Raw genomic sequence first — 267,666 nt, 5'->3', positions numbered from 1 at the left:
GTGTCTTGGCTAAGGTGTCTTGGCTAAGGTGTCTCGGCTAATGTGTCTTGACTAAGGTGTCTTGGCTAATGTGTCTTGGCTAATGTGTCTTGGCTAAGGTGTCTTGGCTAAGGTGTCTTGGCTAAGGTGTCTCGGCTAAGGTGTCTTGGCTAATGTGTCTCGGCTAATGTGTCTTGGCTAATGTGTCTTGGCTAAGGTGTCTTGGCTAAGGTGTCTTGGCTAAGGTGTCTTGGCTAAGGTGTCTTGGCTAATGTGTCTTGGCTAAGGTGTCTTGGCTAAGGTGTCTTGGCTAATGTGTCTTGGCTAAGGTGTCTTGGCTAAGGTGTCTTGGCTAAGGTGTCTCGGCTAATGTGTCTTGGCTAAGGTGTCTTGGCTAAGGTGTCTTGGCTAATGTGTCTTGGCTATGGTGTCTTGGCTAAGGTGACTTGGCTAAGGTGTCTCGGCTAATGTGTCTTGGCTAAGGTGTCTTGGCTAATGTGTCTTGGCTAAGGTGTCTTGGCTAAGGTGTCTTGGCTAATGTGTCTTGGCTAAGGTGTCTCGGCTAATGTGTCTTGGCTAATGTGTCTCGGCTAATGTGTCTTGGCTAATGTGTCTTGGCTAAGGTGTCTTGGCTAAGGTGTCTTGGCTAAGGTGTCTTGGCTAATGTGTCTTGGCTAAGGTGTCTTGGCTAAGGTGTCTTGGCTTAGGTGTCTTGGCTAATGTGTCTTGGCTAATGTGTCTTGGCTAAGGTGTCTCGGCTAATGTGTCTTGGCTAACGTGTCTTGGCTAAGGTGTCTTGGCTAAGGTGTCTTGGCTAAGGTGTCTTGGCTAATGTGTCTTGGCTAATGTGTCTTGGCTAAGGTGTCTTGGCTAAGGTGTCTTGGCTAATGTGTCTTGGCTAAGGTGTCTTGGCTAAGGTGTCTCGGCTAATGTGTCTTGGCTAAGGTGTCTTGGCTAATGTGTCTTGGCTAAGGTGTCTTGGCTAATGTGTCTTGGCTAAGGTGTCTTGGCTAATGTGTCTTGGCTAATGTGTCTTGGCTAAGGTGTCTTGGCTAAGGTGTCTTGGCTAATGTGTCTTGGCTAATTTGTCTTGGCTAATGTGTCTTGGCTAAGGTGTCCTGGCTAAGGTGTCTTGGCTAAGGTGTCTTGGCTTAGGTGTCTTGGCTAATGTGTCTTGGCTAATGTGTCTCGGCTAAGGTGTCTCGGCTAAAGTGTCTCGGCTAATGTGTCTTGGCTAATGTGTCTTGGCTAAGGTGTCTTGGCTAAGGTGTCTTGGCTAATGTGTCTTGGCTAAGGTGTCTCGGCTAATGTGTCTTGGCTAAGGTGTCTTGGCTAAGGTGTCTTGGCTAATGTGTCTTGGCTAAGGTGTCTTGGCTAAGGTGTCTTGGCTGAGGTGTCTCGGCTAATGTGTCTTGGCTAAGGTGTCTCGGCTAATGAGTCTTGGCTAAGGTGTCTTGGCTAAGGTGTCTTGGCTAATGTGTCTTGGCTAAGGTGTCTTGGCTAAGGTGTCTCGGCTAATGTGTCTTGGCTAAGGTGTCTCGGCTAATGTGTCTTGGCTAATGTGTCTTGGCTAAGGTGTCTTGGCTAAGGTGTCTTGGCTAAGGTGTCTTGGCTAATGTGTCTTGGCTAAGGTGTCTCGGCTAATGTGTCTTGGCTAATGTGTCTTGGCTAAGGTGTCTTGGCTAAGGTGTCTTGGCTAATGTGTCTTGGCTAAGGTGTCTTGGCTAAGGTGTCTTGGCTAAGGTGTCTTGGCTAAGGTGTCTTGGCTAAGGTGTCTTGGCTAATGTGTCTTGGCTAAGGTGTCTTGGCTAAGGTGTCTTGGCTAAGGTGTCTTGGCTAATGTGTCTTGGCTAAGGTGTCTTGGCTAATGTGTCTTGGCTTAGGTGTCTCGGCTAATGTGTCTTGGCTAAGGTGTCTTGGCTAAGGTGTCTTGGCTAATGTGTCTTGGCTAAGGTGTCTTGGCTAAGGTGTCTTGGCTAAGGTGTCTCGGCTAATGTGTCTTGGCTAAGGTGTCTTGGCTAATGTGTCTTGGCTAATGTGTCTTGGCTAAGGTGTCTTGGCTAAGGTGTCTCGGCTAATGTGTCTTGACTAATGTGTCTTGGCTTAGGTGTCTTGGCTAATGTGTTTTGGCTAATGTGTCTCGGCTAATGTGTCTTGGCTAATGTGTCTTGGCTAAGGTGTCATGGCTAAGGTGTCTTGGCTAATGTGTCTTGGCTAAGGTGTCTTGGCTAAGGTGTCTTGGCTAATGTGTTTTGGCTAATGTGTCTCGGCTAATGTGTCTTGGCTAATATGTCTTGGCTAATGTGTCTTGGCTAATGTGTCTTGGCTTAGGTGTCTTGGCTAATGTGTCTTGGCTAAGGTGTCTTGGCTAATGTGTTTTGGCTAATGTGTCTCGGCTAATGTGTCTTGGCTAATGTGTTTTGGCTAATGTGTCTCGGCTAATGTGTCTTGGCTAATGTGTCTTGGCTAAGGTGTCTTGGCTAAGGTGTCTTGGCTAATGTGTCTTGGCTAAGGTGTCTTGGCTAAGGTGTCTTGGCTAAGGTGTCTTGGCTAATGTGTCTTGGCTAAGGTGTCTTGGCTAATGTGTCTTGGCTAAGGTGTCTTGGCTAATGTGTCTTGGCTAAGGTGTCTCGGCTAATGTGTCTTGGCTAAGGTGTCTTGGCTAATGTGTCTTGGCTAAGGTGTCTTGGCTAAGGTGTCTTGGCTAAGGTGTCTCGGCTAATGTGTCTCGGCTAAGGTGTCTTGGCTAAGGTGTCTTGGCTAAGGTGTCTTGGCTAAGGTGTCTTGGCTAAGGTGTCTTGGCTAATGTGTCTTGGCTAAGGTGTCTTGGCTAAGGTGTCTTGGCTAATGTGTCTTGGCTAATGTGTCTCGGCTAATGTGTCTTGGCTAATGTGTCTTGGCTAAGGTGTCTTGGCTAAGGTGTCTTGGCTAAGGTGTCTTGGCTAATGTGTCTTGGCTAATGTGTCTTGGCTAATGTGTCTTGGCTAATGTGTCTTGGCAAATGTGTCTTGGCTAAGGTGTCTTGGCTAATGTGTCTTGGCTAAGGTGTCTTGGCTTATGTGTCTTGGCTAAGGTGTCTTGGCTAAGGTGTCTTGGCTAAGGTGTCTTGGCTAATGTGTCTTGGCTAATGTGTCTAGGCTAATGTGTCTTGGCTAATGTGTCTTTGCTAAGGTGTCTTGGCTAAGGTGTCTTGGCTAAGGTGTCTTGGCTAATGTGTCTTGGCTAATGTGTCTTGGCTAATGTGTCTTGGCTAATGTGTCTCGGCTAATGTGTCTCGGCTAATGTGTCTTGGTTAATGTGTCTTGGCTAAGGTGTCTTGGCTAATGTGTCTTGGCTAATGTGTCTCGGCTAAGGTGTCTTGGCTAATGTGTCTTGGCCAAGGTGTCTTGGCTAATGTGTCTTGGCTAAGGTGTCTTGGCTAATGTGTCTTGGCTAATGTGTCTTGGCTAATGTGTCTCGGCTAAGGTGTCTTGGCTAATGTGTCTTGGCCAAGGTGTCTTGGCTAATGTGTCTTGGCTAAGGTGTCTCGGCTAATGTGTCTTGGCTAATGTGTCTTGGCTAAGGTGTCTTGGCTAAGGTGTCTTGGCTAAGGTGTCTTGGCTAATGTGTCTTGGCTAATGTGTCTTGGCTAAGGTGTCTTGGCTAATGTGTCTTGGCTAATGTGTCTTGGCTAATGTGTCTTGGCTAATGTGTCTTGGCTAAGGTGTCTTGGCTAAGGTGTCTTGGCTAATGTGTCTTGGCTAATGTGTCTTGGCTAAGGTGTCTTGGCTAAGGTGTCTTGGTTAAGGTGTCTTGGCTAATGTGTCTTGGCTAATGTGTCTTGGCTAAGGTGTCTTGGCTAATGTGTCTTGGCTAATGTGTCTCGGCTAAGGTGTCTTGGCTAATGTGTCTTGGCTAATGTGTCTTGGCTAATGTGTCTTGGCTAATGTGTCTTGGCTAAGGTGTCTTGGCTAAGGTGTCTTGGCTAATGTGTCTTGGCTAATGTGTCTTGGCTAAGGTGTCTTGGCTAAGGTGTCTTGGTTAAGGTGTCTTGGCTAATGTGTCTTGGCTAATGTGTCTTGGCTAATGTGTCTTGGCTAATGTGTCTTGGCTAAGGTGTCTTGGCTAATGTGTCTTGGCTAATGTGTCTTGGCTAAGGTGTCTTGGCTAAGGTGTCTTGGTTAAGGTGTCTCGGCTAAGGTGTCTTGGCTAATGTGTCTTGGCTAATGTGTCTTGGCTAATGTGTCTTGGCTAATGTGTCTTGGCTAAGGTGTCTTGGCTAATGTGTCTTGGCTAATGTGTCTTGGCTAAGGTGTCTTGGCTAAGGTGTCTTGGTTAAGGTGTCTCGGCTAAGGTGTCTTGGCTAATGTGTCTTGGCTAATGTGTCTTGGCTAATGTGTCTTGGCTAATGTGTCTTGGCTAAGGTGTCTTGGCTAAGGTGTCTTGGCTAATGTGTCTTGGCTAAGGTGTCTTGGCTAAGGTGTCTTGGTTAAGGTGTCTTGGCTAATGTGTCTTGGCTAATGTGTCTTGGCTAATGTGTCTTGGCTAATGTGTCTTGGCTAAGGTGTCTTGGCTAATGTGTCTTGGCTAATGTGTCTTGGCTAAGGTGTCTTGGCTAAGGTGTCTTGGTTAAGGTGTCTTGGCTAATGTGTCTCGGCTAATGTGTCTTGGCTAATGTGTCTTGGCTAATGTGTCTTGGCTAATGTGTCTTGGCTAATGTGTCTTGGCTAATGTGTCTTGGCTAAGGTGTCTTGGCTAAGGTGTCTTGGCTAATGTGTCTTGGCTAATGTGTCTTGGCTAAGGTGTCTTGGCTAAGGTGTCTTGGTTAAGGTGTCTTGGCTAAGGTGTCTTGGCTAAGGTGTCTTGGCTAATGTGTCTTGGCTAATGTGTCTTGGCTAAGGTGTCTTGGCTAATGTGTCTTGGCTAATGTGTCTTGGCTAATGTGTCTTGGCTAATGTGTCTTGGCTAAGGTGTCTTGGCTAAGGTGTCTTGGCTAATGTGTCTTGGCTAATGTGTCTTGGCTAAGGTGTCTTGGCTAAGGTGTCTTGGTTAAGGTGTCTTGGCTAATGTGTCTTGGCTAAGGTGTCTTGGCTAAGGTGTCTTGGCTAATGTGTCTTGGCTAATGTGTCTCGGCTAAGGTGTCTTGGCTAATGTGTCTTGGCCAAGGAGTCTTGGCTAAGGTGTCTTGGCTAAGGTGTCTCGGCTAATGTGTCTTGGCTAATGTGTCTTGGCTAAGGTGTCTTGGCTAATGTGTCTTGGCTAATGTGTCTCGGCTAAGGTGTCTTGGCTAATGTGTCTTGGCCAAGGTGTCTTGGCTAATGTGTCTTGGCTAAGGTGTCTTGGCTAATGTGTCTTGGCTAATGTGTCTTGGCTAATGTGTCTTGGCTAAGGTGTCTTGGCTAAGGTGTCTTGGCTAATGTGTCTTGGCTAAGGTGTCTTGGCTAATGTGTCTTGGCTAAGGTGTCTCGGCTAATGTGTCTTGGCTAAGGTGTCTTGGCTAAGGTGTCTTGGCTAATGTGTCTTGGCTAAGGTGTCTTGGCTAAGGTGTCTTGGCTAAGGTGTCTCGGCTAATGTGTCTTGGCTAAGGTGTCTTGGCTAAGGTGTCTTGGCTAAGGTGTCTTGGCTAAGGTGTTTTGGCTAAGGTGTCTTGGCTAATGTGTCTTGGCTAAGGTGTCTTGGCTAAGGTGTCTTGGCTAATGTGTCTTGGCTAATGTGTCTCGGCTAATGTGTCTTGGCTAATGTGTCTTGGCTAAGGTGTCTTGGCTAAGGTGTCTTGGCTAATGTGTCTTGGCTAATGTGTCTTGGCTAATGTGTCTTGGCTAAGGTGTCTTGGCTAATGTGTCTTGGCTAAGGTGTCTTGGCTAATGTGTCTTGGCTAATGTGTCTTGGCTAAGGTGTCTCGGCTAATGTGTTTTGGCTAAGGTGTCTTGGCTAAGGTGTCTTGGCTAAGGTGTCTTGGCTAAGGTGTCTTGGCTAAGGTGTCTTGGCTAAGGTGTCTTGGCTAAGGTGTCTTGGCTTATGTGTCTTGGCTTATGTGTCTTGGCTAAGGTGTCTTGGCTAAGGTGTCTTGGCTAAGGTGTCTTGGCTAAGGTGTCTTGGCTAAGGTGTCTTGGCTAATGTGTCTTGGCTAAGGTGTCTTGGCTAAGGTGTCTTGGCTAAGGTGTCTTGGCTAAGGTGTCTTGGCTAAGGTGTCTTGGCTAATGTGTCTTGGCTAAGGTGTCTCGGCTAATGTGTCTTGGCTAATGTGTCTTGGCTAATGTGTCTTGGCTAAGGTGTCTTGGCTAATGTGTCTTGGCTAATGTGTCTTGGCTAAGGTGTCTTGGCTAATGTGTCTTGACTAATGTGTCTTGGCTAAGGTGTCTAGGCTAAGGTGCCTTGGCTAAGGTGTCTTGGCTAAGGTGTCTTGGCTAAGGTGTCTTGGCTAATGTGTCTTGGCTAATGTGTCTTGGCTAAGGTGTCTTGGCTAAGGTGTCTTGGCTAAGGTGTCTTGGCTAATGTGTCTTGGCTAATGTGTCTTGGCTAAGGTGTCTTGGCTAATGTGTCTTGGCTAATGTGTCTCGGCTAATGTGTCTTGGCTAATGTGTCTTGGCTAAGTTGTCTTGGCTAATGTGTCTTGGCTAATGTGTCTCGGCTAATGTGTCTTGGCTAATGTGTCTTGGCTAATGTGTCTTGGCTAATGTGTCTTGGCTAAGGTGTCTTGTCTAAGGTGTCTTGGCTAATGTGTCTTGGCTAATGTGTCTTGGCTAAGGTGTCTTGGCTAATGTGTCTTGGCTAATGTGTCTTGGCTAAGGTGTCTTGGCTAAGGTGTCTTGGCTAAGGTGTCTTGGCTAAGGTGTCGTGGCTAAGGTGCCTTGGCTAATGTGTCTTGGCTAATGTGTCTTGGCTAAGGTGTCTTGGATAAGGTGTCTTGGCTAAGGTGTCTTGGCTAAGGTGTCTTGGGTAATGTGTCTTGGCTAATGTGTCTTGGCTAATGTGTCTTGGCTAAGGTGTCTTGGCTAATGTGTCTTGGCTAATGTGTCTTGTCTAAGGTGTCTTGGCTAAGGTGTCTTGGCTAAGGTGTCTTGGCTAAGGTGTCTTGGCTAAGGTGCCTTGGCTAATGTGTCTTGGCTAATGTGTCTTGGCTAAGGTGTCTTGGATAAGGTGTCTTGGCTAATGTGTCTTGGCTGAGGTGTCTTGGCTAAGGTGTCTTGGCTAATGTGTCTTGGCTAATGTGTCTTGGCTAATGTGTCTTGGCTAAGGTGTCTTGGCTAATGTGTCTTGGCTAAGGTGTCTTGGCTAAGGTGTCTTGGCTTATGTGTCTTGGCTAATGTGTCTCGGCTAATGTGTCTTGGCTAATGTGTCTTGGCTAATGTGTCTTGGCTAATGTGTCTTGGCTAAGGTGTCTTGGCTAATGTGTCTTGGCTAAGGTGTCTTGGCTAATGTGTCTTGGCTAATGTGTCTTGGCTAAGGTGTCTTGGCTAAGGTGTCTTGGCTAAGGTGCCTTGGCTAATGTGTCTTGGCTAATGTGTCTCGGCTAATGTGTCTTGGCTAATGTGTCTTGGCTAAGGTGTCTTGGCTAAGGTGTCTTGGCTAATGTGTCTTGGCTAAGGTGTCTTGGCTAAGGTGTCTTGGCTAAGGTGTCTTGGCTAATGTGTCTTGGCTAATGTGTCTCGGCTAATGTGTCTTGGCTAATGTGTCTTGGCTAAGGTGTCTTGGCTAAGGTGTCTTGGCTAATGTGTCTTGGCTAAGGTGTCTTGGCTAAGGTGTCTTGGCTAAGGTGTCTTGGCTAATGTGTCTTGGCTAATGTGTCTTGGCTAATGTGTCTTGGCCAATGTGTCTTGGCTAATGTGTCTCGGCTAATGTGTCTTGGCTAAGGTGTCTTGGCTAAGGTGTCTTGGCTAATGTGTCTTGGCTAAGGTGTCTTGGCTAATGTGTCTTGGCTAAGGTGTCTTGGCTAATGTGTCTTGGCTAATGTGTCTTGGCTAATGTGTCTTGGCTAAGGTGTGTTGGCTAATGTGTCTTGGCTAATGTGTCTTGGCTTATGTGTCTTGGCTAATGTGTCTTGGCTAAGGTGTCTTGGCTAATGTGTCTTGGCTAAGGTGTCTTGGCTAAGGTGTCTTGGCTAATGTGTCTCGGCTAATGTGTCTTGGCTAATGTGTCTTGGCTAATGTGTCTTGGCTAATGTGTCTTGGCTAAGGTGTCTTGTCTAAGGTGTCTTGGCTAATGTGTCTTGGCTAATGTGTCTTGGCTAAGGTGTCTTGGCTAATGTGTCTTGGCTAATGTGTCTTGGCTAAGGTGTCTTGGCTAAGGTGTCTTGGCTAAGGTGTCTTGGCTAATGTGTCTTGGCTAATGTGTCTTGGCTAAGGTGTCTTGGCTAATGTGTCTTGGCTAAGGTGTCTTGGCTAATGTGTCTTGGCTAAGGTGTCTTGGCTAATGTGTCTTGGCTAATAAGTCTTGGCTAAGGTGTCTTGGCTAAGGTGTCTTGGCTAATGTGTCTTGGCTAATGTGTCTTGGCTAATGTGTCTTGGCTAAGGTGTCTTGGCTAATGTGTCTTGGCTAATGTGTCTCGGCTAATGTGTCTTGGCTAATGTGTCTTGGCTAATGTGTCTCGGCTAATGTGTCTTGGCTAATGTGCCTTGGCTAAGGTGTCTTGGCTAAGGTGTCTTGGCTAATGTGTTTTGGCTAATGTGTCTTGGCTAATGTGTCTTGGCTAATGTGTCTTGGCTAAGGTGTCTTGGCTAATGTGTCTTGGCTAATGTGTCTCGGCTAATGTGTCTTGGCTAATGTGTCTTGGCTAAGGTGTCTTGGCTAAGGTGTCTTGGCTAATGTGTCTTGGCTAAGGTGTCTTGGCTAATGTGTCTTGGCTAAGGTGTCTTGGCTAATGTGTCTTGGCTAATGTGTCTTGGCTAATGTGTCTTGGCTAAGGTGTCTTGGCTCATGTGTCTTGGCTAAGGTGTCTTGGCTTATGTGTCTTGGCTAATGTGTCTTGGCTAAGGTGTCTTGGCTAAGGTGTCTTGGCAAATGTGTCTTGGCTAAGGTGTCTTGGCTAAGGTGTCTTGGCTAATGTGTCTTGGCTAAGGTGTCTCGGCTAATGTGTCTTGGCTAAGGTGTCTTGGCTAAGGTGTCTTGGCTAATGTGTCTTGGCTAAGGTGTCTTGGCTAAGGTGTCTTGGCTAAGGTGTCTCGGCTAATGTGTCTTGGCTAAGGTGTCTTGGCTAATGTGTCTTGGCTAATGTGTCTTGGCTAAGGTGTTTTGGCTAAGGTGTCTTGGCTAAGGTGTCTTGGCTAAAGTGTCTTGGCTAATGTGTCATGGCTAAGGTGTCTTGGCTAAGGTGTCTTGGCTAATGTGTCTTGGCTAAGGTGTCTTGGCTAAGGTGTCTCGGCTAATGTGTCTTGGCTAAGGTGTCTTGGCTAGTGTGTCTTGGCTAAGGTGTCTCGGCTAATGTGTCTTGGCTAAGGTGTCTTGGCTAAGGTGTCTTGGCTAAGGTGTCTTGGCTAAGGTGTCTTGGCTAAGGTGTCTCGGCTAATGTGTCTTGGCTAATGTGTCTTGGCTAAGGTGTCTTGGCTAAGGTGTCTTGGCTAAGGTGTCTTGGCTAAGGTGTCTTGGCTAATGTGTCTTGGCTAATGTGTTATGTCTAAGGTGTCTTGGCTAAGGTGTCTTGGCTAATGTGTCTTGGCTAAGGTGTCTTGGCTAATGTGTCTTGGCTAAGGTGTCTTGGCTAATGTGTCTTGGCTAAGGTGTCTTGGCTAAGGTGTCTTGGCTAAGGAGTCTTGGCTAATGTGTCTTGGCTAATGTGTCTTGGCTAAGGTGTCTTGGCTAAGGTGTCTTGGCTTAGGTGTCTTGGCTAATGTGTCTTGGCTAATGTGTCTTGGCTAAGGTGTCTCGGCTAATGTGTCTTGGCTAATGTGTCTTGGCTAAGGTGTCTTGGCTAAGGTGTCTTGGCTAAGGTGTCTTGGCTAATGTGTCTTGGCTAATGTGTCTTGGCTAAGGTGTCTCGGCTAATGTGTCTTGGCTAAGGTGTCTTGGCTAATGTGTCTTGGCTAATGTGTCTTGGCTAAGGTGTCTTGGCTAAGGTGTCTTGGCTAAGGTGTCTTGGCTAAGGTGTCTCGGCTAATGTGTTATGTCTAAGGTGTCTTGGCTAAGGTGTCTTGGCTAATGTAACTTGGCTAAGGTGTCTTGGCTAAGGTGTCTCGGCTAATGTGTCTTGGCTAAGGTGTCTTGGCTAATGTGTCTTGGCTAAGGTGTCTTGGCTAAGGTGTCTTGGCTAAGGAGTCTTGGCTAATGTGTCTTGGCTAATGTGTCTTGGCTAAGGTGTCTTGGCTAAGGTGTCTTGGCTTAGGTGTCTTGGCTAATGTGTCTTGGCTAATGTGTCTTGGCTAAGGTGTCTCGGCTAATGTGTCTTGGCTAATGTGTCTTGGCTAAGGTGTCTTGTCTAAGGTGTCTCGGCTAATGTGTCTTGGCTAATGTGTCTTGGCTAAGGTGTCTTGGCTAATGTGTCTTGGCCAAGGTGTCTTGGCTAATGTGTCTTGGCTAATGTGTCTTGGGTAAGGTGTCTTGGCTAAGGTGTCTTGGCTAAGGTGTCTTGGCTAAGGTGTCTTGGCTAATGTGTCTTGGCTAATGTGTCTTGGCTAATGTGTCTTGGCTAAGGTGTCTTGGCTAAGGTGTCTTGGCTTATGTGTCTTGGCTAATGTGTCTTGGCTAATGTGTCTTGGCTAAGGTGTCTTGGCTAAGGAGTCTTGGCTAATGTGTCTTGGCTAATGTGTCTTGGCTAAGGTGTCTTGGCTAAGGTGTCTTGGCTTAGGTGTCTTGGCTAATGTGTCTTGGCTAATGTGTCTTGGCTAAGGTGTCTTGGCTAATGTGTCTTGGCTAAGGTGTCTTGGCTAATGTGTCTTGGCTAAGGTGTCTTGGCTAAGGTGTCTTGGCTAAGGAGTCTTGGCTAATGTGTCTTGGCTAATGTGTCTTGGCTAAGGTGTCTTGGCTAAGGTGTCTTGGCTTAGGTATCTTGGCTAATGTGTCTTGGCTAATGTGTCTTGGCTAAGGTGTCTCGGCTAATGTGTCTTGGCTAAGGTGTCTTGGCTAATGTGTCTTGGCTAATGTGTCTTGGCTAAGGTGTCTTGGCTAAGGTGTCTTGGCTAAGGTGTCTTGGCTAAGGTGTCTTGGCTAATGTGTCTTGGCTAATGTGTCTTGGCTAAGGTGTCTTGGCTAAGGTGTCTCGGCTAATGTGTCTTGGCTAAGGTGTCTTGGCTAATGTGTCTTGGCTAAGGTGTCTTGGCTAAGGTGTCTTGGCTAAGGAGTCTTGGCTAATGTGTCTTGGCTAATGTGTCTTGGCTAATGTGTCTTGGCTAAGGTGTTTTGGCTAAGGTGTCTTGGCTAAGGTGTCTTGGCTAAGGTGTCTTGGCTAATGTGTCTTGGCTAATGTGTCTTGGCTAAGGTGTCTTGGCTAAGGTGTCTTGGCTAAGGTGTCTTGGCTAAGGTGTCTTGGCTAATGTGTCTTGGCTAATGTGTCTTGGCTAAGGTGTCTTGGCTAATGTGTCTTGGCTAAGGTGTCTCGGCTAATGTGTCTTGGCTAATGCGTCTCGGCTAATGTGTCTTGGCTAATGTGTCTTGGCTAATGTGTCTTGGCTAATGTGTCTTGGCTAAGGTGTCTTGGCTAATGTGTCTCGACTAAGGTGTCTTGGCTAATGTGTCTTGGCTAAGGTGTCTTGGCTAAGGTGTCTTGGCTAAGGTGTCTTGGCTAAGGTGTCTTGGCTAAAGTGTCTTGGCTAATGTGTCTTGGCTAAGGTGTCTTGGCTAAGGTGTCTTGGCTAATGTGTCTTGGCTAAGGTGTCTTGGCTAAGGTGTCTCGGCTAATGTGTCTTGGCTAAGGTGTCTTGGCTAAGGTGTCTTGGCTAAGGTGTCTCGGCTAATGTGTCTTGGCTAAGGTGTCTTGGCTAAGGTGTCTTGGCTAAGGTGTCTTGGCTAAGGTGTCTTGGCTAAGGTGTCTCGGCTAATGTGTCTTGGCTAATGTGTCTTGGCTAAGGTGTCTTGGCTAAGGTGTCTTGGCTAAGGTGTCTTGGCTAAGGTGTCTTGGCTAATGTGTCTTGGCTAAGGAGTCTCGGCTAATGTGTCTTGGCTAAGGTGTCTTGTCTAAGGTGTCTCGGCTAATGTGTCTTGGCTAAGGTGTCTTGGCTAAGGTGTCTTGGCTAAGGAGTCTCGGCTAATGTGTCTTGGCTAAGGTGTCTTGGCTAATGTGTCTTGGCTAATGTGTCTTGGCTAAGGTGTCTTGGCTAAGGTGTCTTGGCTTAGGTGTCTTGGCTAATGTGTCTTGGCTAATGTGTCTTGGCTAAGGTGTCTCGGCTAATGTGTCTTGGCTAATGTGTCTTGGCTAAGGTGTCTTGGCTAAGGTGTCTTGGCTAATGTGTCTTGGCCAAGGTGTCTTGGCTAATGTGTCTTGGCTAAGGTGTCTTGTCTAAGGTGTCTCGGCTAATGTGTCTTGGCTAATGTGTCTTGGCTAAGGTGTCTTGGCTAATGTGTCTTGGCCAAGGTGTCTTGGCTAATGTGTCTTGGCTAATGTGTCTTGGCTAAGGTGTCTTGGCTAAGGTGTCTTGGCTAAGGTGTCTTGGCTAAGGTGTCTTGGCTAAGGTGTCTTGGCTAAGGTGTCTTGGCTAAGGTGTCTTGGCTAATGTGTCTTGGCTAATGTGTCTTGGCTAAGGTGTCTTGTCTAAGGTGTCTCGGCTAATGTGTCTTGGCTAATGTGTCTTGGCTAAGGTGTCTCGGCTAATGTGTCTTGGCTAAGGTGTCTTGGCTAATGTGTCTTGGCTAAGGTGTCTTGGCTAAGGTGTCTTGGCTAAGGAGTCTCGGCTAATGTGTCTTGGCTAATGTGTCTTGGCTAAGGTGTCTTGGCTAAGGTGTCTTGGCTAAGGTGTCTTGGCTAATGTGTCTTGGCTAATGTGTCTTGGGTAAGGTGTCTTGGCTAAGGTGTCTTGGCTAATGTGTCTTGGCTAATGTGTCTTGGCTAAGGTGTCTTGGCTAAGGTGTCTCGGCTAATGTGTCTTGGCTAATGTGTCTTGGCTAATGTGTCTTGGCTAATGTGTCTTGGCTAAGGTGTCTCGGCTAATGTGTCTTGGCTAATGTGTCTTGGGTAAGGTGTCTTGGCTAAGGTGTCTTGGCTAAGGTGTCTTGGCTAAGGTGTCTTGGCTAAGGTGTCTTGGCTAAGGTGTCTTGGCTAATGTGTCTTGGCTAATGTGTCTTGGCTAAGGTGTCTTGTCTAAGGTGTCTCGGCTAATGTGTCTTGGCTAATGTGTCTTGGCTAAGGTGTCTCGGCTAATGTGTCTTGGCTAAGGTGTCTTGGCTAATGTGTCTTGGCTAAGGTGTCTTGGCTAAGGTGTCTTGGCTAAGGAGTCTCGGCTAATGTGTCTTGGCTAATGTGTCTTGGCTAAGGTGTCCTGGCTAAGGTGTCTTGGCTAAGGTGTCTTGGCTAATGTGTCTTGGCTAATGTGTCTTGGGTAAGGTGTCTTGGCTAAGGTGTCTTGGCTAATGTGTCTTGGCTAATGTGTCTTGGCTAAGGTGTCTTGGCTAAGGTGTCTCGGCTAATGTGTCTTGGCTAATGTGTCTTGGCTAATGTGTCTTGGCTAATGTGTCTTGGCTAATGTGTCTTGGCTAAGGTGTCTTGGCTAATGTGTCTTGGCTAATGTGTCTTGGCTAAGGTGTCTCGGCTAATGTGTCTTGGCTAATGTGTCTTGGCTAAGGTGTCTTGGCTAAGGTGTCTTGGCTAAGGTGTCTTGGCTAAGGTGTCTTGGCTAAGGTGTCTTGGCTAAGGTGTCTTGGCTAATGTGTCTTGGCTAATGTGTCTTGGCTAAGGTGTCTTGTCTAAGGTGTCTCGGCTAATGTGTCTTGGCTAATGTGTCTTGGCTAAGGTGTCTCAGCTAATGTGTCTTGGCTAAGGTGTCTTGGCTAATGTGTCTTGGCTAAGGTGTCTTGGCTAAGGTGTCTTGGCTAAGGAGTCTCGGCTAATGTGTCTTGGCTAATGTGTCTTGGCTAAGGTGTCTTGGCTAAGGTGTCTTGGCTAAGGTGTCTTGGCTAATGTGTCTTGGCTAATGTGTCTTGGGTAAGGTGTCTTGGCTAAGGTGTCTTGGCTAATGTGTCTTGGCTAATGTGTCTTGGCTAAGGTGTCTTGGCTAAGGTGTCTCGGCTAATGTGTCTTGGCTAATGTGTCTTGGCTAATGTGTCTTGGCTAATGTGTCTTGGCTAATGTGTCGTGGCTAAGGTGTCTTGGCTAATGTGTCTTGGCTAATGTGTCTTGGCTAAGGTGTCTCGGCTAATGTGTCTTGGCTAATGTGTCTTGGCTAAGGTGTCTTGGCTAAGGTGTCTTGGCTAAGGTGTCTAGGCTAATGTGTCTTGGCTAAGGTGTCTTGGCTAATGTGTCTTGGCTAAGGTGTCTTGGCTTATGTGTCTTGGCTAATGTGTCTTGGCTAAGGTGTCTTGTCTAAGGTGTCTCGGCTAATGTGTCTTGGCTAATGTGTCTTGGCTAATGTGTCTTGGCTAATGTGTCTTGGCTAAGGTGTCTTGGCTAATGTGTCTTGGCTAAGGTGTCTTGGCTTATGTGTCTTGGCTAATGTGTCTTGGCTAATGTGTCTTGGCTAAGGTGTCTTGGCTAAGGTGTCTTGGCTAATGTGTCTTGGCTAAGGTGTCTTGGCTAATGTGTCTTGGCTAATGTGTCTTGGCTAAGGTGTCTTGGCTAAGGTGTCTTGGCTAATGTGTCTTGGCTAAGGTGTCTTGGCTAATGTGTCTTGGCTAATGTGTCTTGGCTAAGGTGTCTCGGCTAATGTGTCTCGGCTAATGTGTCTTGGCTAAGGTGTCTTGGCTAATGTGTCTTGGCTAAGGTGTCTCGGCTAAGGTGTCTTGGCTAAGGTGTCTTGGCTAAGGTGTCTTGGCTAAGGTGTCTTGGCTAATGTGTCTTGGCTAAGGTGTCTTGGCTAATGTGTCTCGGCTAATGTGTCTTGGCTAAGGTGTCTTGGCTAATGTGTCTTGGCTAATGTGTCTTGGCTAAGGTGTCTTGGCTAATGTGTCTTGGCTAAGGTGTCTTGGCTAAGGTGTCTTGGCTAATGTGTCTTGGCTAATGTGTCTTGGCTAAGGTGTCTTGGCTAATGTGTCTTGGCTAATCTGTCTTGGCTAAGGTGTCTTGGCTAAGGTGTCTCGGCTAATGTGTCTTGGCTAAGGTGTCTTGGCTAAGGTGTATTGGCTAATGTGTCTTGGCTAAGGTGTCTTGGCTAATGTGTCTTGGCTAAGGTGTCTCGGCTAATGTGTCTTGGCTAAGGTGTCTTGGCTAATGTGTCTTGGCTAAGGTGTCTTGGCTAAGGTGTCTTGGCTAAGGTGTCTTGGCTAAGGTGTCTTGGCTAATGTGTCTTGGCTAATGTGTCTTGGCTAAGGTGTCTTGGCTAAGGTGTCTTGGCTAAGGTGTCTTGGCTAATGTGTCTTGGCTAATGTGTCTTGGCTAAGGTGTCTCGGCTAATGTGTCTTGGCTAAGGTGTCTTGGCTAATGTGTCTTGGCTAATGTGTCTTGGGTAAGGTGTCTTGGCTAAGGTGTCTTGGCTAATGTGTCTTGGCTAATGTGTCTTGGCTAAGGTGTCTTGGCTAAGGTGTCTCGGCTAATGTGTCTTGGCTAATGTGTCTTGGCTAATGTGTCTTGGCTAATTTGTCTTGGCTAATGTGTCGTGGCTAAGGTGTCTTGGCTAATGTGTCTTGGCTAATGTGTCTTGGCTAAGGTGTCTCGGCTAATGTGTCTTGGCTAATGTGTCTTGGCTAAGGTGTCTTGGCTAAGGTGTCTTGGCTAAGGTGTCTTGGCTTATGTGTCTTGGCTAATGTGTCTTGGCTAAGGTGTCTTGTCTAAGGTGTCTCGGCTAATGTGTCTTGGCTAATGTGTCTTGGCTAATGTGTCTTTGCTAATGTGTCTTGGCTAAGGTGTCTTGGCTAATGTGTCTTGGCTAAGGTGTCTTGGCTTATGTGTCTTGGCTAATGTGTCTTGGCTAATGTGTCTTGGCTAAGGTGTCTTGTCTAAGGTGTCTCGGCTAATGTGTCTTGGCTAAGGTGTCTTGGCTAAGGTGTCTTGGCTAAGGTGTCTTGTCTAAGGTGTCTCGGCTAATGTGTCTTGGCTAATGTGTCTTGGCTAATGTGTCTTGGCTAATGTGTCTTGGCTAATGTGTCTTGGCTAATGTGTCTTGGCTAAGGTGTCTTGGCTAATGTGTCTTGGCGAAGGTGTCTCGGCTAATGTGCCTTGGCTAATGTGTCTTGGCTAAGGTGTCTTGGCTAAGGTGTCTTGGCTAAGGTGTCTTGGCTAATGTGTCTTGGCTAATGTGTCTTGGGTAAGGTGTCTTGGCTAAGGTGTCTTGGCTAATGTGTCTTGGCTAATGTGTCTTGGCTAAGGTGTCTTGTCTAAGGTGTCTCGGCTAATGTGTCTTGGCTAATGTGTCTTGGCTAATGTGTCTTGGCTAATGTTGCTTGGCTAATGTGTCTTGGCTAAGGTGTCTTGGCTAATGTGTCTTGGCTAATGTGTCTTGGCTAAGGTGTCTCGGCTAATGTGTCTTGGCTAATGTGTCTTGGCTAAGGTGTCTTGGCTAAGGTGTCTTGGCTAAGGTGTCTTGGCTAATGTGTCTTGGCTAAGGTGTCTTGGCTAATGTGTCTTGGCTAAGGTGTCTTGGCTTATGTGTCTTGGCTAATGTGTCTTGGCTAAGGTGTCTTGGCTAAGGTGTCTTGGCTAATGTGTCTTGGCTAATGTGTCTTGGCTAATGTGTCTCGGCTAATGTGTCTTGGCTAATGTGTCTTGGCTAATGTGTCTTGGCTAATGTGTCTTGGCTAAGGTGTCTTGTCTAAGGTGTCTCGGCTAATGTGTCTTGGCTAATGTGTCTTGGCTAATGTGTCTTGGCTAATGTTGCTTGGCTAATGTGTCTTGGCTAAGGTGTCTTGGCTAATGTGTCTTGGCTAATGTGTCTTGGCTAAGGTGTCTCGGCTAATGTGTCTTGGCTAATGTGTCTTGGCTAAGGTGTTTTGGCTAAAGTGTCTTGGCTAATGTGTCTTGGCTAAGGCGTCTTGGCTAAGGTGTCTTGGCTAAGGTGTCTTGGCTAATGTGTCTTGGCTAAGGTGTCTTGGCTAAGGTGTCTTGGCTAATGTGTCTTGGCTAATGTGTCTTGGCTAAGGTGTCTTGGCTAATGTGTCTTGGCTAATGTGTCTTGGCTAAGGTGTCTTGGCTAAGGTGTCTTGGCTAAGGTGTCTTGGCTAAGGTGTCTTGGCTAATGTGTCTTGGCTAATGTGTCTTGGCTAAGGTGTCTTGGCTAAGGTGTCTTGGCTAAGGTGTCTTGGCTAATGTGTCTTGGCTAATGTGTCTTGGCTAAGGTGTCTTGGCTAATGTGTCTTGGCTAAGGTGTCTTGGCTAATGTGTCTTGGCTAAGGTGTCTTGGCTAATGTGTCTTGGCTAATGTGTCTTGGCTAAGGTGTCGTGGCTAAGGTGTCTTGGCTAAGGTGTCTTGGCTAAGGTGTCTTGGCTAATGTGTCTTGGCTAATGTGTCTTGGCTAATGTGTCTTGGCTAAGGTGTCTTGGCTAATGTGTCTTGGCTAAGGTGTCTCGGCTAATGTGTCTTGGCTAATGTGTCTTGGCTAAGGTGTCTTGGCTAATGTGTCTTGGCTAAGGTGTCTTGGCTAAGGTGTCTTGGCTAAGGTGTCTCGGCTAATGTGTCTTGGCTAAGGTGTCTTGGCTAATGTGTCTTGGCTAAGGTGTCTTGGCTAAGGTGTCTTGGCTAAGGTGTCTTGGCTAATGTGTGTTGGCTAAGGTGTCTTGGCTAAGGTGTCTTGGCTAAGGTGTCTTGGCTAATGTGTCTTGGCTAAGGTGTCTTGGCTAATGTGTCTTGGCTAATGTGTCTTGGCTAATGTGTCTTGGCTAAGGTGTCTTGGCTAAGGTGTCTTGGCTAAGGTGTCTTGGCTAAGGTGTCTTGGCTAATGTGTCTTGGCTAAGGTGTCTTGGCTAATGTGTCTTGGCTAAGGTGTCTTGGCTAAGGTGTCTTGGCTAAGGTGTCTTGGCTAAGGTGTCTTGGCTAATGTGTCTCGGCCAAAGTGTCTCGGCTAATGTGTCTTGGCTAATGTGTCTTGGCTAAGGTGTCTTGGCTAAGGTGTCTTGGCTAAGGTGTCTTGGCTAATGTGTCTCGGCCAAAGTGTCTCGGCTAATGTGTCTTGGCTAATGTGTCTTGGCTAATGTGTCTTGGCTAAGGTGTCTTGGCTAAGGTGTCTTGGCTAAGGTGTCTTGGCTAAGGTGTCTTGGCTAAGGTGTCTTGGCTAAGGTGTCTTGGCTAAGGTGTCTTGGCTAAGGTGTCTTGGCTAAGGTGTCTTGGCTAAGGTGTCTTGGCTAAGGTGTCTTGGCTAAGGTGTCTTGGCTAATGTGTCTCGGCCAAAGTGTCTCGGCTAATGTGTCTTGGCTAATGTGTCTTGGCTAAGGTGTCTTGGGTAATGTGTCTTGGCTAAGGTGTCTTGGCTAATGTGTCTTGGCTAATGTGTCTTGGCTAATGTGTCTTGGCTAATGTGTCTTGGCTAAGGTGTCTTGCCTAATGTGTCTTGGCTAATGTGTCTTGGTTAAGGTGTCTTGGCTTAGGTGTCTTGGCTAATGTGTCTTGGCTAATGTGTCTTGGCTAAGGTGTCTTGGCTAATGTGTCTTGGCTAAGGTGTCTCGGCTAATGTGTCTTGGCTAAGGTGTCTTGGCTAAGGTGTCTTGGCTAATTTGTCTTGGCTAAGGTGTCTTGGCTAAGGTGTCTTGGCTAAGGTGTCTCGGCTAATGTGTCTTGGCTAAGGTGTCTTGGCTAAGGTGTCTTGGCTAAGGTGTCTTGGCTAAGGTGTCTTGGCTAAGGTGTCTTGGCTAAGGTGTCTTGGCTAATGTGTCTTGGCTAAGGTGTCTTGGCTAAGGTGTCTTGGCTAAGGTGTCTTGGCTAATGTGTCTTGGCTAAGGTGTCTTGGCTAATGTGTCTTGGCTAATGTGTCTTGGCTAATGTGTCTTGGCTAAGGTGTCTTGGCTAATGTGTCTTGGCTAAGGTGTCTTGGCTAATGTGTCTTGGCTAAGGTGTCTTGGCTAATGTGTCTTGGCTAAGGTGTCTTGGCTAAGGTGTCTCGGCTAATGTGTCTCGGCTAATGTGTCTTGGCTAAGGTGTCTTGGCTAAGGTGTCTTGGCTAAGGTGTCTTGGCTAATGTGTCTTGGCTAAGGTGTCTTGGCTAAGGTGTCTTGGCTAATGTGTCTTGGCTAATGTGTCTTGGCTAAGGTGTCTTGGCTAAGGTGTCTTGGCTAATGTGTCTTGGCTAAGGTGTCTTGGCTAAGGTGTCTTGGCTAATGTGTCTTGGCTAATGTGTCTTGGCTAATGTGTCTTGGCTAAGGTGTCTTGGCTAAGGTGTCTTGGCTAAGGTGTCTTGGCTAAGGTGTCTTGGCTAATGTGTCTTGGCTAAGGTGTCTTGGCTAATGTGTCTTGGCTAAGGTGTCTTGGCTAATGTGTCTTGGCTAAGGTGTCTTGGCTAATGTGTCTCGGCTAATGTGTCTTGGCTAATGTGTCTTGGCTAAGGTGTCGTGGCTAAGGTGTCTTGGCTAAGGTGTCTTGGCTAATGTGTCTTGGCTAAGGTGTCTTGGCTTAGGTGTCTTGGCTAATGTGTCTTGGCTAATGTGTCTTGGCTAAGGTGTCTTGGCTAATGTGTCTTGGCTAAGGTGTCTTGGCTAATGTGTCTTGGCTAAGGTGTCTTGGCTAAGGTGTCTTGGCTAATGTGTCTTGGCTAAGGTGTCTTGGCTAATGTGTCTTGGCTAGGGTGTCTCGGCTAATGTGTCTTGGCTAAGGTGTCTTGGCTGAGGACTCTTGGCTAATGTGTCTTGGCTAAGGTGTCTTGGCTAAGGTGTCTCGGCTAATGTGTCTTGGCTAAGGTGTCTTGGCTAATGTGTCTTGGCTAATGTGTCTTGGCTAATGTGTCTTGGCTAAGGTGTCTTGGCTAATGTGTCTTGACTAAGGTGTCTCGGCTAATGTGTCTTGGCTAATGTGTCTTGGCTAAGGTGTCTTGGCTAAGGTGTCTTGGCTAAGGTGTCTTGGCTAAGGTGTCTTGGCTAAGGTGTCTTGGCTGATGTGTCTCGGCTAATGTGTCTTGGCTAAGGTGTCTTGGCTAATGTGTCTTGGCTAATGTGTCTTGGCTAAGGTGTCTTGGCTAAGGTGTCTTGGCTAAGCTGTCTTGGCTAATGTGTCTTGGCTAATGTGTCTTGGCTAATGTGTCTTGGCTAAGGTGTCTTGGCTAAGGTGTCTTGGCTAAGGTGTCTTGGCTAAGGTGTCTTGGCTAAGGTGTCTTGGCTAATGTGTCTTGGCTAAGGTGTCTTGGCTAATGTGTATTGGCTAAGGTGTCTCGGCTAATGTGTCTTGGCTAATGTGTCTTGGCTAAGGTGTCTTGGCTAAGGTGTCTTGGCTAATGTGTCTTGGCTAATGTGTCTTGGCTAAGGTGTCTTGGCTAATGTGTCTTGGCTAATGTGTCTTGGCTTAGGTGTCTTGGCTAATGTGTCTTGGCTAAGGTGTCTTGGCTAATGTGTCTTGGCTAAGGTGTCTTGGCTAATGTGTCTCGGCTAAGGTGTCTTGGCTAAGGTGTCTTGGCTAATGTGTCTTGGCTAATGTGTCTTGGCTAAGGTGTCTTGGCTAATGTGTCTTGGCTAAGGTGTCTTGGCTAATGTGTCTTGGCTAAGGTGTCTTGGCTAAGGTGTCTTGGCTAAGGTGTCTTGGCTAAGGTGTCTTGGCTAAGGTGTCTTGGCTAAGGTGTCTTGGCTAATGTGTCTTGGCTAAGGTGTCTTGGCTAAGGTGTCTTGGCTAAGGTGTCTTGTCTAAGGTGTCTCGGCTAATGTGTCTTGGCTAATGTGTCTTGGCTAATGTGTCTTGGCTAATGTTGCTTGGCTAATGTGTCTTGGCTAAGGTGTCTTGGCTAATGTGTCTTGGCTAAGGTGTCTTGGCTAATGTGTCTTGGCTAAGGTGTCTTGGCTAATGTGTCTTGGCTAAGGTGTCTTGGCTAAGGTGTCTTGGCTAATGTGTCTTGGCTAATGTGTCTTGGCTAATGTGTCTTGGCTAATGTGTCTTGGCTAAGGTTCTTGGCTAAGGTGTCTTGGCTAAGGTGTCTTGGCTAAGGTGTCTTGGCTAATGTGTCTTGGCTAATGTGTCTTGGCTAAGGTGTCTTGGCGAATGTGTCTTGGCTAAGGTGTCTTGGCTAAGGTGTCTTGGCTAAGGTGTCTTGGCTAATGTGTCTTGGCTAAGGTGTCTTGGCTAAGGTGTCTTGGCTAATGTGTCTTGGCTAAGGTGTCTTGGCTAAGGTGTCTTGGCTAATGTGTCTTGGCTAATGTGTCTTGGCTAAGGTGTCTTGGCTAATGTGTCTTGGCTAAGGTGGCTTGGCTAATGTGTCTCGGCTAATGTGTCTTGGCTAATGTGTCTTGGCTAAGGTGTCTCGGCTAATGTGTCTTGGCTAAGGTGTCTTGGCTAATGTGTCTTGGCTAATGTGTCTTGGCTAATGTGTCTTGGCTAATGTGTCTTGGCTAAGGTGTCTTGGCTAATGTGTCTTGGCTAATGTGTCTTGGCTAAGGTGTCTTGGCTAAGGTGTCTTGGCTAATGTGTCTTGGCTAAGGTGTCTCGGCTAATGTGTCTTTTCTAATGTGTCTTGGCTAAGGTGTCTTGGCTAAGGTGTCTTGGCTAAGGTGTCTTGGCTAAGGTGTCTTGGCTAAGGTGTCTTGGCTAATGTGTCTTGGCTAAGGTGTCTTGGCTAATGTGTCTTGGCTAATGTGTCTTGGCTAATGTGTCTTGGCTAAGGTGTCTTGGCTAATGTGTCTTGGCTAAGGTGGCTTGGCTAATGTGTCTTGGCTAATGTGTCTCGGTTAATGTGTCTTGGCTAATGTGTCTTGGCTAAGGTGTCTTGGCTAAGGTGTCTTGGCTAATGTGTCTTGGCTAAGGTGTCTTGGCTAATGTGTCTTGGCTAATGTGTCTTGGCTAATGTGTCTCGGCTAATGTGTCTTGGCTAATGTGTCTTGGCTAAGGTGTCTCGGCTAATGTGTCTTGGCTAAGGTGTCTTGGCTAATGTGTCTTGGCTAATGTGTCTTGGCTAATGTGTCTTGGCTAATGTGTCTTGGCTAAGGTGTCTTGGCTAATGTGTCTTGGCTAATGTGTCTTGGCTAAGGTGTCTTGGCTAAGGTGTCTTGGCTAATGTGTCTTGGCTAATGTGTCTTGGCTAAGGTGTCTTGGCTAATGTGTCTTGGCTAAGGTGTCTCGGCTAATGTGTCTTGGCTAAGGTGTCTTGGCTAAGGTGTCTTGGCTAATGTGTCTTGGCTAAGGTGTCTTGGCTAAGGTGTCTTGGCTAATGTGTCTTGGCTAAGGTGTCTCGGCTAATGTGTCTTTTCTAATGTGTCTTGGCTAAGGTGTCTTGGCTAAGGTGTCTTGGCTAAGGTGTCTTGGCTAATGTGTCTTGGCTAAGGTGTCTCGGCTAAGGTGTCTTGGCTAAGGTGTCTTGGCTAATGTGTCTTGGCTAAGGTGTCTTGGCTAAGGTGTCTTGGCTAAGGTGTCTCGGCTAATGTGTCTTGGCTAAGGTGTCTTGGCTAATGTGTCTTTGCTAAGGTGTCTTGGCTAAGGTGTCTTGGCTAATGTGTCTTGGCTAAGGTGTCTTGGCTAAGGTGTCTTGGCTAATGTGTCTTGGCTAAGGTGTCTTGGCTAATGTGTCTTGGCTAATGTGTCTTGGCTAATGTGTCTTGGCTAATGTGTCTTGGCTAAGGTGTCTTGGCTGATGTGTCTTGGCTACTGTGTCTTGGCTAAGGTGTCTTGGCTAATGTGTGTTGGCTAATGTGTCTTGGATAATGTGTCTTGGCTAAGGTGTCTTGGCTAAGGTGTCTTGGCTAAGGTGTCTTGGCTAATGTGTCTTGGCTAATGTGTCTTGGCTAAGGTGTTTTGGCTAAGGTGTCTTGGCTAAGGTGTCTTGGCTAAGGTGTCTTGGCTAATGTGTCTTTTCTAATGTGTCTTGGCTTATGTGTCTTGGCTAATGTGTCTTGGCTAAGGTGTCTTGGCTAATGTGTCTCGGCTAATGTGTCTTGGCTAATGTGTCTTGGCTAAGGTGTCGTGGCTAAGGTGTCTTGGCTAAGGTGTCTTGGCTAAGGTGTCTTGGCTAATGTGTCTTGGCTAAGGTGTCTTGGCTAATGTGTCTTGGCTAATGTGTCTTGGCTAAGGTGTCTTGGCTAATGTGTCTTGGCTAAGGTGTCTTGGATGATGTGTCTTGGCTAAGGTGTCTTGGCTAAGGTGTCTCGGCTAATGTGTCTTGGCTAATGTGTCTTGGCTAATGTGTCTTGGCTAAGGTGTCTTGGCTTAGGTGTCTTGGCTAATGTGTCTTGGCTAATGTGTCTTGGCTAAGGTGTCTTGGCTAAGGTGTCTCGGCTAATGTGTCTTGGCTAAGGTGTCTTGGCTAATAAGTCTTGGCTTATGTGTCTTGGCTAATGTGTCTTGGCTAATGTGTCTTGGCTTATGTGTCTTGGCTAATGTGTCTTGGCTAATGTGTCTTGGCTAATGTGTCTCGGCTAATGTGTCTTGGCTAAGGTGTCTTGGCTAAGGTGTCTCGGCTAATGTGTCTTGGCTAAGGTGTCTTGGCTAATGTGTCTTGGCTAAGGTGTCTTGGCTAAGGTGTCTTGGCTAAGGTGTCTTGGCTAAGGTGTCTTGGCTAATGTGTCTTGGCTAAGGTGTCTTGGCTTATGTGTCTTGGCTAATGTGTCTTGACTAAGGTGTCTTGGCTAATGTGTCTTGGCTTAGGTGTCTCGGCTAATGTGTCTTGGCTAAGGTGTCTTGGCTAAGGTGTCTTGGCTAATGTGTCTTGGCTAAGGTGTCTTGGCTAAGGTGTCTTGGCTAATGTGTCTTGGCTAAGGTGTCTTGGCTAATGTGTCTTGGCGAATGTGTCTTGGCTAAGGTGTCTTGGCTAAGGTGTCTTGGCTAAGGTGTCTTGGCTAATGTGTCTTGGCTAAGGTGTCTTGGCTTAAGTGTCTTTGCTAATGTGCCTTGGCTTATGTGTCTTGGCTAAGGTGTCTTGGCTAATGTGTCTTGGCTAAGGTGTCTCGGCTAATGTGTCTTGGCTAAGGTGTCTTGGCTAAGGTGTCTTGGCTAATGTGTCTTGGCTAAGGTGTCTTGGCTAAGGTGTCTTGGCTAAGGTGTCTCGGCTAATGTGTCTTGGCTAAGGTGTCTTGGCTAATGTGTCTTGGCTAAGGTGTCTTGGCTAAGGTGTCTTGGCTAAGGTGTCTTGGCTAAGGTGTCTTGGCTAAGGTGTCTTGGCTAATGTGTCTTGGCTAAGGTGTCTTGGCTAATGTGTCTTGGCTAATGTGTCTTGGCTAATGTGTCTTGGCTAATGTGTCTTGGCTAAGGTGTCTTGGCTGATGTGTCTTGGCTAATGTGTCTTGGCTAAGGTGTCTTGGCTAATGTGTGTTGGCTAATGTGTCTTGGATAATGTGTCTTGGCTAAGGTGTCTTGGCTAAGGTGTCTTGGCTAAGGTGTCTTGGCTAATGTGTCTTGGCTAAGGTGTCTTGGCTTATGTGTCTTGGCTAAGGTGTCTTGGCTAAGGTGTCTTGGCTAATGTGTCTTGGCTAAGGTGTCTTTGCTAATGTGTCTTGGCTAATGTGTCTTGGCTAAGGTGTCTTGGCTAATGTGTGTTGGCTAATGTGTCTTGGATTATGTGTCTTGGCTAAGGTGTCTTGGCTAAGGTGTCTTGGCTAAGGTGTCTTGGCTAATGTGTCTTGGCTAAGGTGTCTTGGCTTATGTGTCTTGGCTAAGGTGTCTTGGCTAAGGTGTCTTGGCTAATGTGTCTTTTCTAATGTGTCTTGGCTTATGTGTCTTGGCTAAGGTGTCTTGGCTAAGGTGTCTTGGCTAAGGTGTCTTGGCTAAGGTGTCTTGGCTAATGTGTCTTGGCTAAGGTGTCTTGGCTAAGGTGTCTTGGCTAATGTGTCTTGGCTAAGGTGTCTTGGCTTATGTGTCTTGGCTAAGGTGTCTTGGCTAATGTGTCTTGGCTAAGGTGTCTTGGCTAATGTGTCTCGGCTAATGTGTCTTGGCTAAGGTGTCTTGGCTAAGGTGTCTTGGCTAAGGTGTCTTGGCTAAGGTGTCTTGGCTAATGTGTCTTGGCTAAGGTGTCTTGGCTAAGGTGTCTTGGCTAATGTGTCTTGGCTAAGGTGTCTTGGCTAAGGTGTCTTGGCTAATGTGTCTTGGCTAAGGTGTCTTGGCTAATGTGTCTTGGCTAAGGTGTCTTGGCTAAGGTGTCTTGGCTAAGGTGTCTTGGCTAATGTGTCTTGGCTAAGGTGTCTTGGCTAAGGTGTCTTGGCTAATGTGTCTTGGCTAAGGTGTCTTGGCTAATGTGTCTCGGCTAATGTGTCTTGGCTAATGTGTCTTGGCTAAGGTGTCGTGGCTAAGGTGTCTTGGCTAAGGTGTCTTGGCTAATGTGTCTTGGCTAAGGTGTCTTGGCTAAGGTGTCTTGGCTAATGTGTCTTGGCTAATGTGTCTTATCTAAGGTGTCTTGGCTAATGTGTCTTGGCTAAGGTGTCTTGGCTAATGTGTCTTGGCTAAGGTGTCTTGGCTAATGTGTCTTGGCTAATGTGTCTTGGCTAATGTGTCTTGGCTAATGTGTCTTGGCTAAGGTGTCTTGGCTGATGTGTCTTGGCTAATGTGTCTTGGCTAAGGTGTCTTGGCTAATGTGTGTTGGCTAATGTGTCTTGGATAATGTGTCTTGGCTAAGGTGTCTTGGCTAAGGTGTCTTGGCTAAGGTGTCTTGGCTAATGTGTCTTGGCTAATGTGTCTTGGCTAAGGTGTCTTGGCTTATGTGTCTTGGCTAAGGTGTCTTGGCTAAGGTGTCTTGGCTAATGTGTCTTTTCTAATGTGTCTTGGCTTATGTGTTTTGGCTAATGTGTCTTGGCTAAGGTGTCTTGGCTAATGTGTCTCGGCTAATGTGTCTTGGCTAATGTGTCTTGGCTAAGGTGTCGTGGCTAAGGTGTCTTGGCTAAGGTGTCTTGGCTAAGGTGTCTTGGCTAATGTGTCTTGGCTAAGGTGTCTTGGCTAATGTGTCTTGGCTAATGTGTCTTGGCTAATGTGTCTCGGTTAATGTGTCTTGGCTAATGTGTCTTGGCTAAGGTGTCTTGGCTAAGGTGTCTTGGCTAATGTGTCTTGGCTAAGGTGTCTTGGCTAATGTGTCTTGGCTAATGTGTCTTGGCTAATGTGTCTCGGCTAATGTGTCTTGGCTAATGTGTCTTGGCTAAGGTGTCTTGGCTAATGTGTCTTGGCTAAGGTGTCTTGGCTAATGTGTCTTGGCTAATGTGTCTTGGCTAATGTGTCTTGGCTAATGTGTCTTGGCTAAGGTGTCTTGGCTAATGTGTCTTGGCTAATGTGTCTTGGCTAAGGTGTCTTGGCTTAGGTGTCTTGGCTAATGTGTCTTGGCTAATGTGTCTTGGCTAAGGTGTCTTGGCTAATGTGTCTTGGCTAAGGTGTCTCGGCTAATGTGTCTTGGCTAATGTGTCTTGGCTAAGGTGTCTTGGCTAATGTGTCTTGGCTAAGGTGTCTTGGCTAAGGTGTCTTGGCTAAGGTGTCTCGGCTAATGTGTCTTGGCTAAGGTGTCTTGGCTAATGTGTCTTGGCTAAGGTGTCTTGGCTAAGGTGTCTTGGCTAAGGTGTCTTGGCTAAGGTGTCTTGGCTAATGTGTCTTGGCTAAGGTGTCTTGGCTAAGGTGTCTTGGCTAATGTGTCTTGGCTAATGTGTCTTGGCTAATGTGTCTTGGCTAAGGTGTCTCGGCTAATGTGTCTTGGCTAAGGTGTCTTGGCTAAGGTGTCTTGGCTAATGTGTCTTGGCTAAGGTGTCTTGGCTAAGGTGTCTCGGCTAATGTGTCTTGGCTAAGGTGTCTTGGCTAATGTGTCTTGGCTAATGTGTCTTGGCTAAGGTGTCTTGGCTAAGGTGTCTTGGCTAAGGTGTCTTGGCTAATGTGTCTTGGCTAAAGTGTCTTGGCTTAAGTGTCTTTGCTAATGTGCCTTGGCTTATGTGTCTTGGCTAAGGTGTCTTGGCTAATGTGTCTTGGCTAAGGTGTCTTGGCTAAGGTGTCTTGGCTAATGTGTCTTGGCTAAGGTGTCTTGGCTAAGGTGTCTTGGCTAAGGTGTCTCGGCTAATGTGTCTTGGCTAAGGTGTCTTGGCTAATGTGTCTTGGCTAAGGTGTCTTGGCTAAGGTGTCTTGGCTAAGGTGTCTTGGCTAAGGTGTCTTGGCTAAGGTGTCTTGGCTAATGTGTCTTGGCTAAGGTGTCTTGGCTAAGGTGTCTTGGCTAAGGTGTCTCGGCTAATGTGTCTTGGCTAAGGTGTCTTGGCTAATGTGTCTTGGCTAATGTGTCTTGGCTAATGTGTCTTGGCTAATGTGTCTTGGCTAAGGTGTCTTGGCTGATGTGTCTTGGCTAATGTGTCTTGGCTAAGGTGTCTTGGCTAATGTGTGTTGGCTAACGTGTCTTGGATAATGTGTCTTGGCTAAGGTGTCTTGGCTAAGGTGTCTTGGCTAAGGTGTCTTGGCTAATGTGTCTTGGCTAATGTGTCTTGGCTAAGGTGTCTTGGCTTATGTGTCTTGGCTAAGGTGTCTTGGCTAAGGTGTCTTGGCTAATGTGTCTTTTCTAATGTGTCTTGGCTTATGTGTCTTGGCTAATGTGTCTTGGCTAAGGTGTCTTGGCTAATGTGTCTCGGCTAATGTGTCTTGGCTAATGTGTCTTGGCTAAGGTGTCGTGGCTAAGGTGTCTTGGCTAAGGTGTCTTGGCTAAGGTGTCTTGGCTAATGTGTCTTGGCTAAGGTGTCTTGGCTAATGTGTCTTGGCTAATGTGTCTTGGCTAAGGTGTCTTGGCTAAGGTGTCTTGGCTAATGTGTCTTGGCTAAGGTGTCTTGGCTAAGGTGTCTTGGCTAATGTGTCTTGGCTAAGGTGTCTTGGCTAAGGTGTCTTGGCTAAGGTGTCTTGGCTAAGGTGTCTTGGCTAATGTGTCTTGGCTAATGTGTCTTGGCTAATGTGTCTCGGCTAATGTGTCTTGGCTAAGGTGTCTTGGCTAAGGTGTCTTGGCTAAGGTGTCTTGGCTAATGTGTCTTGGCTAATGTGTCTTGGCTAAGGTGTCTTGGCTAAGGTGTCTTGGCTAAGGTGTCTTGGCTAAGGTGTCTTGGCTAATGTGTCTTGGCTAATGTGTCTTGGCTAAGGTGTCTTGGCTAAGGTGTCTTGGCTAATGTGTCTTGGCTAAGGTGTCTTGGCTAATGTGTCTTGGCTAAGGTGTCTCGGCTAATGTGTCTTGGCTAAGGTGTCTTGGCTAAAGTGTCTTGGCTAATGTGTCTTGGCTAATGTGTCTTGGCTAAGGTGTCATGGCTAAGGTGTCTTGGCTAATGTGTCTCGGCTAAAGTGTCTTGGCTAAGGTGTCTTGGCTAAGGTGTCTTGGCTAATGTGTCTCGGCTAAGGTGTCTTGGCTAAAGTGTCTTGGCTAATGTGTCTCGGCTAAGGTGTCTTGGCTAATGTGTCTTGGCTAAGGTGTCTTGGCTAATGTGTCTTGGCTAAGGTGTCTTGGCTAATGTGTCTTGGCTAAGGTGTCTTGGCTAAAGTGTCTTGGCTAAGGTGTCTTGGCTAAGGTGTCTTGGCTAATGTGTCTTGGCTAAGGTGTCTTGGCTAAGGTGTCTCGGCTAATGTGTCTTGGCTAAGGTGTCTTGGCTAATGTGTCTTGGCTAATGTGTCTTGGCTAAGGTGTCTTGGCTAAGGTGTCTTGGCTAAGGTGTCTTGGCTAATGTGTCTTGGCTAAGGTGTCTCGGCTAATGTGTCTTGGCTAATGTGTCTTGGCTAAGGTGTCTTGGCTAAGGTGCTTGGCTAAGGTGTCTTGGCTAAGGTGTCTTGGCTAAGGTGTCTTGGCTGATGTGTCTCGGCTAATGTGTCTTGGCTAACGTGTCTTGGCTAATGTGTCTTGGCTAAGGTGTCTTGGCTAAGGTGTCTTGGCTAAGGTGTCTTGGCTAAGCTGTCTTGGCTAATGTGTCTTGGCTAATGTGTCTTGGCTAATGTGTCTTGGCTAAATTGTCTTGGCTAATGTGTGTTGGCTAATGTGTCTTGGATAATGTGTCTTGGCTAAGGTGTCTTGGCTAAGGTGTCTTGGCTAAGGTGTCTTGGCTAAGGTGTCTTGGCTAATGTGTCTTGGCTAATGTGTCTTGGCTAAGGTGTCTTGGCTTATGTGTCTTGGCTAAGGTGTCTTGGCTAAGGTGTCTTGGCTAATGTGTCTTTTCTAATGTGTCTTGGCTTATGTGTCTTGGCTAATGTGTCTTGGCTAACGTGTCTTGGCTAAGGTGTCTTGGCTAAGGTATCTTGGCTGATGTGTGTTGGCTAATATGTGTTGGCTAATGTGTCTTGGCTAAGGTGTCTTGGCTAACGTGTCTTGGCTAAGGTGTCTTGGCTAAGGTGTCTTGGCTGATGTGTCTCGGCTAATGTGTCTTGGCTAACGTGTCTTGGCTAATGTGTCTTGGCTAAGGTGTCTTGGCTAAGGTGTCTTGGCTAAGGTGTCTTGGCTAAGCTGTCTTGGCTAATGTGTCTTGGCTGATGTGTCTTGGCTAATGTGTCTTGGCTAAGGTGTCTTGGCTAATGTGTGTTGGCTAATGTGTCTTGGATAATGTGTCTTGGCTAAGGTGTCTTAGCTAAGGTGTCTTGGCTAAGGTGTCTTGGCTAATGTGTCTTGGCTAATGTGTCTTGGCTAAGGTGTCTTGGCTTATGTGTCTTGGCTAAGGTGTCTTGGCTAAGGTGTCTTGGCTAATGTGTCTTTTCTAATGTGTCTTGGCTTATGTGTCTTGGCTAATGTGTCTTGGTTAAGGTGTCTTGGCTAATGTGTCTCGGCTAATGTGTCTTGGCTAATGTGTCTTGGCTAAGGTGTCGTGGCTAAGGTGTCTTGGCTAAGGTGTCTTGGCTAAGGTGTCTTGGCTAATGTGTCTTGGCTAAGGTGTCTTGGCTAATGTGTCTTGGCTAATGTGTCTTGGCTAAGGTGTCTTGGCTAAGGTGTCTTGGCTAATGTGTCTTGGCTAAGGTGTCTTGGCTAAGGTGTCTTGGCTAATGTGTCTTGGCTAATGTGTCTTGGCTAATGTGTCTCGGCTAATGTGTCTTGGCTAAGGTGTCTTGGCTAAGGTGTCTTGGCTAAGGTGTCTTGGCTAAGGTGTCTTGGCTAATGTGTCTTGGCTAATGTGTCTTGGCTAATGTGTCTCGGCTAATGTGTCTTGGCTAAGGTGTCTTGGCTAAGGTGTCTTGGCTAATGTGTCTTGGCTAATGTGTCTTGGCTAATGTGTCTTGGCTAAGGTGTCTTGGCTAAGGTGTCTTGGCTAATGTGTCTTGGCTAAGGTGTCTTGGCTAATGTGTCTTGGATAAGGAGTCTCGGCTAATGTGTCTTGGCTAAGGTGTCTTGGCTAAGGTGTCTTGGCTAATGTGTCTTGGCTAATGTGTCTTGGCTAAGGTGTCTTGGCTAAGGTGTCTTGGCTAATGTGTCTCGGCTAAAGTGTCTTGGCTAAGGTGTCTTGGCTAAGGTGTCTTGGCTAATGTGTCTCGGCTAAGGTGTCTTGGCTAAAGTATCTTGGCTAATGTGTCTCGGCTAAGGTGTCTTGGCTAAGGTGTCTTGGCTAAGGTGTCTTGGCTAAGGTGTCTTGGCTAATGTGTCTTGGCTAATGTGTCTTGGCTAATGTGTCTCGGCTAATGTGTCTTGGCTAAGGTGTCTTGGCTAAGGTGTCTTGGCTAAGGTGTCTTGGCTAAGGTGTCTTGGCTAATGTGTCTTGGCTAATGTGTCTTGGCTAATGTGTCTCGGCTAATGTGTCTTGGCTAAGGTGTCTTGGCTAAGGTGTCTTGGCTAATGTGTCTTGGCTAATGTGTCTTGGCTAATGTGTCTTGGCTAAGGTGTCTTGGCTAAGGTGTCTTGGCTAATGTGTCTTGGCTAAGGTGTCTTGGCTAATGTGTCTTGGATAAGGAGTCTCGGCTAATGTGTCTTGGCTAAGGTGTCTTGGCTAAGGTGTCTTGGCTAATGTGTCTTGGCTAATGTGTCTTGGCTAAGGTGTCTTGGCTAAGGTGTCTTGGCTAATGTGTCTCGGCTAAAGTGTCTTGGCTAAGGTGTCTTGGCTAAGGTGTCTTGGCTAATGTGTCTCGGCTAATGTGTCTCGGCTAAAGTGTCTTGGCTAAGGTGTCTCGGCTAATGTGTCTTGGCTAATGTGTCTTGGCTAAGGTGTCTTGGCTAAGGTGCTTGGCTAAGGTGTCTTGGCTAAGGTGTCTTCGCTAAGGTGTCTTGGCTGATGTGTCTCGGCTAATGTGTCTTGGCTAACGTGTCTTGGCTAATATGTCTTGGCTAAGGTGTCTTGGCTAAGGTGTCTTGGCTAAGGTGTCTTGGCTAAGCTGTCTTGGCTAATGTGTCTTGGCTAATGTGTCTTGGCTAATGTGTCTTGGCTAAATTGTCTTGGCTAAGGTGTCTTGGCTAAGGTGTCTTGGCTAATGTGTCTTGGCTAAGGTGTCTCGGCTAATGTGTCTTGGCTAATGTGTCTTGGCTAATGTGTCTTGGCTAAGGTGTCTTGGCTAAGGTGTCTTGGCTAATGTGTCTTGGCTAAGGTGTCTCGGCTAATGTGTCTTGGCTAATGTGTCTTGGCTAAGGTGTCTTGGCTAAGGTGTCTCGGCTAATGTGTCTTGGCTAAGGTGTCTTGGCTAATGTGTCTTGGCTAATGTGTCTTGGCTAAGGTGTCTTGGCTAAGGTGTCTTGGCTAATGTGTCTTGGCTAATGTGTCTTGGCTAAGGTGTCGTGGCTAATGTGTCTTGGCTAATGTGTCTTGGCTAAGGTGTTTTGGCTAAGGTGTCTTGGCTTAGGTGTCTTGGCTAAGGTGTCTTGGCTAATGTGTCTTGGCTAATGTGTCTTGGCTAATGTGTCTTGGCTAAGGTGTCTTGGCTAAGGTGTCTTGGCTTAGGTGTCTTGGCTTAGGTGTCTTGGCTAATGTGTCTTGGCTAAGGTGTCTTGGCTAATGTGTCTTGGCTAATGTGTCTTGGCTAAGGTGTCTTGACTAAGGTGTCTTGGCTAATGTGTCTTGGCTAATGTGTCTTGGCTAAGGTGTCTTGGCTAATGTGTCTTGGCTAAGGTGTCTCGGCTAATGTGTCTTGGCTAAGGTGTCTTGGCTAAGGTGTCTTGGCTAATGTGTCTTGGCTAAGGTGTCTTGGCTAAGGTGTCTTGGCTAAGGTGTCTCGGCTAATGTGTCTTGGCTAAGGTGTCTTGGCTAAGGTGTCTTGGCTAATGTGTCTTGGCTAAGGTGTCTTGGCTAAGGTGTCTTGGCTAATGTGTCTTGGCTAAGGTGTCTTGGCTAAGGTGTCTTGGCTAATGTGTCTTGGCTAATGTGTCTCGGCTAATGTGTCTTGGCTAATGTGTCTTGGCTAAGGTGTATTGGCTAATGTGTCTTGGCTAAGGTGTCTTGGCTAATGTGTCTTGGCTAATGTGTCTTGGCTTATGTGTCTTGGCTAAGGTGTCTTGGCTAATGTGTCTTGGCTAATGTGTCTCGGCTAATGTGTCTTGGCTAATGTGTCTTGGCTAAGGTGTCTTGGCTAATGTGTCTTGGCTAAGGTGTCTTGGCTAATGTGTCTTGGCTAATGTGTCTTGGCTAATGTGTCTTGGCTAATGTGTCTTGGCTAAGGTGTCTTGGCTAAGGTGTCTTGGCTAATGTGTCTTGGCTAATGTGTCTTGGCTAATGTGTCTTGGCTAAGGTGTCTTGGCTAAGGTGTCTTGGCTAATGTGTCTTGGCTAAGGTGTCTTGGCTAAGGTGTCTTGGCTTATGTGTCTTGGCTAATGTGTCTCGGCTAATGTGTCTTGGCTAATGTGTCTTGGCTAATGTGTCTTGGCTTATGTGTCTTGGCTAAGGTGTCTTGGCTAATGTGTCTTGGCTAATGTGTCTTGGATAATGTGTCTTGGCTAAGGTGTCTTGGCTAATGTGTCTTGGCTAAGGTGTCTTGGCTAATGTGTCTTGGCTAATGTGTCTTGGCTAATGTGTCTTGGCTAAGGTGTCTCGGCTAATGTGTCTTGGCTAAGGTGTCTTGGCTAAGGTGTCTTGGCTAATGTGTCTTGGCTAAGGTGTCTTGGCTAAGGTGTCTTGGCTAATGTGTCTTGGCTAAGGTGTCTTGGCTAATGTGTCTTGGCTAAGGTGTCTCGGCTAATGTGTCTTGGCTAAGGTGTCTTGGCTAATGTGTCTTGGCTAAGGTGTCTTGGCTAATGTGTCTTGGCTAATGTGTCTCGGCTAATGTGTCTTGGCTAATGTGTCTTGGCTAAGGTGTCTTGGCTAATGTGTCTTGGCTAAGGTGTCTTGGCTAATGTGTCTTGGCTAAGGTGTCTTGGCTAAGGTGTCTTGGCTAAGGTGTCTCGGCTAATGTGTCTTGGCTAAGGTGTCTTGGCTAATGTGTCTTGGCTAATGTGTCTTGGCTAAGGTGTCTTGGCTAATGTGTCTTGGCTAAGGTGTCTTGGGTAAGGTGTCTTGGCTAAGGTGTCTTGGCTAATGTGTCTTGGCTAAGGTGTCTTGGCTAAGGTGTCTCGGCTAATGTGTCTTGGCTAATGTGTCTTGGTCAAGGTGTCTTGGCTAAGGTGTCTTGGCTAAGGTGTCTTGGCTAATGTGTCTTGGCTAAGGTGTCTTGGCTAAGGTGTCTTGGCTAAGGTGTCTTGGCTAAGGTGTCTTGGCTAATGTGTCTTGGCTAAGGTGTCTTGGCTAATGTGTCTTGGCTAATGTGTCTTGGCTAAAGTGTCTTGGCTAAGGTGTCTTGGCTAAGGTGTCTTGGCTAATGTGTCTTGGCTAAGGTGTCTTGGCAAATGTGTCTTGGCTAAGGTGTCTTGGCTAATGTGTCTTGGCTAAGGTGTCTTGGCCAAGCTGTCTTGGCTAATGTGTCTTGGCTAAGGTGTCTCGGCTAATGTGTCTTTGCTAAGGTGTCTTGGCTAATGTGTCTTGGCTAAGGTGTCTTGGCTAAGGTGTCTTGGCTAATGTGTCTTGGCTAATGTGTCTTGGCTAATGTGTCTTGGCTAAGGTGTCTTGGCTAAGGTGTCTTGGCTAATGTGTCTTGGCTAATGTGTCTTGGCTAAGGTGTCTTGGCTAATGTGTCTTGGCTAATGTGTCTTGGCTAATGTGTCTTGGCTAAGGTGTCTTGGCTAAGGTGTCTTGGCTAATGTGTCTTGGCTAATGTGTCTCGGCTAATGTGTCTCGGCTAATGTGTCTTGGCTAAGGTGTCTTGGCTAATGTGTCTTGGCTAATGTGTCTCGGCTAATGTGTCTTGGCTAATGTGTCTTGGCTAAGGTGTCTTGGCTAAGGTGTCTTGGCTAATGTGTCTTGGCTAATGTGTCTTGGCTAAGGTGTCTTGGCTAATGTGTCTTGGCTAAGGTGTCTTGGCTAATGTGTCTTGGCTAATGTGTCTTGGCTAAGGTGTCTTGGCTAAGGTGTCTTGGCTAATGTGTCTTGGCTAAGGTGTCTTGGCTAAGGTGTCTTGGCTAAGGTGTCTTGGCTAAGGTGTCTCGGCTATTGTTTCTCGGCTAATGTGTCTTGGCTTAGGTGTCTTGGCTAATGTGTCTTGGCTAAGGTGTCTTGGCTAATGTGTCTTGGCTAAGGTGTCTCGGCTAATGTGTCTTGGCTAAGGTGTCTTGGCTAATGTGTCTTGGCTAATGTGTCTTGGCTAAGGTGTCTTGGCTAATGTATCTTGGCTAAGGTGTCTTGGCTAATGTGTCTTGGCTAATGTATCTTGGCTAAGGTGTCTTGGCTAATGTGTCTTGGCTAAGGTGTCTTGGCTAAGGTGTCTTCGCTAATGTGTCTTGGCTAAGGTGTCTTGGCTAATGTGTCTTGGCTAATGTGTCTTGGCTAATGTGTCTTGGCTAAGGTGTCTCGGCTAATGTGTCTTGGCTAAGGTGTCTTGGCTAAGGTGTCTTGGCTAATGTGTCTTGGCTAAGGTGTCTTGGCTAAGGTGTCTTGGCTAATGTGTCTTGGCTAAGGTGTCTTGGCTAATGTATCTTGGCTAAGGTGTCTTGGCTAATGTGTCTTGGCTAATGTATCTTGGCTAAGGTGTCTTGGCTAATGTGTCTTGGCTAAGGTGTCTTGGCTAAGGTGCATCGGCTAATGTGTCTTGGCTAAGGTGTCTTGGCTAATGTGTCTTGGCTAATGTGTCTTGGCTAAGGTGTCTTGGCTAATGTGTCTTGGCTAAGGTGTCTTGGGTAAGGTGTCTTGGCTAAGGTGTCTTGGCTAATGTGTCTTGGCTAAGGTGTCTTGGCTAAGGTGTCTCGGCTAATGTGTCTTGGCTAATGTGTCTTGGTCAAGGTGTCTTGGCTAAGGTGTCTTGGCTAAGGTGTCTTGGCTAAGGTGTCTTGGCTAATGTGTCTTGGCTAAGGTGTCTTGGCTAATGTGTCTTGGCTAATGTGTCTCGGCTAATGTGTCTTGGCTAATGTGTCTTGGCTAAGGTGTCTTGGCTAATGTGTCTTGGCTAAGGTGTCTTGGCTAATGTGTCTTGGCTAAGGTGTCTTGGCTAAGGTGTCTTGGCTAAGGTGTCTCGGCTAATGTGTCTTGGCTAAGGTGTCTTGGCTAATGTGTCTTGGCTAATGTGTCTTGGCTAAGGTGTCTTGGCTAATGTGTCTTGGCTAAGGTGTCTTGGGTAAGGTGTCTTGGCTAGGGTGTCTTGGCTAATGTGTCTTAGCTAAGGTGTCTTGGCTAAGGTGTCTCGGCTAATGTGTCTTGGCTAATGTGTCTTGGTCAAGGTGTCTTGGCTAAGGTGTCTTGGCTAAGGTGTCTTGGCTAATGTGTCTTGGCTAAGGTGTCTTGGCTAAGGTGTCTTGGCTAAGGTGTCTTGGCTAAGGTGTCTTGGCTAATGTGTCTTGGCTAAGGTGTCTTGGCTAATGTGTCTTGGCTAATGTGTCTTGGCTAAAGTGTCTTGGCTAAGGTGTCTTGGCTAAGGTGTCTTGGCTAATGTGTCTTGGCTAAGGTGTCTTGGCAAATGTGTCTTGGCTAAGGTGTCTTGGCTAATGTGTCTTGGCTAAGGTGTCTTGGCCAAGCTGTCTTGGCTAATGTGTCTTGGCTAAGGTGTCTCGGCTAATGTGTCTTTGCTAAGGTGTCTTGGCTAATGTGTCTTGGCTAAGGTGTCTTGGCTAAGGTGTCTTGGCTAATGTGTCTTGGCTAATGTGTCTTGGCTAATGTGTCTTGGCTAAGGTGTCTTGGCTAAGGTGTCTTGGCTAATGTGTCTTGGCTAATGTGTCTTGGCTAAGGTGTCTTGGCTAATGTGTCTTGGCTAATGTGTCTTGGCTAATGTGTCTTGGCTAAGGTGTCTTGGCTAAGGTGTCTTGGCTAATGTGTCTTGGCTAATGTGTCTCGGCTAATGTGTCTCGGCTAATGTGTCTTGGCTAAGGTGTCTTGGCTAATGTGTCTTGGCTAATGTGTCTCGGCTAATGTGTCTTGGCTAATGTGTCTTGGCTAAGGTGTCTTGGCTAAGGTGTCTTGGCTAATGTGTCTTGGCTAATGTGTCTTGGCTAAGGTGTCTTGGCTAATGTGTCTTGGCTAAGGTGTCTTGGCTAATGTGTCTTGGCTAATGTGTCTTGGCTAAGGTGTCTTGGCTAAGGTGTCTTGGCTAATGTGTCTTGGCTAAGGTGTCTTGGCTAAGGTGTCTTGGCTAAGGTGTCTTGGCTAAGGTGTCTCGGCTAATGTTTCTCGGCTAATGTGTCTTGGCTTAGGTGTCTTGGCTAATGTGTCTTGGCTAATGTTGCTGACGGGAACAAATCGGACTACGGTCCGCCGTATTAAGTTGACTACGCGAAGGATAGTCAACTGGAAACTTCTTGCGCAAGTTTCTTTTGCCGTTGATAGGCTATTTTCCGTAGATCGGCGATTGAGCAGTTCTGACAGTAGGCTGTGTATTGAAAACTCAATATCAATTCCTAATGTGGAGTGCCGCTCGAATCGCCTACAGAAAAGACTCGTAGGTTCCAAGTTCGGATAACAAGTGAAGTTTTATTGAAAATTATCCAGCTTATATACTAACAAAGTTTAATGGTATTAGTTCTTATTCTACACGCAGTAAGTGTGTGTTAGTTTCAAGAACGTAAGGGTAAATCCTAGTTTACCTCCTAATGTTAGTTTAGGATTCTGTAATGCGATCCGATTCGGCCTTGTTTAGTTAATTGCACCGAGCGCATAGGCGCGTGTTTCCTTACCGCTTCTGTGCGTACGTTACTCAGATGCAAGCGGTTACCCGATGGAATTGTTTTAAGGATCAAGTGCAAGTTTATTATTGCCTGCCATATGCTACGGCTTGCGGGCGTATGGCGCTTATCGCTATTTGTTTTCCTCTCGTTCGTAGATGGATGCCGTTTTACTCGCGTCGGAGCCTTACCGATATTAGCATTGCGAGATGCCCTATGCCTAACTATTTCGGGTAGTCGATTGTTTAAAATATCAAGGCTCGAACAAGCCGTCCTTTGTCACGTGTTTATTACTTGCCCGCTTACCGCAACGCGGTTGCGTTAGATCGCGTTGATCTTTCCCTATTTTGGTTTCATCCTAAATAAACACGTGGCTAGGTTCTGTTTTGGTGCTCTATCCTAAACCTTTTTTGTTATTAAATGTTTATGCCATTGAAAGCAGGTCATTGTGCTGCACATGCGTTCCTTACCCTGAGTTGAACGCACTCGAGTCGGTTATTCTATTTTCCATTTTAGACCTCCTTCGCTTGACCTACGCAACGCGTGATTTAATTGCCGTAGAACAAACCTTTCTAATGTTCTTATCTAATTTGGTCTAATCCAAACCCCATGTGACATTTTTCAATGCCAGCTATTGATTAACCTTGCATGCCTCCTGCCTGGTGAAAGTGAATCTTTTTCTTTCTTACGATAGATCGAATTTTCTTACGCGTACGCTTGTGAATTTTGTCGCGTCCGTAACATTCCACCCCTGGTAAAACTACCTGTTAGTTTTACCAAATTTCGCGACATTATTTCCTACTTAGCTCTCTCCGATACCTGAATTGGACGCATGTTGCTGCTTTAGCTGATGAGTTGAAGAGCGGGCACACTTGTAGGATGTCGTTGCTATGATGACGCTGCTATTGAGGACTATCGATGGCGCATATGTTGGGGTATAGTTTGGTTTTGGTGTTTGGAAGACGTGGTACCTGAGTTTCTTCTTCGTCGTTCTCGTTGATTGTGACGACTTCTGGTGATTCGTTTTCATATCGCTTTTTCATCATATGGTTTCGATGCGATAACAGATTCGTCAACGAATCCCAAAATGCGGCTAAGAGCTGCCAGCCGATGCCATAGATGTCGTACAGGATTCTACCATGAATTACGGTGTCAATGATGAATTTAACGACTCGAGTGAACATGTAGATGCCAATTGCCGTAGACGTGACGTTGCCCAGCCACGTTGACCATGATACGAACTTAGACCAGTATTTATCGAACGCGCCGTGAATGATATTCTCAGGAATTAGAGTATCAAACGTGAAGCCCTGAAGGTTTGGATGCTGACCAGATATCATCTTGTGTATGACCGAAGAGGCGATCCTCTTATTGCTTTGTTCATACACCATGTCCTTCATTTGTTGTAGACTTTCATAGTCATATACACCACTTTTCATCAAACTTGGTAGTGGAGTGTAGGACCAGCTTGTTATGATGTCTGTCGTTAACTCTTGCGGTGCCGTCGTCTCTCGTAGCCCTTGATCTGTTGTATACCATCTTCCTCCGATGTTGAATTTCGCGGGAAGAATTGGCGAGCAAACTATTTGGGTGCCTTTCAGTTGTAACATTCTAGTTACTGGCGCTATGAACATCGAGCGATTGTTGTATTTTACCGGAACTTCCTGATAGCATTCATCTCCTTTCTCATAGGTGACGAACACCGGTTTGCATTCAATGATGTACAATATTTCTGCGGCAACTACCGCCGTGTGCCCAGGTCGTTTAATCAAATTAGAAACGAATTCGCTAGGATTCAGACGAGCTAGCGTTAGCTTTGTTTCTAGAAGCGCCTTGTCGACTTTGCACAATTCCGTCATCACCGTTGTGTAGACGTCGTTCAGCTTTTGCCCGAGGTAACTTTCCACTAAAGTTATTTTGGAGTTGAAGTAGGTAAAGAGATCCAGGTTTCTCCCATTTACCGCCTTGCGTTTAAACGGCGATTGATAACCGTTTAACTCAAGTATGAATATCCTCGGATGGTCCGTTTTATAGCTGTTGAAGCCGCAGATTTGCTTCACATCGCGAGCCCTTATGGAAAACATTTGCTCGTTTGTCAGTAAGGTATACACAGCATTCGTATTAGCGATCCCGTCATTGCCGAACGTCTTGTTGACCGTACCCTCGTAGATGATTTCGAACTCAGTTCTCTCGCACAGTTTTTGATGATTTACCTCCCAGGTGAGGTAACCGTACTCGGAATCCAAACACCAACCAACACTATACGGACATACAACGCCATTTCGCAGTATTATTTGGTCTTCTTCGATGTCAACCGTTGCCGTATAGTCGAACATGCTGATCTCGTACTCGTAATACACCAACGCGTTTTCCCATCTACCAGATGGCGTCGTGTAGAGTCCTCCGACGCACGCTGAGCCCTTGACACTGCCGATGACTAACGTTTGCCCTCTTGTAGTTTGATTGCGTCGTACTTCCCTAACCTTGTGATTGAGAGAGAGTGAAACCTCACCTAACGTTTGGTCATGTTTACATGCTCCTGGGGTGAATTCCTTTATAATATATGCAAACCCTTTTTCATATTCTGATGTGTGAGACCAAGCTCCGCAATGCTTAATCGTTCTCTTGATTATTACCTTACATTGGTGAACGTGAGTTACTGTCTTTGGACTTCTTTGTAATACTTGTATTCTGGTCTCTACTGTTGTTATATTCTTGAATTGAGGCATACAAGAAGCTACTTTTGTGAGCGAATAACTCGTTATGTTGATATTATCGTTTGCACAGTCATATGCAATTAGACCGTTTGCCGGACTCCCGAAGGCTCTTGCTGAAATGAAAAGCAACATCATTATTACCAGGTTCCACGTATTATATTTTCCCCAACGAGTATTAGCAGTATTCGATTGGTATATTTTTAAACGCTCGTTTGCTTCCTTTGCAGCCGTGACATCTTTTGTGTTAGCCCTTAGGATCTTAGCGTTCCTTGCGCAAGGTTTTATTTGATGTTTCTTTACCTTACGCTTTATTGGCAATTGATCACTTTTTTCTGTGATAGTGTCTTCTGCGTGGACCCCATTGATATTTTTATCTAATGAAATCGATTCTTTTTTCGACTCCTTACCTTCTTGCTTTATAACCTCTTTTTCGTTATAAGCGCCCAAAAACGCTATCCCAGTAGCGGGTCTGCAGTATGTACCTATTGCAGTTTTTACTTGAGCGGATCTTATCTGTCCGTCTTTATGCATCGTTTCACGCATGCTATCTTTTTCTTGGACTATCATGGCGTGATCTTGCTGTAACAATTCATTGCTACCTAATTTCCCATAGACTAACCAACCTAGTCTTGTTTTCATTCCAATTGGTTCTTCAGGTTTGCCATATCGATGTTTAATCCCCATTAATAAATGATTATTGTTCAGTCCTATCAAAATTGTTGGACGAACGTTTTCAAAACTTTCAATTGGTAACTTTTTTAAGTGGCGATATTTCTGACTCATCTCATCGTAACATAGCGATTGGACTGGCAATTTCAATTCTCTAATTGTTCTTACGTCCTTTAAACGAAAACCTCTTTTCGTTGCACCTTTGATGAGCAATTGGACTTGTTGGCTAGTTTCATGAACCGTTTCTATGCCTTGTGCCCATGTGAGCTGAAGCGGTGTTTTTGGCCCGGTTAAATTCAATTGTCGAGCGACATTCGCATCTATCATTGTCAATGATGATCCAGGGTCCAAAAATGCATAAGTATTAATGGATTTATTTCCATTAATCAATCTTACCGGTAATATTTGATAGTAAGTTTCACATGTTCCTTCCACCTCGTGGTGGTTATTTATCTGCTCCGGTTGGATTGGAACAACTTGTCTTACATGAAGCATCTTGTGATGCTTATCCTTGCACCCGGTGATTCCACATGGCTTAGCGAATCTACAATCCTTGATTGTATGTTTGTTTGATGTCAAGCATCCAAAACACAATTGATTTTCATTTGCTATTTTCCCTCGCTGTGATGGAATTCGCTTTACCAGTGCGAAGCATTTAACCGTCTTATGCGGCTTGCTACATATTAGACAACCTTTAGTTATCTTTTTAGCCTGTTTGACAACTTTTCCTTTTTGAATTGAGGCTTGTTTCTGCGAAGTACCCTGATCATGTAAATTAACATGCCCCTTTTGAGTATGAAGACTAATCGTGCTCATCATTTCCGCCGTCTTGGCGTAGGGTTTGAGCCACCGACATAATTCTTCTAAGTTCTGCACGTCTAGTGATGACGATGCAGCCGCCATATGTTCCGCTCTTTTCACTTGAATGTGATGCGGTAACTTGGCCGTTAAATCCATAACTAATCTATGGTCATTTAGGTATGTCGGTCTTTCCATCAGGTGTACAATTTTGACGAGGTTCTCCAAAGCACTCGTCATTTCCGAGACCACGTTTTTAGATTCCTTTCGTATTTTTTGAAGATCGTTTAGCAACTCCAGGTATACTAAATCTGGTCTCCCGAAAGTCTCATTTAAACGTTTTATTATCTCGGGAACATTTTCGGCCTCCATCATCAATTGTTGAACACTTTTATAAGCTGTTCCTTGTAAAACCTGTTTGAGACGATTCAAGTTTTCTAGGTTAGAAAATTGTCCTTCTTTGGACGTGTCGTCAAACGTTTTCTTGAAGTTGGGCCATTCCTTAGGGTTGCCATCGAATTTGGGTAATTGCATCAAGGCCTGTCTCTTGATCAGGATCCCTATCTGGGTGGATTCACCACCGTTAGTTGCCAGTAGCTTAACGAACTCCTTCGTTTGCTGTTGTTGGCTAACTTTTATTTGTGATACAATTTCTTCGAAGCTTTGTTTCTTCCCCAAACTTCCTTCTGGGTTATTTATTTCGCTTTCTGCGAAAGTCTTGATCTCACCCTTTTGTCGATTAAGCTCGTTCTTAATCTGTTGGCACTTGCCACATAGCCAGCATTCCTCTGGCAATGGTTTCTGTGTCAATTTGACACATTCCAGGTGAAACCATCGGTCACACTCCGAACATGTGACCATTGTTTCTTCAGAGGTATCCACCTTATAACAAAGTCGGCACCTGCCGTTTGTATTTGTTGTGAATTTGTAAGGCATTTTGGACGAATCAATGATTTCCTTGCCGTGCTTATTAATAAGGATGGTTTTACTTACCCTCTTTTATCGGATCGTTTTTTACCTTCCTTTGATGCCCCGGCTGGAATCGTTGTGTGATGGTGAATGATAAAACCGCGAATGCTGAGTCTGAACTTGACACCTTTGCCCGTATATTACTCACTTTTCACGATAGTAGAAGTTTAAGTATAGTGTTTATGAACGATTTCTTTCGTTCGTTTAGTAACTAAATAACTGAAAACTTCTTATCAATTTTTCACCATCAGTTTTAACGTCACTTGTAACTGCCTTACTGAAAGTTCTGCTCTTCTACTGACTTAGATTGTTGCGACGCTTAATCACTTTTTAGCCGTCTTCACTAGTCACTTGATACACAGAACTATATTGCTGTTCTTTTGGCGACAGCACACCTTTCTTACGTGATTCGGTCACAGAGAATGCAATTTCGCGCAAGCTATTGCAAACTCCTCTCTGGAGCCACCATTTGTTGCTGACGGGAACAAATCGGACTACGGTCCGCCGTATTAAGTTGACTACGCGAAGGATAGTCAACTGGAAACTTCTTGCGCAAGTTTCTTTTGCCGTTGATAGGCTATTTTCCGTAGATCGGCGATTGAGCAGTTCTGACAGTAGGCTGTGTATTGAAAACTCAATATCAATTCCTAATGTGGAGTGCCGCTCGAATCGCCTACAGAAAAGACTCGTAGGTTCCAAGTTCGGATAACAAGTGAAGTTTTATTGAAAATTATCCAGCTTATATACTAACAAAGTTTAATGGTATTAGTTCTTATTCTACACGCAGTAAGTGTGTGTTAGTTTCAAGAACGTAAGGGTAAATCCTAGTTTACCTCCTAATGTTAGTTTAGGATTCTGTAATGCGATCCGATTCGGCCTTGTTTAGTTAATTGCACCGAGCGCATAGGCGCGTGTTTCCTTACCGCTTCTGTGCGTACGTTACTCAGATGCAAGCGGTTACCCGATGGAATTGTTTTAAGGATCAAGTGCAAGTTTATTATTGCCTGCCATATGCTACGGCTTGCGGGCGTATGGCGCTTATCGCTATTTGTTTTCCTCTCGTTCGTAGATGGATGCCGTTTTACTCGCGTCGGAGCCTTACCGATATTAGCATTGCGAGATGCCCTATGCCTAACTATTTCGGGTAGTCGATTGTTTAAAATATCAAGGCTCGAACAAGCCGTCCTTTGTCACGTGTTTATTACTTGCCCGCTTACCGCAACGCGGTTGCGTTAGATCGCGTTGATCTTTCCCTATTTTGGTTTCATCCTAAATAAACACGTGGCTAGGTTCTGTTTTGGTGCTCTATCCTAAACCTTTTTTGTTATTAAATGTTTATGCCATTGAAAGCAGGTCATTGTGCTGCACATGCGTTCCTTACCCTGAGTTGAACGCACTCGAGTCGGTTATTCTATTTTCCATTTTAGACCTCCTTCGCTTGACCTACGCAACGCGTGATTTAATTGCCGTAGAACAAACCTTTCTAATGTTCTTATCTAATTTGGTCTAATCCAAACCCCATGTGACATTTTTCAATGCCAGCTATTGATTAACCTTGCATGCCTCCTGCCTGGTGAAAGTGAATCTTTTTCTTTCTTACGATAGATCGAATTTTCTTACGCGTACGCTTGTGAATTTTGTCGCGTCCGTAACAGCTAAGGTGTCTTGGCTAATGTGTCTTGGCTAAGGTGTCTTGGCTAAGGTGTCTTGGCTAATGTGTCTTGGCTAAGGTGTCTTGGCTAATGTGTCTTGGCTAAGGTGTCTCGGCTAATGTGTCTTGGCTAAGGTGTCTTGGCTAATGTGTCTTGGCTAAGGTGTCTTGGCTAATGTGTCTTGGCTAATGTGTCTCGGCTAATGTGTCTTGGCTAATGTGTCTTGGCTAATGTGTCTTGGCTAAGGTGTCTCGGCTAATGTGTCTTGGCTAAGGTGTCTTGGCTAAGGTGTCTTGGCTAATGTGTCTTGGCTAAGGTGTCTTGGCTAAGGTGTCTTGGCTAATGTGTCTTGGCTAAGGTGTCTTGGCTAATGTGTCTTGGCTAAGGTGTCTCGGCTAATGTGTCTTGGCTAAGGTGTCTTGGCTAATGTGTCTTGGCTAAGGTGTCTTGGCTAATGTGTCTTGGCTAATGTGTCTTGGCTAATGTGTCTTGGCTAATGTGTCTTGGCCAAGCTGTCTTGGCTAATGTGTCTTGGCTAAGGTGTCTCGGCTAATGTGTCTTTGCTAAGGTGTCTTGGCTAATGTGTCTTGGCTAATGTGTCTTGGCTAATGTGTCTTGGCTAAGGTGTCTTGGCTAAGGTGTCTTGGCTAATGTGTCTTGGCTAATGTGTCTTGGCTAAGGTGTCTTGGCTAATGTGTCTTGGCTAAGGTGTCTTGGCTAATGTGTCTTGGCTAAGGTGTCTTGGCTAAGGTGTCTTGGCTAATGTGTCTTGGCTAATGTGTCTCGGCTAATGTGTCTCGGCTAATGTGTCTTGGCTAAGGTGTCTTGGCTAATGTGTCTTGGCTAATGTGTCTCGGCTAATGTGTCTTGGCTAATGTGTCTTGGCTAAGGTGTCTTGGCTAAGGTGTCTTAGCTAATGTGTCTTGGCTAATGTGTCTTGGCTAAGGTGTCTTGGCTAATGTGTCTTGGCTAAGGTGTCTTGGCTAATGTGTCTTGGCTAATGTGTCTTGGCTAAGGTGTCTTGGCTAAGGTGTCTTGGCTAATGTGTCTTGGCTAAGGTGTCTTGGCTAAGGTGTCTTGGCTAAGGTGTCTTGGCTAAGGTGTCTCGGCTAATGTTTCTCGGCTAATGTGTCTTGGCTTAGGTGTCTTGGCTAATGTGTCTTGGCTAAGGTGTCTTGGCTAATGTGTCTTGGCTAAGGTGTCTCGGCTAATGTGTCTTGGCTAAGGTGTCTTGGCTAATGTGTCTTGGCTAATGTGTCTTGGCTAAGGTGTCTTGGCTAATGTATCTTGGCTAAGGTGTCTTGGCTAATGTGTCTTGGCTAATGTATCTTGGCTAAGGTGTCTTGGCTAATGTGTCTTGGCTAAGGTGTCTTGGCTAAGGTGTCTTCGCTAATGTGTCTTGGCTAAGGTGTCTTGGCTAAGGTGTCTTGGCTAATGTGTCTTGGCTAATGTGTCTTGGCTAAGGTGTCTTGGCTAATGTGTCTTGGCTAAGGTGTCTTGGCTAATGTGTCTTGGCTAATGTGTCTTGGCTAATGTGTCTTGGCTAAGGTGTCTTGGCTAATGTGTCTTGGCTAAGGTGTCTTGGCTAAGGTGTCTTGGCTAATGTGTCTCGGCTAATGTGTCTTGGCTAATGTGTCTTGGCTAAGGTGTCTTGGCTAATGTGTCTTGGCTAAGGTGTCTTGGCTAATGTGTCTTGGCTAATGTGTCTTGGCTAATGTGTCTTGGCTAAGGTGTCTTGGCTAAGGTGTCTTGGCTAATGTGTCTTGGCTAATGTGTCTTGGCTAAGGTGTCTTGGCTAATGTGTCTTGGCTAATGTGTCTTGGCTAAGGTGTCTTGGCTAATGTGTCTTGGCTAAGGTGTCTTGGCTAATGTGTCTTGGCTAATGTGTCTTGGCTAAGCTGTCTTGGCTAAGGTGTCTTGGCTAAGGTGTCTTGGCTAAGGTGTCTCGGCTAATGTTTCTCGGCTAATGTGTCTTGGCTTAGGTGTCTTGGCTAATGTGTCTTGGCTAAGGTGTCTTGTCTAAGGTGTCTTGGCTAATGTGTCTTGGCTAAGGTGTCTTGGCTAAGGTGTCTTGGCTAAGGTGTCTCGGCTAATGTGTCTTGGCTAAGGTGTCTTGGCTAATGTGTCTTGGCTAATGTGTCTTGGCTAAGGTGTCTTGGCTAATGTATCTTGGCTAAGGTGTCTTGGCTAATGTGTCTTGGCTAATGTGTCTTGGCTAATGTGTCTTGGCTAAGGTGTCTCGGCTAAGGTGTCTTGGCTAAGGTGTCTTGGCTAATGTGTCTTGGCTAAGGTGTCTTGGCTAATGTGTCTTGGCTAAGGTGTCTTGGCTAAAGTGTCTTGGCTAATGTGTCTCGGCTAAGATGTCTTGGCTAAGGTGTCTTGGCTAATGTGTCTCGGCTAATGTTTCTCGGCTAATGTGTCTTGGCTAAGGTGTCTTGGCTAAGGTGTCTTGGCTAAGGTGTCTCGGCTAATGTGTCTTGGCTAAGGTGTCTTGGCTAATGTGTCTTGGCTAAGGTGTCTTGGCTAATGTGTCTTGGCTAAGGTGTCTTGGCTAATGTGTCTTGGCTAATGTGTCTTGGCTAAGGTGTCTCGGCTAATGTGTCTTGGCTTAGGTGTCTTGGCTAAGGTGTCTTGGCTAATGTGTCTTGGCTAAGGTGTCTTGGCTAAGGTGTCTTGGCTAATGTGTCTTGGCTAAGGTGTCTTGGCTAATGTGTCTTGGCTAAGGTGTCTCGGCTAATGTGTCTTGGCTAAGGTGTCTTGGCTAATGTGTCTTGGCTAAGGTGTCTTGGCTAATGTGTCTTGGCTAATGTGTCTCGGCTAATGTGTCTTGGCTAATGTGTCTTGGCTAAGGTGTCTTGGCTAAGGTGTCTTGGCTAAGGTGTCTTGGCTAATGTGTCTTGGCTAAGGTGTCTTGGCTAAGGTGTCTTGGCTAAGGTGTCTCGGCTAATGTGTCTTGGCTAAGGTGTCTTGGCTAATGTGTCTTGGCTAATGTGTCTTGGCTAAGGTGTCTTGGCTAATGTGTCTTGGCTAAGGTGTCTTGGCTAATGTGTCTTGGCTAAGGTGTCTTGGCTAAGGTGTCTCGGCTAAGGTGTCTTGGCTAAGGTGTCTCGGCTAATGTGTCTTGGCTAATGTGTCTTGGTCAAGGTGTCTTGGCTAAGGTGTCTTGGCTAAGGTGTCTTGGCTAATGTGTCTTGGCTAAGGTGTCTTGGCTAATGTGTCTTGGCTAAGGTGTCTTGGCTAAAGCGTCTTGGCTAAGGTGTCTTGGCAAATGTGTCTTGGCTAATGTGTCTTGGCTAATGTGTCTTGGCTAAGGTGTCTTGGCCAAGCTGTCTTGGCTAATGTGTCTTGGCTAAGGTGTCTCGGCTAATGTGTCTTTGCTAAGGTGTCTTGGCTAATGTGTCTTGGCTAAGGTGTCTTGGCCAAGCTGTCTTGGCTAATGTGTCTTGGCTAAGGTGTCTCGGCTAATGTGTCTTTGCTAATGTGTCTTGGCTAATGTGTCTTGGCTAAGGTGTCTTGGCTAATGTGTCTTGGCTAAGGTGTCTTGGCTAAAGTGTCTTGGCTAATGTGTCTTGGCTAAAGTGTCTTGGCTAAGGTGTCTTGGCTAAGGTGTCTTGGCTAATGTGTCTTGGCTAAGGTGTCTTGGCAAATGTGTCTTGGCTAAGGTGTCTTGGCTAATGTGTCTTGGCTAAGGTGTCTTGGCCAAGCTGTCTTGGCTAATGTGTCTTGGCTAAGGTGTCTCGGCTAATGTGTCTTTGCTAAGGTGTCTTGGCTAATGTGTCTTGGCTAAGGTGTCTTGGCTAAGGTGTCTTGGCTAATGTGTCTTGGCTAATGTGTCTTGGCTAAGGTGTCTTGGCTAAGGTGTCTTGGCTAATGTGTCTTGGCTAATGTGTCTTGGCTAAGGTGTCTTGGCTAAGGTGTCTTGGCTAATGTGTCTTGGCTAATGTGTCTTGGCTAATGTGTCTTGGCTAAGGTGTCTTGGCTAAGGTGTCTTGGCTAATGTGTCTTGGCTAATGTGTCTCGGCTAATGTGTCTCGGCTAATGTGTCTTGGCTAAGGTGTCTTGGCTAATGTGTCTTGGCTAATGTGTCTCGGCTAATGTGTCTTTGCTAATGTGTCTTGGCTAATGTGTCTTGGCTAAGGTGTCTTGGCTAAGGTGTCTTGGCTAATGTGTCTTGGCTGATGTGTCTTGGCTAAGGTGTCTTGGCTAAGGTGTCTTGGCTAATGTGTCTTGGCTAATGTGTCTTGGCTAATGTGTCTTGGCTAAGGTGTCTTGGCTAAGGTGTCTTGGCTAATGTGTCTTGGCTAATGTGTCTCGGCTAATGTGTCTCGGCTAATGTGTCTTGGCTAAGGTGTCTTGGCTAATGTGTCTTGGCTAATGTGTCTCGGCTAATGTGTCTTGGCTAATGTGTCTTGGCTAAGGTGTCTTGGCTAATGTGTCTTGGCTAATGTGTCTTGGCTAAGGTGTCTTGGCTAATGTGTCTTGGCTAAGGTGTCTTGGCTAATGTGTCTTGGCTAATGTGTCTTGGCTAAGGTGTCTTGGCTAAGGTGTCTTGGCTAAGGTGTCTTGGCTAAGGTGTCTTGGCTAAGGTGTCTCGGCTAATGTTTCTCGGCTAATGTGTCTTGGCTTAGGTGTCTTGGCTAATGTGTCTTGGCTAAGGTGTCTTGGCTAAGGTGTCTTGGCTAAGGTGTCTCGGCTAATGTGTCTTGGCTAAGGTGTCTTGGCTAATGTGTCTTGGCTAATGTGTCTTGGCTAAGGTGTCTTGGCTAATGTATCTTGGCTAAGGTGTCTTGGCTAATGTGTCTTGGCTAATGTGTCTTGGCTAATGTGTCTTGGCTAAGGTGTCTCGGCTAAGGTGTCTTGGCTAAGGTGTCTTGGCTAATGTGTCTTGGCTAAGGTGTCTTGGCTAATGTGTCTTGGCTAAGGTGTCTTGGCTAAAGTGTCTTGGCTAATGTGTCTCGGCTAAGATGTCTTGGCTAAGGTGTCTTGGCTAATGTGTCTCGGCTAATGTTTCTCGGCTAATGTGTCTTGGCTAAGGTGTCTTGGCTAAGGTGTCTTGGCTAAGGTGTCTCGGCTAATGTGTCTTGGCTAAGGTGTCTTGGCTAATGTGTCTTGGCTAATGTGTCTTGGCTAAGGTGTCTTGGCTAAGGTGTCTTGGCTAAGGTGTCTTGGCTAATGTGTCTTGGCTAAGGTGTCTCGGCTAATGTTTCTTGGCTAATGTGTCTTGGCTAAGGTGTCTTGGCTAAGGTGTCTTGGCTAAGGTGTCTTGGCTAAGGTGTCTTGGCTAATGTGTCTTGGCTAAGGTGTCTCGGCTAGTGTGTCTTGGCTAATGTGTCTTGGCTAAGGTGTCTTGGCTAAGGTGTCTTGGCTAATGTGTCTTGGCTAATGTGTCTTGGCTAAGGTGTCTTGGCTAATGTGTCTTGGCTAATGTGTCTTGGCTAAGGTGTCTTGGCTAATGTGTCTTGGCTAAGGTGTCTTGGCTAAGGTGTCTTGGCTAATGTGTCTTGGCTAAGGTGTCTTGGCTAATGTGTCTTGGCTAATGTGTCTCGGCTAATGTGTCTTGGCTAAGGTGTCTTGGCTAAGGTGTCTTGGCTAATGTGTCTTGGCTAAGGTGTCTTGGCTAAGGTGTCTTGGCTAAGGTGTCTCGGCTAATGTGTCTTGGCTAAGGTGTCTTGGCTAATGTGTCTTGGCTAATGTGTCTTGGCTAATGTGTCTTGGCTAAGGTGTCTTGGCTAAGGTGTCTTGGCTAAGGTGTCTTGGCTAATGTGTCTTGGCTAATGTGTCTCGGCTAATGTGTCTTGGCTAAGGTGTCTTGGCTAAGGTGTCTTGGCTAATGTGTCTTGGCTAAGGTGTCTTGGCTAAGGTGTCTTGGCTAAGGTGTCTTGGCTAATGTGTCTTGGCTAAGGTGTCTTGGCTAATGTGTCTTGGCTAATGTGTCTTGGCTAAGGTGTCTTTGCTAAGGTGTCTTGGCTAATGTGTCTTGGCTAAGGTGTCTTGGCTAAGGTGTCTTGGCTAAGGTGTCTTGGCTAAGGTGTCTTGGCTAAGGTGTCTTGGCTAATGTGTCTTGGCTAATGTGTCTTGGCTAAGGTGTCTTGGCTAAGGTGTCTTGGCTAAGGTGTCTTGGCTAAGGTGTCTTGGCTAAGGTGTCTTGGCTAATGTGTCTTGGCTAAGGTGTCTCGGCTAATGTGTCTTGGCTAATGTGTCTTGGCTAAGGTGTCTCGGCTAATGTGTCTTGGCTAAGGTGTCTTGGCTAAGGTGTCTTGGCTAAGGTGTCTTGGCTAAGGTGTCTTGGCTAATGTGTCTTGGCTAAGGTGTCTCGGCTAATGTGTCTTGGCTAATGTGTCTTGGCTAAGGTGTCTTGGCTAAGGTGTCTTGGCTAAGGTGTCTTGGCTAATGTGTCTTGGCTAAGGTGTCTCGGCTAGTGTGTCTTGGCTAATGTGTCTTGGCTAAGGTGTCTTGGCTAAGGTGTCTTGGCTAATGTGTCTTGGCTAATGTGTCTTGGCTAAGGTGTCTTGGCTAATGTGTCTTGGCTAATGTGTCTTGGCTAAGGTGTCTTGGCTAATGTGTCTTGTCTAAGGTGTCTTGGCTAAGGTGTCTTGGCTAATGTGTCTTGGCTAAGGTGTCTTGGCTAATGTGTCTTGGCTAATGTGTCTCGGCTAATGTGTCTTGGCTAAGGTGTCTTGGCTAAGGTGTCTTGGCTAATGTGTCTTGGCTAAGGTGTCTTGGCTAAGGTGTCTTGGCTAAGGTGTCTCGGCTAATGTGTCTTGGCTAAGGTGTCTTGGCTAATGTGTCTTGGCTAATGTGTCTTGGCTAATGTGTCTTGGCTAAGGTGTCTTGGCTAAGGTGTCTTGGCTAATGTGTCTTGGCTAATGTGTCTTGGCTAATGTGTCTCGGCTAATGTGTCTTGGCTAAGGTGTCTTGGCTAAGGTGTCTTGGCTAATGTGTCTTGGCTAAGGTGTCTTGGCTAAGGTGTCTTGGCTAAGGTGTCTCGGCTAATGTGTCTTGGCTAAGGTGTCTTGGCTAATGTGTCTTGGCTAATATGTCTTGGCTAAGGTGTCTTTGCTAAGGTGTCTTGGCTAATGTGTCTTGGCTAAGGTGTCTTGGCTAAGGTGTCTTGGCTAATGTGTCTTGGCTAATGTGTCTTGGCTAATGTGTCTTGGCTAAGGTGTCTTGGCTAATGTGTCTTGGCTAATGTGTCTTGGCTAAGGTGTCTTGGCTAAGGTGTCTTGGCTAATGTGTCTTGGCTAATGTGTCTTGGCTAAGGTGTCTTGGCTAAGGTGTCTTGGCTAAGGTGTCTTTGCTAAGGTGTCTTGGCTAATGTGTCTTGGCTAAGGTGTCTTGGCTAAGGTGTCTTGGCTAATGTGTCTTGGCTAATGTGTCTTGGCTAATGTGTCTTGGCTAAGGTGTCTTGGCTAATGTGTCTTGGCTAATGTGTCTCGGCTAATGTGTCTCGGCTAATGTGTCTTGGCTAAGGTGTCTTGGCTAATGTGTCTTGGCTAATGTGTCTTGGCTAAGGTGTCTTGGCTAAGGTGTCTTGGCTAATGTGTCTTGGCTAATGTGTCTTGGCTAATGTGTCTTGGCTAATGTGTCTTGGCTAAGGTGTCTTGGCTAATGTGTCTTGGCTAATGTGTCTCGGCTAATGTGTCTCGGCTAATGTGTCTTGGCTAAGGTGTCTTGGCTAATGTGTCTTGGCTAATGTGTCTTGGCTAATGTGTCTTGGCTAAGGTGTCTTGGCTAATGTGTCTTGGCTAAAGTGTCTTGGCTAAGGTGTCTTGGCTAAGGTGTCTCGGCTAATGTGTCTTGGCTAAGGTGTCTTGGCTAATGTGTCTTGGCTAAGGTGTCTTGGCTAAGGTGTCTTGGCTAATGTGTCTTGGCTAAGGTGTCATGGCTAAGGTGTCTTGGCTAATGTGTCTTGGCTAAGGTGTCTTGGCTAATGTGTCTTGGCTAATGTGTCTTGGCTAAGGTGTCTTGGCTAAGGTGTCTTGGCTAATGTGTCTTGGCTAATGTGTCTTGGCTAATGTGTCTTGGCTAATGTGTCTTGGCTAAGGTGTCTTGGCTAAGGTGTCTTGGCTAATGTGTCTTGGCTAATGTGTCTTGGCTAAGGTGTCTTGGCTAATGTGTCTTGGCTAAAGTGTCTTGGCTAAGGTGTCTTGGCTAAGGTGTCTCGGCTAATGTGTCTTGGCTAAGGTGTCTTGGCTAATGTGTCTTGGCTAAGGTGTCTTGGCTAAGGTGTCTTGGCTAATGTGTCTTGGCTAAGGTGTCATGGCTAAGGTGTCTTGGCTAATGTGTCTCGGCTAATGTGTCTTGGCTAATGTGTCTTGGCTAAGGTGTCTTGGCTAAGGTGTCTTGGCTAAGGTGTCTTGGCTAATGTGTCTTGGCTAAGGTGTCTCGGCTAGTGTGTCTTGGCTAATGTGTCTTGGCTAAGGTGTCTTGGCTAAGGTGTCTTGGCTAAGGTGTCTCGGCTAATGTGTCTTGGCTAAGGTGTCTTGGCTAATGTGTCTTGGCTAATGTGTCTTGGCTAAGGTGTCTTGGCTAAGGTGTCTTGGCTAATGTGTCTTGGCTAATGTGTCTTGGCTAATGTGTCTTGGCTAATGTGTCTTGGCTAAGGTGTCTTGGCTAATGTGTCTTGGCTAATGTGTCTCGGCTAATGTGTCTCGGCTAATGTGTCTTGGCTAAGGTGTCTTGGCTAATGTGTCTTGGCTAATGTGTCTTGGCTAATGTGTCTTGGCTAAGGTGTCTTGGCTAATGTGTCTTGGCTAAAGTGTCTTGGCTAAGGTGTCTTGGCTAAGGTGTCTCGGCTAATGTGTCTTGGCTAAGGTGTCTTGGCTAATGTGTCTTGGCTAAGGTGTCTTGGCTAAGGTGTCTTGGCTAATGTGTCTTGGCTAAGGTGTCATGGCTAAGGTGTCTTGGCTAATGTGTCTTGGCTAAGGTGTCTTGGCTAATGTGTCTTGGCTAATGTGTCTTGGCTAAGGTGTCTTGGCTAAGGTGTCTTGGCTAATGTGTCTTGGCTAATGTGTCTTGGCTAATGTGTCTTGGCTAATGTGTCTTGGCTAAGGTGTCTTGGCTAAGGTGTCTTGGCTAATGTGTCTTGGCTAATGTGTCTTGGCTAAGGTGTCTTGGCTAATGTGTCTTGGCTAAAGTGTCTTGGCTAAGGTGTCTTGGCTAAGGTGTCTCGGCTAATGTGTCTTGGCTAAGGTGTCTTGGCTAATGTGTCTTGGCTAAGGTGTCTTGGCTAAGGTGTCTTGGCTAATGTGTCTTGGCTAAGGTGTCATGGCTAAGGTGTCTTGGCTAATGTGTCTCGGCTAATGTGTCTTGGCTAATGTGTCTTGGCTAAGGTGTCTTGGCTAAGGTGTCTTGGCTAAGGTGTCTTGGCTAATGTGTCTTGGCTAAGGTGTCTCGGCTAGTGTGTCTTGGCTAATGTGTCTTGGCTAAGGTGTCTTGGCTAAGGTGTCTTGGCTAAGGTGTCTCGGCTAATGTGTCTTGGCTAAGGTGTCTTGGCTAATGTGTCTTGGCTAATGTGTCTTGGCTAATGTGTCTTGGCTAATGTGTCTTGGCTAAGGTGTCTTGGCTAATGTGTCTTGGCTAAGGTGTCTTGGCTAATGTGTCTTGGCTAAAGTGTCTTGGCTAAGGTGTCTTGGCTAAGGTGTCTCGGCTAATGTGTCTTGGCTAAGGTGTCTTGGCTAATGTGTCTTGGCTAAGGTGTCTTGGCTAAGGTGTCTTGGCTAATGTGTCTTGGCTAAGGTGTCATGGCTAAGGTGTCTTGGCTAATGTGTCTCGGCTAATGTGTCTTGGCTAATGTGTCTTGGCTAAGGTGTCTTGGCTAAGGTGTCTTGGCTAAGGTGTCTTGGCTAATGTGTCTTGGCTAAGGTGTCTCGGCTAGTGTGTCTTGGCTAATGTGTCTTGGCTAAGGTGTCTTGGCTAAGGTGTCTTGGCTAAGGTGTCTCGGCTAATGTGTCTTGGCTAAGGTGTCTTGGCTAATGTGTCTTGGCTAATGTGTCTTGGCTAATGTGTCTTGGCTAATGTGTCTTGGCTAAGGTGTCTTGGCTAATGTGTCTTGGCTAAGGTGTCTTGGCTAATGTGTCTTGGCTAAGGTGTCTTGGCTAAGGTGTCTTGGCTAAGGTGTCTCGGCTAATGTGTCTTGGCTAAGGTGTCTTGGCTAATGTGTCTTGGCTAATGTGTCTTGGCTAAGGTGTCTTGGCTAAGGTGTCTTGGCTAAGGTGTCTTGGCTAATGTGTCTTGGCTAAGGTGTCTTGGCTAAGGTGTCTTGGCTAAGGTGTCTTGGCTAAAGTGTCTTGGCTAATGTGTCTTGGCTAATGTGTCTTGGCTAAGGTGTCTTGGCTAAGGTGTCTTGGCTAAGGTGTCTTGGCTAAGGTGTCTTGGCTAATGTGTCTTGGCTAAGGTGTCTTGGCTAAGGTGTCTTGGCAAAGGTGTCTTGGCAAATGTGTCTCGGCTAAGGTGTCTTGGCTAAGGTGTCTTGGCTAATGTGTCTTGGCTAATGTGTCTCGGCTAATGTGTCTTGGCTAATGTGTCTTGGCTAATGTGTCTTGGCTAATGTGTCTTGGCTAATGTGTCTTGGCTAAGGTGTCTTGGCTAAGGTGTCTTGGCTAATGTGTCTTGGCTAATGTGTCTTGGCTAAGGTGTCTTGGCTAAGGTGTCTTGGCTAAGGTGTCTTGGCTAATGTGTCTTGGCTAAGGTGTCTTGGCTAAAGTGTCTTGGCTAATGTGTCTTGGCTGAAGTGTCTTTGCTAAGGTGTCTTGGCTAAGGTGTCTTGGCTAAGGTGTCTTGGCTAAGGTGTCTTGGCTAATGTGTCTTGGCTAAGGTGTCTTGGCTAATGCGTCTTGGCTAAGGTGTCTTGGCTAATGTGTCTTGGCTAAGGTGTCTTGGCTAAGCTGTCTTGGCTAATGTGTCTTGGCTAAGGTGTCTCGGCTAATGTGTCTTTGCTAAGGTGTCTTGGCTAATGTGTCTTGGCTAAGGTGTCTTGGCTAAGGTGTCTTGGCTAATGTGTCTTGGCTAATGTGTCTTGGCTAATGTGTCTTGTCTAGATGTCTTGGCTAAGGTGTCTTGGCTAAGGTGTCTTGGCTAATGTGTCTTGGCTAAGGTGTCTTGGATAAGGTGTCTTGGCTAATGTGTCTTGGCTAATATGTCTTGGCTAATGTGTCTTGGCTAAGGTGTCTTGGCTAAGGTGTCTTGGCTAATGTGTTTCGGCTAATGTGTCTCGGCTAATGTGTCTCGGCTAATGTGTCTTGGCTAAGGTGTCTTGGCTAATGTGTCTTGGCTAATGTGTCTCGGCTAATGTGTCTTGGCTAATGTGTCTTGGCTAAGGTGTCTTGGCTAAGGTGTCTTGGCTAATGTGTCTTGGCTAAGGTGTCATGGCTAAGGTGTCTTGGCTAATGTGTCTCGGCTAATGTGTCTTGGCTAATGTGTCTTGGCTAATGTGTCTTGGCTAATGTGTCTTGGCTAAGGTGTCTTGGCTAATGTGTCTTGGCTAAGGTGTCTTGGCTAATGTGTCTTGGCTAAGGTGTCTTGGCTAATGTGTCTTGGCTAATGTGTCTTGGCTAGGGTGTCTTGGCTAAGGTGTCTTGGCTAATGTGTCTCGGCTAATGTGTCTCGGCTAATGTGTCTTGGCTAAGGTGTCTTGGCTAAGGTGTCTTGGCTAATGTGTCTTGGCTAAGGTGTCTTGGCTAATGTGTCTTGGCTAATGTGTCTTGGCTAATGTGTCTTGGCTAAGGTGTCTTGGCTAATGTGTCTTGGCTAATGTGTCTTGGCTAATGTGTCTTGGCTAAGGTGTCTCGGCTAAGGTGTCTTGGCTAAGGTGTCTTGGCTAATGTGTCTTGGTTAAGGTGTCTTGGCTAATGTGTCTTGGCTAAGGTGTCTTGGCTAAAGTGTCTTGGCTAATGTGTCTTGGCTAAAGTGTCTTGGCTAAGGTGTCTTGGCTAAGGTGTCTTGGCTAAGGTGTCTTGGCTAATGTGTCTCGGCTAAGATGTCTTGGCTAAGGTGTCTTGGCTAATGTGTCTTGGCTAAGGTGTCTCGGCTAATGTGTCTTGGCTAAGGTGTCTTGGCTAAGGTGTCTTGGCTAATGTGTCTTGGCTAAGGTGTCTTGGCTAATGTGTCTTGGCTAAGGTGTCTCGGCTAATGTGTCTTGGCTAAGGTGTCTTGGCTAATGTGTCTTGGCTAATGTGTCTTGGCTAAGGTGTCTTGGCTAATGTGTCTTGGCTAATGTGTCTCGGCTAATGTGTCTCGGCTAATGTGTCTTGGCTAAGGTGTCTTGGCTAATGTGTCTTGGCTAATGTGTCTCGGCTAATGTGTCTTGGCTAATGTGTCTTGGCTAAGGTGTCTTGGCTAAGGTGTCTTGGCTAATGTGTCTTGGCTAATGTGTCTTGGCTAAGGTGTCTTGGCTAATGTGTCTTGGCTAAGGTGTCTTGGCTAATGTGTCTTGGCTAATGTGTCTTGGCTAAGGTGTCTTGGCTAAGGTGTCTTGGCTAAGGTGTCTTGGCTAATGTGTCTTGGCTAAGGTGTCTTGGCTAAGGTGTCTTGGCTAAGGTGTCTTGGCTAAAGTGTCTTGGCTAATGTGTCTTGGCTAAAGTGTCTTGGCTAAGGTGCCTTGGCTAAGGTGTCTTGGCTAAGGTGTCTTGGCTAAGGTGTCTTGGCTAATGTGTCTTGGCTAAGGTGTCTTGGCTAAGGTGTCTTGGCTAATGTGTCTCGGCTAATGTGTCTTGGCTAAGGTGTCTTGGCTAATGTGTCTTGGCTAATGTGTCTCGGCTAATGTGTCTTGGCTAATGTGTCTTGGCTAATGTGTCTTGGCTAATGTGTCTTGGCTAAGGTGTCTTGGCTAAGGTGTCTTGGCTAATGTGTCTTGGCTAATGTGTCTTGGCTAAGGTGTCTTGGCTAAGGTGTCTTGGCTAAGGTGTCTTGGCCAATGTGTCTTGGCTAAGGTGTCTTGGCTAAAGTGTCTTGGCTAATGTGTCTTGGCTAAAGTGTCTTGGCTAAGGTGTCTTGGCTAAGGTGTCTTGGCTAAGGTGTCTTGGCTAAGGTGTCTTGGCTAAGGTGTCTTGGCTAATGTGTCTTGGCTAAGGTGTCTTGGCTAATGTGTCTTGGCTAAGGTGTCTTGGCTAATGTGTCTTGGCTAAGGTGTCTTGGCAAAGCTGTCTTGGCTAATGTGTCTTGGCTAAGGTGTCTCGGCTAATGTGTCTTTGCTAAGGTGTCTTGGCTAATGTGTCTTGGCTAAGGTGTCTAGGCTAAAGTGTCTTGGCTAATGTGTTTTGGCTAATGTGTCTTGGCTAATGTGTCTTGTCTAGATGTCTTGGCTAAGGTGTCTTGGCTAATGTGTCTTGGCTAATGTGTCTTGGCTAAGGTGTCTTGGCTAATGTGTCTTGGCTAATGTGTCTTGGCTAATGTGTCTTGGCTAATGTGTCTTGGCTAAGGTGTCTTGGCTAAGGTGTCTTGGCTAATGTGTTTCGGCTAATGTGTCTCGGCTAATGTGTCTCGGCTAATGTGTCTTGGCTAAGGTGTCTTGGCTAAGGTGTCTTGGCTAATGTGTCTCGGCTAATGTGTCTTGGCTAATGTGTCTTGGCTAAGGTGTCTTGGCTAAGGTGTCTTGGCTAATGTGTCTTGGCTAAGGTGTCATGGCTAAGGTGTCTTGGCTAATGTGTCTTGGCTAAGGTGTCATGGCTAAGGTGTCTTGGCTAATGTGTCTCGGCTAATGTGTCTTGGCTAATGTGTCTTGGCTAATGTGTCTTGGCTAAGGTGTCTTGGCTAATGTGTCTTGGCTAATGTGTCTTGGCTAAGGTGTCTTGGCTAAGGTGTCTTGGCTAAGGTGTCTTGGCCAATGTGTCTTGGCTAAGGTGTCTTGGCTAAAGTGTCTTGGCTAATGTGTCTTGGCTAAAGTGTCTTGGCTAAGGTGTCTTGGCTAAGGTGTCTTGGCTAAGGTGTCTTGGCTAAGGTGTCTTGGCTAAGGTGTCTTGGCTAATGTGTCTTGGCTAAGGTGTCTTGGCTAATGTGTCTTGGCTAAGGTGTCTTGGCTAAGGTGTCTTGGCTAATGTGTCTCGGCTAATGTGTCTTGGCTAATGTGTCTTGGCTAAGGTGTCTTGGCTAAGGTGTCTTGGCTAATGTGTTTCGGCTAATGTGTCTTGGCTAAGGTGTCTTGGCTAAGGTGTCTTGGCTAATGTGTCTCGGCTAATGTGTCTTGGCTAATGTGTCTTGGCTAAGGTGTCTTTGCTAAGGTGTCTTGGCTAATGTGTCTTGGCTAAGGTGTCTTGGCTAAAGTGTCTTGGCTAATGTGTTTTGGCTAATGTGTCTTGGCTAATGTGTCTTGTCTAGATGTCTTGGCTAAGGTGTCTTGGCTAATGTGTCTTGGCTAATGTGTCTTGGCTAAGGTGTCTTGGCTAAGGTGTCTTGGCTAATGTGTCTTGGCTAATGTGTCTTGGCTAATGTGTCTTGGCTAAGGTGTCTTGGCTAAGGTGTCTTGGCTAATGTGTTTCGGCTAATGTGTCTCGGCTAATGTGTCTTGGCTAAAGTGTCTTGGCTAAGGTGCCTTGGCTAAGGTGTCTTGGCTAAGGTGTCTTGGCTAAGGTGTCTTGGCTAATGTGTCTTGGCTAAGGTGTCTTGGCTAAGGTGTCTTGGCTAATGTGTCTCGGCTAATGTGTCTTGGCTAAGGTGTCTTGGCTAATGTGTCTTGGCTAATGTGTCTCGGCTAATGTGTCTTGGCTAATGTGTCTTGGCTAATGTGTCTTGGCTAATGTGTCTTGGCTAAGGTGTCTTGGCTAAGGTGTCTTGGCTAATGTGTCTTGGCTAATGTGTCTTGGCTAAGGTGTCTTGGCTAAGGTGTCTTGGCTAAGGTGTCTTGGCCAATGTGTCTTGGCTAAGGTGTCTTGGCTAAAGTGTCTTGGCTAATGTGTCTTGGCTAAAGTGTCTTGGCTAAGGTGTCTTGGCTAAGGTGTCTTGGCTAAGGTGTCTTGGCTAAGGTGTCTTGGCTAAGGTGTCTTGGCTAATGTGTCTTGGCTAAGGTGTCTTGGCTAATGTGTCTTGGCTAAGGTGTCTTGGCTAATGTGTCTTGGCTAAGGTGTCTTGGCAAAGCTGTCTTGGCTAATGTGTCTTGGCTAAGGTGTCTCGGCTAATGTGTCTTTGCTAAGGTGTCTTGGCTAATGTGTCTTGGCTAAGGTGTCTTGGCTAAAGTGTCTTGGCTAATGTGTTTTGGCTAATGTGTCTTGGCTAATGTGTCTTGTCTAGATGTCTTGGCTAAGGTGTCTTGGCTAATGTGTCTTGGCTAATGTGTCTTGGCTAAGGTGTCTTGGCTAAGGTGTCTTGGCTAATGTGTCTTGGCTAATGTGTCTTGGCTAATGTGTCTTGGCTAAGGTGTCTTGGCTAAGGTGTCTTGGCTAATGTGTTTCGGCTAATGTGTCTCGGCTAATGTGTCTCGGCTAATGTGTCTTGGCTAAGGTGTCTTGGCTAATGTGTCTTGGCTAATGTGTCTCGGCTAATGTGTCTTGGCTAATGTGTCTTGGCTAAGGTGTCTTGGCTAAGGTGTCTTGGCTAATGTGTCTAGGCTAAGGTGTCATGGCTAAGGTGTCTTGGCTAATGTGTCTCGGCTAATGTGTCTTGGCTAATGTGTCTTGGCTAATGTGTCTTGGCTAAGGTGTCTTGGCTAATGTGTCTTGGCTAATGTGTCTCGGCTAATGTGTCTTGGCTAATGTGTCTTGGCTAAGGTGTCTTGGCTAAGGTGTCTTGGCTAATGTGTCTTGGCTAGGGTGTCTTGGCTAAGGTGTCTTGGCTAATGTGTCTCGGCTAATGTGTCTCGGCTAATGTGTCTTGGCTAATGTGTCTTGGCTAAGGTGTCTTGGCTAATGTGTCTTGGCTAAGGTGTCTTGGCTAATGTGTCTTGGCTAATGTGTCTTGGCTAATGTGTCTTGGCTAAGGTGTCTTGGCTAATGTGTCTTGGCTAATGTGTCTTGGCTAATGTGTCTTGGCTAAGGTGTCTCGGCTAAGGTGTCTTGGCTAAGGTGTCTTGGCTAATGTGTCTTGGCTAAGGTGTCTTGGCTAATGTGTCTTGGCTAAGGTGTCTTGGCTAAAGTGTCTTGGCTAATGTGTCTTGGCTAAAGTGTCTTGGCTAAGGTGTCTTGGCTAAGGTGTCTTGGCTAAGGTGTCTTGGCTAATGTGTCTCGGCTAAGATGTTTTGGCTAAGGTGTCTTGGCTAATGTGTCTTGGCTAAGGTGTCTCGGCTAATGTGTCTTGGCTAAGGTGTCTTGGCTAAGGTGTCTTGGCTAATGTGTCTTGGCTAATGTGTCTTGGCTAATGTGTCTTGGCTAAGGTGTCTCGGCTTATGTGTCTTGGCTAAGGTGTCTTGGCTAATGTGTCTTGGCTAATGTGTCTTGGCTAATGTGTCTTGGCTAAGGTGTCTTGGCTAAGGTGTCTTGGCTAAGGTGTCTTGGCTAAGGTGTCTTGGCTAATGTGTCTTGGCTAATGTGTCTTGGCTAAGGTGTCTTGGCTAAGGTGTCTTGGCTAAGGTGTCTTGGCTAAGGTGTCTTGGCTAAGGTATCTTGGCTAAGGTGTCTCGGCTAATGTGTCTTGGCTAAGGTGTCTTGGCTAATGTGTCTTGGCTAATGTGTCTTGGCTAAGGTGTCTTGGCTAAGGTGTCTTGGCTAAGGTGTCTTGGCTAAGGTGTCTTGGCTAATGTGTCTTGGCTAAGGTGTCTCGGCTAATGTGTCTTGGCTAATGTGTCTTGGCTAAGGTGTCTTGGCTAAGGTGTCTTGGCTAAGGTGTCTTGGCTAAGGTGTCTTGGCTAAGGTGTCTTGGCTAATGTGTCTTGGCTAAGGTGTCTCGGCTAGTGTGTCTTGGCTAATGTGTCTTGGCTAAGGTGTCTTGGCTAAGGTGTCTTGGCTAATGTGTCTTGGCTAATGTGTCTTGGCTAAGGTGTCTTGGCTAATGTGTCTTGGCTAATGTGTCTTGGCTAAGGTGTCTTGGCTAAGGTGTCTTGGCTAATGTGTCTTGGCTAAGGTGTCTTGGCTAAGGTGTCTTGGCTAAGGTGTCTTGGCTAATGTGTCTTGGCTAAGGTGTCTTGGCTAATGTGTCTTGGCTAATGTGTCTCGGCTAATGTGTCTTGGCTAAGGTGTCTTGGCTAAGGTGTCTTGGCTAATGTGTCTTGGCTAAGGTGTCTTGGCTAAGGTGTCTCGGCTAATGTGTCTTGGCTAAGGTGTCTTGGCTAATGTGTCTCGGCTAATGTGTCTTGGCTAAGGTGTCTTGGCTAATGTGTCTTGGCTAATGTGTCTTGGCTAAGGTGTCTTGGCTAAGGTGTCTTGGCTAATGTGTCTTGGCTAATGTGTCTTGGCTAATGTGTCTTGGCTAATGTGTCTTGGCTAAGGTGTCTTGGCTAATGTGTCTTGGCTAATGTGTCTCGGCTAATGTGTCTCGGCTAATGTGTCTTGGCTAATGTGTCTTGGCTAATGTGTCTTGGCTAATGTGTCTCGGCTAATGTGTCTTGGCTAATGTGTCTTGGCTAAGGTGTCTTGGCTAATGTGTCTTGGCTAAGGTGTCTTGGCTAATGTGTCTTGGCTAATGTGTCTTGGCTAATGTGTCTTGGCTAAGGTGTCTTGGCTAATGTGTCTAGGCTAAGGTGTCTTGGCTAATGTGTCTTGGCTAAGGTGTCTTGGCTAATGTGTCTTGGCTAATGTGTCTCGGCTAATGTGTCTTGGCTAAGGTGTCTTGGCTAAGGTGTCTTGGCTAATGTGTCTTGGCTAAGGTGTCTTGGCTAAGGTGTCTCGGCTAATGTGTCTTGGCTAAGGTGTCTTGGCTAATGTGTCTCGGCTAATGTGTCTTGGCTAAGGTGTCTTGGCTAATGTGTCTTGGCTAATGTGTCTTGGCTAAGGTGTCTTGGCTAAGGTGTCTTGGCTAATGTGTCTTGGCTAATGTGTCTTGGCTAATGTGTCTTGGCTAATGTGTCTTGGCTAAGGTGTCTTGGCTAATGTGTCTTGGCTAAGGTGTCTTGGCTAAGGTGTCTTGGCTAAGGTGTCTTGGCTAAGGTGTCTTGGCTAAGGTGTCTTGGCTAATGTGTCTCGGCTAATGTGTCTTGGCTAATGTGTCTTGGCTAATGTGTCTTGGCTAATGTGTCTTGGCTAAGGTGTCTTGGCTAATGTGTCTTGGCTAAGGTGTCTTGGCTAATGTGTCTTGGCTAAGGTGTCTTGGCTAAGGTGTCTTGGCTAATGTGTCTTGGCTAATGTGTCTTGGCTAATGTGTCTTGGCTAAGGTGTCTTGGCTAATGTGTCTTGGCTAAGGTGTCTTGGATAATGTGTCTTGGCTAATGTGTCTCGGCTAATGTGTCTTGGCTAATGTGTCTTGGCTAAGGTGTCTTGGCTAATGTGTCTTGGCTAAGGTGTCTTGGCTAATGTGTCTTGGCTAATGTGTCTTGGCTAATGTGTCTTGGCTAAGGTGTCTTGGCTAAGGTGTCTTGGCTAATGTGTCTTGGCTAATGTGTCTTGGCTAATGTGTCTCGGCTAATGTGTCTTGGCTAATGTGTCTTGGCTAAGGTGTCTTGGCTAATGTGTCTTGGCTAAGGTGTCTTGGCAAATATGTCTTGGCTAATGTGTCTTGGCTAATGTGTCTTGGCTAAGGTGTCTTGGCTAATGTGTCTTGAATAAGGTGTCTTGGCTAATGTGTCTTGGCTAAGGTGTCTTGGCTAAGGTGTCTTGGCTAAGGTGTCTTGGCTAAGGTGTCTTGGCTAATGTGTCTCGGCTAATGTGTCTTGGCTAATGTGTCTTGGCTAATGTGTCTTGGCTAATGTGTCTTGGCTAAGGTGTCTTGGCTAATGTGTCTTGGCTAAGGTGTCTTGGCTAATGTGTCTTGGCTAAGGTGTCTTGGCTAATGTGTCTTGGCTAATGTGTCTTGGCTAAGGTGTCTTGGCTAAGGTGTCTTGGCTAATGTGTCTTGGCTAAGGTGTCTTGGCTAAGGTGTCTTGGCTAATGTGTCTCGGCTAATGTGTCTCGGCTAATGTGTCTTGGCTAATGTGTCTTGGCTAAGGTGTCTTGGCTAATGTGTCTTGGCTAAGGTGTCTTGGCTAATGTGTCTTGGCTAATGTGTCTTGGCTAATGTGTCTTGGCTAAGGTGTCTTGGCTAATGTGTCTTGGCTAATGTGTCTTTGCTAATGTGTCTTGGCTAAGGTGTCTCGGCTAAGGTGTCTTGGCTAAGGTGTCTTGGCTAATGTGTCTTGGCTAAGGTGTCTTGGCTAATGTGTCTTGGCTAAGGTGTCTTGGCTAAAGTGTCTTGGCTAATGTGTCTTGGCTAAAGTGTCTTGGCTAAGGTGTCTTGGCTAAGGTGTCTTGGCTAAGGTGTCTTGGCTAATGTGTCTCGGCTAAGATGTCTTGGCTAAGGTGTCTTGGCTAATGTGTCTTGGCTAAGGTGTCTCGGCTAATGTGTCTTGGCTAAGGTGTCTTGGCTAAGGTGTCTTGGCTAATGTGTCTTGGCTAAGGTGTCTTGGCTAAGGTGTCTTGGCTAAGGTGTCTCGGCTAATGTGTCTTGGCTAAGGTGTCTTGGCTAATGTGTCTTGGCTAATGTGTCTTGGCTAAGGTGTCTTGGCTAAGGTGTCTTGGCTAAGGTGTCTTGGCTAAGGTGTCTTGGCTAAGGTGTCTTGGCTAAGGTGTCTTGGCTAATGTGTCTTGGCTAAGGTGTCTTGGCTAATGTGTCTTGGCTAATGTGTCTTGGCTAAGGTGTCTTGGCTAAGGTGTCTTGGCTAAGGTGTCTCGGCTAATGTGTCTTGGCTAATGTGTCTTGGCTAAGGTGTCTTGGCTAAGGTGTCTTGGCTAAGGTGTCTTGGCTAAGGTGTCTTGGCTAATGTGTCTTGGCTAAGGTGTCTCGGCTAGTGTGTCTTGGCTAATGTGTCTTGGCTAAGGTGTCTTGGCTAAGGTGTCTTGGCTAATGTGTCTTGGCTAATGTGTCTTGGCTAAGGTGTCTTGGCTAATGTGTCTTGGCTAATGTGTCTTGGCTAAGGTGTCTTGGCTAATGTATCTTGGCTAAGGTGTCTTGGCTAAGGTGTCTTGGCTAATGTGTCTTGGCTAAGGTGTCTTGGCTAATGTGTCTTGGCTAATGTGTCTCGGCTAATGTGTCTTGGCTAAGGTGTCTTGGCTAAGGTGTCTTGGCTAATGTGTCTTGGCTAAGGTGTCTTGGCTAAGGTGTCTTGGCTAAGGTGTCTCGGCTAATGTGTCTTGGCTAAGGTGTCTTGGCTAATGTGTCTTGGCTAATGTGTCTTGGCTAATGTGTCTTGGCTAAGGTGTCTTGGCTAATGTGTCTTGGCTAATGTGTCTTGGCTAATGTGTCTCGGCTAATGTGTCTTGGCTAATGTGTCTTGGCTAAGGTGTCTTGGCTAAGGTGTCTTGGCTAAGGTGTCTTGGCTAAGGTGTCTTGGCTAAGGTGTCTTGGCTAAGGTGTCTTGGCTAAGGTGTCTTGGCTAAGGTGTCTTGGCTAATGTGTCTTGGCTAAGGTGTCTTGGCTAATGTGTCTTGGCTAATGTGTCTTGGCTAAGGTGTCTTTGCTAAGGTGTCTTGGCTAATGTGTCTTGGCTAAGGTGTCTTGGCTAAGGTGTCTTGGCTAAGGTGTCTTGGCTAAGGTGTCTTGGCTAAGTTGTCTTGGCTAATGTGTCTTGGCTAATGTGTCTTGGCTAAGGTGTCTTGGCTAAGGTGTCTTGGCTAAGGTGTCTTGGATAAGGTGTCTTGGCTAAGGTGTCTTGGCTAAGGTGTCTCGGCTAATGTGTCTTGGCTAATGTGTCTTGGCTAAGGTGTCTCGGCTAATGTGTCTTGGCTAAGGTGTCTTGGCTAAGGTGTCTTGGCTAAGGTGTCTTGGCTAAGGTGTCTTTGCTAAGGTGTCTTGGCTAAGGTGTCTTGGCTAAGGTGTCTTGGCTAATGTGTCTTGGCTAAGGTGTCTTGGCTAAGGTGTCTTGGCTAAGGTGTCTTGGCTAATGTGTCTTGGCTAAGGTGTCTTGGCTAATGTGTCTTGGCTAATGTGTCTTGGCTAAGGTGTCTTTGCTAAGGTGTCTTGGCTAATGTGTCTTGGCTAAGGTGTCTTGGCTAAGGTGTCTTGGCTAAGGTGTCTTGGCTAAGGTGTCTTGGCTAAGGTGTCTTGGCTAATGTGTCTTGGCTAATGTGTCTTGGCTAAGGTGTCTTGGCTAAGGTGTCTTGGATAAGGTGTCTTGGCTAAGGTGTCTTGGCTAAGGTGTCTCGGCTAATGTGTCTTGGCTAATGTGTCTTGGCTAAGGTGTCTCGGCTAATGTGTCTTGGCTAAGGTGTCTTGGCTAAGGTGTCTTGGCTAAGGTGTCTTGGCTAAGGTGTCTTGGCTAATGTGTCTTGGCTAAGGTGTCTCGGCTAATGTGTCTTGGCTAATGTGTCTTGGCTAAGGTGTCTTGGCTAAGGTGTCTTGGCTAAGGTGTCTTGGCTAAGGTGTCTTGGCTAATGTGTCTTGGCTAAGGTGTGTCGGCTAGTGTGTCTTGGCTAATGTGTCTTGGCTAAGGTGTCTTGGCTAAGGTGTCTTGGCTAATGTGTCTTGGCTAATGTGTCTTGGCTAAGGTGTCTTGGCTAATGTGTCTTGGCTAATGTGTCTTGGCTAAGGTGTCTTGGCTAATGTGTCTTGTCTAAGGTGTCTTGGCTAAGGTGTCTTGGCTAATGTGTCTTGGCTAAGGTGTCTTGGCTAATGTGTCTTGGCTAATGTGTCTCGGCTAATGTGTCTTGGCTAAGGTGTCTTGGCTAAGGTGTCTTGGCTAATGTGTCTTGGCTAAGGTGTCTTGGCTAAGGTGTCTTGGCTAAGGTGTCTCGGCTAATGTGTCTTGGCTAAGGTGTCTTGGCTAATGTGTCTTGGCTAATGTGTCTTGGCTAATGTGTCTTGGCTAAGGTGTCTTGGCTAAGGTGTCTTGGCTAATGTGTCTTGGCTAATGTGTCTTGGCTAATGTGTCTCGGCTAATGTGTCTTGGCTAAGGTGTCTTGGCTAAGGTGTCTTGGCTAATGTGTCTTGGCTAAGGTGTCTTGGCTAAGGTGTCTTGGCTAAGGTGTCTCGGCTAATGTGTCTTGGCTAAGGTGTCTTGGCTAATGTGTCTTGGCTAATGTGTCTTGGCTAAGGTGTCTTTGCTAAGGTGTCTTGGCTAATGTGTCTTGGCTAAGGTGTCTTGGCTAAGGTGTCTTGGCTAATGTGTCTTGGCTAATGTGTCTTGGCTAATGTGTCTTGGCTAAGGTGTCTTGGCTAAGGTGTCTTGGCTAATGTGTCTTGGCTAATGTGTCTTGGCTAATGTGTCTTGGCTAAGGTGTCTTGGCTAATGTGTCTTGGCTAATGTGTCTTGGCTAATGTGTCTTGGCTAAGGTGTCTTGGCTAATGTGTCTTGGCTAATGTGTCTCAGCTAATGTGTCTCGGCTAATGTGTCTTGGCTAAGGTGTCTTGGCTAATGTGTCTTGGCTAATGTGTCTTGGCTAAGGTGTCTTGGCTAAGGTGTCTTGGCTAATGTGTCTTGGCTAATGTGTCTTGGCTAATGTGTCTTGGCTAATGTGTCTCGGCTAAGGTGTCTTGGCTAATGTGTCTTGGCTAATGTGTCTCGGCTAATGTGTCTTGGCTAATGTGTCTTGGCTAAGGTGTCTTGGCTAATGTGTCTTGGCTAACGTGTCTCGGCTAATGTGTCTTGGCTAATGTGTCTTGGCTAAGGTGTCTTGGCTAAGGTGTCTTGGCTAATGTGTCTTGGCTAATGTGTCTTGGCTAAGGTGTCTTGGCTAATGTGTCTTGGCTAATGTGTCTTGGCTAATGTGTCTTGGCTAAGGTGTCTTGGCTAAGGTGTCTTGGCTAAGGTGTCTTGGCTAATGTGTCTTGGCTAAGGTGTCTTGGCTAATGTGTCTTGGCTAATGTGTCTTGGCTAAGGTGTCTTTGCTAAGGTGTCTTGGCTAAAGTGTCTTGGCTAAGGTGTCTTGGCTAAGGTGTCTTGGCTAAGGTGTCTTGGCTAATGTGTCTTGGCTAAGGTGTCTTGGCTAAGGTGTCTTGGCTAAGGTGTCTTGGCAAATGTGTCTCGGCTAATGTGTCTTGGCTAAGGTGTCTTGGCTAATGTGTCTTGGCTAATGTGTCTCGGCTAATGTGTCTTGGCTAATGTGTCTTGGCTAATGTGTCTTGGCTAATGTGTCTTGGCTAAGGTGTCTTGGCTAAGGTGTCTTGGCTAATGTGTCTTGGCTAATGTGTCTTGGCTAAGGTGTCTTGGCTAAGGTGTCTTGGCTAAGGTGTCTTGGCTAATGTGTCTTGGCTAAGGTGTCTTGGCTAAAGTGTCTTGGCTAATGTGTCTTGGCTAAAGTGTCTTGGCTAAGGTGTCTTGGCTAAGGTGTCTTGGCTAAGGTGTCTTGGCTAAGGTGTCTTGGCTAATGTGTCTTGGCTAAGGTGTCTTGGCTAATGTGTCTTGGCTAAGGTGTCTTGGCTAATGTGTCTTGGCTAAGGTGTCTTGGCTAAGCTGTCTTGGCTAATGTGTCTTGGCTAAGGTGTCTCGGCTAATGTGTCTTTGCTAAGGTGTCTTGGCTATTGTGTCTTGGCTAAGGTGTCTTGGCTAAGGTGTCTTGGCTAATGTGTCTTGGCTAATGTGTCTTGGCTAATGTGTCTTGTCTAGATGTCTTGGCTAAGGTGTCTTGGCTAATGTGTCTTGGCTAATGTGTCTTGGCTAAGGTGTCTTGGCTAAGGTGTCTTGGCTAAGGTGTCTTGGCTAATGTGTCTTGGCTAATGTGTCTTGGCTAAGGTGTCTTGGCTAAGGTGTCTTGGCTAATGTGTTTCGGCTAATGTGTCTCGGCTAATGTGTCTCGGCTAATGTGTCTTGGCTAAGGTGTCTTGGCTAATGTGTCTTGGCTAATGTGTCTCGGCTAATGTGTCTTGGCTAATGTGTCTTGGCTAAGGTGTCTTGGCTAAGGTGTCTTGGCTAATGTGTCTTGGCTAAGGTGTCATGGCTAAGGTGTCTTGGCTAATGTGTCTCGGCTAATGTGTCTTGGCTAATGTGTCTTGGCTAATGTGTCTTGGCTAATGTGTCTTGGCTAAGGTGTCTTGGCTAATGTGTCTTGGCTAAGGTGTCTTGGCTAATGTGTCTTGGCTAAGGTGTCTTGGCTAATGTGTCTTGGCTAATGTGTCTTGGCTAAGGTGTCTTGGCTAAGGTGTCTTGGCTAATGTGTCTTGGCTAGGGTGTCTTGGCTAAGGTGTCTTGGCTAATGTGTCTCGGCTAATGTGTCTCGGCTAATGTGTCTTGGCTAATGTGTCTTGGCTAAGGTGTCTTGGCTAATGTGTCTTGGCTAAGGTGTCTTGGCTAATGTGTCTTGGCTAAGGTGTCTTGGCTAATGTGTCTTGACTAAGGTGTCTTGGCTAATGTGTCTTGGCTAATGTGTCTTGGCTAAGGTGTCTTGGCTAAGGTGTCTTGGCTAATGTGTCTTGGCTAATGTGTCTTGGCTAATGTGTCTTGGCTAAGGTGTCTTGGCTAATGTGTCTTGGCTAATGTGTCTTGGCTAATGTGTCTTGGCTAAGGTGTCTCGGCTAAGGTGTCTTGGCTAAGGTGTCTTGGCTAATGTGTCTTGGCTAAGGTGTCTTGGCTAATGTGTCTTGGCTAGGGTGTCTTGGCTAAGGTGTCTTGGCTAATGTGTCTCGGCTAATGTGTCTCGGCTAATGTGTCTTGGCTAATGTGTCTTGGCTAAGGTGTCTTGGCTAATGTGTCTCGGCTAATGTGTCTCGGCTAATGTGTCTTGGCTAATGTGTCTTGGCTAATGTGTCTTGGCTAAGGTGTCTTTGCTAAGGTGTCTTGGCTAATGTGTCTTGGCTAAGGTGTCTTGGCTAAGGTGTCTTGGCTAATGTGTCTTGGCTAATGTGTCTTGGCTAATGTGTCTTGGCTAAGGTGTCTTGGCTAATGTGTCTTGGCTAATGTGTCTTGGCTAATGTGTCTTGGCTAAGGTGTCTCGGCTAAGGTGTCTTGGCTAAGGTGTCTTGGCTAATGTGTCTTGGCTAAGGTGTCTTGGCTAATGTGTCTTGGCTAGTGTGTCTTGGCTAATGTGTCTTGGCTAAGGTGTCTTGGCTAAAGTGTCTTGGCTAAGGTGTCTTGGCTAAGGTGTCTTGGCTAAGGTGTCTTGGCTAATGTGTCTCGGCTAAGATGTCTTGGCTAAGGTGTCTTGGCTAAGGTGTCTTGGCTAAGGTGTCTCGGCTAATGTGTCTTGGCTAAGGTGTCTTGGCTAAGGTGTCTTGGCTAATGTGTCTTGGCTAAGGTGTCTTGGCTAATGTGTCTTGGCTAAGGTGTCTTGGCTAAGGTGTCTTGGCTAAGGTGTCTTGGCTAAGGTGTCTTGGCTAATGTGTCTTGGCTAAGGTGTCTTGGCTAAGGTGTCTTGGCTAATGTGTCTTGACTAAGGTGTCTTGGCTAATGTGTCTTGGCTTAGGTGTCTCGGCTAATGTGTCTTGGCTAAGGTGTCTTGGCTAAGGTGTCTTGGCTAATGTGTCTTGGCTAAGGTGTCTTGGCTAAGGTGTCTTGGCTAATGTGTCTTGGCTAATGTGTCTTGGCTAAGGTGTCTTGGCTAATGTGTCTTGGCTAAGGTGTCTTGGCTAATGTGTCTTGGCTAATGTGTCTTGGCTAAGGTGTCTTGGCTAAGGTGTCTTGGCTAAGGTGTCTTGGCTAATGTGTCTTGGCTAAGGTGTCTTGGCTAAGGTGTCTTGGCTAAGGTGTCTTGGCTAAAGTGTCTTGGCTAATGTGTCTTGGCTAAAGTGTCTTGGCTAAGGTGTCTTGGCTAAGGTGTCTTGGCTAAGGTGTCTTGGCTAAGGTGTCTTGGCTAATGTGTCTTGGCTAAGGTGTCTTGGCTAAGGTGTCTTGGCTAAGGTGTCTTGGCTAATGTGTCTCGGCTAATGTGTCTTGGCTAAGGTGTCTTGGCTAATGTGTCTTGGCTAATGTGTCTCGGCTAATGTGTCTTGGCTAATGTGTCTTGGCTAATGTGTCTTGGCTAATGTGTCTTGGCTAAGGTGTCTTGGCTAAGGTGTCTTGGCTAATGTGTCTTGGCTAATGTGTCTTGGCTAAGGTGTCTTGGCTAAGGTGTCTTGGCTAAGGTGTCTTGGCTAATGTGTCTTGGCTAAGGTGTCTTGGCTAAAGTGTCTTGGCTAATGTGTCTTGGCTAAAGTGTCTTGGCTAAGGTGTCTTGGCTAAGGTGTCTTGGCTAAGGTGTCTTGGCTAAGGTGTCTTGGCTAAGGTGTCTTGGCTAATGTGTCTTGGCTAAGGTGTCTTGGCTAATGTGTCTTGGCTAAGGTGTCTTGGCTAATGTGTCTTGGCTAAGGTGTCTTGGCTAAGCTGTCTTGGCTAATGGGTCTTGGCTAAGGTGTCTCGGCTAATGTGTCTTTGCTAAGGTGTCTTGGCTAATGTGTCTTGGCTAAGGTGTCTTGGCTAAGGTGTCTTGGCTAATGTGTCTTGGCTAATGTGTCTTGGCTAATGTGTCTTGTCTAGATGTCTTGGCTAAGGTGTCTTGGCTAATGTGTCTTGGCTAATGTGTCTTGGCTAAGGTGTCTTGGCTAAGGTGTCTTGGCTAATGTGTCTTGGCTAATGTATCTTGGCTAATGTGTCTTGGCTAAGGTGTCTTGGCTAAGGTGTCTTGGCTAATGTGTTTCGGCTAATGTGTCTCGGCTAATGTGTCTCGGCTAATGTGTCTTGGCTAAGGTGTCTTGGCTAATGTGTCTTGGCTAATGTGTCTCGGCTAATGTGTCTTGGCTAATGTGTCTTGGCTAAGGTGTCTTGGCTAAGGTGTCTTGGCTGATGTGTCTTGGCTAAGGTGTCATGGCTAAGGTGTCTTGGCTAATGTGTCTCGGCTAATGTGTCTTGGCTAATGTGTCTTGGCTAATGCGTCTTGGCTAATGTGTCTTGGCTAAGGTGTCTTGGCTAATGTGTCTTGGCTAAGGTGTCTTGGCTAATGTGTCTTGGCTAAGGTGTCTTGGCTAATGTGTCTTGGCTAATGTGTCTTGGCTAAGGTGTCTTGGCTAAGGTGTCTTGGCTAATGTGTCTTGGCTAGGGTGTCTTGGCTAAGGTGTCTTGGCTAATGTGTCTCGGCTAATGTGTCTCGGCTAATGTGTCTTGGCTAATGTGTCTTGGCTAAGGTGTCTTGGCTAATGTGTCTTGGCTAAGGTGTCTTGGCTAATGTGTCTTGGCTAGTGTGTCTTGGCTAATGTGTCTTGGCTAAGGTGTCTTGGCTAATGTGTCTTGGCTAATGTGTCTTGGCTAATGTGTCTTGGCTAAGGTGTCTCGGCTAAGGTGTCTTGGCTAAGGTGTCTTGGCTAATGTGTCTTGGCTAAGGTGTCTTGGCTAATGTGTCTTGGCTAAGGTGTCTTGGCTAAAGTGTCTTGGCTAATGTGTCTTGGCTAAAGTGTCTTGGCTAAGGTGTCTTGGCTAAGGTGTCTTGGCTAAGGTGTCTTGGCTAATGTGTCTCGGCTAAGATGTCTTGGCTAAGGTGTCTTGGCTAATGTGTCTTGGCTAAGGTGTCTCGGCTAATGTGTCTTGGCTAAGGTGTCTTGGCTAAGGTGTCTTGGCTAATGTGTCTTGGCTAAGGTGTCTTGGCTAATGTGTCTTGGCTAAGGTGTCTCGGCTAATGTGTCTTGGCTAAGGTGTCTTGGCTAATGTGTCTTGGCTAATGTGTCTTGGCTAAGGTGTCTTGGCTAAGGTGTCTTGGCTAAGGTGTCTTGGCTAAGGTGTCTTGGCTAAGGTGTCTCGGCTAATGTGTCTTGGCTAAGGTGTCTTGGCTAATGTGTCTTGGCTAATGTGTCTTGGCTAAGGTGTCTTGGCTAAGGTGTCTTGGCTAAGGTGTCTTGGCTAAGGTGTCTTGGCTAAGGTGTCTTGGCTAAGGTGTCTCGGCTAATGTGTCTTGGCTAATGTGTCTTGGCTAAGGTGTCTTGGCTAAGGTGTCTTGGCTAAGGTGTCTTGGCTAAGGTGTCTTGGCTAATGTGTCTTGGCTAAGGTGTCTTGGCTAGTGTGTCTTGGCTAATGTGTCTTGGCTAAGGTGTCTTGGCTAAGGTGTCTTGGCTAATGTGTCTTGGCTAATGTGTCTTGGCTAAGGTGTCTTGGCTAATGTGTCTTGGCTAATGTGTCTTGGCTAAGGTGTCTTGGCTAATGTGTCTTGGCTAATGTGTCTTGGCTAAGGTGTCTTGGCTAATGTGTCTTGGCTAAGGTGTCTTGGCTAAGGTGTCTTGGCTAATGTGTCTTGGCTAAGGTGTCTTGGCTAATGTGTCTTGGCTAATGTGTCTCGGCTAATGTGTCTTGGCTAAGGTGTCTTGGCTAAGGTGTCTTGGCTAATGTGTCTTGGCTAAGGTGTCTTGGCTAAGGTGTCTCGGCTAATGTGTCTTGGCTAAGGTGTCTTGGCTAATGTGTCTTGGCTAATGTGTCTTGGCTAAGGTGTCTTGGCTAAGGTGTCTTGGCTAATGTGTCTTGGCTAATGTGTCTCGGCTAATGTGTCTTGGCTAATGTGTCTTGGCTAAGGTGTCTTGGCTAAGGTGTCTTGGCTAATGTGTCTTGGCTAAGCTGTCTTGGCTAAGGTGTCTTGGCTAATGTGTCATGGCTAATGTGTCTCGGCTAATATGTCTTGGCTAATGTGTCTTGGCTAAGGTGTCTTGGCTAAGGTGTCTTGGCTAAGGTGTCTTGGCTAATGTGTCTTGGCTAAGGTGTCTCGGCTAATGTGTCTTGGCTAAGGTGTCTTGGCTAAGGTGTCTTGGCTAATGTGTCTTGGCTAAGGTGTCTTGGCTAATGTGTCTTGGCTAAGGTGTCTTGGCTAATGTGTCTTGGCTAATGTGTCTTGGCTATTGTGTCTTGGCTAAGGTGTCTTGGCTAAGGTGTCTTGGCTAATGTGTCTTGGCTAATGTGTCTTGGCTAAGGTGTCTTGGCTAAGGTGTCTTGGCTAAGGTGTCTTGGCTTATGTGTCTTGGCTAATGTGTCTTGGCTAATGTGTCTCGGCTTATGTGTCTTGGCTAATGTGTCTCGGTTAAGGTGTCTTGGCTAATGTGTCTTGGCTAAGGTGTCTTGGCTAAGGTGTCTTGGCTAAGGTGTCTTGGCTAAGGTGTCTTGGCTAAGGTGTCTTGGCTAAGGTGTCTCGGCTAATGTGTCTTGGCTAAGGTGTCTTGGCTAATGTGTCTTGGCTAATGTGTCTTGGCTAAGGTGTCTTGGCTAAGGTGTCTTGGCTAAGGTGTCTTGGCTAAGGTGTCTTGGCTAAGGTGTCTTGGCTAAGGTGTCTCGGCTAATGTGTCTTGGCTAATGTGTCTTGGCTAAGGTGTCTTGGCTAAGGTGTCTTGGCTAAGGTGTCTTGGCTAAGGTGTCTTGGCTAATGTGTCTTGGCTAAGGTGTCTTGGCTAGTGTGTCTTGGCTAAGGTGTCTTGGCTAAGGTGTCTCGGCTAATGTGTCTTGGCTAATGTGTCTCGGCTAATGTGTCTTGGCTAAGGTGTCTTGGCTAAGGTGTCTTGGCTAAGGTGTCTTGGCTAATGTGTCTTGGCTAATGTGTCTTGGCTAAGGTGTCTTGGCTAATGTGTCTTGGCTAAGGTGTCTTGGCTAAGGTGTCTTGGCTAATGTGTCTTGGCTAAGGTGTCTTGGCTAATGTGTCTTGGCTAATGTGTCTCGGCTAATGTGTCTTGGCTAAGGTGTCTTGGCTAAGGTGTCTTGGCTAATGTGTCTTGGCTAAGGTGTCTTGGCTAAGGTGTCTCGGCTAATGTGTCTTGGCTAAGGTGTCTTGGCTAATGTGTCTTGGCTAAGGTGTCTTGGCTTATGTGTCTTGGCTAATGTGTCTTGGCTAATGTGTCTTGGCTAAGGTGTCTTGGCTAAGGTGTCTTGGCTAATGTGTCTTGGCTAATGTGTCTTGGCTAAGGTGTCTTGGCTAATGTGTCTTGGCTAATGTGTCTTGGCTAAGGTGTCTTGGCTAATGTGTCTTGGCTAAGGTGTCTTGGCTAAGGTGTCTTGGCTAATGTGTCTTGGCTAAGGTGTCTTGGCTAATGTGTCTTGGCTAATGTGTCTCGGCTAATGTGTCTTGGCTAAGGTGTCTTGGCTAAGGTGTCTTGGCTAATGTGTCTTGGCTAAGGTGTCTTGGCTAAGGTGTCTCGGCTAATGTGTCTTGGCTAAGGTGTCTTGGCTAATGTGTCTTGGCTAATGTGTCTTGGCTAAGGTGTCTTGGCTAAGGTGTCTTGGCTAATGTGTCTTGGCTAATGTGTCTCGGCTAATGTGTCTTGGCTAATGTGTCTTGGCTAAGGTGTCTTGGCTAAGGTGTCTTGGCTAATGTGTCTTGGCTAAGCTGTCTTGGCTAAGGTGTCTTGGCTAATGTGTCATGGCTAATGTGTCTCGGCTAATATGTCTTGGCTAATGTGTCTTGGCTAAGGTGTCTTGGCTAAGGTGTCTTGGCTAAGGTGTCTTGGCTAATGTGTCTTGGCTAAGGTGTCTCGGCTAATGTGTCTTGGCTAAGGTGTCTTGGCTAAGGTGTCTTGGCTAATGTGTCTTGGCTAAGGTGTCTTGGCTAATGTGTCTTGGCTAAGGTGTCTTGGCTAATGTGTCTTGGCTAATGTGTCTTGGCTATTGTGTCTTGGCTAAGGTGTCTTGGCTAAGGTGTCTTGGCTAATGTGTCTTGGCTAATGTGTCTTGGCTAAGGTGTCTTGGCTAAGGTGTCTTGGCTAAGGTGTCTTGGCTAAGGTGTCTTGGCTAATGTGTCTTGGCTAAGGTGTCTTGGCTTATGTGTCTTGGCTAATGTGTCTTGGCTAATGTGTCTTGGCTAAGGTGTCTTGGCTAATGTGTCTCGGCTAAGGTGTCTTGGCTAAGGTGTCTTGGCTAAGGTGTCTTGGCTAATGTGTCTTGGCTAAGGTGTCTCGGCTAATGTGTCTTGGCTAAGGTGTCTTGGCTAAGGTGTCTTGGCTAATGTGTCTTGGCTAAGGTGTCTTGGCTAATGTGTCTTGGCTAAGGTGTCTTGGCTAATGTGTCTTGGCTAAGGTGTCTTGGCTAAGGTGTCTTGGCTAAGGTGTCTTGGCTAAGGTGTCTTGGCTAAGGTGTCTTGGCTAAGGTGGCTCGGCTAATGTGTCTTGGCTAAGGTGTCTTGGCTAATGTGTCTTGGCTAATGTGTCTTGGCTAAGGTGTCTTGGCTAAGGTGTCTTGGCTAAGGTGTCTTGGCTAAGGTGTCTTGGCTAAGGTGTCTTGGCTAAGGTGTCTCGGCTAATGTGTCTTGGCTAAGGTGTCTTGGCTAAGGTGTCTTGGCTAAGGTGTCTTGGCTAAGGTGTCTTGGCTAAGGTGTCTTGGCTAAGGTGTCTCGGCTAATGTGTCTTGGCTAATGTGTCTTGGCTAAGGTGTCTTGGCTAAGGTGTCTTGGCTAAGGTGTCTTGGCTAAGGTGTCTTGGCTAATGTGTCTTGGCTAAGGTGTCTTGGCTAGTGTGTCTTGGCTAAGGTGTCTTGGCTAAGGTGTCTCGGCTAATGTGTCTTGGCTAATGTGTCTCGGCTAATGTGTCTTGGCTAAGGTGTCTTGGCTAAGGTGTCTTGGCTAAGGTGTCTTGGCTAATGTGTCTTGGCTAATGTGTCTTGGCTAAGGTGTCTTGGCTAATGTGTCTTGGCTAAGGTGTCTTGGCTAAGGTGTCTTGGCTAATGTGTCTTGGCTAAGGTGTCTTGGCTAATGTGTCTTGGCTAATGTGTCTCGGCTAATGTGTCTTGGCTAAGGTGTCTTGGCTAAGGTGTCTTGGCTAATGTGTCTTGGCTAAGGTGTCTTGGCTAAGGTGTCTCGGCTAATGTGTCTTGGCTAAGGTGTCTTGGCTAATGTGTCTTGGCTAATGTGTCTTGGCTAAGGTGTCTTGGCTAAGGTGTCTTGGCTAATGTGTCTTGGCTAATGTGTCTCGGCTAATGTGTCTTGGCTAATGTGTCTTGGCTAAGGTGTCTTGGCTAAGGTGTCTTGGCTAATGTGTCTTGGCTAAGCTGTCTTGGCTAAGGTGTCTTGGCTAATGTGTCATGGCTAATGTGTCTCGGCTAATATGTCTTGGCTAATGTGTCTTGGCTAAGGTGTCTTGGCTAAGGTGTCTTGGCTAAGGTGTCTTGGCTAATGTGTCTTGGCTAAGGTGTCTCGGCTAATGTGTCTTGGCTAAGGTGTCTTGGCTAAGGTGTCTTGGCTAATGTGTCTTGGCTAAGGTGTCTTGGCTAATGTGTCTTGGCTAAGGTGTCTTGGCTAATGTGTCTTGGCTAATGTGTCTTGGCTATTGTGTCTTGGCTAAGGTGTCTTGGCTAAATTGTCTTGGCTAATGTGTCTTGGCTAATGTGTCTTGGCTAAGGTGTCTTGGCTAATGTGTCTTGGCTAAGGTGTCTTGGCTAAGGTGTCTTGGCTAATGTGTCTTGGCTAATGTGTCTTGGCTAAGGTGTCTCGGCTAATGTGTCTTGGCTAAGGTGTCTTGGCTAATGTGTCTTGGCTAATGTGTCTTGGCTAAGGTGTCTTGGCTAAGGTGTCTTGGCTAAGGTGTCTTGGCTAAGGTGTCTTGGCTAAGGTGTCTCGGCTAATGTGTCTTGGCTAAGGTGTCTTGGCTAATGTGTCTTGGCTAATGTGTCTTGGCTAAGGTGTCTTGGCTAAGGTGTCTTGGCTAAGGTGTCTTGGCTAAGGTGTCTTGGCTAAGGTGTCTTGGCTAAGGTGTCTCGGCTAATGTGTCTTGGCTAATGTGTCTTGGCTAAGGTGTCTTGGCTAAGGTGTCTTGGCTAAGGTGTCTTGGCTAAGGTGTCTTGGCTAATGTGTCTTGGCTAAGGTGTCTTGGCTAGTGTGTCTTGGCTAATGTGTCTTGGCTAAGGTGTCTTGGCTAAGGTGTCTTGGCTAATGTGTCTTGGCTAATGTGTCTTGGCTAAGGTGTCTTGGCTAATGTGTCTTGGCTAATGTGTCTTGGCTAAGGTGTCTTGGCTAATGTGTCTTGGCTAAGGTGTCTTGGCTAAGGTGTCTTGGCTAATGTGTCTTGGCTAAGGTGTCTTGGCTAATGTGTCTTGGCTAATGTGTCTCGGCTAATGTGTCTTGGCTAAGGTGTCTTGGCTAAGGTGTCTTGGCTAATGTGTCTTGGCTAAGGTGTCTTGGCTAAGGTGTCTCGGCTAATGTGTCTTGGCTAAGGTGTCTTGGCTAATGTGTCTTGGCTAATGTGTCTTGGCTAAGGTGTCTTGGCTAAGGTGTCTTGGCTAATGTGTCTTGGCTAATGTGTCTCGGCTAATGTGTCTTGGCTAATGTGTCTTGGCTAAGGTGTCTTGGCTAAGGTGTCTTGGCTAATGTGTCTTGGCTAAGCTGTCTTGGCTAAGGTGTCTTGGCTAATGTGTCATGGCTAATGTGTCTCGGCTAATATGTCTTGGCTAATGTGTCTTGGCTAAGGTGTCTTGGCTAAGGTGTCTTGGCTAAGGTGTCTTGGCTAATGTGTCTTGGCTAAGGTGTCTCGGCTAATGTGTCTTGGCTAAGGTGTCTTGGCTAAGGTGTCTTGGCTAATGTGTCTTGGCTAAGGTGTCTTGGCTAATGTGTCTTGGCTAAGGTGTCTTGGCTAATGTGTCTTGGCTAATGTGTCTTGGCTATTGTGTCTTGGCTAAGGTGTCTTGGCTAAGGTGTCTTGGCTAATGTGTCTTGGCTAATGTGTCTTGGCTAAGGTGTCTTGGCTAAGGTGTCTTGGCTAAGGTGTCTTGGCTAAGGTGTCTTGGCTAATGTGTCTTGGCTAATGTGTCTCGGCTTATGTGTCTTGGCTAATGTGTCTCGGTTAAGGTGTCTTGGCTAATGTGTCTTGGCTAAGGTGTCTTGGCTAAGGTGTCTTGGCTAAGGTGTCTTGGCTAATGTGTCTTGGCTAAGGTGTCTTGGCTAAGGTGTCTTGGCTATTGTGTCTTGGCTAAGGTGTCTTGGCTAATGTGTCTCGGCTTATGTGTCTTGGCTAATGTGTCTCGGCTAAGGTGTCTTGGCTTATGTGTCTTGGCTAAGGTGTCTTGGCTAAGGTGTCTTGGCTAAGGTGTCTTGGCTAAGGTGTCTTGGCTAATGTGTCTTGGCTAAGGTGTCTTGGCTAATGTGTCTTGGCTAAGGTGTCTTGGCTAATGTGTCTTGGCTAATGTGTCTTGGCTAATGTGTCTTGGCTAAGGTGTCTTGGCTAAGGTGTCTTGGCTAATGTGTCTTGGCTAAGGTGTCTCGGCTAATGTGTCTTGGCTAAGGTGTCTTGGCTAAGGTGTCTTGGCTAATGTGTCTTGGCTAAGGTGTCTTGGCTAATGTGTCTTGGCTAAGGTGTCTTGGCTAATGTGTCTTGGCTAATGTGTCTTGGCTATTGTGTCTTGGCTAAGGTGTCTTGGCTAAGGTGTCTTGGCTAATGTGTCTTGGCTAATGTGTGTCGGCTAATGTGTCTTGGCTAATGTGTCTTGGCTAAGGTGTCTTGGCTAATGTGTCTTGGCTAATGTGTCTTGGCTAATGTGTCTTGGCTAATGTGTCTTGGCTAATGTGTCTTGGCTAATGTGTCTTGGCTAATGTGTCTTGGCTAAGGTGTCTTGGCTAAGGTGTCTTGGCTAAGGTGTCTCGGCTAATGTGTCTTGGCTAAGGTGTCTTGGCTAATGTGTCTTGGCTAATGTGTCTTGGCTAAGGTGTCTTGGCTAAGGTGTCTTGGCTAAGGTGTCTTGGCTAATGTGTCTTGGCTAAGGTGTCTTGGCTAAGGTGTCTTGGCTAAGGTGTCTTGGCTAAGGTGTCTTGGCTAAGGTGTCTTGGCTAATGTGTCTCGGCTAATGTGTCTTGGCTAATGTGTCTTGGCTAAGGTGTCTTGGCTAAGGTGTCTTGGCTAATGTGTCTTGGCTAAGGTGTCTTGGCTAAGGTGTCTTGGCTAATGTGTCTTGGCTAATGTGTCTTGGCTAATGTGTCTTGGCTAATGTGTCTTGGCTAATGTGTCTTGGCTAAGGTGTTTTGGCTAATGTGTCTTGGCTAAGGTGTCTTGGCTAATGTGTCTTGGCTAATGTGTCTTGGCTAATGTGTCTTGGCTAAGGTGTCTTGGCTAATGTGTCTTGGCTAATGTGTCTTGGCTAATGTGTCTTGGCTAAGGTGTCTTGGCTAATGTGTCTCGGCTAAGGTGTCTTGGCTAAGGTGTCTTGGCTAAGGTGTCTTGGCTAATGTGTCTTGGCTAAGGTGTCTCGGCTAATGTGTCTTGGCTAAGGTGTCTTGGCTAAGGTGTCTTGGCTAATGTGTCTTGGCTAAGGTGTCTTGGCTAATGTGTCTTGGCTAAGGTGTCTTGGCTAATGTGTCTTGGCTAATGTGTCTTGGCTATTGTGTCTTGGCTAAGGTGTCTTGGCTAAGGTGTCTTGGCTAATGTGTCTTGGCTAATGTGTGTCGGCTAATGTGTCTTGGCTAATGTGTCTTGGCTAAGGTGTCTTGGCTAAGGTGTCTTGGCTAATGTGTCTTGTCTAATGTGTCTTGGCTAAGGTGTCTTGGCTAAGGTGTCTTGGCTAATGTGTCTTGGCTAATGTGTCTCGGCTAATGTGTCTTGGCTAATGTGTCTTGGCTAAGGTGTCTTGGCTAATGTGTCTTGGCTAAGGTGTCTTGGCTAATGTGTCTTGGCTAATGTGTCTTGGCTAATGTGTCTTGGCTAAGGTGTCTTGGCTAATGTGTCTTGGCTAATGTGTCTTGGCTAATGTGTCTTGGCTAAGGTGTCTTGGCTAATGTGTCTCGGCTAAGGTGTCTTGGCTAAGGTGTCTTGGCTAAGGTGTCTTGGCTAATGTGTCTTGGCTAAGGTGTCTCGGCTAATGTGTCTTGGCTAAGTTGTCTTAACTAAGGTGTCTTGGCTAATGTGTCTTGGCTAAGGTGTCTTGGCTAATGTGTCTTGGCTAAGGTGTCTTGGCTAATGTGTCTTGGCTAATGTGTCTTGGCTATTGTGTCTTGGCTAAGGTGTCTTGGCTAAGGTGTCTTGGCTAATGTGTCTTGGCTAATGTGTGTCGGCTAATGTGTCTTGGCTAATGTGTCTTGGCTAAGGTGTCTTGGCTAAGGTGTCTTGGCTAATGTGTCTTGGCTAATGTGTCTTGGCTAAGGTGTCTTGGCTAATGTGTCTTGGCTAAGGTGTCTTTTCTAATGTGTCTTGGCTAATGTGTCTTGGCTAATGTGTCTTGGCTAAGGTGTCTTGGCTAAGGTGTCTTGGCTAAGGTGTCTCGGCTAATGTGTCTTGGCAAAGGTGTCTTGGCTAATGTGTCTTGGCTAATGTGTCTTGGCAAAGGTGTCTTGGCTAAGGTGTCTTGGCTAAGGTGTCTCGGCTAATGTGTCTTGGCTAAGGTGTCTTGGATAAGGTGTCTTGGCTAAGGTGTCTTGGCTAAGGTGTCTTGGCTAATGTGTCTTGGCTAATGTGTCTCGGCTAATGTGTCTTGGCTAATGTGTCTTGGCTAAGGTGTCTTGGCTAAGGTGTCTTGGCTAATGTGTCTTGGCTAAAGTGTCTTGGCTAAGGTGTCTTGGCTAATGTGTCTTGGCTAATGTGTCTCGGCTAATGTGTCTTGGCTAATGTGTCTTGGCTAATGTGTCTTGGCTAAGGTGTCTTGGCTAATGTGTCTTGGCTAATGTGTCTTGGCTAATGTGTCTTGGCTAAGGTGTCTTGGCTAATGTGTCTCGGCTAAGGTGTCTTGGCTAAGGTGTCTTGGCTAATGTGTCTTGGCTAAGGTGTCTCGGCTAATGTGTCTTGGCTAAGGTGTCTTGGCTAAGGTGTCTTGGCTAATGTGTCTTGGCTAAGGTGTCTTGGCTAAGGTGTCTTGGCTAAGGTGTCTCGGTCAATGTGTCTTGGCTAAGGTGTCTTGGCTAATGTGTCTTGGCTAATGTGTCTTGGCTATTGTGTCTTGGCTAAGGTGTCTTGGCTAAGGTGTCTTGGCTAATGTGTCTTGGCTAATGTGTGTCGGCTAATGTGTCTTGGCTAATGTGTCTTGGCTAAGGTGTCTTGGCTAAGGTGTCTTGGCTAATGTGTCTTGGCTAATGTGTCTTGGCTAAGGTGTCTTGGCTAATGTGTCTTGGCTAAGGTGTCTTGGCTAATGTGTCTTGGCTAATGTGTCTTGGCTAATGTGTCTTGGCTAAGGTGTCTTGGCTAAGGTGTCTTGGCTAAGGTGTCTTGGCTAATGTGTCTTGGCTAATGTGTCTTGGCTAATGTGTCTTGGCTAAGGTGTCTTGGCTAAGGTGTCTTGGCTAATGTGTCTTGGCTAATGTGTCTCGGCTAAGGTGTCTTGGCTAAGGTGTCTTGGCTAATGTGTCTTGGCTAATGTGTCTTGGCTAATGTGTCTTGGCTAAGGTGTCTTGGCTAAGGTGTCTTGGCTAATGTGTCTTGGCTAATGTGTCTCGGCTAAGGTGTCTTGGCTAAGGTGTCTTGGCTAAGGTGTCTTGGCTAAGGTGTCTTGGCTAAGGTGTCTTGGCTAATGTGTCTCGGCTAATGTGTCTTGGCTAATGTGTCTTGGCTAAGGTGTCTTGGCTAAGGTGTCTTGGCTAATGTGTCTTGGCTAAGGTGTCTTTTCTAAGGTGTCTTGGCTAATGTGTCTTGGCTAATGTGTCTCGGCTAATGTGTCTTGGCTAATGTGTCTTGGCTAAGGTGTCTTGGCTAATGTGTCTTGGCTAAGGTGTCTTGGCTAATGTGTCTTGGCTAATGTGTCTTGGCTAATGTGTCTTGGCTAAGGTGTCTTGGCTAATGTGTCTTGGCTAATGTGTCTTGGCTAATGTGTCTTGGCTAAGGTGTCTTGGCTAATGTGTCTCGGCTAAGGTGTCTTGGCTAAGGTGTCTTGGCTAAGGTGTCTCGGCTAATGTGTCTTGGCTAAGGTGTCTTGGCTAAGGTGTCTTGGCTAATGTGTCTTGGCTAAGGTGTCTTGGCTAATGTGTCTTGGCTAAGGTGTCTTGGCTAATGTGTCTTGGCTAATGTGTCTTGGCTAATGTGTCTTGGCTATTGTGTCTTGGCTAATGTGTCTTGGCTAAGGTGTCTTGGCTAAGGTGTCTTGGCTAAGGTGTCTTGGCTAAGGTGTCTTGGCTAAAGTGTCCTGGCTAAGGTGTCTCGGATAAGGTGTCTTGGCTAAAGTGTCTTGGCTAAGGTGTCTTGGCTAAGGTGTCTTGGCTAAGGTGTCTTGGCTAAGGTGTCTTGGCTAAGGTGTCTTAGCTGAGGTGTCTTGGCTAATGTGTTTTGGCTTAGGTGTCTTGGCTAATGTGTCTTGGCTAAGGTGTCTTGGCTAATGTGTCTTGGCTAAGGTGTCTTGGCTAAGGTGTCTTGGCTAAGGTGTCTTGGCTAATGTGTCTCGGCTAAGGTGTCTTGGGTAATGTGTCTTGGCTAAGGTGTCTTGGCTAAGGTGTCTTGGCTAATGTGTCTTGGCTAATGTGTCTCGGCTTATGTGTCTTGGCTAATGTGTCTCGGTTAAGGTGTCTTGGCTAATGTGTCTTGGCTAAGGTGTCTTGGCTAAGGTGTCTTGGCTAAGGTGTCTTGGCTAATGTGTCTTGGCTAAGGTGTCTTGGCTAAGGTGTCTTGGCTATTGTGTCTTGGCTAAGGTGTCTTGGCTAATGTGTCTCGGCTTATGTGTCTTGGCTAATGTGTCTCGGCTAAGGTGTCTTGGCTTATGTGTCTTGGCTAAGGTGTCTTGGCTAAGGTGTCTTGGCTAAGGTGTCTTGGCTAAGGTGTCTTGGCTAAGGTGTCTTGGCTAAGGTGTCTTGGCTAAGGTGTATTGGCTTATGTGCCTCGGCTATGGTGTCTTGGCTAAGGTGTCTCGGCTAAGGTGTCTCGGCTAAGGTGTCTCGGCTAAGGTGTCTTGGCTAATGTGTCTTGGCTAAGGTGTCTTGGCTAAGGTGTCTTGGCTAAGGTGTCTTGGCTAAGGTGTCTTGGCTAATGTGTCTCGGCTAAGGTGTCTTGGCTAATGTGTCTTGGCTAAGGTGTCTTGGCTAAGGTGTCTTGGCTAAGGTGTCTTGGCTAAGGTGTCTTGGCTAAGGAGCTTGGCTAAGGTGTCTTGGCTAAGGTGTCTTGGCTAATGTGTCTCGGCTAAGGTGTCTTGGCTAAGGTGTCTTGGCTAAGGTGTCTTGGCTAAGGTGTCTCGGCTAAGGTGTCTTGGCTAAGGTGTCTTGGCTAAGGTGTCTTGGCTAAGGTGTCTTGGCTAAGGTGCTTGGCTAAGGTGTCTTGGCTAAGGTGTCTTGGCTAAGGTGTCTTGGCTAAGGTGCTTGGCTAAGGTGTCTTGGCTAAGGTGTCTTGGCTAAGGTGTCTTGGCTAAGGTGTCTTGGCTAAGGTGTCTTGGCTAAGGTGTCTTGGCTAAGGTGTCTTGGCTAAGGTGTCTTGGCTAAGGTGTCTTGGCTTATGTGCCTCGGCTAAGGTGTCTTGGCTAAGGTGTCTCGGCTAAGGTGTCTCGGCTAAGGTGTCTCGGCTAAGGTGTCTTGGCTAATGTGTCTTGGCTAAGGTGTCTTGGCTAAGGTGTCTTGGCTAAGGTGTCTTGGCTAAGGTGTCTTGGCTAAGGTGTCTTGGCTAAGGTGTCTTGGCTAAGGTGTCTTGGCTAAGGTGTCTTGGCTAATGTGTCTCGGCTAATGTGTCTCGGCTAAGGTGTCTTGGCTAAGGTGTCTTGGCTAAGGTGTCTTGGCTAATGTGTCTCGGCTAAGGTGTCTTGGATAAGGTGTCTTGGCTAAGGTGTCTTGGCTAATGTGTCTCGGCTAAGGTGTCTTGGCTAAGGTGTCTTGGCTAAGGTGTCTTGGCTAAGGTGTCTTGGCTAAGGTGCTTGGCTAAGGTGTCTTGGCTAAGGTGTCTTGGCTAAGGTGTCTTGGCTAAGGTGCTTGGCTAAGGTGTCTTGGCTAAGGTGTCTTGGCTAAGGTGTCTTGGCTAAGGTGTCTTGGCTAAGGTGTCTTGGCTAAGGTGTCTTGGCTTATGTGCCTCGGCTAAGGTGTCTTGGCTAAGGTGTCTCGGCTAAGGTGTCTCGGCTAAGGTGTCTCGGCTAAGGTGTCTCGGCTAAGGTGTCTTGGCTAATGTGTCTTGGCTAAGGTGTCTTGGCTAAGGTGTCTTGGCTAAGGTGTCTTGGCTAAGGTGTCTTGGCTAAGGTGTCTTGGCTAAGGTGTCTTGGCTAAGGTGTCTTGGCTAATGTGTCTCGGCTAATGTGTCTCGGCTAAGGTGTCTTGGCTAAGGTGTCTTGGATAAGGTGTCTTGGCTAATGTGTCTCGGCTAAGGTGTCTTGGCTAAGGTGTCTTGGCTAAGGTGTCTTGGCTAAGGTGTCTTGGCTAAGGTGTCTTGGCTAAGGAGTCTTGGCTAAGGTGCTTGGCTAAGGTGTCTTTGCTAAGGTGTCTTGGCTAAGGTGTCTTGGCTATGGTGCTTGGCTAAGGTGTCTTGGCTAAGGTGTCTTGGCTAAGGTGTCTTGGCTAATGTGTCTTGGCTAAGGTGTCTTGGCTAAGGTGTCTTGGCTAAGGTGTCTTGGCTAAGGTGTCTTGGCTAAGGAGCTTGGCTAAGGTGTCTTGGCTAAGGTGTCTTGGCTAATGTGTCTTGGCTAAGGTGTCTTGGCTAACGTGTCTCGGCTAAGGTGTCTTGGCTAAGGTGTCTTGGCTAATGTGTCTTGGCTAAAGTGTCTTGGCTAAGGTGTCTTGGCTAATGTGTTCCGGCTAAGGTGTCTTGGCTAAGGTGTCTTGGCTAAGGTGTCTTGGCTAAGGTGTCTTGGCTAAGGTGCTTGACTAAGGTGTCTTGGCTAAGGTGTCTTGGCTAAGGTGTCTTGGCTAAGGTGCTTGGCTAAGGTGTCTTGGCTAAGGTGTCTTGGCTAATGTGTCTTGGCTAAGGTGTCTTGGCTAAGGTGTCTTGGCTAAGGTGTCTTGGCTAAGGTGTCTTGGCTAAGGTGTCTTGGCTAAGGTGTCTTGGCTTATGTGCCTCGGCTAAGGTGTCTTGGCTAAGGTGTCTCGGCTAAGGTGTCTCGGCTAAGGTGTCTCGGCTAAGGTGTCTTGGCTAATGTGTCTTGGCTAAGGTGTCTTGGCTAAGGTGTCTTGGCTAAGGTGTCTTGGCTAAGGTGTCTTGGCTAAGGTGTCTTGGCTAAGGTGTCTTGGCTAATGTGTCTCGGCTAATGTGTCTCGGCTAAGGTGTCTTGGCTAAGGTGTCTTGGATAAGGTGTCTTGGCTAAGGTGTCTTGGCTAATGTGTCTCGGCTAAGGTGTCTTGGCTAAGGTGTCTTGGCTAAGGTGTCTTGGCTAAGGTGTCTTGGCTAAGGTGTCTTGGCTAAGGTGCTTGGCTAAGGTGTCTTCGCTAAGGTGTCTTGGCTAAGGTGTCTTGGCTAAGGTGCTTGGCTAAGGTGTCTTGGCTAAGGTGTCTTGGCTAAGGTGTCTTGGCTAATGTGTCTTGGCTAAGGTGTCTTGGCTAAGGTGTCTTGGCTAAGGTGTCTTGGCTAAGGTGTCTCGGCTAATGCGTCTTGGCTAAGGTGTCTTGGCTAAGGTGTCTTGGCTAAGGTGTCTTGGCTAATGTGTCACGGCTAAGGTGTCTTGGCTAATGTGTCTTGGCTAAGGTGTCTTGGCTAAGGTGTCTTGGCTAAGGTGTCTTGGCTAAGGTGTCTTGGCTAAGGAGCTTGGCTAAGGTGTCTTGGCTAAGGTGTCTTGGCTAATGTGTCTTGGCTAAGGTGTCTTGGCTAATGTGTCTCGGCTAAGGTGTCTTGGCTAAGGTGTCTTGGCTAATGTGTCTTGGCTAAAGTGTCTTGGCTAAGGTGTCTTGGCTAATGTGTCTCGGCTAAGGTGTCTTGGATAAGGTGTCTCGGCTAATGTGTCTTGGCTAAGGTGTCTTGGCTAAGGTGTCTTGGCTAAGGTGTCTCGGCTAAGGTGTCTTGGCTAAGGTGTCTTGGCTGAGGTGTCTTGGCTAAGGTGTCTCGGCTAAGGTGTCTTGGCTAAGGTGTCTTAGCTGAGGTGTCTTGGCTAATGTGTTTTGGCTTAGGTGTCTTGGCTAATGTGTCTTGGCTAAGGTGTCTTGGCTAATGTGTCTTGGCTAAGGTGTCTTGGCTAAGGTGTCTTGGCTAAGGTGTCTTGGCTAATGTGTCTCGGCTAAGGTGTCTTGGCTAAGGTGTCTTGGCTAAGGTGTCTTGGCTAATGTGTCTCGGCTAAGGTGTCTTGGCTAAGGTGTCTTGGCTAATGTGTCTTGGCTAATGTGTCTCGGCTAAGGTGTCTTGGCTAATGTGTCTTGGCTAAAGTGTCTTGGCTAAGGTGTCTTGGCTAAGGTGTCTTGGCTAATGTGTCTTGGCTAAGGTGTCTTGGCTAAGGTGTCTTGGCTAAGGTGTCTTGGCTAAGGTGTCTTGGCTAATGTGTCTTGGCTAATGTGTCTTGGCTAAGGTGTCTTGGCTAAGGTGTCTTGGCTCATGTGTCTTGGCTAAAGTGTCTTGGCTAAGGTGTCTTGGCTAAGGTGTCTTGGCTAAGGTGTCTTGGCTAAGGTGTCTTGGCTAAGGTGTCTTGGCTAATGTGTCTCGGCTAAGGTGTCTTGGCTAATGTGTCTTGGCTAAGGTGTCTTGGCTAAGGTGTCTTGGCTAAGGTGTCTTGGCTAAGGTGTCTTGGCTAATGTGTCTCGGCTAAGGTGTCTTGGCTAATGTGTCTTGGCTAAAGTGTCTTGGCTAAGGTGTCTTGGCTAAGGTGTCTTGGCTAATGTGTCTTGGCTAAGGTGTCTTGGCTAAGGTGTCTTGGCTAAGGTGTCTTGGCTAAGGTGTCTCGGCTAATGTGTCTTGGCTAAGGTGTCTTGGCTAAGGTGTCTTGGCTAAGGTGTCTTGGCTAATGTGTCTCGGCTAAGGTGTCTTGGCTAATGTGTCTTGGCTAAGGTGTCTTGGCTAAGGTGTCTTGGCTAAGGTGTCTTGGCTAAGGTGTCTTGGCTAAGGAGCTTGGCTAAGGTGTCTTGGCTAAGGTGTCTTGGCTAATGTGTCTTGGCTAAGGTGTCTTGGCTAATGTGTCTCGGCTAAGGTGTCTTGGCTAAGGTGTCTTGGCTAAGGTGTCTTGGCTAATGTGTCTTGGCTAAGGTGTCTTGGCTAATGTGTCTCGGCTAAGGTGTCTTGGATAAGGTGTCTCGGCTAATGTGTCTTGGCTAAGGTGTCTTGGCTAAGGTGTCTTGGCTAAGGTGTCTCGGCTAAGGTGTCTTGGCTAAGGTGTCTTGGCTAAGGTGTCTTGGCTAAGGTGTCTCGGCTAAGGTGTCTTGGCTAAGGTGTCTTAGCTGAGGTGTCTTGGCTAATGTGTTTTGGCTTAGGTGTCTTGGCTAATGTGTCTTGGCTAAGGTGTCTTGGCTAATGTGTCTTGGCTAAGGTGTCTTGGCTAAGGTGTCTTGGCTAAGGTGTCTTGGCTAATGTGTCTCGGCTAAGGTGTCTTGGCTAAGGTGTCTTGGCTAAGGTGTCTTGGCTAATGTGTCTCGGCTAAGGTGTCTTGGCTAAGGTGTCTTGGCTAATGTGTCTTGGCTAATGTGTCTCGGCTAAGGTGTCTTGGCTAATGTGTCTTGGCTAAAGTGTCTTGGCTAAGGTGTCTTGGCTAAGGTGTCTTGGCTAATGTGTCTTGGCTAAGGTGTCTTGGCTAAGGTGTCTTGGCTAAGGTGTCTTGGCTAAGGTGTCTTGGCTAATGTGTCTTGGCTAATGTGTCTTGGCTAAGGTGTCTTGGCTAAGGTGTCTTGGCTCATGTGTCTTGGCTAAAGTGTCTTGGCTAAGGTGTCTTGGCTAAGGTGTCTTGGCTAAGGTGTCTTGGCTTAGGTGTCTTGGCTAATGTGTCTTGGCTAAGGTGTCTTGGCTAATTTGTCTCGGCTAAGGTGTCTTGGCTAAGGTGTCTTGGCTAATGTGTCTTGGCTAATGTGTCTTGGCTAAGGTGTCTTGGCTAAGGTGTCTTGGCTAATGTGTCTCGGCTAAGGTGTCTTGGCTAAGGTGTCTTGGCTAATGTGTCTTGGCTAATGTGTCTCGGCTAATGTGTCTTGGCTAAGGTGTCTTGGCTAAGGTGTCTTGGCTAATGTGTCTTGGCTAATGTGTTTCGGCTAAAGTGTCTTGGCTGAGGTGTCTTGGCTAAAGTGTCTTGGCTAAGGTGTCTTGGCTAAGGTGTCTTGGCTAAGGTGTCTTGGCTAAGGTGTCTTGGCTAAGGTGTCTCGGCTAATGTGTCTTGGCTAATGTGTCTTGGCTAAAGTGTCTTGGCTAAGGTGTCTTGGCTAAGGTGTCTGGGCTAATGTGTCTTGGCTAAGGTGTCTTGGCTAATGTGTCTTGGCTAATGTGTCTCGGCTTATGTGTCTTGGCTAATGTGTCTTGGCTAAGGTGTCTTGGCTAAGGTGTTTTGGCTAATGTGTCTTGGCTAAGGTGTCTTGGCTAATGTGTCTTGGCTAAGGTGTCTTCGCTAAGGTGTCTTGGCTAATGTGTCTCGGCTAATGTGTCTTGGCTAAAGTGTCTTGGCTAAGGTGTCTTGTCTAAGGTGTCTCGGCTAATGTGTCTTGGCTAAGGTGTCTTGGCTAATGTGTCTTGGCTAAGGTGTCTTGGCTAATGTGTCTTGGCTAAGGTGTCTTGGCTAATGTGTCTTGGCTAAGGTGTCTTGGCTAATGTGTTTTGGCTAAGGTGTCTTGGCTAAGGTGTGTTGGCTAAGGTGTCTTCGCTAAGGTGTCTTGGCTAATGTGTCTCGGCTAATGTGTCTTGGCTAAAGTGTCTTGGCTAAGGTGTCTTGTCTAAGGTGTCTCGGCTAATGTGTCTTGGCTAAGGTGTCTTGGCTAATGTGTCTTGGCTAAGGTGTCTTGGCTAATGTGTCTTGGCTAAGGTGTCTTGGCTAATGTGTCTTGGCTAAGGTGTCTTGGCTAATGTGTTTTGGCTAAGGTGTCTTGGCTAAGGTGTCTTGGCTAAGGTGTCTTGGCTAATGTGTCTTGGCTAATGTGTCTTGGCTAAGGTGTCTTGGCTAAGGTGTCTTGGCTAAGGTGTCTTGGCTAAGGTGTCTTGGCTAATGTGTCTTGGCTAATGTGTCTCGGCTTATGTGTCTTGGCTAATGTGTCTTGGCTAAGGTGTCTTGGCTAAGGTGTTTTGGCTAATGTGTCTTGGCTAAGGTGTCTTGGCTAATGTGTCTTGGCTAAGGTGTCTTCGCTAAGGTGTCTTGGCTAATGTGTCTCGGCTAATGTGTCTTGGCTAAAGTGTCTTGGCTAAGGTGTCTTGTCTAAGGTGTCTCGGCTAATGTGTCTTGGCTAAGGTGTCTTGGCTAATGTGTCTTGGCTAAGGTGTCTTGGCTAATGTGTCTTGGCTAAGGTGTCTTGGCTAATGTGTCTTGGCTAAGGTGTCTTGGCTAATGTGTTTTGGCTAAGGTGTCTTGGCTAAGGTGTCTTGGCTAAGGTGTCTTGGCTAATGTGTCTTGGCTAATGTGTCTTGGCTAAGGTGTCTTGGCTAAGGTGTCTTGGCTAAGGTGTCTTGGCTAAGGTGTCTTGGCTAAGGTGTCTTGGCTAAGGTGTCTTGGCTAATGTATCTCGGCTAAGGTGTCTTGGCTAAGGTGTCTTGGCTAAAGCGTCTTGGCTAAGGTGTCTTGGCTAAGGTGTCTTGGCTAAGGTGTCTTGGCTAATGTGTCTTGGCTAATGTGTCTTGGCTAAGGTGTCTTGGCTAAGGTGTCTTGGCTAAGGTGTCTTGGCTAAGGTGTCTTGGCTAAGGTGTCTTGGCTAATGTATCTCGGCTAAGGTGTCTTGGCTAAGGTGTCTTGGCTAAGGTGTCTTGGCTAAGGTGTCTTGGCTAATGTGTCTCGGCTAAAGTGTCTTGGCTAAGGTGTCTTGGCTAAGGTGTCTTGGCTATTGTGTCTTGGCTAATGTGTCTCGGCTAAGGTGTCTTGGCTAATGTGTCTTGGCTAAGGTGTCTTGGCTAAGGTGTCTTGGCTAATGTGTCTTGGCTAACGTGTCTTGGCTAAGGTGTCTTGGCTAAGGTGCTTGGCTAAGGTGTCTTGGCTAAGGTGTCTTGGCTAATGTGTCTTGGCTAAGGTGTCTTGGCTAAGGTGTCTTGGCTAAGGTGTCTTGGCTAAGGTGTCTTGGCTAAGGTGTCTTGGCTGAGGTGTCTTGGCTAATGTGTCTTGGCTAAGGTGTCTTGGCTAAGGTGTCTTGGCTAAGGTGTCTTGGCTAATGTGTCTCGGCTAAGGTGTCTTGGCTAAGGTGTCTTGGCTAAGGTGTCTAGGCTAATGTGACTTGGCTAAGGTGTCTTGGCTAATGTGTCTTGGCTAAAGCGTCTTGGCTAAGGTGTCTTGGCTAAGGTGTCTTGGCTAATGTGTCTTGGCTAAAGTGTCTTGGCTAAGGTGTCTTGGCTAATGTGTCTTGGCTAATGTGTCTTGGCTAATGTGTCTTGGCTAATGTGTCGTGGCTAAGGTGTCTTGGCTAATGTGTCTTGGCTAATGTGTCTTGGCTAAGGTGTCTTGGCTAAGGTGTCTCGGCTAATGTGTCTTGACTAAGGTGTCTTGGCTAATGTGTCGTGGCTAAGGTGTCTTGGCTAATGTGTCTTGGCTAAAGCGTCTTGGCTAAAGCGTCTTGGCTAATGTGTCTTGGCTAATGTGTCTTGGCTAAGGTGTCTTGGCTAAGGTGTCTTGGCTAAGGTGTCTCGGCTAATGTGTCTTGGCTAAGGTGTCTTGGCTAATGTGTCTTGGCTAAGGTGTCTTGGCTAAGGTGTCTTGGCTTATGTGTCTTGGCTAATGTGTCGTGGCTAAGGTGTCTTGGCTTATGTGTCTTTGTTAAGGTGTCTTGGCTTATGTGTCTTGGCTAATGTGTCGTGGCTAAGGTGTCTTGGCTAATGTGTCTTGGCTAATGTGTCTTGGCTAAGGTGTCTTGGCTAATGTGTCTTGGCTAAGGTGTCTTGGCTAAGGTGTCTTGGCTAATGTGTCTTGGCTAATGTGTCTTGGCTAATGTGTCTTTTCTAAGGTGTCTTGGCTAAGGTGTCTTGGCTTATGTGTCTTGGCTAATGTGTCGTGGCTAAGGTGTCTTGGCTAAGGTGTCTTGGCTAATGTGTCTTGGTTAATGTGTCTTTGCTAATATGTCTTGGCTAATGTGGCTTGGCTAATGTGTCTTTGCTAATGTGTCTTGGCTAATGTGTCTTGGCTAAGGTGTCTCGGCTAAGGTGTCTTGGCTAATGTGTCTTGGCTAATGTGTCTCGGCTAAGGTGTCTTGGCTAAGGTGTCTTGGCTAATGTGTCTTGGCTAATGTGTCTTGGCTAAGGTGTCTTGGCTAATGTGTCTTGGCTAAGGTGTCTTGGCTAAGGTGTCTTGGCTAATGTGGCTTGGCTAATGTGTCTTGGCTAATGTGTCTTGGCTAACGCGTCTTGGCTAAAGCGTCTTGGCTAATGTGTCTTGGCTAATGTGTCTTGGCTAAGGTGTCTTGGCTAAGGTGTCTTGGCTAAGGTGTCTTGGCTAATGTGTCTTGGCTAAGGTGTCTTGGCTAATGTGTCTTGGCTAAAGCGTCTTGGCTAAAGCGTCTTGGCTAATGTGTCTTGGCTAATGTGTCTTGGCTAAGGTGTCTTGGCTAAGGTGTCTTGGCTAAGGTGTCTCGGCTAATGTGTCTTGGCTAAGGTGTCTTGGCTAATGTGTCTTGGCTAAAGCGTCTTGGCTAAGGTGTCTTGGCTAAAGTGTCTTGGCTAATGTGTCTTGGCTAAAGTGTCTTGGCTAAAGTGTCTTATCTAATGTGTCTTGGCTAATGTGTCTTGGCTAATGTGTCTTGGCTAATGTGTCGTGGCTAAGGTGTCTTGGCTAATGTGTCTTGGCTAATGTGTCTTGGCTAATGTGTCTTGGCTAATGTGTCTTGGCTAATGTGTCGTGGCTAAGGTGTCTTGGCTAATGTGTCTTGGCTAATGTGTCTTGGCTAAGGTGTCTTGGCTAAGGTGTCTCGGCTAATGTGTCTTGGCTAAAGCGTCTTGGCTAAAGCGTCTTGGCTAATGTGTCTTGGCTAATGTGTCTTGGCTAAGGTGTCTTGGCTAAGGTGTCTTGGCTAAGGTGTCTCGGCTAATGTGTCTTGGCTAAGGTGTCTTGGCTAATGTGTCTTGTCTAAGGTGTCTTGGCTAAGGTGTCTTGGCTTATGTGTCTTGGCTAATGTGTCGTGGCTAAGGTGTCTTGGCTTATGTGTCTTGGTTAAGGTGTCTTGGCTAATGTGTCGTGGCTAAGGTGTCTTTTCTAATGTGTCTCGGCTAATGTGTCTCGGCTAAGGTGTCTTGGCTAAGGTGTCTTGGCTAAGGTGTCTTGGCTAAGGTGTCTTGGCTAAGGTGTCTTGGCTAATGTGTCTTTGCTAATGTGTCTTGGCTAATGTGTCTTGGCTAAGGTGTCTTGGCTAAGGTGTCTTGGCTAATGTGTCTTGGCTAAGGTGTCTTGGCTAATGTGTCTTGGCTAATGTGTCGTGGCTAAGGTGTCTTGGCTAACGTGTCTTGGCTAAGGTGTCTTGGCTAAGGTGTCTCGGCGAATGTGTCTTGGCTAAGGTGTCTTGGCTAATGTGTCTTTTCTAATGTGTCTTGGCTAATGTGTCTTGGCTAAGGTGTCTTGGCTAAGGTGTCTTGGCTAAGGTGTCTTGGCTAAGGTGTCTTGGCTAATGTGTCTTGGCTAATGTGTCTCGGCTAAGGTGTCTTGGCTAAGGTGTCTTGGCTAAGGTGTCTTGGCTAAGGTGTCTTGGCTAAGGTGTCTTGGCTAATGTGTCTCGGCTAAAGTGTCTTGGCTGAGGTGTCTTGGCTAAGGTGTCTTGGCTAAGGTAACTTGGCTAAGGTGTCTTGGCTAATGTGTCTTGGCTAAGGTGTCGTGGCTAAGGTTTCTTGGCTAATGTGTCTAGGCTTATGTGTCTTGGTTAAGGTGTCTTGGCTTATGTGTCTTGGCTAATGTGTCGTGGCTAAGGTGTCTTTTCTTATGTGTCTCGGCTAATGTGTCTCGGCTAAGGTGTCTTGGCTAAGGTGTCTTGGCTAAGGTGTCTTGGCTAAGGTGTCTTGGCTAATGTGTTTCGGCTAAGGTGTCTTGGCTAAGGTGTCTTGGCTAAGGTGTCTTGGCTAATGTGTCTCGGCTAAAGTGTCTTGGCTGAGGTGTCTTGGCTAAGGTGTCTTGGCTAAGGTGTCTTGGCTAAGGTGTCTTGGCTAATGTGTCTTGGCTAAGGTGTCGTGGCTAAGGTTTCTTGGCTAATGTGTCTTGGCTAATGTGTCTTGGCTAAGGTGTCTTGGCTAAGGTGTCTCGGCTAATGTGTCTTGGCTAAGGTGTCTTGGCTAAGGTGTCTCGGCTAATGTGTCTCGGCTAAGGTGTCGTGGCTAAGGTGTCTTGGCTGAGGTGTCTTGGCTGAGGTGTCTTGGCTAATGTGTCTTGGCTAAGGTGTCTTGGCTAAGGTGTCTTGGCTAATGTGTCTTGGCTAAGGTGTCGTGGCTAAGGTTTCTTGGCTAATGTGTCTTGGCTAATGTGTCTTGGCTAATGTGTCTTGGCTAAGGTGTCTTGGCTAAGGTGTCTCGGCTAATGTGTCTTGGCTAAGGTGTCTTGGCTAAGGTGTCTCGGCTAATGTGTCTTGGCTAAGGTGTCTTGGCTAAGGTGTCTCGGCTAATGTGTCTCGGCTAAGGTGTCGTGGCTAATGTGTCTTGGCTAAGGTGTCTTGGCTGAGGTGTCTTGGCTAATGTGTCTTGGCTAAGGTGTCTTGGCTAAGGTGTCTTGGCTAATGTGTCTTGGCTAAGGTGTCGTGGCTAAGGTTTCTTGGCTAATGTGTCTTGGCTAATGTGTCTTGGCTAATGTGTCTTGGCTAAGGTGTCTTGGCTAAGGTGTCTCGGCTAATGTGTCTTGGCTAAGGTGTCTTGGCTAAGGTGTCTTGGCTAAGGTGTCTCGGCTAATGTGTCTTGGCTAAGGTGTCTTGGCTAATGTGTCTTGGCTAAGGTGTCGTGGCTAAGGTTTCTTGGCTAATGTGTCTTGGCTAATGTGTCTTGGCTAATGTGTCTTGGCTAAGGTGTCTCGGCTAATGTGTCTTGGCTAATGTGTCTTGGCTAAGGTGTCTTGGCTAAGGTGTCTCGGCTAATGTGTCTTGGCTAAGGTGTCTTGGCTAATGTGTCTTTTCTAATGTGTCTCGGCTAATGTGTCTTGGCTAATGTGTCTTGGCTAAGGTGTCTTGGCTAAGGTGTCTTGGCTAAGGTGTCTTGGCTAATGTGTCTTGGCTAAGGTGTCTTGGCTAAGGTGTCTTGGCTAATGTGTCTTGGCTAATGTGTCTTGGCTAATGTGTCTTGGCTAAGGTGTTTTGGCTAATGTGTCTTGGCTAATGTGTCTTGGCTAAGGTGTCTTGGCTAATGTGTCTCGGCTAAGGTGTCTTGGCTAATGTGTCTTGGCTTATGTGTCTTGGCTAATGTGTCTTGGCTAAAGCGTCTTGGCTAAGGTGTCTTGGCTAAAGTGTCTTGGCTAATGTGTCTTGGCTAAAGTGTCTTGGCTAAGGTGTCTTGGCTAAGGTGTCTTGGCTAATGTGTCTTGGCTAAGGTGTCTTGGCTAAGGTGTCTCGGCTAATGTGTCTCGGCTAAGGTGTCTTGGCTAAGGTGTCTTGGCTAAGGTGTCTTGGCTAATGTGTCTCGGCTAAGGTGTCTTGGCTAAGGTGTCTTGGCTAAGGTGTCTTGGCTAATGTGTCTCGGCTAAAGTGTCTTGGCTGAGGTGTCTTGGCTAAGGTGTCTTGGCTAATGTGTCTTGGCTAATGTGTCTTGGCTAATGTGTCTTGGCTAATGTGTCTTGGCTAAAGCGACTTGGCTAAAGCGTCTTGGCTAAAGCGTCTTGGCTAATGTGTCTTGGCTAATGTGTCTTGGCTAAGGTGTCTTGGCTAAGGTGTCTTGGCTAAGGTGTCTTCGCTAAGGTGTCTCGGCTAATGTGTCTTGGCTAAGGTGTCTTGGCTAATGTGTCTTGGCTAAAGCGTCTTGGCTTAGGTGTCTTGGCTAAAGTGTCTTGGCTAATGTGTCTTGGCTAAAGTGTCTTGGCTAATGTGTCTTGGCTAATGTGTCTTGGCTAATGTGTCTTGGCTAATGTGTCTTGGCTAAGGTGTCTTGGCTAAGGTGTCTTGGCTAAGGTGTCTTGGCTAATGTGTCTTGGCTAAGGTGTCTTGGCTAATGTGTCTTGGCTAAAGCGTCTTGGCTAAAGCGTCTTGGCTAATGTGTCTTGGCTAATGTGTCTTGGCTAAGGTGTCTTGGCTAAGGTGTCTTGGCTAAGGTGTCTCGGCTAATGTGACTTGGCTAAGGTGTCTTGGCTAATGTGTCTTGGCTAAAGCGTCTTGGCTAAGGTGTCTTGGCTAAAGTGTCTTGGCTAATGTGTCTTGGCTAAAGTGTCTTGGCTAAGGTGTCTTGGCTAATGTGTCTTGGCTAATGTGTCTTGGCTAATGTGTCTTGGCTAATGTGTCGTGGCTAAGGTGTCTTGGCTAATGTGTCTTGGCTAATGTGTCTTGGCTAAGGTGTCTTGGCTAAGGTGTCTCGGCTAATGTGTCTTGGCTAAGGTGTCTTGGCTAATGTGTCGTGGCTAAGGTGTCTTGGCTAATGTGTCTTGGCTAAAGCGTCTTGGCTAAAGCGTCTTGGCTAATGTGTCTTGGCTAATGTGTCTTGGCTAAGGTGTCTTGGCTAAGGTGTCTTGGCTAAGGTGTCTCGGCTAATGTGTCTTGGCTAAGGTGTCTTGGCTAATGTGTCTTGGCTAAGGTGTCTTGGCTAAGGTGTCTTGGCTTATGTGTCTTGGCTAAGGTGTCTTGGCTAATGTGTCTTTGCTAATGTGTCTTGGCTAATGTGACTTGGCTAAGGTGTCTTGGCTAATGTGTCTTGGCTAAAGCGTCTTGGCTAAGGTGTCTTGGCTAATGTGTCTTGGCTAATGTGTCTTGGCTAAGGTGTCTTGGCTAAGGTGTCTCGGCTAATGTGTCTTGGCTAAAGCGTCTTGGCTAAAGCGTCTTGGCTAATGTGTCTTGGCTAATGTGTCTTGGCTAAGGTGTCTTGGCTAAGGTGTCTTGGCTAAGGTGTCTCGGCTAATGTGTCTTGGCTAAGGTGTCTTGGCTAATGTGTCTTGGCTAAGGTGTCTTGGCTAAGGTGTCTTGGCTTATGTGTCTTGGCTAATGTGTCGTGGCTAAGGTGTCTTGGCTTATGTGTCTTGGTTAAGGTGTCTTGGCTTATGTGTCTTGGCTAATGTGTCGTGGCTAAGGTGTCTTTTCTAATGTGTCTCGGCTAATGTGTCTCGGCTAAGGTGTCTTGGCTAAGGTGTCTTGGCTAAGGTGTCTTGGCTAAGGTGTCTTGGCTAAGGTGTCTTGGCTAATGTGTCTTTGCTAATGTGTCTTGGCTAATGTGTCTTGGCTAAGGTGTCTTGGCTAAGGTGTCTTGGCTAATGTGTCTTGGCTAAGGTGTCTTGGCTAATGTGTCTTGGCTAATGTGTCGTGGCTAAGGTGTCTTGGCTAATGTGTCTTGGCTAATGTGTCTTGGCTAAGGTGTCTTGGCTAAGGTGTCTCGGCTAATGTGTCTTGGCTAAGGTGTCTTGGCTAATGTGTCTTTTCTAATGTGTCTCGGCTAATGTGTCTCGGCTAAGGTGTCTTGGCTAAGGTGTCTTGGCTAAGGTGTCTTGGCTAAGGTGTCTTGGCTAAGGTGTCTTGGCTAATGTGTCTTGGCTAATGTGTCTTGGCTAAGGTGTCTTGGCTAAGGTGTCTTGGCTAATGTGTCTTGGCTAATGTGTCTTGGCTAATGTGTCTCGGCTAATGTGTCTTGGCTAATGTGTCTTGGCAAAGGTGTCTTGGCTAATGTGTCTTGGCTAATGTGTCTTGGCTAATGTGTCTTGGCTAATGTGTCTTGGCTAATGTGTCTTGGCTAAGGTGTTTTGGCTAATGTGTCTTGGCTAATGTGTCTTGGCTAAGGTGTCTTGGCTAATGTGTCTCGGCTAAGGTGTCTTGGCTAATGTGTCTTGACTAATGTGTCTTGGCTAAGGTGTCTTGGCTAAGGTGTCTTGGCTAATGTGTCTCGGCTAAGGTGTCTTGGCTAATGGGTCTTGGCTAAGGTGTCTTGGCTAAGGTGTCTTGGCTTAAGTGTCTTGGCTAATGTGTCGTGGCTAATGTGTCTTGGCTAATGTGTCTTGGCTAATGTGTCTTGGCTAAGGTGTCTTGGCTAATGTGTCTTGGGTAATGTGTCTTTTCTAATGTGTCTTGGCTAAGGTGTCTTGGCTAAGGTGTCTTGGCTAATGTGTCTTGGCTAAAGTGTCTTGGCTAATGTGTCTTGGCTAAGGTGTCTTGGCTAATGTGTCTTGGCTAATGTGTCTTGGCTAATGTGTCTTGGCTAAGGTGTCTTGGCTAATGTGTCTCGGCTAATGTGTCTTGGCTAAGGTGTCTTGACTAATGTGTCTTGGCTAAAGCGTCTTGGCTAAAGCGTCTTGGCTAATGTGTCTTGGCTAATGTGTCTTGGCTAAGGTGTCTTGGCTAAGGTGTCTTGGCTAAGGTGTCTTGGCTAATGTGTCTCGGCTAAGGTGTCTTGGCTAAGGTGTCTTGGCTAATGTGTCTTGGCTAATGTGTCTTGGCTAAGGTGTCTTGGCTAATGTGTCTTGGCTAAGGTGTCTTGGCTAAGGTGTCTTGGCTAATGTGGCTTGGCTAATGTGTCTTGGCTAATGTGTCTTGGCTAACGCGTCTTGGCTAAAGCGTCTTGGCTAATGTGTCTTGGCTAATGTGTCTTGGCTAAGGTGTCTTGGCTAAGGTGTCTTGGCTAAGGTGTCTTGGCTAATGTGTCTTGGCTAAGGTGTCTTGGCTAATGTGTCTTGGCTAAAGCGTCTTGGCTAAAGCGTCTTGGCTAATGTGTCTTGGCTAATGTGTCTTGGCTAAGGTGTCTTGGCTAAGGTGTCTTGGCTAAGGTGTCTCGGCTAATGTGTCTTGGCTAAGGTGTCTTGGCTAATGTGTCTTGGCTAAAGCGTCTTGGCTAAGGTGTCTTGGCTAAAGTGTCTTGGCTAATGTGTCTTGGCTAAAGTGTCTTGGCTAAAGTGTCTTATCTAATGTGTCTTGGCTAATGTGTCTTGGCTAATGTGTCTTGGCTAATGTGTCGTGGCTAAGGTGTCTTGGCTAATGTGTCTTGGCTAATGTGTCTTGGCTAATGTGTCTTGGCTAATGTGTCTTGGCTAATGTGTCGTGGCTAAGGTGTCTTGGCTAATGTGTCTTGGCTAATGTGTCTTGGCTAAGGTGTCTTGGCTAAGGTGTCTCGGCTAATGTGTCTTGGCTAAAGCGTCTTGGCTAAAGCGTCTTGGCTAATGTGTCTTGGCTAATGTGTCTTGGCTAAGGTGTCTTGGCTAAGGTGTCTTGGCTAAGGTGTCTCGGCTAATGTGTCTTGGCTAAGGTGTCTTGGCTAATGTGTCTTGTCTAAGGTGTCTTGGCTAAGGTGTCTTGGCTTATGTGTCTTGGCTAATGTGTCGTGGCTAAGGTGTCTTGGCTTATGTGTCTTGGTTAAGGTGTCTTGGCTAATGTGTCGTGGCTAAGGTGTCTTTTCTAATGTGTCTCGGCTAATGTGTCTCGGCTAAGGTGTCTTGGCTAAGGTGTCTTGGCTAAGGTGTCTTGGCTAAGGTGTCTTGGCTAAGGTGTCTTGGCTAATGTGTCTTTGCTAATGTGTCTTGGCTAATGTGTCTTGGCTAAGGTGTCTTGGCTAAGGTGTCTTGGCTAATGTGTCTTGGCTAAGGTGTCTTGGCTAATGTGTCTTGGCTAATGTGTCGTGGCTAAGGTGTCTTGGCTAACGTGTCTTGGCTAAGGTGTCTTGGCTAAGGTGTCTCGGCGAATGTGTCTTGGCTAAGGTGTCTTGGCTAATGTGTCTTTTCTAATGTGTCTTGGCTAATGTGTCTTGGCTAAGGTGTCTTGGCTAAGGTGTCTTGGCTAAGGTGTCTTGGCTAAGGTGTCTTGGCTAATGTGTCTTTGCTAATGTGTCTTGGCTAATGTGTCTTGGCTAAGGTGTCTTGGCTAAGGTGTCTTGGCTAATGTGTCTTGGCTAAGGTGTCTTGGCTAATGTGTCTTGGCTAATGTGTCGTGGCTAAGGTGTCTTGGCTAATGTGTCTTGGCTAATGTGTCTTGGCTAAGGTGTCTTGGCTAAGGTGTCTTGGCTTAAGTGTCTTGGCTAATGTGTCGTGGCTAATGTGTCTTGGCTAATGTGTCTCGGCTAATGTGTCTTGGCTAAGGTGTCTTGACTAATGTGTCTTGGCTAAAGCGTCTTGGCTAAAGCGTCTTGGCTAATGTGTCTTGGCTAATGTGTCTTGGCTAAGGTGTCTTGGCTAAGGTGTCTTGGCTAATGTGTCTTGGCTAATGTGTCTTGGCTAATGTGTCTTGGCTAATGTGTCTCGGCTAAAGTGTCTTGGCTAATGTGTCTTGGCTAATGTGTCTTGGCTAATGTGTCTTGGCTAAGGTGTCTTGGCTAAGGTGTCTTGGCTAAGGTGTCTTGGCTAATGTGTCTTGGCTAAGGTGTCTTGGCTAATGTGTCTTGGCTAATGTGTCTTGGCTAATGTGTCTTGGCTAATGTGTCTTGGCTAATGTGTCTTGGCTAATGTGTCTTGGCTTAGGTGTCTCGGCTAATGTGTCTTGGCTAAGGTGTCTTGGCTAAGGTGTCTTGGCTAAGGTGTCTTGGCTAAGGTGTCTTGGCTAAGGTGTCTTGGCTAAGGTGTCTTGGCTAAGGTGTCTTGGCTTAGGTGTCTTGGCTAATGTGTCTTGGCTAAGGTGTCTTGGCTAAGGTGTCTTGGCTAAGGTGTTTTGGCTAAGGTGTCTTGGCTAAGGTGTCTTGGCTAAGGTGTCTTGGCTAATGTGTCTTGGCTAAGGTGTCTCGGCTAAGGTGTCTTGGCTAAGGTGTCATGGCTAATGTGTCTTGGCTAAGGTGTCTTGGCTAAGGTGTCTTGGCTAATGTGTCTTGGCTAATGTGTCTTGGCTAAGGTGTCTTGGCTAAGGTGTCTTAGCTAATGTGTCTTGGCTAAGGTGTCTTGGCTAAGGTGTCTTGGCTAATGTGTCTCGGCTAAGGTGTCTTGGCTAAGGTGTCTTGGCTAAGGTGTCTTGGCTAAGGTGTCTTGGCTAAGGTGTCTTGGCTAATGTGTCTCGGCTTAAGTGTCTTGGCTAAGGTGTCTTGGCTAAGGTGTCTTGGCTAAGGTGTCTTGGCTAAGGTGTCTTGGCTAATGTGTCTTGGCTAAAGTGTCTTGGCTAAGGTGTCTTGGCTAAGGTGTCTTGGCTAAGGTGTCTTGGCTAAGGTGTCTTGGCTAATGTGTCTCGGCTAAGGTGTCTTGGCTAAAGTGTCTTGGCTAATGTGTCTCGGCTAAGGTGTCTTGGCTAAAGTGTCTTGGCTAAGGTGTCTTGGCTAAGGTGTCTTGGCTAAGGTGTCTTGGCTAAGGTGTCTTGGCTAAGGTGTCTTGGCTATTGTGTCGTGGCTAAAGTGTCTTGGCTAAGGTGTCTTGGCTAAGGTGTCTTGGCTAAGGTGTCTTGGCTAAGGTGTCTTGGCTAATGTGTCTCGGCTAAAGTGTCTTGGCTAAGGTGTCTTGGCTAAGGTGCCTTGGCTAAGGTGTCTTGGCTAAGGTGTCTTGGCTAATGTGTCTCGGCTAAGGTGTCTTGGCTAAAGTGTCTTGGCTAATGTGTCTCGGCTAAGATGGCTTGGCTAATGTGTCTTGGCTAAGGTGTCTTGGCTAAGGTGTCTTGGCTAAGGTGTCTTGGCTAAGGTGTCTTGGCTAAGGTGTCTTGGCTAAGGTGTCTTGGCTAATGTGTCTCGGCTAAAGTGTCTTGGCTAAGGTGTCTTGGCTAAGGTGTCTTGGCTAAGGTGTCTTGGCTAATGTGTCTTGGCTAAGGTGTCTTGGCTAAGGTGTCTTGGCTAAGGTGTTTTGGCTAAGGTGTCTTGGCTAAGGTGTCTTGGCTAAGGTGTCTTGGCTAAGGTGTCTTGGCTAATGTGTCTTGGCTAAGGTGTCTTGGCTAAGGTGTCTTGGCGTAGGTGTCTTGGCTAAGGTGTCTCGGCTAATGTGTCTCGGCTAAGGTGTCTTGGCTAAGGTGTCATGGCTAATGTGTCTTGGCTAAGGTGTCTTGGCTAAGGTGTCTTGGCTAATGTGTCTTGGCTAATGTGTCTTGGCTAATGTGTCGTGGCTAAGGTGTCTTGGCTAATGTGTCTTGGCTAATGTGTCTTGGCTAATGTGTCTTGGCTAATGTGTCTTGGCTAATGTGTCGTGGCTAAGGTGTCTTGGCTAAGGTGTCTTGGCTAAGGTGTCTTGGCTAAGGTGTCTTGGCTAAGGTGTCTTGGCTAAGGTGTCTTGGCTAATGTGTCTCGGCTAAAGTGTCTTGGCTAAGGTGTCTTGGCTAAGGTGTCTTGGCTAAGGTGTCTTGGCTAATGTGTCTTGGCTAAGGTGTCTTGGCTAAGGTGTCTTGGCTAAGGTGTTTTGGCTAAGGTGTCTTGGCTAAGGTGTCTTGGCTAAGGTGTCTTGGCTAAGGTGTCTTGGCTAATGTGTCTTGGCTAAGGTGTCTTGGCTAAGGTGTCTTGGCGTAGGTGTCTTGGCTAAGGTGTCTCGGCTAATGTGTCTCGGCTAAGGTGTCTTGGCTAATGTGTCTTGGCTAAAGTGTCTTGGCTAAAGTGTCTTATCTAATGTGTCTTGGCTAATGTGTCTTGGCTAATGTGTCTTGGCTAATGTGTCGTGGCTAAGGTGTCTTGGCTAATGTGTCTTGGCTAATGTGTCTTGGCTAATGTGTCTTGGCTAATGTGTCTTGGCTAATGTGTCGTGGCTAAGGTGTCTTGGCTAAGGTGTCTTGGCTAAGGTGTCTTGGCTAAGGTGTCTTGGCTAATGTGTCTCGGCTTAAGTGTCTTGGCTAAGGTGTCTTGGCTAAGGTGTCTTGGCTAAGGTGTCTTGGCTAAGGTGTCTTGGCTAATGTGTCTTGGCTAAAGTGTCTTGGCTAAGGTGTCTTGGCTAAGGTGTCTTGGCTAAGGTGTCTTGGCTAAGGTGTCTTGGCTAATGTGTCTCGGCTAAGGTGTCTTGGCTAAAGTGTCTTGGCTAATGTGTCTCGGCTAAGGTGTCTTGGCTAAAGTGTCTTGGCTAAGGTGTCTTGGCTAAGGTGTCTTGGCTTATGTGTCTTGGCTAATGTGTCTTGGCTAAGGTGTCTTGGCTAAGGTGTCTTGGCTAAGGTGTCTTGGCTAAGGTGTCTTGGCTAAGGTGTCTTGGCTAAGGTGTCTTGGCTAATGTGTCTCGGCTAAAGTGTCTTGGCTAAGGTGTCTTGGCTAAGGTGTCTTGGCTAAGGTGTCTTGGCTAAGGTGTCTTGGCTAATGTGTCTCGGCTAAAGTGTCTTGGCTAAGGTGTCTTGGCTAAGGTGTCTTGGCTAAGGTGTCTTGGCTAAGGTGTCTTGGCTAATGTGTCTCGGCTAAGGTGTCTTGGCTAAAGTGTCTTGGCTAATGTGTCTCGGCTAAGATGGCTTGGCTAATGTGTCTTGGCTAAGGTGTCTTGGCTAAGGTGTCTTGGCTAAGGTGTCTCGGCTAAGGTGTCTTGGCTAAGGTGTCTTGGCTAATGTGTCTTGGCTAAGGTGTCTTGGCTAATGTGTCTTGGCTAAGGTGTCTTGGCTAAGGTGTCTTGGCTAAGGTGTTTTGGCTAAGGTGTCTTGGCTAAGGTGTCTTGGCTAAGGTGTCTTGGCTAAGGTGTCTTGGCTAATGTGTCTTGGCTAAGGTGTCTTGGCTAAGGTGTCTTGGCTAATGTGTCTTGGCTAAGGTGTCTTGGCTAAGGTGTCTTGGCTAAGGTGTCTTGGCTAAGGTGTCTTGGCTAATGTGTCTCGGCTAAAGTGTCTTGGCTAAGGTGTCTTGGCTAAGGTGTCTTGGCTAAGGTGTCTTGGCTAATGTGTCTCGGCTAAGGTGTCTTGGCTAAAGTGTCTTGGTTAAGGTGTCTCGGCTAAGATGGCTTGGCTAATGTGTCTTGGCTAAGGTGTCTTGGCTAAGGTGTCTTGGCTAAGGTGTCTTGGCTAAGGTGTCTTGGCTAATGTGTCTCGGCTAAGGTGTCTTGGCTAATGCGTCTTGGCTAAAGTGTCTTGGCTAAGGTGTCTTGGCTAATGTGTCTTGGCTAAGGTGTCTTGGCTAAGGTGTCTTGGCTAAGGTGTCTTGGCTAATGTGTCTCGGCTAAGGTGTCTTTGCTATTGTGTCTTGGCTAAGGTGTCTTGGCTAAGGTGTCTTGGCTAAGGTGTCTTGGCTTATGTGCCTCGGCTAATGTGTCTTGGCTAATGTGTCTTGGCTAAGGTGTCTTGGCTAAGGTGTCTTGGCTAAGGTGTCTTGGCTAAGGTGTCTCGGCTAAAGTGTCTTGGCTAAGGTGTCTTGGCTAAGGTGTCTTGGCTAAGGTGTCTTGGCTAAGGTGTCTTGGCTAATGTGTCTTGGCTAAGGTGTCTTATCTAATGTGTCTTGGCTAAGGTGTCTCGGCTAATGTGTCTTGGCTAAAGTGTCTTGGCAAAGGTGTCTTGGCTAAGGTGTCTTGGCTAAAGTGTCTTGGCTAATGTGTCTCGGCTAAGGTGTCTTGGCTAAGGTGTCTTGGCTAAGGTGTCTTGGCTAAGGTGTCTTGGCTAAGGTGTCTTGGCTAATGTGTCTCGGCTAATGTGTCTTGGCTAAGGTGTCTTGGCTAAGGTGTCTTGGCTAAGGTGTCTTGGCTAAGGTGTCTTGGCTAATGTGTCTTGGCTAAGGTGTCTTGGCTAAAGTGTCTTAGCTAATGTGTCTCGGCTAAGGTGTCTTGGCTAAGGTGTCTTGGCTAAGGTGTCTTGGCTAAGGTGTCTTGGCTAATGTGTCTCGGCTAAGGTGTCTTGGCTAAGGTGTCTTGGCTAAGGTGTCTTGGCTAATGTGTCTTGGCTAAGGTGTCTCGGCTAATGTGTCTTGGCTAAAGTGTCTTGGCAAAGGTGTCTTGGCTAAGGTGTCTTGGCTAAAGTGTCTTGGCTAATGTGTCTCGGCTAAGGTGTCTTGGCTAAGGTGTCTTGGCTAAGGTGTCTTGGCTAAGGTGTCTTGGCTAATGTGTTTTGGCTAATGTGTCTTGGCTAATGTGTCTTGGCTAATGTGTCTTGGCTAATGTGTCTCGGCTAATGTGTCTTGGCTAATGTGTCTTGGCTAAGGTGTCTTGGCTAAGGTGTCTTGGCTAAGGTGTCTTGGCGTAGGTGTCTTGGCTAAGGTGTCTTGGCTAATGTGTCTTGGCTAAGGTGTCTTGACTAAGGTGTTTTGGCTAAGGTGTCTTGGCTAATGTGTCTCGGCTAAGGTGTCTTGGCTAAGGTGTCTTGGCTAAGGTGTCTTGGCTAATGTGTCTTGGTTAAGGTGTCTTGGCTAAGGTGTCTTGGCTAATGTGTCTTGGCTAAGGTGTCTTGGCTAAGGTGTCTTGGCTAAAGTGTCTCGGCTAATGTGTCTTGGCTAAGGTGTCTTGGCTAAGGTGTCTTGGCTAAGGTGTCTCGGCTAAGGTGTCTTGGCTAATGTGTCTTGGCTAAGGTGTCTTGGCTAAGGTGTCTTGGCTAAAGTGTCTTGGCTAAGGTGTCTTGGCTAAGGTGTCTTGGCTAAGGTGTCTTGGCTAAGGTGTCTTGGCTAATGTGTCTTGGCTAAGGTGTCTTGGCTAAGGTGTCTTGGCTAAGGTGTCTTGGCTAATGTGTCTTGGCTAAAGTGTCTTGGCTTAGGTGTCTTGGCTAATGTGTCTCGGCTAAGGTGTCTTGGCTAAGGTGTCTTGGCTAAGGTGTCTTGGCTAAGGTGTCTTGGCTAAGGTGTCTTGGCTAATGTGTCTTGGCTAATGTGTCTTGGCTAATGTGTCTCGGCTAAGGTGTCTTGGCTAATGTGTCTTGACTAAAGTGTCTCGGCTAAAGTGTCTTGGCTAAGGTGTCTTGGCTAAGGTGTCTTGGCTAAGGTGTCTTGGCTAAGGTGTCTTGGCTAAGGTGTCTTGGCTAATGTGTCTCGGCTAAGGTGTCTTGGCTAAGGTGTCTTGGCTAAGGTGTCTTGGCTAATGTGTCTCGGCTAAGGTGTCTTGGCTAAAGTGTCTTGGCTAATGTGTCTCGGCTAAGGTGTCTTGACTAATGTGTCTTGGCTAAGGTGTCTTGGCTAAGGTGTCTTGGCTAAGGTGTCTCGGCTAAGGTGTCTTGGCTAAGGTGTCTTGGCTAATGTGTCTTGGCTAAGGTGTCTTGGCTAATGTGTCTTGGCTAAGGTGTCTTGGCTAAGGTGTCTTGGCTAAGGTGTCTTGGCTAATGTGTCTCGGCTAAGGTGTCTTGGCTAAGGTGTCTTGGCTAATGTGTCTTGGCTAAGGTGTCTTGGCTAAGGTGTCTTGGATAATGTGTCTTGGCTAATGTGTCTTGGCTAAGGTGTCTTGGCTAAGGTGTCTTGGCTAATGTGTCTTGGCTAAGGTGTCTTGGCTAAGGTGTCTTGGCTAAGGTGTCTTGGCTAATGTGTCTTGGCTAAGGTGTCTTGGCTGATGTGTCTTGGCTAATGTGTCTTGGCTAATGTGTCTAGGCTAATGTGTCTTGGCTAATGTGTCTCGGCTAATGTGTCTTGGCTAGTGTGTCTTGGCTAATGTGTTTTGGCTAAGGTGTCTTGGCTAATGTGTCTTGGCTAATGTGTCTTGGCTAATGTGTCTTGGCTAAGGTGTCTTGGATAATGTGTCTTGGCTAATGTGTCTTGGGTAATGTGTCTTGGCTAATGTGTCTTGGCTAATGTGTCTTGGCTTAGGTGTCTTGGCTAATGTGTCTTGGCTAAGGTGTCTTGGCTAAGGTGTCTTGGCTAAGGTGTCTTGGCTAAGGTGTCTTGGCTAAGGTGTCTTGGCTAAGGTGTCTTGGCTAATGTGTCTTGGCTAAGGTGTCTTGGCTAATGTGTCTTGGCTAATGTGTCTTGGCTAATGTGTCTAGGCTAATGTGTCTTGGCTAATGTGTCTCGGCTAATGTGTCTTGGCTAGTGTGTCTTGGCTAATGTGTTTTGGCTAAGGTGTCTTGGCTAATGTGTCTTGGCTAATGTGTCTCGGCTAATGTGTCTTGGCTAATGTGTCTCGGCTAATGTGTCTCGGCTAAGGTGTCTTGGCTAAGGTGTCTTGGCTAATGTGTCTTGGCAAAGGTGTCTTGGCTAAGGTGTCTTTGCTAAGGTGTCTTGGCTAAGGTGTCTTGGCTAATGTGTCTCGGCTAATGTGTCTTGGCTAATGTGTCTTGGCTAAGGTGTCTTGGCTAAGGTGTCTTGGCTAAGGTGTCTTGGCTAAGGTGTCTTGGCTAATGTGTCTCGGCTAAGGTGTCTTGGCTAAAGTGTCTTGGCTAATGTGTCTCGGCTAAGGTGTCTTGGCTAAAGTGTCTTGGCTAAGGTGTCTTGGCTAAAGAATCTTGGCTGAGGTGTCTTGGCTAATGCGTCTCGGCTAAAGTGTCTTGGCTAAGGTGTCTTGGCTAAGGTGTCTTGGCTAATGTGTCTTGGCTAAGGTGTCTTGGCTAATGTGTCTTGGCTAATGTGTCTTGGCTAATGTGTCTAGGCTAATGTGTCTTGGCTAATGTGTCTCGGCTAATGTGTCTTGGCTAGTGTGTCTTGGCTAATGTGTTTTGGCTAAGGTGTCTTGGCTAATGTGTCTTGGCTAATGTGTCTCGGCTAATGTGTCTTGGCTAATGTGTTTTGGCTAATGTGTCTCGGCTAAGGTGTCTTGGCTAAGGTGTCTTGGCTAATGTGTCTTGGCTAAGGTGTCTTGGCTAAGGTGTCTTTGCTAAGGTGTCTTGGCTAAGGTGTCTTGGCTAATGTGTCTCGGCTAATGTGTCTTGGCTAATGTGTTTTGGCTAAGGTGTCTTGGCTAATGTGTCTTGGCTAATGTGTCTTGGCTAATGTGTCTTGGCTAAGGTGTCTTGGATAATGTGTCTTGGCTAATGTGTCTTGGGTAATGTGTCTTGGCTAATGTGTCTTGGCTTAGGTGTCTTGGCTAACGTGTCTTGGCTAAGGTGTCTTGGCTAAGGTGTCTTGGCTAAGGTGTCTTGGCTAAGGTGTCTTGGCTAAGGTGTCTTGGCTAATGTGTCTTGGCTAAGGTGTCTTGGCTTAGGTGTCTTGGCTAATGTGTCTTGGATAATGTGTCTAGGCTAATGTGTCTTGGCTAATGTGTCTCGGCTAATGTGTCTTGGCTAGTGTGTCTTGGCTAATGTGTTTTGGCTAATGTGACTAGGCTAATGTGTCTTGGCTAATGTGTCTCGGCTAATGTGTCTTGGCTAATGTGTCTCGGCTAATGTGTCTCGGCTAAGGTGTCTTGGCTAAGGTGTCTTGGCTAATGTGTCTTGGCTAAGGTGTCTTGGCTAAGGTGTCTTTGCTAAGGTGTCTTGGCTAAGGTGTCTTGGCTAATGTGTCTCGGCTAATGTGTCTTGGCTAATGTGTCTTGGCTAAGGTGTCTTGGCTAATGTGTCTTGGCTAATGTGTCTTGGCTAAGGTGTCTTGGCTAAGGTGTCTTGGCTAATGTGTCTTGGCTAAAGTGTCTTGGCTTAGGTGTCTTGGCTAATGTGTCTCGGCTAAGATGTCTTTGCTAAGGTGTCTTGGCTAAGGTGTCTTGGCTAAGGTGTCTTGGCTAATGCGTCTCGGTTAAAGTGTCTTGGCTAAGGTGTCTTGGCTAAGGTGTCTTGGCTAAGGTGTCTTGGCTAAGGTGTCTTGGCTAATGTGTCTCGGCTAAGGTGTCTTGGCTAAAGTGTCTTGGCTAAGGTGTCTCGGCTAAGATGGCTTGGCTAATGTGTCTTGGCTAAGGTGTCTTGGCTAAGGTGCCTTGGCTAAGGTGTCTTGGCTAAGGTGTCTTGGCTAATGTGTCTCGGCTAAGGTGTCTTGGCTAATGTGTCTTGGCTAAAGTGTCTTGGCTAAAGTGTCTTGGCTAAGGTGTCTTGGCTAATGTGTCTTGGCTAAGGTGTCTTGGCTAAGGTGTCTTGGCTAAGGTGTCTTGGCTAATGTGTCTCGGCTAAGGTGTCTTTGCTATTGTGTCTTGTCTAAGGTGTCTTGGCTAAGGTGTCTTGGCTAAGGTGTCTTGGCTAAGGTGTCTTGGCTTATGTGCCTCGGCTAATGTGTCTTGGCTAATGTGTCTTGGCTAAGGTGTCTTGGCTAAGGTGTCTTGGCTAAGGTGTCTTGGCTAAGGTGTCTTGGCTAATGTGTCTCGGCTTAAGTGTCTTGGCTAAGGTGTCTTGGCTAAGGTGTCTTGGCCAAGGTGTCTTGACTAAGGTGTCTTGGCTAATGTAACTCGGCTAATGTGTCTTGGCTAATGTGTCTTGGCTAAGGTGTCTTGGCTAAGGTGTCTTGGCTAATGTGTCTCGGCTAAGGTGTCTTGGCTAAGGTGTCTTGGCTAAGGTGTCTTGGCTAATGTGTCTTGGCTAAGGTGTCTTGGCTAAGGTGTCTTGGCTAAGGTGTCTTGGCTAATGTGTCTTGGCTAATGTGTCTCGGCTAAGGTGTCTTGGCTAAGGTGTCATGGCTAATGTGTCTTGGCTAAGGTGTCTTGGCTAAGGTGTCTTGGCTAATGTGTCTTGGGTAATGTGTCTTGGCTAATGTGTCTTGGCTAATGTGTCTCGGCTAAAGTGTCTTGGCTAATGTGTCTTGGCTAATGTGTCTTGGCTAATGTGTCTTGGCGAAGGTGTCTTGGCTAAGGTGTCTTGGCTAAGGTGTCTTGGCTAATGTGTCTTGGCTAAAGTGTCTTGGCTAATGTGTCTTGGCTAATGTGTCTTGGCTAATGTGTCTTGGCTAATGTGTCTTGGCTAATGTGTCTTGGCTAATGTGTCTTGGCTTAGGTGTCTCGGCTAATGTGTCTTGGCTAAGGTGTCTTGGCTAAGGTGTCTTGGCTAAGGTGTCTTGGCTAAGGTGTCTTGGCTAAGGTGTCTTGGCTAAGGTGTCTTGGCTAAGGTGTCTTGGCTTAGGTGTCTTGGCTAATGTGTCTTGGCTAAGGTGTCTTGGCTTAGGTGTCTTGGCTAATGTGTCTTGGCTAAGGTGTCTTGGCTAAGGTGTCTTGGCTAAGGTGTTTTGGCTAAGGTGTCATGGCTAAGGTGTCTTGGCTAAGGTGTCTTGGCTAAGGTGTCTTGGCTAATGTGTCTTGGCTAAGGTGTCTTGGCTAAGGTGTCTTGGCGTAGGTGTCTTGGCTAAGGTGTCTCGGCTAATGTGTCTCGGCTAAGGTGTCTTGGCTAAGGTGTCATGGCTAATGTGTCTTGGCTAAGGTGTCTTGGCTAAGGTGTCTTGGCTAATGTGTCTTGGCTAATGTGTCTTGGCTAAGGTGTCTTGTCTAAGGTGTCTTAGCTAATGTGTCTTGGCTAAGGTGTCTTGGCTAAGGTGTCTTGGCTAATGTGTCTCGGCTTAAGTGTCTTGGCTAAGGTGTCATGGCTAATGTGTCTTGGCTAAGGTGTCTTGGCTAAGGTGTCTTGGCTAATGTGTCTTGGCTAAGGTGTCTTGGCTAAGGTGTCTTGGCTAATGTGTCTCGGCTTAAGTGTCTTGGCTAAGGTGTCTTGGCTAAGGTGTCTTGGCTAAGGTGTCTTGGCTAAGGTGTCTTGGCTAATGTGTCTTGGCTAAAGTGTCTTGGCTAAGGTGTCTTGGCTAAGGTGTCTTGGCTAAGGTGTCTTGGCTAAGGTGTCTTGGCTAATGTGTCTCGGCTAAGGTGTCTTGGCTAAAGTGTCTTGGCTAATGTGTCTCGGCTAAGGTGTCTTGGCTAAAGTGTCTTGGCTAAGGTGTCTTGGCTAAGGTGTCTTGGCTTATGTGTCTTGGCTAATGTGTCTTGGCTAAGGTGTCTTGGCTAAGGTGTCTTGGCTTAGGTGTCTTGGCTAAGGTGTCTTGGCTAAGGTGTCTTGGCTAATGTGTCTCGGCTAAAGTGTCTTGGCTAAGGTGTCTTGGCTAAGGTGTCTTGGCTAAGGTGTCTTGGCTAAGGTGTCTTGGCTAATGTGTCTCGGCTAAAGTGTCTTGGCTAAGGTGTCTTGGCTAAGGTGTCTTGGCTAAGGTGTCTTGGCTAAGGTGTCTTGGCTAAGGTGTCTTGGCTAATGTGTCTCGGCTAAGGTGTCTTGGCTAAAGTGTCTTGGCTAATGTGTCTCGGCTAAGATGGCTTGGCTAATGTGTCTTGGCTAAGGTGTCTTGGCTAATGTGTCTCGGCTAAGGTGTCTTGGCTAAGGTGTCTTGGCTAAGGTGTCTTGGCTAAGGTGTCTTGGCTAAGGTGTCTTGGCTAAAGTGTCTTGGCTAATGTGTCTCGGCTAAGATGGCTTGGCTAATGTGTCTTGGCTAAGGTGTCTTGGCTAATGTGTCTTGGCTAATGTGTCTCGGCTAAGGTGTCTTGGCTAAAGTGTCTTGGCTAAGGTGTCTTGGCTAAGGTGTCTTGGCTAAGGTGTCTTGGCTAAGGTGTCTTGGCTAATGTGTCTTGGCTAAGGTGTCTTGGCTAAGGTGTCTTGGCTAAGGTGTCTTGGCTAATGTGTCTTGGCTAAAGTGTCTTGGCTTAGGTGTCTCGGCTAAAGTGTCTTGGCTAAGGTGTCTTGGCTAAGGTGTCTTGGCTAAGGTGTCTTGGCTAAGGTGTCTTGGCTAAGGTGTCTTGGCTAATGTGTCTCGGCTAAGGTGTCTTGGCTAAGGTGTCTTGGCTAAGGTGTCTTGGCTAATGTGTCTCGGCTAATGTGTCTTGGCTAAAGTGTCTTGGCTAATGTGTCTCGGCTAAGGTGTCTTGACTAAGGTGTCTTGGCTAAGGTGTCTTGGCTAAGGTGTCTCGGCTAAGGTGTCTTGGCTAAGGTGTCTTGGCTAATGTGTCTTGGCTAAGGTGTCTTGGCTAATGTGTCTTGGCTAAGGTGTCTTGGCTAAGGTGTCTTGGCTAAGGTGTCTTGGCTAATGTGTCTCGGCTAAGGTGTCTTGGCTAAGGTGTCTTGGCTAATGTGTCTTGGCTAAGGTGTCTTGGCTAAGGTGTCTTGGATAATGTGTCTTGGCTAATGTGTCTTGGCTAAGGTGTCTTGGCTAAGGTGTCTTGGCTAATGTGTCTTGGCTAAGGTGTCTTGGCTAAGGTGTCTTGGCTAAGGTGTCTTGGCTAATGTGTCTTGGCTAAGGTGTCTTGGCTAAGGTGTCTTGGCTAAGGTGTCTTGGCTCAGGTGTCTTGGCTAAGGTGTCTTGGCTAATGTGTCTCGGCTAAGGTGTCTTGGCTAAAGTGTCTTGGCTAATGTGTCTCGGCTAAGGTGTCTTGGCTAAGGTGTCTTGGCTAAGGTGTCTTGGCTAAGGTGTCTTGGCTAAGGTGTCTTGGCTAATGTGTCTTGGCTAAGGTGTCTTGGCTAAGGTGTCTTGGCTAAGGTGTCTTGGCTAAGGTGTCTTGGCTAAGGTGTCTTGGCTAATGTGCCTCGGCTAAGGTGTCTTGGCTAAAGCGTCTTGGCTAATGTGTCTTGGCTAAGGTGTCTTGGCTAAGGTGTCTTGGCTAATGTGTCTCGGCTAATGTGTCTTGGCTAAGGTGTCTTGGCTAACGTGTCTCGGCTAATGTGTCTTGGCTAAGGTGTCTTGACTAAGGTGTCTTGGCTAATGTGTCTCGGCTAAGGTGTCTTGGCTAATGTGTCTTGGCTAAGGTGTCTTGGCTAATGTGTCTTGGCTAAAGGTGTCTTGGCTAAGGTGTCTTGGCTAAGGTGTCTTGGCTAAGGTGTCTTGGCTAATGTGTCTTGGCTAAGGTGTCTTGGCTAACGTGTCTTGGCTAAGGTGTCTTGGCTAATGAATCTCGGCTAAGGTGTCTTGGCTAAGGTATCTCGACTATTGTGTCTTGGCTAAGGTGTCTTGGCTAAGGTGTATTGGCTAATGTGTCTCGGCTAAGGTGTCTTGGCTAATGTGTCTTGGCTAAGGTGTCTTGGCTAAGGTGTCTTGGCTAAGGTGTCTTGGCTAAAGTGTCTTGGCTAAGGTGTCTTGGCTAAGGTGTCTTGGCTAAGGTGTCTTGGCTAAGGTGTCTTGGCTAAGGTGTCTTGGCTAAGGTGTCTTGGCTAAGGTGTCTTGACTAATGTGTCTTGGCTAAGGTGTCTTGGCTAATGTGTCTCGGCTAATGTGTCTTGGCTAAGGTGTCTTGGCTAAGGTGTCTTGGCTAATTAGTCTCGGCTAAGGTGTCTTGGCTAATGTGTCTTGGCTAAGGTGTCTTGGCTAAGGTGTCTTGGCTAAAGTGTCTTGGCTAAGGTGTCTTGGCTAAGGTGTCTTGGCTAAGGTGTCTTGGCTAAGGTGTCTTGGCTAATGTGTCTTGGCTAAGGTGTCTTGGCTAAGGTGTCTTGGCTAAGGTGTCTTGGCTAATGAATCTCGGCTAAGGTGTCTTGGCTAAGGTGTCTTAGTTAAGGTGTCTTGGCTAATGTGTCTTGGATAAGGTGTCTTGGCTAAGGTGTCTTGGCTAAGGTGTCTTGGCTAATGTGTCTTGGCTAAGGTGTCTCGGCTAATGTGTCTCGGCTAATGTGTCTTGGCTAGTGTGTCTTGGCTAATGTGTTTTGGCTAAGGTGTGTTGGCTAATGTGTCTTGGCTAATGTGTCTTGGCTAATGTGTCTTGGCTAATGTGTCTTGGGTAATGTGTCTTGGCTAATGTGTCTCGGCTAATGTGTCTTGGCTTAGGTGTCTTGGCTAATGTGTCTTGGCTAAGGTGTCTTGGCTAAGGTGTCTTGGCTAATGTGTCTTGGCTTAGGTGTCTTGGCTAAGGTGTCTTGGCTAAGGTGTCTTGGCTAAGGTGTCTTGGCTAATGTGTCTTGGCTAAGGTGTCTTGGCTAAGGTGTCTTGGCTAAGGTGTCTCGGTTAAGGTGTCTTGGCTAAGGTGTCTTGGCTAATGTGTCTTGGCTAAAGTGTCTTGGCTAATGTGTTTTGGCTAAGGTGTCTTGGCTAATGTGTCTTGGCTAAGGTGTCTTGGCTAATGTGTCTTGGCTAAGGTGTCTTTGCTAAGGTGTCTTGGCTAAGGTGTCTTGGCTAATGTGTCTTGGCTAATGTGTCTTGGCTAATGTGTCTCGGCTAATGTGTCTTGGCTAGTGTGTCTTGGCTAATGTGTTTTGGCTAATGTGTCTTGGCTAATGTGTCTTGGCTAAGGTGTCTTGGCTAAGGTGTCTTTGCTAAGGTGTCTTGGCTAAGGTGTCTTGGCTAATGTGTCTTGGCTAATGTGTCTTGGCTAAGGTGTCTTGGATAATGTGTCTTGGCTAATGTGTCTTGGGTAATGTGTCTTGGCTAATGTGTCTTGGCTAATGTGTCTTGGCTTAGGTGTCTTGGCTAATGTGTCTTGGCTAAGGTGTCTTGGCTAAGGTGTCTTGGCTAAGGTGTGTTGGCTATGGTGTCTTGGCTAAGGTGTCTTGGCTAATGTGTCTTGGCTAAGGTGTCTTGGCTAAGGTGTCTTGGCTAAGGTGTCTTGGCTAATGTGTCTTGGCTAATGTGTCTTGGCTAATGTGTCTTGGCAAAGGTGTCTTGGCTAAGGTGTCTTGGCTAAGGTGTCTTGGCTAATGTGTCTTGGCTAAGGTGTCTTGGCTAATGTGTCTTGGCTAAAGTGTCTTGGCTAAGGTGTCTTGGCTAAGGTGTCTTGGCTAATGTGTCTTGGCTAAGGTGTCTTGGCTAAGGTGTCTTGGCTAAGGTGTCTCGGCTAAGGTGTCTTGGCTAAGGTGTCTTGGCTAAGGTGTCTTGGCTAAGGTGTCTTGGCTAATGTGTCTCGGCTAAGGTGTCTTGGCTAAGGTGTCTTGGCTAAGGTGTCTTGGCTAAGGTGTCTTGGCTAAAGTGTCTTGGCTAAGGTGTCTTTTCTAAAGTGTCTTGGCTAATGTGTCTCGGCTAAGGTGTCTTGACTAATGTGTCTTGGCTAAGGTGTCTTGGCTAAGGTGTCTTGGCTAATGTGTCTCGGCTAAGGTGTCTTGGCTAAGCTGTCTTGGCTAATGTGTCTTGGCTAAGGTGTCTTGGCTAATGTGTCTTGGCTAAGGTGTCTTGGCTAAGGTGTCTTGGCTAAGGTGTCTTGGCTAAAGTGTCTCGGCTAAGGTGTCTTGGCTAAGGTGTCTTGGCTAATGTGTCTTGGCTAAGGTGTCTTGGCTAAGGTGTCTTGGCTAATGTGTCTTGGCTAATGTGTCTTGGCTAAGGTGTCTCGGCTAAGGTGTCTTGGCTAAGGTGTCTTGGCTAATGTGTCTTGGCTAAGGTGTCTTGGCTAAGGTGTCTTGGCTAAGGTGTCTTGGCTAATGTGTGTTGGCTAAGGTGTCATGGCTAAGGTGTCTTGGCTAAGGTGTCTTGGCTAAGGTGTCTTGGCTAATGTGTCTCGGCTAAGGTGTCTTGGCTAAAGTGTCTTGGCTAATGTGTCTCGGCTAAGGTGTCTTGGCTAATGTGTCTTGGCTAAGGTGTCTTGGCTAAGGTGTCTTGGCTAAGGTGTCTCGGCTAAGGTGTCTTGGCTAAGGTGTCTTGGCTAAGGTGTCTTGGCTAAGGTGTCTTGGCTAAGGTGTCTTGGCTAAGGTGTCTTGGCTAATGTGTCTTGGCTAAGGTGTCTTGGCTAAGGTGTCTTGGCTAAGGTGTCTCGGCTAAGGTGTCTTGGCTAAGGTGTCTTGGCTAAGGTGTCTCGGCTAAGGTGTCTCGGCTAAGGTGTCTTGGCTAAGGTGTCTTGGCTAAGGTGTCTTGGCTAAGGTGTCTTGGCTAATGTGTCTTGGCTAAGGTGTCTTGGCTAAGGTGTCTTGGCTATTGTGTCTTGGCTAAGGTGTCTTGGCTAATGTGTCTTGGCTAATGTGTCTTGGCTAAGGTGTCTTGGCTAAGGTGTCTTGGCTAAGGTGTCTTGGCTAAGGTGTCTTGGCTAAGGTGTCTTGGCTAAGGTGTCTTGGCTATTGTGTCTTGGCTAAGGTGTCTTGGCTAAGGTGTCTTGGCTAATGTGTCTTGGCTAAGGTGTCTTGGCTAATGTGTCTTGGCTAAGGTGTCTTGGCTAAGGTGTCTTGGCTTATATGTCTTGGCTAAGGTGTCTTGGCTAAGGTGTCTTGGCTAATGTGTCTCGGCTAAGGTGTCTTGGCTAAAGTGTCTTGGCTAATGTGTCTTGGCTAAGGTGTCTTGGCTAATGTGTCTTGGCTAAGGTGTCTTGGCTAAGGTGTCTTGGCTAAGGTGTCTTGGCTAAGGTGTCTTGGCTAAGGTGTCTTGGCTAAGGTGTCTTGGCTAAGGTGTCTTGGCTAATGTGCCTCGGCTAAGGTGTCTTGGCTTAAGTGTCTTGGCTAATGTGTCTTGGCTAAGGTGTCTTGGTTAAGGTGTCTTGGCTAATGTGTCTCGGCTAATGTTTCTTGGCTAAGGTGTCTTGGCTAACGTGTCTCGGCTAATGTGTCTTGGCTAAGGTGTCTTGGCTAAAGTGTCTTGGCTATTGTGTCTTGGCTAAGGTGTCTTGGCTAAGGTGTCTTGGCTAATATGTCTCGGCTAAGGTGTCTTGGCTAATGTGTCTTGGCTAAGGTGTCTTGGCTAAGGTGTCTTGGCTAAAGTGTCTTGGCTAAGGTGTCTCGGCTAATGTGTCTTGGCTAAGGTGTCTTGGCTAAGGTGTCTTGGCTAATGTGTCTCGGCTAAGGTGTCTTGGCTAATGTGTCTTGGCTAAGGTGTCTTGGCTAAGGTGTCTTGGCTAAAGTGTCTTGGCTAAGGTGTCTTGGCTAAGGTGTCTTGGCTAATGTGTCTCGGCTAATGTTTCTTGGCTAAGGTGTCTTGGCTAACGTGTCTCGGCTAATGTGTCTTGGCTAAGGTGTCTTGGCTAAGGTGTCTTGGCTATTGTGTCTTGGCTAAGGTGTCTTGGCTAAGGTGTCTTGGCTAATATGTCTCGGCTAAGGTGTCTTGGCTAATGTGTCTTGGCTAACGTGTCTTGGCTAAGGTGTCTTGGCTAATGAATCTCGGCTAAGGTGTCTTGGCTAAGGTGTCTCGGCTAATGTGTCTTGGCTAAGGTGTCTTGGCTAAGGTGTCTTGGCTAATGTGTCTCGGCTAAGGTGTCTTGGCTAATGTGTCTTGGCTAAGGTGTCTTGGCTAAGGTGTCTTGGCTAAAGTGTCTTGGCTAAGGTGTCTTGGCTAAGGTGTCTTGGCTAAGGTGTCTTGGCTAAGGTGTCTTAGCTAAGGTGTCTTGGCTAAGGTGTCTTGGCTAAGGTGTCTTGGCTAAGGTGTCTTGGCAAATGTGTCTTGGCTAAGGTGTCTTGGCTAATGTGTCTCGGCTAATGTGTCTTGGCTAAGGTGTCTTGGCTAATTAGTCTCGGCTAAGGTGTCTTGGCTAATGTGTCTTGGCTAAGGTGTCTTGGCTAAGGTGTCTTGGCTAAAGTGTCTTGGCTAAGGTGTCTTGGCTAAGGTGTCTTGGCTAAGGTGTCTTGGCTAAGGTGTCTTGGCTAATGTGTCTTGGCTAAGGTGTCTTGGCTAAGGTGTCTTGGCTAATGAATCTCGGCTAAGGTGTCTTGGCTAAGGTGTCTTAGTTAAGGTGTCTTGGCTAAAGTGTCTTGGCTAAGGTGTCTTGGCTAAGGTGTCTTGGCTAATGTGTCTTGGCTAAGGTGTCTTGGCTAATGTGTCTCGGCTAATGTGTCTTGGCTAGTGTGTCTTGGCTAATGTGTCTTGGCTAAGGTGTCTTGGCTAATGTGTCTTGGCTAATGTGTCTTGGCTTATATGTCTTGGCTTATGTGTCTTGGCTAAGGTGTCTTGGCTAATGTGTCTTGGCTAAAGTGTCTTGGCTAATGTGTCTTGGCAAAGGTGTCTTGGCTAAGGTGTCTTGGCTAATGTGTCTCGGCTAAGGTGTCTTGGCTAAGGTGTCTTAGTTAAGGTGTCTTGGCTAATGTGTCTTGGCTAAGGTGTCTTGGCTAATGTGTCTTGGCTAAAGTGTCTTGGCTAATGTGTCTTGGATAATGTGTCTTGGCTAATGTGTCTTGGCTAGTGTGTCTTGGCTAATGTGTCTTGGCTAAGGTGTCTTGGCTAATGTGTCTTGGCTAATGTGTCTTGGCTAAGGTGTCTTGGCTTATGTGTCTTGGCTAAGGTGTCTTGGCTAATGTGTCTTGGCTAAAGTGTCTTGGCTAATGTGTCTTGGCAAAGGTGTCTTGGCTAAGGTGTCTTGGCTAATGTGTCTTGGCTAGTGTGTCTTGGCTAATGTGTCTTGGCTAAGGTGTCTTGGCTAATGTGTCTTGGCTAATGTGTCTTGGCTAAGGTGTCTTGGCTAAGGTGTCTTGGCTAAAGTGTCTTGGCTAAGGTGTCTTGGCTAATGTGTCTTGGCTAAAGTGTCTTGGCTAATGTGTCTTGGATAATGTGTCTTGGCTAATGTGTCTTGGGTAATGTGTCTTGGCTAATGTGTCTTGGCTAATGTGTCTTGGCTTAGGTGTCTTGGCTATTGTGTCTTGGCTAATGTGTCTTGGCTAAGGTGTCTTGGCTAAGGTGTCTTGGCTAATGTGTCTTGGCTAAGGTGTCTTGGCTAAGGTGTCTTGGCTAAGGTGTCTTGGCTAAGGTGTCTTGGCTAAGGTGTCTTCGCTTATGTGTCTTGGCTAATGAGTCTCGGCTAAGGTGTCTTGGCTAATGTGTCTTGGCTAAGGTGTCTTGGCTAAGGTGTCTTGGCTAAGGTGTCTTGGCTAAGGTGTCTTCGCTTATGTGTCTTGGCTAATTAGTCTCGGCTAAGGTGTCTTGGCTAATGTGTCTTGGCTAAGGTGTCTTGGCTAAGGTGTCTTGGCTAAAGTGTCTTGGCTAAGGTGTCTTGGCTAAGGTGTCTTGGCTAAGGTGTCTTGGCTAATGTGTCTTGGCTAAGGTGTCTTGGCTAAGGTGTCTTGGCTAATGAATCTCGGCTAAGGTGTCTTGGCTAAGGTGTCTTGGATAATGTGTCTTGGCTAATGTGTCTTGGCTAAGGTGTCTTGGCTAAGGTGTCTTGGCTAATGTGTCTTGGCTAATGTGTCTTGGCTAATGTGTCTTGGCTAATGTGTCTTGGCTAGTGTGTCTTGGCTAATGTGTCTTGGCTAAGGTGTCTTGGCTAATGTGTCTTGGCTAATGTGTCTTGGCTTATATGTCTTGGCTTATGTGTCTTGGCTAAGGTGTCTTGGCTAATGTGTCTTGGCTAAAGTGTCTTGGCTAATGTGTCTTGGCAAAGGTGTCTTGGCTAAGGTGTCTTGGCTAATGTGTCTCGGCTAAGGTTTCTTGGCTAAGGTGTCTTAGTTAAGGTGTCTTGGCTAAGGTGTCTTGGCTAAGGTGTCTTGGCTAAGGTGTCTTGGCTAATGTGTCTTGGCTAAGGTGTCTTGGCTAATGTGTCTCGGCTAATGTGTCTTGGCTAGTGTGTCTTGGCTAATGTGTCTTGGCTAAGGTGTCTTGGCTAATGTGTCTTGGCTAATGTGTCTTGGCTTATATGTCTTGGCTTATGTGTCTTGGCTAAGGTGTCTTGGCTAATGTGTCTTGGCTAAAGTGTCTTGGCTAATGTGTCTTGGCAAAGGTGTCTTGGCTACGGTGTCTTGGCTAATGTGTCTCGGCTAAGGTGTCTTGGCTAAGGTGTCTTAGTTAAGGTGTCTTGGCTAATGTGTCTTGGCTAAGGTGTCTTGGCTAATGTGTCTTGGCTAAAGTGTCTTGGCTAATGTGTCTTGGATAATGTGTCTTGGCTAATGTGTCTTGGCTAATGTGTCTTGGCTAATGTGTCTTGGCTAATGTGTCTTGGCTTAGGTGTCTTGGCTAATGTGTCTTGGCTAAGGTGTCTTGGCTAAGGTGTCTTGGCTAAGGTGTCTTGGCTATGGTGTCTTGGCTAAGGTGTCTTGGCTAATGTGTCTTGGCTAAGGTGTCTTGGCTAAGGTGTCTTGGCTAAGGTGTCTTGGCTAAGGTGTCTTCGCTAATGTGTCTTGGCTAAGGTGTCTTGGCTAATGTGTCTTGGCTAAAGTGTCTTGGCTAAGGTGTCTTGGCTAAGGTGTCTCGGCTAATGTGTCTTGGCTAAAGTGTCTTGGCTAAGGTGTATTGGCTAAGGTGTCTTGGCTAATGTGTCTTGGCTAAGGTGTCTTGGCTAATGTGTCTTGGCTAAAGTGTCTTGGCTAATGTGTCTTGGATAATGTGTCTTGGCTAATGTGTCTTGGCTAATGTGTCTTGGCTAATGTGTCTTGGCTAATGTGTCTTGGCTTAGGTGTCTTGGCTAATGTGTCTTGGCTAAGGTGTCTTGGCTAAGGTGTCTTGGCTAAGGTGTCTTGGCTATGGTGTCTTGGCTAAGGTGTCTTGGCTAAGGTGTCTTGGCTAATGTGTCTCGGCTAAGGTGTCTTGGCTAAGGTGTCTTAGTTAAGGTGTCTTGGCTAATGTGTCTTGGCTAAGGTGTCTTGGTTAATGTGTCTTGGCTAAAGTGTCTTGGCTAATGTGTCTTGGATAATGTGTCTTGGCTAATGTGTCTTGGCTAATGTGTCTTGGCTAATGTGTCTTGGCTAATGTGTCTTGGCTTAGGTGTCTTGGCTAATGTGTCTTGGCTAAGGTGTCTTGGCTAAGGTGTCTTGGCTAAGGTGTCTTGGCTATGGTGTCTTGGCTAAGGTGTCTTGGCTAATGTGTCTTGGCTAAGGTGTCTTGGCTAAGGTGTCTTGGCTAAGGTGTCTTCGCTAATGTGTCTTGGCTAAGGTGTCTTGGCTAATGTGTCTTGGCTAAAGTGTCTTGGCTAAGGTGTCTTGGCTAAGGTGTCTCGGCTAATGTGTCTTGGCTAAAGTGTCTTGGCTAAGGTGTATTGGCTAAGGTGTCTTGGCTAATGTGTCTTGGCTAAGGTGTCTTGGCTAATGTGTCTTGGCTAAAGTGTCTTGGCTAATGTGTCTTGGCAAAGGTGTCTTGGCTAAGGTGTCTTGGCTAAGGTGTCTCGGCTCAAGTGTCTTGGCTAAGGTGTCTTGGCTAAGGTGTCTTGGCTAAGGTGTCTTGGCTAAGGTGTCTTGGCTAAGGTGTCTTGGCTAATGTGTCTTGGCTAATGTGTTTTGGCTAAGGTGTCTTGGCTAATGTGTCTTGGCTAATGTGTCTTGGCTTATATGTCTTGGCTTATGTGTCTTGGCTAAGGTGTCTTGGCTAAGGTGTCTTAGCTAAGGTGTCTTGGCTAAGGTGTCTTGGCTAAGGTGTCTTAGTTAAGGTGTCTTGGCTAATGTGTCTTGGCTAAGGTGTCTTGGCTAAGGTGTCTTAGTTAAGGTGTCTTGGCTAATGTGTCTTGGCTAAGGTGTCTTGGCTAATGTGTCTTGGCTAAAGTGTCTTGGCTAGTGTGTCTTGGATAATGTGTCTTGGCTAATGTGTCTTGGCTAATGTGTCTTGGCTAATGTGTCTTGGCTTAGGTGTCTTGGCTAATGTGTCTTGGCTAAGGTGTCTTGGCTAAGGTGTCTTGGCTAAGGTGTCTTGGCTATGGTGTCTTGGCTAAGGTGTCTTGGCTAAGGTGTCTTGGCTAAGGTGTCTTGGCTAAGGTGTCTTGGCTAATGTGTCTTGGCTAATGTGTCTTGGCTAATGTGTCTTGGCTAATGTGTCTTGGCAAAGGTGTCTTGGCTAAGGTGTCTTGGCTAAGGTGTCTTCGCTAATGTGTCTTGGCTAAGGTGTCTTGGCTAATGTGTCTTGGCTAAAGTGTCTTGGCTAAGGTGTCTTGGCTAAGGTGTCTTGGCTAATGTGTCTTGGCTAAGGTGTCTTGGCTAAGGTGTCTCGGCTAAAGTGTCTTGGCTAAGGTGTCTTGGCTAAGGTGTCTTGGCTAAGGTGTCTTGGCTAAGGTGTCTTGGCTAAGGTGTCTTGGCTAATGTGTCTTGGCTAAGGTGTCTTGGCTAAGGTGTCTTGGCTAAGGTGTCTCGGCTAAGGTGTCTTGGCTAAGGTGTCTTGGCTAAGGTGTCTCGGCTAAGGTGTCTCGGCTAAGGTGTCTTGGCTAAGGTGTCTTGGCTAAGGTGTCTTGGCTAAGATGTCTTTTCTAAGGTGTCTTGGCTAACGTGTCTTGGCTAATGTGTCTTGGTTAAAGTGTCTTGGCTAATGTGTCTCGGCTATGGTGTCTTGGCTAAGGTGTCTTGGCTAATGTGTCTTGGCTAAGGTGTCTTGGCTAAGGTGTCTTGGCTAAGGTGTCTTGGCTAATGTGTCTCGGCTAAGGTGTCTTGGCTAAGGTGTCTTGGCTAATGTGTCTTGGCTAAGGTGTCTTGGCTAAGGTGTCTTGGCTAAGGTGTCTTGGCTAATGTGTCTTGGCTAAGGTGTCTTGGCTAAGGTGTCTTGGCTAAGGTGTCTTGGCTAAGGTGTCTTGGCTAAGGTGTCTTGGCTAAGGTGTCTTGGCTAATGTGTCTTGGCTAAGGTGTCATGGCTAAGGTGTCTTGGCTAAGGTGTCTTGGCTAATGTGTCTTGGCTAAGGTGTCTTGGCTAAGGTGTCTTGGCTAAGGTGTCTCGGCTAAGGTGTCTTGGCTGAGGTGTCTTGGCTAATGTGTCTTGGCTAAGGTGTCTTGGCTAAGGTGTCTTGGCTAAGGTGTCTTGGCTAATGTGTCTTGGCTAAGGTGTCTTGGCTAAGGTGTCTTGGCTAAGGTGTCTCGGCTAAGGTGTCTTGGCTAAGGTGTCTTGGCTAAGGTGTCTTGGCTAAGGTGTCTCGGCTAAGGTGTCTCGGCTAAGGTGTCTTGGCTAAGGTGTCTTGGCTAAGGTGTCTTGGCTAAGATGTCTTTTCTAAGGTGTCTTGGCTAACGTGTCTTGGCTAATGTGTCTTGGCTAAGGTGTCTTGGCTAAGGTGTCTTGGCTAATGTGTCTTGGCTAATGTGTCTTGGCTAAGGTGTCTTGGCTAAGGTGTCTTGGCTAAGGTGTCTTGGCTAAGGTGTCTCGGCTAAGGTGTCTTGGCTAAGGTGTCTTGGCTAAGGTGTCTTGGCTAATGTGTCTTGGCTAAGGTGTCATGGCTAAGGTGTCTTGGCTAAGGTGTCTTGGCTAATGTGTCTTGGCTAAGGTGTCTTGGCTAAGGTGTCTTGGCTAAGGTGTCTCGGCTAAGGTGTCTTGGCTGAGGTGTCTTGGCTAATGTGTCTTGGCTAAGGTGTCTTGGCTAAGGTGTCTTGGCTAAGGTGTCTTGGCTAATGTGTCTTGGCTAAGGTGTCTTGGCTAAGGTGTCTTGGCTAATGTGTCTTGGCTAAGGTGTCTTGGCTAAGGTGTCTCGGCTAAAGTGTCTTGGCTAAGGTGTCTTGGCTAAGGTGTCTTGGCTAAGGTGTCTTGGCTAAGGTGTCTTGGCTAAGGTGTCTTGGCTAATGTGTCTTGGCTAAGGTGTCTTGGCTAAGGTGTCTTGGCTAAGGTGTCTCGGCTAAGGTGTCTTGGCTAAGGTGTCTTGGCTAAGGTGTCTCGGCTAAGGTGTCTCGGCTAAGGTGTCTTGGCTAAGGTGTCTTGGCTAAGGTGTCTTGGCTAAGATGTCTTTTCTAAGGTGTCTTGGCTAACGTGTCTTGGCTAATGTGTCTTGGTTAAAGTGTCTTGGCTAATGTGTCTCGGCTATGGTGTCTTGGCTAAGGTGTCTTGGCTAATGTGTCTTGGCTAAGGTGTCTTGGCTAAGGTGTCTTGGCTAAGGTGTCTTGGCTAATGTGTCTCGGCTAAGGTGTCTTGGCTAAGGTGTCTTGGCTAATGTGTCTTGGCTAAGGTGTCTTGGCTAAGGTGTCTTGGCTAAGGTGTCTTGGCTAATGTGTCTTGGCTAAGGTGTCTTGGCTAAGGTGTCTTGGCTAAGGTGTCTTGGCTAAGGTGTCTTGGCTAAGGTGTCTTGGCTAAGGTGTCTTGGCTAATGTGTCTTGGCTAAGGTGTCATGGCTAAGGTGTCTTGGCTAAGGTGTCTTGGCTAATGTGTCTTGGCTAAGGTGTCTTGGCTAAGGTGTCTTGGCTAAGGTGTCTCGGCTAAGGTGTCTTGGCTGAGGTGTCTTGGCTAATGTGTCTTGGCTAAGGTGTCTTGGCTAAGGTGTCTTGGCTAAGGTGTCTTGGCTAATGTGTCTTGGCTAAGGTGTCTTGGCTAAGGTGTCTTGGCTAAGGTGTCTCGGCTAAGGTGTCTTGGCTAAGGTGTCTTGGCTAAGGTGTCTTGGCTAAGGTGTCTCGGCTAAGGTGTCTCGGCTAAGGTGTCTTGGCTAAGGTGTCTTGGCTAAGGTGTCTTGGCTAAGATGTCTTTTCTAAGGTGTCTTGGCTAACGTGTCTTGGCTAATGTGTCTTGGCTAAGGTGTCTTGGCTAAGGTGTCTTGGCTAATGTGTCTTGGCTAATGTGTCTTGGCTAAGGTGTCTTGGCTAAGGTGTCTTGGCTAAGGTGTCTTGGCTAAGGTGTCTCGGCTAAGGTGTCTTGGCTAAGGTGTCTTGGCTAAGGTGTCTTGGCTATTGTGTCTTGGCTAAGGTGTCTTGGCTAAGGTGTCTTGGCTAATGTGTCTTGGCTAAGGTGTCTTGGCTAATGTGTCTCGGCTAAGGTGTCTTGGCTAAGGTGTCTTGGCTTATATGTCTTGGCTAAGGTGTCTTGGCTAAGGTGTCTTGGCTAAGGTGTCTTGGCTAATGTGTCTCGGCTAAGGTTTCTTGGCTAAAGTGTCTTGGCTAATGTGTCTCGGCTAAGGTGTCTTAGCTAATGTGTCTTGGCTAAGGTGTCTTGGCTAAGGTGTCTTGGCTAAGGTGTCTTGGCTAATGTGTCTTGGCTAAGGTGTCTTGGCTAAGGTGTCTTGGCTAAGGTGTCTTGGCTAAAGTGTCTTGGCTAATGTGTCTTGGCTAAGGTGTCTTGGCTAAGGTGTCTTGGCTAATGTGTCTCGGCTAATGTGTCTTGGCTAAGGTGTCTTGGCTAACGTGTCTCGGCTAATGTGTCTTGGCTAAGGTGTCTTGGCTAAGGTGTCTTGGCTAATGTGTCTCGGCTAAGGTGTCTTGGCTAATGTGTCTTGGCTAAGGTGTCTTGGCTAAGGTGTCTTGGCTAATGTGTCTTGGCTAATGTGTCTTGGCTAAGGTGTCTTGACTAAGGTGTCTTGGCTAAGGTGTCTTGGCTAATGTGTCTTGGCTAAGGTGTCTTGGATAACGTGTCTTGGCTAAGGTGTCTTGGCTAATGAATCTCGGCTAAGGTGTCTTGGCTAAGGTGTCTTGGCTAAGGTGTCTTGGCTAAGGTGTCTTGGCTAAGGTGTCTTGGCTAAGGTGTCTTGGCTAATGTGTCTTGGCTAATGTGTCTCGGCTAATGTGTCTTGGCTAAGGTGTCTTGGCTAAGGTGTCTTGGCTAATGTGTCTCGGCTAAGGTGTCTTGGCTAATGTGTCTTGGCTAAGGTGTCTTGGCTAAGGTGTCTTGGCTAAAGTGTCTTGGCTAAGGTGTCTGGCTAAGGTGTCTTGGCTAAGGTGTCTTGGCTAAGGTGTCTTAGCTAAGGTGTCTTGGCTAAGGTGTCTTGGCTAATGTGTCTTGGCTAAGGTGTCTTGGCTAATGTGTCTTGGCTATTGTGTCTCGGCTAATGTGTCTTGGCTAAGGTGTCTTGGCTAAGGTGTCTTGGCTAATGTGTCTCGGCTAAGGTGTCTTGGCTAAAGTGTCTTGGCTAAGGTGTCTTGGCTAAGGTGTCTTGACTAAGGTGTCTTGGCTAATGTGTCTTGGCTAATGTGTCTTGGCTAATGTGTCTTGGCAAAGGTGTCTTGGCTAAGGTGTCTTGGCTAAGGTGTCTTGGCTAATGTGTCTTGGCTAAGGTGTCTTGGCTAAGGTGTCTTGGCTTAGGAGTCTTGGCTAAGGTGTCTTGGCTAATGTGTCTTGGCTAATGTGTCTCGGCTAAGGTGTCTTGGCTAATGTGTCTTGGCTAATATGTCTTGGCTAAGGTGTCTTGGCTAAGGTGTCTTGGCTAAAGTGTCTTGGCTAAGGTGTCTTGGCTAAGGTGTCTTGGCTAAGGTGTCTTGGCTAAGGTGTCTTGGCAAATGTGTCTTGGCTAAGGTGTCTTGGCTAAGGTGTCTTGGCTAATGTGTCTTGGCTAATGTGTCTTGGCTAATGTGTCTCGGCTAAGGTGTCTTGGCTACTGTGTCTTGGCTACTGTGTCTTGGCTAAGGTGTCTTGGCTAAGGTGTCTTGGCTAAAGTGTCTTGGCTAAGGTGTCTTGGCTAAGGTGTCTTGGCTAAGGTGTCTTGGCAAATGTGTCTTGGCTAAGGTGTCTTGGCTAAGGTGTCTTGGCTAAGGTGTCTTGGCTGATGAATCTCGGCTAAGGTGTCTTGGCTAAGGTGTCTTAGTTAAGGTGTCTTGGCTAATGTGTCTTGGCTAAGGTGTCTTGGCTAAGGTGTCTTGGCTAAGGTGTCTTGGCTAATGTGTCTTGGCTAAGGTGTCTTGGCTAATGTGTTTCGGCTAATGTGTCTTGGCTAGTGTGTCTTGGCTAATGTGTTTTGGCTAAGGTGTCTTGGCTAATGTGTCTTGGCTAATGTGTCTTGGCTAATGTGTCTTGGCTAATGTGTCTTGGCTAATATGTCTTGGCTAAGGTGTCTTGGATAATGTGTCTTGGCTAATGTGTCTTGGGTAATGTGTCTTGGCTAATGTGTCTTGGCTAATGTGTCTTGGCTTAGGTGTCTTGGCTAATGTGTCTTGGCTAAGGTGTCTTGGCTAAGGTGTCTTGGCTAAGGTGTCTTGGCTAAGGTGTCTTGGCTAAGGTGTCTTGGCTAATGTGTCTTGGCTAAGGTGTCTTGGCTAAGGTGTCTTGGCTAAGGTGTCTTGGCTAAGGTGTCTTGGCTAATGTGTCTTGGCTAATGTGTCTTGGCTAATGTGTCTTGGCAAAGGTGTCTTGGCTAAGGTGTCTTGGCTAAGGTGTCTTGGCTAATGTGTCTTGGCTAAGGTGTCTTGGCTAAGGTGTCTTGGCTTAGGAGTCTTGGCTAAGGTGTCTTGGCTAATGTGTCTTGGCTAATGTGTCTCGGCTAAGGTGTCTTGGCTAATGTGTCTTGGCTAAGGTGTCTTGGCTAAGGTGTCTTGGCTAAGGTGTCTTGGCTAAGGTGTCTTGGCTAATGTGTCTTGGCTAAGGTGTCTTAGCTAATGTGTCTTGGCTAAAGTGTCTTGGCTAATGTGTCTCGGCTAAGGTGTCTTGGCTAATGTGTCTTGGCTAAGGTGTCTTGGCTAAGGTGTCTTGGCTAAGGTGTCTTGGCTAAGGTGTCTTGGCTAATGTGTCTCGGCTAAGGTGTCTTGGCTAAAGCGTCTTGGATTATGTGTCTTGGCTAATGTGTCTTGGCTAAGGTGTCTTGGCTAATGTGTCTCGGCTAAGGTGTCTTGGCTAAGGTGTCTTGGCTAATGTGTCTTGGCTAAGGTGTCTTGGCTAAGGTGTCTTGGCTAATGTGTCTTGGCTAATGTGTCTTGGCTAAGGTGTCTTGGCTAAGGTGTCTTGGCTAAGGTGTCTTGGCTAATGTGTCTTGGCTAAGGTGTCTTGGCTAAGGTGTCTTGGCTAAGGTGTCTTGGCTAAGGTGTCTTTGCTAATGTGTCTTGGCTAAGGTGTCTTGGCTAAGGTGTCTTGGCTAAGGTGTCTTGGCTCAGGTGTCTCTGCTAAGGTGTCTTGGCTAATGTGTCTCGGCTAAGGTGTCTTGGCTAAGGTGTCTTGGCTAAGGTGTCTTGGCTAATGTGTCTTGGCTAAGGTGTCTTGGCTAAGGTGTCTTGGCTAAGGTGTCTTGGCTAATGTGTCTTGGCTAAGGTGTCTTAGCTAATGTGTCTTGGCTAAAGTGTCTTGGCTAATGTGTCTCGGCTAAGGTGTCTTGGCTAAAGCGTCTTGGCTTATGTGTCTTGGCTAATGTGTCTTGGCTAAGGTGTCTTGGCTAATGTGTCTCGGCTAAGGTGTCTTGGCTAAGGTGTCTTGGCTAATGTGTCTTGGCTAAGGTGTCTTGGCTAAGGTGTCTTGGCTAATGTGTCTTGGCTAATGTGTCTTGGCTAATGTGTCTTGGCTAAGGTGTCTTGGCTAAGGTGTCTTGGCTAAGGTGTCTTGGCTAATGTGTCTTGGCTAAGGTGTCTTGGCTAAGGTGTCTTGGCTAAGGTGTCTTGGCTAAGGTGTCTTTGCTAATGTGTCTTGGCTAAGGTGTCTTGGCTAAGGTGTCTTGGCTAAGGTGTCTTGGCTCAGGTGTCTCTGCTAAGGTGTCTTGGCTAATGTGTCTTGGCTAATGTGTCTCGGCTAAGGTGTCTTGGCTAATGTGTCTTGGCTAAGGTGTCTTGGCTAAGGTGTCTTGGCTAAGGTGTCTTGGCTAAGGTGTCTTGGCTAATGTGTCTTGGCTAAGGTGTCTTAGCTAATGTGTCTTGGCTAAAGTGTCTTGGCTAATGTGTCTCGGCTAAGGTGTCTTGGCTAATGTGTCTTGGCTAAGGTGTCTTGGCTAAGGTGTCTTGGCTAAGGTGTCTTGGCTAAGGTGTCTTGGCTAATGTGTCTCGGCTAAGGTGTCTTGGCTAAAGCGTCTTGGCTTATGTGTCTTGGCTAATGTGTCTTGGCTAAGGTGTCTTGGCTAATGTGTCTCGGCTAAGGTGTCTTGGCTAAGGTGTCTTGGCTAATGTGTCTTGGCTAAGGTGTCTTGGCTAAGGTGTCTTGGCTAATGTGTCTTGGCTAAGGTGTCTTGGCTAATGTGTCTCGGCTAAGGTGTCTTGGCTAAGGTGTCTTGGCTAATGTGTCTCGGCTAAGGTGTCTTGGCTAAGGTGTCTTGGCTAATGTGTCTTGGCTAAGGTGTCTTGGCTAAGGTGTCTTGGCTAATGTGTCTTGGCTAATGTGTCTTGGCTAAGGTGTCTTGGCTAAGGTGTCTTGGCTAAGGTGTCTTGGCTAAGGTGTCTTGGCTAAGGTGTCTTGGCTAAGGTGTCTTGGCTAAGGTGTCTTGGCTCAGGTGTCTCTGCTAAGGTGTCTTGGCTAATGTGTCTCGGCTAAGGTGTCTTGGTTGAAGTGTCTTGGCTAATGTGTCTCGGCTAAGGTGTCTTGGCTAAGGTGTCTTGGCTAATGTGTTATGGCTAAGGTGTCTTGGCTAAGGTGTCTTGGCTAATGTGTCTTGGCTAAGGTGTCTTGGCTAAGGTGTCTTGGCTAAGGTGTCTTGGCTAAGGTGTCTTGGCTAAGGTGTCTTGGCTAAAGTGTCTTGGCTAATGTGTCTCGGCTAAGGTGTCTTGGCTAAGGTGTCTTGGCTAATGTGTCTCGGGTAAGGTGTCTTGGCTAAGGTGTGTTGGCTAATGTGTCTTGGCTAAGGTGTCTTGGCTAAGGTGTCTTGGCTAATGTGTCTTGGCTAAGGTGTCTTGGCTAAGGTGTCTTGGCTAAGGTGTCTTTGCTAATGTGTCTTGGCTAAGGTGTCTTGGCTAAGGTGTCTTGGCTAAGGTGTCTTGGCTAAGGTGTCTCTGCTTAGGTGTCTTGGCTAATGTGTCTCGGCTAAGGTGTCTTGGCTAAGGTGTCTTGGCTAATGTGTCTCGGGTAAGGTGTCTTGGCTAAAGTGTCTTGGCTAATGTAGCTCGGCTAAGGTGTCTTGGCTAAGGTGTCTTGGCTAATGTGTCTTGGCTAAGGTGTCTTGGCTAAGGTGTCTTGGCTAAGGTGTCTTGGCTAATGTGTCTTGGCTAAGGTGTCTTGGCTAAGGTGTCTTGGCTAAGGTGTCTTGGCTAAGGTGTCTTGGCTAAGGTGTCTTGGCTAAGGTGTCTTGGCTAATGTGTCTCGGCTAAGGTGTCTTGGCTAAGGTGTCTTGGCTAAGGTGTCTTGGCTAAGGTGTCTTGGCTAAGGTGTCTTGGCTGAGGTGTCTTGGCTAATGTGTCTTGGCTAATGTGTCTTGGCTAATGTGTTTCGACTAAGGTGTCTTGGCTAAGGTGTCTTGGCTAATGTGTCTTGGCTAAGGTGTCTTGGCTAAGGTGTCTTGGCTAAGGTGTCTTGGCTAAGGTGTCTTGGCTAATGTGTCTTGGCTAAAGTGTCTTGGCTAAGGTGTCTTGGCTAAGGTGTCTTGGCTAAGGTGTCTTGGCTAAGGTGTCTTGGCTAATGTGTCTCGGCTAAGGTGTCTTGGCTAAAGTGTCTTGGCTAATGTGTCTCGGCTAAGGTGTCTTGGCTTAGGTGTCTTGGCTAAGGTGTCTTGGCTAATGTGTCTTGGCTAAGGTGTCTTGGCTAAGGTGTCTTGGCTAATGTGTCTCGGCTAATGTGTCTTGGCTAAAATGTCTTGGCTAATGTGTCTCGGCTAAGGTGTCTTGGCTAATGTGTCTTGGCTAAGGTGTCTTGGCTAATGTGCCTTGGCTAAGGTGTCTTGGCTAAAGTGTCTTGGCTAATGTGTCTTGGCTAAGGTGTCTTAGCTAAGGTGTCTTGGCTAATGTGTCTCGCTTAATGTGTCTTGGCTAAGGTGTCTTGGCTAATGTGTCTCGGCTAATGTGTCTTGGCTAAGGTGTCTTGGCTAATGTGTCTTAGCTAAGGTGTCTTGGCTAAGGTGTCTTGGCTAATGTGTCTCGGCTAAGGTGTCTTGGCTAAGGTGTCTTGGCTAAGGTGTCTTGGCTAATGTGTCTCGGCTAAGGTGTCTTGGCTAATGTGTCTTGGCTAAGGTGTCTTGGCTAAGGTGTCTTGGCTAAAGTGTCTTGGCTAAGGTGTCTTGGCTAAGGTGTCTTGGCTAAGGTGTCTTGGCTAAGGTGTCTCGGCTAATGTGTCTTGGCTAAGGTGTCTTGGCTAAGGTGTCTTGGCTAATGTGTCTCGGCTAAGGTGTCTTGGCTAATGTGTCTTGGCTAAGGTGTCTTGGCTAAGGTGTCTTGGCTAAAGTGTCTTGGCTAAGGTGTCTTGGCTAAAGTGTCTTGGCTAAGGTGTCTTGGCTAAGGTGTCTTGGCTAATGTGTCTTGGCTAAGGTGTCTTAGCTAAGGTGTCTTGGCTAAGGTGTCTTGGCTAAGGTGTCTTGGCTAAGGTGTCTTGGCTAATGTGTCTTGGCTAATGTGTCTCGGCTAATGTGTCTTGGCTAAGGTGTCTTGGCTAAGGTGTCTTGGCTAATGTGTCTCGGCTAAGGTGTCTTGGCTAATGTGTCTTGGCTAAGGTGTCTTGGCTAAGGTGTCTTGGCTAAAGTGTTTTGGCTAATGTGTCTTGGCTAAGGTGTCTTGGCTAAGGTGTCTTGGCTAAGTTGTCTTGGCTAATGTGTCTTGGCTAAGGTGTCTTGGCTAATGTGTCTTGGCTAAGGTGTCTTGGCTAAGGTGTCTTGGCTAATGAATCTCGGCTAAGGTGTCTTGGCTAAGGTGTCTTAATTAAGGTGTCTTGGCTAATGTGTCTTGGCTAAGGTGTCTTGGCTAAGGTGTCTTGGCTAAGGTGTCTTGGCTAATGTGTCTTGGCTAAGGTGTCTTGGCTAATGTGCCTTGGCTAAGGTGTCTTGGCTAAAGTGTCTTGGCTAATGTGTCTTGGCTAAGGTGTCTTAGCTAAGGTGTCTTGGCTAATGTGTCTCGCTTAATGTGTCTTGGCTAAGGTGTCTTGGCTAATGTGTCTCGGCTAATGTGTCTTGGCTAAGGTGTCTTGGCTAATGTGTCTTAGCTAAGGTGTCTTGGCTAAGGTGTCTTGGCTAATGTGTCTCGGCTAAGGTGTCTTGGCTAGGGTGTCTTGGCTAAGGTGTCTTGGCTAATGTGTCTCGGCTAAGGTGTCTTGGCTAATGTGTCTTGGCTAAGGTGTCTTGGCTAAGGTGTCTTGGCTAAAGTGTCTTGGCTAAGGTGTCTTGGCTAAGGTGTCTTGGCTAAGGTGTCTTGGCTAAGGTGTCTCGGCTAATGTGTCTTGGCTAAGGTGTCTTGGCTAAGGTGTCTTGGCTAATGTGTCTCGGCTAAGGTGTCTTGGCTAATGTGTCTTGGCTAAGGTGTCTTGGCTAAGGTGTCTTGGCTAAAGTGTTTTGGCTAATGTGTCTTGGCTAAGGTGTCTTGGCTAAGGTGTCTTGGCTAAGGTGTCTTGGCTAATGTGTCTTGGCTAAGGTGTCTTGGCTAATGTGTCTTGGCTAAGGTGTCTTGGCTAAGGTGTCTTGGCTAATGAATCTCGGCTAAGGTGTCTTGGCTAAGGTGTCTTAATTAAGGTGTCTTGGCTAATGTGTCTTGGCTAAGGTGTCTTGGCTAAGGTGTCTTGGCTAAGGTGTCTTGGCTAATGTGTCTTGGCTAAGGTGTCTTGGCTAATGTGTCTCGGCTAATGTGTCTTGGCTATGGTGTCTTGGCTAAGGTGTCTTGGCTAAGGTGTCTTGGCTAATGAATCTCGGCTAAGGTGTCTTGGCTAAGGTGTCTTAGTTAAGGTGTCTTGGCTAATGTGTCTTGGCTAAGGTGTCTTGGCTAAGGTGTCTTGGCTAAGGTGTCTTGGCTAATGTGTCTTGGCTAAGGTGTCTTGGCTAACGTGTCTTGGCTAAGGTGTTTTGGCTAATGAATCTCGGCTAAGGTGTCTTGGCTAAGGTGTCTTAGTTAAGGTGTCTTGGCTAATGTGTCTTGGCTAATGTGTCTTGGCTAAGGTGTCTTGGCTAAGGTGTCTTGGCTAATGTGTCTTGGCTAAGGTGTCTTGGCTAATGTGTCTCGGCTAATGTGTCTTGGCTAAGGTGTCTTGGCTAATGTGTCTTGGCTATTGTGTCTTGGCTAATGTGTCTTGGCTAAGGTGTCTTGGCTAAGGTGTCTTGGCTAATGTGTCTTGGCTAAAGTGTCTTGGCTAGTGTGTCTTGACTAATGTGTCTCGGCTAATGTGTCTTGGCTAAGGTGTCTTGGCTAAGGTGTCTTGGCTAATGTGTCTTGGCTAATGTGTCTTGGCTTATGTATCCTGATTAATGTGTCTTGGCTAATGTGTCTTGGCTAAGGTGTCTTGGCTAAGGTGTCTTGGCTAATGTGTCTTGGCTAATGTGTCTTGGCTAAGGTGTCTTGGCTAATGTGTCTTGGCTAAGGTGTCTTGGCTAAGGTGTCTTGGCTAAGGTGTCTTGGCTAATGTGTCTTGGCTAAGGTGTCTTGGCTAATGTGTCTCGGCTAATGTGTCTTGGCTAAGGTGTCTTGGCTAAGGTGTCTTGGCTAAGGTGTCTTGGCTAATGAATCTCGGCTAAGGTGTCTTGGCTAAGGTGTCTTAGTTAAGGTGTCTTGGCTAAGGTGTCTTGGCTAAGGTGTCTTGGCTAAGGTGTCTTGGCTAAGGTGTCTTGGCTAAGGTGTCTTGGCTAATGTGTCTTGGCTAAGGTGTCTTGGCTAATGAATCTCGGCTAAGGTGTCTTGGCTAAGGTGTCTTAGTTAAGGTGTCTTGGCTAATGTGTCTTGGCTAAGGTGTCTTGGCTAAGGTGTCTTGGCTAAGGTGTCTTGGCTAATGTGTCTTGGCTAAGGTGTCTTGGCTAATGTGTCTCGGCTAATGTGTCTTGGCTAAGGTGTCTTGGCTAATGTGTCTTGGCTAAGGTGTCTTGGCTAATGTGTCTTGGCTAATGTGTCTTGGCTAATGTGTCTTGGCTAAGGTGTCTTGGCTAAGGTGTCTTAGTTAAGGTGTCTTGGCTAATGTGTCTTGGCTAAGGTGTCTAGGCTAATGTGTCTCGGCTAATGTGTCTTGGCTAAGGTGTCTTGGCTAATGTGTCTTGGCTAATGTGTCTTGGCTAATGTGTCTTGGCTAATGTGTCTTGGCTAAGGTGTCTTGGCTAATGTGTCTTGGCTAATGTGTCTTGGCTAAGGTGTCTTGGCTAAGGTGTCTTGGCTAATGTGTCTTGGCTAATGTGTCTTGGCTAAGGTGTCTTGGCTAATGTGTCTTGGCTAAGGTGTCTTGGCTAAGGTGTCTTTTCTAATGTGTCTTGGCTAAGGTGTCTTGGCTAATGTGTCTCGGCTAATGTGTCTTGGCTAAGGTGTCTTGGCTAATGTGTCTTGGCTAATGTGTCTTGGCTAATGTGTCTTGGCTAAGGTGTCTTGGCTAATGTGTCTTGGCTACGGTGTTTTGGCTAATGTGTCTCGGCTAATGTGTCTTGGCTAAGGTGTCTTGGCTAAGGTGTCTTGGCTAATGTGTCTTGGCTAAGGTGTCTTGGCTAACGTGTCTTGGCTAATGTGTCTTGGCTAATGTGTCTTGGCTAATGTGTCTTGGCTAAGGTGTCTTGGCTAATGTGTCTCGGCTAATGTGTCTTGGCTAAGGTGTCTTGGCTAAGGTGTCTTGGCTAAGGTGTCTTGGCTAAGGTGTCTTGGCTAAGGTGTCTTGGCTAATGTGTCTCGGCTAAGGTTTCTTGGCTAAGGTGTTTTGGCTAAGGTGTCTTGGCTAATGTGTCTTGGCTAAGGTGTCTTGGCTAAGGTGTCTTGGCTAAGGTGTCTTGGCTAAGGTGTCTTGGCTAATGTGTCTTGGCTAATGTGTCTTGGCTAAGGTGTCTTGGCTAAGGTGTCTTGGCTAAGGTGTCTTGGCTAAGGTGTCTTGGCTAAGGTGTCTTATCTAATATGTCTTGGCTAAGGTGTTTTGGCTAATGTGTCTCGGCTAATGTGTCTTGGCTAAGGTGTCTTGGCTAAGGTGTCTTGGCTAAGGTGTCTTGGCTAAGGTGTCTTGGCTAAGGTGTCTTGGCTAATGTGTCTCGGCTAAGGTTTCTTGGCTAAGGTGTTTTGGCTAAGGTGTCTTGGCTAAGGTGTCTTGGCTAAGGTGTCTTGGCTAATGTGTCTTGGCTAAGGTGTCTTGGCTAAGGTGTCTTGGCTAAGGTGTCTTGGCTAATGTGTCTTGGCTAAGGTGTCTTGGCTAAGGTGTCTTGGCTAATGTGTCTCGGCTAATGTGTCTTGGCTAAGGTGTCTTGGCTAAGGTGTCTTGGCTAAGGTGTCTTGGCTAAGGTGTCTTGGCTAAGGTGTCTTGGCTAATGTGTCTCGGCTAAGGTTTCTTGGCTAAGGTGTTTTGGCTAAGGTGTCTTGGCTAATGTGTCTTGGCTAAGGTGTCTTTGCTAAGGTGTCTTGGCTAAGGTGTCTTGGCTAAGGTGTCTTGGCTAATGTGTCTCGGCTTATGTGTCTTGGCTAAGGTGTCTTGGCTAATGTGTCTTGGCTAATGTGTCTTGGCTAATGTGTCTTGGCTAAGGTGTCTTGGCTAATGTGTCTTGGCTAAGGTGTTTTGGCTAATGTGTCTCGGCTAATGTGTCTTGGCTAAGGTGTCTTGGCTAAGGTGTCTTGGCTAATGTGTCTTGGCTAAGGTGTCTTGGCTAACGTGTGTTGGCTAATGTGTCTTGGCTAATGTGTCTTGGCTAATGTGTCTTGGCTAAGGTGTCTTGGCTAATGTGTCTCGGCTAATGTGTCTTGGCTAAGGTGTCTTGGCTAAGGTGTCTTGGCTAAGGTGTCTTGGCTAAGGTGTCTTGGCTAAGGTGTCTTGGCTAAGGTGTCTTGGCTAATGTGTCTCGGCTAAGGTTTCTTGGCTAAGGTGTTTTGGCTAAGGTGTCTTGGCTAATGTGTCTTGGCTAAGGTGTCTTGGCTAAGGTGTCTTGGCTAAGGAGTCTTGGCTAAGGTGTCTTGGCTAAGGTGTCTTGGCTAATGTGTCTCGGCTAATGTGTCTTGGCTAAGGTGTCTTGGCTAATGTGTCTTGGCTAATGTGTCTTGGCTAATGTGTCTTGGCTAAGGTGTCTTGGCTAATGTGTCTTGGCTAAGGTGTTTTGGCTAATGTGTCTCGGCTAATGTGTCTTGGCTAAGGTGTCTTGGCTAAGGTGTCTTGGCTAATGTGTCTTGGCTAAGGTGTCTTGGCTAAGGTGTCTTGGCTAATGTGTCTTGGCTAATGTGTCTTGGCTAATGTGTCTTGGCTAAGGTGTCTTGGCTAATGTGTCTCGGCTAATGTGTCTTGGCTAAGGTGTCTTGGCTTAGGTGTCTTGGCTAAGGTGTCTTGGCTAATGTGTCTCGGCTAAGGTTTCTTGGCTAAGGTGTTTTGGCTAAGGTGTCTTGGCTAATGTGTCTTGGCTAAGGTGTCTTGGCTAAGGTGTCTTGGCTAAGGTGTCTTGGCTAATGTGTCTTGGCTAATGTGTCTTGGCTAAGGTGTCTTGGCTAAGGTGTCTTGGCTAAGGTGTCTTGGCTAAGGTGTCTTGGCTAAGGTGTCTTGGCTAAGGTGTCTCGGCCAAGGTTTCTTGGCTAATGTGTCTTGGCTAATGTGTCTTGGCTAAGGTGTCTTGGCTAAGGTGTCTTGGATAAGGTGTCTTGGCTATGGTGTCTTGGCTAAGGTGTCTTGGCTAAGGTGTCTTGGCTAATGTGTCTTGGCTAAGGTGTCTTGGCTAAGGTGTCTTTGCTAAGGTGTCTTGGCTAAGGTGTCTTGGCTAAGGTGTCTTGGCTAATGTGTCTTGGCTAATGTGTCTTTTCTAAGGTGTCTTGGCTAAGGTGTCTTGGCTAAGGTGTCTTGGCTAAGGTGTCTTGGCTAATGTGTCTTGGCTAAGGTGTCTTGGCTAAGGTGTCTTGGCTAAGGTGTCTTGGCTAAGGTGTCTTGGCTAAGGTGTCTTGGCTAAGGTGTCTTGGCTAAGGTGTCTTGGCTAATGTGTCTTGGCTTATGTGTTTTGGCTAATGTGTCTCGGCTAATGTGTCTTGGCTAAAGTGTCTTGGCTAAGGTGTCTTGGCTAAGGTGTCTTGGCTAAGGTGTCTTTTCTAATGTGTCTTGGCTAATGTGTCTTGGCTAAGGTGTCTTGGCTAATGTGTCTTGGCTAAAGTGTCTTGGCTAATGTGTCTCGGCTAAGGTGTCTTGGCTAATGTGTCTTGGCTAAAGTGTCTTGGCTAAGGTGTCTTGGCTAATGTGTCTCGGCTAAGGTGTCTTGGCTAATGTGTCTTGGCTAAAGTGTCTTGGCTAAAGTGTCTTGGCTAATGTGTCTTGGCTAAAGTGTCTTGGCTAAGGTGTCTTGGCTAAGGTGTCTTGGCTAAGGTGTCTTGGCTAAGGTGTCTTGGCTAATGTGTCTTGGCTAAGGTGTCTTGGCTAAGGTGTCTTTGCTAAGGTGTCTTGGCTAAGGTGTCTTGGCTAAGGTGTCTTGGCTAATGTGTCTTGGCTAATGTGTCTTGGCTAAGGTGTCTTGGCTAAGGTGTCTTGGCTAATGTGTCTTGGCTAAGGTGTCTTGGCTAAGGTGTCTCGGCTAAGGTGTCTTGGCTAATGTGTCTTGGCTAAGTTGTCTTGGCTAAGGTGTCTTGGCTAAGGTGTCTTGGCTAATGTGTCTTGGCTAAAGTGTCTTGGCTAATGTGTCTCGGCTAAGGTGTCTTGGCTAATGTGTCTTGGCTAAAGTGTCTTGGCTAAAGTGTCTTGGCTAAAGTGTTTTGGCTAAGGTGTCTTGGCTAAGGTGTCTTGGCTAAGGTGTCTTGGCTAAGGTGTCTTGGCTAAGGTGTCTTGGCTAATGTGTCTTGGCTTATGTGTTTTGGCTAATGTGTCTTGGCTAAAGTGTCTTGGCTAATGTGTCTTGGCTAAGGTGTCTTGGCTAAGGTGTCTTGGCTAATGTGTCTTGGCTTATGTGTTTTGGCTAATGTGTCTTGGCTAAAGTGTCTTGGCTAATGTGTCTTGGCTTATGTGTTTTGGCTAATGTGTCTTGGCTAAGGTGTCTTGGCTAATGTGTCTTGGCTAAGGTGTCTTGGCTAAGGTGTCTTGGCTAAAGTGTTTTGGCTAAGGTGTCTTGGCTAAGGTGTCTTGGCTAAGGTGTCTTGGCTAAGGTGTCTTGGCTAAGGTGTCTTGGCTAAGGTGTCTTGGCTAAGGTGTCTTGGCTAAGGTGTCTTGGCTAAGGTGTCTTGGCTAAGGTGTCTAGGCTAATGTGTCTTGGCTAAGGTGTCTTGGCTAAGGTGTCTTGGCTAAGGTGTCTTGGCTAAAGTGTCTTGGCTAAGGTGTCTTGGCTAAGGTGTCTTGGCTAATGTGTCTTGGCTAAGGTGTCTTGGCTAAGGTGTCTTGGCTTATGTGTCTTGGCTAAGGTGTCTTGGCTAAGGTGTCTTGGCTAAGGTGTCTTGGCTAATGTGTCTTGGTTAAGGTGCCTTGGCTAAGGTGTCTTGGCTAAGGTGTCTTGGCTAAGGTGTCTTGGCTAAGGTGTCTTGGCTAAGGTGTCTTGGCTAATGTGTCATGGCTAAAGTGTCTTGGCTAAGGTGTCTTGGCTAAGGTGTCTTGGCTAAGGTGTCTTGGCTAATGTGTCTTGGCTAAGGTGTCTTGGCTAAGGTGTCTTGGCTAAGGTGTCTCGGCTGATGTGTCTTGGCTAAAGTGTCTTGGCTAAGGTGTCTTGGCTAAGGTGTCTTGGCTAATGTGTCTTGGCTAAGGTGTCTTGGCTAAGGTGTCTTGGCTAAGGTGTCTTGGCTAATGTGTCTTGGCTAAGGTGTCTTGGCTAAGGTGTCTTGGCTAAGGTGTCTTGGCTAATGTGTCTCGGCTAAAGTGTCTTGGTTAAGGTGTCTTGGCTAAGGTGTCTTTGCTAAGGTGTCTTGGCTAAAGTGTCTTGGCTAAGGTGTCTTGGCTAAGGTGTCTTGGCTAATGTGTCTTGGCTAATGTGTCTTGGCTAAGGTGTCTTGGCTAAGGTGTCTTGGCTAAGGTGTCTTGGCTAATGTGTCTTGGCTTATGTGTTTTGGCTAATGTGTCTCGGCTAAGGTGTCTTGGCTAATGTGTCTTGGCTAAGGTGTCTTGACTAAGGTGTCTTGGCTAAGGTGTCTTGGCTAATGTGTCTTGGCTAATGTGTCTTGGCTAAGGTGTCTTGGCTAAGGTGTCTCGGCTAAGGTGTCTTGGCTAATGTGTCTTGGCTAAGGTGTCTTGGCTAATGTGTCTTGGCTAATGTGTCTTGGCTAAGGTGTCTTGGCTAAGGTGTCTTGGCTAAGGTGTCTTGGCTAATGTGTCTTGGCTAATGTGTCTCGGCTAAGGTGTCTTGGCTAATGTGTCTTGGCTAATGTGTCTTGGCTAAGGTGTCTTGGCTAATGTGTCTTGGCTAAGGTGTCTTGGCTAAGGTGTCTTGGCTAAGGTGTCTTGGCTAATGTGTCTTGGCTAATGTGTCTTGGCTAAGGTGTCTTGGCTAAGGTGTCTTGGCTAAGGTGTCTTGGCTAATGTGTCTTGGCTTATGTGTTTTGGCTAATGTGTCTCGGCTAAGGTGTCTTGGCTTATGTGTCTTGGCTAAGGTGTCTTGGCTAAGGTGTCTTGGCTAAGGTGTCTTGGCTAATGTGTCTTGGCTAAGGTGCCTTGGCTAAGGTGTCTTGGCTAAGGTGTCTTGGCTAAGGTGTCTTGGCTAAGGTGTCTTGGCTAAGGTGTCTTGGCTAATGTGTCATGGCTAAAGTGTCTTGGCTAAGGTGTCTTGGCTAAGGTGTCTTGGCTAAGGTGTCTTGGCTAATGTGTCTTGGCTAAGGTGTCTTGGCTAAGGTGTCTTGGCTAAGGTGTCTCGGCTGATGTGTCTTGGCTAAAGTGTCTTGGCTAAGGTGTCTTGGCTAAGGTGTCTTGGCTAATGTGTCTTGGCTTATGTGTTTTGGCTAATGTGTCTCGGCTAAGGTGTCTTGGCTTATGTGTCTTGGCTAATGTGTCTTGGCTAATGTGTCTTGGCTAAGGTGTCTTGGCTAATGTGTCTCGGCTAAAGTGTCTTGGTTAAGGTGTCTTGGCTAAGGTGTCTTGGCTAAGGTGTCTTGGCTAAAGTGTCTTGGCTAAGGTGTCTTGGCTAAGGTGTCTCGGCTAAGGTGTCTTGGCTAATGTGTCTTGGCTAATGAGTCTTGGCTAAGGTGTCTTGGCTAAGGTGTCTCGGCTAAGGTGTCTTGGCTAATGTGTCTTGGCTAAGGTGTCTTGGCTAAGGTGTCTTGGCTAATGTGTCTTGGCTAATGTGTCTTGGCTAAGGTGTCTTGGCTAAGGTGTCTCGGCTAAGGTGTCTTGGCTAATGTGTCTTGGCTAAGGTGTCTTGGCTAATGTGTCTTGGCTAATGTGTCTTGGCTAAGGTGTCTTGGCTAAGGTGTCTTGGCTAAGGTGTCTTGGCTAATGTGTCTTGGCTAATGTGTCTTGGCTAAGGTGTCTTGGCTAAGGTGTCTTGGCTAAGGTGTCTTGGCTAATGTGTCTTGGCTTATGTGTTTTGGCTAATGTGTCTCGGCTAAGGTGTCTTGGCTTATGTGTCTTGGCTAAGGTGTCTTGGCTAAGGTGTCTTGGCTAAGGTGTCTTGGCTAATGTGTCTTGGCTAAGGTGCCTTGGCTAAGGTGTCTTGGCTAAGGTGTCTTGGCTAAGGTGTCTTGGCTAAGGTGTCTTGGCTAAGGTGTCTTGGCTAATGTGTCATGGCTAAAGTGTCTTGGCTAAGGTGTCTTGGCTAAGGTGTCTTGGCTAAGGTGTCTTGGCTAATGTGTCTTGGCTAAGGTGTCTTGGCTAAGGTGTCTTGGCTAAGGTGTCTCGGCTGATGTGTCTTGGCTAAAGTGTCTTGGCTAAGGTGTCTTGGCTAAGGTGTCTTGGCTAATGTGTCTTGGCTAAGGTGTCTTGGCTAAGGTGTCTTGGCTAAGGTGTCTTGGCTAATGTGTCTTGGCTAAGGTGTCTTGGCTAAGGTGTCTTGGCTAAGGTGTCTTGGCTAATGTGTCTCGGCTAAAGTGTCTTGGTTAAGGTGTCTTGGCTAAGGTGTCTTGGCTAAGGTGTCTTGGCTAAAGTGTCTTGGCTAAGGTGTCTTGGCTAAGGTGTCTTGGCTAATGTGTCTTGGCTAATGTGTCTTGGCTAAGGTGTCTTGGCTAAGGTGTCTTGGCTAAGGTGTCTTGGCTAATGTGTCTTGGCTTATGTGTTTTGGCTAATTTGTCTCGGCTAAGGTGTCTTGGCTAATGTGTCTTGGCTAAGGTGTCTTGACTAAGGTGTCTTGGCTAAGGTGTCTTGGCTAATGTGTCTTGGCTAAGGTGTCTTGGCTAAGGTGTCTTGGCTAAGGTGTCTCGGCTAAGGTGTCTTGGCTAATGTGTCTTGGCTAAGGTGTCTTGGCTAATGTGTCTTGGCTAATGTGTCTTGGCTAAGGTGTCTTGGCTAAGGTGTCTTGGCTAAGGTGTCTTGGCTAATGTGTCTTGGCTAATGTGTCTCGGCTGATGTGTCTTGGCTAAAGTGTCTTGGCTAAGGTGTCTTGGCTAAGGTGTCTTGGTTAATGTGTCTTGGCTAAGGTGTCTTGGCTAAGGTGTCTTGGCTAAGGTGTCTTGGCTAAGGTGTCTTGGCTAATGTGTCTTGGCTAAGGTGTCTTGGCTAAGGTGTCTTGGCTAAGGTGTCTTGGCTAATGTGTCTTGGCTAAGGTGTCTTGGCTAATGTGTCTCGGCTAATGTGTCTTGGCTAAGGTTTTTTGGCTAAGGTGTCTTGGCTAATGTGTCTCTGCTAATGTGTCTTGGCTAATGTGTCTTGGCTAAGGTGTCTTGGCTAATGTGTCTTGGCTAAGGTGTCTTGGCTGAGGTGTCTTGGCTAAGGTGTCTTGGCTAAGGTGTCTTGGCTAATGTGTCTTGGCTTATGTGTCTTGGCTAATGTGTCTCGGCTAATGTGTCTTGGCTAAGGTGTCTTGGCTAAGGTGTCTTGGCTAAGGTGTCTTGGCTAATGTGTCTTGGCTAATGTGTCTTGGCTAAGGTGTCTTGGCTAAGGTGTCTTGGCTAATGTGTCTTGGCTAATGTGTCTCGGCTAATGTGTCTTGGCTAATGTGTCTTGGCTAAGGTGTCTTGGCTAATGTGTCTCGGCTAAGGTGTCTTGGCTAAGGTGTCTTGGCTAAGGTGTCTTGGCTAATGTGTCTTGGCTAATGTGTCTTGGCTAAGGTGGTTTGGCTAAGGTGTCTTGGCTAAGGTGTCTTGGCTTATGTGTCTTGGCTAATGTGTCTCGGCTAATGTGTCTTGGCTAATGTGTCTTGGCTAAGGTGTCTTGGCTAATGTGTCTCGGCTAAGGTGTCTTGGCTAAGGTGTCTTGGCTAAGGTGTCTTGGCTAATGTGTCTTGGCTAAGGTGTCTTGGCTAAGGTGTCTTATCTTATATGTCTTGGCTAAGGTGTCTTGGCTAAGGTGTCTTGGCTAAGGTGTCTTGGCTAAGGTGTCTTGGCTAAGGTGTCTTGGCTAAGGTGTCATGGCTAAGGTGTCTTGGCTAAGGTGTCTTGGCTAATGTGTCTTGGCTAAGGTGTCTTGGCTAAGGTGTCTTTGCTAAGGTGTCTTGGCTAAGGTGTCTTGGCTAAGGTGTCTTGGCTAATGTGTCTTGGCTAATGTGTCTTGGCTAAGGTGTCTTGGCTAAGGTGTCTTGGCTAAGGTGTCTTGGCTAATGTGTCTTGGCTAATGTGTCTCGGCTAATTTGTTTTGGCTAAGGTGTCTCGGCTAAGGTGTCTTGGCTAATGTGTCTTGGCTAAGGTGTCTTGGCTAAGGTGTCTTGGCTAAGGTGTCTTGGTTATGGTGTCTTGGCTAAGGTGTCTTGGCTAAGGTGTCTTGGCTAATGTGTCTTGGCTAAGGTGTCTTGGCTAAGGTGTCTTGGTTAATGTGTCTTGGCTAATGTGTCTTGGCTAAGGTGTCTTGGCTAACGTGTCTTGGCTAATGTGTCTTGGCTAAGGTGTCTTGGCTCAGGTGTCTTGGCTAAGGTGTCTTGGCTAAGGTGTCTTGGCTAAGGTGTCTTGGCTAAGGTGTCTTGGCTAAGGTGTCTTGGCTAATGTGTTTTGGCTAAGGTGTCTTGGCTAAGGTGTCTTGGCTAAGGTGTCTCGGCTAATGTGTCTTGGCTAAAGTGTCTCGGCGCATGTGTCTTGGCTAAGGTGTCTTGGCTAATGTGTCTTGGCTTAGGAGTCTTGGCTAAGGTGTCTTGGCTAATGTGTCTTGGTTAAGGTGTCTTGGCTAAGGTGTCTTGGCTAATGTGTCTTGGCTAAGGTGTCTCGGCTAATGTGTCTTGGCTAATGTGTCTTGGCTAAGGTGTCTTGGCTAAGGTGTCTTGGCTAATGTGTCTTGGCTAATGTGTCTTGGCTACGGTGTCTTGGCTAAGGTGTCTTGGCTAAGGTGTCTTGGCTAAGGTGTCTTGGCTAATGTGTCTTGGCTAATGTGTCTTGGCTAATGTGTCTTGGCTAAGGTGTCTTTGCTAAGGTGTCTTGGTTAAGGTGTCTTGGCTAAGGTGTCTTGGCTAAGGTGTCTTGGCTAATGTGTCTTGGCTAAGGTGTCTTGGCTAATGTGTCTTTGCTAATGTGTCTTGGCTAAGGTGTCTTGGCTAAGGTGTCTTGGCTAATGTGTCTTGGCTAATTTGTCTTGGCTAATGTGTCTCGGCTAATGTGTCTTGGCTAAAGTGTCTTGGCTGAGGTGTCTCGGCTAATGTGTCTTGGCTAAAGTGTCTTGGCTAATGTGTCTCGGCTAATGTGTCTTGGCTAAGGTGTCTTGGCAAATGTGTCTTGGCTAAGGTGTCTCGGCTAATGTGTCTTGGCTAAAGTGTCTTGGCTAAGGTGTCTTGGCTAAGGTGTCTTGGCTTATGTGTCTTGGTCAAGGTGTCTTGGCTAAGGTGTCTCGGCTAATGTGTCTCGGCTAATGTGTCTCGGCTAATGTGTCTTGGCTAAGGTGTCTTGGCAAATGTGTCTTGGCTAAGGTGTCTTGGCTAAGGTGTCTTGGCTAAGGTGTCTTGGCTAAGGTGTCTTGGCTAAGATGTCTCGGCTAATGTGTCTTGGCTAATGTGTCTTGGCTGAAGTGTCTCGGCTAATGTGTCTTGGCTAATGTGTCTTGGCTAATGTGTCTTGGCTAAGGTGTCTTGGCTAATGTGTCTTGGCTAAGGTGTCTTGGCTAATGTGTCTTGGCTAAGGTGTCTTGGCTAAGGTGTCTTGGCTACGGTGTCTTGGCTAAGGTGTCTCGGCTAATGTGTCTTGGCTAAGGTGTCTTGGCTAAGGTGTCTTGGCTAAGGTGTCTTGGCTAATGTGTCTTGGCTAAGGTGTCTTGGCTAATGTGTCTTGGCTAAAGTGTCTCGGCTAATATGTCTTGGCTAATGTGTCTCGGCTAAGGTGTCTTGGCTGAGGTGTCTTGGCTAATGTGTCTTGGCTAAGGTGTCTTGGCTAAGGTGCCTTGGCTAAGGTGTCTTGGCTAAGGTGTCTTGGCTAAGGTGTCTTGGCTAAGGTGTCTTGGCTAATGTGTCTTGGCTAAAGTGTCTCGGCTAATGTGTCTTGGCTAATGTGTCTCGGCTAATGTGTCTAGGCTAAGGTGTCTTGGCTAAGGTGTCTTGGCTAATGAGTCTCGGCTAAGGTGTCTTGACTAATGTGTCTCGGCTAATGTGTCTTGGCTAAGGTGTCTTGGCTAAGGTGTCTTGGCTAATGTGTCTTGGCTAAGGTGTCTTGGCTAAGGTGTCTTGGCTAAGGTGTCTTGGCTAATGTGTCTTGGCTAATGTGTCTTGGCTAATGTGTCTTGGCTAAGGTGTCTTTGCTAAGGTGTCTTGGTTAAGGTGTCTTGGCTAAGGTGTCTTGGCTAAGGTGTCTTGGCTAATGTGTCTTGGCTAAGGTGTCTTGGCTAATGTGTCTTTGCTAATGTGTCTTGGCTAAGGTGTCTTGGCTAAGGTGTCTTGGCTAATGTGTCTTGGCTAATTTGTCTTGGCTAATGTGTCTCGGCTAATGTGTCTTGGCTAAAGTGTCTTGGCTGAGGTGTCTCGGCTAATGTGTCTTGGCTAAAGTGTCTTGGCTAATGTGTCTCGGCTAATGTGTCTTGGCTAAGGTGTCTTGGAAAATGTGTCTTGGCTAAGGTGTCTCGGCTAATGTGTCTTGGCTAAAGTGTCTTGGCTAAGGTGTCTTGGCTAAGGTGTCTTGGCTTATGTGTCTTGGTCAAGGTGTCTTGGCTAAGGTGTCTCGGCTAATGTGTCTCGGCTAATGTGTCTCGGCTAATGTGTCTTGGCTAAGGTGCCTTGGCAAATGTGTCTTGGCTAAGGTGTCTTGGCTAAGGTGTCTTGGCTAAGGTGTCTTGGCTAAGGTGTCTTGGCTAAGATGTCTCGGCTAATGTGTCTTGGCTAATGTGTCTTGGCTAAAGTGTCTCGGCTAATGTGTCTTGGCTAATGTGTCTTGGCTAAGGTGTCTTGGCTAATGTGTCTTGGCTAAGGTGTCTTGGCTAATGTGTCTTGGCTAAGGTGTCTTGGCTAAGGTGTCTTGGCTACGGTGTCTTGGCTAAGGTGTCTCGGCTAATGTGTCTTGGCTAAGGTGTCTTGGCTAAGGTGTCTTGGCTAAGGTGTCTTGGCTAATGTGTCTTGGCTAAGGTGTCTTGGCTAATGTGTCTTGGCTAAAGTGTCTCGGCTAATATGTCTTGGCTAATGTGTCTCGGCTAAGGTGTCTTGGCTGAGGTGTCTTGGCTAATGTGTCTTGGCTAAGGTGTCTTGGCTAAGGTGCCTTGGCTAAGGTGTCTTGGCTAAGGTGTCTTGGCTAAGGTGTCTTGGCTAAGGTGTCTTGGCTAATGTGTCTTGGCTAAAGTGTCTCGGCTAATGTGTCTTGGCTAATGTGTCTCGGCTAATGTGTCTAGGCTAAGGTGTCTTGGCTAAGGTGTCTTGGCTAATGTGTCTCGGCTAAGGTGTCTTGACTAATGTGTCTCGGCTAATGTGTCTTGGCTAAGGTGTCTTGGCTAAGGTGTCTTGGCTAATGTGTCTTGGCTAAGGTGTCTTGGCTAAGGTGTCTTGGCTAAGGTGTCTTGGCTAATGTGTCTTTTCTAATGTGTCTTGGCTAATGTGTCTTGGCTAAGGTGTCTTGGCTAAGGTGTCTCGGCTAATGTGTCTTGGCTAAGGTGTCTTGGCTAAGGTGTCTTGGCTAAGGTGTCTTGGCTAAGGTGTCTTGGATAAGGTGTCTTGGCTAAGGTGTCTTGGCTAAGGTGTCTTGGCTAAGGTGTCTTTGCTAAGGTGTCTTGGCTAAGGTGTCTTGGCTAAGGTGTCTTGGATAAGGTGTCTTGGCTAAGGTGTCTTGGCTAAGGTGTCTTGGCTAAGGTGTCTTTGCTAAGGTGTCTTGGCTGAGGTGTCTTGGCTAAGGTGTCTTGGCTTATGTGTCTTGGCTAAGGTGTCTTGGCTAAGGTGTCTCGGCTTATGTGTCTCGGCTAATGTGTCTCAGCTAATGTGTCTTGGCTAATGTGTTTTGGCTAAGGTGTCTTGGCTAAGGTGTCTTGGCTAATGTGTCTCGGCTAAGGTGTCTTGGCTAATGTGTCTTGGCTAAGGTGTCTTGGCTAAGGTGTCTTGGCTAAGGTGTCTTGGCTAATGTGTCTTGGCTAAGGTGTCTTGGCTAAGGTGTCTTGGCTAAGGTGTCTTGGCTAAGGTGTCTCGGCTAATGTGTCTTGGCTAAGGTGTCTCGGCTAAGGTGTCTTGGCTAAGGTGTCTTGGCTAATGTGTCTTGGCTAAGGTGTCTTGGCTAATGTGTCTTGGCTAAAGTGTCTCGGCTAATGTGTCTTGGCTAATGTGTCTTGGCTAAGGTGTCTTGGCTAAGGTGTCTTGGCTAAGGTGTCTTGGCTAATGTGTCTTGGCTAAGGTGTCTTGGCTAAGGTGTCTTGGCTAATGTGTCTTGGCTAAGGTGTCTTGGCTAATGTGTCTTGGCTAAGGTGTCTCGGCTAATGTGTCTTGGCTAATGTGTCTTGGCTAAGGTGTCTTGGCTAATGTGTCTTGGCTAAGGTGTCTTGGCTAATGTGTCTTGGCTACGGTGTCTTGGCTAATGTGTCTTGGCTAAGGCGTCTTGGCTAAGGTGTCTTGGCTAAGGTGTCTTGGCTAAGGTGTCTTGGCTAATGTGTCTTGGCTAAGGTGTCTTGGCTAAGGTGTCTTGGCTAATGTGTCTTGGCTAAGGTGTCTTGGCTAAGGTGTCTTGGCTAAGGTGTCTTGGCTAATGTGTCTTGGCTAAGGTGTCTTGGCTAATGTGTCTTGGCTACGGTGTCTTGGCTAAGGTGTCTCGGCTAAGGTGTCTTGGCTAAGGTGTCTTGGCTAATGTGTCTTGGCTAAGGTGTCTTGGCTAAGGTGTCTTGGCTAAGGTGTCTTGGCTAAGGTGTCTTGGCTAAGGTGTCTTGGCTAAGGTGTCTTGGCTAATGTGTCTTGGCTAAGGTGTCTTGGCTAAGGTGTCTTGGCTAAGGTGTCTTGGCTAAGGTGTCTTGGCTAAGGTGTCTTGGCTGAGGTGTCTTGGCTAAGGTGCCTTGGCTAATGTGTCTTGGCTAAGGTGTCTTGGCTACGGTGTCTTGGCTAAGGTGTCTCGGCTAATGTGTCTTGGCTAATGTGTCTTGGCTAAGGTGTCTTGGCTAAGGTGTCTTGGCTAAGGTGTCTTGGCTAAGGTGTCTTGGCTAAGGTGTCTTGGCTAAGGTGTCTTGGCTAATGTGTCTTGGCTAAGGTGTCTTGGCTAAGGTGTCTTGGCTAAGGTGTCTTGGCTAATGTGTCTTGGCTAAGGTGTCTTGGCTAAGGTGTCTTGGCTAAGGTGTCTTGGCTAAGGTGTCTCGGCTAATGTGTCTTGGCTAAAGTGTCTCGGCTAATGTGTCTTGGCTAAGGTGTCTTGGCTAATGTGTCTTGGCTAATGTGTCTTGGCTAAGGTGTCTTGGCTAAGGTGTCTTGGCTAAGGTGTCTTGGCTAATGTGTCTTGGCTAATGTGTCTTGGCTAATGTGTCTTGGCTAAGGTGTCTTGGCTAAGGTGTCTTGGCTAATGTGTCTTGGCTAAGGTGACTTGGCTAAGGTGTCTTGGCTAATGTGTCTTGGCTAAGGCGTCTTGGCTAAGGTGTCTTGGCTAAGGTGTCTTGGCTAATGTGTCTTGGCTAAGGTGTCTTGGCTAATGTGTCTTGGCTACGGTGTCTTGGCTAAGGTGTCTCGGCTAATGTGTCTTGGCTAATGTGTCTTGGCTAAGGTGTCTTGGCTAAGGTGTCTTGGCTAAGGTGTCTTGGCTAATGTGTCTTGGCTAAGGTGTCTTGGCTAATGTGTCTTGGCTACGGTGTCTTGGCTAAGGTGTCTCGGCTAATGTGTCTTGGCTAATGTGTCTTGGCTAAGGTGTCTTGGCTAAGGTGTCTTGGCTAAGGTGTCTTGGCTAAGGTGTCTCGGCTAAGGTGTCTTGGCTAAGGTGTCTTGGCTAATGTGTCTTGGCTAAGGTGTCTTGGCTAAGGTGTCTTGGCTAAGGTGTCTTGGCTAAGGTGTCTTGGCTAATGTGTCTTGGCTAAGGTGTCTTGGCTAAGGTGTCTTGGCTAATGTGTCTTGGCTAAGGTGTCTTGGCTAAGGTGTCTTGGCTAAGGTGTCTTGGCTAAGGTGTCTTGGCTAAGGTGTCTTGGCTGAGGTGTCTTGGCTAAGGTGTCTTGGCTAATGTGTCTTGGCTAAGGTGTCTTGGCTACGGTGTCTTGGCTAAGGTGTCTCGGCTAATGTGTCTTGGCTAATGTGTCTTGGCTAAGGTGTCTTGGCTAAGGTGTCTTGGCTAAGGTGTCTTGGCTAAGGTGTCTCGGCTAAGGTGTCTTGGCTAAGGTGTCTTGGCTAAGGTGTCTTGGCTAATGTGTCTTGGCTAAGGTGACTTGGCTAAGGTGTCTTGGCTAATGTGTCTTGGCAAAGGTGTCTTGGCAAATGTGTCTTGGATAAGGTGTCTCGGCTAAGGTGTCTTGGCTAAGGTGTCTTGGCTAATGTGTCTTGGCTAATGTGTCTTGGCTAATGTGTCTTGGCTAAGGTGTCTTGGCTAAGGTGTCTTGGCTAAGGTGTCTTGGCTAAGGTGTCTTGGCTAAGGTGTCTCGGCTAAGGTGTCTTGGCTAAGGTGTCTTGGCTAATGTGTCTTGGCTAAGGTGTCTTGGCTAAGGTGTCTTGGCTGAGGTGTCTTGGCTAAGGTGTCTTGGCTAATGTGTCTTGGCTAAGGTGTCTTGGCTACGGTGTCTTGGCTAAGGTGTCTCGGCTAATGTGTCTTGGCTAATGTGTCTTGGCTAAGGTGTCTTGGCTAAGGTGTCTTGGCTAAGGTGTGTTGGCTAATGTGTCTCGGCTAATGTGTCTCGGCTAATATGTCTTGGCTAAAGTGTCTTGGCTAAGGTGTCTCGGCTAATGTGTCTTGGCAAATGTGTCTTGGCAAATGTGTCTTGGCTAAGGTGTCTTGGCTAAAGTGTCTTGGATAAGGTGTCTTGGCTAACGTGTCTTGGCTAATGTGTCTTGGCTAATGTGTCTTGGCTAAGGTGTCTTGGCTAATGTGTCTTGGCAAAGGTGTCTTGGCAAATGTGTCTTGGCTAAGGTGTCTTGGCTAAAGTGTCTTGGATAAGGTGTCTTGGCTAATGTGTCTTGGCTAATGTGTCTTGGCTAATGTGTCTCGGCTAAGGTGTCTTGGCTAAGGTGTCTCGGCTAAGGTGTCTTGGCTAAGGTGTCTTGGCTAAGGTGTCTTGGCTAATGTGTCTTGGCTAATGTGTCTTGGCTAAGGTGTCTTGGCTAATGTGTCTTGGCTAAAGTGTCTCGGCTAAGGTGTCTTGGCTAAGGTGTCTTGGCTAATGTGTCTTGGCTAATGTGTCTCGGCTAATGTGTCTTGGCTAATGTGTCTCGGCTAAGGTGTCTTGGCTAAGGTGTCTCGGCTAATGTGTCTTGGCTAAGGTGTCTCGGCTAAGGTGTCTTGGCTAAGGTGTCTTGGCTAAGGTGTCTTGGCTAAGGTGTCTTGGCTAAGGTGTCTTGGCTAAGGTGTCTTGGCTAATGTGTCTTGGCTAATGTGTCTTGGCTAAGGTGTCTTGGCTAATGTGTCTTGGCTAAAGTGTCTTGGCTAAGGTGTCTCGGCTAATGTGTCTTGGCTAAGGTGTCTTGGCTAAAGTGTCTTGGATAAGGTGTCTTGGCTAATGTGTCTTGGCTAATGTGTCTTGGCTAAGGTGTCTTGGCTAAGGTGTCTTGGCTAAGGTGTCTCGGCTAAGGTGTCTTGGCTAAGGTGTCTTGGCTAAGGTGTCTTGGCTAATGTGTCTTGGCTAATGTGTCTTGGCTAAGGTGTCTTGGCTAATGTGTCTTGGCTAAAGTGTCTCGGCTAAGGTGTCTTGGCTAAGGTGTCTTGGCTAAGGTGTCTTGGCTAATGTGTCTTGGCTAATGTGTCTTGGCTAAGGTGTCTTGGCTAAGGTGTCTTGGCTAATGTGTCTTGGCTAAGGTGTCTCGGCTAATGTGTCTTGGCTAAGGTGTCTTGGCTAAGGTGTCTTGGCTAAGGTGTCTTGGCTAAGGTGTCTTGGCTAAGGTGTCTTGGCTAATGTGTCTTGGCTAAGGTGTCTTGGCTAATGTGTCTTGGCTAAGGTGTCTTGGCTAAGGTGTCTTGGCTAAGGTGTCTTGGCTAATGTGTCTTGGCTAATGTGTCTTGGCTAAGGTGTCTTGGCTAATGTGTCTTGGCTAAAGTGTCTCGGCTAAGGTGTCTTGGCTAAGGTGTCTTGGCTAATGTGTCTTGGCTAATGTGTCTCGGCTAATGTGTCTTGGCTAATGTGTCTCGGCTAAGGTGTCTTGGCTAAGGTGTCTCGGCTAATGTGTCTTGGCTAAGGTGTCTCGGCTAAGGTGTCTTGGCTAAGGTGTCTTGGCTAAGGTGTCTTGGCTAAGGTGTCTTGGCTAAGGTGTCTTGGCTAATGTGTCTTGGCTAATGTGTCTTGGCTAATGTGTCTTGGCTAATGTGTCTTGGCTAAGGTGTCTTGGCTAAGGTGTCTTGGCTAATGTGTCTTGGCTAAGGTGTCTCGGCTAATGTGTCTTGGCTAAGGTGTCTTGGCTAAGGTGTCTTGGCTAAGGTGTCTTGGCTAAGGTGTCTTGGCTAAGGTGTCTTGGCTAATGTGTCTTGGCTAATGTGTCTTGGCTAATGTGTCTTGGCTAAGGTGTCTTGGCTAAGGTGTCTTGGCTAATGTGTCTTGGCTAAGGTGTCTTGGCTAATGTGTCTTGGCTAAGGTGTCTTGGCTAAGGTGTCTTGGCTAATGTGTCTTGGCTAAGGTGTCTTGGCTAAGGTGTCTCGGCTAATGTGTCTTGGCTAAGGTGTCTTGGCTAAGGTGTCTTGGCTAATGTGTCTTGGCTAAAGTGTCTCGGCTAATGTGCCTCGGCTAATATGTCTTGGCTAAAGTGTTCTGGCTAAGGTGTCTCGGCTAATGTGTCTTGGCAAAGGTGTCTTGGCAAATGTGTCTTGGCTAAGGTGTCTTGGCTAAAGTGTCTTGGATAAGGTGTCTTGGCTAACGTGTCTTGGCTAATGTGTCTTGGCTAAGGTGTCTTGGCTAAGGTGTCTTGGCTAATGTGTCTCGGCTAATGTGTCTTGTTTAATGTGTCTCGGCTAAGGTGTCTTGGCTAAGGTGTCTTGGCTAATGTGTCTTGGCTAATGTGTCTTGGCTAAGGTGTCTCGGCTAATGTGTCTTGGCTAAGGTGTCTTGGCTAAGGTGTCTTGGCTAATGTGTCTTGGCTAAAGTGTCTCGGCTAATGTGTCTCGGCTAATATGTCTTGGCTAAAGTGTTCTGGCTAAGGTGTCTCGGCTAATGTGTCTTGGCAAAGGTGTCTTGGCAAATGTGTCTTGGCTAAGGTGTCTTGGCTAAAGTGTCTTGGATAAGGTGTCTTGGCTAATGTGTCTCGGCTAATGTGTCTTGGCTAATGTGTCTCGGCTAAGGTGTCTTGGCTAAGGTGTCTCGGCTAAGGTGTCTTGGCTAAGGTGTCTTGGCTAAGGTGTCTTGGCTAATGTGTCTTGGCTAATGTGTCTTGGCTAAGGTGTCTTGGCTAATGTGTCTTGGCTAAAGTGTCTCGGCTAAGGTGTCTTGGCTAAGGTGTCTTGGCTAATGTGTCTTGGCTAATGTGTCTCGGCTAATGTGTCTTGTTTAATGTGTCTCGGCTAAGGTGTCTTGGCTAAGGTGTCTCGGCTAATGTGTCTTGGCTAAGGTGTCTCGGCTAAGGTGTCTTGGCTAAGGTGTCTTGGCTAAGGTGTCTTGGCTAAGGTGTCTTGGCTAAGGTGTCTTGGCTAAGGTGTCTTGGCTAATGTGTCTTGGCTAATGTGTCTTGGCTAATGTGTCTTGGCTAAGGTGTCTTGGCTAAGGTGTCTTGGCTAATGTGTCTTGGCTAAGGTGTCTCGGCTAATGTGTCTTGGCTAAGGTGTCTTGGCTAAGGTGTCTTGGCTAAGGTGTCTTGGCTAAGGTGTCTTGGCTAAGGTGTCTTGGCTAATGTGTCTTGGCTAAGGTGTCTTGGCTAATGTGTCTTGGCTAAGGTGTCTTGGCTAAGGTGTCTTGGCTAAGGTGTCTTGGCTAATGTGTCTTGGCTAATGTGTCTTAACTAAGGTGTCTTGGCTAATGTGTCTTGGCTAAAGTGTCTCGGCTAAGGTGTCTTGGCTAAGGTGTCTTGGCTAATGTGTCTTGGCTAATGTGTCTCGGCTAATGTGTCTTGGCTAATGTGTCTCGGCTAAGGTGTCTTGGCTAAGGTGTCTCGGCTAATGTGTCTTGGCTAAGGTGTCTCGGCTAAGGTGTCTTGGCTAAGGTGTCTTGGCTAAGGTGTCTTGGCTAAGGTGTCTTGGCTAAGGTGTCTTGGCTAATGTGTCTAGGCTAATGTGTCTTGGCTAATGTGTCTTGGCTAATGTGTCTTGGCTAAGGTGTCTTGGCTAAGGTGTCTTGGCTAATGTGTCTTGGCTAAGGTGTCTCGGCTAATGTGTCTTGGCTAAGGTGTCTTGGCTAAGGTGTCTTGGCTAAGGTGTCTTGGCTAAGGTGTCTTGGCTAATGTGTCTTGGCTAAGGTGTCTTGGCTAATGTGTCTTGGCTAAGGTGTCTTGGCTAATGTGTCTTGGCTAATGTGTCTTGGCTAATGTGTCTTGGCTAATGTGTCTTGGCTAATGTGTCTTGGCTAAGGTGTCTTGGCTAAGGTGTCTTGGCTAATGTGTCTTGGCTAAGGTGACTTGGCTAAGGTGTCTTGGCTAATGTGTCTTGGCTAAGGTGTCTTGGCTAAGGTGTCTTGGCTAAGGTGTCTTGGCTAATGTGTCTTGGCTAATGTGTCTTGGCTAATGTGTCTTGGCTACGGTGTCTTGGCTAAGGTGTCTCGGCTAATGTGTCTTGGCTAAGGTGTCTTGGCTAAGGTGTCTTGGCTAAGGTGTCTTGGCTAAGGTGTCTTGGCTAATGTGTCTTGGCTAAGGTGTCTTGGCTAATGTGTCTTGGCTACGGTGTCTTGGCTAAGGTGTCTCGGCTAATGTGTCTTGGCTAATGTGTCTTGGCTAAGGTGTCTTGGCTAAGGTGTCTTGGCTAAGGTGTCTTGGCTAAGGTGTCTTGGCTAAGGTGTCTTGGCTAATGTGTCTTGGCTAATATGTCTTGGCTAAAGTGTCTTGGCTAAGGTGTCTCGGCTAATGTGTCTTGGCAAAGGTGTCTTGGCAAATGTGTCTTGGCTAAGGTGTCTTGGCTAAAGTGTCTTGGATAAGGTGTCTTGGCTAACGTGTCTTGGCTAAGGTGTCTTGGCTAAGGTGTCTTGGCTAATGTGTCTCGGCTAATGTGTCTCGGCTAATATGTCTTGGCTAAAGTGTCTTGGCTAAGGTGTCTCGGCTAATGTGTCTTGGCAAAGGTGTCTTGGCAAATGTGTCTTGGCTAAGGTGTCTTGGCTAAAGTGTCTTGGATAAGGTGTCTTGGCTAACGTGTCTTGGCTAATGTGTCTTGGCTAATGTGTCTTGGCTAAGGTGTCTTGGCTAATGTGTCTTGGCAAAGATGTCTTGGCAAATGTGTCTTGGCTAAGGTGTCTTGGCTAAAGTGTCTTGGATAAGGTGTCTTGGCTAATGTGTCTTGGCTAATGTGTCTTGGCTAATGTGTCTCGGCTAAGGTGTCTTGGCTAAGGTGTCTCGGCTAAGGTGTCTTGGCTAAGGTGTCTTGGCTAAGGTGTCTTGGCTAATGTGTCTTGGCTAATGTGTCTTGGCTAAGGTGTCTTGGCTAATGTGTCTTGGCTAAAGTGTCTCGGCTAAGGTGTCTTGGCTAAGGTGTCTTGGCTAATGTGTCTTGGCTAATGTGTCTCGGCTAATGTGTCTTGGCTAATGTGTCTCGGCTAAGGTGTCTTGGCTAAGGTGTCTCGGCTAATGTGTCTTGGCTAAGGTGTCTCGGCTAAGGTGTCTTGGCTAAGGTGTCTTGGCTAAGGTGTCTTGGCTAAGGTGTCTTGGCTAAGGTGTCTTGGCTAAGGTGTCTTGGCTAATGTGTCTTGGCTAATGTGTCTTGGCTAATGTGTCTTGGCTAAGGTGTCTTGGCTAAGGTGTCTTGGCTAATGTGTCTTGGCTAAGGTGTCTCGGCTAATGTGTCTTGGCTAAGGTGTCTTGGCTAAGGTGTCTTGGCTAAGGTGTCTTGGCTAAGGTGTCTTGGCTAATGTGTCTTGGCTAAGGTGTCTTGGCTAATGTGTCTTGGCTAAGGTGTCTTGGCTAAGGTGTCTTGGCTAAGGTGTCTTGGCTAATGTGTCTTGGCTAATGTGTCTTGGCTAAGGTGTCTTGGCTAATGTGTCTTGGCTAATGTGTCTTGGCTAAGGTGTCTTGGCTAATGTGTCTTGGCTAAGGTGTCTCGGCTAAGGTGTCTTGGCTAAGGTGTCTTGGCTAAGGTGTCTTGGCTAAGGTGTCTTGGCTAATGTGTCTTGGCTAAGGTGTCTTGGCTAATGTGTCTTGGCTAAGGTGTCTTGGCTAAGGTGTCTTGGCTAATGTGTCTTGGCTAAGGTGTCTTGGCTAAGGTGTCTCGGCTTATGTGTCTTGGCTAAGGTGTCTTGGCTAAGGTGTCTTGGCTAAGGTGTGTTGGCTAATGTGTCTCGGCTAATGTGTCTCGGCTAATATGTCTTGGCTAAAGTGTCTTGGCTAAGGTGTCTCGGCTAATGTGTCTTGGCAAAGGTGTCTTGGCAAATGTGTCTTGGCTAAGGTGTCTTGGCTAAAGTGTCTTGGATAAGGTGTCTTGGCTAACGTGTCTTGGCTAATGTGTCTTGGCTAATGTGTCTTGGCTAAGGTGTCTTGGCTAATGTGTCTTGGCTAAGGTGTCTTGGCTAAGGTGTCTTGGCTAAGGTGTCTTGGCTAATGTGTCTCGGCTAAGGTGTCTTGGCTAAGGTGTCTCGGCTAAGGTGTCTTGGCTAATGTGTCTTGGCTAAGGTGTCTTGGCTAATGTGTCTTGGCTAATGTGTCTTGGCTAAGGTGTCTTGGCTAATGTGTCTTGGCTAAAGTGTCTCGGCTAAGGTGTCTTGGCTAAGGTGTCTTGGCTAATGTGTCTTGGCTAATGTGTCTCGGCTAATGTGTCTTGGCTAATGTGTCTCGGCTAAGGTGTCTTGGCTAAGGTGTCTCGGCTAATGTGTCTTGGCTAAGGTGTCTCGGCTAAGGTGTCTTGGCTAAGGTGTCTTGGCTAAGGTGTCTTGGCTAAGGTGTCTTGGCTAAGGTGTCTTGGCTAAGGTGTCTTGGCTAATGTGTCTTGGCTAATGTGTCTTGGCTAATGTGTCTTGGCTAAGGTGTCTTGGCTAAGGTGTCTTGGCTAATGTGTCTTGGCTAAGGTGTCTCGGCTAATGTGTCTTGGCTAAGGTGTCTTGGCTAAGGTGTCTTGGCTAATGTGTCTTGGCTAATGTGTCTTGGCTAAGGTGTCTTGGCTAATGTGTCTTGTCTAAGGTGTCTTGGCTAAGGTGTCTTGGCTAATGTGTCTTGGCTAAGGTGTCTTGGCTAATGTGTCTTGGCTAAGGTGTCTTGGCTAAGGTGTCTTGGCTAAGGTGTCTTGGCTAATGTGTCTTGGCTAATGTGTCTTGGCTAAGGTGTCTTGGCTAATGTGTCTTGGCTAAAGTGTCTCGGCTAAGGTGTCTTGGCTAAGGTGTCTTGGCTAATGTGTCTTGGCTAATGTGTCTCGGCTAATGTGTCTTGGCTAATGTGTCTCGGCTAAGGTGTCTTGGCTAAGGTGTCTCGGCTAATGTGTCTTGGCTAAGGTGTCTCGGCTAAGGTGTCTTGGCTAAGGTGTCTTGGCTAAGGTGTCTTGGCTAAGGTGTCTTGGCTAAGGTGTCTTGGCTAATGTGTCTTGGCTAATGTGTCTTGGCTAATGTGTCTTGGCTAATGTGTCTTGGCTTAGGTGTCTTGGCTAAGGTGTCTTGGCTAATGTGTCTTGGCTAAGGTGTCTTGGCTAAGGTGTCTCGGCTAATGTGTCTTGGCTAAGGTGTCTTGGCTAAGGTGTCTTGGCTAAGGTGTCTTGGCTAATGTGTCTTGGCTAAGGTGTCTTGGCTAATGTGCCTTGGCTACGGTGTCTTGGCTAATGTGTCTTGGCTAAGGTGTCTTGGCTAATGTGTCTTGGCTAAGGTGTCTTGGCTAAGGTGTCTTGGCTAATGTGTCTTGGCTAAGGTGTCTTGGCTAAGGTGTCTTGGCTAATGTGTCTTGGCTAAGGTGTCTTGGCTAAGGTGTCTTGGCTAAGGTGTCTTGGCTAATGTGTCTTGGCTAAGGTGTCTTGGCTAATGTGTCTTGGCTACGGTGTCTTGGCTAAGGTGTCTCGGCTAAGGTGTCTTGGCTAAGGTGTCTTGGCTAATGTGTCTTGGCTAAGGTGTCTTGGCTAATGTGTCTTGGCTACGGTGTCTTGGCTAATGTGTCTTGGCTAAGGTGTCTTGGCTAAGGGGTCTTGGCTAAGGTGTCTTGGCTAATGTGTCTTGGCTAAGGTGTCTTGGCTAAGGTGTCTTGGCTAAGGTGTCTTGGCTAATGTGTCTCGGCTAAGGAGTCTTGGCTAATGTGTCTTGGCTAAGGTGTCTTGGCTAAGGTGTCTTGGCTTATGTGTCTTGGCTAATGTGTCTTGGCTAATGTGTCTTGGCTAATGTGTCTCGGCTAAGGTGTCTTGGCTAATGCGTCTTGGCTAATGTGTCTCGGCTAATGTGTCTCGGCTAATGTGTCTTGGCTAAGGTGTCTTGGCTAATGTGTCTTGGCTAATGTGTTTTTTCTAAGGTGTCTTGGCTTTTGTGTCTTGGCTTAGGTGTCTTGGCTGATGTGTCTTGGCTAATGTGTCTTGGCTAATGTGTCTTGGCTAAGGTGTCTTGGCTAATGTTTCTTGGCTAAGGTGTCTTTCCTGATGTGTCTTGGCTAATGTGTCTTGGCTAAGGTGTCTTGGCTAAGGTGTCTTGGCTAAGGTGTCTTGGCTAATATGACTTGGCTAAGGTGCCTTGGCTAAGGTGTCTTGGCTAAGGTGTCTTGGCTAAGGTGTCTTGGCTAATGTGTCTTGGCTAATATGTCTTGGCTAAAGTGTCTCGGCTAATGTGTCTTGGCTAATGTGTCTTGGCTAAGGTGTCTTGGCTAATGTGTCTTGGCTAAGGTGTCTTGGCTAATGTGTCTTGGCTAAGGTGTCTTGGCTAAGGTGTCTTGGCTAAGGTGTCTTGGCTAAGGTGTCTCGGCTAATGTGTCTTGGCTAAGGTGTCTTGGCTAATGTGTCTCGGCTAATGTGTCTTGGCTAATGTGTCTTGGCTAATGTGTCTCGGCTAATGTGTCTAGGCTAAGGTGTCTTGGCTAAGGTGTCTTGGCTAATGTGTCTCGGCTAAGGTGTCTTGACTAATGTGTCTCGGCTAATGTGTCTTGGCTAAGGTGTCTTGGCTAAGGTGTCTTGGCTAATGTGTCTTGGCTAAGGTGTCTTGGCTAAGGTGTCTTGGCTAAGGTGTCTTGGCTAAGGTGTCTTGGCTAATGTGTCTTTTCTAATGTGTCTTGGCTAATGTGTCTTGGCTAAGGTGTCTTGGCTAAGGTGTCTCGGCTAATGTGTCTTGGCTAAGGTGTCTTGGCTAAGGTGTCTTGGCTAAGGTGTCTTGGCTAATGTGTCTTGGCTAATGTGTCTTGGCTAAGGTGTCTTGGCTAAGGTGTCTTGGCTAAGGTGTCTTGGCTAAGGTGTCTTGGCTAATGTGTCTTGGCTAATGTGTCTTGGCTAATGTGTCTTGGCTAATGTGTCTTGGCTAAGGTGTCTTGGCTAAGGTGTCTTGGCTAATGTGTCTTGGCTAAGGTGACTTGGCTAAGGTGTCTTGGCTAATGTGTCTTGGCTAAGGTGTCTTGGCTAAGGTGTCTTGGCTAAGGTGTCTTGGCTAATGTGTCTTGGCTAAGGTGTCTTGGCTAATGTGTCTTGGCTACGGTGTCTTGGCTAAGGTGTCTCGGCTAATGTGTCTTGGCTAATGTGTCTTGGCTAAGGTGTCTTGGCTAAGGTGTCTTGGCTAAGGTGTCTTGGCTAATGTGTCTTGGCTAAGGTGTCTTGGCTAATGTGTCTTGGCTACGGTGTCTTGGCTAAGGTGTCTCGGCTAATGTGTCTTGGCTAATGTGTCTTGGCTAAGGTGTCTTGGCTAAGGTGTCTTGGCTAAGGTGTCTTGGCTAAGGTGTCTTGGCTAATGTGTCTTGGCTAAGGTGTGTTGGCTAATGTGTCTCGGCTAATGTGTCTCGGCTAATATGTCTTGGCTAAAGTGTCTTGGCTAAGGTGTCTTGGCTAATGTGTCTTGGCAAAGGTGTCTTGGCAAATGTGTCTTGGCTAAGGTGTCTTGGCTAAAGTGTCTTGGAAAAGGTGTCTTGGCTAACGTGTCTTGGCTAATGTGTCTTGGCTAATGTGTCTTGGCTAAGGTGTCTTGGCTAATGTGTCTTGGCAAAGGTGTCTTAGCAAATGTGTCTTGGCTAAGGTGTCTTGGCTAAAGTGTCTTGGATAAGGTGTCTTGGCTAATGTGTCTTGGCTAATGTGTCTTGGCTAATGTGTCTTGGCTAATGTGTCTTGGCTAATGTGTCTCGGCTAATGTGTCTTGGCTAATGTGTCTCGGCTAAGGTGTCTTGGCTAAGGTGTCTCGGCTAAGGTGTCTTGGCTAAGGTGTCTTGGCTAAGGTGTCTTGGCTAATGTGTCTTGGCTAATGTGTCTTGGCTAAGGTGTCTTGGCTAATGTGTCTTGGCTAAAGTGTCTCGGCTAAGGTGTCTTGGCTAAGGTGTCTTGGCTAAGGTGTCTTGGCTAAGGTGTCTTGGCTAAGGTGTCTTGGCTAAGGTGTCTTGGCTAATGTGTCTTGGCTAATGTGTCTCGGCTAATGTGTCTTGGCTAATGTGTCTCGGCTAAGGTGTCTTGGCTAAGGTGTCTCGGCTAATGTGTCTTGGCTAAGGTGTCTCGGCTAAGGTGTCTTGGCTAAGGTGTCTTGGCTAAGGTGTCTTGGCTAAGGTGTCTTGGCTAAGGTGTCTTGGCTAATGTGTCTTGGCTAATGTGTCTTGGCTAATGTGTCTTGGCTAATGTGTCTTGGCTAAGGTGTCTTGGCTAATGTGTCTTGGCTAAGGTGTCTCGGCTAATGTGTCTTGGCTAAGGTGTCTTGGCTAAGGTGTCTTGGCTAAGGTGTCTTGGCTAAGGTGTCTTGGCTAAGGTGTCTTGGCTAATGTGTCTTGGCTAAGGTGTCTTGGCTAATGTGTCTTGGCTAAGGTGTCTTGGCTAAGGTGTCTTGGCTAATGTGTCTTGGCTAAGGTGTCTCGGCTAATGTGTCTTGGCTAAGGTGTCTTGGCTAAGGTGTCTTGGCTAATGTGTCTTGGCTAAGGTGTCTTGGCTAATGTGCCTTGACTACGGTGTCTTGGCTAATGTGTCTTGGCTAAGGTGTCTTGGCTAATGTGTCTTGGCTAAGGTGTCTTGGCTAAGGTGTCTTGGCTAATGTGTCTTGGCTAAGGTGTCTTGGCTAAGGTGTCTTGGCTAATGTGTCTTGGCTAAGGTGTCTTGGCTAAGGTGTCTTGGCTAAGGTGTCTTGGCTAAGGTGTCTTGGCTAATGTGTCTTGGCTACGGTGTCTTGGCTAAGGTGTCTCGGCTAAGGTGTCTTGGCTAAGGTGTCTTGGCTAATGTGTCTTGGCTAAGGTGTCTTGGCTAATGTGTCTTGGCTACGGTGTCTTGGCTAATGTGTCTTGGCTAAGGTGTCTTGGCTAAGGTGTCTTGGCTAAGGTGTCTTGGATAATGTGTCTTGGCTAAGGTGTCTTGGCTAAGGTGTCTTGGCTAAGGTGTCTTGGCTAAGGTGTCTTGGCTAATGTGTCTCGGCTAAGGAGTCTTGGCTAATGTGTCTTGGCTAAGGTGTCTTGGCTAAGGTGTCTTGGCTAAGGTGTCTTGGCTTATGTGTCTTGGCTAATGTGTTTTGGCTAATGTGTCTTGGCTAAGGTGCCTTGGCTAAGGTGTCTTGGCTAATGTGTCTTGGCTAATGTGTCTTGGCTAATGTGTCTTGGCTAATGTGTCTTGGCTAAAGTGTCTTGGCTAATGTGTCTTGGCTAATGTGTCTCGGCTAAGGTGTCTTGGCTAATGCGTCTTGGTTAATGTGTCTCGGCTAATGTGTCTTGGCTAATGTGTCTTGGCTAATGTGTTTTGGCTAAGGTGTCTTGGCTAAGGTGTCTTGGCTTAGGTGTCTTGGCTGATGTGTCTTGGCTAATGTGTCTTGGCTAATGTGTCTTGGCTAAGGTGTCTTGGCTGATGTTTCTTGGCTTAGGTGTCTTTCCTGATGTGTCTTGGCTAATGTGTCTTGGCTAAGGTGTCTTGGCTAAGGTGTCTTGGCTAAGGTGTCTTGGCTAATGTGACTTGGCTAAGGTGTCTTGGCTAAGGTGTCTTGGCTAAGGTGTCTTGGTTAAGGTGTCTCGGCTAATGTGTTTCGGCTAATGTGTCTTGGCTAATGTGTCTTGGCTTATGTGTCTTGGCTAAGGTGTCTTGGCTAAGGTGTCTTGGCTAATGTGTGTTGGCTTATGTGTCTTGGCTAATGTGTCTTGGCTAATGTGTCTTGGCTAACGTGTCTCGGCTAATGTGTCTTGGCTAAGGTGTCTTGGCTAATGTGACTTGGCTAAGGTGTCTTGGCTAATGTGTCTTGGCTAAGGTGTCTTGGCTAAGGTGTCTCGGCTAATGTGTCTTGGCTAATGTGTCTTGGCTAAAGTGTCTTGGCTAATGTGTCTTGGCTAAGGTGTCTTGGCTAAGGTGTCTTGGCTAATGTGTGTTGGCTTATGTGTCTTGGCTAATGTGTCTTGGCTAATGTGTCTTGGCTAACGTGTCTCGGCTAATGTGTCTTGGCTAAGGTGTCTTGGCTAATATGTCTCGGCTAATGTGTCTTGGCTAAGGTGTCTCGGCTAATGTGTCTTGGCTAAGGTGTCTTGGCTAAGGTGTCTTGGCTAAGGTGTCTTGGCTAATGTGTCTTGGCTAAGGTGTCTTGGCTAATGTGTCTTGGCTAAGGAGTCTTGGCTAATGTGTCTTGGCTAATGTGTCTTGGCTAAGGTGTCTTGGCTAATGTGTCTTGGCTAAGGTGTCTTGGCTAATGTGTCTTGGCTAAGGTGTCTTGGCTAAGGTGTCTTGGCTAAGGTGTCTTGGCTAATGTGTCTTGGCTAAGGTGTCTTGGCTAATGTGTCTTGGCTACGGTGTCTTGGCTAAGGTGTCTCGGCTAAGGTGTCTCGGCTAAGGTGTCTTGGCTAATGTGTCTTGGCTAAGGTGTCTTGGCTCATGTGTCTTGGCTACGGTGTCTTGGCTAATGTGTCTTGGCTAAGGTGTCTTGGCTAAGGTGTCTTGGCTAAGGTGTCTTGGCTAATGTGTCTTGGCTAAGTTGTCTTGGCTAAGGTGTCTTGGCTAAGGTGTCTTGGCTAAGGTGTCTTGGCTAATGTGTCTCGGCTAAGGTGTCTTGGCTAATGTGTCTTGGCTAAGGTGTCTTGGCTAAGGTGTCTTGGCTAAGGTGTCTTGGCTAAGGTGTCTTGGCTAATGTGTCTTGGCTAATGTGTCTTGGCTAAGGTGTCTTGGCTAAGGTGTCTTGGCTAATGTGTCTTGGCTAATGTGTCTTGGCTAATGTGTCTTGGCTAAAGTGTCTTGGCTAATGTGTCTTGGCTAATGTGTCTCGGCTAAGGTGTCTTGGCTAATGCGTCTTGGCTAATGTGTCTCGGCTAATGTGTCTCGGCTAATGTGTCTTGGCTAAGGTGTCTTGGCTAATGCGTCTTGGCTAAGGTGTCTTGGCTAATGTGTCTTGGCTAATGTGTTTTGGCTAAGGTGTCTTGGCTTTTGTGTCTTGGCTTAGGTGTCTTGGCTGATGTGTCTTGGCTAATGTGTCTTGGCTAATGTGTCTTGGCTAAGGTGTCTTGGCTGATGTCTCTTGGCTAAGGTGTCTTTCCTGATGTGTCTTGGCTAATGTGTCTTTGCTTATGTGTCTTGGCTAAGGTGTCTTGGCTAATGTGACTTTTCTAAGGTGTCTTGGCTAATGTGTCTTGGCTAAGGTGTCTTGGCTAAGGTGTCTCGGCTAATGTGTTTCGGCTAATGTGTCTTGGCTAATGTGTCTTGGCTTATGTGTCTTGGCTAAGGTGTCTTGGCTAAGGTGTCTTGGCTAATGTGTGTTGGCTTATGTGTCTTGGCTAATGTGTCTTGGCTAACGTGTCTCGGCTAATGTGTCTTGGCTTAGGTGTCTTGGCTAATGTGTCTCGGCTAATGTGTCTCGGCTAATGTGTCTTGGCTAATGTGTCTTGGCTAAGGTGTCTTGGCTAATGTGTCTTGGCTAAGGTGTCTTGGCTAATGTGTCTCGGCTAATGTGTCTTGGCTAATGTGTCTTGGCTAAGGTGTCTCGGCTAATGTGTCTTGGCTAAGGTGTCTTGGCTAAGGTGTCTTGGCTAATGTGTGTTGGCTTATGTGTCTTGGCTAATGTGTCTTGGCTAATGTGTCTTGGCTAACGTGTCTCGGCTAATGTGTCTTGGCTAAGGTGTCTTGGCTAATGTGTCTCGGCTAATGTGTCTTGGCTAAGGTGTCTTGGCTAAGGTGTCTTGGCTAATGTGTCTTGGCTTATGTGTCTTGGCTAATGTGTCGTGGCTAATGTGTCTTGGCTAATGTGTCTTGGCTAATGTGTCTTGGCTAATGTGCCTTGGCTAAGGTGTCTTGGCTAATGTGTCTCGGCTAATGTGTCTTGGCTAATGTGTCTTGGCTAAGGTGTCTTGGCTAATATGTCTTGGCTAAGGTGTCTTGGCTAATGTGTCTTGGCTAATGTGTCTTGGCTAATGTGTCTCGGCTAATGCGTCTTGGCTAATGTGTCTTGGCTAAGGTGTCTTGGCTAATATGTCTTGGCTAAGGTGTCTTGGCTAATGTGTCTCGGCTAATGTGTCTCGGGTAATGTGTCTTGGCTAAGGTGTCTCGGCTAATGTGTCTTGGCTAAGGTGTCTTGGCTAATAAGTCTTGGCTTATGTGTCTTGGCTAATGTGTCTTGGCTAATGTGTCTTGGCTTATGTGTCTTGGCTAATGTGTCTTGGCTAATGTGTCTTGGCTAATGTGTCTCGGCTAATGTGTCTTGGCTAATGTGTCTCGGCTAATGTGTCTTGGCTAAGGTGTCTTGGCTAATGTGTTTTGGCTAATGTGTTTTGGCTAATGTGTCTTGGCTTATTTGCCTCGGCTAATGTGTCTTGGCTAATGTGTCTTGGCTAATGTGTCTTGGCTAATGTGTCTTGGCTAATGTGTCTCGGCTAAGGTGTCTTGGCTAATGTTTCTCGGCTAATGTGTCTTGGCTAATGTGTCTTGGCTAAGGTGTCTTGGCTAATGTGTCTTGGCTTATGTGTCTTGGCTAATGTGTCTCGGCTAATGTGTCTTGGCTAATGTGTCTTGGCTAAGGTGTCTTGGCTAATATGTCTTGGCTAAGGTGTCTTGGCTAATGTGTCTCGGCTAATGTGTCTCGGGTAATGTGTCTTGGCTAAGGTGTCTCGGCTAATGTGTCTTGGCTAAGGTGTCTTGGCTAATGTGTCTTGGCTAATGTGTCTTGGCTAAGGTGTCTTGGCTAATGTGTCTTGGCTTATGTGTCTTGGCTAATGTGTCTTGGCTAATGTGTCTTGGCTAATGTGTCTCGGCTAATGTGTCTTGGCTAAGGTGTCTTGGCTAATGTGTCTTGGCTAATGTGTCTTGGCTAATGTGTCTTGGCTAATGTGTTTTGGCTAATGTGTTTTGGCTAATGTGTCTTGGCTTATTTGCCTCGGCTAATGTGTCTTGGCTAATGTGTCTTGGCTAATGTGTCTTGGCTAATGTGTCTCGGCTAAGGTGTCTTGGCTAATGTTTCTCAGCTAATGTGTCTTGGCTAATGTGTCTTGGCTAAGGTGTCTTGGCTAATGTGTCTTGGCTTATGTGTCTTGGCTAATGTGTCTTGGCTAATGTGTCTTGGCTAATGTGTCTCGGCTAATGTGTCTTGGCTAAGGTGTCTTGGCTAATGTGTCTCGGCTAATGTGTCTTGGCTAATGTGTCTTGGCTAATGTGTCTTGGCTAATGTGTCTTGGCTTATTTGCCTCGGCTAATGTGTCTTGGCTAATGTGTCTTGGCTAATGTGTCTTGGCTAATGTGTCTTGGCTAATGTGTCTCGGCTAAGGTGTCTTGGCTAATGTTTCTCGGCTAATGTGTCTTGGCTAATGTGTCTTGGCTAAGGTGTCTTGACGAATGTGTCTTGGCTAATGTGTCTTGGCTAATGTGTCTTGGCTAATGTGTCTTGGCTAATGTGTCTTGGCTAAGGTGTCTTGGCTAATGTGTCACGGCTAATGTGTCTTGGCTAAGGTGTCTTGGCTAATGTGTCTTGGCTAATGTGTCTTGGCTAATGTGTCTCGGCTAATGTGTCTTGGCTAATGTGTCTTGGCTAAGGTGTCTTGGCTAATGTGTCTCGGCTAATGTGTCTTGGCTAATGTGTCTTGGCTAAGGTGTCTTGGCTAATGTGTCTCGGCTAATGTGTCTTGGCTAATGTGTCTTGGCTAAGGTGTCTTGGCTAATGTGTCTCGGCTAATGTGTCTTGGCTAATGTGTCTTGGCTAAGGTGTCTTGGCTAATGTATCTCGGCAAATGTGCCTTGGCTAAGGTGTCTTGGCTAATGTGTCTTGGCTAATGTGTCTTGGCTAAGGTGTCTTGGCTAATGTGTCTTGGCTAAGGTGTCTTGGCTGATGTTTCTTGGCTAATGTGTCTTGGCTAAGGTGTCTTGGCTAATGTGTCTCGGCTAATGTGTCTTGGCTAATGTGTCTTGGCTAAGGTGTCTTGGCTAATGTATCTCGGCAAATGTGCCTTGGCTAAGGTGTCTTGGCTAATGTGTCTTGGCTAATGTGTCTTGGCTAAGGTGTCTTGGCTAATGTGTCTTGGCTAAGGTGTCTTGGCTGATGTTTCTTGGCTAAGGTGTCTTTCCTGTTGTGTCTTGGCTAATGTGTCTTGGCTAAGGTGTCTTGACGAATGTGTCTTGGCTAATGTGTCTTGGCTAATGTGTCTTGGCTAATGTGTCTTGGCTAATGTGTCTTGGCTAAGGTGTCTTGGCTAATGTGTCACGGCTAATGTGTCTTGGCTAAGGTGTCTTGGCTAATGTGTCTTGGCTAATGTGTCTTGGCTAATGTGTCTCGGCTAATGTGTCTTGGCTAATGTGTCTTGGCTAAGGTGTCTTGGCTAATGTGTCTCGGCTAATGTGTCTTGGCTAATGTGTCTTGGCTAAGGTGTCTTGGCTAATGTATCTCGGCAAATGTGCCTTGGCTAAGGTGTCTTGGCTAATGTGTCTTGGCTAATGTGTCTTGGCTAAGGTGTCTTGGCTAATGTGTCTCGGCTAATGTGTCTTGGCTAATGTGTCTTGGCTAAGGTGTCTTGGCTAATATGTCTTGGCTAAGGTGTCTTGGCTAATGTGTCTCGGCTAATGTGTCTCGGGTAATGTGTCTTGGCTAAGGTGTCTCGGCTAATGTGTCTTGGCTAAGGTGTCTTGGCTAATGTGTCTTGGCTAATGTGTCTTGGCTAAGGTGTCTTGGCTAATGTGTCTTGGCTAAGGTGTCTTGGCTGATGTTTCTTGGCTAAGGTGTCTTTCCTGTTGTGTCTTGGCTAATGTGTCTTGGCTAATGTGTCTTGGCTAATGTGTCTTGGCTAATGTGACTTGGCTAAGGTGTCTTGGCTAATGTGTCTTGGCTAAGGTGTCTTGGCTAAGGTGTCTCGGCTAATGTGTTTCGGCTAATGTGTCTTGGCTAATGTGTCTTGGCTAACGTGTCTCGGCTAATGTGTCTTGGCTAAGGTGTCTTGGCTAATGTGTCTCGGCTAATGTGTCTTGGCTAAGGTGTCTTGGCTAAGGTGTCTTGGCTAAGGTGTCTTGGCTAATGTGTCTTGGCTAAGGTGTCTTGGCTAATGTGTCTTAGCTACGCACTTGTCGCTCCGCACTTGTCCGCAGTTCCGCACTTGTCGCTCAATTGCCGGCGCTCCTCAGCGAATCTAGGACAGTAGAACAAAACGTGTTCAGCTGTCTCATCTACGTCCCCGCATGCTGGGCATCGTGGTGAAGCGGCATGTCGGAATCTATGCAGGTAGTTCCTGAAACAGCCATGACCGGAGAGAAATTGTGTGACGAAGAAGTTCACTTCGCCATGTTTCCTTCCCAGCCACGTTTCAACGTCGGGGATCAAGGAATAGGTCCATCTCCCTTTCGCCGAGTTGCTCCAAGCCACCTGCCATTTCCTCTTTGACTCCGACTTAACTGCTCCATCAGCAAGAGGTTCCCCCGAGCGTGCGTTGCGGAAGTTCTTCGCGTCTTCTTCAAGGGTGATGTAGAGCGGCATGATTCCCGCAATTACGCATACCGCATCATACGATATGGTACGATACGCACTGGTAACACGCATGACCAATCGTCTGTGTACCTTATCCACAGCTTTCCGGTTCTGCTTCGCCGACATGATGTGTGCCCACGCCGGGGCTCCGTACCTCACTACGGACGTAGCTACATTAGCGTGTAGGCGCCTAATGTTGCTGCTTGGTCCACCTATATTTGGCATGAATGTTGCCATCATATTTGCGGTCTTCATAGCCTTCCCACACACTTCTACGAGGTGCTGCTTGAAGTTCAGCCGATCGTCGATTATGACTCCGAGATATTTTAGATATCTGGTAGACTCAATGTGGTGCGAGCCAACCAATATCGTAGCTTTCTGTACTTCCCTGTGGCTGCTGATGACTATAAACTTCGTCTTCGCGTGCTCAATTTGCAGCTTTACCCCTCTCATCCACCTATCAATCCTGTTGACTGCGTCCGTTGCCAGCATCTCGATCTCCTCAATCGTTTCGCCGGTTATTGTAAGGGCGATGTCATCTGCAAACCCGATCAATTGAGCTCCTGGTGGCAGTGCGAGAGTCAGCACCCCGTCATACATGACGTTCCACAGAGTGGGTCCTAAAACTGATCCCTGTGGGACGCCTGCCGTAATCGAGGTTGTCCGGACTCCTTCCTCCGTGTCATATTGTAGCACCCGTCCTTGAAGATAATTACTCAAGAGCCTGCACAAGTACGGGGGAACCTCCATGCGCTCCAACCCAGCAGCAATTGCCTCCCAGCTAGCACTGTTAAAGGCGTTTTTTACATCGATTGTAATCAACGCGCAGTAACGTGCACCGGACCTTTTTCTCCGAAACGCAGCATATCCCGTCTCCAGCACTGCCAACATTGCGTCGACTGTTGAGCGCTTCTTCCGAAATCCAAACTGCCGCTTAGAAAGTCCAAGCGGACCTTCCGTGTGCACTGTCAGGCGATCCAGAATTGGAATTTCCTGTACCTTAGCCAGGGAATCTGTGAGCCCCAAAGGCCTTAGAGCTGATGGGTCGCCCGGCTGCTTTCCTGGTTTTGGTATTAGCACCAGCTTCTGCTGTTTCCACGTCGACGGGAATTGGCCTGACTTCAGTGTGTCCTGGAGTACAATCTGGAACACTTTCGGGAAAGCTCTCATGGCTACTTTGACTGCTTCGTTTGGAATGCCATCCGGGCCAGGTGCTTTCCCAGGTTTAAGACGGTCGGCAATCCGTAGAATTTCGTCTTCAGTTATTGGCTCAATCTCTTTTTCTGAAGTTCTGAAGGTAGTGTACAGTTCTGGAGCGTCATGAGTGGGGAACAAATTCCCAATGATCCTTTTAAGTCTCATGGGACATCGTTCCACAGGCTCTTGGCGAGTTTTCACCTTCTGCATCACTGTCTTGTAGGCAAAACCCCAGGGCTTCCGAGCAATTTCAGCACTAAGCTCCAGGAAGCATCTCCTCTTACTGTCTTTAATTGCTCTCTTCAGATCAGACCTGGCCGTGACGTATGCTGCTCGCAGTTGATCTCGGTTTCCAATACGTCTCTCCCGCTGTAATTTCCGGCGTACTGCTATGCACCTGGCCCGTAGTGTCGCGATAGAAGCGTTCCACCAATAGGCAGGGTTTCGCTTACAGCTGGAGGCTTTTCTCCTCGGCATTGTCGCATCGCAAGCATCAGTCAACCCAGCTGCTAGTTCGTGCACGCTGCGCGCATCTGCGAAGCCACCAAAGGCTAACGCCTCCTTGAACAGCTCCTCGTCGAAAAACTGGATTTTCCAACCTAGGGTGCCGTTAGTATACACTGTCGTTGGCATGCTCCTTCTGATGGCAGCGTATCGGACAACTCGATGGTCGCTGAGAGTGTACGCTTCGCTCACTCTCCAGTTCAGATGTCGCGCTAGGATTGGGCTACAGAACGTGATGTCTATAATCGAAGTCCTATCATTTCTACTAAACGTGGGAGTAGAACCTACGTTTCCCAAAACAACATCCAGTCGAGCAAGGCTTTCTAGCACCGCGTCTCCTCTGGTGTTGGCTAAGGTGTCTTGGCTAATGTGTCTTGGCTAAGGTGTCTTGGCTAAGGTGTCTTGGCTAATGTGTCTTGGCTGATGTCTCTTGGCTAAGGTGTCTTTCCTGATGTGTCTTGGCTAATGTGTCTTGGCTAATGTGTCTTGGCTAAGGTGTCTTGGCTAATGTGACTTGGCTAAGGTGTCTTGGCTAATGTGTCTTGGCTAAGGTGTCTTGGCTAAGGTGTCTTGGCTAAGGTGTCTTGGCTAATGTGTCTTGGCTAAGGTGTCTTGGCTAATGTGTCTTGGCTACGGTGTCTTGGCTAAGGTGTCTCGGCTAAGGTGTCTTGGCTAAGGTGTCTTGGCTAATGTGTCTTGGCTAAGGTGTCTTGGCTCATGTGTCTTGGCTACGGTGTCTTGGCTAATGTGTCTTGGCTAAGGTGTCTTGGCTAATGTGTCTTGGCTAAGGTGTCTTGGCTAATGTGTCTTGGCTAAGGTATCTTGGCTAAGGTGTCTTGGCTAAGGTGTCTTGGCTAAGGTGTCTTGGCTAATGTGTCTCGGCTAAGGTGTCTTGGCTAATGTGTCTTGGCTAAGGTGTCTTGGCTAAGGTGTCTTGGCTAAGGTGTCTTGGCTAAGGTGTCTTGGCTTATGTGTCTTGGCTAATGTGTCTTGGCTAATGTGTCTTGGCTAAGGTGTCTCGGCTAAGGTGTCTTGGCTAATGTGTCTTGGCTAATGTGTCTTGGCTAATGTGTCTTGGCTAATGTGTCTTGGCTAAAGTGTCTTGGCTAATGTGTCTTGGCTAATGTGTCTCGGTTAAGGTGTCTTGGATAATGCGTCTTGGCTAATGTGTCTCGGCTAATGTGTCTCGGCTAATGTGTCTTGGCTAAGGTGTCTTGGCTAATGTGTCTTGGCTAAGGTGTCTTGGCTAATGTGTCTTGGCTAATGTGTTTTGGCTAAGGTGTCTTGGCTTTTGTGTCTTGGCTTAGGTGTCTTGGCTGATGTGTCTTGGCTAATGTGTCTTGGCTAATGTGTCTTGGCTAAGGTGTCTTGGCTGATGTCTCTTGGCTAAGGTGTCTTTCCTGATGTGTCTTGGCTAATGTGTCTTGGCTAATGTGTCTTGGCTAAGGTGTCTTGGCTAATGTGACTTGGCTAATGTGTCTTGGCTAATGTGTCTTGGCTAAGGTGTCTTGGCTAAGGTGTCTCGGCTAATGTGTTTCGGCTAATGTGTCTTGGCTAAGGTGTCTTGGCTAATGTGTCTTGGCTAATGTGTCTTGGCTAATGTGCCTTGGCTAAGGTGTCTTGGCTAATGTGTCTTGGCTAAGGTGTCTCGGCTAATGTGTCTTGGCTAAGGTGTCTTAGCTAATGTGTCATGGCTAAGGTGTCTTGGCTAAGGTGTCTTGGCTAATGTGTGTTGGCTTATGTGTCTTGGCTAATGTGTCTTGGCTAATGTGTCTTGGCTAACGTGTCTTGGCTAATGTGTCTTGGCTAAGGTGTCTTGGCTAATGTGTCTCGGCTAATGTGTCTTGGCTAAGGTGTCTTGGCTAATGTGTCTTGGCTAATGTGTCTTGGCTTATGTGTCTTGGCTAATGTGTCTTGGCTAATGTGTCTTGGCTAATGTGTCTTGGCTAATGTGTCTTGGCTAATGTGTCTTGGCTAATGTGTCTTGGCTAAGGTGTCTTGGCTAATGTGTCTTGGCTAAGGTGTCTTGGCTAATGTGTCTTGGCTAATGTGTCTCGGCTAATGTGTCTCGGCTAATGTGTCTCGGCTAATGTGTCTTGGCTAATGTGTCTTGGCTAAGGTGTCTTGGCTAATGAGTCTTGGCTTAGGTGTCTTGGCTAATGTGTCTCGGCTAAGGTGTCTTGGCTAATGTGTCTTGGCTAATGTGTGTTGGCTTATGTGTCTTGGCTAATGTGTCTTGGCTAATGTGTCTTGGCTAAGGTGTCTTGGCTAATGTGTCTTGGCTAAGGTGTCTTGGCTAATGTGTGTCGGCTAATGTGTCTTGGCTAAGGTGTCTTGGCTAATGTGTCTTGGCTAATGTGTCTTGGCTTATGTGTCTTGGCTAATGTGTCTTGGCTAATGTGTCTTGGCTAAGGTGTCTTGGCTAAGGTGTCTTGGCTAATGTGTCTTGGCTAATGTGCCTTGGCTAAGGTGTCTTGGCTAATGTGTCTTGGCTAAGGTGTCTTGGCTATTGTGTCTTGGCTAATGTGTCTTGGCTAATGTGTGTCGGCTAATGTGTCTTGGCTAAGGTGTCTTGGCTAATGTGTCTTGGCTAATGTGTCTTGGCTTATGTGTCTTGGCTAATGTGTCTTGGCTAATGTGTCTTGGCTAAGGTGTCTTGGCTAATGTGTCTTGGCTAATGTGTCTTGGCTAATGTGTCTTGGCTAAGGTGTCTTGGCTAATATGTCTTGGCTAAGGTGTCTTGGCTAATGTGTCTCGGCTAATGTGTCTCGGGTAATGTGTCTTGGCTAAGGTGTCTCGGCTAATGTGTCTTGGCTAAGGTGTCTTGGCTAATGTGTCTTGGCTAATGTGTCTTGGCTAAGGTGTCTTGGCTAATGTGTCTTGGCTTATGTGTCTTGGCTAATGTGTCTTGGCTAATGTGTCTTGGCTAATGTGTCTCGGCTAATGTGTCTTGGCTAAGGTGTCTTGGCTAATGTGTCTTGGCTATTGTGTCTTGGCTTATGTGTCTTGGCTAATGTGCCTTGGCTAAGGTGTCTTGGCTAATGTGTCTTGGCTAAGGTGTCTTGGCTAATGTGTCTTGGCTAATGTGTCTTGGCTAATGTGTCTCGGCTAATGTGTCTTGGCTAATGTGTCTTGGCTAAGGTGTCTTGGCTAATGTGTCTCGGCTAATGTGTCTTGGCTAATGTGTCTTGGCTAAGGTGTCTTGGCTAATATGTCTTGGCTAAGGTGTCTTGGCTAATGTGTCTCGGCTAATGTGTCTCGGGTAATGTGTCTTGGCTAAGGTGTCTCGGCTAATGTGTCTTGGCTAAGGTGTCTTGGCTAATGTGTCTTGGCTAATGTGTCTTGGATAAGGTGTCTTGGCTAAGGTGTCTTTACTAATGTGTCTTGGCTAAGGTGTCTTGGCTAATGTGTCTTGGCTAAGGTGTCTTGGCTAATGTGTCTTGGCTAAGGTGTCTTGGCTATTGTGTCTTGGCTAATGTGTCTTGGCTAATGTGTGTCGGCTAATGTGTCTTGGCTAATGTGTCTTGGCTAACGTGTCTTGGCTAATGTGTCTTGGCTAAGGTGTCTTGGCTAATGTGTCTCGGCTAATGTGTCTTGGCTAAGGTGTCTTGGCTAATGTGTCTTGGCTAATGTGTCTTGGCTTATGTGTCTTGGCTAATGTGTCTTGGCTAATGTGTCTTGGCTAATGTGTCTTGGCTAATGTGTCTTGGCTAATGTGTCTTGGCTAATGTGTCTTGGCTAAGGTGTCTTGGCTAATGTGTCTTGGCTAAGGTGTCTTGGCTAATGTGTCTTGGCTAATGTGTCTCGGCTAATGTGTCTCGGCTAATGTGTCTCGGCTAATGTGTCTTGGCTAATGTGTCTTGGCTAAGGTGTCTTGGCTAATGAGTCTTGGCTTAGGTGTCTTGGCTAATGTGTCTCGGCTAAGGTGTCTTGGCTAATGTGTCTTGGCTAATGTGTGTTGGCTTATGTGTCTTGGCTAATGTGTCTTGGCTAATGTGTCTTGGCTAAGGTGTCTTGGCTAATGTGTCTTGGCTAAGGTGTCTTGGCTAATGTGTGTCGGCTAATGTGTCTTGGCTAAGGTGTCTTGGCTAATGTGTCTTGGCTAATGTGTCTTGGCTTATGTGTCTTGGCTAATGTGTCTTGGCTAATGTGTCTTGGCTAAGGTGTCTTGGCTAAGGTGTCTTGGCTAATGTGTCTTGGCTAATGTGCCTTGGCTAAGGTGTCTTGGCTAATGTGTCTTGGCTAAGGTGTCTTGGCTATTGTGTCTTGGCTAATGTGTCTTGGCTAATGTGTGTCGGCTAATGTGTCTTGGCTAAGGTGTCTTGGCTAATGTGTCTTGGCTAATGTGTCTTGGCTTATGTGTCTTGGCTAATGTGTCTTGGCTAATGTGTCTTGGCTAAGGTGTCTTGGCTAATGTGTCTTGGCTAATGTGTCTTGGCTAATGTGTCTTGGCTAAGGTGTCTTGGCTAATATGTCTTGGCTAAGGTGTCTCGTCTAAGGTGTCTTGGCTAAGGTGTCTTTGCTAATGTGTCTTGGCTAATGTGTCTTGGCTAATGTGTCTTGGCTAATGTGTCTTGGCTAAGGTGTCTTGGCTAATGCGTCTTGGCTAATGTGTCTTGGCTAAGTTGTCTTGGCTAAGGTGTCTTGGCTAATGTGTCTTGGCTAATGTGTCTCGGCTAATGTGTCTTGGCTAATGTGTCTTGGCTAAGGTGTCTTGGCTAATGTGTCTTGGCTAATGTGTCTCGGCTAATGTGTCTTGGCTAATGTGTCTTGGCTAATATGTCTTGGTTAAGGTGTCTAGGCTAATGTGTCTTGGCTAAGGTGTCTTGGCTTAGGTGTCTTGGCTAATGTGTCTCGGCTAATGTGTCTTGGCTAGAGTGTCTTGGCTAATGTGTCTTGGCTAATGTGTCTTGGCTAATGTGTCTTGGCTAATGTGTCTTGGCTAAGGTGTCTTGGCTTATGTGTCTCGGCTAATGTGTCTTGGCTAATGTGTCTTGGCTAAGGTGTCTTGGCTAAGGTGTCTTTGCTAATGTGTCTTGACTAAGGTGTCTTGGCTAATGTGTCTTTTACTAAGGTGTCTTGGCTAAAGCGTCTTGGCTAATGTGTCTTGGCTAAGTTGTCTTGGCTAAGGTGTCTTGGCTAATGTGTCTTGGCTAAGGTGTCTTGGCTAAGGTGTCTTGGCTAATGTGTCTTGGATAAGGTGTCTTGGCTAAGGTGTCTTGGCTAATGTGTCTTTGCTAAGGTGTCTTGGCTAATGTGTCTTGTCTAATGTGACTTGGCTAAGGTGTCTTGGCTAAGGTGTCTTGGCTAATGTGTCTCTGCTAAGGTATCTCGGTTAATGTGTCTTGGCTAATGTGTCTTGGCTAATGTGTCTTGGCTAAGGTGTCTTGACTAATGTGTCTTGGCTAATATGTCTTGGCTAATGTGTCTTGGCTAAGGTGTCTTGGCTAAGGTGTCTTGGCTAATGTGTCTTGGCTAATGTGTCTTGGCTAATGTGGCTTTTCTAATGTGTCTTGGGTAATGTGTCTCGGCTAATGTGTCTTGGCTAAGGTGTCTTGGCTAATGTGTCTTGCCTAAGGTGTCTTGGCTAATGTGTTTTGGCTAAGGTGTCTTGGCTAATGTGTCTTGGCTAATGTGTCTTGGCTAATGTGTCTTGGCTAAGGTGTCTTGGCTAATGTGTCTTGGCTAATGTGTCTCGGCTAATGTGTCTTTTCTAAGGTGTCTTGGCTAATGTGTCTTAGTTAAGGTGTCTTGGCTAATGTGTCTCGGCTAATGTGTCTTGGCTAATGTGTCTTGGCTAAGGTGTCTTGGGTAATGTGTCTCGGCTAATGTGTCTTGACTAATGTGTCTTGACTAAGGTGTCTTGGCTCATGTGTCTTGGCTAAGGTGTCTTGGCTAAGGTGTCTCGGCTAATGTGTCTTGGCTAATGTGTCTTGGGTAATGTGTCTCGGCTAATGTGTCTTGACTAATGTGTCTTGACTAAGGTGTCTTGGCTCATGTGTCTTGGCTAATGTGTCTTGGCTAAGGTGTCTTGACTAAGGTGTCTTGGATAATGTGTCTTGGCTAATATGTCTTGGCTAATGTGTCTAGGCTATGGTGTCTTGGCTAAGGTGTCTTGGCTAATGTGTCTTGGCTAATGTGTCTTGGCTAATGTGGCTTTTCTAATGTGTCTTGGGTAATGTGTCTCGGCTAATGTGTCTTGGCTAAGGTGTCTTGGCTAATGTGTCTTGGCTAAGGTGTCTTGGCTAATGTGTTTTGGCTAAGGTGTCTTGGCTAATGTGTCTTGGCTAATGTGTCTTGGCTAATGTGTTTCGGCTAAGGTGTCTTGGCTAATGTGTCTTGGGTAATGTGTCTCGGCTAATGTGTCTTGGCTAAGGTGTCTTGGCTAATGTGTCTTGGTTAAGGTGTCTTGGCTAATGTGTCTTGTCTAATGCGACTTGGCTAAGGTGTCTTGGCTAAGGTGTCTTGGCTAATGTGTTTCGGCTAATGTGTCTTGGCTAATGTGTCTCGGCTAATGTGTCTTGGCTAATGTGTATTGACTAATGTGACTTGGCTAAGGTGTCTTGGCTAAGGTGTCTTGGCTAATGTGTCTTGGCTAATGTGTCTTGGCTAATGTGTCTCGGCTAATGTGTCTTGGCTTATGTGTCTTGGCTAAGGTGTCTTGGCTAATGTGTCTTGGCTAATGTGTCTTGGCTAATGTGTCTTGGATAAGGTGTCTTGGCTAATGTGTCTTGGCTAATGTGTCTTGGCTAATGTGTCTCGGCTAATGTGTCTTGGCTTATGTGTCTTGGCTAAGGTGTCTTGGCTAAGGTGTCTTGGCTAATGTGTCTTGGCTTATGTGTCTTGGATAAGGTGTCTTGGCTAATGTGTCTTGGCTAATGTGTCTTGGCTAAGGTGTCTTGGCTAATGTGTCTTGGCTAAGGTGTCTTGGCTAATGTGTCATGGCTAATGTGTCTTGGCTAAGGTGTCTTGGCTAATGTGTCTTGGCTAAGGTGTCTTTGCTAATGTGTCTTGGCTAATGTGTCTTGGCTAATGTGTCTTGGCTAATGTGTCTTGGCTAAGGTGTCTTGGCTAATGCGTCTTGGCTAATGTGTCTTGGCTAAGTTGTCTTGGCTAAGGTGTCTTGGCTAATGTGTCTTGGCTAAGGTGTCTTGGCTAATGTGTCTTGGCTAATGTGTCTCGGCTAATGTGTCTTTTCTAAGGTGTCTTGGCTAATGTGTCTTAGTTAAGGTGTCTTGGCTAATGTGTCTCGGCTAATGTGTCTTGGCTAATGTGTCTTGGCTAAGGTGTCTTGGGTAATGTGTCTCGGCTAATGTGTCTTGACTAATGTGTCTTGACTAAGGTGTCTTGGCTCATGTGTCTTGGCTAAGGTGTCTTGGCTAAGGTGTCTCGGCTAATGTGTCTTGGCTAATGTGTCTTGGGTAATGTGTCTCGGCTAATGTGTCTTGACTAATGTGTCTTGACTAAGGTGTCTTGGCTCATGTGTCTTGGCTAATGTGTCTTGGCTAAGGTGTCTTGACTAAGGTGTCTTGGATAATGTGTCTTGGCTAATATGTCTTGGCTAATGTGTCTAGGCTATGGTGTCTTGGCTAAGGTGTCTTGGCTAATGTGTCTTGGCTAATGTGTCTTGGCTAATGTGGCTTTTCTAATGTGTCTTGGGTAATGTGTCTCGGCTAATGTGTCTTGGCTAAGGTGTCTTGGCTAATGTGTCTTGGCTAAGGTGTCTTGGCTAATGTGTTTTGGCTAAGGTGTCTTGGCTAATGTGTCTTGGCTAATGTGTCTTGGCTAATGTGTTTCGGCTAAGGTGTCTTGGCTAATGTGTCTTGGGTAATGTGTCTCGGCTAATGTGTCTTGGCTAAGGTGTCTTGGCTAATGTGTCTTGGTTAAGGTGTCTTGGCTAATGTGTCTTGTCTAATGCGACTTGGCTAAGGTGTCTTGGCTAAGGTGTCTTGGCTAATGTGTTTCGGCTAATGTGTCTTGGCTAATGTGTCTCGGCTAATGTGTCTTGGCTAATGTGTATTGACTAATGTGACTTGGCTAAGGTGTCTTGGCTAAGGTGTCTTGGCTAATGTGTCTTGGCTAATGTGTCTTGGCTAATGTGTCTCGGCTAATGTGTCTTGGCTTATGTGTCTTGGCTAAGGTGTCTTGGCTAATGTGTCTTGGCTAATGTGTCTTGGCTAATGTGTCTTGGATAAGGTGTCTTGGCTAATGTGTCTTGGCTAATGTGTCTTGGCTAATGTGTCTCGGCTAATGTGTCTTGGCTTATGTGTCTTGGCTAAGGTGTCTTGGCTAAGGTGTCTTGGCTAATGTGTCTTGGCTTATGTGTCTTGGATAAGGTGTCTTGGCTAATGTGTCTTGGCTAATGTGTCTTGGCTAAGGTGTCTTGGCTAATGTGTCTTGGCTAAGGTGTCTTGGCTAATGTGTCATGGCTAATGTGTCTTGGCTAAGGTGTCTTGGCTAATGTGTCTTGGCTAATGTGTCTCGGCTAATGTGTCTTGGTTAATGTGTCTTGACTAATGTGTCTTGGCTAAGGTGTCTTGGCTAATGTGTCTTGGCTAATGTGTCTTGGCTAATGTGTCTTGGCTAAGGTGTCTTGGCTAATGTGTCTTGGCTAATGTGTCTCGGCTAATGTGTCTTGGCTTATGTGTCTTGGCTTATGTGTCTTGGCTAATGTGTCTCGGCTAATGTGTCTTGGTTAATGTGTCTTGACTAATGTGTCTTGGCTAAGGTGTCTTGGCTAAGGTGTCTTGGCTAATGTGTCTTGGCTAATGTGTCTTGGCTAATGTGTCTTGGATAAGGTGTCTTGGCTAATGTGTCTTGGCTAATGTGTCTTGGCTAATGTGTCTCGGCTAATGTGTCTTGGCTTATGTGTCTTGGCTAAGGTGTCTTGGCTAAGGTGTCTTGGCTAATGTGTCTTGGCTTATGTGTCTTGGATAAGGTGTCTTGGCTAATGTGTCTTGGCTAATGTGTCTTGGCTAAGGTGTCTTGGCTAATGTGTCTTGGCTAAGGTGTCTTGGCTAATGTGTCATGGCTAATGTGTCTTGGCTAAGGTGTCTTGGCTAATGTGTCTTGGCTAATGTGTCTCGGCTAATGTGTCTTGGTTAATGTGTCTTGACTAATGTGTCTTGGCTAAGGTGTCTTGGCTAATGTGTCTTGGCTAATGTGTCTTGGCTAATGTGTCTTGGCTAAGGTGTCTTGGCTAATGTGTCTTGGCTAATGTGTCTCGGCTAATGTGTCTTGGCTTATGTGTCTTGGCTTATGTGTCTTGGCTAATGTGTCTCGGCTAATGTGTCTTGGTTAATGTGTCTTGACTAATGTGTCTTGGCTAAGGTGTCTTGGCTAAGGTGTCTTGGCTAATGTGTCTTGGCTAATGTGTCTTGGCTAATGTGTATCGGCTAAGGTGTCTTGGCTAATGTGTCTTGGCTAAGGTGTCTTGGCTAATGTGTCTCGGCTAATGTGTCTTGGCTAACGTGTCTTGGCTAAGGTGTCTTGGCCAAGGTGTCTTGGCTAATGTGTCTTGGCTAATGTGTCTTGGCTAATGTGTCTCGGCTAAGGTGTCTTGGCTAAGGTGTCTCGGCTAATGTGTCTTGGCTAATGTGTCTTAGCTAAGGTGTCTTGGCTAATGTGTCTTGGCTAATGTGTCTTGGCTAATGTGTCTCGGCTAATGTGTCTTGGTTAATGTGTCTTGACTAATGTGTCTTGGCTAAGGTGTCTTGGCTAATGTGTCTTGGCTAATGTGTCTTGGCTAATGTGTCTCGGCTAAGGTGTCTCGGCTAAGGTGTCTCGGCTAATGTGTCTTGGCTAATGTGTCTTGGCTAATGTGTCTTGGCTAATGTGTCTCGGCTAATGTGTCTTGGTTAATGTGTCTTGACTAATGTGTCTTGGCTAAGGTGTCTTGGCTAATGTGTCTTGGCTAATGTGTCTTGACTAATGTGTCTTGGCTAAGGTGTCTTGGCTAATGTGTCTTGGCTAATGTGTCTTGGCTAATGTGTCTCGGCTAATGTGTCCTGGCTAATGTGTCTTGGCTAAGGTGTCTTGGCTAATGTGTCTTGGCTAATGTGTCTTGACTAAGGTGTCTTGGCTGATGTGTCTTGGCTAAGGTGTCTTGGCTAATGCGTCTTGGCTAAGGTGTCTTGGCTAAGTTGTCTTGGCTAAGGTATCTTGGCTAATGTGTCTTGGCTAATGTGTCTTGGCTAATGTGTCTTGGCTAATGTGTCTTGGCTAAGGTGTCTTGGCTAAGGTGTCTTGGCTAATGTGTCTTGGCTAAGGTGTCTTGGCTAATGCGTCTTGGCTAAGGTGTCTTGGCTAATGTGTCATGGCTGATGTGTCTTGGCTAAGGTGTCTTGGCTAATGTGTCTTGGCTAATGTGTCTCGGCTAATGTGTCTTGGTTAATGTGTCTTGACTAATGTGTCTTGGCTAAGGTGTCTTGGCTAATGTGTCTTGGCTAATGTGTCTTGGCTAATGTGTCTTGGCTAAGGTGTCTTGGCTAATGTGTCTTGGCTAATGTGTCTCGGCTAATGTGTCTTGGCTTATGTGTCTTGGCTTATGTGTCTTGGCTAATGTGTCTCGGCTAATGTGTCTTGGTTAATGTGTCTTGACTAATGTGTCTTGGCTAAGGTGTCTTGGCTAAGGTGTCTTGGCTAATGTGTCTTGGCTAATGTGTCTTGGCTAATGTGTCTTGGATAAGGTGTCTTGGCTAATGTCTTGGCTAATGTGTCTTGGCTAATGTGTCTCGGCTAATGTGTCTTGGCTTATGTGTCTTGGCTAAGGTGTCTTGGCTAAGGTGTCTTGGCTAATGTGTCTTGGCTTATGTGTCTTGGATAAGGTGTCTTGGCTAATGTGTCTTGGCTAATGTGTCTTGGCTAAGGTGTCTTGGCTAATGTGTCTTGGCTAAGGTGTCTTGGCTAATGTGTCATGGCTAATGTGTCTTGGCTAAGGTGTCTTGGCTAATGTGTCTTGGCTAATGTGTCTCGGCTAATGTGTCTTGGTTAATGTGTCTTGACTAATGTGTCTTGGCTAAGGTGTCTTGGCTAATGTGTCTTGGCTAATGTGTCTTGGCTAATGTGTCTTGGCTAAGGTGTCTTGGCTAATGTGTCTTGGCTAATGTGTCTCGGCTAATGTGTCTTGGCTTATGTGTCTTGGCTTATGTGTCTTGGCTAATGTGTCTCGGCTAATGTGTCTTGGTTAATGTGTCTTGACTAATGTGTCTTGGCTAAGGTGTCTTGGCTAAGGTGTCTTGGCTAATGTGTCTTGGCTAATGTGTCTTGGCTAATGTGTATCGGCTTAGGTGTCTTGGCTAATGTGTCTTGGCTAAGGTGTCTTGGCTAAGGTGTCTTGGCTAATGTGTCTTGGCTAATGTGTCTTGGCTAATGTGTCTCGGCTAAGGTGTCTTGGCTAAGGTGTCTCGGCTAATGTGTCTTGGCTAATGTGTCTTAGCTAAGGTGTCTTGGCTAATGTGTCTTGGCTAATGTGTCTTGGCTAATGTGTCTCGGCTAATGTGTCTTGGTTAATGTGTCTTGACTAATGTGTCTTGGCTAAGGTGTCTTGGCTAATGTGTCTTGGCTAATGTGTCTTGGCTAATGTGTCTCGGCTAAGGTGTCTCGGCTAAGGTGTCTCGGCTAATGTGTCTTGGCTAATGTGTCTTGGCTAATGTGTCTTGGCTAATGTGTCTCGGCTAATGTGTCTTGGTTAATGTGTCTTGACTAATGTGTCTTGGCTAAGGTGTCTTGGCTAATGTGTCTTGGCTAATGTGTCTTGACTAATGTGTCTTGGCTAAGGTGTCTTGGCTAATGTGTCTTGGCTAATGTGTCTTGGCTAATGTGTCTCGGCTAATGTGTCCTGGCTAATGTGTCTTGGCTAAGGTGTCTTGGCTAATGTGTCTTGGCTAATGTGTCTTGACTAAGGTGTCTTGGCTGATGTGTCTTGGCTAAGGTGTCTTGGCTAATGCGTCTTGGCTAAGGTGTCTTGGCTAAGTTGTCTTGGCTAAGGTATCTTGGCTAATGTGTCTTGGCTAATGTGTCTTGGCTAATGTGTCTTGGCTAATGTGTCTTGGCTAAGGTGTCTTGGCTAAGGTGTCTTGGCTAATGTGTCTTGGCTAATGTGTCTTGGCTAATGTGCCTTGGCTAAGGTGACTTGGCTAAGGTGTCTTGGCTAATGTGTCTCGTCTAAAGTGTCTTGGCTAAGGTGTCTTGGCTAATGTGTCTTGGCTAAGGTGTCTTGGCTAATGTGTCTTGGCTAATGTGTCTTGGCTAAGGTGTCTCGTCTAATGTGTCTTGGCTAAGGTGTCTTTGCTAATGTGTCTTGGCTAATGTGTCTTGGCTAATGTGTCTTGGCTAATGTGTCTTGGCTAAGGTGTCTTGGCTAATGCGTCTTGGCTAATGTGTCTTGGCTAAGTTGTCTTGGCTAAGGTGTCTTGGCTAATGTGTCTCGGCTAATGTGTCTTGGTTAATGTGTCTTGACTAATGTGTCTTGGCTAAGGTGTCTTGGCTAATGTGTCTTGGCTAATGTGTCTCGGCTAATGTGTCTTGGTTAATGTGTCTTGACTAATGTGTCTTGGCTAAGGTGTCTTGGCTAATGTGTCTTGGCTAATGTGTCTTGGCTAATGTGTCTTGGCTAAGGTGTCTTGGCTAATGTGTCTTGGCTAATGTGTCTTGGCTAAGGTGTCTTGGCTAAGGTGTCTTGGCTAATGTGTCTCGTCTAAAGTGTCTTGGCTAAGGTGTCTTGGCTAATGTGTCTTGGCTAAGGTGTCTTGGCTTATGTGTCTTGGCTAATGTGTCTTGGCTAAGGTGTCTCGTCTAAGGTGTCTTGGCTAAGGTGTCTTTGCTAATGTGTCTTGGCTAATGTGTCTTGGCTAATGTGTCTTGGCTAAGGTGTCTTGGCTAAGGTGTCTTGGCTAATGTGTCTTGGCTAAGGTGTCTTGGCTAAGGTGTCTTGGCTAATGTGTCTCGTCTAAAGTGTCTTGGCTAAGGTGTCTTGGCTAATGTGTCTTGGCTAAGGTGTCTTGGCTTATGTGTCTTGGCTAATGTGTCTTGGCTAAGGTGTCTCGTCTAAGGTGTCTTGGCTAAGGTGTCTTTGCTAATGTGTCTTGGCTAATGTGTCTTGGCTAATGTGTCTTGGCTAATGTGTCTTGGCTAAGGTGTCTTGGCTAATGCGTCTTGGCTAATGTGTCTTGGCTAAGTTGTCTTGGCTAAGGTGTCTTGGCTAATGTGTCTTGGCTAATGTGTCTCGGCTAATGTGTCTTGGCTAATGTGTCTTGGCTAAGGTGTCTTGGCTAATGTGTCTTTGCTAATGTGTCTTGGCTAATGTGTCTTGGCTAATGTGTATTGACTAATGTGTCTTGGCTAAGGTGTCTTGGCTAAGGTGTCTTGGCTAATGTGTCTTGGCTAATGTGTCTTGGCTAATGTGTCTTGGCTAATGTGTCTTGACTAATGTGTCTCGGCTAAGGTGTCTTTGCTAAGGTGTCTTTGCTTATGTGTCTTGGCTAATGTGTCTTTTCTAAGGTGTCTTGGCTAAGGTGTCTTGGCTAAGGTGTCTTGGCTAATGTGTCTTGGCTAAGGTGTCTTGGCTAAGGTGTCTTGGCTAATGTGTCTTGGCTAAGGTGTCTTGGCTAAGGTGTCTTGGCTAATGTGTCTTGGCTAAGGTGTCTTGGCTAAGGTGTCTTGGCTAATGTGTCTCGGCTAATGTGTCTTGGCTAAGGTGTCTTGGCTAATGTGTCTTGGCTAAGGTGTCTTGGCTAAGGTGTCTTGGCTAATGTGTCTCGGCTAATGTGTCTTGGCTAAGGTGTCTTGGCTAATGTGTCTTGGCTAACGTGTCTTGGCTAATCTGTCTTGGCTAACGTGTCTTGGCTAATGTGTCTTGGCTAATGTGTCTTGGCTTATGTGTTTTGGCTAAGGTTTCTTTGCTAATGTGTCTCGGCTAATGTGTCTCGGCTAACGTGTCTTGGCTAAGGTGTCTTGGCTAAGGTGTCTTGGCTAAGGTGTCTTGGCTAATGTGTCTTGGCTAATGTGTCTTGGCTAATGTGTCTTGGCTAAGGTGTTTTGGCTAATGTGTCTTGGCTAAAGTGTCTTGGCTAATGTGTCTCGGCTAAAGTGTCTTGGCTAATGTGTCTCGGCTAAGGTGTCTTTGCTAAGGTGTCTTGGCTTATGTGTCTTGGCTAATGTGTCTTTTCTAAGGTGTCTTGGCTAAGGTGTCTTGGCTAATGTGTCTTGGCTAAGGTGTCTTGGCTAAGGTGTCTTGGCTAAGGTGTCTTGGCTAATGTGTCTTGGCTAAAGTGTCTTGGCTAAGGTGTCTTGGCTAATGTGTCTTGGCTAAGGTGTCTTGGCTAAAGTGTCTTGGCTAATGTGTCTCGGCTAAAGTGTCTTGGCTAAGGTGTCTTGGCTAATGTGTCTTGGCTAAGGTGTCTTGGCTAAGGTGTCTTGGCTAATGTGTCTCGGCTAATGTGTCTTGGCTAAGGTGTCTTGGCTAATGTGTCTTGGCTAACGTGTCTTGGCTAATCTGTCTTGGCTAACGTGTCTTGGCTAAGGTGTCTTGGCTAAGGTGTCTTGGCTAATGTGTCTTGGCTAATGTGTCTTGGCTAAGGTGTCTTGGCTAAGGTGTCTTGGCTAATGTGTCTTGGCTTATGTGTCTTGGCTATGGTGTCTTGGCTAAGGTGTCTTGGCTAATGTGTCTTGGCTAATGTGTCTTGGCTAAGGTGTCTTGGCTAAGGTGTCTTGGCTAATATGTCTTGGCTAATGTGTCTTGGCTAAGTTGTCTTGGCTAATGTGTCTTGGCTAAGGTGTCTTGGCTAAGGTGTCTTGGCTAATGTGTCTTGGCTAATGTGTCTTGGCTAATGTGTCTTGGCTAAGGTGTCTTGGCTAATGTGTCTCGGCTAATGTGTCTTGGCTAAGGTGTCTTGGCTAAGGTGTCTTGGCTAAGGTGTCTTGGCTAATGTGTCTTGGCTAAGGTGTCTTGGCTAATGTGTCTTGGCTTATGTGTCTCGGCTAATGTGTCTTGGCTAATGTGTCTTGGCTAAGGTGTCTTGGCTAAGGTGTCTTTGCTAATGTGTCTTGGCTAAGGTGTCTTGGCTAATGCGTCTTGGCTAAGGTGTCTTGGCTAAGGTGTCTTGGCTAATGTGTCTTGGCTAATGTGTCTTGGCTAATGTGGCTTTTCTTATGTGTCTTGGGTAATGTGTCTCGGCTAATGTGTCTTGGCTAAGGTGTCTTGGCTAATGTGTCTTGGCTAAGGTGTCTTGGCTAATGTGTCTTGGCTAAGGTGTCTCGGCTAATGTGTCTTGGCTAATGTGTTTTGGCTAATGTGTCTTGGCTAAGGTGTCTTGGCTAAGGTGTCTTGGGTAATGTGTCTCGGCTAAGGTGTCTTGGCTAAGGTGTCTTGGCTAATGTGTCTTGGCTAAGGTGTCTTGGCTAATGTGTCTCGGCTAATGTGTCTTGGCTAATGTGTCTTGGCTAAGGTGTCTTGGCTAAGGTATCTTGGCTAATGTGTCTTGGCTAATGTATCTTGGCTAATGTGTCTCGGCTAAGGTGTCTCGGCTAAGGTGTCTCGGCTAATGGTTCTTGGCTAATGTGTCTTGGCTAAGGTGTCTTGGCTAAGGTGTCTTGGCTAATGTGTCTCGGCTAAGGTGTCTTGGCTAAGGTGTCTCGGCTAAGGTGTCTTGGCTAAGGTGGCTTGGCTAATGTGTCTTGGCTAATGTGTCTTGGCTAATGTGTCTCGGCTAAGGTGTCTCGGCTAAGGTGTCTCGGCTAATGTGTCTTGGCTAATGTGTCTTGGCTAAGGTGTCTTGGCTAATGTGTCTTGGCTAATGTGTCTCGGCTAAGGTGTCTCGGCTAAGGTGTCTCGGCTAAGGTGTCTCGGCTAAGGTGTCTTGGCTAAGGTGTCTTGGCTAAGGTGTCTTGGCTAATGTGTCTTGGCTAATGTGTCTTGGCTAAGTTGTCTTGGCTAATGTGTCTCGGCTAATGTGTCTTGGTTAATGTGTCTTGACTAATGTGTCTTGGCTAAGGTGTCTTGGCTAATGTGTCTTGGCTAATGTGTCGTGACTAATGTGTCTTGGCTAAGGTGTCTTGGCTAATGTGTCTTGGCTGATGTGTCTCGGCTAATGTGTCTTGGCTAATGTGTCTTGGCTAAGGTGTCTTGGCTAATGTGTCTTGGCTAATGTGTCTTGACTAAGGTGTCTTGGCTAATGTGTCTTGGCTAAGGTGTCTTGGCTAATGCGTCTTGGCTAAGGTGTCTTGGCTAAGTTGTCTTGGCTAAGGTGTCTTGGCTAATGTGTCTCGGCTAAGGTGTCTTGGCTTATGTGTCTTGGCTAAGGTGTCTTGTCTTAGGTGTCTTGGCTAGTGTGTCTCGGCTAAGGTGTCTTGGCTAAGGTGTCTTGGCTAAGGTGTCTTGGCTAATGTGTCTCGGCTAAGGTGTCTTGGCTAAGGTGTCTCGGCTAAGGTGTCTTGGCTAAGGTGTCTTGGCTAAGGTGTCTTGGCTAATGCGTCTTGGCTAATGTGTCTTGGCTAAGTTGTCTTGGCTAAGGTGTCTTGGCTAATGTGTCTTGGATAATGTGTCTCGGCTAATGTGTCTTGGCTAATGTGTCTTGGCTAAGGTGTCTTGGCTAATGTGTCTTGGCTAATGTGTCTCGGCTAATGTGTCTTGGCTAATGTGTCTCGTCTAAAGTGTCTTGGCTAAGGTGTCTTGGCTAATGTGTCTTGGCTTATGTGTCTCGGCTAATGTGTCTTGGCTAATGTGTCTTGGCTAAGGTGTCTTGGCTAAGGTGTCTTTGCTAATGTGTCTTGGCTAAGGTGTCTTGGCTAATGCGTCTTGGCTAAGGTGTCTTGGCTAAGGTGTCTTGGCTAATGTGTCTTGGCTAATGTGTCTTGGCTAATGTGGCTTTTCTAATGTGTCTTGGGTAATGTGTATCGGCTAATGTGTCTTGGCTAAGGTGTCTTGGCTAATGTGTCTTGGCTAAGGTGTCTTGGCTTATGTGTCTAGGCTAAGGTGTCTCGGCTAATGTGTCTTGGCTAATGTGTTTTGGCTAATGTGTCTTGGCTAAGGTGTCTTGGCTAATGTGTCTTGGGTAATGTATCTCGGCTAAGGTGTCTTGGCTAAGGTGTCTTGGCTAATGTGTCTTGGCTAAGGTGTCTTGGCTAATGTGTCTCGGCTAATGTGTCTTGGCTAATGTGTCTTGGCTAAGGTGTCTTGGCTAAGGTGTCTTGGCTAATGTGTCTTGGCTAATGTGTCTTGGCTAATGTGTCTCGGCTAAGGTGTCTCGGCTAAGGTGTCTCGGCTAATGGTTCTTGGCTAATGTGTCTTGGCTAAGGTGTCTTGGCTAAGGTGTCTTGGCTAATGTGTCTCGGCTAAGGTGTCTTGGCTAAGGTGTCTCGGCTAAGGTGTCTTGGCTAAGGTGGCTTGGCTAAGGTGTCTTGGCTAATGTGTCTTGGCTAATGTGTCTTGGCTAATGTGTCTTGGCTAAGGTGTCTTGGCTAATGTGTCTTGGCTAAGGTGTCTTGGCTAATGTGTCTCGGCTAATGTGTCTTGGCTAATGTGTCTTGGCTAAGGTGTCTTGGCTAAGGTGTCTTGGCTAATGTGTCTTGGCTAATGTGTCTTGGCTAATGTGTCTCGGCTAAGGTGTCTCGGCTAAGGTGTCTCGGCTAATGTGTCTTGGCTAATGTGTCTTGGCTAAGGTGTCTTGGCTAATGTGTCTTGGCTAATGTGTCTCGGCTAAGGTGTCTCGGCTAAGGTGTCTCGGCTAAGGTGTCTCGGCTAAGTTGTCTTGGCTAATGTGTCTCGGCTAATGTGTCTTGGTTAATGTGTCTTGACTAATGTGTCTTGGCTAAGGTGTCTTGGCTAATGTGTCTTGGCTAATGTGTCTTGACTAATGTGTCTTGGCTAAGGTGTCTTGGCTAATGTGTCTTGGCTGATGTGTCTCGGCTTATGTGTCTTGGCTAATGTGTCTTGGCTAAGGTGTCTTGGCTAATGTATCTTGGCTAATGTGTCTTGACTAAGGTGTCTTGGCTAATGTGTCTTGGCTAAGGTGTCTTGGCTAATGCGTCTTGGCTAAGGTGTCTTGGCTAAGTTGTCTTGGCTAAGGTGTCTTGGCTAATGTGTCTTTGCTAATGTGTCTTGGCTAATGTGTCTTGGCTAATGTGTCTTGGCTAAGGTGTCTTGGCTAATGTGTCTTGGCTAATGTGTCTTGGCTAATGTGTCTTGGCTAAGGTGTCTTGGCTAAGGTGTCTTGGCTAATGTGTCTCGTCTAAAGTGTCTTGGCTAAGGTGTCTTGGCTAATGTGTGTTGGCTAAGGTGTCTTGGCTTATGTGTCTCGGCTAATGTGTCTTGGCTAATGTGTCTTGGCTAAGGTGTCTTGGCTAAGGTGTCTTTGCTAATGTTTCATGGCTAAGGTGTCTTGGCTAATGCGTCTTGGCTAAGGTGTCTTGGCTAAGTTGTCTTGGCTAAGGTGTCTTGGCTAATGTGTCTTGGCTAAGGTGTCTCGGCTAAGGTGTCTTGGCTAAGGTGTCTTGGCTAATGTGTCTCGGCTAATGTGTCTTGGCTAATGTGTCTTGGCTAATGTGTCTTGGCTAAGGTGTCTTTGCTAATGTGTCTCGGCTAATGTGTCTTGGCTAATGTGTCTTGGCTAATGTGTCTTGGCTAAGGTGTCTTGGCTAATGTGTCTTGGCTAAGGTGTCTCGGCTAAGGTGTCTTGGCTAAGGTGTCTTTGCTAATGTGTCTCGGCTAATGTGTCTTGGCTAATGTGTCTTGGCTAATGTGTCTTGGCTAAGGTGTCTTTGCTAATGTGTCTTGGCTAAGGTGTCTTGGCTAATGCGTCTTGGCTAAGGTGTCTTGGCTAATGTGTCTTGGCTAATGTGTCTTGGCTAAGGTGTCTCGGCTAAGGTGTCTTGGATAATGTGTCTTGGCTAATGTGTCTCGGCTAATGTGTCTTGGCTAATGTGTCTTGGCTAATGTGTCTTGGCTTATGTGTCTTGGCTAAGGTGTCTTGGCTAATGCGTCTTGGCTAATGTGTCTTGGCTAAGTTGTCTTGGCTAAGGTGTCTTGGATAATGTGTCTTGGCTAATGAGTCTCGGCTAATGTGTCTTGGCTAATGTGTCTTGGCTAAGGTGTCTTGGATAAGGTGTCTTGGCTAATGTGTCTCGGCTAATGTGTCTTGGCTAATGTGTATTGACTAATGTGTCTTGGCTAAGGTGTCTTGGCTAAGGTGTCTTTGCTAATGTGTCTTGGCTAAGGTGTCTTGGCTAATGCGTCTTGGCTAAGGTGTCTTGGCTAAGTTGTCTTGGCTAAGGTGTCTTGGCTAATGTGTCTTGGCTAAGGTGTCTCGGCTAAGGTGTCTTGGCTAAGGTGTCTTTGCTAATGTGTCTCGGCTAATGTGTCTTGGCTAATGTGTCTTGGCTAATGTGTCTTGGCTAAGGTGTCTTTGCTAATGTGTCGCGGCTAATGTGTCTTGGCTAATGTGTCTTGGCTAATGTGTCTTGGCTAAGGTGTCTTGGCTAATGTGTCTTGGCTAAGGTGTCGTGGCTAAGGTGTCTTGGCTAATGTGTCTCGGCTAATGTGTCTTGGCTAATGTGTATTGACTAATGTGTCTTGGCTAATGTGTCTCGGCTAATGTGTCTTGGCTAATGTGTATTGACTAATGTGTCTTGGCTAAGGTGTCTTGGCTAAGGTGTCTTGGCTAAGGTGTCTTTGCTAATGTGTCTTGGCTAAGGTGTCTTGGCTAATGCGTCTTGGCTAATGTATCTTGGCTAATGTGTCTTGACTAAGGTGTCTTGGCTAATGTGTCTTGGCTAAGGTGTCTTGGCTAATGCGTCTTGGCTAAGGTGTCTTGGCTAAGTTGTCTTGGCTAATGTGTCTTGGCTAAGGTGTCTTGGCTAATGTGTCTTGGCTAATGTGTCTTGGCTAATGTGTCTTGGCTAAGGTGTCTTGGCTAAGGTGTCTTGGCTAATGTGTCTCGTCTAAAGTGTCTTGGCTAAGGTGTCTTGGCTAATGTGTGTTGGCTAAGGTGTCTTGGCTTATGTGTCTCGGCTAATGTGTCTTGGCTAATGTGTCTTGGCTAAGGTGTCTTGGCTAAGGTGTCTTTGCTAATGTTTCATGGCTAAGGTGTCTTGGCTAATGCGTCTTGGCTAAGGTGTCTTGGCTAAGTTGTCTTGGCTAAGGTGTCTTGGCTAATGTGTCTTGGCTAAGGTGTCTCGGCTAAGGTGTCTTGGCTAAGGTGTCTTGGCTAATGTGTCTCGGCTAATGTGTCTTGGCTAATGTGTCTTGGCTAATGTGTCTTGGCTAAGGTGTCTTTGCTAATGTGTCTCGGCTAATGTGTCTTGGCTAATGTGTCTTGGCTAATGTGTCTTGGCTAAGGTGTCTTGGCTAATGTGTCTTGGCTAAGGTGTCTCGGCTAAGGTGTCTTGGCTAAGGTGTCTTTGCTAATGTGTCTCGGCTAATGTGTCTTGGCTAATGTGTCTTGGCTAATGTGTCTTGGCTAAGGTGTCTTTGCTAATGTGTCTTGGCTAAGGTGTCTTGGCTAATGCGTCTTGGCTAAGGTGTCTTGGCTAATGTGTCTTGGCTAATGTGTCTTGGCTAATGTGTCTTGGCTAAGGTGTCTCGGCTAAGGTATCTTGGCTAAGGTGTCTTTGCTAATGTGTCTCGGCTAATGTGTCTTGGCTAATGTGTCTTGGCTAATGTGTCTTGGCTAAGGTGTCTTGGCTAATGTGTCTTGGCTAAGTTGTCTTGGCTAAGGTGTCTTGGCTAATGCGTCTTGGCTAATGTGTCTTGGCTAATGTGTCTTGGCTAATGCGTCTTGGCTAAGGTGTCTTGGCTAATGTGTCTTGGCTAATGTGTCTTGGCTAATGTGTCTTGGCTAAGGTGTCTCGGCTAAGGTGTCTCGGCTAAGGTGTCTCGGCTAAGTTGTCTTGGCTAATGTGTCTCGGCTAATGTGTCTTGGTTAATGTGTCTTGACTAATGTGTCTTGGCTAAGGTGTCTTGGCTAATGTGTCTTGGCTAATGTGTCTTGACTAATGTGTCTTGGCTAAGGTGTCTTGGCTAATGTGTCTTGGCTGATGTGTCTCGGCTTATGTGTCTTGGCTAATGTGTCTTGGCTAAGGTGTCTTGGCTAATGTATCTTGGCTAATGTGTCTTGACTAAGGTGTCTTGGCTAATGTGTCTTGGCTAAGGTGTCTTGGCTAATGCGTCTTGGCTAAGGTGTCTTGGCTAAGTTGTCTTGGCTAAGGTGTCTTGGCTAATGTGTCTTGGCTAATGTGTCTTGGCTAAGGTGTCTCGGCTAAGGTGTCTTGGATAATGTGTCTTGGCTAATGTGTCTCGGCTAATGTGTCTTGGCTAATGTGTCTTGGCTAATGTGTCTTGGCTAAGTTGTCTTGGCTAAGGTGTCTTGGCTAATGTGTGTCGGCTAATGTGTCTTGGCTAATGTGTCTTGGCTAAGGTGTCTTGGCTAATGTGTCTTGGCTAATGTGTCTCGGCTAATGTGTCTTGGCTAATGTGTCTTGGCTAATGTGTCTTGGCTAAGGTGTCTTGGCTAAGGTGTCTTTGCTAATGTGTCTTGGCTAAGGTGTCTTGGCTAATGCGTCTTGGCTAAGGTGTCTTGGCTAAGTTGTCTTGGCTAAGGTGTCTTGGCTAATGTGTCTTGGCTAATGTGTCTTGGCTAATGTGTCTTGGCTAATGTGTCTTGGCTAAGGTGTCTCGGCTAAGGTGTCTTGGCTAAGGTGTCTTTGCTAATGTGTCTTGGCTAATGTGTCTTGGCTAATGTGTCTTGGCTAATGTGTCTTGGCTAAGGTGTCTTGGCTAATGCGTCTTGGCTAATGTGTCTTGGCTAAGTTGTCTTGGCTAAGGTGTCTTGGCTAATGTGTCTTGGCTTATGTGTCTCGGCTAATGTGTCTTGGCTAATGTGTCTCGGCTAATGTGTCTTGGCTAATGTGTCTTGGCTAATGTGTCTTGGCTAAGGTGTCTTGGCTAAGGTGTCTAAGCTAATGTGTCTCGTCTAAAGTGTCTTGGCTAAGGTGTCTTGGCTAATGTGTGTTGGCTAAGGTGTCTTGGCTTATGTGTCTCGGCTAATGTGTCTTGGCTAATGTGTCTTGGCTAAGGTGTCTTGGCTAAGGTGTCTTTGCTAATGTGTCTTGGCTAAGGTGTCTTGGCTTATGCGTCTTGGCTAAGGTGTCTTGGCTAAGTTGTCTTGGCTAAGGTGTCTTGGCTAATGTGTCTTGGCTAAGGTGTCTCGGCTAAGGTGTCTTGGCTAAGGTGTCTTTGCTTATGTGTCTCGGCTAATGTGTCTTGGCTAATGTGTCTTGGCTAATGTGTCTTGGCTAAGGTGTCTTTGCTAATGTGTCTCGGCTAATGTGTCTTGGCTAATGTGTCTTGGCTAATGTGTCTTGGCTAAGGTGTCTTGGCTAATGTGTCTTGGCTAAGGTGTCTCGGCTAAGGTGTCTTGGCTAAGGTGTCTTTGCTAATGTGTCTCGGCTAATGTGTCTTGGCTAATGTGTCTTGGCTAATGTGTCTTGGCTAAGGTGTCTTTGCTAATGTGTCTTGGCTAAGGTGTCTTGGCTAATGCGTCTTGGCTAAGGTGTCTTGGCTAATGTGTCTTGGCTAATGTGTCTTGGCTAAGGTGTCTCGGCTAAGGTGTCTTGGCTAAGGTGTCTTTGCAAATGTGTCTCGGCTAATGTGTTTTGGCTAATGTGTCTTGGCTAATGTGTCTTGGCTAAGGTGTCTTTGCTAATGTGTCTTGGCTAATGTGTCTCGGCTAATGTGTCTTGGCTAATGTGTATTGACTAATGTGTCTTGGCTAAGGTGTCTTGGCTAATGTGTCTTGGCTAAGGTGTCTCGGCTAAGGTGTCTTGGCTAAGGTGTCTTTGCTAATGTGTCTCGGCTAATGTGTCTTGGCTAATGTGTCTTGGCTAATGTGTCCTGGCTAAGGTGTCTTTCCTAATGTGTCTTGGCTAAGTTGTCTTGGCTAAGGTGTCTTGGATAATGTGTCTTGGCTAATGTGTCTCGGCTAATGTGTCTTGGCTAATGTGTCTTGGCTAATGTGTCTTGGCTAAGGTGTCTTTGCTAATGTGTCTTGGCTAATGTGTCTCGGCTAATGTGTCTTGGCTAATGTGTATTGACTAATGTGTCTTGGCTAAGGTGTCTTGGCTAATGTGTCTTGGCTAAGGTGTCTCGGCTAAGGTGTCTTGGCTAAGGTGTCTTTGCTAATGTGTCTCGGCTAATGTGTCTTGGCTAATGTGTCTTGGCTAATGTGTCCTGGCTAAGGTGTCTTTCCTAATGTGTCTTGGCTAAGTTGTCTTGGCTAAGGTGTCTTGGATAATGTGTCTTGGCTAATGTGTCTCGGCTAATGTGTCTTGGCTAATGTGTCTTGGCTAAGGTGTCTTGGCTAAGGTGTCTTGGCTAATGTGTCTCGGCTAATGTGTCTTGGCTAATGTGTATTGACTAATGTGTCTTGGCTAAGGTGTCTTGGCTAAGGTGTCTTGGCTAAGGTGTCTTTGCTAATGTGTCTTGGCTAAGGTGTCTTGGCTAATGCGTCTTGGCTAAGGTGTCTTGGCTAAGTTGTCTTGGCTAAGGTGTCTTGGCTAATGTGTCTTGGCTAAGGTGTCTCGGGTAAGGTGTCTTGGCTAAGGTGTCTTTGCTAATGTGTCTCGGCTAATGTGTCTTGGCTAATGTGTCTTGGCTAATGTGTCTTGGCTAAGGTGTCTTTGCTTATGTGTCTCGGCTAATGTGTCTTGGCTAATGTGTCTTGGCTAAGGTGTCTTGGCTAATGTGTGTCGGCTAATGTGTCTTGGCTAATGTGTCTTGGCTAAGGTGTCTTGGCTAATGTGTCTTGGCTAATGTGTCTTGGCTAATGTGTCTTGGCTAATGTGTCTTGGCTAATGTGTCTAGGCTAAGGTGTCGTGGCTAAGGTGTCTTGGCTAATGTGTCTCGGCTAATGTGTCTTGGCTAATGTGTATTGACTAATGTGTCTTGGCTAATGTGTCTCGGCTAATGTGTCTTGGCTAATGTGTATTGACTAATGTGTCTTGGCTAAGGTGTCTTGGCTAAGGTGTCTTGGCTAAGGTGTCTTTGCTAATGTGTCTTGGCTAAGGTGTCTTGGCTAATGCGTCTTGGCTAAGGTGTCTTGGCTAAGTTGTCTTGGCTAAGGTGTCTTGGCTAATGTGTCTTGGCTAAGGTGTCTCGGGTAAGGTGTCTTGGCTAAGGTGTCTTTGCTAATGTGTCTCGGCTAATGTGTCTTGGCTAATGTGTCTTGGCTAATGTGTCTTGGCTAAGGTGTCTTTGCTTATGTGTCTCGGCTAATGTGTCTTGGCTAATGTGTCTTGGCTAAGGTGTCTTGGCTAATGTGTGTCGGCTAATGTGTCTTGGCTAATGTGTCTTGGCTAAGGTGTCTTGGCTAATGTGTCTTGGCTAATGTGTCTCGGCTAATGTGTCTTGGCTAATGTGTCTTGGCTAATGTGTCTTGGCTAAGGTGTCTTGGCTAAGGTGTCTTGGCTAATGTGTCTCGGCTAATGTGTCTTGGCTAATGTGTATTGACTAATGTGTCTTGGCTAAGGTGTCTTGGCTAATGTGTCTTGGCTAAGGTGTCTCGGCTAAGGTGTCTTGGCTAAGGTGTCTTTGCTAATGTGTCTTGGCTAATGTGTCTTGGCTAATGTGTCTTGGCTAATGTGTCCTGGCTAAGGTGTCTTTCCTAATGTGTCTTGGCTAAGGTGTCTTGGCTAATGCGTCTTGGCTAAGGTGTCTTGGCTAATGTGTCTTGGCTAATGTGTCTTGGCTAATGTGTCTTGGCTAAGGTGTCTCGGCTAAGGTGTCTTGGCTAAGGTGTCTTTGCTAATGTGTCTCGGCTAATGTGTCTTGGCTAATGTGTCTTGGCTAATGTGTCTTCTCTAAGGTGTCTTGGCTAATGTGTCTTGGCTAAGTTGTCTTGGCTAAGGTGTCTTGGCTAATGCGTCTTGGCTAAGGTGTCTTGGCTAAGGTGTCTTGGCTAATATGTCTTGGCTAAGGTGTCTTTGCTAATGTGTCTTGGCTAATGTGTCTTGGCTAAGGTGTCTTTGCTAATGTGTCTTTTCTAAGGTGTTTTGGCTAATGCGTCTTGGCTAAGGTGTCTTGGCTAAGGTGTCTTGGCTAATGTGTCTTGGCTAAGGTGTCTTTCCTAATGTGTCTTGGCTAAGGTGTCTTGGCTAATGCGTCTTGGCTAAGGTGTCTTGGCTAATGTGTCTTGGCTAATGTGTCTTGGCTAATGTGTCTTGGCTAAGGTGTCTCGGCTAAGGTGTCTTGGCTAAGGTGTCTTTGCTAATGTGTCTTGGCTAAGGTGTCTCGGCTAAGGTGTCTTGGCTAAGGTGTCTTTGCTAATGTGTCTCGGCTAATGTGTCTTGGCTAATGTGTCTTGGCTAATGTGTCTTGGCTAAGGTGTCTTGGCTAAGGTGTCTTGGCTAAGGTGTCTTTGCTAATGTGTCTCGGCTAATGTGTCTTGGCTAATGTGTCTTGGCTAATGTGTCTTCTCTAAGGTGTCTTGGCTAATGTGTCTTGGCTAAGTTGTCTTGGCTAAGGTGTCTTGGCTAATGCGTCTTGGCTAATGTGTCTTGGCTAAGGTGTCTTGGCTAATGTGTCTTGGCTAAGGTGTCTTTGCTAATGTGTCTTGGCTAAGGTGTCTTGGCTAAGGTGTCTTGGCTAATGTGTCTTCTCTAAGGTGTCTTAGCTAATGTGTCTTGGCTAATGTGTCTTGGCTAATGTGTCTTGGCTAATGTGTCTTGGCTAAGGTGTCTTTGCTAATGTGTCTTTTCTAAGGTGTCTTGGCTAATGCGTCTTGGCTAAGGTGTCTTGGCTAATGTGTCTTGGCTAATGTGTCTTGGCTAAGGTGTCTTTCCTAATGTGTCTTGGCTAAGGTGTCTTGGCTAATGCGTCTTGGCTAAGGTGTCTTGGCTAATGTGTCTTGGCTAATGTGTCTTGGCTAATGTGTCTTGGCTAAGGTGTCGCGGCTAAGGTGTCTTGGCTAAGGTGTCTTTGCTAATGTGTCTCGGCTAATGTGTCTTGGCTAATGTGTCTTGGCTAATGTGTCTTCTCTAAGGTGTCTTGGCTAATGTGTCTTGGCTAAGTTCTCTTGGCTAAGGTGTCTTGGCTAATGCGTCTTGGCTAAGGTGTCTTGGCTAAGGTGTCTTGGCTAATGTGTCTTGGCTAAGGTGTCTTTGCTAATGTGTCTTGGCTAATGTGTCTTGGCTAAGGTGTCTTGGCTAAGGTGTCTTGGCTAAAATGTCTTCTCTAAGGTGTCTTGGCTAATGTGTCTTGGCTAAGTTGTCTTGGCTAAGGTGTCTTGGCTAATGCGTCTTGGCTAAGGTGTCTTGGCTAATGTGTCTTGGCTAATGTGTCTTGGCTAAGGTGTCTTGGCTAATGCGTCTTGGCTAATGTGTCTTGGCTAAGTTGTCTTGGCTAAGGTGTCTTGGCTAATGCGTCTTAACTAAGGTGTCTTGGCTAATGTGTCTTGGCTAAGGTGTCTTTGCTAATGTGTCTTGGCTAAGGTGTCTTTCCTAATGTGTCTTGGCTAAGTTGTCTTGGCTAATGTGTATCGGCTAATGTGTCTTGGCTAATGTGTCTTGGCTAATGTGTCTTGGCTAAGGTGTCTTTCCTAATGTGTCTTGGCTAAGGTGTCTTGGCTAATGCGTCTTGGCTAAGGTGTCTTGGCTAATGTGTCTTGGCTAATGTGTCTTGGCTAATGTGTCTTGGCTAAGGTGTCTCGGCTAAGGTGTCTTTCCTAATGTGTCTTGGCTAAGGTGTCTTGGCTAATGCGTCTTGGCTAAGGTGTCTTTGCTAATGTGTCTCGGCTAATGTGTCTTGGCTAATGTGTCTTGGCTAATGTGTCTTGGCTAATGTGTATTGACTAATGTGTCTTGGCTAAGGTGTCTTGGCTAAGGTGTCTTGGCTAAGGTGTCTTTGCTAATGTGTCTTGGCTAAGGTGTCTTGGCTAATGCGTCTTGGCTAAGGTGTCTTGGCTAAGTTGTCTTGGCTAAGGTGTCTTGGCTAATGTGTCTTGGCTAAGGTGTCTCGGGTAAGGTGTCTTGGCTAAGGTGTCTTTGCTAATGTGTCTCGGCTAATGTGTCTTGGCTAATGTGTCTTGGCTAATGTGTCTTGGCTAAGGTGTCTTTGCTTATGTGTCTCGGCTAATGTGTCTTGGCTAATGTGTCTTGGCTAAGGTGTCTTGGCTAATGTGTGTCGGCTAATGTGTCTTGGCTAATGTGTCTTGGCTAAGGTGTCTTGGCTAATGTGTCTTGGCTAATGTGTCTCGGCTAATGTGTCTTGGCTAATGTGTCTTGGCTAATGTGTCTTGGCTAAGGTGTCTTGGCTAAGGTGTCTTGGCTAATGTGTCTCGGCTAATGTGTCTTGGCTAATGTGTATTGACTAATGTGTCTTGGCTAAGGTGTCTTGGCTAATGTGTCTTGGCTAAGGTGTCTCGGCTAAGGTGTCTTGGCTAAGGTGTCTTTGCTAATGTGTCTTGGCTAATGTGTCTTGGCTAATGTGTCTTGGCTAATGTGTCCTGGCTAAGGTGTCTTTCCTAATGTGTCTTGGCTAAGGTGTCTTGGCTAATGCGTCTTGGCTAAGGTGTCTTGGCTAATGTGTCTTGGCTAATGTGTCTTGGCTAATGTGTCTTGGCTAAGGTGTCTCGGCTAAGGTGTCTTGGCTAAGGTGTCTTTGCTAATGTGTCTCGGCTAATGTGTCTTGGCTAATGTGTCTTGGCTAATGTGTCTTCTCTAAGGTGTCTTGGCTAATGTGTCTTGGCTAAGTTGTCTTGGCTAAGGTGTCTTGGCTAATGCGTCTTGGCTAAGGTGTCTTGGCTAAGGTGTCTTGGCTAATATGTCTTGGCTAAGGTGTCTTTGCTAATGTGTCTTGGCTAATGTGTCTTGGCTAAGGTGTCTTTGCTAATGTGTCTTTTCTAAGGTGTTTTGGCTAATGCGTCTTGGCTAAGGTGTCTTGGCTAAGGTGTCTTGGCTAATGTGTCTTGGCTAAGGTGTCTTTCCTAATGTGTCTTGGCTAAGGTGTCTTGGCTAATGCGTCTTGGCTAAGGTGTCTTGGCTAATGTGTCTTGGCTAATGTGTCTTGGCTAATGTGTCTTGGCTAAGGTGTCTCGGCTAAGGTGTCTTGGCTAAGGTGTCTTTGCTAATGTGTCTTGGCTAAGGTGTCTCGGCTAAGGTGTCTTGGCTAAGGTGTCTTTGCTAATGTGTCTCGGCTAATGTGTCTTGGCTAATGTGTCTTGGCTAATGTGTCTTGGCTAAGGTGTCTCGGCTAAGGTGTCTTGGCTAAGGTGTCTTTGCTAATGTGTCTCGGCTAATGTGTCTTGGCTAATGTGTCTTGGCTAATGTGTCTTCTCTAAGGTGTCTTGGCTAATGTGTCTTGGCTAAGTTGTCTTGGCTAAGGTGTCTTGGCTAATGCGTCTTGGCTAATGTGTCTTGGCTAAGGTGTCTTGGCTAATGTGTCTTGGCTAAGGTGTCTTTGCTAATGTGTCTTGGCTAAGGTGTCTTGGCTAAGGTGTCTTGGCTAATGTGTCTTCTCTAAGGTGTCTTAGCTAATGTGTCTTGGCTAATGTGTCTTGGCTAATGTGTCTTGGCTAATGTGTCTTGGCTAAGGTGTCTTTGCTAATGTGTCTTTTCTAAGGTGTCTTGGCTAATGCGTCTTGGCTAAGGTGTCTTGGCTAATGTGTCTTGGCTAATGTGTCTTGGCTAAGGTGTCTTTCCTAATGTGTCTTGGCTAAGGTGTCTTGGCTAATGCGTCTTGGCTAAGGTGTCTTGGCTAATGTGTCTTGGCTAATGTGTCTTGGCTAATGTGTCTTGGCTAAGGTGTCGCGGCTAAGGTGTCTTGGCTAAGGTGTCTTTGCTAATGTGTCTCGGCTAATGTGTCTTGGCTAATGTGTCTTGGCTAATGTGTCTTCTCTAAGGTGTCTTGGCTAATGTGTCTTGGCTAAGTTCTCTTGGCTAAGGTGTCTTGGCTAATGCGTCTTGGCTAAGGTGTCTTGGCTAAGGTGTCTTGGCTAATGTGTCTTGGCTAAGGTGTCTTTGCTAATGTGTCTTGGCTAATGTGTCTTGGCTAAGGTGTCTTGGCTAAGGTGTCTTGGCTAAAATGTCTTCTCTAAGGTGTCTTGGCTAATGTGTCTTGGCTAAGTTGTCTTGGCTAAGGTGTCTTGGCTAATGCGTCTTGGCTAAGGTGTCTTGGCTAATGTGTCTTGGCTAATGTGTCTTGGCTAAGGTGTCTTGGCTAATGCGTCTTGGCTAATGTGTCTTGGCTAAGTTGTCTTGGCTAAGGTGTCTTGGCTAATGCGTCTTAACTAAGGTGTCTTGGCTAATGTGTCTTGGCTAAGGTGTCTTTGCTAATGTGTCTTGGCTAAGGTGTCTTTCCTAATGTGTCTTGGCTAAGTTGTCTTGGCTAATGTGTATCGGCTAATGTGTCTTGGCTAATGTGTCTTGGCTAATGTGTCTTGGCTAAGGTGTCTTTCCTAATGTGTCTTGGCTAAGGTGTCTTGGCTAATGCGTCTTGGCTAAGGTGTCTTGGCTAATGTGTCTTGGCTAATGTGTCTTGGCTAATGTGTCTTGGCTAAGGTGTCTCGGCTAAGGTGTCTTTCCTAATGTGTCTTGGCTAAGGTGTCTTGGCTAATGCGTCTTGGCTAAGGTGTCTTTGCTAATGTGTCTCGGCTAATGTGTCTTGGCTAATGTGTCTTGGCTAATGTGTCTTGGCTAATGTGTCTTGGCTAATGTGTCTTGGCTAAGGTGTCTTTGCTAATGTGTCTTGGCTAAGGTGTCTTGGCTAATGCGTCTTGGCTAAGGTGTCTTGGCTAATGTGTCTTGGCTAATGTGTCTTGGCTAAGGTGTCTCGGCTAAGGTGTCTTGGCTAAGGTGTCTTTGCAAATGTGTCTCGGCTAATGTGTTTTGGCTAATGTGTCTTGGCTAATGTGTCTTGGCTAAGGTGTCTTTGCTAATGTGTCTTGGCTAATGTGTCTCGGCTAATGTGTCTTGGCTAATGTGTATTGACTAATGTGTCTTGGCTAAGGTGTCTTGGCTAATGTGTCTTGGCTAAGGTGTCTCGGCTAAGGTGTCTTGGCTAAGGTGTCTTTGCTAATGTGTCTCGGCTAATGTGTCTTGGCTAATGTGTCTTGGCTAATGTGTCCTGGCTAAGGTGTCTTTCCTAATGTGTCTTGGCTAAGTTGTCTTGGCTAAGGTGTCTTGGATAATGTGTCTTGGCTAATGTGTCTCGGCTAATGTGTCTTGGCTAATGTGTCTTGGCTAATGTGTCTTGGCTAAGGTGTCTTTGCTAATGTGTCTTGGCTAATGTGTCTCGGCTAATGTGTCTTGGCTAATGTGTATTGACTAATGTGTCTTGGCTAAGGTGTCTTGGCTAATGTGTCTTGGCTAAGGTGTCTCGGCTAAGGTGTCTTGGCTAAGGTGTCTTTGCTAATGTGTCTCGGCTAATGTGTCTTGGCTAATGTGTCTTGGCTAATGTGTCCTGGCTAAGGTGTCTTTCCTAATGTGTCTTGGCTAAGTTGTCTTGGCTAAGGTGTCTTGGATAATGTGTCTTGGCTAATGTGTCTCGGCTAATGTGTCTTGGCTAATGTGTCTTGGCTAAGGTGTCTTGGCTAAGGTGTCTTGGCTAATGTGTCTCGGCTAATGTGTCTTGGCTAATGTGTATTGACTAATGTGTCTTGGCTAAGGTGTCTTGGCTAAGGTGTCTTGGCTAAGGTGTCTTTGCTAATGTGTCTTGGCTAAGGTGTCTTGGCTAATGCGTCTTGGCTAAGGTGTCTTGGCTAAGTTGTCTTGGCTAAGGTGTCTTGGCTAATGTGTCTTGGCTAAGGTGTCTCGGGTAAGGTGTCTTGGCTAAGGTGTCTTTGCTAATGTGTCTCGGCTAATGTGTCTTGGCTAATGTGTCTTGGCTAATGTGTCTTGGCTAAGGTGTCTTTGCTTATGTGTCTCGGCTAATGTGTCTTGGCTAATGTGTCTTGGCTAAGGTGTCTTGGCTAATGTGTGTCGGCTAATGTGTCTTGGCTAATGTGTCTTGGCTAAGGTGTCTTGGCTAATGTGTCTTGGCTAATGTGTCTTGGCTAATGTGTCTTGGCTAATGTGTCTTGGCTAATGTGTCTAGGCTAAGGTGTCGTGGCTAAGGTGTCTTGGCTAATGTGTCTCGGCTAATGTGTCTTGGCTAATGTGTATTGACTAATGTGTCTTGGCTAATGTGTCTCGGCTAATGTGTCTTGGCTAATGTGTATTGACTAATGTGTCTTGGCTAAGGTGTCTTGGCTAAGGTGTCTTGGCTAAGGTGTCTTTGCTAATGTGTCTTGGCTAAGGTGTCTTGGCTAATGCGTCTTGGCTAAGGTGTCTTGGCTAAGTTGTCTTGGCTAAGGTGTCTTGGCTAATGTGTCTTGGCTAAGGTGTCTCGGGTAAGGTGTCTTGGCTAAGGTGTCTTTGCTAATGTGTCTCGGCTAATGTGTCTTGGCTAATGTGTCTTGGCTAATGTGTCTTGGCTAAGGTGTCTTTGCTTATGTGTCTCGGCTAATGTGTCTTGGCTAATGTGTCTTGGCTAAGGTGTCTTGGCTAATGTGTGTCGGCTAATGTGTCTTGGCTAATGTGTCTTGGCTAAGGTGTCTTGGCTAATGTGTCTTGGCTAATGTGTCTCGGCTAATGTGTCTTGGCTAATGTGTCTTGGCTAATGTGTCTTGGCTAAGGTGTCTTGGCTAAGGTGTCTTGGCTAATGTGTCTCGGCTAATGTGTCTTGGCTAATGTGTATTGACTAATGTGTCTTGGCTAAGGTGTCTTGGCTAATGTGTCTTGGCTAAGGTGTCTCGGCTAAGGTGTCTTGGCTAAGGTGTCTTTGCTAATGTGTCTTGGCTAATGTGTCTTGGCTAATGTGTCTTGGCTAATGTGTCCTGGCTAAGGTGTCTTTCCTAATGTGTCTTGGCTAAGGTGTCTTGGCTAATGCGTCTTGGCTAAGGTGTCTTGGCTAATGTGTCTTGGCTAATGTGTCTTGGCTAATGTGTCTTGGCTAAGGTGTCTCGGCTAAGGTGTCTTGGCTAAGGTGTCTTTGCTAATGTGTCTCGGCTAATGTGTCTTGGCTAATGTGTCTTGGCTAATGTGTCTTCTCTAAGGTGTCTTGGCTAATGTGTCTTGGCTAAGTTGTCTTGGCTAAGGTGTCTTGGCTAATGCGTCTTGGCTAAGGTGTCTTGGCTAAGGTGTCTTGGCTAATATGTCTTGGCTAAGGTGTCTTTGCTAATGTGTCTTGGCTAATGTGTCTTGGCTAAGGTGTCTTTGCTAATGTGTCTTTTCTAAGGTGTTTTGGCTAATGCGTCTTGGCTAAGGTGTCTTGGCTAAGGTGTCTTGGCTAATGTGTCTTGGCTAAGGTGTCTTTCCTAATGTGTCTTGGCTAAGGTGTCTTGGCTAATGCGTCTTGGCTAAGGTGTCTTGGCTAATGTGTCTTGGCTAATGTGTCTTGGCTAATGTGTCTTGGCTAAGGTGTCTCGGCTAAGGTGTCTTGGCTAAGGTGTCTTTGCTAATGTGTCTTGGCTAAGGTGTCTCGGCTAAGGTGTCTTGGCTAAGGTGTCTTTGCTAATGTGTCTCGGCTAATGTGTCTTGGCTAATGTGTCTTGGCTAATGTGTCTTGGCTAAGGTGTCTCGGCTAAGGTGTCTTGGCTAAGGTGTCTTTGCTAATGTGTCTCGGCTAATGTGTCTTGGCTAATGTGTCTTGGCTAATGTGTCTTCTCTAAGGTGTCTTGGCTAATGTGTCTTGGCTAAGTTGTCTTGGCTAAGGTGTCTTGGCTAATGCGTCTTGGCTAATGTGTCTTGGCTAAGGTGTCTTGGCTAATGTGTCTTGGCTAAGGTGTCTTTGCTAATGTGTCTTGGCTAAGGTGTCTTGGCTAAGGTGTCTTGGCTAATGTGTCTTCTCTAAGGTGTCTTAGCTAATGTGTCTTGGCTAATGTGTCTTGGCTAATGTGTCTTGGCTAATGTGTCTTGGCTAAGGTGTCTTTGCTAATGTGTCTTTTCTAAGGTGTCTTGGCTAATGCGTCTTGGCTAAGGTGTCTTGGCTAATGTGTCTTGGCTAATGTGTCTTGGCTAAGGTGTCTTTCCTAATGTGTCTTGGCTAAGGTGTCTTGGCTAATGCGTCTTGGCTAAGGTGTCTTGGCTAATGTGTCTTGGCTAATGTGTCTTGGCTAATGTGTCTTGGCTAAGGTGTCGCGGCTAAGGTGTCTTGGCTAAGGTGTCTTTGCTAATGTGTCTCGGCTAATGTGTCTTGGCTAATGTGTCTTGGCTAATGTGTCTTCTCTAAGGTGTCTTGGCTAATGTGTCTTGGCTAAGTTCTCTTGGCTAAGGTGTCTTGGCTAATGCGTCTTGGCTAAGGTGTCTTGGCTAAGGTGTCTTGGCTAATGTGTCTTGGCTAAGGTGTCTTTGCTAATGTGTCTTGGCTAATGTGTCTTGGCTAAGGTGTCTTGGCTAAGGTGTCTTGGCTAAAATGTCTTCTCTAAGGTGTCTTGGCTAATGTGTCTTGGCTAAGTTGTCTTGGCTAAGGTGTCTTGGCTAATGCGTCTTGGCTAAGGTGTCTTGGCTAATGTGTCTTGGCTAATGTGTCTTGGCTAAGGTGTCTTGGCTAATGCGTCTTGGCTAATGTGTCTTGGCTAAGTTGTCTTGGCTAAGGTGTCTTGGCTAATGCGTCTTAACTAAGGTGTCTTGGCTAATGTGTCTTGGCTAAGGTGTCTTTGCTAATGTGTCTTGGCTAAGGTGTCTTTCCTAATGTGTCTTGGCTAAGTTGTCTTGGCTAATGTGTATCGGCTAATGTGTCTTGGCTAATGTGTCTTGGCTAATGTGTCTTGGCTAAGGTGTCTTTCCTAATGTGTCTTGGCTAAGGTGTCTTGGCTAATGCGTCTTGGCTAAGGTGTCTTGGCTAATGTGTCTTGGCTAATGTGTCTTGGCTAATGTGTCTTGGCTAAGGTGTCTCGGCTAAGGTGTCTTTCCTAATGTGTCTTGGCTAAGGTGTCTTGGCTAATGCGTCTTGGCTAAGGTGTCTTGGCTAATGTGTCTTGGCTAATGTGTCTTGGCTAATGTGTCTTGGCTAAGGTGTCTCGGCTAAGGTGTCTTGGCTAAGGTGTCTTTGCTAATGTGTCTCGGCTAATGTGTCTTGGCTAATGTGTCTTGGCTAATGTGTCTTCTCTAAGGTGTCTTGGCTAATGTGTCTTGGCTAAGTTGTCTTGGCTAAGGTGTCTTGGCTAATGCGTCTTGGCTAAGGTGTCTTGGCTAAGGTGTCTTGGCTAATGTGTCTTGGCTAATGTGTCTTGGCTAATGTGTCTTGGCTAAGGTGTCTTGGCTAATGCGTCTTGGCTAATGTGTCTTGGCTAAGTTGTCTTGGCTAAGGTGTCTTGGCTAATGCGTCTTGGCTAAGGTGTCTTGGCTAATGTGTCTTTGCTAATGTGTCTTGGCTAATGTGTCTTGGCTAAGGTGTCTCGGCTAAGGTGTCTTGGCTAAGGTGTCTTTGCTAATGTGTCTCGGCTAATGTGTCTTGGCTAATGTGTCTTGGCTAATGTGTCTTGGCTAAGGTGTCTTGGCTAATGCGTCTTGGCTAATGTGTCTTGGCTAAGTTGTCTTGGCTAAGGTGTCTTGGATAATGTGTCTTGGCTAATGTGTCTCGGCTAATGTGTCTTGGCTAATGTGTCTTGGCTAAGGTGTCTTGGCTAAGGTGTCTTGGCTAATGTGTCTTGGCTAAGGTGTCTTGGCTAATGTGTCTTGGCTAATGTGTCTTGACTAAGGTGTCTTGGCTAATGTGTCTTGGCTAAGGTGTCTTGGCTAATGCGTCTTGGCTAAGGTGTCTTGGCTAAGTTGTCTTGGCTAAGGTGTCTTGGCTAATGTGTCTTTGCTAATGTGTCTTGGCTAATGTGTCTTGGCTAATGTGTCTTGGCTAAGGTGTCTTGGCTAATGTGTCTTGGCTAATGTGTTTTGGCTAATGTGTCTTGGCTAATGTGTCTTGGCTAAGGTGTCTTGGCTAAGGTGTCTTGGCTAATGTGTCTCGTCTAAAGTGTCTTGGCTAAGGTGTCTTGGCTAATGTGTCTTGGCTAAGGTGTCTTGGCTTATGTGTCTCGGCTAATGTGTCTTGGCTAATGTGTCTTGGCTAATGTGTCTTGGCTAAGGTGTCTTTGCTAATGTGTCTTGGCTTAGGTGTCTTGGCTAATGCGTCTTGGCTAAGGTGTCTTGGCTAAGTTTTCTTGGCTAAGGTGTCTTGGCTAATGTGTCTTGGCTAAGGTGTCTCGGCTAAGGTGTCTTGGCTAAGGTGTCTTTGCTAATGTGTCTTGGCTAAGGTGTCTTGGCTAATGTGTCTTGGCTAATGTGTCTTGGCTAAGGTGTCCTTGCTAATGTGTCTCGGCTAATGTGTCTTGGCTAATGTGTCTTGGCTAATGTGTCTTGGCTAAGGTGTCTTTGCTAATGTGTCTTGGCTAAGGTGTCTTGGCTAATGCGTCTTGGCTAAGGTGTCTTGGCTAAGTTTTCTTGGCTAAGGTGTCTTGGCTAATGTGTCTTGGCTAAGGTGTCTCGGCTAAGGTGTCTTGGCTAAGGTGTCTTTGCTAATGTGTCTCGGCTAATGTGTCTTGGCTAATGTGTCTTGGCTAATGTGTCTTGGCTAAGGTGTCTTTGCTAATGTGTCTTATCTAAGGTGTCTTGGCTAATGCGTCTTGGCTAAGGTGTCTTGGCTAATGTGTCTTGGCTAATGTGTCTTGGCTAATGTGTCTTGGCTAAGGTGTCTCGGCTAAGGTGTCTTGGCTAAGGTGTCTTTGCTAATGTGTCTCGGCTAATGTGTCTTGGCTAATGTGTCTTGGCTAATGTGTCTTGGCTAAGGTGTCTTGGCTAATGCGTCTTGGCTAATGTGTCTTGGCTAAGGTGTCTTGGCTAAGGTGTCTTGGATAATGTGTCTTGGCTAATGTGTCTCGGCTAATGTGTCTTGGCTAATGTGTCTTGGCTAAGGTGTCTTGGCTAAGGTGTCTTGGCTAATGTGTCTCGGCTAATGTGTCTTGGCTAATGTGTATTGACTAATGTGTCTTGGCTAAGGTGTCTTGGCTAAGGTGTCTTGGCTAAGGTGTCTTTGCTTATGTGTCTTGGCTAAGGTGTCTTGGCTAATGCGTCTTGGCTAAGGTGTCTTGGCTAAGTTGTCTTGGCTAAAGTGTCTTGGCTAAAGTGTCTTGGCTAAGGTGTCTCGGCTAAGGTGTCTTGGCTAAGTTGTCTTTGCTAATGTGTCTCGGCTAATGTGTCTTGGCTAATGTGTCTTGGCTAATGTGTCTTGGCTAAAGTGTCTTTGCTAATGTGTCTCGGCTAATGTGTCTTGGCTAATGTGTCTTGGCTAATGTGTCTTGGCTAAGGTGTCTTGGCTAATGTGTCTTGACTAAGGTGTCTCGGCTAAGGTGTCTTGGCTAAGGTGTCTTTGCTAATGTGTCTCGGCTAATGTGTCTTGGCTAATGTGTCTTGGCTAATGTGTCTTGGCTAAGGTGTCTTTGCTAATGTGTCTCGGCTAATGTGTCTTGGCTAATGTGTCTTGGCTAAGGTGTCTCGGCTAAGGTGTCTTGGCTAATGTGTCTTGGCTAATGTGTCTTGGCTAATGTGTCTTGGCTAAGGTGTCTTGGCTAATGTGTCTTGGCTAAGGTGTCTCGGCTAAGGTGTCTTGGCTAAGGTGTCTTTGCTAATGTGTCTCGGCTAATGTGTCTTGGCTAATGTGTCTTGGCTAATGTGTCTTGGCTAAGGTGTCTTTGCTAATGTATCTTGGCTAATGTGTCTTGGCTAATGTGTCTTGGCTAAGGTGTCTCGGCTAAGGTGTCTTGGCTAATGTGTCTTGGCTAATGTGTCTTGGCTAAGGTGTCTCGGCTAAGGTGTCTTGGCTAAGGTGTCTTTGCTAATGTGTCTCGGCTAATGTGTCTTGGCTAATGTGTCTTGGCTAAGGTGTCTTGGCTAAGGTGTCTTGGCTAATGCGTCTTGGCTAATGTGTCTTGGCTAAGTTGTCTTGGCTAAGGTGTCTTGGATAATGTGTCTTGGCTAATGTGTCTCGGCTAATGTGTCTTGGCTAATGTGTCTTGGCTAAGGTGTCTTGGCTAAGGTGTCTTGGCTAATGTGTCTCGGCTAATGTGTCTTGGCTAATGTGTATTGACTAATGTGTCTTGGCTAAGGTGTCTTGGCTAAGGTGTCTTGGCTAAGGTGTCTTGGCTAATGTGTGTCGTCTAAAGTGTCTTGGCTAAGGTGTCTTGGCTAATGTGTCTTGGCTAAGGTGTCTTGGCTTATGTGTCTCGGCTAATGTGTCTTGGCTAATGTGTCTTGGCTAAGGTGTCTTGGCTAAGGTGTCTTTGCTAATGTGTCTTGGCTAAGGTGTCTTGGCTAATGTGTCTCGGCTAATGTGTCTTGGCTAATGTGTCTTGGCTAAGGTGTCTTGGCTAATGTGTCTTGGCTAATGTGTCTCGGCTAATGTGTCTTGGCTAATGTGTCTTGGCTAAAGTGTCTTGGCTAAGGTGTCTTGGCTAAGGTGTCTTTGCTAATGTGTTTTGGCTAAGGTGTCTTGGCTCATGCGTCTTGGCTAAGGTGTCTTGGCTAAGTTGTCTTGGCTAAGGTGTCTTGGCTAATGTGTCTTGGCTAATGTGTCTTGGCTAATGTGTCTTTACTAATGTGTCTTGGCTAAGGTGTCTCGGCTAAGGTGTCTTGGCTAAGGTGTCTTTGCTAATGTGTCTTGGCTAATGTGTCTTGGCTAATGTGTCTTGGCTAATGTGTCTTGGCTAAGGTGTCTTGGCTAATGCGTCTTGGCTAATGTGTCTTGGCTAAGTTGTCTTGGCTAAGGTGTCTTGGCTAATGTGTCTTGGCTAATGTGTCTCGGCTAATGTGTCTTGGCTAATGTGTCTTGGCTAAGGTGTCTTGGCTAATGTGTCTTGGCTAATGTGTCTCGGCTAATGTGTCTTGGCTTATGTGTATTGACTAATGTGTCTTGGCTAAGGTGTCTCGGCTAAGGTGTCTCGGCTAAGGTGTCTCGGCTAAGGTGTCTTGGCTAAGGTGTCTTGGCTAAGGTGTCTTGGCTAATGTGTCTTGGCTAATGTGTCTTGGCTAATGTGTCTCGGCTAATGTGTCTTGGTTAATGTGTCTTGACTAATGTGTCTTGGCTAAGGTGTCTTTTCTAATGTGTCTTGGCTAATGTGTCTTGACTAATGTGTCTTGGCTAAGGTGTCTTGGCTAATGTGTCTTCTCTAATGTGTCTCGGCTAATGTGTCTTGGCTAATGTGTCTTGGCTAAGGTGTCTTGGCTAATGTGTCTTGGCTAATGTGTCTTGACTAAGGTGTCTTGGCTAATGTGTCTTGGCTAAGGTGTCTTGGTTAATGCGTCTTGGCTAAGGTGTCTTGGCTAAGGTGTCTTGGCTAAGGTGTCTTGGCTAAGGTGTCTTGGCTAAGGTGTCTTGGCTAAGGTGTTGCTGACGGGAACAAATCGGACTACGGTCCGCCGTATTAAGTTGACTACGCGAAGGATAGTCAACTGGAAACTTCTTGCGCAAGTTTCTTTTGCCGTTGATAGGCTATTTTCCGTAGATCGGCGATTGAGCAGTTCTGACAGTAGGCTGTGTATTGAAAACTCAATATCAATGCCTAATGTGGAGTGCCGCTCGAATCGCCTACAGAAAAGACTCGTAGGTTCCAAGTTCGGATAACAAGTGAAAGTTTATTGAAATTTCTCCAGCTTATATACTAACAAGTGTAATGGTATTAGTTCTTATTCTACACGCAGTAAGTGTGTGTTAGTTTCAAGAACGTAAGGGTAATCCTAGTTTACCTCCTAGTGACAGTTATAATTTTAACCCTATCCGATTCGGCCTTTTTTTGGTTAATTGCACCGAGCGCTTAGGCACGTGTTTTCCTTGTCGTTCCTATGCGTATGTTACCCAGATGCAAGCGGTTACCCGATGGGATAGTTTTTTAAGGGATCAAGTGCAGTTTTATTACCCGCCACATGCTACGACGCGCGGGCGTATGCTCATTGCGCTTATCGCTATTTTCGTATTCCTCTCATTCGTAGACGGATGCCGTTTACCCGTGTTGGAACCTTACCGATATTAGCCTTTCAAGATTTCCTTTTAACTATTTCGGGTAATCGATATTTTAAGATTTCAAGGTTCGAACAAGCCGACCTTTGTTGGCTTGTTTATTACTTTCTCTGGTCTCAAGTGGAGGTGTTAGATCGCGTTGACCCTTTCCTATTTTCTTCTGTAATTATTCTAAATAAACACACGGCTATGAATCTATTTTGGTGCCTTATCCTAAACCTTTTTAGTTTTGTTGCATTTAGGTAATTAAACGCTGATGCTATTAAAAGCGGTCATTGTGTTGCACATGCGTTCCTTACTCTGGGTTTGATCGCACTTGAGTCGTTATTCTATTTTTTCCGTTTTAGACCTCGTTAGCTTGACCTACGCAACGCGTGATTTAATTGCCGTAGAACAAACCTTTCCAATGTTCTTATCTAATTTGGTCTAATCCAAAACCCCATGTGACATTTTTCAATGCCAGCTATTGATTAACCTCGCATGCCTCCTGCCTGGTGAAAGTAAATCTTTTTCTTTCTTACGATAGATCAATTTTCTTACGCGTACGCTTGTGAATTTTGTCGCGTCCGTAACATTCCACCCCTGGTAAAACTACCTGTTAGTTTTACCAAATTTCGCGACATTATTTCCTACTTAGCTCTCTCCGATACCTGAATTGGACGCATGTTGCTGCTTTAGCTGATGAGTTGAAGAGCGGGCACACTTGTAGGATGTCGTTGCTATGATGACGCTGCTATTGAGGACTATCGATGGCGCATATGTTGGGGTATAGTTTGGTTTTGGTGTTTGGAAGACGTGGTACCTGAGTTTCTTCTTCGTCGTTCTCGTTGATTGTGACGACTTCTGGTGATTCGTTTTCATATCGCTTTTTCATCATATGGTTTCGATGCGATAACAGATTCGTCAACGAATCCCAAAATGCGGCTAAGAGCTGCCAGCCGATGCCATAGATGTCGTACAGGATTCTACCATGAATTACGGTGTCTACGATGAATTTAACGACTCGAGTGAACATGTAGATGCCAATTGCTGTTGACGTGACGTTGCCCAGCCACGTCGACCATGATACGAACTTAGACCAGTATTTATCGAACGCGCCGTGAATGATATTCTCAGGAATTAGAGTATCAAACGTGAAGCCTTGAAGGTTTGGATGCTGCCCAGATATCATCTTGTGTATGACCGAAGAGGCGATCCTCTTATTGCTTTGTTCATACACCATGTCCTTCATTTGTTGTAGACTTTCATAGTCATAAACACCACTTTTCATCAGACTTGGTAATGGAGTATAGGACCAGCTTGTTATGATGTCTGTCGTTAACTCTTGCGGTGCCGTCGTCTCTCGTAGCCCTTGATCTGTTGTATACCATCTTCCTCCGATGTTAAATTTCGCGGGAAGAATTGGCGAGCAAACTATTTGGGTGCCTTTCAGTTGTAACATTCTAGTTACTGGCGCTATGAACATCGAGCGATTGTTGTATTTTACCGGAACTTCCTGATAGCATTCATCTCTTTTCTCATAGGTAACGAACACCGGTTTGCATTCAAGGATGTACAATATTTCTGCGGCAACTACCGCCGTGTGCCCAGGTCGTTTAATCAAATTAGAAACGAATTCGCTAGGATTCAGACGTGCTAGCGTTAGCTTCGTTTCTAGAAGCGCCTTGTCGACCTTGCACAATTCCGTCATCACCGTTGTGTAGACGTCGTTCAGCTTTTGCCCGAGGTAACTTTCCACTAAAGTTATTTTGGAGTTGAAGTAGGTAAAGAGATCCAAGTTTCTCCCATTTACCGCCTTGCGTTGAAACGGCGATTGATAACCGTTTAACTCAAGTATGAATATCCTCGGATGGTCCGTTTTATAGCTGTCAAAGCCGCAGATTTGCTTCACATCGCGAGCCCTTATGGAAAACATTTGCTCGTTTGTCAGTAAGGTATACACAGCATTCGTATTAGCTATCCCGTCGTTGCCGAACGTCTTGTTGACCGTACCCTCGTAGATGATTTCGAACTCAGTTCTCTCGCACAGTTTTTTATGATCCACCTCCCAGGTGAGGTAACCGTACTCGGAATCCAAACACCAACCAACACTATACGGACATACAACGCCATTTCGCAGTATTATTTGGTCTTCTTCGATGTCAACCGTTGCCGTATAGTCGAACATACTGATCTCGTACTCGTAATACACCAACGCGTTTTCCCATCTACCAGATGGCGTCGTGTAGAGTCCTCCGACGCACGCTGAGCCCTTGACACTGCCGATGACTAACGTTTGCCCTCTTGTAGTTTGATTGCGTCGTACTTCCCTAACCCTGTGATTGAGAGAGAGTGAAACCTCACCTAACGTTTGGTCATATTTACATTCTCCTGGGGTGAATTCCTTTATAATATATGCAAACCCTTTTTCATATTCTGATGTGTGAGACCAAGCTCCGCAATGCTTAATCGTTCTCTTGATTATTACCTTACATTGGTGAACGTGAGTTACTGTCTTTGGACTTCTTTGTAATACTTGTATTCTGGTCTCTACTGTTGTTATATTCTTGAATTGAGGCATACAAGAAGCTACTTTTGTGAGCGAATAACTCGTTATGTTGATATTATCGTTTGCACAGTCATATGCAATTAGACCGTTTGCTGGACTCCCGAAGGCTCTTGCTGAAATGAAAAGCAACATCATTATTACCAGGTTCCACGTATTATATTTTCCCCAACGAGGATTAGCAGTATTCGATTGGTATATTTTTAAACTCTCGTTTGCTTCCTTTGCAACCGTGACATCTTTTGTGTTAGCCCTTAGGATCTTAGCGTTCCTTGCGCAAGGTTTTATTTGACGTTTCTCTACCTTACGCTTTATTGGCAATTGATCACTTTTTTCTGTGATAGTGTCTTCTGCGTGGACCCCATTGATATTTTTATCTAATGAAATCGATTCTTTTTTCGACTCCTTGCCTTCTTGCTTTATAACTTCTTTTTCGTTATAAGCGCCCAAAAATGCTACCTCAGTAGCGGGTCTGCAGTATGTACCTACTGCAGTTTTTACTTGAACGGATCTTATCTGTCCGTCTTTATGCATCGTTTCACGCATGCTATCTTTTTCTTGGACTATCATGGCATGTTCTTGCTGCAACATTTCATTGCTACCTAATTTTCCATAGACTAACCAACCTAGTCTTGTTTTCATTCCAATTGGTTCTTCAGGTTTGCCATATCGATGTTTAATCCCCATTAATAAATGATTATTGTTCAGTCCTATCAACATTGTTGGACGAACGTTTTCAAAACTTTCAATTGGTAACTTTTTTAAGTGACGATATTTCTCACTAATCTCATCGTAACATAGCGATTGGACTGGCAATTTCAATTCTCTAATTGTTCTTACGTCCTTTAAACGAAAACCTCTTTTCGTTGCACCTTTGATGACCAATTGGACTTGTTGGCTAGCTTCATGAACCGTTTCTATGCCTTGTGCCCATGTGAGCTGAAGCGGTATTTTTGGCCCGGTTAAATTCAGTTGTCGAGCGACATTCGCATCTATCATTGTCAATGATGATCCAGGGTCCAAAAATGCATAAGTATTAATTGATTTATTTCCATTAATCAATCTTACCGGTAATATTTGATAGTAAGTTTCACAAGTTACTTCCAACTCGTGGTGGTTATTTATCTGCTCCGGTTGGATTGGAACAACTTGTTTTACATGGAGCATCTTGTGATGCTTATCCTTGCACCCGGCGATTCCACATGGCTTAGCTAATCTACAATCCTTGATTGTATGTTTGTTTGATGTCAAACATCCAAAACACAATTGTTTTTCATTTGCTATTTTTTCTCGCTGTAATGGAATTCGCTTTACCAGTGCGAAGCATTTAACCGTCTTATGCGGCTTGCTACATATCAGACAACTTCTAGTTATCTTTTTAGCCTGTTTGACAACTTTTCCTTTTTGAATAGAGGTTTGTTTCTGCGAAGTACCCTGATTATGTAAATTAACCTGCCCCTTTTGAGTATGAAGACTAATCGTGCTCATCATTTCCGCCGTCTTGGCGTAGGGTTTGAGCCACCGACATAATTCTTCTAAGTTCTGCACGTCTAGTGATGACGATGCAGCCGCCATATGTTCCGCTCTTTTCACTTGAATGTGATGCGGTAACTTAGCCGTTAAATCCATAACTAATCTATGATCATTTAGGTATGTCGGTCTTTCCATCAGGTGTACTATTTTGGTGAGGTTCTCCAAAGCACTCGTCATTTCCGAGACCACGTTTCTGGATTCCTTTCGTATTTTTTGAAGATCGTTTAGCAACTCCAGGTATACTAAATCTGGTCTCCCGAAAGTCTCATTTAAACGTTTTATTATCTCTGGAACATTTTCGGCCTCCATCATTAATTGTTGAACACTTTTATAAGCTGTTCCTTGTAAAACTTGTTTGAGACGATTCAAGTTTTCTAGGTTAGAAAATTGTCCTTCTTTGGACGTGTCGTCAAACGTTTTCTTGAAGTTAGGCCATTCCTTAGGGTTGCCATCGAATTTGGGTAATTGCATCAAGGCCTGTCTCTTGATCAGGATCCCTATCTGGGTGGATTCACCACCGTTATTTGCCAGTAGCTTAACGAACTCTTTCGTTTGCTGTTGTTGGCTAACTATTAATTGTGATACAATTTCTTCGAAGCTTTGTTTCTTCCCTAAACTTCCTTCTGGGCTATTTACTTCGCTTTCTGCGAAAGCCTTGATCTCACCCTTTTGTCGATTAAGCTCGTACTTAATCTGTTGGCACTTGCCACATAGCCAGCATTCCTCTGGCAATGGTTTCTGCGTCAAATTGACACATTTCAGGTGAAACCATCGGTCACACTCCGAACATGTGACCATTGTTTCTTCAGAGGTATCAACCTCATTACAAAGTCGGCACCTGCCGTTTGTATTTGTTGTGAACTTGTAAGGCATTTTGGACGAATCTATGATTTCCTTGCCGTGCTTATTAATAAGGATGATTTAACTTACCCTCTTTTATCGGATCGTTTTTTACCTTCCTTTGATGCCCCGGCTGGAATCGTTGTGTGATGGTGAATGATAAAACCGCGAATGCTGAGTCTGAACTTGACACCTTTGCCCGTATATTGCTCACTTTTCACGATAGTAGAAGTTTAAGTATAGTGTTTATCAAACGATTTCTTTCGTTCGTTTAGTAACTAAATAATTGAAAACTTCTTATCAATTTTTCACCATCAGTTTTAACGTCACTTGTAACTGCATTACTGAAAGTTCTGCTCTTCTACTGACTTAGATTGTTGCGACGCTTAATCACTTTTAACCGTCTTCACTAGTCACTTGATACACAGAACTATATTGCTGTTCTTTTGGCGACAGCACACCTTTCTTGCGTGATTCGGTCACAGAGAATGCAATTTCGCGCAAGCTATTGCAAACTCCTCTCTGGAGCCACCATTTGTTGCTGACGGGAACAAATCGGACTACGGTCCGCCGTATTAAGTTGACTACGCGAAGGATAGTCAACTGGAAACTTCTTGCGCAAGTTTCTTTTGCCGTTGATAGGCTATTTTCCGTAGATCGGCGATTGAGCAGTTCTGACAGTAGGCTGTGTATTGAAAACTCAATATCAATGCCTAATGTGGAGTGCCGCTCGAATCGCCTACAGAAAAGACTCGTAGGTTCCAAGTTCGGATAACAAGTGAAAGTTTATTGAAATTTCTCCAGCTTATATACTAACAAGTGTAATGGTATTAGTTCTTATTCTACACGCAGTAAGTGTGTGTTAGTTTCAAGAACGTAAGGGTAATCCTAGTTTACCTCCTAGTGACAGTTATAATTTTAACCCTATCCGATTCGGCCTTTTTTTTGGTTAATTGCACCGAGCGCTTAGGCACTTAGGTGTTTTCCTTGTCGTTCCTATGCGTATGTTACCCAGATGCAAGCGGTTACCCGATGGGATAGTTTTTTAAGGGATCAAGTGCAGTTTTATTACCCGCCACATGCTACGACGCGCGGGCGTATGCTCATTGCGCTTATCGCTATTTTCGTATTCCTCTCATTCGTAGACGGATGCCGTTTACCCGTGTTGGAACCTTACCGATATTAGCCTTTCAAGATTTCCTTTTAACTATTTCGGGTAATCGATATTTTAAGATTTCAAGGTTCGAACAAGCCGACCTTTGTTGGCTTGTTTATTACTTTCTCTGGTCTCAAGTGGAGGTGTTAGATCGCGTTGACCCTTTCCTATTTTCTTCTGTAATTATTCTAAATAAACACACGGCTATGAATCTATTTTGGTGCCTTATCCTAAACCTTTTTAGTTTTGTTGCATTTAGGTAATTAAACGCTGATGCTATTAAAAGCGGTCATTGTGTTGCACATGCGTTCCTTACTCTGGGTTTGATCGCACTTGAGTCGTTATTCTATTTTTTCCGTTTTAGACCTCGTTAGCTTGACCTACGCAACGCGTGATTTAATTGCCGTAGAACAAACCTTTCCAATGTTCTTATCTAATTTGGTCTAATCCAAAACCCCATGTGACATTTTTCAATGCCAGCTATTGATTAACCTCGCATGCCTCCTGCCTGGTGAAAGTAAATCTTTTTCTTTCTTACGATAGATCAATTTTCTTACGCGTACGCTTGTGAATTTTGTCGCGTCCGTAACATTCCACCCCTGGTAAAACTACCTGTTAGTTTTACCAAATTTCGCGACATTATTCCTACTTAGTTTCACTCTTATTGAATTGATACCTGAATTGGACGCGTGTTGCTGCTTTAGCTGACGAGTTGAAGAGTGGGCATACTTGTAGGATGTCGTTGCTATGATGACGCTGCTACTGAGGACCATCGATGGCGCATATGTTGGGGTATAGCTTGGTTTTGGTGTTTGGAAGACGTGGTACTCGAGTTTCTTCCTTGTCGTTCTCGTTGATTGTGACGACTTCCGGTGATTCGTTTTCATATCGCTTTTTCATCATATGGTTACGATGCGATAACAGATTCGTCAACGAATCCCAAAATGCGGCTAAGAGCTGCCAGCCGATGCCATAGATGTCGTACAGGATTCTACCATGAATTACGGTGTCTACGATGAATTTAACGACTCGAGTGAACATGTAGATGCCAATTGCTGTTGACGTGACGTTGCCCAGCCACGTCGACCATGATACGAACTTAGACCAGTATTTATCGAACGCGCCGTGAATGATATTCTCAGGAATTAGAGTATCAAACGTGAAGCCTTGAAGGTTTGGATGCTGCCCAGATATCATCTTGTGTATGACCGAAGAGGCGATCCTCTTATTGCTTTGTTCATACACCATGTCCTTCATTTGTTGTAGACTTTCATAGTCATAAACACCACTTTTCATCAGACTTGGTAATGGAGTATAGGACCAGCTTGTTATGATGTCTGTCGTTAACTCTTGCGGTGCCGTCGTCTCTCGTAGCCCTTGATCTGTTGTATACCATCTTCCTCCGATGTTAAATTTCGCGGGAAGAATTGGCGAGCAAACTATTTGGGTGCCTTTCAGTTGTAACATTCTAGTTACTGGCGCTATGAACATCGAGCGATTGTTGTATTTTACCGGAACTTCCTGATAGCATTCATCTCTTTTCTCATAGGTAACGAACACCGGTTTGCATTCAAGGATGTACAATATTTCTGCGGCAACTACCGCCGTGTGCCCAGGTCGTTTAATCAAATTAGAAACGAATTCGCTAGGATTCAGACGTGCTAGCGTTAGCTTCGTTTCTAGAAGCGCCTTGTCGACCTTGCACAATTCCGTCATCACCGTTGTGTAGACGTCGTTCAGCTTTTGCCCGAGGTAACTTTCCACTAAAGTTATTTTGGAGTTGAAGTAGGTAAAGAGATCCAAGTTTCTCCCATTTACCGCCTTGCGTTGAAACGGCGATTGATAACCGTTTAACTCAAGTATGAATATCCTCGGATGGTCCGTTTTATAGCTGTCAAAGCCGCAGATTTGCTTCACATCGCGAGCCCTTATGGAAAACATTTGCTCGTTTGTCAGTAAGGTATACACAGCATTCGTATTAGCTATCCCGTCGTTGCCGAACGTCTTGTTGACCGTACCCTCGTAGATGATTTCGAACTCAGTTCTCTCGCACAGTTTTTTATGATCCACCTCCCAGGTGAGGTAACCGTACTCGGAATCCAAACACCAACCAACACTATACGGACATACAACGCCATTTCGCAGTATTATTTGGTCTTCTTCGATGTCAACCGTTGCCGTATAGTCGAACATACTGATCTCGTACTCGTAATACACCAACGCGTTTTCCCATCTACCAGATGGCGTCGTGTAGAGTCCTCCGACGCACGCTGAGCCCTTGACACTGCCGATGACTAACGTTTGCCCTCTTGTAGTTTGATTGCGTCGTACTTCCCTAACCCTGTGATTGAGAGAGAGTGAAACCTCACCTAACGTTTGGTCATATTTACATTCTCCTGGGGTGAATTCCTTTATAATATATGCAAACCCTTTTTCATATTCTGATGTGTGAGACCAAGCTCCGCAATGCTTAATCGTTCTCTTGATTATTACCTTACATTGGTGAACGTGAGTTACTGTCTTTGGACTTCTTTGTAATACTTGTATTCTGGTCTCTACTGTTGTTATATTCTTGAATTGAGGCATACAAGAAGCTACTTTTGTGAGCGAATAACTCGTTATGTTGATATTATCGTTTGCACAGTCATATGCAATTAGACCGTTTGCTGGACTCCCGAAGGCTCTTGCTGAAATGAAAAGCAACATCATTATTACCAGGTTCCACGTATTATATTTTCCCCAACGAGGATTAGCAGTATTCGATTGGTATATTTTTAAACTCTCGTTTGCTTCCTTTGCAACCGTGACATCTTTTGTGTTAGCCCTTAGGATCTTAGCGTTCCTTGCGCAAGGTTTTATTTGACGTTTCTCTACCTTACGCTTTATTGGCAATTGATCACTTTTTTCTGTGATAGTGTCTTCTGCGTGGACCCCATTGATATTTTTATCTAATGAAATCGATTCTTTTTTCGACTCCTTGCCTTCTTGCTTTATAACTTCTTTTTCGTTATAAGCGCCCAAAAATGCTACCTCAGTAGCGGGTCTGCAGTATGTACCTACTGCAGTTTTTACTTGAACGGATCTTATCTGTCCGTCTTTATGCATCGTTTCACGCATGCTATCTTTTTCTTGGACTATCATGGCATGTTCTTGCTGCAACATTTCATTGCTACCTAATTTTCCATAGACTAACCAACCTAGTCTTGTTTTCATTCCAATTGGTTCTTCAGGTTTGCCATATCGATGTTTAATCCCCATTAATAAATGATTATTGTTCAGTCCTATCAACATTGTTGGACGAACGTTTTCAAAACTTTCAATTGGTAACTTTTTTAAGTGACGATATTTCTCACTAATCTCATCGTAACATAGCGATTGGACTGGCAATTTCAATTCTCTAATTGTTCTTACGTCCTTTAAACGAAAACCTCTTTTCGTTGCACCTTTGATGACCAATTGGACTTGTTGGCTAGCTTCATGAACCGTTTCTATGCCTTGTGCCCATGTGAGCTGAAGCGGTATTTTTGGCCCGGTTAAATTCAGTTGTCGAGCGACATTCGCATCTATCATTGTCAATGATGATCCAGGGTCCAAAAATGCATAAGTATTAATTGATTTATTTCCATTAATCAATCTTACCGGTAATATTTGATAGTAAGTTTCACAAGTTACTTCCAACTCGTGGTGGTTATTTATCTGCTCCGGTTGGATTGGAACAACTTGTTTTACATGGAGCATCTTGTGATGCTTATCCTTGCACCCGGCGATTCCACATGGCTTAGCTAATCTACAATCCTTGATTGTATGTTTGTTTGATGTCAAACATCCAAAACACAATTGTTTTTCATTTGCTATTTTTTCTCGCTGTAATGGAATTCGCTTTACCAGTGCGAAGCATTTAACCGTCTTATGCGGCTTGCTACATATCAGACAACTTCTAGTTATCTTTTTAGCCTGTTTGACAACTTTTCCTTTTTGAATAGAGGTTTGTTTCTGCGAAGTACCCTGATTATGTAAATTAACCTGCCCCTTTTGAGTATGAAGACTAATCGTGCTCATCATTTCCGCCGTCTTGGCGTAGGGTTTGAGCCACCGACATAATTCTTCTAAGTTCTGCACGTCTAGTGATGACGATGCAGCCGCCATATGTTCCGCTCTTTTCACTTGAATGTGATGCGGTAACTTAGCCGTTAAATCCATAACTAATCTATGATCATTTAGGTATGTCGGTCTTTCCATCAGGTGTACTATTTTGGTGAGGTTCTCCAAAGCACTCGTCATTTCCGAGACCACGTTTCTGGATTCCTTTCGTATTTTTTGAAGATCGTTTAGCAACTCCAGGTATACTAAATCTGGTCTCCCGAAAGTCTCATTTAAACGTTTTATTATCTCTGGAACATTTTCGGCCTCCATCATTAATTGTTGAACACTTTTATAAGCTGTTCCTTGTAAAACTTGTTTGAGACGATTCAAGTTTTCTAGGTTAGAAAATTGTCCTTCTTTGGACGTGTCGTCAAACGTTTTCTTGAAGTTAGGCCATTCCTTAGGGTTGCCATCGAATTTGGGTAATTGCATCAAGGCCTGTCTCTTGATCAGGATCCCTATCTGGGTGGATTCACCACCGTTATTTGCCAGTAGCTTAACGAACTCTTTCGTTTGCTGTTGTTGGCTAACTATTAATTGTGATACAATTTCTTCGAAGCTTTGTTTCTTCCCTAAACTTCCTTCTGGGCTATTTACTTCGCTTTCTGCGAAAGCCTTGATCTCACCCTTTTGTCGATTAAGCTCGTACTTAATCTGTTGGCACTTGCCACATAGCCAGCATTCCTCTGGCAATGGTTTCTGCGTCAAATTGACACATTTCAGGTGAAACCATCGGTCACACTCCGAACATGTGACCATTGTTTCTTCAGAGGTATCAACCTCATTACAAAGTCGGCACCTGCCGTTTGTATTTGTTGTGAACTTGTAAGGCATTTTGGACGAATCTATGATTTCCTTGCCGTGCTTATTAATAAGGATGATTTAACTTACCCTCTTTTATCGGATCGTTTTTTACCTTCCTTTGATGCCCCGGCTGGAATCGTTGTGTGATGGTGAATGATAAAACCGCGAATGCTGAGTCTGAACTTGACACCTTTGCCCGTATATTGCTCACTTTTCACGATAGTAGAAGTTTAAGTATAGTGTTTATCAAACGATTTCTTTCGTTCGTTTAGTAACTAAATAATTGAAAACTTCTTATCAATTTTTCACCATCAGTTTTAACGTCACTTGTAACTGCATTACTGAAAGTTCTGCTCTTCTACTGACTTAGATTGTTGCGACGCTTAATCACTTTTAACCGTCTTCACTAGTCACTTGATACACAGAACTATATTGCTGTTCTTTTGGCGACAGCACACCTTTCTTGCGTGATTCGGTCACAGAGAATGCAATTTCGCGCAAGCTATTGCAAACTCCTCTCTGGAGCCACCATTTGTTGCTGACGGGAACAAATCGGACTACGGTCCGCCGTATTAAGTTGACTACGCGAAGGATAGTCAACTGGAAACTTCTTGCGCAAGTTTCTTTTGCCGTTGATAGGCTATTTTCCGTAGATCGGCGATTGAGCAGTTCTGACAGTAGGCTGTGTATTGAAAACTCAATATCAATGCCTAATGTGGAGTGCCGCTCGAATCGCCTACAGAAAAGACTCGTAGGTTCCAAGTTCGGATAACAAGTGAAAGTTTATTGAAATTTCTCCAGCTTATATACTAACAAGTGTAATGGTATTAGTTCTTATTCTACACGCAGTAAGTGTGTGTTAGTTTCAAGAACGTAAGGGTAATCCTAGTTTACCTCCTAGTGACAGTTATAATTTTAACCCTATCCGATTCGGCCTTTTTTTTGGTTAATTGCACCGAGCGCTTAGGCACTTAGGTGTTTTCCTTGTCGTTCCTATGCGTATGTTACCCAGATGCAAGCGGTTACCCGATGGGATAGTTTTTTAAGGGATCAAGTGCAGTTTTATTACCCGCCACATGCTACGACGCGCGGGCGTATGCTCATTGCGCTTATCGCTATTTTCGTATTCCTCTCATTCGTAGACGGATGCCGTTTACCCGTGTTGGAACCTTACCGATATTAGCCTTTCAAGATTTCCTTTTAACTATTTCGGGTAATCGATATTTTAAGATTTCAAGGTTCGAACAAGCCGACCTTTGTTGGCTTGTTTATTACTTTCTCTGGTCTCAAGTGGAGGTGTTAGATCGCGTTGACCCTTTCCTATTTTCTTCTGTAATTATTCTAAATAAACACACGGCTATGAATCTATTTTGGTGCCTTATCCTAAACCTTTTTAGTTTTGTTGCATTTAGGTAATTAAACGCTGATGCTATTAAAAGCGGTCATTGTGTTGCACATGCGTTCCTTACTCTGGGTTTGATCGCACTTGAGTCGTTATTCTATTTTTTCCGTTTTAGACCTCCTTAGCTTGACCTACGCAACGCGTGATTTAATTGCCGTAGAACAAACCTTTCCAATGTTCTTATCTAATTTGGTCTAATCCAAAACCCCATGTGACATTTTTCAATGCCAGCTATTGATTAACCTCGCATGCCTCCTGCCTGGTGAAAGTAAATCTTTTTCTTTCTTACGATAGATCAATTTTCTTACGCGTACGCTTGTGAATTTTGTCGCGTCCGTAACATAAGGTGTCTTGGCTAAAGTGTCTTGGCTAATGTGTCTTGGCTAATGTGTTTTGGCTAATGTGTCTTGGCTAATGTGTCTTGGCTAATGTGTCTTGGCTAAGGTGTCTCGGCTAAAGTGTCTTGGCTAAGGTGTCTTGGCTAAGGTGTCTTGGCTAAGGTGTCTTGGCTAAGGTGTCTTGGCTAATGTGTCTTGGCTAAGGTGTCTTGGCTAAGGTGTCTTGGCTAAGGTGTCTTGGCTAAGGTGTCTTGGCTAATGTGTCTTGGCTAAGGTGTCTTGGCTAATGTGTCTCGGCTAAGGTGTCTTGGCTAAGGTGTCTTGGCTAATGTGTCTTGGCTAAGGTGTCTTGGCTAAGGTGTCTTGGCTAATGTGTCTTGGCTAAAGTGTCTTGGCTTAGGTGTCTTGGCTAATGTGTCTCGGCTAAGGTGTCTTGGCTAAGGTGTCTTGGCTAATGTGTCTTGGCTAAAGTGTCTTGGCTAAGGTGTCTTGGCTAATGTGTCTCGGTTAAAGTGTCTTGGCTTATGTGTCTTGGCTAAGGTGTCTTGGCTAAGGTGTCTTGGCTAAGGTGTCTTGGCTAAGGTGTCTTGGCTAATGTGTCTCGGCTAATGTGTCTTGGCTAAGGTGTCTTGACTAAGGTGTCTTGGCTAAGGTGTCTTGGCTAATGTGTCTTGGCTAAGGTGTCTTGGCTAATGTGTCTAGGCTAAGTTTCTTGGCTAAGGTGTCTTGGCTAATGTGTCTCGGCTAAAGTGTCTTGGCTAAGGTGTCTTGGCTAAGGTGTCTTGGCTAAGGTGTCTTGGCTAAGGTGTCTTGGCTAAGGTGTCTTGGCTAAGGTGTCTTGGCTAAGGTGTCTTGGCTAAGGTGTCTTGCTAATGTGTCTTGGCTAAGGTGTCTTGACTAATGTGTCTCGGCTAATGTGTCTTGGCTAAGGTGTCTTGGCTAAGGTGTCTTGGCTAAGGTGTCTTGGCTAATGTGTCTCGGCTAAAGTGTCTTGGCTAAGGTGTCTTGGCTAAGGTGTCTTGGCTAAGGTGTCTTGGCTAAGGTGTCTTGGCTAAGGTGTCTTGGCTAAGGTGTCTTGGCTAAGGTGTCTTGGCTAAGGTGTCTTGGCTAATGTGTCTCGGCTAAAGTGTCTTGGCTAAGGTGTCTTGGCTAAGGTGTCTTGGCTAAGGTGTCTTGGCTAAGGTGTTTTGGCTAAGGTGTCTTGGCTAATGTGTCTCGGCTAAGGTGTCTTGGCTAATGTGTCTTGGCTAATGTGTCTTGGCTAATGTGTCTTGGCTAAGGTGTCTTGGCTAAGGTGTCTTGGCTAATGTGTCTTGGCTAAAGTGTCTTGGCTTAGGTGTCTTGGCTAATGTGTCTTGGCTAAGGTGTCTTGGCTAAGGTGTCTTGGCTAAAGTGTCTCGGCTAAAGTGTCTTGGCTAAGGTGTCTTGGCTAAGGTGTCTTGGCTAAGGTGTCTTGGCTAAGGTGTCTTGGCTAATGTGTCTCGGCTAAGGTGTCTTGGCTAATGTGTCTTGGCTAATGTGTCTTGGCTAAGGTGTCTTGGCTAAGGTGTCTTGGCTAAGGTGTCTTGGCTAAGGTGTCTTGGCTAATGTGTCTTGGCTAAGGTGTCTTGGCTAAGGTGTCTTGGCTAAGGTGTCTTGGCTAAGGTGTCTTGGCTAATGTGTCTTGGCTAAGGTGTCTTGGCTAATGTGTCTCGGCTAAGGTGTCTTGGCTAAGGTGTCTTGGCTAATGTGTCTTGGCTAAGGTGTCTTGGCTAAGGTGTCTTGGCTAATGTGTCTTGGCTAAAGTGTCTTGGCTTAGGTGTCTTGGCTAATGTGTCTCGGCTAAGGTGTCTTGGCTAAGGTGTCTTGGCTAATGTGTCTTGGCTAAAGTGTCTTGGCTAAGGTGTCTTGGCTAATGTGTCTCGGCTAAAGTGTCTTGGCTTATGTGTCTTGGCTATGGTGTCTTGGCTAAGGTGTCTTGGCTAATGTGTCTTGGCTAAGGTGTCTTGGCTAAGGTGTCTTGGCTAAGGTGTCTTGGCTAAGGTGTCTTGGCTAAGGTGTCTTGGCTAATGTGTCTCGGCTAAGGTGTCTTGGCTAAGGTGTCTTGGCTAATGTGTCTCGGCTAAGGTGTCTTGGCTAAGGTGTCTTGGCTAAGGTGTCTTGGCTATGGTGTCTTGGCTAAGGTGTCTTGGCTAATGTGTCTCGGCTAAGGTGTCTTGGCTAAGGTGTCTTGGCTAAGGTGTCTTGGCTAAGGTGTCTTGGCTAAGGTGTCTTGGCTAAGGTGTCTTGGCTAAGGTGTCTTGGCTAAGGTGTCTTGGCTAAGGTGTCTTGGCTAAGGTGTCTTGGCTAATGTGTCTCGGCTAATGTGTCTTGGCTAAGGTGTCTTGACTAAGGTGTCTTGGCTAAGGTGTCTTGGCTAATGTGTCTTGGCTAATGTGTCTAGGCTAAGTTTCTTGGCTAAGGTGTCTTGGCTAATGTGTCTCGGCTAAAGTGTCTTGGCTAAGGTGTCTTGGCTAAGGTGTCTTGGCTAAGGTGTCTTGGCTAAGGTGTCTTGGCTAAGGTGTCTTGGCTAAGGTGTCTTGGCTAAGGTGTCTTGGCTATGGTGTTCTGGCTAAGGTGTCTTGGCTAATGTGTCTTGGCTAAGGTGTCTTGGCTAAGGTGTCTTGGCTAAGGTGTCTTGGCTAAGGTGTCTTGGCTAAGGTGTCTTGGCTAATGTGTCTCGGCTAAGGTGTCTTGGCTAAGGTGTCTTGGCTAATGTGTCTCGGCTAAGGTGTCTTGGCTAAGGTGTCTTGGCTAAGGTGTCTTGGCTATGGTGTCTTGGCTAAGGTGTCTTGGCTAATGTGTCTCGGCTAAGGTGTCTTGGCTAAGGTGTCTTGGCTAAGGTGTCTTGGCTAAAGTGTCTTGGCTTATGTGTCTTGGCTAAGGTGTCTTGGCTAAGGTGTCTTGGCTAAGGTGTCTTGGCTAAGGTGTCTTGGCTAATGTGTCTCGGCTAATGTGTCTTGGCTAAGGTGTCTTGACTAAGGTGTCTTGGCTAAGGTGTCTTGGCTAATGTGTCTTGGCTAATGTGTCTTGGCTAATGTGTCTAGGCTAAGTTTCTTGGCTAAGGTGTCTTGGCTAATGTGTCTCGGCTAAAGTGTCTTGGTTAAGGTGTCTTGGCTAAGGTGTCTTGGCTAAGGTGTCTTGGCTAAGGTGTCTTGGCTAAGGTGTCTTGGCTAAGGTGTCTTGGCTAAGGTGTCTTGGCTAATGTGTCTAGGCTAATGTGTCTTGGCTAAGGTGTCTCGGCTAAAGTGTCTTGGCTAAGGTGTCTTGGCTAAGGTGTCTTGGCTAAGGTGTCTTGGCTAAGGTGTCTTGGCTAAGGTGTCTTGGCTAATGTGTCTTGGCTAATGTGTCTTGGCTAAGGTGTCTTGGCTAAGGTGTCTTGGCTAATGTGTCTTGGCTAAGGTGTCTTGGCTAAGGTGTCTTGGCTAATGTGTCTCGGCTAAAGTGTCTTGGCTAAGGTGTCTTGGCTAAGGTGTCTTGGCTAAGGTGTCTTGGCTAATGTGTCTCGGCTAAGGTGTCTTGGCTAATGTGCCTTGGCTTATGTGTCTTGGCTAATGTGTCTCGGCTAAGGTGTCTTGGCTAAGGTGTCTTGGCTAAGGTGTCTCGGCTAAGGTGTCTTGGCTAATGTGTCTTGGCTAAGGTGTCTTGGCTAAGGTGTCTTGGCTAAGGTGTCTTGGCTAAGGTGTCTTGGCTAATGTGTCTTGGCTAAGGTGTCTTGGCTAATGTGTCTCGGCTAAGGTGTCTCGGCTAAGGTGTCTTGGCTAATGTGTCTTGGCTAAGGTGTCTTGGCTAAGGTGTCTTGGCTAATGTGTCTTGGCTAAAGTGTCTTGGCTTAGGTGTCTTGGCTAATGTGTCTCGGCTAAGGTGTCTTGGCTAAGGTGTCTTGGCTAATGTGTCTTGGCTAAAGTGTCTTGGCTAAGGTGTCTTGGCTAAGGTGTCTTGGCTAATGTGTCTTGGCTAAAGTGTCTTGGCTTAGGTGTCTTGGCTAATGTGTCTCGGCTAAGGTGTCTTGGCTAATGTGTCTCGGCTAAGGTGTCTTGGCTAAAGTGTCTTGGCTAATGTGTCTAGGCTAATGTGTCTTGGCTAAGGTGTCTTGGCTAAGGTGTCTTGGTTAAGGTGTCTTGGCTAATGTGTCTTGGCTAATGTGTCTTGGCTAATGTGTCTAGGCTAATGTGTCTTGGCTAAGGTGTCTTTTCTAATGTGTATTAGCTTATGTGTCTTGGCTAAAGTGTCTTGGCTAATGTGTCTTGGCTAATGTGTCTTGGCTAATGTGTCTTGGCTAAGGTGTCTTGGCGAAGGTGTCTTGGCTAAGGTGTCTTGGCTAATGTGTCTTGGCTAATGTGTCTTGGCTAATGTGTCTAGGCTAAGGTGTCTTGGCTAAGGTGTCTTTTCTAATGTGTATTAGCTTATGTGTCTTGGCTAATGTGTCTTGGCTAATGTGTCTTGGCTAAGGTGTCTTGGCTAAGGTGTCTTGGCTATGGTGTCTCGGCTAAAGTGTCTCGGCTAAAGTGTCTTGGCTAATGTGTCTTGGCTAAGGTGTCTTGGCGAAGGTGTCTTGGCTAAGGTGTCTTGGCTAATGTGTCTCGGCTAATGTGTCTTGGCTAAGGTGTCTTGACTAAGCTGTCTTGGCTAAGGTGTCTTGGCTAATGTGTCTCGGCTAAAGTGTCTTGGCTAATTTGTCTCGGCTAAAGTGTCTTGGCTAAGGTGTCTTTGCTAAGGTGTCTCTGCTAATGTGTCTTGGCTAAGGTGTCTTGGCTAAGGTGTCTTGGCTAATGTTTTTTTCTCTAATGTGTCTTGGCTAAGGTGTCTTGGCTAAGGTGTCTTGGCTAATGTGTCTTGGCTAAGGTGTCTTGGCTAAGGTGTCTTGGCTAATGTGTCTCGGCTAAAGTGTCTTGGCTAAGGTGTCTTGGCTAAGGTGTCTTGGCTAATGTGTCTTGGCTAAGGTGTCTTGGCTAATGTGTCTCGGCTAAGGTGTCTTGGCTAAGGTGTCTTGGCTAAGGTGTCTTGGCTAAGGTGTCTTGGCTAATGTGTCTTGGCTAAGGTGTCTCGGCTAAGGTGTCTTGGCTAAGGTGTCTTGGCTAATGTGTCTCGGCTAAGGTGTCTTGGCTAAGGTGTCTTGGCTAAGGTGTCTTGACTAAAGTGTCTTGGCTTATGTGTCTTGGCTAAGGTGTCTTGGCTAATGTGTCTCGGCTAAGGTGTCTTGGCTAAGGTGTCTTGGCTAATGTGTCTCGGCTAAGGTGTCTTGGCTAAGGTGTCTTGGCTAAGGTGTCTTGGCTAAAGTGTCTTGGCTTATGTGTCTTGGCTAAGGTGTCTTGGCTAAGGTGTCTTGGCTAAGGTGTCTTGGCTAAGGTGTCTTGGCTAATGTGTCCTTGCTAAAGTGTCTTGGCTTAGGTGTCTTGGCTAATGTGTCTCGGCTAAGGTGTCTTGGCTAAGGTGTCTTGGCTAATGTGTCTTGGCTAAAGTGTCTTGGCTAAGGTGTCTTGGCTAATGTGTCTCGGCTAAAGTGTCTTGGCTTATGTGTCTTGGCTAAGGTGTCTTGGCTAAGGTGTCTTGGCTAAGGTGTCTTGGCTAATGTGTCTCGGCTAAGGTGTCTTGGCTAAGGTGTCTTGACTAAGGTGTCTTGGCTAAGGTGTCTTGGCTAATGTGTCTCGGCTAAAGTGTCTTGGCTAATGTGTCTCGGCTAATGTGTCTTGGCTAAGGTGTCTTGGCTAATGTGTCTTGGCTAAGGTGTCTTGGCTAAGGTGTCTTGGCTAAGGTGTCTTGGCTAAGGTGTCTTGGCTAATGTGTCTTGGCTAATGTGTCTTGGCTAAGGTGTCTTGGCTAAGGTGTCTTGGGTAATGTGTCTTGGCTAATGTGTCTTGGCTAATGTGTCTTGGCTAAGGTGTCTTGGCTAAGGTGTCTTGGCTAAGGTGTCTTGGCTAAGGTGTCTTGGCTAATGTGTCTTGGCTAAGGTGTCTTGGCTAATGTGTCTCGGCTAAGGTGTCTTAGCTAAGGTGTCTTGGCTAAGGTGTCTTGGCTAAGGTGTCTTGGCTAAGGTGTCTTGGCTAATGTGTCTCGGCTAAGGTGTCTTGGCTAATGTGTCTTGGCTAATGTGTCTTGGCTAATGTGTCTCGGCTAAGGTGTCTTGGCTAAGGTGTCTTGGCTAAGGTGTCTCGGCTAAGGTGTCTTGGCTAATGTGTCTTGGCTAAGGTGTCTTGGCTAAGGTGTCTTGGCTAAGGTGTCTTGGCTAAGGTGTCTTGGCTAAGGTGTCTTGGCTAAAGTGTCTTGGCTAATGTGTCTTGGCTAAGGTGTCTTGGCTAATGTGTCTTGGCTAATGTGTCTTGGCTAAGGTGTCTTGGCTAAGGTGTCTTGGCTAATGTGTCTTGGCTAAGGTGTCTTGGCTAAGGTGTCTTGGCTAATGTGTCTTGGCTAAAGTGTCTTGGCTAATGTGTCTCGGCTAAGGTGTCTTGGCTAATGTGTCTTGGCTAATGTGTCTCGGCTAAGGTGTCTTGGCTAATGTGTCTTGGCTAATGTGTCTTGGCTAATGTGTCTCGGCTAAGGTGTCTTGGCTAAGGTGTCTTGGCTAAGGTGTCTTGGCTAAGGTGTCTTGGCTAAGGTGTCTTGGCTAATGTGTCTTGGCTAATGTGTCTTGGCTAAGGTGTCTTGGCTAATGTGTCTTGGCTAAGGTGTCTTGGCTAAGGTGTCTCGGCTAAAGTGTCTTGGCTTATGTGTCTTGGCTAAGGTGTCTTGGCTAAGGTGTCTTGGCTAAGGTGTCTTGGCTAAGGTGTCTTGGCTAATGTGTCTCGGCTAATGTGTCTTGGCTAAGGTGTCTTGACTAAGGTGTCTTGGCTAAGGTGTCTTGGCTAATGTGTCTCGGCTAAAGTGTCTTGGCTAATGTGTCTCGGCTAATGTGTCTTGGCTAAGGTGTCTTGGCTAAGGTGTCTTGGCTAAGGTGTCTTGGCTAATGTGTCTCGGCTAAAGTGTCTTGGCTTATGTGTCTTGGCTAAGGTGTCTTGGCTAAGGTGTCTTGGCTAAGGTGTCTTGGGTAATGTGTCTTGGCTAAGGTGTCTTGGCTAATGTGTCTTGGCTAAGGTGTCTTGGCTAAGGTGTCTTGGCTAAGGTGTCTTGGCTAAGGTGTCTTGGCTAATGTGTCTTGGCTAAGGTGTCTTGGCTAATGTGTCTCGGCTAAGGTGTCTTAGCTAAGGTGTCTTGGCTAAGGTGTCTTGGCTAAGGTGTCTTGGCTAAGGTGTCTTGGCTAATGTGTCTCGGCTAAGGTGTCTCGGCTAAGGTGTCTTGGCTAATGTGTCTTGGCTAAAGTGTCTTGGCTAATGTGTCTCGGCTAAGGTGTCTTGGCTAATGTGTCTTGGCTAATGTGTCTCGGCTAAGGTGTCTTGGCTAAGGTGTCTTGGCTAAGGTGTCTTGGCTAAGGTGTCTTGGCTAATGTGTCTTGGCTAATGTGTCTTGGCTAAGGTGTCTTGGCTAATGTGTCTTGGCTAATGTGTCTTGGCTAATGTGTCTTGGCTAAGGTGTCTTGGCTAATGTGTCTTGGCTAAGGTGTCTTGGCTAAGGTGTCTTGGCTAAGGTGTCTTGGCTAAGGTGTCTTGGCTAAGGTGTCTTGGCTAATGTGTCTCGGCTAATGTGTCTTGGCTAAGGTGTCTTGGCTAAGGTGTCTTGGCTAATGTGTCTTGGCTAAGGTGTCTTGGCTAAGGTGTCTTGGCTAATGTGTCTTGGCTAAAGTGTCTTGGCTAATGTGTCTCGGCTATGGTGTCTTGGCTAATGTGTCTTGGCTAATGTGTCTCGGCTAAGGTGTCTTGGCTAATGTGTCTTGGCTAATGTGTCTTGGCTAATGTGTCTCGGCTAAGGTGTCTTGGCTAAGGTGTCTTGGCTAAGGTGTCTTGGCTAAGGTGTCTTGGCTAATGTGTCTTGGCTAATGTGTCTTGGCTAAGGTGTCTTGGCTAATGTGTCTTGGCTAAGGTGTCTTGGCTAATGTGTCTTGGCTAAGGTGTCTTGGCTAATGTGTCTTGGCTAAGGTGTCTTGGCTAAGGTGTCTTGGCTAAGGTGTCTTGGCTAAGGTGTCTTGGCTAAGGTGTCTTGGCTAATGTGTCTCGGCTAATGTGTCTTGGCTAAGGTGTCTTGGCTAAGGTGTCTCGGCTAAAGTGTCTTGGCTAAGGTGTCTTGGCTAAGGTGTCTTGGCTAATGTGTCTTGGCTAAAGTGTCTTGGCTAATGTGTCTCGGCTATGGTGTCTTGGCTAATGTGTCTTGGCTAATGTGTCTCGGCTTAGGTGTCTTGGCTAATGTGTCTTGGCTAATGTGTCTTGGCTAATGTGTCTCGGCTAAGGTGTCTTGGCTAAGGTGTCTTGGCTTATGTGTCTTGGCTTAGGTGTCTTGGCTAAGGTGTCTTGGCTAAGGTGTCTTGGCTAAGGTGTCTTGGCTAATGTGTCTTGGCTAATGTGTCTTGGCTAAGGTGTCTTGGCTAAGGTGTCTTGGGTAATGTGTCTTGGCTAATGTGTCTTGGCTAATGTGTCTTGGCTAAGGTGTCTTGGCTAAGGTGTCTTGGCTAAGGTGTCTTGGCTAAGGTGTCTTGGCTAATGTGTCTTGGCTAAGGTGTCTTGGCTAATGTGTCTCGGCTAAGGTGTCTTAGCTAAGGTGTCTTGGCTAAGGTGTCTTGGCTAAGGTGTCTTGGCTAAGGTGTCTTGGCTAATGTGTCTCGGCTAAGGTGTCTTAGCTAATGTGTCTTGGCTAATGTGTCTTGGCTAATGTGTCTCGGCTAAGGTGTCTTGGCTAAGGGGTCTTGGCTAAGGTGTCTCGGCTAAGGTGTCTTGGCTAATGTGTCTTGGCTAAGGTGTCTTGGCTAAGGTGTCTTGGCTAAGGTGTCTTGGCTAAGGTGTCTTGGCTAAGGTGTCTTGGCTAAAGTGTCTTGGCTAATGTGTCTTGGCTAAGGTGTCTTGGCTAATGTGTCTTGGCTAATGTGTCTTGGCTAAGGTGTCTTGGCTAAGGTGTCTTGGCTAATGTGTCTTGGCTAAGGTGTCTTGGCTAAGGTGTCTTGGCTAATGTGTCTTGGCTAAAGTGTCTTGGCTAATGTGTCTCGGCTAAGGTGTCTTGGCTAATGTGTCTTGGCTAATGTGTCTCGGCTAAGGTGTCTTGGCTAATGTGTCTTGGCTAATGTGTCTTGGCTAATGTGTCTCGGCTAAGGTGTCTTGGCTAAGGTGTCTTGGCTAAGGTGTCTTGGCTAAGGTGTCTTGGCTAAGGTGTCTTGGCTAAGGTGTCTTGGCTAATGTGTCTTGGCTAATGTGTCTTGGCTAAGGTGTCTTGGCTAATGTGTCTTGGCTAAGGTGTCTTGGCTAATGTGTCTCGGCTAAAGTGTCTTGGCTTATGTGTCTTGGCTAAGGTGTCTTGGCTAAGGTGTCTTGGCTAAGGTGTCTTGGCTAAGGTGTCTTGGCTAATGTGTCTCGGCTAATGTGTCTTGGCTAAGGTGTCTTGACTAAGGTGTCTTGGCTAAGGTGTCTTGGCTAATGTGTCTCGGCTAAAGTGTCTTGGCTAATGTGTCTCGGCTAATGTGTCTTGGCTAAGGTGTCTTGACTAAGGTGTCTTGGCTAAGGTGTCTTGGCTAATGTGTCTCGGCTAAAGTGTCTTGGCTTATGTGTCTTGGCTAAGGTGTCTTGGCTAAGGTGTCTTGGCTAAGGTGTCTTGGGTAATGTGTCTTGGCTAAGGTGTCTTGGCTAATGTGTCTTGGCTAAGGTGTCTTGGCTAAGGTGTCTTGGCTAAGGTGTCTTGGCTAAGGTGTCTTGGCTAATGTGTCTTGGCTAAGGTGTCTTGGCTAATGTGTCTCGGCTAAGGTGTCTTAGCTAAGGTGTCTTGGCTAAGGTGTCTTGGCTAAGGTGTCTTGGCTAAGGTGTCTTGGCTAATGTGTCTCGGCTAAGGTGTCTTGGCTAAGGTGTCTTGGCTAATGTGTCTTGGCTAAAGTGTCTTGGCTAATGTGTCTCGGCTAAGGTGTCTTGGCTAATGTGTCTTGGCTAATGTGTCTCGGCTAAGGTGTCTTGGCTAAGGTGTCTTGGCTAAGGTGTCTTGGCTAAGGTGTCTTGGCTAATGTGTCTTGGCTAATGTGTCTTGGCTAAGGTGTCTTGGCTAATGTGTCTTGGCTAAGGTGTCTTGGCTAATGTGTCTTGGCTAAGGTGTCTTGGCTAATGTGTCTTGGCTAAGGTGTCTTGGCTAAGGTGTCTTGGCTAAGGTGTCTTGGCTAAGGTGTCTTGGCTAAGGTGTCTTGGCTAATGTGTCTCGGCTAATGTGTCTTGGCTAAGGTGTCTTGGCTAAGGTGTCTTGGCTAATGTGTCTTGGCTAAGGTGTCTTGGCTAAGGTGTCTTGGCTAATGTGTCTTGGCTAAAGTGTCTTGGCTAATGTGTCTCGGCTATGGTGTCTTGGCTAATGTGTCTTGGCTAATGTGTCTCGGCTAAGGTGTCTTGGCTAATGTGTCTTGGCTAATGTGTCTCGGCTAAGGTGTCTTGGCTAAGGTGTCTTGGCTAAGGTGTCTTGGCTAAGGTGTCTTGGCTAATGTGTCTTGGCTAATGTGTCTTGGCTAAGGTGTCTTGGCTAATGTGTCTTGGCTAAGGTGTCTTGGCTAAGGTGTCTTGGCTAATGTGTCTTGGCTAAAGTGTCTTGGCTAATGTGTCTCGGCTAAGGTGTCTTGGCTAAGGTGTCTTGGCTAAGGTGTCTTGGCTAATGTGTCTTTGCTAAAGTGTCTTGGCTTAGGTGTCTTGGCTAATGTGTCTCGGCTAAGGTGTCTTGGCTAAGGTGTCTTGGCTAATGTGTCTTGGCTAAAGTGTCTTGGCTAAGGTGTCTTGGCTAATGTGTCTCGGCTAAAGTGTCTTGGCTTATGTGTCTTGGCTAAGGTGTCTTGGCTAAGGTGTCTTGGCTAAGGTGTCTTGGCTAAGGTGTCTTGGCTAATGTGTCTCGGCTAATGTGTCTTGGCTAAGGTGTCTTGACTAAGGTGTCTTGGCTAAGGTGTCTTGGCTAATGTGTCTCGGCTAAAGTGTCTTGGCTTATGTGTCTTGGCTAAGGTGTCTTGGCTAAGGTGTCTTGGCTAAGGTGTCTTGGGTAATGTGTCTTGGCTAAGGTGTCTTGGCTAATGTGTCTTGGCTAAGGTGTCTTGGCTAAGGTGTCTTGGCTAAGGTGTCTTGGCTAAGGTGTCTTGGCTAAGGTGTCTTGGCTAAGGTGTCTTGGCTAATGTGTCTTGGCTAAGGTGTCTTGGCTAATGTGTCTCGGCTAAGGTGTCTTAGCTAAGGTGTCTCGGCTAAGGTGTCTTGGCTAATGTGTCTTGGCTAAGGTGTCTTGGGTAATGTGTCTTGGCTAAGGTGTCTTGGCTAATGTGTCTTGGCTAAGGTGTCTTGGCTAAGGTGTCTTGGCTAAGGTGTCTTGGCTAAGGTGTCTTGGCTAATGTGTCTTGGCTAAGGTGTCTTGGCTAATGTGTCTCGGCTAAGGTGTCTTAGCTAAGGTGTCTTGGCTAAGGTGTCTTGGCTAAGGTGTCTTGGCTAAGGTGTCTTGGCTAATGTGTCTCGGCTAAGGTGTCTTGGCTAATGTGTCTTGGCTAATGTGTCTTGGCTAATGTGTCTCGGCTAAGGTGTCTTGGCTAAGGTGTCTTGGCTAATGTGTCTCGGCTAAGGTGTCTTGGCTAATGTGTCTTGGCTAAGGTGTCTTGGCTAAGGTGTCTTGGCTAAGGTGTCTTGGCTAAGGTGTCTTGGCTAAGGTGTCTTGGCTAATGTGTCTTGGCTAAGGTGTCTTGGCTAATGTGTCTTGGCTAATGTGTCTTGGCTAAGGTGTCTTGGCTAAGGTGTCTTGGCTAATGTGTCTTGGCTAAGGTGTCTTGGCTAAGGTGTCTTGGCTAAGGTGTCTTGGCTAAGGTGTCTTGGCTTATGTGTCTCGGCTAATGTGTCTTGGCTAAGGTGTCTTGGCTAAGGTGTCTTGGCTAATGTGTCTTGGCTAAGGTGTCTTGGCTAAGGTGTCTTGGCTAATGTGTCTTGGCTAAAGTGTCTTGGCTAATGTGTCTCGGCTAAAGTGTCTTGGCTAAGGTGTCTTGGCTAAGGTGTCTTGGCTAAGGTGTCTTGGCTAAGGTGTCTTGGCTAAGGTGTCTTGGCTAATGTGTCTTGGCTAATGTGTCTTGGCTAAGGTGTCTTGGCTAATGTGTCTTGGCTAAGGTGTCTTGGCTAAGGTGTCTTGGCTAATGTGTCTTGGCTAAAGTGTCTTGGCTAATGTGTCTCGGCTAAGGTGTCTTGGCTAAGGTGTCTTGGCTAAGGTGTCTTGGCTAATGTGTCTTTGCTAAGGTGTCTTGGCTAAGGTGTCTTGGCTAATGTGTCTTGGCTAATGTGTCTTGGCTAATGTGTCTTGGCTAATGTGTCTTGGCTAAGGTGTCTTGGCTAATGTGTCTTGGCTAAAGTGTCTTGGCTAATGTGTCTCGGCTAAGGTGTCTTGGCTAAGGTGTCTTGGCTAAGGTGTCTTGGCTAATGTGTCTTTGCTAAAGTGTCTTGGCTTAGGTGTCTTGGCTAATGTGTCTCGGCTAAGGTGTCTTGGCTAAGGTGTCTTGGCTAATGTGTCTTGGCTAAAGTGTCTTGGCTAAGGTGTCTTGGCTAATGTGTCTCGGCTAAAGTGTCTTGGCTTATGTGTCTTGGCTAAGGTGTCTTGGCTAAGGTGTCTTGGCTAAGGTGTCTTGGCTAATGTGTCTCGGCTAATGTGTCTTGGCTAAGGTGTCTTGGCTAAGGTGTCTTGGCTAAGGTGTCTTGGCTAAGGTGTCTTGGCTAATGTGTCTTGGCTAATGTGTCTTGGCTAATGTGTCTCGGCTAAGGTGTCTTAGCTAAGGTGTCTCGGCTAAGGTGTCTTGGCTAAGGTGTCTTGGCTAAGGTGTCTTGGCTAATGTGTCTCGGCTAAAGTGTCTTGGCTAAGGTGTCTTGGCTAAGGTGTCTTGGCTAAGGTGTCTTGGCTAAGGTGTCTTGGCTAAGGTGTCTTGGCTAAGGTGTCTTGGCTAATGTGTCTCGGCTAAGGTGTCTTGGCTAATGTGTCTCGGCTAAGGTGTCTTGGCTAAAGTGTCTTGGCTAATGTGTCTAGGCTAATGTGTCTTGGCTAATGTGTCTTGGCTAAGGTGTCTTGGCTAAGGTGTCTAGGCTAAGGTGTCTTGGCTAATGTGTCTTGGCTAAGGTGTCTTGGCTAATGTGTCTCGGCTAAAGTGTCTTGGCTAAGGTGTCTTGGCTAAGGTGTCTTGGCTAAGGTGTCTTGGCTAAGGTGTCTTGGCTAATGTGTCTCGGCTAAAGTGTCTTGGCTAAGGTGTCTTGGCTAATGTGTCTTGGCTAATGTGTCTTGGCTAAGGTGTCTTGGCTAATGTGTCTTGGCTAAGGTGTCTTGGCTAAGGTGTCTTGGCTAAGGTGTCTTGGCTAAGGTGTCTTGGCTAATGTGTCTCGGCTAATGTGTCTTGGCTAAGGTGTCTTGGCTAAGGTGTCTTGGCTAAGGTGTCTTGGCTAATGTGTCTTGGCTAAGGTGTCTTGGCTAAGGTGTCTTGGCTAATGTGTCTTGGCTAAAGTGTCTTGGCTAATGTGTCTCGGCTAAAGTGTCTTGGCTAAGGTGTCTTGGCTAAGGTGTCTTGGCTAAGGTGTCTTGGCTAAGGTGTCTTGGCTAAGGTGTCTTGGCTAATGTGTCTTGGCTAATGTGTCTTGGCTAAGGTGTCTTGGCGAAGGTGTCTTGGCTAATGTGTCTTGGCTAAGGTGTCTTGGCTAAGGTGTCTTGGCTAATGTGTCTCGGCTAAAGTGTCTTGGCTAAGGTGTCTTGGCTAAGGTGTCTTGGCTAAGGTGTCTTGGCTAATGTGTCTCGGCTAAGGTGTCTTGGCTAATGTGTCTTGGCTAATGTGTCTTGGCTAATGTGTCTCGGCTAAGGTGTCTTGGCTAAGGTGTCTTGGCTAAGGTGTCTCGGCTAAGGTGTCTTGGCTAATGTGTCTTGGCTAAGGTGTCTTGGCTAAGGTGTCTTGGCTAAGGTGTCTTGGCTAAGGTGTCTTGGCTAAGGTGTCTTGGCTAAGGTGTCTTGGCTAAGGTGTCTTGGCTAATGTGTCTCGGCTAAGGTGTCTTGGCTAAGGTATCTTGGCTAATGTGTCTTGGCTAAGGTGTCTTGGCTAAGGTGTCTTGGCTAATGTGTCTTGGCTAAAGTGTCTTGGCTTAGGTGTCTTGGCTAATGTGTCTTGGCTAAAGTGTCTTGGCTAAGGTGTCTTGGCTAATGTGTCTCGGCTAAGGTGTCTTGGCTAAGGTGTCTTGGCTAATGTGTCTCGGCTAAAGTGTCTTGGCTAATGTGTCTCGGCTAATGTGTCTTGGCTAAGGTGTCTTGGCTAAGGTGTCTTGGCTAAGGTGTCTTGGCTAAGGTGTCTTGGCTAATGTGTCTTGGCTAATGTGTCTTGGCTAAGGTGTCTTGGCTTATGTGTCTCGGCTAAAGTGTCTTGGCTAAAGTGTCTTGGCTAAGGTGTCTTGGCTAATGTGTCTTGGCTAAGGTGTCTTGGCTAAGGTGTCTTGGCTAAGGTGTCTTGGCTAAGGTGTCTTGGCTAAGGTGTCTTGGCTAATGTGTCTTGGCTAAGGTGTCTTGGCTAATGTGTCTTGGCTAAGGTGTCTTGGCTAAGGTGTCTTGGCTAAGGTGTCTTGGCTAAGGTGTCTTGGCTAATGTGTCTCGGCTAATGTGTCTTGGCTAAGGTGTCTTGGCTAAGGTGTCTTGGCTAATGTGTCTTGGCGAAGGTGTCTTGGCTAAGGTGTCTTGGCTAATGTGTCTTGGCTAAAGTGTCTTGGCTAATGTGTCTCGGCTAAAGTGTCTTGGCTAAGGTGTCTTGGCTAAGGTGTCTTGGCTAAGGTGTCTTGGCTAAGGTGTCTTGGCTAAGGTGTCTTGGCTAATGTGTCTTGGCTAATGTGTCTTGGCTAAGGTGTCTTGGCTAAGGTGTCTTGGCTAATGTGTCTTGGCTAAGGTGTCTTGGCTAAGGTGTCTTGGCTAATGTGTCTCGGCTAAAGTGTCTTGGCTAAGGTGTCTTGGCTAAGGTGTCTCGGCTAAGGTGTCTTGGCTAAGGTGTCTTGGCTAAGGTGTCTTGGCTAAGGTGTCTTGGCTAAGGTGTCTTGGCTAAGGTGTCTTGGCTAAGGTGTCTTGGCTAAGGTGTCTTGGCTAATGTGTCTCGGCTAAGGTGTCTTGGCTAAGGTGTCTTGGCTAATGTGTCTAGGCTAATGTGTCTTGGCTAATGTGTCTTGGCTAAGGTGTCTTGGCTAAGGTGTCTTGGCTAATGTGTCTTGGCTAATGTGTCTTGGCTAATGTGTCTTGGCTAAGGTGTCTTGGCTAAGGTGTCTTTGCTAAGGTGTCTTGACTAAGGTGTCTTGGATAATGTGTCCTGGCTAATGTGTCTTGGCTAATGTGTCTTGGCTAAGGTGTCTTGGCTAATGTGTCTCGGCTAATGTGTCTTGGCTAAGGTGTCTTGGCTAAGGTGTCTTGGCTAATGTGTCTTGGCTAAGGTGTCTTGGCTAAAGTGTCTTGGCTAATGTGTCTAGGCTAATGTGTCTTGGCTAATGTGTCTTGGCTAAGGTGTCTTGGCTAAGGTGTCTTGGCTTATGTGTCTTGGCTAATGTGTCTTGGCTAATGTGTCTTGGCTAAGGTGTCTTGGCTAATGTGTCTTGGCTAAGGTGTCTTGGCTAAGGTGTCTTGGCTAATGTGTCTTGGCTAAGGTGTCTTGGCTAAGGTTTCTTGGCTAAGGTGTCTTGGCTAAGGTGTCTTGGCTAAAGTGTCTTGGCTAATGTGCCTAGGCTAATGTGTCTTGGCTAAAGTGTCTTGGCTAATGTGTCTCGGCTAAAGTGTCTTGGCTAAGGTGTCTTGGCTAAGGTGTCTTGGCTAAGGTGTCTTGGCTAAGGTGTCTTGGCTAAGGTGTCTTGGCTAATGTGTCTTGGCTAATGTGTCTTGGCTAAGGTGTCTTGGCTAAGGTGTCTTGGCTAATGTGTCTTGGCTAAGGTGTCTTGGCTAAGGTGTCTTGGCTAATGTGTCTCGGCTAAAGTGTCTTGGCTCATGTGTCTTGGCTAAGGTGTCTTGGCTAATGTGTCTTGGCTGATGTGTCTCGGCTATGGTGTCTTGGCTAAGGTGTCTTGGCTAAGGTGTCTTGGCTAATGTGTCTTGGCTAATGTGTCTTGGCTAAGGTGTCTTGGCTAAGGTGTCTTGGGTAATGTGTCTTGGCTAAGGTGTCTTGGCTAAGGTGTCTTGGCTAAGGTGTCTTGGCTAAGGTGTCTTGGCTAATGTGTCTTGGCTAAGGTGTCTTGGCTAATGTGTCTCGGCTAAGGTGTCTTAGCTAAGGTGTCTTGGCTAAGGTGTCTTGGCTAAGGTGTCTTGGCTAAGGTGTCTTGGCTAATGTGTCTCGGCTAAGGTGTCTTGGCTAAGGTGTCTTGGCTAATGTGTCTTGGCTAATGTGTCTCGGCTAAGGTGTCTTGGCTAAGGTGTCTTGGCTAATGTGTCTCGGCTAAGGTGTCTTGGCTAATGTGTCTTGGCTAAGGTGTCTTGGCTAAGGTGTCTTGGCTAAGGTGTCTTGGCTAAGGTGTCTTGGCTAAGGTGTCTTGGCTAATGTGTCTTGGCTAAGGTGTCTTGGCTAATGTGTCTTGGCTAATGTGTCTTGGCTAAGGTGTCTTGGCTAAGGTGTCTTGGCTAATGTGTCTTGGCTAAGGTGTCTTGGCTAAGGTGTCTTGGCTAAGGTGTCTTGGCTAAGGTGTCTTGGCTAATGTGTCTCGGCTAATGTGTCTTGGCTAAGGTGTCTTGGCTAAGGTGTCTTGGCTAATGTGTCTTGGCTAAGGTGTCTTGGCTAAGGTGTCTTGGCTAATGTGTCTCGGCTAAAGTGTCTTGGCTAATGTGTCTCGGCTAATGTGTCTTGGCTAAGGTGTCTTGGCTAAGGTGTCTTGGCTAATGTGTCTTGGCTAATGTGTCTTGGCTAATGTGTCTCGGCTAAGGTGTCTTGACTAAGGTGTCTTGGCTAAGGTGTCTCGGCTAAGGTGTCTTGGCTAATGTGTCTTGGCTAAGGTGTCTTGGCTAAGGTGTCTTGGCTAAGGTGTCTTGGCTAATGTGTCTTGGCTAATGTGTCTCGGCTAAGGTGTCTTGGCTAAGGTGTCTTGGCTAAGGTGTCTCGGCTAAGGTGTCTTGGCTAATGTGTCTTGGCTAAGGTGTCTTGGCTAAGGTGTCTTGGCTAAGGTGTCTTGGCTAATGTGTCTTGGCTAAGGTGTCTTGGCTAAGGTGTCTTGGCTAAAGTGTCTTGGCTAAGGTGTCTTGGCTAATGTGTCTCGGCTAAGGTGTCTTGGCTAAGGTGTCTTGGCTAATGTGTCTCGGCTAAAGTGTCTTGGCTAATGTGTCTCGGCTAATGTGTCTTGGCTAAGGTGTCTTGGCTAAGGTGTCTTGGCTAAGGTGTCTTGGCTAAGGTGTCTTGGCTAAGGTGTCTTGGCTAATGTGTCTCGGCTAAAGTGTCTTGGCTAATGTGTCTCGGCTAATGTGTCTTGGCTAAGGTGTCTTGGCTAAGGTGTCTTGGCTAAGGTGTCTTGGCTAAGGTGTCTTGGCTAAGGTGTCTTGGCTAAGGTGTCTTGGCTAAGGTGTCTTGGCTAAGGTGTCTTGGCTAAGGTGTCTTGGCTAAGGTGTCTTGGCTAAGGTGTCTTGGCTAAGGTGTCTTGGCTTATGTGTCTCGGCTAAAGTGTCTTGGCTAAAGTGTCTTGGCTAAGGTGTCTTGGCTAATGTGTCTTGGCTAAGGTGTCTTGGCTAAGGTGTCTTGGCTAAGGTGTCTTGGCTAAGGTGTCTTGGCTAAGGTGTCTTGGCTAATGTGTCTTGGCTAAGGTGTCTTGGCTAAGGTTTCTTGGCTAAGGTGTCTTGGCTAAGGTGTCTTGGCTAAAGTGTCTTGGCTAATGTGCCTAGGCTAATGTGTCTTGGCTAAAGTGTCTTGGCTAATGTGTCTCGGCTAAAGTGTCTTGGCTAAGGTGTCTTGGCTAAGGTGTCTTGGCTAAGGTGTCTTGGCTAAGGTGTCTTGGCTAAGGTGTCTTGGCTAATGTGTCTTGGCTAATGTGTCTTGGCTAAGGTGTCTTGGCTAAGGTGTCTTGGCTAATGTGTCTTGGCTAAGGTGTCTTGGCTAAGGTGTCTTGGCTAATGTGTCTTGGCTAAGGTGTCTTGGCTAATGTGTCTTGGCTAATGTGTCTTGGCTAAGGTGTCTTGGCTAAGGTGTCTTGGCTAATGTGTCTTGGCTAAGGTGTCTTGGCTAAGGTGTCTTGGCTAAGGTGTCTTGGCTAAGGTGTCTTGGCTAATGTGTCTCGGCTAATGTGTCTTGGCTAAGGTGTCTTGGCTAAGGTGTCTTGGCTAATGTGTCTTGGCTAAGGTGTCTTGGCTAAGGTGTCTTGGCTAATGTGTCTCGGCTAAAGTGTCTTGGCTAATGTGTCTCGGCTAATGTGTCTTGGCTAAGGTGTCTTGGCTAAGGTGTCTTGGCTAATGTGTCTTGGCTAATGTGTCTTGGCTAATGTGTCTCGGCTAAGGTGTCTTGACTAAGGTGTCTTGGCTAAGGTGTCTCGGCTAAGGTGTCTTGGCTAATGTGTCTTGGCTAAGGTGTCTTGGCTAAGGTGTCTTGGCTAAGGTGTCTTGGCTAATGTGTCTTGGCTAATGTGTCTCGGCTAAGGTGTCTTGGCTAAGGTGTCTTGGCTAAGGTGTCTCGGCTAAGGTGTCTTGGCTAATGTGTCTTGGCTAAGGTGTCTTGGCTAAGGTGTCTTGGCTAAGGTGTCTTGGCTAAGGTGTCTTGGCTAAGGTGTCTTGGCTAAGGTGTCTTGGCTAAAGTGTCTTGGCTAAGGTGTCTTGGCTAATGTGTCTCGGCTAAGGTGTCTTGGCTAAGGTGTCTTGGCTAATGTGTCTCGGCTAAAGTGTCTTGGCTAATGTGTCTCGGCTAATGTGTCTTGGCTAAGGTGTCTTGGCTAATGTGTCTTGGCTAATGTGTCTTGGCTAATGTGTCTTGGCTAAGGTGTCTTGGCTAAGGTGTCTTTGCTAAGGTGTCTTGACTAAGGTGTCTTGGATAATGTGTCCTGGCTAATGTGTCTTGGCTAATGTGTCTTGGCTAAGGTGTCTTGGCTAATGTGTCTCGGCTAATGTGTCTTGGCTAAGGTGTCTTGGCTAAGGTGTCTTGGCTAATGTGTCTTGGCTAAGGTGTCTTGGCTAAAGTGTCTTGGCTAATGTGTCTAGGCTAATGTGTCTTGGCTAATGTGTCTTGGCTAAGGTGTCTTGGCTAAGGTGTCTTGGCTTATGTGTCTTGGCTAATGTGTCTTGGCTAATGTGTCTTGGCTAAGGTGTCTTGGCTAATGTGTCTTGGCTAAGGTGTCTTGGCTAAGGTGTCTTGGCTAATGTGTCTTGGCTAAGGTGTCTTGGCTAAGGTTTCTTGGCTAAGGTGTCTTGGCTAAGGTGTCTTGGCTAAAGTGTCTTGGCTAATGTGCCTAGGCTAATGTGTCTTGGCTAAAGTGTCTTGGCTAATGTGTCTCGGCTAAAGTGTCTTGGCTAAGGTGTCTTGGCTAAGGTGTCTTGGCTAAGGTGTCTTGGCTAAGGTGTCTTGGCTAAGGTGTCTTGGCTAATGTGTCTTGGCTAATGTGTCTTGGCTAAGGTGTCTTGGCTAAGGTGTCTTGGCTAATGTGTCTTGGCTAAGGTGTCTTGGCTAAGGTGTCTTGGCTAATGTGTCTCGGCTAAAGTGTCTTGGCTCATGTGTCTTGGCTAAGGTGTCTTGGCTAATGTGTCTTGGCTGATGTGTCTCGGCTATGGTGTCTTGGCTAAGGTGTCTTGGCTAAGGTGTCTTGGCTAATGTGTCTTGGCTAATGTGTCTTGGCTAAGGTGTCTTGGCTAAGGTGTCTTGGGTAATGTGTCTTGGCTAAGGTGTCTTGGCTAAGGTGTCTTGGCTAAGGTGTCTTGGCTAAGGTGTCTTGGCTAATGTGTCTTGGCTAAGGTGTCTTGGCTAATGTGTCTCGGCTAAGGTGTCTTAGCTAAGGTGTCTTGGCTAAGGTGTCTTGGCTAAGGTGTCTTGGCTAAGGTGTCTTGGCTAATGTGTCTCGGCTAAGGTGTCTTGGCTAAGGTGTCTTGGCTAATGTGTCTTGGCTAATGTGTCTCGGCTAAGGTGTCTTGGCTAAGGTGTCTTGGCTAATGTGTCTCGGCTAAGGTGTCTTGGCTAATGTGTCTTGGCTAAGGTGTCTTGGCTAAGGTGTCTTGGCTAAGGTGTCTTGGCTAAGGTGTCTTGGCTAAGGTGTCTTGGCTAATGTGTCTTGGCTAAGGTGTCTTGGCTAATGTGTCTTGGCTAATGTGTCTTGGCTAAGGTGTCTTGGCTAAGGTGTCTTGGCTAATGTGTCTTGGCTAAGGTGTCTTGGCTAAGGTGTCTTGGCTAAGGTGTCTTGGCTAAGGTGTCTTGGCTAATGTGTCTCGGCTAATGTGTCTTGGCTAAGGTGTCTTGGCTAAGGTGTCTTGGCTAATGTGTCTTGGCTAAGGTGTCTTGGCTAAGGTGTCTTGGCTAATGTGTCTCGGCTAAAGTGTCTTGGCTAATGTGTCTCGGCTAATGTGTCTTGGCTAAGGTGTCTTGGCTAAGGTGTCTTGGCTAATGTGTCTTGGCTAATGTGTCTTGGCTAATGTGTCTCGGCTAAGGTGTCTTGACTAAGGTGTCTTGGCTAAGGTGTCTCGGCTAAGGTGTCTTGGCTAATGTGTCTTGGCTAAGGTGTCTTGGCTAAGGTGTCTTGGCTAAGGTGTCTTGGCTAATGTGTCTTGGCTAATGTGTCTCGGCTAAGGTGTCTTGGCTAAGGTGTCTTGGCTAAGGTGTCTCGGCTAAGGTGTCTTGGCTAATGTGTCTTGGCTAAGGTGTCTTGGCTAAGGTGTCTTGGCTAAGGTGTCTTGGCTAAGGTGTCTTGGCTAAGGTGTCTTGGCTAAAGTGTCTTGGCTAAGGTGTCTTGGCTAATGTGTCTCGGCTAAGGTGTCTTGGCTAAGGTGTCTTGGCTAATGTGTCTCGGCTAAAGTGTCTTGGCTAATGTGTCTCGGCTAATGTGTCTTGGCTAAGGTGTCTTGGCTAAGGTGTCTTGGCTAAGGTGTCTTGGCTAAGGTGTCTTGGCTAAGGTGTCTTGGCTAATGTGTCTCGGCTAAAGTGTCTTGGCTAATGTGTCTCGGCTAATGTGTCTTGGCTAAGGTGTCTTGGCTAAGGTGTCTTGGCTAAGGTGTCTTGGCTAAGGTGTCTTGGCTAAGGTGTCTTGGCTAAGGTGTCTTGGCTAAGGTGTCTTGGCTAAGGTGTCTTGGCTAAGGTGTCTTGGCTAAGGTGTCTTGGCTAAGGTGTCTTGGCTAAGGTGTCTTGGCTTATGTGTCTCGGCTAAAGTGTCTTGGCTAAAGTGTCTTGGCTAAGGTGTCTTGGCTAATGTGTCTTGGCTAAGGTGTCTTGGCTAAGGTGTCTTGGCTAAGGTGTCTTGGCTAAGGTGTCTTGGCTAATGTGTCTTGGCTAAGGTGTCTTGGCTAATGTGTCTTGGCTAAGGTGTCTTGGCTAAGGTGTCTTGGCTAAGGTGTCTTGGCTAAGGTGTCTTGGCTAAGGTGTCTTGGCTAATGTGTCTCGGCTAATGTGTCTTGGCTAAGGTGTCTTGGCTAAGGTGTCTTGGCTAAGGTGTCTTGGCTAATGTGTCTTGGCGAAGGTGTCTTGGCTAAGGTGTCTTGGCTAATGTGTCTTGGCTAAAGTGTCTTGGCTAATGTGTCTCGGCTAAAGTGTCTTGGCTAAGGTGTCTTGGCTAAGGTGTCTTGGCTAAGGTGTCTTGGCTAAGGTGTCTTGGCTAAGGTGTCTTGGCTAATGTGTCTTGGCTAATGTGTCTTGGCTAATGTGTCTTGGCTAAGTTGTCTTGGCTAATGTGTCTTGGCTAAGGTGTCTTGGCTAAGGTGTCTTGGCTAATGTGTCTCGGCTAAAGTGTCTTGGCTAATGTGTCTTGGCTAAGGTGTCTCGGCTAAGGTGTCTTGGCTAAGGTGTCTTGGCTAAGGTGTCTTGGCTAAGGTGTCTTGGCTAAGGTGTCTTGGCTAAGGTGTCTTGGCTAAGGTGTCTTGGCTAATGTGTCTCGGCTAAGGTGTCTTGGCTAAGGTGTCTTGGCTAATGTGTCTAGGCTAATGTGTCTTGGCTAATGTGTCTTGGCTATGGTGTCTTGGCTAAGGTGTCTTGGCTAATGTGTCTTGGCTAATGTGTCTTGGCTAATGTGTCTTGGCTAAGGTGTCTTGGCTAAGGTGTCTTTGCTAAGGTGTCTTGACTAAGGTGTCTTGGATAATGTGTCTTGGCTAATGTGTCTTGGCTAATGTGTCTTGGCTAAGGTGTCTTGGCTAATGTGTCTCGGCTAATGTGTCTTGGCTAAGGTGTCTTGGCTAAGGTGTCTTGGCTAATGTGTCTTGGCTAAGGTGTCTTGGCTAAAGTGTCTTGGCTAATGTGTCTAGGCTAATGTGTCTTGGCTAATGTGTCTTGGCTAAGGTGTCTTGGCTAAGGTGTCTTGGCTAAGGTGTCTTGGCTTATGTGTCTTGGCTAATGTGTCTTGGCTAATGTGTCTTGGCTAAGGTGTCTTGGCTAATGTGTCTTGGCTAAGGTGTCTTGGCTAAGGTGTCTTGGCTAATGTGTCTTGGCTAAGGTGTCTTGGCTAAGGTGTTTTGGCTGAGGTGTCTTGGCTAAGGTGTCTTAGCTAAAGTGTCTTGGCTAATGTGCCTAGGCTAATGTGTCTTGGCTAAAGTGTCTTGGCTAATGTGTCTCGGCTAAAGTGTCTTGGCTAAGGTGTCTTGGCTAAGGTGTCTTGGCTAAGGTGTCTTGGCTAAGGTGTCTTGGCTAAGGTGTCTTGGCTAATGTGTCTTGGCTAATGTGTCTTGGCTAAGGTGTCTTGGCTAAGGTGTCTTGGCTAATGTGTCTTGGCTAAGGTGTCTTGGCTAAGGTGTCTTGGCTAATGTGTCTCGGCTAAAGTGTCTTGGCTCATGTGTCTTGGCTAAGGTGTCTTGGCTAATGTGTCTTGGCTAAGGTGTCTTGGGTAATGTGTCTTGGCTAAGGTGTCTTGGCTAAGGTGTCTTGGCTAAGGTGTCTTGGCTAAGGTGTCTTGGCTAATGTGTCTTGGCTAAGGTGTCTTGGCTAATGTGTCTTTGCTAAGGTGTCTTAGCTAAGGTGTCTTGGCTAAGGTGTCTTGGCTAAGGTGTCTTGGCTAAGGTGTCTTGGCTAATGTGTCTCGGCTAAGGTGTCTTGGCTAAGGTGTCTTGGCTAAGGTGTCTTTTCTAAGGTGTCTTGGCTAATGTGTCTTGGCTAATGTGTCTTGGCTAAGGTGTCTTGGCTAAGGTGTCTTGGCTAATGTGTCTTGGCTAAGGTGTCTTGGCTAATGTGTCTTGGCTAAGGTGTCTTGGCTAAGGTGTCTTGGCTAAGGTGTCTTGGCTAAGGTGTCTTGGCTAATGTGTCTTGGCTAAGGTGTCTCGGCTAATGTGTCTTGGCTAATGTGTCTTGGCTAATGTGTCTTGGATAAGGTGTCTTGGCTAATGTGTCTTGGCTAATGTGTCTTGGCTAAGATGTCTTGGCTAATGTGTCTTGGCTAAGGTGTCTTGGCTAATGTGTCTTGGCTAATGTGTCTTGGCTAAGGTGTCTTGGCTAATGTGTCTTGGCTAATGTGTCTTGGCTAAGGTGTCTTGGCTAAGGTGTCTTGGCTAATGTGTCTTGGCTAAGGTGTCTTGGCTAAGGTGTCTTGGCTAATGTGTCTTGGCTAAGGTGTCTTGGCTAATGTGTCTTGGCTAATGTGTCTTGGCTAAGGTGTCTTGGCTAAGGTGTCTTGGCTAATGTGTCTTGGCTAAGGTGTCTTGGCTAATGTGTCTTGGCTAATGTGTCTTGGCTAAGGTGTCTTGGCTAAGGTGTCTTGGCTAATGTGTCTCGGCTAATGTGTCTTGGCTAAGGTGTCTTGGCTAATGTGTCTTGGCTAATGTGTCTTGGCTAAGGTGTCTTGGCTAAGGTGTCTTGGCTAAGGTGTCTTGGCTAAGGTGTCTTGGCTAATGTGTCTTGGCTAAGGTGTCTTGGCTAATGTGTCTTGGCTAATGTGTCTTGGCTAAGGTGTCTTGGCTAATGTGTCTTGGCTAATGTGTCTTGGCTAAGGTGTCTTGGCTAATGTGTCTTGGCTAAGGTGTCTTGGCTAATGTGTCTTGGCTAAGGTGTCTTGGCTAAGGTGTCTTGGCTAATGTGTCTTGGCTAATGTGTCTTGGCTAAGCTGTCTTGGCTAATGTGTCTTGGCTAATCTGTCTTGGCTAAGGTGTCTTGGCTAAGGTGTCTTGGCTAATGTGTCTTGGCTAAGGTGTCTTGGCTAAGGTGTCTTGGCTAATGTGTCTTGGCTAATGTGTCTTGGCTAAGGTGTCTTGGCTAAGGTGTCTTGGCTAAGGTGTCTTGGCTAATGTGTCTTGGCTAAGGTGTCTTGGCTAAGGTGTCTTGGCTAATGTGTCTTGGCTAAGCTGTCTTGGCTAATGTGTCTTGGCTAATCTGTCTTGGCTAAGGTGTCTTGGCTAAGGTGTCTCGGCTAATGTGTCTTGGCTAAGGTGTCTTGGCTAAGGTGTCTTGGCTAATGTGTCTTGGCTAAGGTGTCTTGGCTAAGGTGTCTTGGCTAAGGTGTCTCGGCTAATGTGTCTTGGCTAAGGTGTCTTGGCTAATGTGTCTTGGCTAATGTGTCTTGGCTAAGGTGTCTTGGCTAAGGTGTCTTGGCTAAGGTGTCTTGGCTAAGGTGTCTTGGCTAATGTGTCTTGGCTAATGTGTCTTGGCTAAGGTGTCTTGGCTAAGGTGTCTTGGCTAATGTGTCTTGGCTAAGGTGTCTTGGCTAAGGTGTCTTGGCTAAGGTGTCTTGGCTAAGGTGTCTTGGCTAATGTGTCTTGGCTAAGGTGTCTTGGCTAATGTGTCTTGGCTAAGGTGTCTTGGCTAATGTGTCTTGGCTAAGGTGTCTTGGCTAAGGTGTCTTGGCTAATGTGTCTTGGCTAATGTGTCTTGGCTAAGCTGTCTTGGCTAATGTGTCTTGGCTAATCTGTCTTGGCTAAGGTGTCTTGGCTAAGGTGTCTCGGCTAATGTGTCTTGGCTAAGGTGTCTTGGCTAAGGTGTCTTGGCTAATGTGTCTTGGCTAAGGTGTCTTGGCTAAGGTGTCTTGGCTAAGGTGTCTCGGCTAATGTGTCTTGGCTAAGGTGTCTTGGCTAATGTGTCTTGGCTAATGTGTCTTGGCTAAGGTGTCTTGGCTAAGGTGTCTTGGCTAAGGTGTCTTGGCTAAGGTGTCTTGGCTAATGTGTCTTGGCTAATGTGTCTTGGCTAAGGTGTCTTGGCTAAGGTGTCTTGGCTAAGGTGTCTTGGCTAATGTGTCTTGGCTAATGTGTCTTGGCTAATGTGTCTTGGCTAAGGTGTCTCGGCTAATGTGTCTTGGCTAAGGTGTCTTGGCTAAGGTGTCTTGGCTAATGTGTCTTGGCTAAGGTGTCTTGGCTAAGGTGTCTTGGCTAAGGTGTCTCGGCTAATGTGTCTTGGCTAAGGTGTCTTGGCTAAGGTGTCTTGGCTAAGGTGTCTTGGCTAATGTGTCTTGGCTAAGGCGTCTCGGCTAATGTTTCTTGGCTAATGTGTCTTGGCTAATGTGTCTTGGCTAAGGTGTCTTGGCTAATGTGTCTTGGCTAAGGTGTCTTGGCTAATGTGTCTTGGCTAATGTGTCTTGGCTAAGGTGTCTTGGCTAATGTGTCTTGGCTAATGTGTCTTGGCTAATGTGTCTTGGCTAATGTGTCTCGGCTAATGTTTCTTGGCTAATGTGTCTTGGCTAAGGTGTCTTGGCTAAGGTGTCTTGGCTAATGTGTCTTGGCTAAGGTGTCTTGGCTAAGGTGTCTTGGCTAAGGTGTCTTGGCTAATGTGTCTTGGATAAGGTGTCTTGGCTAATGTGTCTTGGCTAATGTGTCTTGGCTAAGATGTCTTGGCTAATGTGTCTTGGCTAATGTGTCTCGGCTAATGTGTCTTGGCTAAGGTGTCTTGGCTAATGTGTCTTGGCTAATGTGTCTTGGCTAAGGTGTCTTGGCTAAGGTGTCTTGGCTAAGGTGTCTTGGCTAATGTGTCTTGGCTAAGGTGTCTTGGCTAAGGTGTCTTGGCTAATGTGTCTTGGCTAAGGTGTCTTGGCTAATGTGTCTTGGCTAATGTGTCTTGGCTAAGGTGTCTTGGCTAATGTGTCTTGGCTAATGTGTCTCGGCTAATGTGTCTTGGCTAAGGTGTCTTGGCTAATGTGTCTTGGCTAATGTGTCTTGGCTAATGTGTCTTGGCTAAGGTGTCTTGGCTAATGTGTCTTGGCTAAGGTGTCTTGGCTAATGTGTCTTGGCTAAGGTGTCTTGGCTAAGGTGTCTTGGCTAATGTGTCTTGGCTAATGTGTCTTGGCTAATGTGTCTTGGCTAAGGTGTCTTGGCTAATGTGTCTTGGCTAAGGTGTCTTGGCTAATGTGTCTTGGCTAATGTGTCTTGGCTAAGGTGTCTTGGCTAATGTGTCTTGGCTAAGGTGTCTTGGCTAATGTGTCTTGGCTAAGGTGTCTTGGCTAAGGTGTCTTGGCTAAGGTGTCTTGGCTAATGTGTCTTGGCTAAGGTGTCTTGGCTTAGGTGTCTTGGCTAAGGTGTCTTGGCTAAGGTGTCTTGGCTAATGTGTCTTGGCTAAGGTGTCTTGGCTAATGTGTCTTGGCTAAGGTGTCTTGGCTAAGGTGTCTTGGCTAAGGTGTCTTGGCTAAGGTGTCTTGGCTAAGGTGTCTTGGCTAAGGTGTCTTGGCTAATGTGTCTTGGCTAATGTGTCTTGGCTAAGGTGTCTTGGCTAATGTGTCTTGGCTAATGTGTCTTGGCTAATGTGTCTTGGCTAAGGTGTTTTGGCTAATGTGTCTTGGCTAATGTGTCTTGGCTAATGTGTCTTGGCTAAGGTGTCTTGGCTAAGGTGTCTTGGCTAATGTGTCTTGGCTAATGTGTCTTGGCTAATGTGTCTTGGCTAAGGTGTCTTGGCTAATGTGTCTTGGCTAAGGTGTCTTGGCTAATGTGTCTTGGCTAAGGTGTCTTGGCTAAGGTGTCTTGGCTAAGGTGTCTTGGCTAATGTGTCTTGGCTAAGGTGTCTTGGCTTAGGTGTCTTGGCTAAGGTGTCTTGGCTAAGGTGTCTTGGCTAATGTGTCTTGGCTAATGTGTCTTGGCTAATGTGTCTTGGCTAAGGTGTCTTGGCTAATGTGTCTTGGCTAAGGTGTCTTGGCTAATGTGTCTTGGCTAAGGTGTCTTGGCTAATGTGTCTTGGCTAAGGTGTCTTGGCTAAGGTGTCTTGGCTAAGGTGTCTTGGCTAATGTGTCTTGGCTAATGTGTCTTGGCTAAGGTGTCTTGGCTAAGGTGTCTTGGCTAATGTGTCTTGGCTAATGTGTCTTGGCTAAGGTGTCTTGGCTAATGTGTCTTGGCTAATGTGTCTTGGCTAATGTGTCTTGGCTAAGGTGTCTTGGCAAATGTGTCTTGGCTAAGGTGTCTTGGCTAAGGTGTCTTGGCTAATGTGTCTTGGCTAATGTGTCTTGGCTAATGTGTCTTGGCTAAGGTGTCTTGGCTAATGTGTCTTGGCTAAGGTGTCTTGGCTAATGTGTCTTGGCTAAGGTGTCTTGGCTAAGGTGTCTTGGCTTATGTGTCTTGGCTAAGGTGCCTTGGCTAAGGTGTCTTGGCTAATGTGTCTTGGCTAATGTGTCTTGGCTAATGTGTCTTGGCTAAGGTGTCTTGGCTAATGTGTCTTGGCTAATGTGTCTCGGCTAATGTGTCTTGGCTAAGGTGTCTTGGCTAATGTGTCTTGGCTAATGTGTCTTGGCTAATGTGTCTTGGCTAAGGTGTCTTGGCTAATGTGTCTTGGCTAAGGTGTCTTGGCTAATGTGTCTTGGCTAATGTGTCTTGGCTAAGGTGTCTTGGCTAAGGTGTCTTGGCTAAGGTGTCTTGGCTAATGTGTCTTGGCTAAGGTGTCTTGGCTAAGGTGTCTCGGCTAATGTGTCTTGGCTAATGTGTCTTGGCTAAGGTGTCTTGGCTAATGTGTCTTGGCTAATGTGTCTTGGCTAATGTGTCTTGGCTAAGGTGTCTTGGCTATGGTGTCTTGGCTAAGGTGTCTTGGCTAAGGTGTCTTGGCTAATGTGTCTTGGCTAAGGTGTCTTGGCTTAGGTGTCTTGGCTAAGGTGTCTTGGCTAAGGTGTCTTGGCTAATGTGTCTTGGCTAAGGTGTCTTGGCTAATGTGTCTTGGCTAAGGTGTTTTGGCTAAGGTGTCTTGGCTAAGGTGTCTTGGCTAAGGTGTCTTGGCTAAGGTGTCTTGGCTAAGGTGTCTTGGCTAATGTGTCTTGGCTAATGTGTCTTGGCTAAGGTGTCTTGGATAATGTGTCTTGGCTAATGTGTCTTGGCTAATGTGTCTTGGCTAAGGTGTTTTGGCTAATGTGTCTTGGCTAATGTGTCTTGGCTAATGTGTCTTGGCTAATGTGTCTTGGCTAAGGTGTCTTGGCTAATGTGTCTTGGCTAAGGTGTCTTGGCTAAGGTGTCTTGGCTAAGGTGTCTTGGCTAAGGTGTCTTGGCTAAGGTGTCTTGGCTAAGGTGTCTTGGCTAATGTGTCTTGGCTAATGTGTCTCGGCTAATGTGTCTTGGCTAATGTGTCTTGGCTAAGGTGTCTTGGCTAATGTGTCTTGGCTAATGTGTCTTGGCTAGTGTGTCTTGGCTAAGGTGTCTTGGCTATGGTGTCTTGGCTAAGGTGTCTTGGCTAAGGTGTCTTGGCTAATGTGTCTTGGCTAAGGTGTCTTGGCTTAGGTGACTTGGCTAAGGTGTCTTGGCTAAGGTGTCTTGGCTAATGTGTCTTGGCTAAGGTGTCTTGGCTAAGGTGTCTTGGCTAAGGTGTCTTGGCTAAGGTGTCTTGGCTAAGGTGTCTTGGCTAAGGTGTCTTGGCTAATGTGTCTTGGCTAATGTGTCTTGGCTAAGGTGTCTTGGCTAATGTGTCTTGGCTAATGTGTCTTGGCTAATGTGTCTTGGCTAAGGTGTTTTGGTTAATGTGTCTTGGCTAATGTGTCTTGGCTAATGTGTCTTGGCTAATGTGTCTTGGCTAAGGTGTCTTGGCTAATGTGTCTTGGCTAGTGTGTCTTGGCTAAGGTGTCTTGGCTAAGGTGTCTTGGCTAAGGTGTCTTGGCTAAGGTGTCTTGGCTAATGTGTCTTGGCTATGGTGTCTTGGCTAAGGTGTCTTGGCTAAGGTGTCTTGGCTAAGGTGTCTTGGCTAATGTGTCTTGGCTAGTGTGTCTTGGCTAAGGTGTCTTGGCTATGGTGTCTTGGCTAAGGTGTCTTGGCTAAGGTGTCTTGGCTAATGTGTCTTGGCTAAGGTGTCTTGGCTTAGGTGACTTGGCTAAGGTGTCTTGGCTAAGGTGTCTTGGCTAATGTGTCTTGGCTAAGGTGTCTTGGCTAAGGTGTCTTGGCTAAGGTGTCTTGGCTAAGGTGTCTTGGCTAAGGTGTCTTGGCTAAGGTGTCTTGGCTAATGTGTCTTGGCTAATGTGTCTTGGCTAAGGTGTCTTGGCTAATGTGTCTTGGCTAATGTGTCTTGGCTAATGTGTCTTGGCTAAGGTGTTTTGGTTAATGTGTCTTGGCTAATGTGTCTTGGCTAATGTGTCTTGGCTAATGTGTCTTGGCTAAGGTGTCTTGGCTAATGTGTCTTGGCTAAGGTGTCTTGGCTAAGGTGTCTTGGCTAAGGTGTCTTGGCTAAGGTGTCTTGGCTAATGTGTCTTGGCTAAGGTGTCTTGGCTAAGGTGTCTTGGCTAATGTGTCTTGGCTAATGTGTCTTGGCTAATGTGTCTTGGCTAAGGTGTCTTGGCTAATGTGTCTTGGCTAATGTGTCTCGGCTAATGTGTCTTGGCTAAGGTGTCTTGGCTAATGTGTCTTGGCTAATGTGTCTTGGCTAATGTGTCTTGGCTAAGGTGTCTTGGCTAAGGTGTCTTGGCTAATGTGTCTTGGCTAATGTGTCTTGGCTAATGTGTCTTGGCTAAGGTGTCTTGGCTAATGTGTCTTGGCTAATGTGTCTCGGCTAATGTGTCTTGGCTAAGGTGTCTTGGCTAATGTGTCTTGGCTAATGTGTCTTGGCTAATGTGTCTCGGCTAATGTGTCTTGGCTAAGGTGTCTTGGCTAAGGTGTCTTGGCTAAGGTGTCTTGGCTAATGTGTCTTGGCTAAGGTGTCTTGGCTAATGTGTCTTGGCTAAGGTGTCTTGGCTAATGTGTCTTGGCTAAGGTGTCTTGGCTAAGGTGTCTTGGCTAAGGTGTCTTGGCTAAGGTGTCTTGGCTAATGTGTCTTGGCTAAGGTGCCTTGGCTAAGGTGTCTTGGCTAATGTGTCTTGGCTAATGTGTCTTGGCTAATGTGTCTTGGCTAAGGTGTCTTGGCTAATGTGTCTTGGCTAATGTGTCTCGGCTAATGTGTCTTGGCTAAGGTGTCTTGGCTAATGTGTCTTGGCTAATGTGTCTTGGCTAATGTGTCTTGGCTAAGGTGTCTTGGCTAATGTGTCTTGGCTAAGGTGTCTTGGCTAATGTGTCTTGGCTAATGTGTCTTGGCTAAGGTGTCTTGGCTAAGGTGTCTTGGCTAAGGTGTCTTGGCTAATGTGTCTTGGCTAAGGTGTCTTGGCTAAGGTGTCTCGGCTAATGTGTCTTGGCTAATGTGTCTTGGCTAAGGTGTCTTGGCTAATGTGTCTTGGCTAATGTGTCTTGGCTAATGTGTCTTGGCTAAGGTGTCTTGGCTATGGTGTCTTGGCTAAGGTGTCTTGGCTAAGGTGTCTTGGCTAATGTGTCTTGGCTAAGGTGTCTTGGCTTAGGTGTCTTGGCTAAGGTGTCTTGGCTAAGGTGTCTTGGCTAATGTGTCTTGGCTAAGGTGTCTTGGCTAATGTGTCTTGGCTAAGGTGTCTTGGCTAAGGTGTCTTGGCTAATGTGTCTTGGCTAAGGTGTCTTGGCTAAGGTGTCTTGGCTAAGGTGTCTTGGCTAAGGTGTCTTGGCTAATGTGTCTTGGCTAATGTGTCTTGGCTAAGGTGTCTTGGCTAATGTGTCTTGGCTAATGTGTCTTGGCTAATGTGTCTTGGCTAAGGTGTTTTGGCTAATGTGTCTTGGCTAATGTGTCTTGGCTAATGTGTCTTGGCTAATGTGTCTTGGCTAAGGTGTCTTGGCTAATGTGTCTTGGCTAAGGTGTCTTGGCTAAGGTGTCTTGGCTAAGGTGTCTTGGCTAAGGTGTCTTGGCTAAGGTGTCTTGGCTAATGTGTCTTGGCTAAGGTGTCTTGGCTAAGGTGTCCCGGCTAATGTGTCTTGGCTAATGTGTCTTGGCTAAGGTGTCTTGGCTAATGTGTCTTGGCTAATGTGTCTTGGCTAATGTGTCTTGGCTAAGGTGTCTTGGCTATGGTGTCTTGGCTAAGGTGTCTTGGCTAAGGTGTCTTGGCTAATGTGTCTTGGCTAAGGTGTCTTGGCTTAGGTGTCTTGGCTAAGGTGTCTTGGCTAAGGTGTCTTGGCTAATGTGTCTTGGCTAAGGTGTCTTGGCTAATGTGTGTTGGCTAAGGTGTCTTGGCTAAGGTGTCTTGGCTAAGGTGTCTTGGCTAAGGTGTCTTGGCTAAGGTGTCTTGGCTAAGGTGTCTTGGCTAATGTGTCTTGGCTAATGTGTCTTGGCTAAGGTGTCTTGGCTAATGTGTCTTGGCTAATGTGTCTTGGCTAATGTGTCTTGGCTAAGGTGTTTTGGCTAATGTGTCTTGGCTAATGTGTCTTGGCTAATGTGTCTTGGCTAATGTGTCTTGGCTAAGGTGTCTTGGCTAATGTGTCTTGGCTAAGGTGTCTTGGCTAAGGTGTCTTGGCTAAGGTGTCTTGGCTACGGTGTCTTGGCTAATGTGTCTTGGCTAAGGTGTCTTGGCTAAGGTGTCTTGGCTAATGTGTCTTGGCTAATGTGTCTTGGCTAATGTGTCTTGGCTAAGGTGTCTTGGCTAATGTGTCTTGGCTAATGTGTCTCGGCTAATGTGTCTTGGCTAAGGTGTCTTGGCTAATGTGTCTTGGCTAATGTGTCTTGGCTAATGTGTCTTGGCTAAGGTGTCTTGGCAAATGTGTCTTGGCTAAGGTGTCTTGGCTAATGTGTCTTGGCTAATGTGTCTTGGCTAATGTGTCTTGGCTAAGGTGTCTTGGCTAAGGTGTCTTGGCTAATGTGTCTTGGCTAATGTGTCTCGGCTAATGTGTCTTGGCTAAGGTGTCTTGGCTAATGTGTCTTGGCTAATGTGTCTTGGCTAATGTGTCTCGGCTAATGTGTCTTGGCTAAGGTGTCTTGGCTAAGGTGTCTTGGCTAATGTGTCTTGGCTAATGTGTCTTGGCTAATGTGTCTCGGCTAATGTGTCTTGGCTAATGTGTCTTGGCTAAGGTGTCTTGGCTAATGTGTCTTGGCTAAGGTGACTTGGGTTAGGTGTCTTGGCTAATGTGTCTTGGCTAATGTGTCTTGGCTAAGGTGTCTTGGCTAATGTGTCTTGGCTAATGTGTTTCGGCTAAGGTGTCTTGGCTAATGTGTCTTGGCTAAGGTGTCTTGGCTAATGTGTCTTGGCTAAGGTGTCTTGGCTAAGGTGTCTTGGCTAAAGTGTCTTGGCTAATGTGTCTTGGCTAATGTGTCTTGGCTAAGGCGTCTTGGCTAAGGTGTCTTGGCTAATGTGTCTTGGCTAAGGTGTCTTGGCTAAGGTGTCTTGGCTAATGTGTCTTGGCTAATGTGTCTTGGCTAATGTGTCTTGGCTAAGGTGTCTTGGCTAATGTGTCTTGGCTAAGGTGTCTTGGCTAAGGTGTCTTGGCTAAGGTGTCTTGGCTAAGGTGTCTTGGCTAATGTGTCTTGGCTAAGGTGTCTTGGCTAATGTGTCTTGGCTAATGTGTTTCGGCTAAGGTGTCTTGGCTAATGTGTCTTGGCTAAGGTGTCTTGGCTAATGTGTCTTGGCTAAGGTGTCTTGGCTAAGGTGTCTTGGCTAAAGTGTCTTGGCTAATGTGTCTTGGCTAATGTGTCTTGGCTAAGGCGTCTTGGCTAAGGTGTCTTGGCTAATGTGTCTTGGCTAAGGTGTCTTGGCTAATGTGTCTTGGCTAATGTGTCTTGGCTAATGTGTCTCGGCTAATGTGTCTTGGCTAAGGTGTCTTGGCTAAGGTGTCTTGGCTAATGTGTCTTGGCTAATGTGTCTTGGCTAATGTGTTTCGGCTAATGTGTCTTGGCTAATGTGTCTCGGCTAATGTGTCTTGGCTAAGGTGTCTTGGCTAAGGTGTCTTGGCTTATGTGTCTTGGCTAAGGTGTCTTGGCTAATGTGTCTTGGCTAAGGTGTCTTGGCTAAGGTGTCTTGGCTAATGTGTCTTGGCTAATGTGTCTTGGCTAATGTGTCTTGGCTAAGGTGTCTTGGCTAATGTGTCTTGGCTAAGGTGTCTTGGCTAAGGTGTCTTGGCTAAGGTGTCTTGGCTAAGGTGTTTTGGCTAATGTGTCTTGGCTAAGGTGTCTTGGCTAATGTGTCTTGGCTAAGGTGTCTTGGCTAATGTGTCTTGGCTAATGTGTCTCGGCTAATGTGTCTTGGCTAAGGTGTCTTGGCTAAGGTGTCTTGGCTAATGTGTCTTGGCTAATGTGTTTCGGCTAAGGTGTCTTGGCTAATGTGTTTCGGCTAATGTGTCTTGGCTAATGTGTCTCGGCTAATGTGTCTTGGCTAAGGTGTCTTGGCTAAGGTGTCTTGGCTAATGTGTCTTGGCTAATGTGTCTCGGCTAATGTGTCTTGGCTAATGTGTCTTGGCTAAGGTGTCTTGGCTAATGTGTCTTGGCTAAGGTGTTTTGGCTAAGGTGTCTTGGGTAAGGTGTCTTGGCTAATGTGTCTTGGCTAAGGTGTCTTGGCTAAGGTGTCTTGGCTAAGGTGTCTTGGCTAAGGTGTCTTGGCTAATGTGTCTTGGCAAATGTGTCTTGGCTAATGTGTCTCGGCTAATGTGTCTTGGCTAAGGTGTCTTGGCTAAGGTGTCTTGGCTAAGGTGTCTTGGGTAAGGTGTCTTGGCTAATGTGTCTCGGCTAATGTGTCTTGGCTAATGTGTCTTGGCTAAGGTGTCTTGGCTAATGTGTCTTGGGTACGGTGTCTTGGCTAAGGTGTCTTGGCTAAAGTGTCTTGGCTAAGGTGTCTTGGCGAAGGTGTCTTGGCTAAGGTGTCTTGGCTAAGGTGTCTTGGCTAAGGTGTCTTGGCTAATGTGTCTTGGCTAATGTGTCTTGGCTAAGGTGTCTTGGCTAATGTGTCCTGGCTAAGGTGTGTTGGCTAAGGTGTCTTGGCTAAAGTGTCTTGGCTAATGTGTCTTGGCTAATGTGTTTTGGCTAATGTGTCTTGGCTATTGTGTCTTGGCTAATGTGTCTTGGCTAAGGTGTCTTGGCTAATGTGTCTTGGCTAAGGTGTCTTGGCTAATGTGTCTTTTCTAAGGTGTCTTGGCTAATGTGTCTTGGCTAAGGTGTCTTGGCTAATGTGTCTCGGCTAATGTGTCTTGGCTAATGTGTCTTGGCTAATGTGTCTTGGCTAAGGTGTCTTGGCTAATGTGTCTTGGCTAAGGTGTCTTGGCTAAGGTGTCTTGGCTAAGGTGTCTTGGCTAAGGTGTTTTGGCTAATGTGTCTTGGCTAAGGTGTCTTGGCTAATGTGTCTTGGCTAAGGTGTCTTGGCTAATGTGTCTTGGCTAATGTGTCTCGGCTAATGTGTCTTGGCTAAGGTGTCTTGGCTAAGGTGTCTTGGCTAAGGTGTCTTGGGTACGGTGTCTTGGCTAATGTGTCTTGGCGAAGGTGTCTTGGCTAAGGTGTCTTGGCTAAGGTGTCTTGTCTATGGTGTCTTGGCTAATGTGTCTTGGCTAATGTGTCTTGGCTAAGGTGTCTTGGCTAAGGTGTCTTGGCTAAGGTGTCTTGGCTAATGTGTCTTGGCTAAGGTGTCTTGGCTAATGTGTCTTGGCTAATGTGTCTCGGCTAATGTGTCTTGGCTAATGTGTCTTGGCTAAGGTGTCTTGGCTAATGTGTCTTGGCTAAGGTGTTTTGGCTAAGGTGTCTCGGCTAATGTGTCTTGGCTAATGTGTCTCGGCTAATGTGTCTTGGCTAAGGTGTCTTGGCTAAGGTGTCTTGGCTAAGGTGTCTTGGGTAAGGTGTCTTGGCTAATGTGTCTCGGCTAATGTGTCTTGGCTAATGTGTCTTGGCTAAGGTGTCTTGGCTAATGTGTCTTGGCTAAGGTGTCTTGGCTAAGGTGTCTTGGCTAAGGTGTCTTGGCTAAGGTGTTTTGGCTAATGTGTCTTGGCTAAGGTGTCTTGGCTAATGTGTCTTGGCTAAGGTGTCTTGGCTAATGTGTCTTGGCTAATGTGTCTCGGCTAATGTGTCTTGGCTAAGGTGTCTTGGCTAAGGTGTCTTGGCTAAGGTGTCTTGGGTACGGTGTCTTGGCTAATGTGTCTTGGCGAAGGTGTCTTGGCTAAGGTGTCTTGGCTAAGGTGTCTTGTCTAAGGTGTCTTGGCTAATGTGTCTTGGCTAATGTGTCTCGGCTAATGTGTCTTGGCTAATGTGTCTTGGCTAAGGTGTCTTGGCTAATGTGTCTTGGCTAAGGTGTCTTGGCTAAGGTGTCTTGGCTAATGTGTCTTGGCTAAGGTGTCTTGGCTAATGTGTCTTGGCTAATGTGTCTCGGCTAATGTGTCTTGGCTAAGGTGTCTTGGCTAAGGTGTCTTGGCTAAGGTGTCTTGGCTAATGTGTCTTGGCTAATGTGTCTCGGCTAATGTGTCTTGGCTAAGGTGTCTTGGCTAAGGTGTCTTGGCTAAGGTGTCTTGGGTAAGGTGCCTTGGCTAATGTGTCTCGGCTAATGTGTCTTGGCTAATGTGTCTTGGCTAAGGTGTCTTGGCTAATGTGTCTTGGCTAAGGTGTCTTGGCTAAGGTGTCTTGGGTAAGGTGTCTTGGCTAATGTGTCTTGGCTAAGGTGTCTTGGCTAATGTGTCTTGGCTAAGGTGTCTTGGCTAATGTGTCTTGGCTAAGGTGTCTTGGCTAAGGTGTCTTGGCTAATGTGTCTTGGCTAATGTGTTTCGGCTAAGGTGTCTTGGCTAATGTGTCTTGGCTAAGGTGTCTTGGCTAATGTGTCTTGGCTAAGGTGTCTTGGCTAAGGTGTCTTGGCTAAAGTGTCTTGGCTAATGTGTCTTGGCTAATGTGTCTTGGCTAAGGTGTCTTGGCTAATGTGTCTTGGCTAATGTGTCTTGGCTAATGTGTCTTGGCTAAGGTGTCTTGGCTAATGTGTCTTGGCTAATGTGTCTCGGCTAATGTGTCTTGGCTAAGGTGTCTTGGCTAAGGTGTCTTGGCTAATGTGTCTTGGCTAATGTGTCTTGGCTAATGTGTCTCGGCTAATGTGTCTTGGCTAAGGTGTCTTGGCTAAGGTGTCTTGGCTAAGGTGTCTTGGGTACGGTGTCTTGGCTAATGTGTCTTGGCGAAGGTGTCTTGGCTAAGGTGTCTTGGCTAAGGTGTCTTGTCTAAGGTGTCTTGGCTAATGTGTCTTGGCTAATGTGTCTTGGCTAAGGTGTCTTGGCTAATGTGTCTTGGCTAAGGTGTCTTGGCTAATGTGTCTTGGCTAAGGTGTCTTGGCTAATGTGTCTTGGCTAAGGTGTCTTGGCTAAGGTGTCTTGGCTAATGTGTCTTGGCTAATGTGTTTTGGCTAAGGTGTCTTGGCTAATGTGTCTTGGCTAAGGTGTCTTGGCTAATGTGTCTTGGCTAATGTGTCTTGGCTAATGTGTCTTGGCAAATGTGTCTTGGCTAATGTGTCTTGGCTAATGTGTCTTGGCTAATGTGTCTTGGCTAAGGTGTCTTGGCTAATGTGTCTTGGCTAAGGTGTCTTGGCTAAGGTGTCTTGGCTAAGGTGTCTTGGCTAAGGTGTTTTGGCTAATGTGTCTTGGCTAAGGTGTCTTGGCTAATGTGTCTTGGCTAAGGTGTCTTGGCTAATGTGTCTTGGCTAATGTGTCTCGGCTAATGTGTCTTGGCTAAGGTGTCTTGGCTAAGGTGTCTTGGCTAAGGTGTCTTGGGTACGGTGTCTTGGCTAATGTGTCTTGGCGAAGGTGTCTTGGCTAAGGTGTCTTGGCTAAGGTGTCTTGTCTAAGGTGTCTTGGCTAATGTGTCTTGGCTAATGTGTCTTGGCTAAGGTGTCTTGGCTAATGTGTCTTGGCTAAGGTGTCTTGGCTGAGGTGTCTTGGCTAATGTGTCTTGGCTAAGGTGTCTTGGCTAATGTGTCTTGGCTAATGTGTCTCGGCTAATGTGTCTTGGCTAATGTGTCTTGGCTAAGGTGTCTTGGCTAATGTGTCTTGGCTAAGGTGTTTTGGCTAAGGTGTCTTGGGTAAGGTGTCTTGGCTAATGTGTCTTGGCTAAGGTGTCTTGGCTAAGGTGTCTTGGCTAAGGTGTCTTGGCTAAGGTGTCTTGGCTAATGTGTCTTGGCAAATGTGTCTCGGCTAATGTGTCTCGGCTAATGTGTCTTGGCTAAGGTGTCTTGGCTAAGGTGTCTTGGCTAAGGTGTCTTGGGTAAGGTGTCTTGGCTAATGTGTCTCGGCTAATGTGTCTTGGCTAATGTGTCTTGGCTAAGGTGTCCTGGCTAATGTGTCTTGGGTACGGTGTCTTGGCTAAGGTGTCTTGGCTAAAGTGTCTTGGCTAAGGTGTCTTGGCGAAGGTGTCTTGGCTAAGGTGTCTTGGCTAAGGTGTCTTGGCTAAGGTGTCTTGGCTAATGTGTCTTGGCTAATGTGTCTTGGCTAAGGTGTCTTGGCTAATGTGTCCTGGCTAAGGTGTGTTGGCTAAGGTGTCTTGGCTAAAGTGTCTTGGCTAATGTGTCTTGGCTAATGTGTTTTGGCTATTGTGTCTTGGCTATTGTGTCTTGGCTAATGTGTCTTGGCTAAGGTGTCTTGGCTAATGTGTCTTGGCTAAGGTGTCTTGGCTAATGTGTCTTTTCTAAGGTGTCTTGGCTAATGTGTCTTGGGTAAGGTGTCTTGTCTAAGGTGTCTCGGCTAATGTGTCTTGACTAATGTGTCTTGGCTAATGTGTCTTGGCTAAGGTGTCTTGGCTAATGTGTCTTGGCTAAGGTGTCTTGGCTAAGGTGTCTTGGCTAAGGTGTCTTGGCTAAGGTGTTTTGGCTAATGTGTCTTGGCTAAGGTGTCTTGGCTAATGTGTCTTGGCTAAGGTGTCTTGGCTAATGTGTCTTGGCTAATGTGTCTCGGCTAATGTGTCTTGGCTAAGGTGTCTTGGCTAAGGTGTCTTGGCTAAGGTGTCTTGGGTACGGTGTCTTGGCTAATGTGTCTTGGCGAAGGTGTCTTGGCTAAGGTGTCTTGGCTAAGGTGTCTTGTCTAAGGTGTCTTGGCTAATGTGTCTTGGCTAATGTGTCTTGGCTAAGGTGTCTTGGCTAATGTGTCTTGGCTAAGGTGTCTTGGCTAAGGTGTCTTGGCTAATGTGTCTTGGCTAATGTGTCTTGGCTAAGGTGTCTTGGCTAATGTGTCTTGGCTAATGTGTCTTGGCTAAGGTGTCTTGGCTAAGGTGTCTTGGCTAATGTGTCTCGGCTAATGTGTCTTGGCTAAGGTGTCTTGGCTAAGGTGTCTTGGCTAAGGTGTCTTGGGTAAGGTGTCTTGGCTAATGTGTCTCGGCTAATGTGTCTTGGCTAATGTGTCTTGGCTAAGGTGTCTTGGCTAATGTGTCTTGGCTAAGGTGTCTTGGCTAAGGTGTCTTGGCTAATGTGTCTTGGCTAAGGTGTCTTGGCTAAGGTGTCTTGGCTAAGGTGTTTTGGCTAATGTGTCTTGGCTAAGGTGTCTTGGCTAATGTGTCTTGGCTAATGTGTCTTGGCTAATGTGTCTTGGCTAATGTGTCTCGGCTAATGTGTCTTGGCTAAGGTGTCTTGGCTAAGGTGTCTTGGCTAAGGTGTCTTGGGTACGGTGTCTTGGCTAATGTGTCTTGGCGAAGGTGTCTTGGCTAAGGTGTCTTGGCTAAGGTGTCTTGTCTAAGGTGTCTTGGCTAATGTGTCTTGGCTAATGTGTCTTGGCTAAGGTGTCTTGGCTAATGTGTCTTGGCTAAGGTGTCTTGGCTAAGGTGTCTTGGCTAATGTGTCTTGGCTAATGTGTCTTGGCTAAGGTGTCTTGGCTAATGTGTCTTGGCTAATGTGTCTTGGCTAAGGTGTCTTGGCTAAGGTGTCTTGGCTAATGTGTCTCGGCTAATGTGTCTTGGCTAAGGTGTCTTGGCTAAGGTGTCTTGGCTAAGGTGTCTTGGGTAAGGTGTCTTGGCTAATGTGTCTCGGCTAATGTGTCTTGGCTAATGTGTCTTGGCTAAGGTGTCTTGGCTAATGTGTCTTGGCTAAGGTGTCTTGGCTAAGGTGTCTTGGCTAATGTGTCTTGGCTAAGGTGTCTTGGCTAAGGTGTCTTGGCTAAGGTGTTTTGGCTAATGTGTCTTGGCTAAGGTGTCTTGGCTAATGTGTCTTGGCTAATGTGTCTTGGCTAATGTGTCTTGGCTAATGTGTCTCGGCTAATGTGTCTTGGCTAAGGTGTCTTGGCTAAGGTGTCTTGGCTAAGGTGTCTTGGGTACGGTGTCTTGGCTAATGTGTCTTGGCGAAGGTGTCTTGGCTAAGGTGTCTTGGCTAAGGTGTCTTGTCTAAGGTGTCTTGGCTAATGTGTCTTGGCTAATGTGTCTCGGCTAATGTGTCTTGGCTAATGTGTCTTGGCTAAGGTGTCTTGGCTAATGTGTCTTGGCTAAGGTGTCTTGTCTAAGGTGTCTCGGCTAATGTGTCTTGGCTAATGTGTCTTGGCTAATGTGTCTTGGCTAAGGTGTCTTGGCTAATGTGTCTTGGCTAAGGTGTCTTGGCTAAGGTGTCTTGGCTAAGGTGTCTTGGCTAAGGTGTTTTGGCTAAGGTGTCTTGGCTAAGGTGTCTTGGCTAATGTGTCTTGGCTAATGTGTCTTGGCTAATGTGTCTTGGCTAATGTGTCTTGGCTAATGTGTCTCGGCTAATGTGTCTTGGCTAAGGTGTCTTGGCTAAGGTGTCTTGGCTAAGGTGTCTTGGGTACGGTGTCTTGGCTAATGTGTCTTGGCGAAGGTGTCTTGGCTAAGGTGTCTTGGCTAAGGTGTCTTGTCTAAGGTGTCTTGGCTAATGTGTCTTGGCTAATGTGTCTCGGCTAATGTGTCTTGGCTAATGTGTCTTGGCTAAGGTGTCTTGGCTAATGTGTCTTGGCTAAGGTGTCTTGGCTAAGGTGTCTTGGCTAATGTGTCTTGGCTAAGGTGTCTTGGCTAATGTGTCTTGGCTAATGTGTCTCGGCTAATGTGTCTTGGCTAAGGTGTCTTGGCTAAGGTGTCTTGGCTAAGGTGTCTTGGCTAATGTGTCTTGGCTAATGTGTCTCGGCTAATGTGTCTTGGCTAAGGTGTCTTGGCTAAGGTGTCTTGGCTAAGGTGTCTTGGGTAAGGTGTCTTGGCTAATGTGTCTCGGCTAATGTGTCTTGGCTAATGTGTCTTGGCTAAGGTGTCTTGGCTAATGTGTCTTGGCTAAGGTGTGTTGGCTAAGGTGTCTTGGGTAAGGTGTCTTGGCTAATGTGTCTTGGCTAAGGTGTCTTGGCTAATGTGTCTTGGCTAAGGTGTCTTGGCTAATGTGTCTTGGCTAAGGTGTCTTGGCTAAGGTGTCTTGGCTAATGTGTCTTGGCTAATGTGTTTCGGCTAAGGTGTCTTGGCTAATGTGTCTTGGCTAAGGTGTCTTGGCTAATGTGTCTTGGCTAAGGTGTCTTGGCTAAGGTGTCTTGGCTAAAGTGTCTTGGCTAATGTGTCTTGGCTAATGTGTCTTGGCTAAGGTGTCTTGGCTAATGTGTCTTGGCTAATGTGTCTTGGCTAATGTGTCTTGGCTAAGGTGTCTTGGCTAATGTGTCTTGGCTAATGTGTCTTGGCTAATGTGTCTTGGCTAAGGTGTCTTGGCTAAGGTGTCTTGGCTAATGTGTCTTGGCTAAGGTGTCTTGGCTAATGTGTCTTGGCTAAGGTGTCTTGGCTAAGGTGTCTTGGCTAATGTGTCTTGGCTAATGTGTCTTGGCTAATGTGTCTTGGCTAAGGTGTCTTGGCTAATGTGTCTTGGCTAATGTGTCATGGCTAAGGTGTCTTGGCTAAGGTGTCTTGGCTAAGGTGTTTTGGCTAATGTGTCTTGGCTAAGGTGTCTTGGCTAAGGTGTCTTGGCTAATGTGTCTTGGCTAAGGTGTCTTGGCTAATGTGTCTTGGCTAATGTGTCTCGGCTAATGTGTCTTGGCTAATGTGTCTTGGCTAAGGTGTCTTGGCTAAGGTGTCTTGGGTAAGGTGTCTTGGCTAATGTGTCTTGGCTAAGGTGTCTTGGCTAAGGTGTCTTGGCTTAAGGTGTCTTGTCTAAGGTGTCTTGGCTAATGTGTCTTGGCTAATGTGTCTTGGCTAAGGTGTCTTGGCTAATGTGTCTTGGCTAAGGTGTCTTGGCTAAGGTGTCTTGGCTAATGTGTCTTGGCTAAGGTGTCTTGGCTAATGTGTCTTGGCTAATGTGTCTCGGCTAATGTGTCTTGGCTAATGTGTCTTGGCTAAGGTGTCTTGGCTAATGTGTCTTGGCTAAGGTGTCTTGGCTAAGGTGTCTTGGGTAAGGTGTCTTGGCTAATGTGTCTTGGCTAATGTGTCTTGGCTAATGTGTCTTGGCTAATGTGTCTTGGCTAAGGTGTCTTGGCTAAGGTGTCTTGGCTAATGTGTCTTGGCTAAGGTGTCTTGGCTAAGGTGTCTTGGCTAAAGTGTCTTGGCTAATGTGTCTTGGCTAATGTGTTTTGGCTATTGTGTCTTGGCTAATGTGACTTGGCTAAGGTGTCTTGGCTAATGTGTCTTGGCTAAGGTGTCTTGGCTAATGTGTCTTTTCTAAGGTGTCTTGGCTAATGTGTCTTGGCTAAGATGTCTTGGCTAATGTGTCTCGGCTAATTTGTCTCGGCTAAGGTGTCTTGGCTAAGGTGTCTTGGCTAAGGTGTCTTGGCTAAGGTGTCTTGGCTAATGTGTCTTGGCTAAGGTGTCTTGGCTAATGTGTCTTTTCTAAGGAGTCTTGGCTAATGTGTCTTGGCTAAGGTGTCTTGGCTAATGTGTCTTGGCTAAGGTGTCTTGGCTAAGGTGTCTTGGCTAAGGTGTCTTGGCTAAGGTGTCTTGGCTAAGGTGTCTTGGCTAATGTGTCTTGGCTAAGGTGTCTTGGCTAAGGTGTCTTGGCTAATGTGTCTTGGCTAATGTGTCTTGGCTAATGTGTCTTGGCTAAGGTGTCTTGGCTAATGTGTCTTGGCTAAGGTGTCTTGGCTAATGTGTCTTTTCTAAGGTGTCTTGGCTAATGTGTCTTGGCTTAGGTGTCTTGGCTAATGTGTCTTGGCTAAGGTGTCTTGGCTAAGGTGTCTTGGCTAATGTGTCTTGGCTAAGGTGTCTTGGCTATGGTGTCTTGGCTAATGTGTCTTGGCTAATGTGTCTCGGCTAATGTGTCTTGGCTAATGTGTCTTGGCTAAGGTGTCTTGGCTAATGTGTCTTGGCTAAGGTGTCTTGGCTAAGGTGACTTGGGTAAGGTGTCTTGGCTAATGTGTCTTGGCTAAAGTGTCTTGGCTAAGGTGTCTTGGCTAAGGTGTCTTGGCTAATGTGTCTTGGCTAATGTGTCTTGGCTAATGTGTCTTGGCTAAGGTGTCTTGGCTAATGTGTCTTGGCTAATGTGTCTTGGCTAAGGTGTCTTGGCTAAAGTGTCTTGGCTAATGTGTCTTGGCTTATGTGTTTTGGCTATTGTGTCTTGGCTAATGTGTCTTGGCTAAGGTGTCTTGGCTAATGTGTCTTGGCTAAGGTGTCTTGGCTAATGTGTCTTTTCTAAGGTGTCTTGGCTAATGTGTCTTTTCTAAGGTGTCTTGGCTAATGTGTCTCGGCTAATTTGTCTCGGCTAAGGTGTCTTGGCTAAGGTGTCTTGGCTAAGGTGTCTTGGCTAATGTGTCTTGGCTAAGGTGTCTTGGCTAATGTGTCTTTTCTAAGGTGTCGTGGCTAATGTGTCTTGGCTAAGGTGTCTTGGCTAATGTGTCTTGGCTAAGGTGTCTTGGCTAATGTGTCTTGGCTAAGGTGTCTTGGCTAGAGTGTCTTGGCTAATGTGTCTTGGCTAAGGTGTCTTGGCTAAGGTGTCTTGGCTAATGTGTCTTGGCTAATGTGTCTTGGCTAATGTGTCTTGGCTAAGGTGTCTTGGCTAATGTGTCTTGGCTAATGTGTCTCGGCTAATGTGTCTTGGCTAAGGTGTCTTGGCTTATGTGTCTTGGCTAATGTGTCTTGGCTAATGTGTCTTGGCTAATGTGTCTTGGCTAATGTGTCGTGGCTAAGGTGTCTTGGCTAATGTGTCTTGGCTAATGTGTCTTGGCTAATGTGTCTTGGCTAATGTGTCTTGGCTAAGGTGTCTTGGCTAATGTGTCTTGGCTAATGTGTCTTGGCTAATGTGTCTAGGCTAAGGTGTCTTGGCTTATGTGTCTTGGGTAAGGTGTCTTGGCTAAGGTGTCTTGGCTAATGTGTCTTGGCTAAGGTGTCTTGGCTAATGTGTCTTGGCTTATGTGTCTCGGCTAATTTGTCTTGGCTAAGGTGTCTTGGCTAAGGTGTCTTGGCTAAGGTGTCTTGGCTAAGGTGTCTTGGCTAAGGTGTCTTGGCTAAGGTGTCTTGGCTAATGTGTCTCTTCTAAGGTGTCTTGGCTAAGGTGTCTTGGCTAATGTGTCTTGGCTAATGTGTCTTGGCTAATGTGTCTTGGCTAATGTGTCTTGGCTAATGTGTCTTGGCTAATGTGTCTTGGCTAAGGTGTCTTGGCTAAAGTGTCTTGGCTAATGTGTCTTGGCTTATGTGTTTTGGCTAAGGTGTCTTGGCTAATGTGTCTTGGCTAAGGTGTCTTGGCTAATGTGTCTTGGCTAAGGTGTCTTGGCTAATGTGTCTTGGCTAAGGTGTCTTGGCTAAGGTGTCTTGGCTAAGGTGTCTTGGCTAAGGTGTCTTGGCTAATGTGTCTTGGCTAATGTGTCTTGGCTAAGGTGTCTTGGCTAATGTGTCTTGGCTAAGGTGTCTTGGCTAAGGTGTCTCAACTAATGTGTCTCGGCTAAGGTGTCTTGGCTATTGTGTCTTGGCTAATGTGTCTTGGCTAATGTGTCTTGGCTAAGGTGTCTTGGCTAATGTGTCTTGGCTAAGGTGTCTTGGCTAATGTGTCTTGGCTAATGTGTCTTGGCTAATGTGTCTTAGCTAATGTGTCTTGGCTAAGGTGTCTTGGCTAATGTGTCTTGGCTAAGGTGTCTTGGCTAATGTGTCTTGGCTAAGGTGTCTTGGCTAATGTGTCTCTTCTAAGGTGTCTTGGCTAAGGTGTCTTGGCTAATGTGTCTTGGCTAATGTGTCTTGGCTAATGTGTCTTGGCTAATGTGTCTTGGCTAATGTGTCTTGGCTAATGTGTCTTGGCTAATGTGTCTTGGCTAATGTGTCTTGGCTAATGTCTCTTGGCTAAGGTGTCTTGGCTAAGGTGTCTTGGCTGATGTGTCTTGGCTAAGGTGTCTTGGCTAATGTGTCTTGGCTAAGGTGTCTTGGCTAATGTGTCTTGGCTAAGGTGTCTTGGCTAAGGTGTCTTGGCTAAGGTGTCTTGGCTAAGGTGTCTTGGCTAATGTGTCTTGGCTAATGTGTCTTGGCTAAGGTGTCTTGGCTAATGTGTCTTGGCTAAGGTGTCTTGGCTAAGGTGTCTCAACTAATGTGTCTCGGCTAAGGTGTCTTGGCTATTGTGTCTTGGCTAATGTGTCTTGGCTAATGTGTCTTGGCTAAGGTGTCTTGGCTAATGTGTCTTGGCTAAGGTGTCTTGGCTAATGTGTCTTGGCTAATGTGTCTTGGCTAATGTGTCTTAGCTAATGTGTCTTGGCTAAGGTGTCTTGGCTAATGTGTCTTGGCTAAGGTGTCTTGGCTAAGGTGTCTTGGCTAAGGTGTCTTGGCTAATGTGTCTTGGCTAATGTGTCTTGGCTAATGTGTCTTGGCTAAGGTGTCTTGGCTAATGTGTCTTGGCTAATGTGTCTTGGCTAAGGTGTCTTGGCTAATGTGTCTTGGCTAAGGTGTCTTGGCTAATGTGTCTTTTCTAAGGTGTCTTGGCTAATGTGTCTTGGCTAAGGTGTCTTGGCTAAGGTGTCTTGGCTTAAGGTGTCTTGTCTAAGGTGTCTTGGCTAATGTGTCTTGGCTAATGTGTCTTGGCTAAGGTGTCTTGGCTAATGTGTCTTGGCTAAGGTGTCTTGGCTAAGGTGTCTTGGCTAATGTGTCTTGGCTAAGGTGTCTTGGCTAATGTGTCTTGGCTAATGTGTCTCGGCTAATGTGTCTTGGCTAATGTGTCTTGGCTAAGGTGTCTTGGCTAATGTGTCTTGGCTAAGGTGTCTTGGCTAAGGTGTCTTGGGTAAGGTGTCTTGGCTAATGTGTCTTGGCTAATGTGTCTTGGCTAATGTGTCTTGGCTAATGTGTCTTGGCTAATGTGTCTTGGGTAAGGTGTCTTGGCTAAGGTGTCTTGGCTAATGTGTCTTGGCTAAGGTGTCTTGGCTAATGTGTCTTGGCTTATGTGTCTCGGCTAATTTGTCTTGGCTAAGGTGTCTTGGCTAAGGTGTCTTGGCTAAGGTGTCTTGGCTAAGGTGTCTTGGCTAATGTGTCTTGGCTAAGGTGTCTTGGCTAATGTGTCTCTTCTAAGGTGTCTTGGCTAAGGTGTCTTGGCTAATGTGTCTTGGCTAATGTGTCTTGGCTAATGTGTCTTGGCTAATGTGTCTTGGCTAATGTGTCTTGGCTAAGGTGTCTTGGCTAATGTGTCTTGGCTAATGTGTCTTGGCTAAGGTGTCTTGGCTAATGTGTCTTGGCTAAGGTGTCTTGGCTAATGTGTCTTGGCTAAGGTGTCTTGGCTAATGTGTCTTGGCTAAGGTGTCTTGGCTAATGTGTCTTGGCTAAGGTGTCTTGGCTAAGGTGTCTTGGCTAAGGTGTCTTGGCTAAGGTGTCTTGGCTAATGTGTCTTGGCTAATGTGTCTTGGCTAAGGTGTCTTGGCTAATGTGTCTTGGCTAAGGTGTCTTGGCTAAGGTGTCTCAACTAATGTGTCTCGGCTAAGGTGTCTTGGCTATTGTGTCTTGGCTAATGTGTCTTGGCTAATGTGTCTTGGCTAAGGTGTCTTGGCTAATGTGTCTTGGCTAAGGTGTCTTGGCTAATGTGTCTTGGCTAATGTGTCTTGGCTAATGTGTCTTAGCTAATGTGTCTTGGCTAAGGTGTCTTGGCTAATGTGTCTTGGCTAAGGTGTCTTGGCTAATGTGTCTTGGCTAAGGTGTCTTGGCTAATGTGTCTCTTCTAAGGTGTCTTGGCTAAGGTGTCTTGGCTAATGTGTCTTGGCTAATGTGTCTTGGCTAATGTGTCTTGGCTAATGTGTCTTGGCTAATGTGTCTTGGCTAATGTGTCTTGGCTAATGTGTCTTGGCTAATGTGTCTTGGCTAATGTCTCTTGGCTAAGGTGTCTTGGCTAAGGTGTCTTGGCTGATGTGTCTTGGCTAAGGTGTCTTGGCTAATGTGTCTTGGCTAAGGTGTCTTGGCTAATGTGTCTTGGCTAAGGTGTCTTGGCTAAGGTGTCTTGGCTAAGGTGTCTTGGCTAAGGTGTCTTGGCTAATGTGTCTTGGCTAATGTGTCTTGGCTAAGGTGTCTTGGCTAATGTGTCTTGGCTAAGGTGTCTTGGCTAAGGTGTCTCAACTAATGTGTCTCGGCTAAGGTGTCTTGGCTATTGTGTCTTGGCTAATGTGTCTTGGCTAATGTGTCTTGGCTAAGGTGTCTTGGCTAATGTGTCTTGGCTAAGGTGTCTTGGCTAATGTGTCTTGGCTAATGTGTCTTGGCTAATGTGTCTTAGCTAATGTGTCTTGGCTAAGGTGTCTTGGCTAATGTGTCTTGGCTAAGGTGTCTTGGCTAAGGTGTCTTGGCTAAGGTGTCTTGGCTAATGTGTCTTGGCTAATGTGTCTTGGCTAATGTGTCTTGGCTAAGGTGTCTTGGCTAATGTGTCTTGGCTAATGTGTCTTGGCTAAGGTGTCTTGGCTAATGTGTCTTGGCTAAGGTGTCTTGGCTAATGTGTCTTTTCTAAGGTGTCTTGGCTAATGTGTCTTACCCAAGACACATTGGCTAAGGTGTCTTGGCTAATGTGTCTTGGCTAATGTGTCTCGGCTGATGTGTCTTGGCTAAGGTGTCTTGGCTAAGGTGTCTTGGCTAATGTGTCTTGGCTAAGGTGTCTTGGCTAATGTGTCTTGGCTAATGTGTCTTGGCTAATGTGTCTTGGCTAAGGTGTCTTGGCTAATGTGTCTCGGCTAATTTGTCTCGGCTAAGGTGTCTTGGCTAAGGTGTCTTGGCTAAGGTGTCTTGGCTTCTGTGTCTTTTCTAAGGTGTCTTGGCTAATGTGTCTTGGCTAAGGTGTCTTGGCTAATGTGTCTTGGATAATGTGTCTTGGCTAATGTGTTTCGGCTAATGTGTCTTGGCTAAGGTGTCTTGGCTAAGGTGTCTTGGCTAATGTGTCTTGGCTAAGGTGTCTTGGCTAATGTGTCTTGGCTAATGTGTCTTGGCTAATGTGTCTTGGCTAATGTGTCTTGGCTAAGGTGTCTTGGCTAATGTGTCTTGGCTAATGTGTCTTATGTAAGGTGTCTTGGCTAATGTCTCTTGGCTAATGTCTCTTGGCTAAGGTGTCTTGGCTAATGTGTCTTGGCTAAGGTGTCTTGGCTAAGGTGTCTCGGCTAAGGTGTCTCGGCTAATGTGTCTTGGCAAAGGTGTCTTGGCTAATGTGTCTTGGCTAAGGTGTCTTGGCTAATGTGTCTCGGCTAATGTGTCTAGGCTAATGTGTCTTGGCTAATGTGTCTTGGCTAAGGTGTCTTGGCTTATGTGTCTTGGCTAAGGTGTCTTGGCTAAGGTGTCTTGGCTAAGGTGTCTTGGCTAAGGTGTCTTGGCTAATGTGTCTCGGCTAATGCGTCTTGGCTAAGGTGTCTTGGCTAAGGTGTCTTGGCTAAGGTGTCTTGGCTAATGTGTCTCGGCTAATGTGTCTTGGCTAATGTGTCTTGGCTAAGGTGTCTTGGCTAAGGTGTCTTGGCAAATGTGTCTCGGCTAATGTGTCTTGGCTAAGGTGTCTTGGCTAAGGTGTCTTGGCTAATGTGTCTTGGCTAATGTGTCTTGGCTAAGGTGTCTTGGCTAAGGTGTCTTGGCTAATGTGTCTCGGCTAAGGTGTCTTGGCTAAGGTGTCTTGGCTAAGGTGTCTTGGCTTATGTGTCTTGGCTAATGTGTCTCGGCTAATGTGTCTTGGCTAAGGTGTCTTGGCTAAGGTGTCTTGGCTAAGGTGTCTTGGCTAATGTGTCTTGGTTAAGTGTCTCGGCTAATGTGTCTTGACTAAGGTGTCTTGGCTAATGTGTCTCGGCTAATGTGTCTTGGCTAAGGTGTCTTGGCTAATGTGTCTTGGCTAATGTGTCTTGGCTAAGGTGTCTTGGCTAAGGTGTCTTGGCTAATGTGTCTCGGCTAAGGTGTCTTGGCTAAGGTGTCTTGGCTAAGGTGTCTTGGCTAATGTGTCTTGGCTAATGTGTCTTGGCTAAGGTGTCTTGGCTAATGTGTCTTGGCTAAGGTGTCTTGGCTAATGTGTCTTGGCTAAGGTGTCTTGGCTAATGTGTCTCGGCTAATGTGTCTCGGCTAATGTGTTTCGGCTAAGGTGTCTTGGCTAATGTGTCTTGACTAAGGTGTCTTGGCTAAGGTGTCTTGGCTAATGTGTCATGGCTAAGGTGTCTTGGCTTATGTGTCTCGGCTAATGTGTCTTGGCTAAGGTGTCTTGGCTAAGGTGTCTTGGCTAAGGTGTCTTGGCTAATGTGTCTTGGCTAAGGTGTCTCGGCTAATGTGTCTTGACTAAGGTGTCTTGGCTAATGTGTCTTGGCTAAGGTGTCTTGGCTTATGTGTCTCGCCTTATGTGTCTTGGCTAAGGTGTCTTGGCTAAGGTGTCTTGGCTAAGGTGTCTTGGCTAAGGTGTCTTGGCTAATGTGTCTCGGCTAAGGTGTCTTGACTAAGGTGTCTTGGCTAAGGTGTCTTGGCTAATGTGTCTTGGCTAAGGTGTCTTGACTAAGGTGTCTTGGCTAAGGTGTCTTGGCTAATGTGTCTTGGCTAATGTGTCTTGGCTAAGGTGTCTTGGCTAAGGTGTCTTGGCTAATGTGTCTTGGCTAATGTGTTTCGGCTAAGGTGTCTTGGCTAATGTGTCTTGGCTAAGGTGTCTTGGCTAAGGTGTCTTGGCTAATGTGTCTTGGCTAAGTGTCTCGGCTAATGTGTCTTGACTAAGGTGTCTTGGCTAATGTGTCTCGGCTAATGTGTCTTGGCTAAGGTGTCTTGGCTAAGGTGTCTTGGCTAAGGTGTCTTGGCTAAGGTGTCTTGGCTAAGGTGTCTCGGCTAACGTGTCTTGGCTAATGTGTCTTGGCTAAGTGTCTCGGCTAATGTGTCTTGACTAAGGTGTCTTGGCTAATGTGTCTCGGCTAATGTGTTTCGGCTAAGGTGTCTTGGCTAATGTGTCTTGGCTAAGGTGTCTTGGCTAAGGTGTCTTGGCTAATGTGTCTTGGCTAAGGTGTCTTGGCTAAGGTGTCTTGGCTAATGTGTCTTGGCTAAGGTGTCTTGGCTAAGGTGTCTTGGCTAATGTGTCTTGGCTAATGTGTCTTGGCTAAGGTGTCTTGGCTAATCTGTCTCGGCTAATGTGTCTTGGCTAAGG

General features: G+C 46.6%; 1 protein-coding gene and 5 long non-coding RNA genes across 9 annotated transcripts in view; 5 read left to right on the top strand and 1 right to left on the bottom strand.

The window, feature by feature from the left end:
* LOC125774558 (uncharacterized) overlaps window positions 1-19,556 on the top strand; it is a 40,208-nt gene extending 20,652 nt beyond the window's left edge. The window contains exons 2-4 of the long non-coding RNA XR_007421042.1: window positions 12,825-14,896; window positions 16,241-17,430; window positions 19,531-19,556. This is a non-coding gene — a long non-coding RNA (uncharacterized LOC125774558). The remainder of the gene's footprint in view (window positions 1-12,824; window positions 14,897-16,240; window positions 17,431-19,530) is intronic.
* A 17,042-nt stretch (window positions 19,557-36,598) lies between these two features.
* LOC125774556 (uncharacterized) lies at window positions 36,599-214,299 on the bottom strand. Of its 4 annotated transcripts, none has more exons than XM_049444681.1 (2): window positions 211,663-214,299; window positions 36,599-37,699 (listed from the first exon to the last, which is right to left on the bottom strand). In XM_049444681.1, the coding sequence occupies exon 1, from the start codon at window positions 213,953-213,955 to the stop codon at window positions 212,006-212,008; it is 1,950 nt and encodes a 649-aa protein (XP_049300638.1). In that variant the 5' UTR covers window positions 213,956-214,299; the 3' UTR covers window positions 36,599-37,699; window positions 211,663-212,005. The 4 variants fall into 4 exon arrangements, with proteins under 4 accessions (XP_049300638.1, XP_049300637.1, XP_049300636.1 ...); XM_049444680.1 differs by lacking the exon at window positions 211,663-214,299 and adding an exon at window positions 205,572-208,199; XM_049444679.1 differs by lacking the exon at window positions 36,599-37,699 and adding an exon at window positions 42,436-43,763.
* Window positions 49,565-52,207, top strand: LOC125774562 (uncharacterized). The gene is made up of 3 exons (XR_007421047.1): window positions 49,565-49,642; window positions 49,881-50,748; window positions 50,987-52,207. It is a non-coding gene; the product is annotated as an uncharacterized LOC125774562 (long non-coding RNA).
* LOC125774559 (uncharacterized) lies at window positions 78,406-114,775 on the top strand. The gene is made up of 8 exons (XR_007421043.1): window positions 78,406-79,288; window positions 86,094-86,345; window positions 92,756-92,839; window positions 94,324-94,407; window positions 107,442-108,323; window positions 109,332-109,611; window positions 114,373-114,652; window positions 114,737-114,775. It is a non-coding gene; the product is annotated as an uncharacterized LOC125774559 (long non-coding RNA).
* Window positions 134,453-137,286, top strand: LOC125774560 (uncharacterized). Its single transcript, XR_007421045.1, has 3 exons — window positions 134,453-134,573; window positions 135,190-136,127; window positions 136,744-137,286. It is a non-coding gene; the product is annotated as an uncharacterized LOC125774560 (long non-coding RNA).
* LOC125774561 (uncharacterized) lies at window positions 172,247-187,382 on the top strand. The gene is made up of 3 exons (XR_007421046.1): window positions 172,247-172,523; window positions 173,518-173,615; window positions 187,264-187,382. It is a non-coding gene; the product is annotated as an uncharacterized LOC125774561 (long non-coding RNA).
* Window positions 214,300-267,666: the final 53,367 nt, after the last annotated feature.

Source organism: Anopheles funestus, unplaced genomic scaffold (genome assembly GCF_943734845.2).
Source record: "Anopheles funestus unplaced genomic scaffold, idAnoFuneDA-416_04 scaffold_30_ctg1, whole genome shotgun sequence".
NCBI classification, from domain to species: domain Eukaryota; kingdom Metazoa; phylum Arthropoda; class Insecta; order Diptera; family Culicidae; genus Anopheles; species Anopheles funestus.
Note: the sequence above shows the minus strand (reverse complement) of the source record. Positions and strands in the feature narration are given on the sequence as shown.

Bases quoted from the DNA above. Each gene is read 5' to 3' on its own strand.
- LOC125774556 (XM_049444681.1), bottom strand. From the start codon at position 213,955: ATGATGTTGCTTTTCATTTCAGCAAGAGCCTTCGGGAGTCCAGCAAAC.